This window comes from Haliotis asinina, chromosome 14 (genome assembly GCF_037392515.1).
Source record: "Haliotis asinina isolate JCU_RB_2024 chromosome 14, JCU_Hal_asi_v2, whole genome shotgun sequence".
Lineage (NCBI taxonomy): Eukaryota > Metazoa > Mollusca > Gastropoda > Lepetellida > Haliotidae > Haliotis > Haliotis asinina.
The window spans coordinates 6,489,603-6,777,960 of NC_090293.1; the positions used below are offsets into that span (position 1 = coordinate 6,489,603).

The window sequence follows — 288,358 nt, forward strand, 5'->3', positions numbered from 1 at the left end:
CGTAAGCAAAATACTGATGGTTTTAGATCTGGTTTTAATGGCTGAAGATCATTTAAAATGTTGCGAAATCCTCTGCTTGTCCATTAAACAGGTTGAAGGCTGTTGACAGCGATGGAGACATTTCCATATCCAAAGGTTCATAGGAATGATGAAACTCTACATGGTATGACAAAGGCACTTCCAGATGTATGAGTGCCTTTGAGTTCGTCTTTCGCGAAGATTCTGTCTCCTCTCTGGACGAACGGTGAACTAGACGAAAGTTCACACTGAGGCTGTGACTCAGATTCTCTTTCTGCTTCAAGTTGGGGTAACTGACAGGTTAACGGTATACCAGTCTGCGGTGCAGATGAAGGTGATTTAGATTCCTTGTCCTTGTTTAGATGAGGTAACGGCAGAGTATGCTTTTGGTTTGACAGTATGTGGAGGTTGTTCATGAACAAAAAAGATGTTACGGGTATATTTGCCCTTCAAAATCTCGTTCCTTTCTCAAAAACAGGACATGATTTAGAGGATGACATATGTGTACCATTGCACTTTGCACTTCTGACTTTGACTTCTCCTCTGCTTTCCTTGCTGTAATGATATTTGTCTGGAACGGGAGCAGACTTACAGGATTTGGGCCCGTGTCCAAACTGTTGACACTTAAAACATCGGAGCGGATTTGGTATATACACATCAACTCCGGTGTTAAGATATGCAGCTTTGATGGAGGCCTCGAAAGAGCATATCTGCTATGGTCTTTTCTAGTGACAGATGTCACTCCCTGAGATTTCAGTTCATGTGTAATTTCGTCTTCTGACATGTCGACAGACGTTTAGCCCTGTCGTGGATGATAGCCCTGCATGAACGACTTGTGCACAGAGACAGCAGCTGGAGTATTTGCAACATGTTGAGCTTTCGGTAAATTCTTGGACGGTTGTCGTCGGGCACATTCTGTTAAAAGAGAGCTTGACCTAAGACGAGTTACGTTCTCCACGTCACATCAAATATCTTCAGCTGCTTCAGATTCTGCAAATGGATTTAGAATGAGAGGAAGACCACCAATGACTTCTATAAATTATAAACGTGGCATTGATGAGTAACATTAGTAGAAGATTCATTATCTAAAGATGAAACAGCATCTGTCTCCCAAAGTCTTCTCTTGTTTTTACTGCGATTCCTGTAGCCATAATGAGAGAAGCAAATTCGACATCCCTGGTCCCCACCCACCATGGAGTGTCAAGAAGAACGGCGTCAAAGTGGAAATCCAAACACAAGTGTTACAGGATGTAATACTCCAGCAATGCAGACACAGGCAGCTAATGTAGCCAAACCGAATGAAAGCGAGGCTGGTTGCGCCCATGACAGTTTTCTGTAGACAATTAGAACCCGGAGGTCAGTAAAGCCAGACTGGCCTTCTGGGACAGGTCTCTAGGCAATAAGATATTGTCGTAACTGGAGTTTGGGTGTTAGTAAACCCCATTACCAGTTACTTGTTCCGATGGCCGCTCGCATTGTAGGGGATGATGTCAGCTCTGGTTGCACACTCTCTTGGCCCGTCCGGGCTGCAACATCTAGGAATGAGTGGTCTGACGACCGGGACTCCTCACTAACACATAGCATTCATGTACTGGCCCTCTGGCATACCAGGAATCACTCACCACACGGTTCTATACTCACATAGGTTTACACTCCTCCTCCGAATGTATTCTGTTCTGTTGCTTGACGTTTTTTCCCAGTTTCCTATCCCTTAATATAATACCCAGTAGTAAAAGCATTGGTGCTATGACAAATCTCAATAACGAATGTGTAATACGTTTCTTGTATATGGATCCAATTTTCACCTTCTAACAATATCATGAATATTTTTAAGGTAGAGTGGCCACAACCAAATAACGTATCAAATATGTGCCATAGGCCTGGCGTGACCAACCGGTCCTAGGGTCATCAGTGCAGTGCTGTGGACAAAATATACCCCCAGGTCCACAACGAGGCTTGAAGAGCGCTTAGCCTTACCCAACACCCAACACGAGGAGGTCTCTCTTCATGAGTGCCAGATACTTTTGAAAACATGGGGTAAAGATCTTGACTTTTACCAGCATGCTTTAAATACGATGGAGAGAGCCCCCTTTAAATGGTGCATTTGCTTGGATACAGATTAAGAGCTTTTGGGGTCCAACATTAAAGTGTATCAGGACTGAAATATTTAAACGTCTAAAATCTTGTTTCGTTTAACTATTACTCGTTTACATGCAACTTTGTTCAGCGACGTTTACACTGATATTAACAACAACACGTAATTGATTACTGAACTGAACTGAACTTTATTTACACGCCGTCTCGTTCTTCGGAATTAGAGGTACCTGTTTATACCATTATGTAAAACTTATACATGTTATGTACATGTATGATAGAGTGGTATTTTATGCATAGTTCATGGTTGCAAGAATAAACTATGTCTGTACATGCATTTAATCATTTAAATAACTCATGCGATATTGTTTATATTTTTAGGCCGTTGCTTAAAATGAGATATTATTAATTAATTTTGGAAAATACATGTATTGCTAATTTCCTTATTGTTACAATTTCATTACAGTGAAGGTGGCGTAGTCACGGTGACCATATTTCCCGCATCCTTGATGTTCACGTTTTTTGTGTGTTCCGCTCAGATTACGAGTAAATTGTAACCAGACTTAATTTTATTTTAGGATTTAATCAATGTGAAATTTGTTACAATTACTATTTCAATGCGCGAAATTTGATTTAGTATTTTCCTAGGTATCATTTTGTACGGTTGAGAATTTACCGTGACAACAATGTAAGAAATCCCCTTGTGAACCAGCAAAACAGAACAGAGACAGTTCGTTTACGTTCAAATTCTGTATCATGCAACGACAGCAAGGTATGCAAAGTCAATATAACAATGCTGATTCCAGATAATACGGAGAGGTGCAGAATTCGGAATCTATTCCAATCAGAAGGGGAAGTTTCCAGGGGGACTCCTTCAGTCCTTTGCTTTTTTGTCTGTCTCTAAATCCTTTGGGTTTTCTGCTCAACGGGGAGGAAGGTTACCATCCCGGACCTCCTCAGCACAGATCCCCAACACCTCTTACTCATCTCCTCTATATGGATGACATCGGGCTCCTTGCCAAAGGAGATACCAATTTAAAAGAACAGGTTCTCCTTGTCGAGTCCTTCTCTAATGATATTGGCATGACTTTTGGACTCGACAAATGTAATACTCTTCATCTCAAACGTGGCAAGGTAACTAATGATGGATCGGTCAAGTTACAAGGGGGAGGAGTTATTGAGCATCTCGTGGAAGATCAGGTCTACACCTATCTTGGAATGCAAGTTCGAGACTAGCTCCAGAATGCCCAGATTCAAGATAAACTTCGGGCCGAGTATAAATCTCGTTTAAAGAAAATCTGGAACTCAGAGTTAAATGCTTGAAACAAGATCAAAGCCACCAATACCTTTGCTGTGCCAGTCCTTTCCTATTCCTTTGGAGTAGTTGACTGGACAAAACAAGACATCCAGAGTCTTGACCGCCTAACTAGGAGGATCATGTTTGATAACAGAGCACACCACCCTCGTTCCTCTCTTAATCGTTTATACATGCCAATCAATTCGGGAGGTCGGGGTTTGATTAATGTGGAAGCTCTTCATGATAGAATTCTGTTGTGCACTTTTGCACATATTTATTTATCGGATGATCCTCTGGTGATGCATGTCAAGACTCACCATGAAAGCAAGGAATTCCACAGCTATTTTAAGCGTGCCAAGGTTGTTGGACACAATCTGAAATTTGAAGTTGATTTTGTTGATGGTGATGTACTGCTGGACGGTACAGCAATGGGAGTAAAACAGGTGAAGTCCTTTACCAAGTCTGCCCAGAGTCGGTCCTTTGTGGAGAAGCTTTCTGAGAAGCCATTGCATCGCGTGTACATACAGTGTGCGGAACAGAACAGCAATCCAACCGACTCCTTCGCCTGGATGAAGTCGGCTGGTCTCAAATGTGAAACTAAGGGCTTCCTTTTTGCTGCTCAGGACCAGTCACTTCCCACTCGCAGTCGCCAGAATGTTATTCTTAAAGAAAATATCAATATGAAATGTCGTCTTTGCAATGAATTCACAGAGACTGTCCAGCACCTTGTCAGTGGATGCCCCTCCTTGGCACAAACAGCATATCTTAAAAGACATGATGGCATGACTCGCTGCTTTTACTATCGTCTCCGCCATGCTTGTGGCTTTGACCCCGAGGTCCATCCATGGTACGACCCTGAACATGTCCACGGCGTCCTGGAAAATGATGCTTTTAAACTTCTCTGGAATAGGCCAATATCCAGTCTGAGACGAATTCCAGCCAACAAACCTGATCTTGTTCTTTTTGATAAAACTAATGAAATTATTTATATCATTGAATTTTCTGTCCCTTTTGACAGCAATGTGATTGGCAAGATTCAGGAAAAGCATGATAAATATGTGGACCTCGCCTTTGAAATGTCTCGCCTGCATCCCAAGTACACTGTCGTCAGGCTCCCCATTGTTCTCGGTGCCCTTGGTTTGGTACCTCCTGATCTCTTGACGCAGATCAGGAGAATGCCCGGGTTCTCCACCGGGAGCACAGCCCTTCTGACAATCTGGGTAATGCAGAAGGCTGCAGTGTTGGGGAGCCTCCATATTCTCCGAAAAGTTTTTGGTGGGTTCAGCTAGGCAGTGTTTTCTGGGAGAAGTCCCATTCGCTGTCTGGGCTGCGTGCAGAGGGGGTGAGGGCCCTGAGCTGATGATGAGCTTTACCAGCGTGACTGTGCCAGGATCACCCGAACCCTCTCTGCTGCATTTCATTTCTAATCTGTAAAACATAATAATAATAATGCCCGGGTTCTCCACCGGGAGCAGGATCGAGCCCCAATAGATTTCAGCTTATATACTGGTACAGTCAAGAGCAGTTGATCAGCTGATCGGAGATTTCTAGAGGGCTTGTAGTGGGCAAACATGTCCTGAAGATAGACAGGGGCAGTGTTTTGAAAAGACTTGTAGACTAAAGAAAGGATCTTAAAGTCAATCCTTTCACAGATCCTGAGCCAGTGCAGTGACTATAGAGCTGGGGAGATGTGAGAATGGAGCTTAGTCCTGGTTATTATACGGGCAGCCCTGCTCTGTATCCTCTGCAGTCTGTTCAGCTGATCTCCTGATATTCCCACCAGTAAGCTGTTACAGTAATCCAGACGAGAAAGTATGAGCGATCTAGCCAGAGTGGCTGTGGTTTCAGATGTAATAAGATGACGGATTGATCCTATGTTTCTCAAATGAAAGTGACATACTTTGCAGAGATGGTCCACTTGCTTATCCATAGTAAGAGAAGAGTCAATAAAAACACCAAGATTTTTACATGAGGCGTGAAAGGTATGACAGACTGTCCAATTTGCCGGTGGGTTTGCCGGGATTTTTGCTGTCTAGAAGGTGGGGCGATGATGATGGCCTCTGTCTTTTCGTCATTTAATTTAAGCATGTTGGTTCACATCCAGGATTTGACATTGTTGAGACAACTTTCCATGTTATGCAAAGATTCCATCTGACTTGCTAAGGTGGGTCTGAAACTGTCTACCAGCTGCGAGTCATCGGCATAGAAATTCGAGCCACGCTTTTCTGATATCAAGTGTCCCTAAGGTCTTGTGTACATGGGGAAAAGGATCGGACCTAGCACGGACCCTTGAGGGACACCACAGGCCAGAACTTCACTGCGGGACATAGCTTTATTTATTTGGGCAAACTGTTTCCTATCTGAAAGGTATGATGAACACCACTCCAGGACAGTGGCGTTCAAGCATAGTCATGTTCCAAACGACTCAGCAGCATTGCGTGGTCGATGGTGTCGAAAGCGGCTGATACGTCTAACAGGACTAACATGGCGATGTCTCCAGAATCAACAGACATTTTTATGTTATTCATAACACAGTTTAGAGCCGTCTCAGTGCTGTGTGCCACTCTATATGCGGAATGATAGTTGTCCATCAGATTAGACTTTTGAAGATGTTCCACGAGCTGTGCTTTAACAACTTGTTCTAGAATCTTTGACATGAATGTCAGGTTGGATACCGGGCGGTAGTTGCTCAAGGTCTGAGCGTCAAGAGCTGGTTTCTTGATTTGTGGCTTGATAGCTGGTGTTTACAATCTTTGTTATCACGGGAAGAAACACGTCCACTAATCCAAAGAGGAATTTTGTGGGTAGTGGGTCTAGCGAGCAAGATGTTGGTTTAGATGAAGTGATTAGTCTCTTTAATTGCAGTTCCGAGACTGGGGTGAAAGAAGAAAATTGGGTTCCCGTGAAGTTTGTATAAGAACCAGTAACACACACGAACCCCATACCATGGCGTATCTTTGATATTTTCTCTGAGAAATACGTATTAAAGTTGTTTGCCAGGGTTGTATCAGTACCATGTGGCAAAGTGACATCCGCCTTCTTGCCGATCAACTTGTTAAGCGTGGAAAACAAGAGCTTAGGATTATCACTGTTAGTGTTAATTTCTTGAATAATGTAATCTGATCTAGCCTTTCTGATACATCTGTTTACTTCATTCCGTGCAGAGTTGTACATCTGGCGGTGGACTTCAAGTCGTGACTTACGCCAGCATCGCTCCTCAGCACGCCTCTTTCTCTTTGCGTTTCTGACCTCTGAACAGTACCAAGGTGCTGTATCTTGAGGACGAATTAGCTTGATTTTGATTGGTGCATGCTTATTCAGTAGGTCAAGCAATGTTTTATCAAAACATTCATGTTCATTAACATAATAAGGAGGAGAACGAAGGAGTGTTGATGCCTTCAGATCATTTATGAAATGCTGAATATTAATGGACTTCAGATTCCGGATCTGAGCTTCCTTGTTGATGACGAGGGGTCTGCTAAAGTTAAGATGACACGTGATCATAAAATGGTCCGACATCTGTCGATCATCGACTGAGACTCCAAGAATAGTATTATCATCTCTAGACACTATCCAGTCAAGAACGTGGCCAGATTTGTTGCTTTAAGGCATGAGAGTCAAGAACTGCACACATCTTTTTTGTCAGTTTATTTTCTTTTTGGTCAAGCTGGACATTGAAGTCTCCCAGAATCAGATAGGTTCCAGTCTTGCCATCTAAATAATCACACTGTGATGAAAACTCTGTATGAAAATCTGAGTTTTTTCAGATTATTTCCTTTTGAGGGTGGGGGTCTATATAGACAGACAGTCTTCAGTGTCTTTTTCCCGAAGCTGATGACAGCCACCATGTACTCAAAAGTGACGAATCTATCAGTCAGTTTAGAGAAACTGATAACCATGTCCTTCTTATATATCATAGCTATACCTCCGCCTCTACCACTAATTCGGGGTACGTGGTGAAGTTTGTAACCAATTGGTGTGATCTCAGAGCATTTTGATGCATCTCCAATTACTGACAACCAAGTTTCAGTTAAGAAAAGAATGTCAATGTTTGATTCTATGATGTATAATCTATAATTTCAACAGTTTTATTTCTAGCAGACTGAGTATTCCATAAGCTTGTCTTCAGACTATCAAGTTATGTCCTGTCATTAACCGTTTGTGATGTATGATCATCAGGGTACTCACTTTAAATCTCACCAGCAGACCATAATGCTTTTTGTTTACGTTTGCCACCTCTACAGCCTCTATTTGTGGGTTTAATCTCACTGATGTTCAAACTTCTCATGTGACGCAACAACTCTGGCTGAATCCATTGTGTGTTTGATTGAAGAGAGCCAGAGTCAATCAGCTGGTTTCTGCTGTAGGAGAGTTGGCTAACACCCATAGTGATCCTGCTGGTATGTGGGCTTGGCTCACTGATTGATGAACAATTGCTGTCCACTGCAGTAGTATCAATATAGATGAGATTGCAAAATGTTAATGTCAGCAAAGTCAACATTTTGCATCAATCTTGGACTTCAAAAACATCATACGAAGATTCTCCAGAACATGACCCAACTGCTGTGCAGTTTTCATAGACATGGACTTGATAGAACAGGGGAAATTTGTGAGAGCTCAAGTTGATTGCTGCCTGCGAGGCGTACACTTGGCTTACATTTCACAGATACAATTCAAGACAGACAAAATCTAAGTCAGTGGGTCACAAAATACAATATAGCAAACTCACCAAAGTCTTGGCGTGAGAGAGAATCAAGTATGGCCGAATGTCAACACAGCGATCGGTGCGACAGCAGATAATGTAGATTCAGGCGTTGACGGGATTTCAAGTGTTGGCGGTAACTCCAGTAAATATGAATGAATGTCAGTGTGAGTGTCACCCTCAACTCGGCAACCAGCCTTTATATATATAAACTAAGTCATTCCCGAAAGTTCGGGCACAAATGAACATCGTCAACACTGTAGATTGTCCTAGATTAAGTCTCCCGGAAGTAAACACATCGAAAACCAGGAACAGATAAATTCCGGAAAACCAGAATGCTAAAAGTGTTGACCAGTTATTAAAACGAAATGTTACCCACCATAGCTATCATTCACAACACTAAATGTTGTGACCCAATAATAATAATTACTTAATTAATAACAAAAATCTACAGAAAATACACACTCGTAACAATGTAAAGAAAGAGTGATGGTGTTTAATAATGGTCCATTTGGCTGAAATGCAGTGTAACTCGAAAGCCAATAAGCATAACATACTCAGTGAAACGCTGATCATAATCGGAACATCATACCAACTATGTTATGTTTTCGAGCTAGACTGCAATTCATCGGCCCGGACTATCATGCTCATGTGTATATATTTGTTAGCTTAATGTTGCTATTTTCCGACTTTTCTGACACTCAGACATCTATGGAGTAAGAAAATAAATGAAGGAGCTTTCTTTGGTTCATGCAATTTTTCATTTCGCAAAATGAAAGGAAATGTGTACCAGCTAACATGTGTTAAGGGGACTGTGCCACCAAATTACGAGGTAGGGAAACAGGACAAGCATCCGAAATGAATTACCTGACTCCGACAACATTTCATCTGTGTATTTCAGAGACGTGTGACAAAACTAGCCAATTAATGGCAGGTAATGAAACATTAGCCATGTAAACGCCTTTCTATCCAAAACAGAATCCATAACATCATTAATACGAATACTAAATATTTGGTAATACTAATCACTGCACGGCCAACATCTGTATGGACTCAAGTATAAATGATGGATGACAGGATATATAAGCATGATGAGATTGCACCATAACTAGCCTGACTTGAATCAGGGATTTTACTGGTGATTCATTAAAAAAATTCAAACCCATACGCCCAGCCATGCAGACGTTTTTGCAAGGTGACATTAATACACACACATATATATCGGTGTTTTAGTGCACCCTGTACAATGATTTGAACATATGACCATATCATACCCTTTACTACAAGCTGTCTAGTTAACACTGCCCGTTCCCCTTGGTTCACGTCTTCACATTGGAAAGCGATGACTGTACCAGAAAGGACCGCCCCTTCAGCGTGATAGACGGCGGAGCTGAATGTCACTCTCCCCATGTCATTCCACGACGTAATATTTAAGAGATATGGGTATATGTCATTTGTTGTTGGTATAAAAATCGGACATCCAACCTGTCTGCGTCAGAAGCTTCCACGTTTTTTTTTGAGAGGATTTTTCGAGAACTTCGGTTTCTAGACCATGAGGACCAAAGTTGCGTTATCCTTTCTGTTGCTGACATGTAAGTACATATGATATCTATACTACTACCAGTGCATCACAATGTTTATATTTCCAAAACGTTTGGTAAATTTAGTTCTAATCGGAGAATTTTTGTTATTTTAAATATTGGTTAAAATGGCCAGCGGTTGAAGGGATGGTGTAAATACAGCTAGGATCCAAGCTGGCAGCAAAAGCACTGTAAGCTTAGCCGATCTGTTGTGATTTACCTTCAGTTGTTGATAGCCTATAGCCTGCTTTTATATTGGTCTGTCTTCTGTAGTTAATTTGTTTTAGATTTGATAACTAGTGTTATGTTTCTGTCTCTGGGCTTCCTTGTTGTTTAACTGACCTTGGCTGACATTGGTTTTTGTTGTTGTTTTTTTAAAAAAAAAAATACCTTTTCATTATTAGTATTCATCTATAACTTGATGTAGTCACGATTTAGTCATTTATGCCAAAATGACTTTAAATTGTAACTTACTCACTAACTCAATGGTTTACGTAATCATGTGACTGTACATGTAACAGAGCGGTCTTGAGCGCTACAATGTGCAGCGTTGGTCGGGTCCCGTGACGGGTCAGAAACAAGGTTGGACACTGACAAGAGAATCAGTCAAGAAACGTTTAATATGGCGAGCTACATTATTAGAAGTTAGTGAATAACAATAAAGACACAACATTTAATGGTTTCAAATTGGTATTCTCATATGATGTTCAAGCAAGAGAGACAATAAGTAAAAGGATCCAAACCGAAACGTCGCATTAGAACTGGATTCAGAATTTGTCATCCATTAAGCATCTTGCTTGTATTAGTAGATCAGTGTTCAAACACGTTTTCCCCCAACTGTTTATGTGAAAATTCCTTTTCACTTTACATCTTCCCCCGACTAATTTTCAAACATTTTTGTTATACTGTACATGTATAGTAACATGAATCCTTTTTTTCATTATTCAAACGATTATTCCTTTATGCTCTGATGATGGAGCAATGGACATGTCTTCCCCAACTATCTTAACGACAATCTCATCATACGTTACGTCTGTGGTAATGAACATGTTTCCCCAAATATTTCAAAGATACTCCCGTCATAAAGGTGCGTCAGCAGTTGCAAGCAAGTTCTCACCTTTAATTATGTTCATATGTGAAAATTAATGTGGACGTTGTTTATAAACTATATCATCATCACCTTGACATTTGCAGATGTGGCTCTTGTGGACGGCTTCAGTTACCAAAGGCCGTTTCGAGGTGAGTACTTTGTTTTAAACAGAAATTTCTGAAAAAGATTTCATTTTAAAATGACTACATGTGATCAGGTCTTTTCTGGTTCTTGGATGAATTTCTGACAAGAAATATATAAATCAATGCAAAGACAGTCAGATGTGTTTTTGAATTTTTGAATGAGAGGTGCACTTTCTTTACTTCAATGACGCCATTTTTCATCTGTAGGGCTAAAGGTAAAGCTAGGGGTTTTAAGCATGTTTGTTTCCTCTTTTTGAGGATAGTGTACATGAGCACTTCCCTGACGCAAGTTGACATTTGAAACACTGAAAAAATGGGCACAATACGTTAGTATTAGAACGAAACATTCAAGAATTTAACCATTTCCCCTCAATTTAGCTGTGTATTTGAACATGTCAAAAGTGTGTGAAAGAAAACTCTAAGCTTGATACTTTTGTTTTGTGCTTTATACCAATAACAATTTCACCTTCCAAATGGCTTTAACGGCTGATGGGATTCCTTGGTTTCTAGGAAATACCACATCTCGCTAATTGAGAAAATCTCAGTATCATACATTTCACTAAAAGTTTGAGCGTCTAAGAATTGTGGCCCTCTGGTGTTCCTGTCGTAGCAAGTCGAAACTGTGTTCAAGACAATGTCAAACCAATATCACTCACTCACTCACCCAAAGGCATTCAACCTCGAGATATCGACAGAGGCCAATGAACTTCGAACCTTGGTAGTACTCATTTTTTAAAGAAACAGAACGGCCAACTGGATTCCAAAAATTATTCTAAGGTTCTCTGAAAAATGCTTAAAGAATACAGAGTTGTGCAGGTATTTTTTTACTCTAGTTAGTAAAAGAATGTTTTAGAAGCTACACAGAATATAATATGTTCCAGCGCTTACGCTTATGTCGGATTGAATCTTAACAATGGACATTGACCTAACAGCGGGGAGAAAGTATCAGTTTGTGCTCTTAGTAAGATGTTGTAGTTCGCTGATAACAGCAAACAACATTTACGTCCATATTGTTAAATAAAAGACTTCAGATTTTGTATGATAAGAATGGAATAACTAATGAGGCCCACGCAATATAAGAAGTTCCCATCCATAACGTTTGTCACTATTGTACTTTTCCCAACTTCTAAATGACACCCGTAAGGATCTGGACTGCTATTGACCTTCCATGACACATGCTTTCCGTAAGAGACGACTGGTCTGACTTGGTTCTCATGCCATGCTGTTGAGCACTGGAATGTTTGGTTCAGACCCGATTATTTACAGAGGGCCGCTATTTTAACTGAAATATAGCTGAGGGTGGCGTAATGCTAATCTCATTCATTCGAAAACTCAAATAGGTTCTTTTCCAGAAGCGCTATTGTAGGAAGAGGAAGAGATTTTACTGACTCATCATAAATATTTCGGAGGTATTTGACACACTGAGACATGGCGTTCGCCTGCAGTCATTACAAAAAGCTGGGTTCTCTGGCAAGTCATATAATACCGTTGCCCCAATGCCTAACAGTTTGTGTTGAAAAGAAATGAACTCCCATCTTGTTTAAGTTTACTATTCTGGGAAACTTTTCTAATGATGCAGGGAGTGATAAAATAATATATATATACTATTGTCTTTAGAATTGGTGTCCCATATAAATGGCATTATAACGGCAGCCCTGTTGACTCATTGTGTGGAGAAATGCCTGCGCATGTCTAGCATCTCAAGCTTATAAAACTGTTATGAATGGTAACGTGATCTGTTCCAGACACATGTTCAGTGATGGTGCCTATACTTTGCTATAGTTCTAATCGTTGTTTGTGTATTATAGTGAAATATTATAGGATTATAGTAGTGTATTATGCTGTCAACGTAAATTATATATATACCCGGGTAGCTAAATACTGGTATAGACTAAAACACTTGGTTCAGAACTGTTTCCATATCAGCATTACCTGTTGGTAAGATCTTCAGGTTGGGCATAATGTTTTAAGTCAGGAACATTTTTCATTAGTATGGTGTTATAATTGAACATAATTTCCTAAGTCAGTAGATTTGGAATTACAGTGTTGTCTGCCCCAAGTTTTAGCGAAAATCAGTCGACAATTCAAACTTTACCGGTTGATAAGTGTGTATTCTATAAAGAATTTTAAATGTGGAAAGACACCTTTGTAGAGTCGGTTTTCATGCTTACTTACAATGTGTGCCGCCACCTGCTGGTATATCCTCCCGTGACGCTGCTGGAACGTCACTGAGAGTAACTATTTTTGGCCAAGAGGCATTGTTGATATGAACTTAACATTATCTACTTCCTTGGCAGGAACAAACGCTCTTCGCGAAGAAGCTGAAGACGCTGGTTCCACTTTTCAAGCAGAAAACATTTTTCAAGGTTTATTGAACAGAGGACGGGTTCGACCTGAGAGGAGAGGCGGGGATGCATATGATAACGAAGATCTTGAGGACTTCCGTTCCACTTTTCAGAGACAAGGTACTGGTCAAGGTTTAGGTGACAGAGGAAGGGTTCGACCTGAGAGAAAAGGAGTTCGTCCTGAGAGGACAGGAAGGGTTCGACCTGAGAGGACAGGAAGGGTTCGACCCCAGAGGAGAGGCGATGATGCATTTGATAACGACGATGCTGAGGACATCGGTCCATCTTCTCAAACAATACGCCCTGTGCAAGGTTTAGCGGACAGAGGTAGGGTTCAGCCAGAGAGTATAAGACAGGTTAGACCTGAAAGGAGAGGTGGGGCTCAGCCTGACAGGGCAAGAGGGGCTAGACCTGAAAGGAGGGGTGGGGCTCAGCCTGAGAGGACAAGAGGGGTTAAACCTGAAAGGAGGGGTGGGGCTCAGCCTGAGAGGACAAGAGGGGTTAAACCTGAAAAGAGAGGCGATGATACAAATGATAACGACGATACTGAAGATATCGGTCCTACTTCTCAAAGGAAAGGCTCTGGTCAAGGTGTAGTGGACAGCGGAAGAATTCGACCTGAGAGGACAAGAGGGGTTCGACCTGAGAGGACTGGACGGGTTCCACCTGCGAGGACAGAAAGGGTTCGACCTGAGAAGAGAGGAGGGGTTCCACCTGCGAGGACAGGAGGGGTTCGACCTGAGAGAAGAGGAAGTGTTCAACCTGAGAGGGGAGGAGGGGTTCCACCTGAGAGGACTGGACGGGTTCCACCTGCGAGGACAGAAAGGGTTCGACCTGAGAAAAGAGAAAGGGTTCAACCTGAGAGTAGAGGAAGGGTTCCATCCGAGAGGAGAAAAGGGGTTAAGCCTACGAGGACAGGGAGGGTTCAATCGGCGGGGAGAGGTCGTGATATAGCTAATAATGAAGATGCTGAGGACATCGGTTCATTTTATCAAAGAAATGCCATTGGTCAAGGTTTATGGAATAGGTTAAGGGTACGACCCGAGAGGAGAGGCGGTGAAACAACTGACAACGAAGACTATGAGGGAAGGAGGAGAGACGATGATTCTGATGAAGACGAAAATAATGGCAACTACTACTACGATGATGATGATGACGGAGATGATGAGTCAGCTGAAAATGACGGTGTCAGAAGTAATTATGATCATGGTGATGATTCATCTGATGAAGACAATGATAGATCTGATAATGATGACAATGATGATTCAGCTGGTAACGACGACAGAACTGATGATGAAAACAATGATAACGATTCAGCTGATAATGATGACGACAGTGATGATGATTCTAGTGATAATGATGAGGATAATAATGGCAAGGACAATGATCAGCATGTAGACGACGATGATGATGATAACGACGACGATGACGATGTTGATGATGATACAGCCGACAGTAGGGATAGTGATGAGGATGATTCTAGTGATGAGGATAATGATGATGAAGTGGAGGACTACGACAATTATTACAACTATGAAGATAATGATTCATCTGATGAGGACGACTCCAATGATCGAAGAAAGAGAGACACTTACAGACGTGCTGCCGATGATGATGATGATGATGATGATGATGATGATGATGATAATGACGAACGTAGAAGCAGAGACGATGATGCAAGTGATACCAATGATGATGATGATGATGATGATGATGATGATGTTGATCGTAGAAGCGGAAACGATGGTGCAACTGATACCGATGATGATGCAAGTGATCCCGAAGATGATGATGATGGTGATGATGATGATGATGATGATGATGATGATGACGACGAAGATGACAATAGCGATAACGATGTTGTACCTGATAACAGCAGCGATGAACATAAGAGAACTAAATATGAAAGCAGAGGATAAGGGTACGTAACAGTCGTTATAAACTCAAAACACTATTTCAATAAATAAATACAACTGCAACTTAACACAACTTCATTTTCCTTGACGTGGAGCTGAAGTGTGACTGCGGCCCTGTCAATATATTTACTACAAGTGATTACTTGAAATAACGATGTTTGCTTAATCTCTTTTTCCTAGGTTCTCAGTGCTATGTTGAATCGAAGAACATAAGACCAAAGATGGAGAAAAAACATCGTATGGTGGAAGCCTTTTCCTTGACACAAGCCACAGTACCAGCCGCGAGGGATCCAATTCCAATTTTGTGTTCAAATGTAGAATAGGTCGGAAGTAAATCGTCGTTAGACACTGTTTGCAATGTTTTGTTATAATTCTTCAAACACATTAAAGCTAGTTCAGTGAAACACTGCCCTATTGCTCTGTTCGTCATCAATCAGGGTCTTAAGGAACCAGTAAATATTAGGGCCGGCGGTTTTATCAGAGACAGTCTTTGCTATCATGGCCTAAGTTTTCTCCAAAGTTCTCTTCATCGCACGGTTGGGTTATCTTTGTTTACATTTTCATTGTTAAGGCTTGCACAACATATTTCAGCTGCATCACGATTTTAGCTTTCTATCGGGGAGAGCCTGAGGTGTTCCAGGCTTCAGCTTGTCACCTTTTTCTTGAACTTTAAACTGATGCTTTCTGAAGACACCTCAGAGCGGAAAATGAAAATCGAGTGTACACTGGTGCATTGATCAGCGTAATATCACCGTGAAATGCATGCGGGATATGTATAAATATAGCGCAATATATATTTCCTTATCACTCGGGAGATCGATTTGGAAATGGCGATTGAATGACTTCAAATGAGTGAGTGAGTGAGTGAGTGAGTGAAATGACTTCAGTGCCACTGTGTTCCGTGTTATATCACTGCGTGTCAGCTCCAATTCTCACTCAGAATGACAAGCCTTTATGAATGATCAACCTCGTTCTGTGCAATGGCGACGTTTCCGTGTAGATAGTTACACCGTTTTCAGACATGCAAGAAGTTGATCATTCATAAAGAGTCCTAAGTCGGAGTCCTTGCGGATCAATGAGTGAATAACGTGCAGCAAATTGTAGCTACAGTGGTGCTTACTACCTAAATGTGGCAGGAAAGCTCAAAGTCATGCGGGCTTTAGACGTTTACAACTACGGGGACGAAACCAATGATCACTTTTACAATCACCAATCCTCAAATATCTTTATACTATATTCGTAAACTGCTTCTCATAGTTTAAGCCGCTTTTAGACTGTTTCAACAACAAGGGACACCAGAAATGGACTTCTGACATTGAACCACAATCGAAACCTGGTCTTCAACCCTAGACGGTTTCTTACAAGCAAATAAACAGATTCTCTCTACAACGTCAAAATGTCTGATCCTTATACATGTATTAAAAATGAGTATTGCTTAATATCACATTTCAAAACATGATGTTTTAAGGAAATACTTCCTTTTTGTTATTTTTTACCTGAACATTTCTGGTAAAGTATACACCTAAATATTAATCAAATGTTGGTATTTCGAAAAGATCTCCTATAGAAAACACTTTTCATTTTTGAACAGCTGTTTTCATACACAAATACTTTTAATTTAGCTCTGATTACCGTTTATATTCTTTCATCATATCACATATCAAACTCAAGTGACGGAAAATATAACAGCCTAGCTTGAGAATATGCTATGATTACGTCGTACACACACCTTCACATTCCCACTTTTTTTTCGTTTTCTACTTATACCGTTTAATGTTGAAAGACTCTATAGTGTATTTCTCTGCACTGACCCTTATTTGTCATCAACGGGTGAATATTCCCCTCTAAAACCATCTTGTTTTTCATTTATCTCATCCAAAATTCCTGCAGTATGTACTTTAAGACTGACCTGCAATTGTTCATGTTATTTCAATAACCCTGTTTGTGTTCATTTAACAATTATACCCGCCGGCCATGATTCTGGATATTTATTTTCTTTATGATGATGTTAAAAATAAGTTCAAAGAATAGTAGTAATAGATGAACGAATTATACCATCTTCGAAGTCAGCATCTGAGAATGAAAACTTTTTTGATATAATTATGTGTGTCCACTACCATGGATATATTTTAAAGTAGTGTTGAATGTACTAATGTGTTTCACCTAAGTATACTATTTCTAACCTAAATGGTTGATAACTATTAAATACACAGTTTCTAAAACGTTGTTTATATATTTTAAAATTCGGTTTTTGTACACTTAATAACATACATGCAGTAATAATAATTTAAAAAAAACATTTACAACAAAATTCCCACTCATTAAAAGTATATTCAAAATTGAGCATACAATCTTTGCAGATGAAAAACCCACAAGATCAAATAATCAAATTTATTTATATAAAATCACACAAAGAATGGCGATCATTCTCAGTACACTCAGTTATGTGATCTTGCACAAAAAATATTCATCCCACTTCAAGTATTAAAGCCAGTGCATACACAGATATCCAATGCACCCCGATGGGCCTCTACATCGGTTACCGAAGGATGTTATAATATGTTATTATTGTGTAATGACAATGGACACAAGAAATTGGACATCTCGTGTTAAGAACTTCTTATTCGCTGTTGGCTATAGTGTGTTAATATCCGCAAATATAGGCCATCACATGCAAGATTCGTCTCACCATTTGGTGAATCAAAGTGGTAGATATAAAGATGTTAAAAAAGAAGAAAGTATATGTGAACTTTGTAATTAAAATGAAAAAAAAAATGAAAATGAATATCATTATTTTTCTCATCTGTTCGTATTATTCACTATGTTGTAAATACATGAAAAGGTATTACTACGTCCATCCAAACAACATGAAATTCTCCACTCTTATTAGCAGTGAAAATCTTAATATATTACAAAATCTATATATAGTACAAAATCTTGGCATGTTCAATCCAACGCAACGTCATGTAGAGCAAAATTTTCATTGTAATGTAAATAAATTTATTTATGTAATTGGTGGCATGTGGCCCTGTGCCTAGAGCTCCGGTCTCAATCAGGTAAAGCAACGATGGGTGCGGACAGTGCTTGTGTGGGTGACAGCTTGACCCCTGACAGTTTTTAGGACTTCAGCCCTGCCCACAACGAAGCACATGACACATGCGGTCTCGCCTTAGGCAAGTGAGCTTGTTCAACACTGCCTGTGTTCACTAAACAGAAAATGGGTCCCCGGTGAGATAAGTCATGTGACCATTAACCTTTTAGCGCCTCACGGGCAGATTGGGTTATATGGCGTTATACTCAGATTGTAGCGCTTTGAGCATGCCCATCCGTGGTGTGAAACTAACTTTTTGAGCGCATTACAAATGCCCTTTTAAAATTATGTAATTCCCAGTATTACAATCTTCAGTGCGAAATAAAGATTGATTGATTTAACGCTTGTATAGGAGATTGAGTAAGTTGATTGGAGGCCAGTTAGGTAACATACAGGGATTGAATAGAGCTTGACATGAAGCCAGTTGAATGTTCGTGCAATGGTGGACTGATGTACATAGCCTGTATGACATGTCGCCTATAACTGTGGAGAATGATATGCTATTCACAAGAAATGTAGTTATGAGTTATAGACGATTACTTTATCAGGTGATGGCAGTCTATGGAGATGTAGTAGCCTTCATCTCTGTTGATGGCGGGGGCTTTCTTCTTGACATATACTGCTTCCAAAAGTTTACTAATGTTATACTCTGGATTCTTCCTACGGCTTTGATGTTGTCACAGAGTTTTGGTTAGGTTGCGCTTTGATGTAGTCGTCAATGGCTGATTTGGAATCGTTAGCAGATGAAGAGCACTCCCTTCCTGATGCCCACCTTTCCCCACCACGTAATTGAAGTCTTACATCAGCATTATTTATAGCGCAAACAACTCATCCCCAATCCATTGTAATAACAGCTTATGTATATATTCTTTCTATTTGGTTTTCGTGCATCGCATGCTTGTTAACAGAATCTTTGTCGAAACGTCGCCTTCACAGAACAAATAGACGTTGTATAGCCATAAAAATTGTCATCATTCATCATCAAATCAAATTCTAAAAATGACCATCAACGAAGATATCGAGATAGTTGATTCCAGATGACATTTACATATTTATCTGGGTGGAATGTTTGAAATTATTAAACTGTATGAGGGGTTGATTAGGTGTTACAGGTCAGGTGAGGCGGCATTACTGAATGACATGACACAAGGAAGAAACGCAGAAATTGGATACAAATCGATCTGTCATCATCATCTACGCATCAGAAAACGCTTGCACTCCGGTTGCCGTTGCACTTTATTATATTCAGACTAGAATTATCAAGGTATTTACAGGGAGCTTTATCTGAGGGGTTGATTATATGACCTAATCCGTCAAATTTTGAACAGTCCGCAGTGACGATCCGTCGAATCATACATTAGTGGTTCTGTATTAATCATCGAATTTCAGACAGTGTTAACACTCGAGGAGCTTTCACAATTCTGTTTGTCTGCTTGTTTAGGTTGACGCAATTAATCAACAGGTGCCCCTTGGTGTGCATAAATGTGTGTATTCATTGCCAAGAAAGTTTATGTCCATTGTCCCATCAGATAGCAGTCAAGTCTCATGTCACGCTCTGTTGCGTCTGTTGGCAAGTCATCTGACGACAGGAAATGAGACATGGCAGTGTAGACTTCCGGGTTGAAGACACACATTAGTTCCTCTTTCAAATATGTTTACATAAATGTTTTCTTACGAAAGCCACTATGTCACCAAACAGCCTACAACATACAAACATTTCGTCTTCATACCTACTTCTAATTTGAGAAGCCGTTGAAACGTTGAAACGTTTTCTAAATCTAAATCATTGCTAAAGCATTACGATTCTTTAATTCCAACAATATTGGAAGAATTATAAAAAAGCATTTTTAAGATCAAGAGTGAAAATATTTATCAGAGATATCAGCACGTCTTTTAATCTCGTTATCCATAATGCCCCAGTTGGAACCAGGGTGTCCGTGGCCTCTTCCACAGAGTATTGCTAAAGTTGAAGTCATCGAAACGTGAATAGGAACGGTCCCAACACTCAGGTCACTTTGTAGAACTCGGTCTACAACCTATAGTTATACTGCAAGACGTGTTGGGTAATAAGTGTGGGTCAAGGGGAACACTTTTTATGACTAGGCAACTTCTCCATTGCAATAGATGTGATATTTCGGAGTAGATGGCTACATCGTTTTCAAGCAAGTGTTCCATAGCATTGTGCGCAAGGAGAATACAATATGCATGAATGAGTGAGTATATATAGATATATAGCGGGGGTCTGTGTTTAATCGAGTCCCGGCCAGACAATTCAGTGATCAACAGCATAAGCACCGATCTGCGCAACTGGGAACCGATGACATGTCAGCCAAGTCAACGAGCCTAACCGCCTGATCCTGTTAGTCGCCTCTTATAACAAGCATGGTCAGTTCTAACCTGGACCTTCACAGGTTGAATACTTACATGAAGGATATTTTAGTTTATACAATTGGAGAGACTGATGTACAGAGTGATGACATTACTGATAGTTGTTGTGAATACAGAATAAAGCTGTTGTGAATATAGAATGTAGCTATGAAGCCTGATGGACACAGGGCAGGGGTGGGAAGGGATGCGGTTTCAGGTTGATTGCCTCTAGATGATGTTGATGGCGATCCAAAGAATGGACCTGTGAAGGTCCCAAGGTAGAATAGGCCTTCAGCAACCCATGCTTGCCATAAAAAGCGACTCAGCTTGTCGTAAGAGGCGACTAACGGGATCGGGTGGTCAGACTTGCTGACTTGGTTGACAAATGTTCCCAATTGCGCAGATCGATGCTCATGCGTTTGATCACTGGATGATCTGGTCCAGACTCGATTATTTACAGACCGCCGCCTTATAGCTGGAATGTTTCTGAGTGCGGCGTAAAACTAAACTCACTCACTCATTCACTCCAAAGAATGGTATGGTATCATGTATATCAACAAATAGATCCAACCTCCTCAGCTGTGTTTTAGAGTGGGTGAGTGAGTGAGTGAGTGAGTGAGCGGGTCCTGTGCTTTAGATGTTAGAATATGGGACAGAGAGAATCGGAACTAAGGTTTATTAATATGGCAGCAATAATAAGTTAAATGGTAATAAATTAAAAACCTACAGATTGTTTTGACAAGAAATATCTACTCCACCATGTGCGAGAATGCCAATTTCAAGAATATTAGTAGCATTAATGAGGTGTGGAAACTGAAGGAGATAGATACACCCAGGCTATTACTCCCTTAAATGAGAGACTGTGTATATTGACTGTACGTGACTGTGTCAAGTTGAAAATGAGAATCATTTTCTGCTGGAATGTTCACATTACAGTGACTTAAGAAACCTAAATATAACTTCATGCAACAAAAGTACGGACTCTTAAGCACAGCTGGACAACCCGGGGAAATTAATCTGGCTTATAAACACTGAACATATACAATATGAGCATACAGCTTATGTATTAACGATACATTAATTCATTCGAACTTTTGAATTCAGTATTGTAATTTTCATGGAAATAAAATATATGGTAGCTTTCCTGGGGGCTGAGAAAGTCCAGGAATGGAAACCCACAGTCACGCTTTTCTTCTACTGCGAGGATGTTGGGCATTTAGGTGCTTGATAATTCGGAGGGGTCATCTAGAGGTGTGATGGGAGAAGTGAGGACGGTCTGGCCTTCTAATTCTGTCAAGTAGATCTCGATGATGATCTTGTCAGCCTAGACAGGCTGAAACAGGTGGAAATAATGCGGGAATGATGATGTGTACTGTGAGGTAGTGTGTCGAGATCAGCATGCACGTCTTCTACTCTTCTCATGATTGCTGGACCTCTGGTCTGGAAACATTAGTGAATAGATCAACTACATCATAACAGATCAGTTTACCAGGATATATGATGGTGATGATCATGGTGCAGACTTCAGTGGAGTCCTTTATTAAGGATTTAGCTGATCTACCGTGTGGGACGTGAAGCGGTCGAGGTGATGGGCATTATCGTAGCGGACTGTGGAGCACAGGGACTTGTATCGCGTAGAAACTATAGAAACTATAGAAGGACATATAGGTGTATAGACCCTACCCTAGCACTATATAAAAGGAAAGGGATGTAACGAAGAAACCATCCCCTCCTCGATCAAAGTTACATGTCACCACGTAAAAATATTTTTAAGGCCCCGTCGAGGCCAACGGATCGAAAGCCAGACGATTTCAATGAAAAATGAGCTATAAATGGTCACAATCGGATCACTATTTCAAAAGTTATACGCCACGAATCACAGCTACCTCCGCAATTTCACGCCAAAATCATGGATCACCAAATACGGCGAACACTCACCTTTTAAATTCGTTTATTGATTCCAGCCACGTTGACAGCACCAGCGTTCGGCTTGATTCGATCGGCTGCGGCATTCCGTGGGTCGGAAATTTATTGCAACATCTACAGGTCATTTTCTCGACAGTAAGCAAGCATTTTCATCAAAATCGCTGGCAGTCATACTCACTTGTCGGCCATAAGTGACCTTGACATTCCAGTGATCTGAGGAAATCCACACAAACAGACCCGGCCATCCCATTGGTTGAAATATACAGTGGGAATGGCCAGTCGGATGGCCCGAGTCTGTTTGTGCGGAGTCTGTTTTGATCGAGGAGAGGGTGGTTTCTTTGTTACATCTCTCTCCTTTTATATAGTGCTAAGGTAGGGTCTGTACACCTATATGTCCTTGGCCCTTGTGGACTTTGATGGTCACTCTGGCGTAGGTTGGTCTCGGATGGGGAACTGTGTAGAGTTGGACCTGCAACAAAATCAGTAGATTTTTTATGATAAACTCATTTCCAGCGATTGGAAAAACTGTTCCCCTTCATTATATCAGCTTCTAAATGTCACTTAAAGTAAATTAGTAGCCTGGGTCATTTGGGTAATGTCCTCGTGCCTGACTGCGAGGTTCGTTGCTCATAATATCAATCACTTGTTTGTCTCGTAAGAATTTGTGTGTATATTTTAGGATTGTGTGTATATATTTAAATAAAAACAGAATGCCGTTTTCTCCAACATGTTTCAACTTCATCTTCAAGGACATTGTGGCAGTTACAGTATGACGCTATTACATATATATTATGACGTCACAATAGGGACAAAGTTCCAGAGTGACAAGGTTTGTATTCTTATATTCTTCTGGAAGAGAGTACAGTGATAATGCTGAAGTTACTTTAAATGACTGGTGCAGTGAACGTTAGACTGTGATATATGCCGCAATGTGCCAAATGAGGTTATGCGACAAACGCGACATTAAGATACGTGTCTCAGTAGGTGCACGATCAGGGTGTACAGTTCTCTGCTTTCACTTTGGAGATGTCCATGAATGTCTCAGACTCCATCTCTATGGGAGACTTACATGACAGCAGACTCGCGGTCAGGTCATAGTCTGCTTTGGCGTGCAGTTTGGCACGACACTCTGTTGGTGAAACACGTGATTTTACGCCTTAGTTCCTCTCCAAAGTCCTCTATACTGGTACTGTATGTGGTGAATCAGGATATCACCATGTGTCATGCACATTTGAGATCGTCCACACGCAGCTCCTGGTCGCCATGCAGCACAAATGTTCACTGCGAATCTGGTAGTAATCTTCACAGAAGAACACACATTTGGAACCTTCCCCCCATGTGAGGCCGTGTTGGCCTGGGTCCGCAGTTAGCCTGTGCTTCCATGCTTCCATTTCACACAAACTTTCTCCTTTACTTTCCTTTTCTATAATTTTAAGCCATAAATGAATCGTCAACAACAATTCTTACAAGATGATCTAGGTCCATATTTTGAAAGTGCTTTTTATATGTCCTGGAAAAAATGAACTAGATGCAGCACAGTTGTATCGTTGAAGAGAGAGTCTTGTCAAAAACAGCTTCTTTGGAAGGGGGTGGTTTGCACAATGACAAAGATGCCCCAAGAACAAGTTTCGTGTCTTTATGCTGGCTTATATTGTGAGCCAACCAAAGAGGGAATTTCCTTTTTCCGTTCTGGTGCGTCGAGTAAAGTATTTTGCTTTCCCCAAATCAAATTGTAACTGATCCAGATCGTTGATTTTTCCCAAAGGAGTCTGTTTTCTTCCAAGATACACTCCTAAGAATCACAGAAAGGTTTGTGTGATTTTGAGATTATTGGTTCGTGTAGCTGCGGCAGAAACAATACAATTTTTAATATCCTGTTTTGCGAAACGTCATTTTTAAATGATTTAAACAATTTCAGATTTCAAATTAAACCCGGAAATTACTTGTTCACTTGTTTTGGGGGCGCACATAGATGTTATTTAGTGGTGGTTCAGAGACATTTGAGAGCAAAGCGGTACATTAACGAAGTCCTTGCACGTCATATGCTTCCGACCATGAACTGACAGAAGGAACTGTTCCAGCATAACAACGATACCTTAATTACACCGAGCATCACGGCCTGCCGCGTCCTTGCCAATTCTAACGTCAATGGCTTGGCATGACCTTCCCGGTCACCTGATAGAGCACCTCTGGGATGAAGTCGATCGACGCCTACGTCAACGTCAAAACACACCTCGGACACTTGCTCCATCTCATTGCCGGTTTTGAAACAGGAAGTGATCTTTCAAAGTATGCATTATGGTATTAATGTGGAAAGAAGTTGTCGTGTGTTACTTCCTACAAATTAGGTGTTGATTTTTTATTTTTTTTTTTTTTTAGGTTTTAGCACTTCAAGTTGGAACGAACGTGTTGTTGATTATAAAGCCAAATGTTTATTATATCTGTTTCAAGATCTCTTGTCTATCTTAAAGCCATTACATTTCACTTATTGACACTAACGTTTTCCCGGGACTCTTGTATGGTGCAGAAATATGGGGTATTGACACCTAAGAGGAAATAGAATCTGTACACCTATTAGCATGTCAGCATTTTCTTGTAGTTAAAGGCACTACGCCAGACCATGCTGTTAGAGGTGAATGTGGGAGGTATCCTATATAAATACATATGAACATATGAAAATGCATTTAAACATTGTTTCAGTGACCGGTGGAAATCATTAAGTATGCCTGATTATAGAAAGTGTTGTGATATGCAAAATCAGACACTTACAAATGGAAAGAGGCTTCAAAACTGAAGATCCTCAATTTAAGTATTCATGTGTATCTGAATTTCTTGTCCAGTACAGATACTGGAAGATATAAGTAAACCCATTGTAAGCAGAGCACATGCTGTGTTTGTAAACAGGGTTGCGTCCAGAGTAAATTCCATTGTTTGCTAGTTTGGCAGTTGTATGGTGGTTCCCGGAGACAGTTCTTACCGACTAAATACTCTGTAAACCCTACATTTCAAACGTTCAACATAATGAGTGAGTGAGTTGAGCCGCATTCAGCAATATTCCGGCTATATGGCGGCGGTCTGTAAATAACAGCATGAGCATCGATCTGCGCAATTAAGAACCGATTCCATCACTGAATTGTCTGGTCCAGACTCGATTATTTACAGACCGCCGCCATATAGCTGGAATATTGCTAAGTGCGGCGTAATACTTAACTCACCCATTCACTCACCCAATAAGGTGAATGAATGAGATGTTATCTTATTTCGAAACACAGCAGCAAAGACCGCTGTTGTGTTCGCGTATTCTTTGTCCAGAAACCCTTTGCCATTTAGATTACAAGAAATAATTGCTCTTAAATTTACGCAATGAATTCTTCTAAAAAATGGTTTATGCGTTTGGGCTTTCTAAAGAGTGTGTTTATTGCCCACGATTTGGCATACATTTTGCTTTGGGGATTACACTTTCTTAGTAAAGTACAGATTTTAGTACTTTTTCACATCTTGCATTCATTCGTGAGCTTGCCACGGGCTATGTGTGATAGTGGTGAAATAGGCTGACAGGCTGTGGTTGATGTTTTGCCACTTCGGACTGAGTTGGGCTGACTCGATTTATTCATTACACGCCTATGTAATATTACCAAACGTTGCTCTTACACACGAGTTGGTTACCTACATGCTTCAGATCCCGGGTAGGCCAGCAGGTAATAATGAAAATGAATTATGGAATATAAAAACAAAAAAGCATAGTTTTGACCAAATGTGAATGAAAATTAATGTCTAACAATGATATAAAGAGATACCTATGACCGGATACTATATGTCACCGTAGAAGAGACAGTGTCTTGACGCGAATGGTTGTGTTTGACATCTGTATGAGAACGTATCGCATTGCTCTCAGCTCACGGCGTGTGACGTGTCCGGCAGGATGTGACTCCGTTTTCACTTCGTTTTTTCTTAAATAACTTATTAAGGCTCCCTAATTAACAATGTTTATTCACGTTGAAACATCGAAGGATATAGTGAGAAGATGGTCATATTTGGTGCAGTTGCGTCTAATCCCTTTATCTTTTGAACAACACAATATATTACTAACAAAAAGTATGGGAACACCCTGAAATTTGATTGTCATATATAAACTAACACGTGGTAAAGTAAATGCAACTTTCTCTGTGCTTGATTAATGGACACTTTAGACGAAAAGTTGGAACAGTGAAGCAACTGATTGAATATTCGTTGAGTTTGGGGATGTTCCCGTACTTTTTGTGTTTAAAACAAGATATATTTTGTGAAAGTGGGTGTTTGCGAATGGCATTGCAGACACCACCTGTTTGGATATAGTTTAAAGCTCTTCCAGCACCGCACTTCACCTCACCTCACATAATATTTACATATATATATATATATATATAAGTACATGACAATGAGCCATTAATGCTGACTGTAGACTTAAAGCTTGTCCCAGTGAACAACGGGTGAAGGTTTATGAATATACAACTTTTTATGATAATGAGAGGAGACTTTTCGGTGTACCTGCTAACTCCGTTGACAAAAAGTGACACCTCGAACGTAAGCCTATTTCTGGTGTCGTCGTGATTTCCCCCGTCGTGATATTGCCGGAATATAGCTAAAAGCGGCGTAAAACTAAACTCACACACTCACAGTGTTTGGGACAATTTTACAACCCACTGATATATAGATATCCCATCAAAAGTTTATACTCACTTAAAACACTCACTATAATATATGTGTGTGGTTACATCGAAAAATTGATTTCTCCGCTAACCTCGGGGAACCAACTGTAGACTGCGCAGGATCACGCATCGCATTGCTAAAAAGCATGTGCACATATCGTGCGTGAGAACATGTAAAGCTTTGTTAAGAATTTTCACTCATTGAACTCATGACAATGATCCTTTCTATGTTGGAAATTTGTTTTACAATACATCAGTTCATGTGTAAATAGTACCTTTAAACAGCATGGAATATGTTTTGCAAGATTCAATTGCCTGATGTAATTTTTTCCTTGATTTTTTTATTGATGCATTTTTTCTCAGTAACGTATATTCCTTTCTATAAATACAGTACTAGATCAGCAGTATCAAATACATACCATAAAAAACACTGCACACTGCTATGTTATACGGCGAGCCTACCCTATTTGATGAATAAAATATATTCCAGTTCGTACACAAGCACATTGCAAAAAGAAACCAAAAATAGATTCTTAACAATATTTTCAATGTAACTTTGCCTGGTGCAATCGCTCTTTAGATATATGCCTGGGTGTTTATGGCTTTCGACTTCTTGGTAGGTCATCTTATCAGTTTTGTGTTTACGAGAGAGATTGACTGTTCCAGTTTTATCTGGGTTGAAGGTAACTTGCCACTTGTCTGCCCAGCTAGATATTGGTCCAAACCGTCGTTCAGACAGGATGCGGCAATGTCGTGATCATCTGCAATTACATAAACTGAAGTGTCGTCAGCATATAAGCGTATGTGACTTTTTATGTCATCTACTATATCATTTATGGATGCAATAAAAAGTAAGGGTCCCAGCATGAAACTTTGTGCGACGCCAGCAAGTACAGGTTAATAATCGGAACAGTATCCATAAACAAGTTCAAAAGAGATTCCCTAATGCCGTTGTTAATAATGAGAAATGATATCTTTGTGCCGTACCTTATCAAATGCTTTACTAATGTCACAAAACCAAACCTGACCTCTTTACTCCACCAGTCCTTTTGCGATAAAATCATGCAAAAAAGCTGACTGTTTACCGCTAAACTGGTTAAAATATCATTGTCTTTATAGTAAATAAAACACGTTTAAAAGCACAATTTTCGAAAACAGTTCGTTAAAGCGACCTGTACTATTTTCTTCACATATTTGGATCTCTCTTTATGAAGAGGCATGTCTGACGCTTTCTCCCAAACAACGTCTTTTTTAAAGAGCAGGGTAAATAAATTTGTTTTTAAAGGACCTAAACGTTTTCACCACGACTCTCATGGTGTATGGAAAGCGAAATAGTTAATTACACATATCACTAGGAAGGTGGTGAAACTTCATCTGACCTCTTCACAGAAACTTACACGCAAATCATCATCTGCAGAATCTGCAAGATCACCAACATTAGCTGACGTTGCAAGAGAAATGCCAACACCTCTACCAGTTTGTCAAGCAACTCACTGATAAAATGTTAAATAGAACTGGAGACAGTAAACATCATTGTTTTAAACCCCAATTGACATCGATCAGCGTAAAGAATACCATTAATACGCACACTGCATTCCTATGAAGACTGGAGTGATATAACATATTTCCCATTTACACCACTGTAATCCATTGTCTTCCTCGACATACCTCGGTTTATGCTATCATACACTTTGTGTAAATCAAGCAGAAACGGTGTCACCTGGAATACATTTTTCTAGTTTTCATAACAAAACTAACACAGTATATATAATTCGCTGTGGATTAACGCTTCTGGAACACCTTTCGCATGTTACAAAATAGTCTGGACACACAGAATTAATAAGGATAAAACTTTTATGACAGTAATAATCCGAAGGATCTTAAGTACATCACTTTAGTATGGCGTTGATAATGCCTTTAAACCATACTGGAGGGTTCTCCCTTGTATTGAAACCTACGTTTGAATGTTATGTATAGCCACAATACCATTTTATGGCTGAAGACATTCCAGTGGAATACCGTCGACACCAGGAACCTTGTCACAGTGGCCATCAACCGCTCCAGTTACACAACGAGTACCTTTGACGTCAAACAGCACATGCATCAGCAGTCTCACTGTCACACTCAAAGTCTTACTCTCAATGCTGACGTCATCATTCAACAGTTCACAATAATCATTGACTTACCTAACACATCACCCAGATAAATTTCCATCCTCTAAAACAACCCTCACAGGAATCAACCCGTGAAGATCCGGGTAAGAACCCATGCTTGTCGTAAGAGGCGAATAACGGACTCAGATGTTGCGTAGGTCGATGCCCGTGCTGTAGATCACTGGATTGTCTGGTCCAAACTAAATTACTTACTTACAGTCGCTATATAATTGGAATATTGCTGAGTGCGTCGTAAAACTAAACTCACTACTTTTCAATAATGTATTGTTTTAAAGGTGTGCTGTACGCGACGTTCAACCACAAACCAACGAACCAATCTGATATTAATCTGCTATCGTTTCTTCCCACCGACGGTAATCTTATCATCAGTGTTTCAAAATGCTCTATCGTCGCCCTCAACTTTTCTTTCTTCGCTTGAATATCAGTGTTTAGCAGCTTGCACTCCTTTCTCAAACGGTTTACGGTTGTTTTTCACAAAATGTTTTCGAAACACGTTGTCATTATCTGGACGTGTACCTTTACACAACTTACTCCTATCTCCCCAACTCGTCCCACAAGACGTGCTAGGCATCACTCCACTATGGCTTTCTCACATGGCTCTTATTATTGCTGTCACTACCAAAACAACATGATGCGGTGGTTTTATAATGCATCTTTCGTATGAATATTTTCGTCAGATTCTTTGTAACTAAACGTAGGTCACTCTATGACTGTGTCGACGCCCCGAGTTGAAAAATGATGTCGTTTAAGATGTCAAAACGTCAGGGGTGTATGTGAAGTACTAAAGCGTGTTACATAAACCGTATTCGTTTTAGTATCTGAGACCTGATAACAGTGGCCTCACACTAGCGCAGGGACGGTCGACTGTGATACCCGGGACTGGTGGGTAATGAGTTGGATCCGGGTGCCCGTATCAGTACGAGCAGTTATGAGCATGTGGGAGCTGATGAGTGGTCCTGTGGTTAAAGTGTTGGCTCGTCACGCAGAGAGCCCGAGTTCGATTCTCCACATGGGTACGATATGTGAAGCCTATTGCTGGTGTCTCTAGCCATGATATTGCTGGAATGTTGTTAAAAGCCAAAACTCATTCACTCACTATGACCGTGTGACTAATAGATGCTATGCTATGTAACTGAAACTCTTCCATGATTAAAACCGACATCTGTCCAATCCGGCAAGTTGGCAACACCGACGTAAAATTTCAGTTCTATCTGTGACTAGTAAATTTATCATCAGCTCTACAATATGTCACGTTGTCCTAACTGGATTATTTCCGCTGTATTGTCTTTTGGGGAATTTAAACACTGACGGTCACTTCTTTTGAATACACGTAGTTAGCATATTACAAATGTCGAATTTTAGCTTCTGGACTGAAGAATATATTGCCATTTCTTGCAATGAACATAACGGGAATACGGACTGGGTCGGGTAATAGAGCGTGGGAAATTTGAACTCAGTCACCAATCAGTATATCTCACATAACCAATAATCTGCGTATTCAACTGCGGTAACATTGTCTTGGGCGCTGTGGGCAAATACAGATACATAATACACTGGAAGCTGTCATACCCGGCATCTGTCCAATCCGGCAAGCTGTGAACTGTATTAGGGCTCTTGTTTTTGTTATCACTAAATGCAAAGCCATGGGCGGTATGTCATACAGTGAATTCAGTAAAATAATTCAGTTCCGTTATTAGTTACGCTGCAACTATTTGGGAACTACAGAATAATCATACATAACCACAATCCTGAATAGGGCACGGAAGTAGGTTTTAGGAGTTAGCAAGTACACACCTAAAGCTGCTGCTTATGGTGGCATGGGTTAAGTTCTTGAGAGGCATTTAGAAGCTGGACTAATGTGAATACATGACACGTTTTATGGATAACAAGTTCTTTTTATTCTTTATCGCGACATTCAGAGCTAATCAGGTGCATGATGAAACGCCGGTAAAGAATAAAAAAGAGTTATTATACATAAAAAGTGTCATGGAGACATGGGTTGGTTACCCCTGAATGTTTTACAATGGGAGGTTTATTTCAGCGGCATAGACTAGTGAATATGAACAATGGCCGTGTAAACAAAAATGTATTTTTCTGGTATTAAACAGGTAAATCCAGGAGCTGTATGACTGGGAACTATATACAGTCCACTCCTTTTCTATCGTAACAAATTGCTGAATTATACAGTGTTCATTGTTTTGTTTCTCGTGATATCATTAAAACTCTATTACAGTTATATGACAGATTAGTTCGCGAAACTTGAATAATGCTTGTAAACTTCGGTCGTATCCCGAGTTTAAATCCAGGGCCTAGATTTTCGAAGTTTTTTTAGCGCGAAGGTTTGTCGCAAGTGTCATACATTGACATTACCTACGACTATCTTAGCGCTAAGAGAGCTTCGAAAATCTAGGCCCACATCCAGTTAAGGTATGGATGTGTATGTAACTGTGACAAGTGCATTAACTAACTAGGATGCGGTGTGTGAAGACAACCACCCCATCAGTCATCACATATCACGCCTCAGCAAGACCAAAGCCGGCATCGATGTCACCTTCTCCAACGGCAAGACCATCAAGACCCACCTAAAAGCCAATGGTAAAGGACCCAGCTATCAACACCGTAACCCGAGAGGATGCATATACCAGATCCCTTGAAACTGTGGCGACTTATACATTGGAGAAACGCTGAGACCAATCAACACCAGAATGAATGAACACCAGACCTCCGTCAGCAAACTCGACCAGAAATCGGCCATCTCTGAACACATTCTCAAGAACCCTGGACATTCAATTCGATGGGAGGACACTAGGATACTATCTACCAACAACAACAACCCGCGCCAAAGGAAACTACAAGGGGTCATCGAGATCAGGAGACAGAAACCAGCAATCAACCGTGACCAAGGAGTGTACCTACCAAGTGCCTAGGACTTGTTGATAAATTAATCTCTTCTATCTGTGTACATTCCATCTATGTAATTCATTAGTGTTTATACATCCTTTATCATCATCCCTATCATGTACATCATCCCTAATCCTCATCCAATCATGTGTATGTCATCACCATTGGCTTCCATCCTTAATCTCCAATCATGTACATCGTCCTTAATCCCCATCTGTGTTATGTAAACATAATCTTACCACTGGCTTCCTCATTGTTATCATGACTGTCGGCTCCCTATCAGTGCCTGTTTATACTGGCTTCCAGCTTTTGTTAACTCATTCCACTTGTTACTTTGTTATTGTTTTACCTGTACATATAAATATAGCTCTGTACCCCATTCTCATTCACCTTATGGAGGAGTAAGCATTAACTCTGAAACGTTGTGTTCTCATAATAAAGAAGTTGATATCCATATAAATCTTCATTCGTATGAAGTTCACTTCTAAATGTCCCTCAAAGACTTGATAAAGCAATTGGACCATTCGTAAGTGATACCTGCGTGTAGCCATCGCGTTGCATTACGATTCCATCACAATGGACCAAGATGTCGGTTGGCAAGGTTGAGTGTGAGTAGCTCAGTTAGTTTCTTGCTGTCATGGCAATGTGGTCATCTAAAAGGACATCCTCGAGGCAACTCCTATCGGTCCTTCTTGGACAAATGTACAGACTTGTGTCACTCCTCAGCTTTTGTTACAACGACTCCTAAGTATGAAGATAGCTTGTTTGTGCCAGTTAGGGCAACCTTTAACTTTACTAGGCTAAAGGGGCTGACAATCCCCTCAATTTGGGGAATTAGCTAATGCGAGCCAACCTAGAAACAAGAAAGCTGGGAGTTCCTTGGGTTTATTCAAGTAAGTGTGCCTGAGATGGAAGAAGCCAGGATTTTATAGCCCACAGCTCTACCCGTTTGTCGTTATCAAGTTTCTCTGATGTTGGAGTTTTCCATATGCATTATTTACCTTATGACACGGCTTACTATACGAGGTAGGTGGTAAGGAGATGATTACTTTACAAAACTTGATTTTCATTATTGTATAGCCATGGTCAGCTTGTGTCAGCTGCTAATGCAAATATCTGTCAGTCCGTGGTCATGGCATTTACGTCAAGACAAAGAGGATGGTACGATGGTAAAGTTTTGGTAGTATACATGCTCCTGCAGAGATGGGCCTAGGAATCAAAGCAGATTGAACATGAGCAGCATGGGACATCAAGACGAGTGCTGCCGAGAGAGTGCGTAGTTTGAAGAACATCCAGAAGACCAAACAGATAGAAAGGACTGATATACTGGTACTGCCGAGGACAATAATGGCATTTGTGTCAGACCAGGAGCTAGGGACAGCAATCTGACCATCTAGGAGGGGTTGCGCTAGATTCTGAAAGATGGTCTGATCATTTTTGGCACGCTCAGCAATTCACCCGAGACTTAAATGGGTATTCTTATCTTGTGCAAGTATATTGGAAATTTTGTGAGAGTAAATATGAAAATCTGGAATTTTAACTTGGATGGCCTTTTCGAAATGAGTGTCACTTGCAATGGTAGCAAGGGTGGAAGGATCAAAGAAATGCTGTAGGAGAGCAAGATTCAAAGGGTGCAAACGTGTCAGCTTATCACATGTGTTGTGACAGGTGCCAAAAGCTGCAGGATAATAAAATGGTTCTGTAGAAAGCGTACAAGAACGGGGAGTGCCAAGGACACGGAAGGTACAGCCAGGTACCATACGACGATGACGTGGGCATGTTATCGAGAGAAACGGTATTTGGTAGACCAGGACATGGGAAGGATCAACGGGAATAAGTTGCGATGGTTGGGTCTGAGTTAGGTATCTCAAATTACACATGAACTTGATATCACTTCTATCTTGGAAGAGAACAATTGCAAATGATGGATTTTTCGAAGCTTGAAGAGGAAAACGAAAGGGACAGTGAAGAGTGACTGGCCTGTACAAGACGATAGCTGAGAAGTGTCAAGTGTGGCACAGTGCTTAGAATCAAATGAGACAGTAAAACATATATGATGGGAGATCCAGGAGCTGAGTAGAATGAGATGATGTTTGATTGACTGGTACATGGAGGGAAAACATTTTGTAGAGAGGAGAAGGCTTGCTGAGAGAGGAAATAGCAAACTTGATGGACACGTAGATGCTTAGTTTGGTTCCAGCAAAAAAGAATTGAGCTTGTGCATAATAGAAGGAAGGATTTGTTTGCAGAAGATGAAATTCTCTGTATTTTTCAGACAAGAGATGTGATAGATGATGGATTGTTTGTTGTAAGACCTCAGGAGGGAGAAGGAGTGGTGACAGAAGACCTTGAACCAAATCTAATATGCCTGATTTCAGTTGATCCAATTGATGTTCAATATCATAGGCATGTCGTATTTGATCAGTTAGAAGAGTGGAAAGTACAACGAAGGTTGCCTGGATAGATTGGCTGTTTCTTCCAATGGTTTGTGTAACATATTGCATGGAGTAATGGTTGGCTTTGATACCTTGTAGTGCATTTGTGAACCGTTTGAAGAAAGAGAGGTGTTGAGAGTGCTGTTGGAGTGTGTTTATGACATTCATTTCATGCTTTGTGAGAGTGTAAATGTGCTGTGCAAGGATGTTGACATCATCTGTAGTTGCAATGCCAAACAGAGTCTTAGAAAAGGACCCAATAAAAGTTAAAAGTGCTCGTTTGGACCTTGAAGGAGATTTCAGTTTTGATTCCGGGATCAACCGTTTCATCTGTGCACGTGTGGTGTTGAGCTGTGAGATGCATTTAGTTTGCAGAGAAAGAAGGTGGGTTTGAATTTGTGGGATGAGAAGGCATTTGAGGTCGGGCATGTTGACAAGGAAGGGATGGTTGGGTTAGATGGTAGCCTAATCTCATACGTGTGAGGCCAGTATTCTCTTGCGAAATGTACTGGGGTTGATGGCTTAAACAGTACTCCATAATGTAGTCGCTGGATCGGTTTTTCAGCCAAGACAGGATTCACAAACAGCAGCAGTAACGATAGGATAGTGGCTCCCCTTGATGGACCTACGACAAAAACAAACCAAGAGACAAGTCAGATGGGATGACCATAATGCAGGAAAGTTGTGGCCACAACATTTCACAGAGTAGCACTTATAAAACACAAGGCAAATTGATTACCTGTAAGGATTGGTCAGAGCTCATCTATCTTGACCAAAGGCGACATATTGTCCGGAGGAATACCATGGAATATCACGACCTATGATTTTGCAAAATAGTTGTGTTTCCGTTTTCATCTGTGACCCGATCTGGTTCTGTAAATGTGGTAATCACTTATCAGTTCAGGACTAAGGCTAGAGGCTGGCTCCCAGGTACGCTGTGGGTAACCTTCCCATTCAATTAGGTAATGGGTTTCTCCTGATCTCCTTCTTGGTTTTGTGAATGCGTTTCACAGCATACAGTTGATCATCCTGTTGGGAAGATGATGTGTGAATGTTGTCTGGTGCATTATCAGGTGAAACGGACTGTTGGCTTGACATGTCTTGTGATGTGACAGGATTGTTTGGCTCCGAAAATGTTGAAGGAGTTGGAGTAACTGTTTGTGAAGTTTGTCTATGAGGATTGTCAGACTGGGAGTATGTTGACTCAGTAGGTGTTGCCAGATGCTGGGTGGGTTGTGACACTTGCATGCGTGGAGCGGGAGTTGTATAAGGCTTGAGTCCGTTGGCATGTTTGAAGAATTTATGTTCTTTGTTTGTGCTTGCATTGTATGTGTGGTTCAGAGCAATTGTAATGATTTTTGTAAGGCCATGTCCATTTCTTTGATAGTTTGGGAGAAAGGCCAATTTTGACAGTGGGATCAGTCATTAGAACCTGATCGCCTGAACAGAATAGGAAGGTTCCTTGGCTCTGGTATCCTGAAGACCCTTGCTTTTGTCCTGTGCAGCTTTGCCAAGAGTAGCTTTTGGCAGTGTCAAAGGGGAGATGCTTTTCCTTCCCAAACAGGAGGTAGTCTGGCGAATACCCAGTAGACTGACAAGGTACATTGCGCATGGCCATCATTACACATGGATTGAGTTTGGCCCAGTTGGTTTGATTAGGGACAGCGTATGTGTGGAGAGCCTGTTCTGTTACACTTTTCCTCCGTTGACACATCCCTTTTAGTTTGGGGATGATAGGACGAAGTGTAGTAGTGCTTGATATCCAAGAGTTCACAGAGGGCATTTACCAACTGGAAGTGAACTGCCTAACTCGGTCAGTAAGAAGTGTTCATGGGGCACCAACTTGTGAAAACACCTCATTAAGCAGGATTGATGCAACCTCAGGAGCTTCTTGAGCATTGGGAAGCCTTCAGTCCAGCGAGAGAAGGAATCAACGGCAAGGAGAACATACTTGTAACTTTCTTTAGTCTCAGGTGGTGGACCAAGGATGTCAACATGGACATCAGAGAATGTGTCTTCAATGGGAATAGGTACCATTGGAGCTGGCTTGCCACCTGTCCTTCTTTTGGATCGCTGACAGGCATCACAGGACTTGACATATTCTTCAACATCCTGGTATAAACCTAGCCAATAGTACCTAGTCAGTATTGTTTGACGTGTGGCATCTCGTCCAAAGTGGCAACCACCAGCTTTGGAATCATGATAAGCAAAAAGAAGTTCTTTGCGACAGCAAACAGGGACAGCTAGCTGTGTGACCATGGGAGGGCAGTTGTGTTTATGACCTCTATGTTTTGCAAGATAAAAATGGTACAGAATACCATCACGAATGACATACTCCTGGGAGAAGCCTGATTTGTAGACAAAATCTACAGATATAGAGGATGACATGTCATCTCTTTGTGTGTTTTCCGATGAAACATCATGTGATGGAAGTCTTGAATTGGCAATTTTCGAATGTGGTGTAGTTGTAGACTTTGTGTAATTTGTATGCTGTAGAGGATATGCTCTTTTGAGGATAGAGGTGATTTGTCTGAACATGCAGATACTAATTGACTGGAGGGACATGACATGACATATAAGGCTTTGGAGGATGTGGACGTCATGTTGCCTGGTTTTGAATTAGCATGTGGATAAAAGCTAAGGTGACATTTGAGCGTATAGAGCCCTTGCTGCCTGAGAAAGAATGTGCATATCAGAGAGTGGAGGCAGTCGAGAGCGTAGGCCTCATGTTGCCTGCGTTTCACTGAATAGTGTGTTGAGAAGAGACAGTCGAGGGTGTAGGCCTCTTGTTGCCTGCATTTGAATGAGTGGACTGTTGAGAGGAGGCAGTCGAGGGTGTAGGACTCATGTTGCCTGCATTTGAATGAGTGGACTGTTGAGAGGAGGCAGTCGAGGGTGTAGGCCTCATGTTGCCTTGGGGATGTGGAAATGACACTTGAAAGGGATGCTTGACTGGGGTGCGACATGTAAAGTTTGAGTGGGCAAGATTGGTGATGAAGCAGGAGGTCTTGTGAATGTGATGTGAAGAAGGAGTGTCAGAATCAGAAGTGTCAGAGAGGTCAAGGACAGATTGACAGAGGTCAATCTCTGAGGCAACAGCAATGACAGTTTTTGAAAATAGTGTGACATGGCTGTCACCTGCATTAAGTAATCTCATGCAAGCTGACTTGCATGTTTGTATTGAGACATTTGACACCTTGGAGTTGCATTTCATTTAGTGTTGGAATGGGTTCCAGGAGAAAACCTTGACCTTGCTGACAATGAAAAATTTTGATTGGAATGTCAGCTTGACAGTGTGGAGGAATAACAACAGATTTGGATGGTCTTACATAACCTTCATTGATTGATACCAGAGAGACAGACACAAGACCTTCATGTGTGTGTTAGTACTTTGAGGGTAGGTCTATGGTAACTTTGTTGGACTCAACGCCAGAACCATTGATGGAAAGCTGCCTTCAACAATTGTATATCCAGTTGTGTGGTTTCAGGTAGGTCTTGAAACCACATCTTTGCAGCCCCGTCCAGGTAGAAGGGCAGAATTCTACAGGATCTGTAGTCAGAGTGTCCATAGTGGATGTTGAAGTTGACAAAATCTGCCCACCCATCCTGCTGTCCATTGTACTTGGGGAGGTGTACTTGAGTCATTGCTGTTGGGTGCTGCTGAGTGTTCTCAGACGACCTGGCAGGGGACTGTGATGTCACGTCTGACCTCATCTCATATGAGGGTAAGATTCTTTATGGATAACAACTTCTTTATTACATATGATGCGACGTTTCGGTATGGATCCTTATACCGTTGTCAAGCAAGAGTGGAGTAATACATCACCGAACAGACTTATATACATGGACAGGGATAAAGTAATAACAACATGTAGGTATGAATCAAAGGTGGGGGATTAACAACAACCACAGTGGGTGGTGGTAATGATGAGACAATAAGAGGAAGCCAATAGTGGCTGTAGCTGTGACAAAGGATACATGGCTGATAGGGTAATTAGTAATGGTGGCTGGTGAGCTCTAATCTGCTATTTTTATGAGTTCATTGTATGCAGTTGGGATGAGATATCCCTGATCTCTGTTGATTGAGGGCTTGTGTCTCCTGATTTGAACTGCTTCTGCCAGTTTTCTTTGGGTGAAGTCCTTGTGGTTTTTGGATAATATCTCTACATTGTCCATAAAGTTGTTATCCATAAAGAATCTTACCCTCTTATCACTTACCAGCTTCTAATAATGCCAATCAAACAACTCATCTCATATGCTGATAAAGGTGGTGATGGTGTTGTCAGACTTAGTGTTGTGTCAAACTGTTGTGGTGATGTTGCGAGAGGGGACTCTGGTGTATGATATCCTTGCAGTCTCCTCTTGTAGTTTTCAGGGTTGGCTCCAGGCATCGAGGATCGAACGTCTCCACCAGTTAAGACAGCTTGTTTGTGCCAGTTAGGGCAACCTTTAACTAGGCTCAAGGGGCTGTCAAGCCTCAATTTGGGAAATTAGCTAATGCGAGCCAACCTTGAAACAAGAATGGAGAGAGCTGGGAGTTCCTTGGGTTTTTTTCAAGTAAGTGTGCCTGAGATGGAAGGAGCCAGGATTTTATAGCCCATAGCTCTACCCGTTTGTCGTTATTAAGTTTCTCTGATGTTGGAGTTTTCCATATGCATTATCTACCCTATGACACGGCTTACTATACGAGGTAGGTGGTAAGGAGATGATTACTTTACAAAACTTGATTTTCATTATTGTATAGCCATGGTCAGATTGTGTCAGCTGCTTATCCAAATATCTGTCAGTACGTGGTCATGGCATTTACGTCAAGACAAAGAGGATGGTACGGTGGTAAAGTTGATTTTCGATTATGACCTAGTTGGTAGTATACATGCTCCTGCAGAGATGGGCCTACTTATCTGCACTTGACCATGGGATGCAGCTGAGAAGAAAGGCCACTGCCGACACAGCTCACTAATTTCATCTGTGATTAATGAGTTAAGGCTGGCATGGACGCGTTTGCTAATTGCATGCCGTTGTGCCTGAACAAGTTGTGTCATAAACAAGATACACTATGCACAGAGACTTGCTCCTATACGGATTTCCTAAGTTAAGAAAGTTTTTTGAAAAATATAAAAATGGATAAGGAAATATATGCACTGTAATAGTGTTTTCCTGAGTACACAAACTGCACTCAATAGCATATGACGATGGGACAACCAGAAAGAAAATGGCTGCAGCCTGCTGATAAAGCACCTCACAGATGACCAACTCTTGCAGGAACAGCACCCCCTATTGTCAAACTGTCATATCCGTCATTCTGCTTTTATTTGCCATTCTGTTATTTCACTATCTACTTACCTTGTTTTGATTTTTTTTCAAGGGTAGGGACATCAACAAACATGTGGTGAACCCATTTTCTGTCCGAAATGTGGTGCAACTTGAAAGATGATTTAATTAGTGACTCCAAAGAGCCAGGCATGTAGCTGAGGATGTCTTTGCCTTTTGTTCAGAACCATGAGTAAGAGAACAGAAACATGCAGAAAGATCATCACAATCTTGTGACACCTTGCTACCCGCAGGGACCTGAGTGAGTGAGTGAGTGAGTGAGTGTGTAAGTGTGTGAGTTTAGTTTTACGCCGCACTCACCAATATTCCAGCTACATGATCGGCGGATTGTAAATAATAGAGTCTGCACCAGACAATCCAGTGATCAACAGCATGAGCATCTGCGCAGTTGGGAACCGATGACATGTGTCAGCGAGCCCGACCACCTGATCCCGTCATTTGCCTCTTACGATAAGCACAGTCCCCCTGTATGGCAAGCATGGGTTCTTGAGGCCTATTCTACCCCGGACCTTCACGGGTCCACAGGGACCTGATGTACTTTGGGGACTGAAAGTATAATGCGATCCCAGGCTCCTGGAGAAAGGACACAAAGTGCTGACTGAGGGGAGACAGATCAGAATACATCTTCACGATGTTAACCCAATGTCAGGCCTACATTCGCACACCGTGGCATGTCATTGATATCACATTGCGCTTCTGCTTGCATCGGACCTGCCACGGATGCTGACTGGCTTTTGATCAAATTCGAATTTTCATTTCATGTTGGCATCTTTTGTCATAATCGTGACAGTGTGACGCCAGCATTACTTTAATATAACACAGAAGACACAGTGCTTTACGCACATGTTCACATATTATTGTTTCTACATAGATTATTAATATAAAATTCACAAAGAGATATATTTATTCAGGTAAAGCTCTTCGAAAAGACCTATCCGAGTGGCATGTTAAATATTTCCTAAGCTGTAACAAAAACGTAACGTTACTTATAACTACTTAGATAGAGCGAAAGCACTATCTTTTAACCGTTCTTTGAATACGATTGTAAAGACAAACCTGTGTGAAACGTGTGTAAAATAGCAGAGTACAATTCTGAGATTCGACACCCAGTTTTGCGCTCCAGGATTTTCTACTTTTTTAAACATTTTATACACATTTATATACATGTATATATATGTATGTATTATTTTTAGTATTTTTAACACTTATCTGAATTAATTAGGCATGAATCTGTTCACCTGTTTCACCAAACCTAGTCGTATTGTTGCGAATTTTCTAACCTTTGAGAAACTTTTTAAATACTGCGTGTGAACAATTCTAAAACTTCTAAGTATCCCGCGCCCCATATTTCAGTTTCTACAGTAGAACTTGTGAAACTAAATAAGCAGTTAAAATAGATGGCAACTTTCTTCTCGAAATATAAGATAAGATATTTTTTAGGAACATGCTTTTTACCCCGAAGGAATTTGCCGTACATGGTTGAATATTAACATTGAAAATACATACAATACAACAAAAGATGCATATGCATAAGACTGTAAAACACCCATATATATGTTAAATACATGTAATAAATAGCCGGAGCAACGCCATGAGGTTAAGATATATGATGAATGAATAATATCATTTTTCAGATTTAAACCTGTAGAGGCGACATTAAAATTATGCTCAGAAACATTAGCATTAAAGGTATTTCAAAATTTGAAACAATTGGAACACTGTTTTAAAGTGATTCACAAATATTAAAGTAATTCATTCAAAACACTGATGTTTGCTGGGATGAAGAATTTTGAGGCTTGTTTGTGTTCTGAATATCTGCGTGCGCAGTCGTCGACCTGAAGGAAGAAGTTGAAATTCATGAAACACGACATGAGTGCTTTCGTTTCAGAATTTACGTACTTTCTTTAAATTTGCTGCTTGTAATTTGTCCCAATACGGTGCATTTCACACCCAGAAATTTTACTTGCTGTGTCGACTTTGGGGAGTTTACATGATCAGTAATTGATGATTAACAAAGTAGCATCATTACAGTGTTCGCGCTAACGCAGAAACCCGTGTTCTTCACGCAAAAAAAAAGATAATAAAAAAAGCGTGAAAATATTTTGAGTGCGTATTTGGACTCATAGAAGTACCTTACAGCAGCAAGATAAAAAAAACCCCAGTAAATTATGAAATGTTTAAGGATTGTAATGAAAACTTTACGGGCAAAAGGACTACATATTTATAATCTTATTTGTGCACGTATTCTTACAAAACCTACCGCGAACACTGATCATTTATCATACATTTCAGTCACAAGCTCGTTTATGAAAAAGATGAAAAATATCGGACTTAGAATACATCCTTGTAGGAAACCTGTTGAACGGCACTAAACATTTTCCCATCACAATCCTTTGGTGCTAATTTGTGTGTTATAATTTGTTTTTGTCTACACAGGCAGAGACAGTGAATTTACAGTAATGCCTCTTTCTAAGATAGTTGTAAATAACGTTCTCTTAACGTTCAATATAGAAATCCCCCGTTAATTGTTAGGTCTACTTTATTTCCTGACTTGTGGAGTGGAACAATCATACCAGCATTCCAAATTGTAGGAAACTTTCCATATTTAAATATTTTATTAAATAAAACATGAAGATAATGTATGACCACGTCACTGGAACACATCAGGATCCCCGGTGGTATTCCATCTTCTCCTGAAACCTTTCCGCTCTTTAGCTAATTTATAGCCTCATTTATTTCTGCAGTCGCAATTTCCTCTGAGTGAGGCTCTTCAGTTACATGAAAAATCTGAACAGCTATCTCACGTATGAGAATTAATCAAGTTTTTCACTGTCTTATAAAAGTCTCTATACTTGTATCTGGGTCAAAAGGATTTTTAAAGAAATAGAATAGAAACTGTATGTTTAACAGAAGCGTTTAGTCACCAAGTAGTGGTTGATATAAAATATCCTCTGCTATTTACTATAGTCATATAATTTCTCTTTAGAATTATAACAATGTTTAAATTCAACTTTAGCCTTTAGGTACTGACTTAAGATATGATTGCACTGATATCTTCATTATTTGTTCAATAGTCTATCAGTTTCTGATTTTTTTAATCAACAACAATCTTTATCAAACCACGAGGATTGTTTGGAGATATACTTTGGGGGGCTTAAAGCCACAAACCTCAGATCAAGGGTGCTCGCTGACTTGGTTGGCACACGCCATCGATGCTCCTGTTGCTGATCACCGTATTGTCTGGTCCAGACTCGATTAGTTACAGAGCGCCAAGATACAGCTGGAATATCGCTGAATGCGGCGTAAAACTAAACCCACTACTTTTCAATAAATGTACTGTTTTAAAGGTGCATGTCATTGTCTTAATTATACAAGAAAAACTCTTACTTGTTCATACTGCTGTACATAAAGTGATACTTGAAAATATGTCCACGATATTGTCAAAACACTCGGATCTGAGACCCTGCTATCGACGTCTTCACATATGGTATCGCAGTATTGTACCACAAGACTGAAGCACTTTGCGACAACAAAGTTTCATGAAAGTCAGCTGGACAGACATTTCTCGTGGTGTTCTGAAGAGGGAGATCAAGCACAATGGTCCGTTAATTCTTGCCATACTATACATTCAGTTATAATGTCATCACAAGTAATAGCTTTATGTTTACACATAAACCAGATTTGATGAAAAGCAAACCCTTCACCATCAGGGCAGCTTTGGCATTGTTATGGAGTAGCTCTCTGCTGTGTCAAATCTATTTATAGCCATCTAAAAACAGCACCCCCATCCTCACGTACGTTTCACCTTCACTAAATATATCTAAACCTGAAAGGTCAGGTAATTCAGATGTTTACGTGTGCATAGCAGATCCATCCAGCCACAGTCCAAAAGGCACATGTCTTCTGCATCCCTGTCTACAATATTTAGACGTGGACGTAGTATATTTTCCTCTCCGCTGGATGCTTAATTGCTTTTTCTTTACTGACATAAGGTTTTCTGCCACGTTTGACATACTTTCCCTGGGTCAGTTACCATCAACACCTGTTGTGGGGTCAGGGTATATAACGTTCACCCACCTCATATATCTCCCAGCTATGCATGTGTCTCCACCGTGCACGTTGTCTTGACGTGATCTCCCTTCACGTCAAAAGATGTGCGCGATCGATTTCAGGTTGGCTTCGTGTAGTCTTATTTGTTTTGACTTGTTAGAAAAGATGTGAGTGTCTTTAACATTTCTTGAATCTTTGACAATGCCGTTTGATTTTAGAATGTAAGTCTCATCTGTCATGGCCGTTCATGTTGCCACTACTACACCAGGATAGCGAGAGTTTGTAGGACCTGTCTTTCAGACGTTGTATTGCTCAATGTCAATTCGACTCGTGAAGATCCGGGTTAGAATTGATCTTCAATAAACCATGCTTGCAGTAAGAGGCGACTAATTTAATCGGATGGTCAGACTCGTTGACTTGGTTGACACATGTCATCGGTTCTCAGGTGCGTTGATCACTGGATTGTCTTGTCCAGACATGATTATTTACAGACCGCAGCCAAATTGTTTGGATATTGCTGAGTGCGGCAACCCACTCAACGTCAATCCGTCCTGCACAGTATGATTCATCTTGTTCCTTAAATGTCCCCTTCTGTCTCGCGTACACTTTCTATAACGATGTTCAGTGTTATTGAATCTTCTCTTTCATCAATCTTCCTTCATATTTCAGCTCTTGTCGTATAGTGTCATTGCAGTCAGATGTCGTCTGCTCAGTGTGGTCTTGCACCTGTCCCACTTTTGTCTTCACGCTGTTTCGTACCTCTTTCATTGTAATCTCCAACAGAAATTCTTTCTTCTTCAGTGTAACAAAGTACAGATACCATTATCACATATCAGCTATAAAACTGATGTAAAAAATATATTTAAGTGTATGAAGAGCTATGCCAGTTTGGCTATTAAATTAGCTACCCATGAAAGTTTCTCTGAAAGGACTGACACCAGTTCCTATTGCTGATCTTTGGGTGATTGTGAGCCTTTATGATAATTTCCATCACAATCAGAATCGTCTTCAAACATCCAAATCCTACACCAAAACATAAACGAACATCGAACTTTTCAGACATCTGGGTCTCACCTGTGTCTTAACGTTCCTCCAGAACTCTGACAAATGAACTAAATAATTTTAAATTCTTCTTGGCATGTAGTACCTTTCAACTGCCAAATACTGAATACGCAAAGTTACAATTGTGACATTCACCACCCATATAAGTACGGGTTAGAATTGATCTTCAATGCTTGTCGTAGGAGCCGATTAACGGGACAGGGTGGTCAGGCTCGCAGATTTTGACACATGTCATCGTATTCCAATTGCGTAGATCGATGCTCATGCTGTTGATCCCCAGATTGTCTTGTCTATGCCAGATTATTTTCAGACTGACACCATTTAGGTGGAATATTGCTGAGTGTGGTGTAAAACTCACTCATTATAACTATCACCACCAGAATCATCTCAGCTTTCACATCGTGTAGCTCATAGATGCAATGGATTGCGAAATATGGCAAGATTAGAAAAGTGATTAGAGGCTTTTCCACCATATCAACTTCAAGCAAACTTGTCAATCACACCTTACTGTTTTAACGTATCAGACAACGAATTTAAAAAAGAAATGTCACAAATGCCACTGCAAAGTGTCCACAAAGGAACGTTCTAGTTCTGTAGTTCGTATTTACCAACTGACTGTCGTGGCGATTCAGGGCGAGAGGCAATCGTTCGATTGAGGCAAAATATTCAATTCACGGTTATGGAAATCCTGTCTTCATATTGTAAATGTTTAGATGTGCAAGTTACGATTATTGGTAGGGCCTTCGTGATTAACACGAACATCCAAAGCAAAGCAAGGGCACACAGGCCTCCTATTGATACTGGGGTCCTCCAGCATGCAGCGGTAACATCTTACCAGGACCAGCAAAGCCTGCATGCTTCGTATTGTTACTGGTGTCCTCCAACATGAGACAATAACATCTTACACGGATCTGCGATAGCACATCGGAGTCGTATTGTTACGGAGTCCTCCAACGTGAGAGGACAGCCATCATACCTGGACCAGCAAGAGCCTGCAGGCCTCATATTGTTACTGGGGTCCTCCGACGTGATACAATAACATCTTACAGTGATCTGCGAGAGCACACATGGCTCATATTGTTACAGAGTCCTCTTACATGACACTGTAACATCTTACATAGCCTGCACTCACTTCAGATTTGATACCCATCAAGCATGTCTGGAATACAAATAGAATGACATGGACCAATTTAGCACTGAAAGTTTGGTCATGTTTATGAGGATTGTCTTGAGAACTGAGCCGGATCCACGTGATATTTACTATTTATCTCACTAAATATGTAATATACCAACAGTTGTGACATTTTTGTGTTGAATATACACACTTTTAACAGAATATGTGGTGTTGCTTGAGCAAGGACTGTGAAAATTTTTCAACAGCCAAACACTAACGCTCAGAATGGGGAACGTCTCGTCACTTAAGACGCGTGCACAGGAACGTGAGATTGTCTCTCCTGATTTCATAAGCCAACATCACACGTTACATCTTTGCTGTCGAGATTAACTGAAACATTTTTATAAACCTGACAGGGGCCTATTTGAGAACTGTGAAATCATGTCACTATCAAAAATGTAAGAGATGGGAGGTCACTTTAGATTTACCAAAGTCAGATTGCCAAATATCCCATTGTCTCACGGAAATACTGAAACGCATAAATTACATAATGACTTAACAATATGACAGTGGTAAAATATAACCAACAAATATTTGAAAGGTTAGACAACACAACTAATTGGTTTTGTTCTAGTTCTTACAGGGTGTTCGAATGAGTTCGGTTTAATGCCAATTTTAGCAATATTCATCAATATTATGGCGGAAGACATCCAAAATGGGCTTCACCTATTGTAACCATCAAACCCATAATAGGGGCGTGACAAGTGAACGCTTTAACCACTGGACTACATGACAAGGAAACTAATCTGAAAAATGCATATACGTTATTTGTGTAGCAGATGGAATGGATCATCCACCAACCGTATTTATCAAAGCGTACAATGGATTACCGTGTATTTGACTTATGGAGTTCAAGCAAATGTAAGTCTTCACACGTGACAGTAGTCTGTCTCACAGTCCCCGAAACCCCTTTATTTTCCCTACTGCGAAGCCTTTTCTGCAATACTTAAGCCTTAAATTAAGCAAGATTTCTTCAAGCTGAGGTTCTGAATCTCTGGTCCCGATTTCTCGAAACAAACTTCAGTTTTTCCTCAAATTTCAAACTGAGTGGGACAATTTGAAACTGCTTTATTTTTAACTCATTCTTTAAAATAGAAAATGCTCGAACGCCTTGAGCAATACATTCACAAAACTCAAACTGTCTACTATTTTTTAGTTTAATACCAATTTCAGTACATTCTGGGAAATGTATTTTCTCAAATTTGAGTAAAGACTCGAACTTAAGTCAAAACTCAGATTTAAGTTTGTTTCCAGAAACTGGGGCCTGGTTTCCCTGGGGCTCTTATTCAATTCATAAGGGTTAGTGTATTACCATCAAAATTATATATTCAGAGAGTAATCATTGGTCGGCAGTGGTGGCAATGTGCGATTCAACATGGTAATGATCACCCACGTAGGTGTGACTATGTTATCTCGGCAACAAATAATCAAATGTTCTTTTTACCGACACAACTCGTCTATTCTGATGTGACACTAACTAGTTTGTATAGTACTAACACTTAAGCATATAATTTGGAATTTCGTTTTGCTTTCAGCGACCTCGCATAACTTACCACACAGAGTATTTTGGGGATGTTTTAGTAAATGCTATATGTCGTACTTTAAACAAAGCATTTGTTTGCAGGTGATTGATCAACAAGACAGCGTCTGTGTAAGAGTGAGTGAGTTTAGTTTTACGCCGCACTCAGCAATATTCCAGCTATATGGCGGTGGTCTGTAAATATTCGAGTCTGGACCAGACAATCCAGTGATCAACAACATGAACATCGATCTGTGCAATTGGGAACCGATGACATGTCTCAACCAAGTCAGCGAGTCTGACCACCCGATCCCGTTAGTCGCCTCTTACGACAAGCATAGTCGCCTTTTGTGGCAAGCATGGGTTGCTGAAGGCCTATTCTACCCCGGGGCTTTCACGGGTCGCGTCTGTGTATGAACCAGGAGGGTATGCTGAAGCAGACATTGACCCGGGTTGGCGATCTATGAAAGTGTGTTTTTCATGCAGGTTTTCACACAGGGTTCATAGAAACGACAAAACCTATCCCCTATTCATAAGACATCTCCACTGTACGATCCGTGCTATTTTATTATCAGTTGTCTTTTAATTATTGTACAATGGTGATGATGTCAGGTGATCGGGAAGAAGTTAGCTTATTGTGCCCCACTGGTGACACACGCCGTCAACAGAATAGATTTGTAGGGTTGTAGGAAAAGAGTCCTGGCAAAAGGTCCGAGATTTGGGTAGGAACTAAGTCAAACTAAAAAAAGTCAGAATTTATAAATATTCACTCATCATAACAATATTATCATCAATAGGTCTACATAAACCTTTCTGACCCACGTTTGAACCTAATAAAATTAATGTAATTATTCAAGCATAATACGTGAAGTCATAGAATGGACAGATCACAACACCATCATCTGCAAAAGGACTAGATCAGTCCCATAACCCCTTAGAACTAAATAACTATTATTGTGTTCATTTCTTCTGTTTTGATAAGACCCAGTCGCGTACAGTATCACTGTGAAAGAAAAAATAAACTTGAACTTATTACTTTTTATTGAATTAATTTTTACTGACGATGAAAGTGAAATAGGATTCATGAAATACAGTAAAATCAAAGTAAATAACCGGAGAATAGAATGTTTTACAATAGCTATTTTTCTAATGATTATTTTCACATATTTTCACCTATGCCTTTATCCGATGACCATTTCCACATCCATGAGGCATCCATGAGTCAGTTGTACGTTTGAGACTAGATCAGGAGCGCACCTTTGTTTCAGCAGCACTACGGGTTACGTAGTAAAAGTCATGGTTTACTTTAAACAGAGAATTTGTTTGCAGGTGACTGATTAACATGACAGCGTATGTGTATGAACCAGGAGGGTATGGCGAAGCAGACATTGACCCGGACTGGCAATCTATGAAAGTGTTATTTAGTTGGGGTTTTCACGCAAGCTTTCACACAGGGTTCATAAAAACGTCAAAACCACTGTACGATCCGTGCTATCAGTTCAATTGTTGTACAATGGTGATGATGTCAGGTGGTCGTGAAGGGGTTAGTTTATTGTGCCTTGAAGTCAAGATCTGTACCCCTCCCCCTCCTCCTTCCTTAACAAGAAATAGCACGCGTGATAAACGTTTCGACTGTATGATTGTAAGCCTGAAATTGTGGCACATAACCGGAAACAACAGCACATTTGGCACGAACTAAATGCATGGCGAATTTCTTACGACCGAATAACTGAATAATAAATGGCATAAGAGAAACCATATGACACACGACTGCTCTGAAAAAACGTTTTACGTGCTTCCTGAATGTACAGCATGGGGGTAACATTATTTTAACACTTCCCGTCTCATGGTGATGCGTCAGTGTCAGTTGATGATGTAGCGGTCATCATATGTGTGCCTCATCTGGACTTCACTACTGGTATAAGCTAAAGACATTCATCATCGGGGAACTGCCTGTCTCGCCAAGATACGGCTCCATATCGCCGTCCTTCAGTTTATAAGACACTGGGGTTTAACATCATGTTCGCGTGACCGACTTTGGTTTTGTGCCGCTTCTGGCAACATTCCAGCAATATCACGAGAGGCACCAGAAATGGGCTTTACTCAGTGTACCCATATTGAAAATCGAATCAGCATGACGAGAGAACGCTTTAACCACTAGGCTGCCCCCGCCAAAATCATGCTCACAAATATTTCACGTATGTAGCGATCAAATTCTTCCATCACTCCCTCCCTTTCAGCGTTGATTTGAACAGTACAGAGCCTATTGTTGCAAACACAGAGAAAAATACTTTCGGGTAGGGAGAGTCGTAAATAAGGCAGTTCCTGTCTTTTATGTCTTTCATGCCCTATCTGGTCTAGCGCATTATAAGCTTTATAAGGTATTTTTTTAAACTTTTTCGTCCATACACTGACTTTGAGATTTTGACACATCCATTGCTTACACTAACGACACCTCCTGCAAGAGTTTGCCGTGCAGCTTTGATTCCAACACGACAGGAATCTGAAAAATCCGACTGATTGTTTCACAAGTGACACGAATGACAAATTTGATTCAGAACAAAGAGAAGGCAAAGACTTTCCTAAACCAAGGATCATGACAGGTATGAATACTGGCTTAGGGCAGTTGGTAACAGTAGCTGTTGGCCTGTATTATTGTACTCATACGACATGAATATCTGTTCGTACTAGTCTTGGCATTTTCTGCCCACTGTTATACCAACCTGCAGCTGAAAATGAATACTCCACTTATGCATAATTTACTCTGAACCTTACCCCGCTTACTACTTATACCTGAAGTGTGCCTTTCGCTCCGTATTTGTTCATCTCTTGCTTTCCAAGAATAACCGCACTTAAGGCTTTTGTTTTGTTAGGACAGGTCACTGGGCCACAGAAGTGGGTGTGGAGGTAGCTATTCATAGCTAGTCGTTAAATTGATTTTACCCGCTCTTCAGTTATTGTTATGTACCTTCATTAAATGATTCTACACTGTAATTATCCATCATTGACGGTATAAACGTTAGAGAAAACACGTCTCTATAGTTTTGGCAGCCTCACCACCCTCTTTACATTGTCTACCAATATCTCCTATACGTAACAGGCAGACTGACAAATAATAACTTCTAATGAGATTTTCTGGTCAGACCCTGAAATGAGAACCACAGACATTTAGCTTTTGGGGTAGATGTTCTATCCATGAGAAAAACATGGCAGCCAAATGATCAGCAGATCATGGTGTATGTAAGGGAGACAACCCAACAAGGAAATTCAGGTACCCTGTACGAAAGGGGCCATGTTCTCATTGACTGGTAAACATAAACAACAGGCAAAATACCAAATATAAACATGGTATAATTTCACAGTGAAAGCAAATTGTGAACATCATAATAAGAACAATATTTACATGACAAAAACATTCAAAAAACATACTGTACAAGTTTCAAATGATATTTTTCTGAAATGTTCACATATTTTCTTCATTAAGATAAGTCTTGATTATGACATCCAAAAACCATTAACAATAGTGGACGTGCAATGATAACATTAAAATATTTACTTCCACATTTTTAAGAAATATTTGTTCATGTCAATGACAGGATCATTTGACAATGCCATTACCTTGCTCCACCTCTTACAATGGTTTACCCATAAGCTGACAATATCCTTCAACTTACACTATGTCATTGTTTTTTTTGTTTTTTCTCACAAAACCTAAATTACATGGAAATAACGCTTCATCCTTCAATAACAAGATGTTACATCAGAGCATATGATCTTGATGGGAGGAAAGCATTCTACAATGGACATCTCAATGTCAACTCTGATCTCAACTGCAAGAAAGCATTATATGGTGCAAACAGACCATAGACCCTGATGCAGCCACTGAGAACTGAATCATCTCAGGATCCCCACACACCAAAGGCATACAACTCAGCACAGAAACTTGCATGTGTTCAGACTGGGAACGTGCTCCCATATACTCTTCAATCCTGTAACAATCAGCATGGGGTCTTCATATCACATTGTACTTACTAGGCAGCCTACTCATTATGCCTATACAAAACAAACTGAATATTTTGTTTGATAAAAAGAGACAGGCATTGTATCCCAGATATGCACAGAAGCAATTAAAAATGAAAATAACATACAAACTCCTTACTATACAATTCACATCCTCACAGAAAGTAAGTACAGCCAATCCTAGTAAAAAGCCACATTTATATAAACCTCGTTTAGGATATTCCAGATTTGGTTCAGTTATAGGTCTTTACGAAAGTACCACTCACAGACATTAAAGAACACCTTTGTGTTCATATAATGATAACTAATCTGTTGTTTTATGTTAAATTAACAACACTTTAAAAAAGTAGGATTCTTCTTAAATTCACTTGAGTGGTATATATTCTTAAATTGGCTTGAGTGGTATATATTCTTAAATTCCCTTGAGTGGTATATAAATATATATAATGCAAACTTCAAAGTCAGGCTTCTCAGCTTGAAATGGCTTTACTTGATACCATATACTCATATTAAATTGGTTCATGTAAAAGACACATGATCTTTACAATGCAATCAATAATAACCCTGTGAAGAGTTTGTTCTGATGAAAGACGGTGTCATGACAACATATTGCATGCATATATTATATCAACATACCTTTTGCACTTGCCATACATGGTGGCATAAATAACTAGTGTGTGGTATATACATAGATGAAATATTTTATGTGTTATCACACTGGCTGAATTTGGTGCCATGGATCAAAGACATAACAGATATATCTCATGACATGAAATACTCCAGTCATGAAAGCACTAGACTAGAAAAAGGGAATTTTGTTTTTCAAAATTAATATTTTACATTTTAATTATATTTTTAATTTCAAGGCTTAATTAACTGGGAAATTACAAATTTTCCCTTAACATTTGCACTAGTTACCACTTATGAAAACTTTACAGTTACCTTGTTATTTCACTGTATTTTTACAGAGCAACCAACAGATTTCACATTAATTCCTGACAACCTCAGTGAACACAGTTGTCTATATTACCTGTTTTAATATTACTTAATATCATTGACAGTGTTGAACAATCTTAAAACAGGTCACTAGTTTTTTCCTACAAAATATATGACTGTTCAAATTACATATCTTGTTTGTTTGGGATTTTTTTTTCTCAAAAAACCGAATAATTAAAAGTCAATCATGGCAAACTGTCTTCTGACACTGGCTAAAACACTAACAAGCTAATGCATGAGGTAACATATATACTACCAAAGACATACTAGTTTCCAGATCACAAGCATTGGAACACAGGAAGATAGACTTTCCTGTTAAGAGATATATTAGTTCAAACTAAATGGCCATAGTGTACATATGTATGCATAGATGTCAGCTTTTTGCTGAATTTTCAAGAGAAGCACATTCCAAATATGCATTCATAATTAATATTTGTTGTTTAGAAACTAGTATGTACCCACATGTCTTCTATATTGAAAATGACAGACAACATAGTAGTTAGAACTTTGCTGGTATTTGAAAAGTAAAGCATTATTCAACAATAATAACACATCATAATGGCATCAGTTTGTAGGGTATGTTCTGATGGTCGGTTGTGCCAAATAACTATCAGAATGAAATAAACAGCAGGATATTAAAACACTACTACACAAACAGGAACTTTAGAAGTCAGACTGCAATGTTGATTTCTGAGATCACAGTGAACTGAAGTCACTGATAGTGTTTGTTGGTTTCACTGTTAATGGTTTCATAGTTCACTTGTTCGCTGTTCAAGCAACTGACAGTTGCTGTGATTCAGTATAGCGTCAGTTCATTACAAACATGGTTAATAAGTCTGTTCAGTTTTTCACAGATACAGGTGATTGCTGAGGGATTCAGTCAGAATGGTGACACGATCTCAGCCCCAGCAAGACTTGTGACTGTTGTGCACATTGTGTAAATCACAGTACAAGTGTAATTGTGTAATTCTAACCTTAAGCTGATTGTGGCTTTCAACATATCACAAAAGGCATATTCCTTGGACGTGGTTTTCTGTAAATGTTTTTAACATTCAGGTTCAAGTTAGCCTCCCGTACACATGGTTTCCTTCTCAACTGTTCCATTCACTTTATAACATTCTGCTAGTTATGTGTGTTGAGTAAACAAATAACAATCCACAAGAACTTCTGAATTGGAGTCACTGTGTTGAGTCAGCAAGAAGTAGGTCTGGAGTCACTGTGTTGAGTCAGCCAACAAGGAGGTCTGGAGTCACTGTGTTGAGTCAGCCAACAAGGAGGTCTGGAGTCATTGTGCTGTGTGGGCCCACTAGACCTTCTGGAGTCACTGTGTTGAGTGGGTCCACAAGGAGCTCTGGAGTCACTGTGTTGAGTGGGCCCACAAGACCTTCTGGAGTCACTGTGTTGAGTGGGTCCACAAGACCTTATGGAGTCACTGTGTTAAGTGGGTCCACAAGACCTTCTGGAGTCATTGTGTTGAGTGGGTCCACAAGGAGCTCTGGAGTCATTGTGCTGTGTGGGCCCACAAGACCTTCTGGAGTCACTGTGTTGAGTGGGTCCACAAGACCTTCTGGAGTCACTGTGTTGAGTCAGCCAACAAGGAGTTCTGGAGTCATTGTGCTGAGTGGGCCCACAAGAAGCTCTGGAGTCACTGTGTTGAGTGGGTCCACAAGGAGTTCTGGAGTCACTGTGTTGAGTCTGCCAACAAGGAGTTCTGGAGTCATTGTGCTGAGTGGGCCCACAAGGAGCTCTGGAGTCACTGTGTTGAGTGGGTCCACAAGGAGCTCTGGAGTCATTGTGTTGAGTGGGTCCACAAGGAGCTCTGGAGTCATTGTGTTGAGTGGGCCCACAAGAAGCTCTGGAGTCACTGTGCTGAGTCAGCCGATAAGGAGCTCTGGAGTCACTGTGTTGAGTGGGTCCACAAGGAGCTCTGCAGTCACTGCTTTGAGTGCGCCCACAAGGAGCTCTGGAGTCACTGTGTTGAATGTGCCCACAAGGAGCTCTGGAGTCACTGTGTTGAGTGCGCCCACAAGGAGCTCTGGAGTCACTGTGTTGAGTGCGCCCACAAGCTCTGGAGTCACTGTGTTGAGTGGGTCCACAAGGAACCCTGGAGTCACTGTGCTGAATGTGCCCACAAGCTGACAGTGCTTCTTAAAAACACGGTCTGGATATATTAGTAAAGGGAGCTAACTCTGGAATGTGTTTTCCAAAGGCTTCACAAATCAATAAACCTGTTCACCTAGATGAATCCATGAAAACAGTGTCTGGATAAAGGAGCTACACTGTAATGGTTTGACTAAACTCTTTCTTATTACCTGTACTCCAGTATGTATTCAGGGTAACTCTGAGCACCATCAAATGTCACATATATCGACGGATGAGCCATGTTGTTTACAGTTGAATTGAAGGGCCGTTGTTTCGCATCACTGGGGTCTACAGGTGGCCGCCTCATCGTGGTGTTGCCGACAGTGTAACGCCCACATACAACTCTGGCAATCAGCAGCAGGTAGTGACCATGGTAGAACGGGATGTTCCTGCTGTTGAGGAGGTGCTGGCCATGCAGGACGTTCTGGACATAGTTATGGGAGTAGTGGGCTTCCACAGCAAAGTAGGAACCTGGAACGAAAACACATCATGTCCTGATCACACTGCTATGTCAGCAACACACATTGCAAAAGCTACAGCAGTATCACAGAGGTCTACACACTAAGACAACCTTAGTGGCTGAATGAACATTGCTTTGTGCAACATCAGTAATTTTCCAAGTATTCACGAACAGACATCCTGAGGCTTGGCTATTTATTTCTCCATAGAAACAGCACATCATGTCTCTAGAATGAATGTTGTTTTATGTGCATGAGGCTCTATAACCTGGATACTATTAACTGCACAGCTGAATATGAACATTTGACAGCAAAGATGTGTTGGAAATTCTAAAATATCAGTAAACGAGTAAACTTCTTCTTTGGCATGACTCATTGTGTTACCTTCTTAAATTCTCGCTTGTGACACACCTGGACAAGGTGGTATTAATTAAAAGATTAGAAAAAACAAATCACACTACCAAATATTGCATATGTGCAGTGGCCTATGCATGTTAATAATCAAGATATTTTGTATGTGATGATTGAGTCTGGCTTGCCTTGTCCAAGGCTAGTTCCATGTGCACCACACAACCTCCAGTCGAAGCCCTCCTTGCATATAGCATGTATTGCTTTGGGGTGGGTGCCATGAAAGAGATGGTTCTCATTCAGTTTCTGTGGCCCAAAGTCTTCCAGAATGTGGGATCTTGTCCTAAAAACACAAACAGTGAGTGAGTGAGCAGAGCTCCACCCGGTAAACTATGCATACAAAATTTCCAATTACACATCAAAAATGTAATTTTCTCAATAAAATCGATATTTTATACATATCCTGGCTCATGATAATTGCATATCTCCTCTTCCCTGGCAAAGGTAGTGGAACACCTGAAATCCCTTGAAGTTCCCTTCTAGAAAGAAACAGACGTAAAATACACTCACCCACAAGTAGCCTCCCTTTTCCCACGCTCCCAGCCACGTGATCGGCCATGCTTGTTACTCTCTCCTTGTATATCGCCCGACACCCAAATATAGGAATTCAGCGTGTCTGTGCGGGGCAACTGGGAGGGCTTTTGTCATGAGTCAAGATAACTATAAAATATAAATTTTATTCAGAATATTACATATTTTCCTTATCCTGACTGGACTGGCCACGCTGGATTCTGCTGGCTGTCAAAATTACGTCCAATAATTTTCCCCCCAAAACGGGAACTTGTAACAGCGATAATATGGTCCTGCTCTTCTAATATTTATTGTAGATACTGGGGGGATCACATCCAGTCGAACTTATTTTCAGCCGAAGGTTTCGCTGATATCGAAAATTATTTTCAGCCGAAGGTTTCGCTGACTGGAATGTGTGACAACGAAAGTAACTAGCATCCTGCTAGTTGTCGAGATATTGTAATTAAGCCTAGCTGCAATCCTTCTTCATGTACAACTATCTTCATTACAAGTACAGGGTCACAGGATCACTTATGCTAGTCTGTTTAAGTCATGTGCATGGACTTTCCACCATTATACTCCGCAGAGCGTCTGGCTTCCACATGTCACGTGATAAAACGGGTGAGTGAACTCTGTGTCTTCGTAGAACTATTAGTTGCTGAGCAACAATAAGAAGCCCAAACTGATGAATGCCGGAGACATCCTCTGTGGCTATGTCTCGTAGGTAGTGGTTGGCAAACACCGTGTTTCACTCCCAAAAGCAGCTCTCCATTATAGTTGATAGCAAGCAATTCCCATGTAGCGCTAGTGTAGAGGCCAAGGCTCTAACTTCATGTGGGTTGGAGGCTCGCGGAGGTTCCAATCCTGCAGCTTTATTGGCTCTCAATGTAACAGCTCTGATGCACACTGAGATGGTGTTGCAGGATACTTCTGTAAGTGTCCCAGTAGATATAGGGATAAAGAGGCGCTTGAAATGTTGCCTTCTAGACTTGGTACATGCGCTGTATATCTTCAATGCCCTGACTGGACATAATGATAAATCTTGAGTATCATGGGGTCCAGGGATTGAAGATAGTGCCGGTATGTGGAATTGTCAATCCGGTTGACCTGGCAGTTGATTTCTCACAAGAAAGTCCCATCGCAGACCCAGATGAGCTGTCTGAGGATGATTTGCATCAAAACTCATGCAGCTGAAGTCTAGAGCATGAATTTCTGATATTCGTGCAGCTATAGCCAAGGCAAGTAAAAATAGCGTCTTCTGAGTTAGCAGTTTAAGTGAGGTAGGATCAAGTGGCTCGTATGCATCACTTGTGAGATGTTGGAGTACGATGTTTAGATCCCATGCTGGAGCTCTAAATCTACGTTGTTGATCTTCCAACTTGAAGGAGCACAACAAAGCATGTAGGTCTGGTACTTTAGTCAGCTTGGTCCCCGTTTCCATGGTGATGACTGAGCTGAGAACTGCCAAGTATGTAGATAATGTAGAGGCTATCAGACCTCTGGAATATAGTAGGCAACATAAATATTCTGCGATCTGCGGATATGTTGCCTTCATCACCATGAAGCCTTTCTTCTTGGTGGATGTCTCAAACTGCTTCCACTTGTCATCATAAAGGGTGCGAGTGGATTTCCGTAAGGCTAAGGTAACTGCTTTCGCTGCACTCGTCGTATCCTCTGTATTTTAAACAGATTTTTGATACGTTCCACACATTAAGTCAGACTGCAGATGGGTTGCTGTGTGCCTGTTTTGTGTGGGGATGGACGAGAAAATTTTCCCAATCTGGTAGTTGTATTGTTGGTTGTCCTAACTCCTCTATGAGTGCTGGAAACCAATGTCTTGCTGTCCAGTAAGGCGCAACCAAAGTCAGTTGTAGCCTCCTGATCTGTTTTATTTTCTCGATGACTTTTGGTAGCAGCACTGGAAGGGGGGAAACGCGAATGCATTTAGTCCTTCCCATGGGATGCTGACAGCGTCTGTTACCCAGACTAACGGATCTGGTACCGGTGATACAAACGTTGTCTGTTTGTTAAACCTTGTTGCAGAAAAGTCTATTTGCGGTGATCAGAATGTCTGGCTGATTAGTTGAAACGCCTCTCGATGCAGCATCCACTCTGTTGGTGACGAACAAAGAGGACAAGACAAGACATCTGCCATGATGTTGCAGACTCTTGGTACGTGACATGCTTTTATTTGGAGAATCAGACTGTCGACCATGTCGAAGAGTTGAAACACCAGGTGTAGTAGAAATGGTGATCTCATTGACGATTGCTTGTTTATGTAGAAAGCCACTGGTGAGTTGTCTGAGTGGATCATCAGTAGCTTGACTTTCAGTGTTGTCGACCAGTGATGGATAACATGCATCACCACTTTCATCTCCAACTGGTTGATGGGAAGTGCAATCTTCTTTCTTTCAGATTCCTGCTGCAACCTCGTTTAGATGGACACCTCATCCTTCACAAACGTGTCTACAAAGAGATGGTTGTTGAATGCCGACTGTAACTTATAAGTTTCTGTGCAGGCCCTCAACTGGGGAGTCCACCAAAGTGGGTATTATCTCAGATGTCCAGCGTCGTAAACAGCTCAAGACTTTAGACCGTGACGCAGGAATCGCGGTCATAGACGTAGCTGTAGGCGTCTTCGTCTGGTCATGTCCTGAGCTGACGTGAGCAGACCAAGTAGACATTGTCACTGTCGTAGTGGTAAGGAAGAGAGTAGAGTTTGTTCTGACATCGGTTTGAACTTTGACCCACCGAACCTCTGGGACAGAGATATATTTTAACGCAGTGATGAATCCAATCCCAAGTAATTTAGATTAGCAAGTCATCAGAGCTGAGTTAGTAGCCTGAAAGTGAAGTCCACCGGTAGACTGAGTTCACTTCTCTCATGATGAGCATGTATGCCATGAAGATACGTCATTCTTCGTCTTCGGATCCTCAACCCTTGAAGTTCCCTTCTAGAAAGAAACAGACGTAAAATACACTCACCCACAAGTAGCCTCCCTTTTCCCACGCTCCCAGCCACGTGATCGGCCATGCTTGTTACTCTCTCCTTGTATATCGCCTGACACCCAAATATAGGAATTCAGCGTGTCTGTGCGGGGCAACTGGGAGGGCTTTTGTCATGAGTCAAGATAACTATAAAATATAAATTTTATTCAGAATATTACATATTTTCCTTATCCTGACTGGACTGGCCACGCTGGATTCTGCTGGCTGTCAAAATTACGTCCAATAATTTTCCCCCCAAAACGGGAACTTGTAACAGCGATAATATGGTCCTGCTCTTCTAATATTTATTGTAGATACTGGGGGGATCACATCCAGTCGAACTTATTTTCAGTCGAAGGTTTCGCTGATATCGAAAGTTATTTTCAGCCGAAGGTTTCGCTGACTGGAATGTGTGACATCGAAAGTAACTAGCATCCTGCTAGTTGTCGAGATATTGTAATTAAGCCTAGCTGCAATCCTTCTTCATGTACAACTATCTTCATTACAAGTACAGGGTCACAGGATCACTTATGCTAGTCTGTTTAAGTCATGTGCATGGACTTTCCACCATTATACTCCGCAGAGCGTCTGGCTTCCACATGTCACGTGATAAAACGGGTGAGTGAACTCTGTGTCTTCGTAGAACTATTAGTTGCTGAGCAACAATAAGAAGCCCAAACTGATGAATGCCGGAGACATCCTCTGTGGCTATGTCTCGTAGGTAGTGGTTGGCAAACACCGTGTTTCACTCCCAAAAGCAGCTCTCCATTATAGTTGATAGCAAGCAATTCCCATGTAGCGCTAGTGTAGAGGCCAAGGCTCTAACTTCATGTGGGTTGGAGGCTCGCGGAGGTTCCAATCCTGCAGCTTTATTGGCTCTCAATGTAACAGCTCTGATGCACACTGAGATGGTGTCGCAGGATACTTCTGTAAGTGTCCCAGTAGATATAGGGATAAAGAGGCGCTTGAAATGTTGCCTTCTAGACTTGGTACATGCGCTGTATATCTTCAATGCCCTGACTGGACATAATGATAAATCTTGAGTATCATGGGGTCCAGGGATTGAAGATAGTGCCGGTATGTGGAATTGTCAATCCGGTTGACCTGGCAGTTGATTTCTCACAAGACAGTCCCATCGCAGACCCAGATGAGCTGTCTGAGGATGATTTGCATCAAAACTCATGCAGCTGAAGTCTAGAGCATGAATTTCTGATATTCGTGCAGCTATAGCCAAGGCAAGTAAAAATAGCGTCTTCTGAGTTAGCAGTTTAAGTGAGGTAGGATCAAGTGGCTCGTATGCATCACTTGTGAGATGTTGGAGTACGATGTTTAGATCCCATGCTGGAGCTCTAAATCTACGTTGTTGATCTTCCAACTTGAAGGAGCACAACAAAGCATGTAGGTCTGGTACTTTAGTCAGCTTGGTCCCCGTTTCCATGGTGATGACTGAGCTGAGAACTGCCAAGTATGTAGATAATGTAGAGGCTATCAGACCTCTGGAATATAGTAGGCAACATAAATATTCTGCGATCTGCGGATATGTTGTCTTCATCACCATGAAGCCTTTCTTCTTGGTGGATGTCTCAAACTGCTTCCACTTGTCATCATAAAGGGTGCGAGTGGATTTCCGTAAGGCTAAGGTAACTGCTTTCGCTGCACTCGTCGTATCCTCTGTATTTTAAACAGATTTTTGATACGTTCCACACATTAAGTCAGACTGCAGATGGGTTGCTGTGTGCCTGTTTTGTGTGGGGATGGACGAGAAAATTTTCCCAATCTGGTAGTTGTATTGTTGGTTGTCCTAACTCCTCTATGAGTGCTGGAAACCAATGTCTTGCTGTCCAGTAAGGCGCAACCAAAGTCAGTTGTAGCCTCCTGATCTGTTTTATTTTCTCGATGACTTTTGGTAGCAGCACTGGAAGGGGGGAAACGCGAATGCATTTAGTCCTTCCCATGGGATGCTGACAGCGTCTGTTACCCAGACTAACGGATCTGGTACCGGTGATACAAACGTTGTCTGTTTGTTAAACCTTGTTGCAGAAAAGTCTATTTGCGGTGATCAGAATGAATCCAATCCCAAGTAATTTAGATTAGCAAGTCATCAGAGCTGAGTTAGTAGCCTGAAAGTGAAGTCCACCAGTAGACTGAGTTCACTTCTCTCATGATGAGCATGTATGCCATGAAGATACGTCATTCTTCGTCTTCGGATCCTCAACCCTTGAAGTTCCCTTCTAGAAAGAAACAGACGTAAAATACACTCACCCACAAGTAGCCTCCCTTTTCCCACGCTCCCAGCCACGTGATCGGCCATGCTTGTTACTCTCTCCTTGTATATTGCCCGACACCCAAATATAGGAATTCAGCGTGTCTGTGCGGGGCAACTGGGAGGGCTTTTGTCATGAGTCAAGATAACTATAAAATATAAATTTTATTCAGAATATTACATATTTTCCTTATCCTGACTGGACTGGCCACGCTGGATTCTGCTGGCTGTCAAAATTACGTCCAATAATTTTCCCCCCAAAACGGGAACTTGTAACAGCGATAATATGGTCCTGCTCTTCTAATATTTATTGTAGATACTGGGGGGATCACATCCAGTCGAACTTATTTTCAGCCGAAGGTTTCGCTGATATCGAAAGTTATTTTCAGCCGAAGGTTTCGCTGACTGGAATGTGTGACATCAAAAGTAACTAGCATCCTGCTAGTTGTCGAGATATTGTAATTAAGCCTAGCTGCAATCCTTCTTCATGTACAACTATCTTCATTACAAGTACAGGGTCACAGGATCACTTATGCTAGTCTGTTTAAGTCATGTGCATGGACTTTCCACCATTATACTCCGCAGAGCGTCTGGCTTCCACATGTCACGTGATAAAACGGGTGAGTGAACTCTGTGTCTTCGTAGAACTATTAGTTGCTGAGCAACAATAAGAAGCCCAAACTGATGAATGCCGGAGACATCCTCTGTGGCTATGTCTCGTAGGTAGTGGTTGGCAAACACCGTGTTTCACTCCCAAAAGCAGCTCTCCATTATAGTTGATAGCAAGCAATTCCCATGTAGCGCTAGTGTAGAGGCCAAGGCTCTAACTTCATGTGGGTTGGAGGCTCGCGGAGGTTCCAATCCTGCAGCTTTATTGGCTCTCAATGTAACAGCTCTGATGCACACTGAGATGGTGTTGCAGGATACTTCTGTAAGTGTCCCAGTAGATATAGGGATAAAGAGGCGCTTGAAATGTTGCCTTCTAGACTTGGTACATGCGCTGTATATCTTCAATGCCCTGACTGGACATAATGATAAATCTTGAGTATCATGGGGTCCAGGGATTGAAGATAGTGCCGGTATGTGGAATTGTCAATCCGGTTGACCTGGCAGTTGATTTCTCACAAGAAAGTCCCATCGCAGACCCAGATGAGCTGTCTGAGGATGATTTGCATCAAAACTCATGCAGCTGAAGTCTAGAGCATGAATTTCTGATATTCGTGCAGCTATAGCCAAGGCAAGTAAAAATAGCGTCTTCTGAGTTAGCAGTTTAAGTGAGGTAGGATCAAGTGGCTCGGATGTTTAGATCCCATGCTGGAGCTCTAAATCTACGTTGTTGATCTTCCAACTTGAAGGAGCACAACAAAGCATGTAGGTCTGGTACTTTAGTCAGCTTGGTCCCCATTTCCATGGTGATGACTGAGCTGAGAACTGCCAAGTATGTAGATAATGTAGAGGCTATCAGACCTCTGGAATATAGTAGGCAACATAAATATTCTGCGATCTGCGGATATGTTGTCTTCATCACCATGAAGCCTTTCTTCTTGGTGGATGTCTCAAACTGCTTCCACTTGTCATCATAAAGGGTGCGAGTGGATTTCCGTAAGGCTAAGGTAACTGCTTTCGCTGCACTCGTCGTATCCTCTGTATTTTAAACAGATTTTTGATACGTTCCACACATTAAGTCAGACTGCAGATGGGTTGCTGTGTGCCTGTTTTGTGTGGGGATGGACGAGAAAATTTTCCCAATCTGGTAGTTGTATTGTTGGTTGTCCTAACTCCTCTATGAGTGCTGGAAACCAATGTCTTGCTGTCCAGTAAGGCGCAACCAAAGTCAGTTGTAGCCTCCTGATCTGTTTTATTTTCTCGATGACTTTTGGTAGCAGCACTGGAAGGGGGGAAACGCGAATGCATTTAGTCCTTCCCATGGGATGCTGACAGCGTCTGTTACCCAGACTAACGGATCTGGTACCGGTGATACAAACGTTGTCTGTTTGTTAAACCTTGTTGCAGAAAAGTCTATTTGCGGTGATCAGAATGTCTGGCTGATTAGTTGAAACGCCTCTCGATGCAGCATCCACTCTGTTGGTGACGAACAAAGAGGACAAGACAAGACATCTGCCATGATGTTGCAGACTCTTGGTATGTGACATGCTTTTATTTGGAGAATCAGACTGTCGACCATGTCGAAGAGTTGAAACACCAGGTGTAGTAGAAATGGTGATCTCATTGACGATTGCTTGTTTATGTAGAAAGCCACTGGTGAGTTGTCTGTGTGGATCATCAGTAGCTTGACTTTCAGTGTTGTCGACCAGTGATGGATAACATGCATCACCACTTTCATCTCCAACTGGTTGATGGGAAGTGCAATCTTCTTTCTTTCAGATTCCTGCTGCAACCTCGTTTAGATGGGCACCTCATCCTTCACAAACGTGTCTACAAAGAGATGGTTGTTGAATGCCGACTGTAACTTATAAGTTTCTGTGCAGGCCCTCAACTGGGGAGTCCACCAAAGTGGGTATTATCTCAGATGTCCAGCGTCGTAAACAGCTCAAGACTTTAGACCGTGACGCAGGAATCGCGGTCATAGACGTAGCTGTAGGCGTCTTCGTCTGGTCATGTCCTGAGCTGACGTGAGCAGACCGAGTAGACATTGTCACTGTCGTAGTGGTAAGGAAGAGAGTAGAGTTTGTTCTGACATCGGTTTGAACTTTGACCCACCGAACCTCTGGGACAGAGATATATTTTAACGCAGTGATGAATCCAATCCCAAGTAATTTAGATTAGCAAGTCATCAGAGCTGAGTTAGTAGCCTGAAAGTGAAGTCCACCAGTAGACTGAGTTCACTTCTCTCATGATGAGCATGTATGCCATGAAGATACGTCATTCTTCGTCTTCGGATCCTCAACCCTTGAAGTTCCCTTCTAGAAAGAAACAGACGTAAAATACACTCACCCACAAGTAGCCTCCCTTTTCCCACGCTCCCAGCCACGTGATCGGCCATGCTTGTTACTCTCTCCTTGTATATTGCCCGACACCCAAATATAGGAATTCAGCGTGTCTGTGCGGGGCAACTGGGAGGGCTTTTGTCATGAGTCAAGATAACTATAAAATATAAATTTTATTCAGAATATTACATATTTTCCTTATCCTGACTGGACTGGCCACGCTGGATTCTGCTGGCTGTCAAAATTACGTCCAATAATTTTCCCCCCAAAACGGGAACTTGTAACAGCGATAATATGGTCCTGCTCTTCTAATATTTATTGTAGATACTGGGGGGATCACATCCAGTCGAACTTATTTTCAGCCGAAGGTTTCGCTGATATCGAAAGTTATTTTCAGCCGAAGGTTTCGCTGACTGGAATGTGTGACATCGAAAGTAACTAGCATCCTGCTAGTTGTCGAGATATTGTAATTAAGCCTAGCTGCAATCCTTCTTCATGTACAACTATCTTCATTACAAGTACAGGGTCACAGGATCACTTATGCTAGTCTGTTTAAGTCATGTGCATGGACTTTCCACCATTATACTCCGCAGAGCGTCTGGCTTCCACATGTCACGTGATAAAACGGGTGAGTGAACTCTGTGTCTTCGTAGAACTATTAGTTGCTGAGCAACAATAAGAAGCCCAAACTGATGAATGCCGGAGACATCCTCTGTGGCTATGTCTCGTAGGTAGTGGTTGGCAAACACCGTGTTTCACTCCCAAAAGCAGCTCTCCATTATAGTTGATAGCAAGCAATTCCCATGTAGCGCTAGTGTAGAGGCCAAGGCTCTAACTTCATGTGGGTTGGAGGCTCGCGGAGGTTCCAATCCTGCAGCTTTATTGGCTCTCAATGTAACAGCTCTGATGCACACTGAGATGGTGTTGCAGGATACTTCTGTAAGTGTCCCAGTAGATATAGGGATAAAGAGGCGCTTGAAATGTTGCCTTCTAGACTTGGTACATGCGCTGTATATCTTCAATGCCCTGACTGGACATAATGATAAATCTTGAGTATCATGGGGTCCAGGGATTGAAAATAGTGCTGGTATGTGGAATTGTCAATCCGGTTGACCTGGCAGTTGATTTCTCACAAGAAAGTCCCATCGCAGACCCAGATGAGCTGTCTGAGGATGATTTGCATCAAAACTCATGCAGCTGAAGTCTAGAGCATGAATTTCTGATATTCGTGCAGCTATAGCCAAGGCAAGTAAAAATAGCGTCTTCTGAGTTAGCAGTTTAAGTGAGGTAGGATCAAGTGGCTCGTATGCATCACTTGTGAGATGTTGGAGTACGATGTTTAGATCCCATGCTGGAGCTCTAAATCTACGTTGTTGATCTTCCAACTTGAAGGAGCACAACAAAGCATGTAGGTCTGGTACTTTAGTCAGCTTGGTCCCCATTTCCATGGTGATGACTGAGCTGAGAACTGCCAAGTATGTAGATAATGTAGAGGCTATCAGACCTCTGGAATATAGTAGGCAACATAAATATTCTGCGATCTGCGGATATGTTGTCTTCATCACCATGAAGCCTTTCTTCTTGGTGGATGTCTCAAACTGCTTCCACTTGTCATCATAAAGGGTGCGAGTGGATTTCCGCAAGGCTAAGGTAACTGCTTTCGCTGCACTCGTCGTATCCTCTGTATTTTAAACAGATTTTTGATACGTTCCACACATTAAGTCAGACTGCAGATGGGTTGCTGTGTGCCTGTTTTGTGTGGGGATGGACGAGAAAATTTTCCCAATCTGGTAGTTGTATTGTTGGTTGTCCTAACTCCTCTATGAGTGCTGGAAACCAATGTCTTGCTGTCCAGTAAGGCGCAACCAAAGTCAGTTGTAGCCTCCTGATCTGTTTTATTTTCTCGATGACTTTTGGTAGCAGCACTGGAAGGGGGGAAACGCGAATGCATTTAGTCCTTCCCATGGGATGCTGACAGCGTCTGTTACCCAGACTAACGGATCTGGTACCGGTGATACAAACGTTGTCTGTTTGTTAAACCTTGTTGCAGAAAAGTCTATTTGCGGTGATCAGAATGTCTGGCTGATTAGTTGAAACGCCTCTCGATGCAGCATCCACTCTGTTGGTGACGAACAAAGAGGACAAGACAAGACGTCTGCCATGATGTTGCAGACTCTTGGTACGTGACATGCTTTTATTTGGAGAATCAGACTGTCGACCATGTCGAAGAGTTGAAACACCAGGTGTAGTAGAAATGGTGATCTCATTGACGATTGCTTGTTTATGTAGAAAGCCACTGGTGAGTTGTCTGTGTGGATCATCAGTAGCTTGACTTTCAGTGTTGTCGACCAGTGATGGATAACATGCATCACCACTTTCATCTCCAACTGGTTGATGGGAAGTGCAATCTTCTTTCTTTCAGATTCCTGCTGCAACCTCGTTTAGATGGGCACCTCATCCTTCACAAACGTGTCTACAAAGAGATGGTTGTTGAATGCCGACTGTAACTTATAAGTTTCTGTGCAGGCCCTCAACTGGGGAGTCCACCAAAGTGGGTATTATCTCAGATGTCCAGCGTCGTAAACAGCTCAAGACTTTAGACCGTGACGCAGGAATCGCGGTCATAGACGTAGCTGTAGGCGTCTTCGTCTGGTCATGTCCTGAGCTGACGTGAGCAGACCGAGTAGACATTGTCACTGTCGTAGTGGTAAGGAAGAGAGTAGAGTTTGTTCTGACATCGGTTTGAACTTTGACCCACCGAACCTCTGGGACAGAGATATATTTTAACGCAGTGATGAATCCAATCCCAAGTAATTTAGATTAGCAAGTCATCAGAGCTGAGTTAGTAGCCTGAAAGTGAAGTCCACCAGTAGACTGAGTTCACTTCTCTCATGATGAGCATGTATGCCATGAAGATACGTCATTCTTCGTCTTCGGATCCTCAACCCTTGAAGTTCCCTTCTAGAAAGAAACAGACGTAAAATACACTCACCCACAAGTAGCCTCCCTTTTCCCACGCTCTCAGCCACGTGATCGGCCATGCTTGTTACTCTCTCCTTGTATATTGCCCGACACCCAAATATAGGAATTCAGCGTGTCTGTGCGGGGCAACTGGGAGGGCTTTTGTCATGAGTCAAGATAACTATAAAATATAAATTTTATTCAGAATATTACATATTTTCCTTATCCTGACTGGACTGGCCACGCTGGATTCTGCTGGCTGTCAAAATTACGTCCAATAATTTTCCCCCCAAAACGGGAACTTGTAACAGCGATAATATGGTCCTGCTCTTCTAATATTTATTGTAGATACTGGGGGGATCACATCCAGTCGAACTTATTTTCAGCCGAAGGTTTCGCTGATATCGAAAGTTATTTTCAGCCGAAGGTTTCGCTGACTGGAATGTGTGACATCGAAAGTAACTAGCATCCTGCTAGTTGTCGAGATATTGTAATTAAGCCTAGCTGCAATCCTTCTTCATGTACAACTATCTTCATTACAAGTACAGGGTCACAGGATCACTTATGCTAGTCTGTTTAAGTCATGTGCATGGACTTTCCACCATTATACTCCGCAGAGCGTCTGGCTTCCACATGTCACGTGATAAAACGGGTGAGTGAACTCTGTGTCTTCGTAGAACTATTAGTTGCTGAGCAACAATAAGAAGCCCAAACTGATGAATGCCGGAGACATCCTCTGTGGCTATGTCTCGTAGGTAGTGGTTGGCAAACACCGTGTTTCACTCCCAAAAGCAGCTCTCCATTATAGTTGATAGCAAGCAATTCCCATGTAGCGCTAGTGTAGAGGCCAAGGCTCTAACTTCATGTGGGTTGGAGGCTCGCGGAGGTTCCAATCCTGCAGCTTTATTGGCTCTCAATGTAACAGCTCTGATGCACACTGAGATGGTGTTGCAGGATACTTCTGTAAGTGTCCCAGTAGATATAGGGATAAAGAGGCGCTTGAAATGTTGCCTTCTAGACTTGGTACATGCGCTGTATATCTTCAATGCCCTGACTGGACATAATGATAAATCTTGAGTATCATGGGGTCCAGGGATTGAAAATAGTGCTGGTATGTGGAATTGTCAATCCGGTTGACCTGGCAGTTGATTTCTCACAAGAAAGTCCCATCGCAGACCCAGATGAGCTGTCTGAGGATGATTTGCATCAAAACTCATGCAGCTGAAGTCTAGAGCATGAATTTCTGATATTCGTGCAGCTATAGCCAAGGCAAGTAAAAATAGCGTCTTCTGAGTTAGCAGTTTAAGTGAGGTAGGATCAAGTGGCTCGTATGCATCACTTGTGAGATGTTGGAGTACGATGTTTAGATCCCATGCTGGAGCTCTAAATCTACGTTGTTGATCTTCCAACTTGAAGGAGCACAACAAAGCATGTAGGTCTGGTACTTTAGTCAGCTTGGTCCCCATTTCCATGGTGATGACTGAGCTGAGAACTGCCAAGTATGTAGATAATGTAGAGGCTATCAGACCTCTGGAATATAGTAGGCAACATAAATATTCTGCGATCTGCGGATATGTTGTCTTCATCACCATGAAGCCTTTCTTCTTGGTGGATGTCTCAAACTGCTTCCACTTGTCATCATAAAGGGTGCGAGTGGATTTCCGTAAGGCTAAGGTAACTGCTTTCGCTGCACTCGTCGTATCCTCTGTATTTTAAACAGATTTTTGATACGTTCCACACATTAAGTCAGACTGCAGATGGGTTGCTGTGTGCCTGTTTTGTGTGGGGATGGACGAGAAAATTTTCCCAATCTGGTAGTTGTATTGTTGGTTGTCCTAACTCCTCTATGAGTGCTGGAAACCAATGTCTTGCTGTCCAGTAAGGCGCAACCAAAGTCAGTTGTAGCCTCCTGATCTGTTTTATTTTCTCGATGACTTTTGGTAGCAGCACTGGAAGGGGGGAAACGCGAATGCATTTAGTCCTTCCCATGGGATGCTGACAGCGTCTGTTACCCAGACTAACGGATCTGGTACCGGTGATACAAACGTTGTCTGTTTGTTAAACCTTGTTGCAGAAAAGTCTATTTGCGGTGATCAGAATGTCTGGCTGATTAGTTGAAACGCCTCTCGATGCAGCATCCACTCTGTTGGTGACGAACAAAGAGGACAAGACAAGACGTCTGCCATGATGTTGCAGACTCTTGGTACGTGACATGCTTTTATTTGGAGAATCAGACTGTCGACCATGTCGAAGAGTTGAAACACCAGGTGTAGTAGAAATGGTGATCTCATTGACGATTGCTTGTTTATGTAGAAAGCCACTGGTGAGTTGTCTGTGTGGATCATCAGTAGCTTGACTTTCAGTGTTGTCGACCAGTGATGGATAACATGCATCACCACTTTCATCTCCAACTGGTTGATGGGAAGTGCAATCTTCTTTCTTTCAGATTCCTGCTGCAACCTCGTTTAGATGGGCACCTCATCCTTCACAAACGTGTCTACAAAGAGATGGTTGTTGAATGCCGACTGTAACTTATAAGTTTCTGTGCAGGCCCTCAACTGGGGAGTCCACCAAAGTGGGTATTATCTCAGATGTCCAGCGTCGTAAACAGCTCAAGACTTTAGACCGTGACGCAGGAATCGCGGTCATAGACGTAGCTGTAGGCGTCTTCGTCTGGTCATGTCCTGAGCTGACGTGAGCAGACCGAGTAGACATTGTCACTGTCGTAGTGGTAAGGAAGAGAGTAGAGTTTGTTCTGACATCGGTTTGAACTTTGACCCACCGAACCTCTGGGACAGAGATATATTTTAACGCAGTGATGAATCCAATCCCAAGTAATTTAGATTAGCAAGTCATCAGAGCTGAGTTAGTAGCCTGAAAGTGAAGTCCACCAGTAGACTGAGTTCACTTCTCTCATGATGAGCATGTATGCCATGAAGATACGTCATTCTTCATCTTCGGATCCTCAACCCTTGAAGTTCCCTTCTAGAAAGAAACAGACGTAAAAATACACTCACCCACAAGTAGCCTCCCTTTTCCCACGCTCCCAGCCACGTGATCGGCCATGCTTTGTTACTCTCTCCTTGTATATTGCCCGACACCCAAATATAGGAATTCAGCGTGTCTGTGCGGGGCAACTGGGAGGGCTTTTGTCATGAGTCAAGATAACTATAAAATATAAATTTTATTCAGAATATTACATATTTTCCTTATCCTGACTGGACTGGCCACGCTGGATTCTGCTGGCTGTCAAAATTACGTCCAATAATTTTCCCCCCAAAACGGGAACTTGTAACAGCGATAATATGGTCCTGCTCTTCTAATATTTATTGTAGATACTGGGGGGATCACATCCAGTCGAACTTATTTTCAGCCGAAGGTTTCGCTGATATCGAAAGTTATTTTTCAGCCGAAGGTTTCGCTGACTGGAATGTGTGACATCGAAAGTAACTAGCATCCTGCTAGTTGTCGAGATATTGTAATTAAGCCTAGCTGCAATCCTTCTTCATGTACAACTATCTTCATTACAAGTACAGGGTCACAGGATCACTTATGCTAGTCTGTTTAAGTCATGTGCATGGACCTTTCCACCATTATACTCCGCAGAGCGTCTGGCTTCCACATGTCACGTGATAAAACGGGTGAGTGAACTCTGTGTCTTCGTAGAACTATTAGTTGCTGAGCAACAATAAGAAGCCCAAACTGATGAATGCCGGAGACATCCTCTGTGGCTATGTCTCGTAGGTAGTGGTTGGCAAAACACCGTGTTTCACTCCCAAAAGCAGCTCTATAGTTGATAGCAAGCAATTCCCATGTAGCGCTAGTGTAGAGGCCAAGGCTCTAACTTCATGTGGGTTGGAGGCTCGCGGAGGTTCCAATCCTGCAGCTTTATTGGCTCTCAATGTAACAGCTCTGATGCACACTGAGATGGTGTTGCAGGATACTTCTGTAAGTGTCCCAGTAGATATAGGGATAAAGAGGCGCTTGAAATGTTGCCTTCTAGACTTGGTACATGCGCTGTATATCTTCAATGCCCTGACTGGACATAATGATAAATCTTGAGTATCATGGGGTCCAGGGATTGAAGATAGTGCCGGTATGTGGAATTGTCAATCCGGTTGACCTGGCAGTTGATTTCTCACAAGAAAGTCCCATCGCAGACCCAGATGAGCTGTCTGAGGATGATTTGCATCAAAACTCATGCAGCTGAAGTCTAGAGCATGAATTTCTGATATTCGTGCAGCTATAGCCAAGGCAAGTAAAAATAGCGTCTTCTGAGTTAGCAGTTTAAGTGAGGTAGGATCAAGTGGCTCGTATGCATCACTTGTGAGATGTTGGAGTACGATGTTTAGATCCCATGCTGGAGCTCTAAATCTACGTTGTTGATCTTCCAACTTGAAGGAGCACAACAAAGCATGTAGGTCTGGTACTTTAGTCAGCTTGGTCCCCGTTTCCATGGTGATGACTGAGCTGAGAACTGCCAAGTATGTAGATAATGTAGAGGCTATCAGACCTCTGGAATATAGTAGGCAACATAAATATTCTGCGATCTGCGGATATGTTGTCTTCATCACCATGAAGCCTTTCTTCTTGGTGGATGTCTCAAACTGCTTCCACTTGTCATCATAAAGGGTGCGAGTGGATTTCCGTAAGGCTAAGGTAACTGCTTTCGCTGCACTCGTCGTATCCTCTGTATTTTAAACAGATTTTTGATACGTTCCACACATTAAGTCAGACTGCAGATGGGTTGCTGTGTGCCTGTTTTGTGTGGGGATGGACGAGAAAATTTTCCCAATCTGGTAGTTGTATTGTTGGTTGTCCTAACTCCTCTATGAGTGCTGGAAACCAATGTCTTGCTGTCCAGTAAGGCGCAACCAAAGTCAGTTGTAGCCTCCTGATCTGTTTTATTTTCTCGATGACTTTTGGTAGCAGCACTGGAAGGGGGGAAACGCGAATGCATTTAGTCCTTCCCATGGGATGCTGACAGCGTCTGTTACCCAGACTAACGGATCTGGTACCGGTGATACAAACGTTGTCTGTTTGTTAAACCTTGTTGCAGAAAAGTCTATTTGCGGTGATCAGAATGTCTGGCTGATTAGTTGAAACGCCTCTCGATGCAGCATCCACTCTGTTGGTGACGAACAAAGAGGACAAGACAAGACGTCTGCCATGATGTTGCAGACTCTTGGTACGTGACATGCTTTTATTTGGAGAATCAGACTGTCGACCATGTCGAAGAGTTGAAACACCAGGTGTAGTAGAAATGGTGATCTCATTGACGATTGCTTGTTTATGTAGAAAGCCACTGGTGAGTTGTCTGTGTGGATCATCAGTAGCTTGACTTTCAGTGTTGTCGACCAGTGATGGATAACATGCATCACCACTTTCATCTCCAACTGGTTGATGGGAAGTGCAATCTTCTTTCTTTCAGATTCCTGCTGCAACCTCGTTTAGATGGGCACCTCATCCTTCACAAACGTGTCTACAAAGAGATGGTTGTTGAATGCCGACTGTAACTTATAAGTTTCTGTGCAGGCCCTCAACTGGGGAGTCCACCAAAGTGGGTATTATCTCAGATGTCCAGCGTCGTAAACAGCTCAAGACTTTAGACCGTGACGCAGGAATCGCGGTCATAGACGTAGCTGTAGGCGTCTTCGTCTGGTCATGTCCTGAGCTGACGTGAGCAGACCGAGTAGACATTGTCACTGTCGTAGTGGTAAGGAAGAGAGTAGAGTTTGTTCTGACATCGGTTTGAACTTTGACCCACCGAACCTCTGGGACAGAGATATATTTTAACGCAGTGATGAATCCAATCCCAAGTAATTTAGATTAGCAAGTCATCAGAGCTGAGTTAGTAGCCTGAAAGTGAAGTCCACCAGTAGACTGAGTTCACTTCTCTCATGATGAGCATGTATGCCATGAAGATACGTCATTCTTCGTCTTCAGATCCTCAACCCTGCTCATTACGAGCGAGTTGACATGCGAAGGGAGTCTATTTATAGCTGGCTGCCTGTCAGAAACTGTCATTCATTGCTGCAAGCGTCCTGATAGGCACCGCTGGATCTGCTGTTAGAAGACCTCTATGCCGTCTGAAGAATCAAATGACGCTGTAGACTGCTAATCTAGTGTGTAATCGACATCTTTCCATCGTTGCAAATGTGAAAGTTTAACGCAGACGACTTCCTGACACTGGGACAATAACATCACATTCTGCACATGGCATTTTCTCTCGGGGAAATCTAGTTCAAACGGTGATAATGTTTCTGGCACTCAGGCTTGTCTGTAACCCTGCTGTTTGGCGAGCATGTGTCTAGATAAGTAAAGCGCGCGAAAAAACTTCTGCCGCATGAAGCTGATGTAGACAGACTGTCTTCAAGGTAGATGTGTCAGAATTCTTTCCCTGAAAATAATACCGTCATCTCTTGTGATCAAAGGTGTAGTTTGCAGTTTGTAGTCGTCTCGAAGAATTTTCGTGACGTATTCGTCATTGAGAATTCCCCAATTGAGACATCCAAGCACTTGAGACCGTTGTATGGGAATGGCTAAAGGTAGGAGACTCCAGTTGTTCAGACCCTAATCTTCAATGTTTACCTCTTCTCTCTGGACTCTGGAGAACTTGGACTTGTTAGTGTAACGCTGACTTGTCTGCTTGAGCACCATTGTCAAGTTGTCGATGGACTTGATCATCATGACTTCTCTGGAGTCTTGGGTGACCATCCTTGCTACCTCATTAATCTTGTCGACGAAGTAGATTCAGTATCCGTTCCAAATGCATTCTCGTGCTTCAAATACTCAATAGCGCCCGGAAACTGACCAACACATGATGTTTATCTCCTAAATGAATACCCACTCAACATTCATAATACTCACTAAATAAAAAATATAGTGGGTACAGTACTTGCATAAACTAATTCTTTTCTGGAGCTCTGATTGAGTTTAGTTTTATGCAGCATTCAGCAATATTCCAGCTATATGGCAGCGGTCTCTAACTCATCAAGTCTGGATCAGACAATCCAGTGATCAAATCGAGTCTGGATCAGACAATCAAGTGATCGAGAGCTTGAGCATCGATCTACACAACAAGAATACAATGCTTTGAGTCAATCAAGTCAGCATGCATGACCTCCTGATCCTGTTAATTGCCTCTTACAATAAACATCTGTCACTGAAGATTAATTCTAAGCCAGATCTTCACAGGTCTACAAAGACAAGCAGCATATGAACAGAGAAAATAAAGTGAATAGAATTGCATCAATATTTATTTATAAGCAGTCTTCTTAACATCAATCAAATATTTGAGCCTCATTGTGCCACTTCTGCCTCAAGGCTTCTCCATGCCTTTATGCTCTGCTCCCAAGACTAAATAGCTTCTCATCAACAAGTAGCTTGGTATTGAGACGGAGTCAGTAACATCAAACTCCTGGCCATCCCTCACAGTAGTTACTGTACATCTATGAGGCATCACAATGGACCCCAGCCCTCTTTCACAAAACTCTTGTAAACCTAAGATCTCGTAGCATTAATACCTCCTGTGTTACAGTATAAGAGGTACAAATGCTATGACAAAAGTTACAAGATCTTAGGTTTACAAGAGTTTGGTGAAATGGGTCCCTGCATGGCATCAGATCTAACTACAAGCTTCATACAGGACCACATTACTGTAGGTCCAGTACCAAGCACAATACAGTCAAAATTTCCTAAACGAATAAAACAACACTATCTTGAGGTAGGTTGCAAAAGATTCCCACTTGGTGTTATGAGGTCATGACTAGTAGTTATGGGACATATGCAACAAGTCCACAACTGGTTTGGTACTTGTGGTTGATAAAACCTATCTAGACTTCAGGAGAAAGCAGTAGTTCCCTTTAACTTTTGCCACAGACAAATGATGAGTAGCCATAGTTATCCCTGATGGACATCAATATAGTCTTTACACAGTTTAAGCAGATTGCTTGAGGAATGAAGTCACATTAAATAATTCTCAAGACAATGATTCCCATTAATACTCACAGTCCATACTTCTGCCATAGTTTGGGATTCTGGATGCGGGTGAGGTATACTATAGTATAATTCTGCATCGTCCGCAGGAACTTCTTCTGGATGAAATTGAACTCCAAGGAGTCATGTGGTACAATCTTACGCAGGTAATCCTGCAAGACACAAAATCAAAACCTCATCCACTGCAACATGTGCAGACACTGAGCTCACTGACATGTCAGGCAATGTTTCACTGACATGTCAACTGATATCTGCTGTAGTTTCTAGATGTTACAAACTTATCATCTGTCGTGAAATATACAGAGATGCGCATGGGTTTAGAAAAAAAGGAAAAAGTAGCCAAGATCTTGTCGGCCGCAGGTTTAGATAATTCACAAGAATGACCACCTCAGCATGATCAGATCTGCACAATTCTGCAGATCTCGGGAAAATTCTCCTCCCTGGATATATGCCTTGATCTTACAGCAAAATACAACAAAAGCCATCATCTGATAAGTTGAACATGTCTTTTTGCACACACAAAACATGAAACATTTCAGTACAAAATGCAGTCCAATGTGAATTAGTAAAATGATGGGAGTGAGAATGTTTCGATATAAGAATCACGAACTGTTATTCAACGGCATCATAGCATATTCTTTTTATGTCTTAAGCTAAAAGTGACGTGATAAACATTTATCACTTTGGTGAAATGAGCAATGAAAGTGCTGCAAAAATTGACAACAAAAAGAGCAAAAACCACAAACATTGGGTGCCGGGTAAGCCGAAGGGAGCTAACTCTGTCAACAAACCTCATTCTGCCCCATGGTGCATGGATCCCAATAGCTGGGATACTTTGTACAGTCATCCAGGCTGGGTACACTCAGGAGTAGGGTGCAGTTGTCATGACGACCATCATTCCATGCTCTCTTGCAGTATCGACAACTGGCCTAGAAATATGAGTCATGTATTAGTTCAATTTAATGTTTATACTTGTCACCCAACTGTTTTCCAGATTTAATATTGTTTATCGAACATATCACACACATCTTCTGACTAATATGTGTTTATTCAACTCAAGGAATATTATAATGGCATATTTTTCATAACAAAACAATAAATTTGAGAAGTTCAATTTAGTTACAATTTTGAAAATATTTGTCTTTGTAAACCCATAAAAGTATCCACAAATTACGGCCATCATGAGTACTGGAAACTGTCTATTTAGCTTGGTCTCACCCATACTTGATGTCAAGTATTGACTAAATTAAACATCCCTGAAAGTCAAAACCCCTACAGTCAGGAAAAATCAACCAACATCCTGTACATTACTAAAGATAAGCCAATCTCATTAATAAGTCTAACCTAGAGCCGTAACATCAGTATCAAAATGGTATGTTTCATACATAAGGTGACCACACACCCCTACCCCACTACCCTTCCCCCTCATCCCACTGGCAGTTACTGATGATTTTAATTTCTATCTGCATTATTCACTGTAATCACAATCATTTTGCATCTATGCACACCTCAAAATGAAGTGTAGTCGACAGAAAACGGACATGAATATATTTTGTTTCACTAAATGTCATATTTATTGCTGCTGGACCATCACGAGTCAACAAACTGGCATGCTTATTTCACCCCATTCCATGAGCGTACAACTTCTGTACGTACTCCTGTGCAGTCCATTACTCACCAGCATACAGTCTGTGTTGGGGCAGTGTAACTGTTTGTCCCATGTCTCCATCATCACACTCAGACCACAGTCTGGACAACTGAAATAACAGGAGAGTGTTTAAAGGTCACATGCAACGTAAAACACAACTTTTCAGATTCTGGTACCTTTCGGTATGCACTTACCGAAACAAATCATCAAAAATGCCAATTCAATCTATAAAACGTGATGAAAAAAAAGCCCACGAAATTGGAGTTCAAACGTTTCACTAAAACTAAAACTGGTTTCAACAGCTGTGCTGCGCTGCGTCCATAACGCATGCGCAGTGAATAGGTTCACGGAGCTTGAAACAGTATGCATGCCCAGAGTATGAGGTCGTGAGAAGTAGTCTAAGCTTGGATGTGTACACAAACAAGTAAATAATCTTCTCATTACACAAAAAAAACTTGTTGATTGTGGTAAGTAGCCTCTGTCACAGAGAAAGGTCATTGTCTGCTTTATTGACACCTATATGTCTGCCTGCCTGTCTGCTAAAGACAACATGCAGTACACAGCTTCAATCATTGACCACGTGCAATTTGAACTTAACACCTATCAGACTATACAACATAAACAAAATAAGTTGATTTATGACTCGTGCACCCGAGTCCCGTCTCTGCCACATTATGTAATTAGGCACGTGTGATACACATGACATGTTTTTATGTCTGTGGATTGCAAACAATCTACATTCACTTTTTTCGGATGACTGGATCTGGCGGAAACTGGTGCAAACTCTTGCCAGTTTCAAGTCCGGCTTTGTACTTGGACGAATGACAGATTCCAGCCACGCAGCAGTTTACCATCTCTACTGACATGATTTTAGATTGGATCGAGCGCAAATACAGAGAACATGAATTTTCAAAACCCAACATCTCTATATACATTCTTCATGGATAACAACTTCTTTTAGTGTGTATGATTTTGTTTGACAACAGTATATGAATCCATACTGAAACGAAGTATCAAGTACACAAAAAGAAGTTGTTATCCATAAAGAATCTTACTTTCTTGTGACTGGCTATACTTCTAAGATGCCCATCAAACAGATCATCTTTCTGTACACACCATGAACCCTCAGCATATCAGCAAATGAAACAGCCAATCAGAAGCCGTCGTTACACTTGAGTGCACATCCACCCGCTATGACTGGGTTTGGTCTCCTGAGGGCTTCGTTTGAAATGCGATTGTACGCTGATAATTTTGTATATTTGTTTTTTTAAAAGCAGCAATGTATATTATATGTCATGAATAAGTAATAAATGTGTTTTAATTATGTTTGATTTTTTTGTTGCATGTGACCTTTAACTCTCTATCTCACCTTCACTTTGGTCAAGTAGATCATAACAGGGAAAGTCAAATATAATCTATCTTCCCTCACACATAAATGTTGTTTTCTGATTGGTTAAGCATTCGTCTTTGCTGAACTGCTGCCAATGGCAACTCATTTAGTACTTCGTGGTAGTACTTGTTTATCTCAAATAACACTGAATCAGGCATGATGCAAGGAAATTTTGGAAATGCAATTCGATGGAAGGGAGATAACTCTAAATTTGTGTTTCTTGTATCATCTGCAAAATCTAATGATGGTTATGAAAAGGTTTGCCTCACATTCCAATGAATAAATTTTGACAAACTGTTCAAAAGTTGTATGAATCTTAAGATGGTGAATTACACCACAGTGACTTCACTTAGGCAATACCTCCAGGAAAAACTGCAAGATGCAAGATTCAAATTGTTCGATTCACACAGGTTGGCTGAACTGTACAATCTAATACCCATGCTTCAAACAGTTCAAAATTAACACTGAGGTGTTCGGCAAGATAAATATGTTGGTCACTGGTCCCTCGGGGCCCATGGGTTGATGTACCCTCGATGTTTGTTTACGTTCCTCTAACAACAACCCATGGCCCCCAACCCTGACCAATATAATAACGCACTAATATGTAGAGTTAGCAGTTTTTCAAATGTGTTTGTTGTACATGAATGTATTATCCCAATACCTTGCCCATCAATGTCATATCCAACCACCACCTTGTCCATCAATGTCATATCCAACCACCTTGCCCATCTAAGTCATATCCAACCACCTTGCCCATCAATGTCATATCCAACCACCTTGTCCATCATTGTCATATCCAAACACCTTGCCCATCAATGTCATATCCAACCACCTTGCCCATCATTGTCATATCCAACCACCTTGCCCACCATCATATCCAACCACCTTGCCCATCATTGTCATATCTAACCACCTTGCCCATCACTGTCATATCTGATCACCTTGCCCATCACTGTCATATCTGATCACCTTGCCCATTACTGTCATTTCTCTCCACCCTCCCCAACACTGCCACATCCCATCACTTTGTCCACCACTGTCATATCAGATCACCTTGATCATCATTGTCATATCTGACCGCCTTGACCATCATTGTCAGATAGAATCACCTTGCCCATCATTGTCATATGTGCCAATCTTGCCAACTGTCATGCATGACCACCTTGTTCATTACTATCATATCTGATATCCTTGTCCATTATTGTCATATCCAACCACCTTGTCCACCATGTCATATCCAACCACCTTGCCCATCAATGTCATATCCAACCACCTTGCCCATCACTGTCACATCCAGCCACCTTGCCCATCACTGTCATGTCCAACCCTCTTGCCCATCATTGTCATATCAACCACCTTGCCCATCACTGTCATATCCAACCACCTTGCCCATCACCGTCATATCCAACCACCTTGCCCATCACTGTAATATCCAAAGGCCTTGCCCATCTAAGTCATATCCAACCACCTTGCCCGTCACTGTAACATCCAACCACCTTGCCCATCACTGTCATGTCCAATCACCTTGCCCATCATTGTCATATCCAATCACCTTGCCCATCACTGTCATATCAACCACCTTGCCCATCTAAGTCATATCCAACCACCTTGCCCACCAAGTCATATCTAGCCACCTTGCCCATCATTGTCATACCCAACCACCTTGCCCACCGTCATATCCAACCACCTTGCCCATCAACGTCATATCCAACCACCTTGCCCATCAATGTCATATCCCGCCACCTTGCCCATTAACGTCATGTCCAACCACCTTGCCCATCAATGTCATATCCCGCCACTTTGCCCATCTAAGTCATATCCAACCACCTTGCCCATCACTGTCATATCCAAAGGCCTTGCCCATCAATGTCATATCCAACCACTTTGCCCATCATTGTCATATCCAACCACCTTGCCCATCACTGTCATATCCAACCGCCTTGCCCAGCAATGTCATATCCAACCATCTTGCCCATCAATGTCATATCCAAACACCTTGCCCATCTAAGTCATATCCAATCACCTTGCCCATCACTGTCATATCCAACCACCTTGCCCATCATTGTCATATCCAACCACCTTGCCCATCACCATCATATTCAACCACCTTGCCCATCAATGTCATATCCAACCACCATGCACATCACTGTCATATCCAACCACCTTGCCCATCACCATCATATCCAACCACCTTGCCCATAACTGTCATATCCAACCACCTTGCCCATAACTGTCATATCTGATAATCATGCCATCACTGACATGTTTCTCTGCTGTTTCTCCACTCACCTGACTACCTTTCCCATCTTGCTGATGCACAGACGTTCTTGTTTATCTATCTTCTCTTGAAGCAGATCCACCACAATTTGTGGCAAGACTTTCTTAGCATCAGCTGCAAGAAGTGAAAAAAGCATCTATGCAAAGTTGGCTCATAAGCATCAGAAAGTGTTTACATTTTTCTGTTGTCACTGTAAACGCATCACCAGATTGTCATAGACATACTATAATGCTGTGGGGCCAGCATATGGACTTAAACTGCTGCTAATTATGATGCCCCAATAGTTCAATGCACACAAATGTGAAACATGATTTCAAGAGTGTCACAATATGTAACAATCCCTATGTTAATACACAATTTTAACACTATCAATAGTTCAAAAAATAGTTCAGTGCTCAATTTCATGCCATGGTAGTATCACAATAGAAGCACACTAGTTCAATGCTCACAATGCTGCCTTACTTGTACCACAAGAGTTCAATGCTCACAATAAAGCTATACTCGAGAGAAACAATAGTTCAATGCTCACAATGGTGCCATATTCGAGAAGCACAATACTTATGCCACGGTAGTTCAAGCAAGCAGCTGTATCCATCAAATACCAGCATTAACCTCATACATAATGCATAAATGTCTTCTGTCTTACTGAATGGGTGTCTAAGTGAACGTACCTAAGCGGATCTCACTGCTGCAGTCTTGTAAAGCACAAGTTATAATTGTCTGGAAATAAACATGACCAGTTAATAAAAAAAACTTTTAAAAACCTGTAGTGGTTTCAAATTCTTTGAAGAGAATCATCCTTGGGGTATCTATGTGCATATTATGCTGATGAAAATGTCGTGTGACAGTTGTATCAATATTTTATTAACACATTGTACAATAAACAAAAAAGTCATATTTCTTCATTATATGGCCCCTCATCACATGGAGTCACCCCTTCTGCCACACATGCGCAGACAACCAAGTAAACATCCAAGCCTTATCACCATTCCTTCTGCTGAATAAATCTCTGAACAGAATTGTGGGGAGGCAGGTGGCCTAACCCCAAGGACAATTCTCTTCACAGAATTGGAGACCTCTACAGGTTTGTCTAATTCTTTTTCATAGAGATCGTGCTTGGGGTACATATATGCATTAACTCAGACTCCCAAAGACTGGAGACTACGGAGGAGGGAATTCTGGAACAGTACCAATAAAAAGCGATTGTAAAAGATGGGTACCCATACAGATCCCTTGAGTTCGTTTGATATAGACCTTGAGGGTCTTACCGACATCCAACAGGTGAGTGCTCATTGCAGAGGTCCCCGATGTAGAAGGTTGTGTAAGAGTAGAAAGTTTGATAGCTGCTCAAAAGCATGATCGATCTTTGGACATTAAGTATCTGGGAGGTGAATACTGACACGGTCTGGATGGAACACAGTCAGCACTGGGTATGCCGACATAGCATGTGAATTGCCAATCCTTCACCCAAATGTTACCATCACCAGAAATACAGTCTTCCATGTTAACAGCTGAATGGAAACAGCCAATAGATGTGAGAAAGTAAGACAGGACAGTCTTCAAGGTAGAAGTAATTCAGTGTAGGCACTATCAAACATGTGTGAACTGTGACAGTGACAGCAGAAAGAATGATGCTTTGGGCTTGGATGTTTACCTGGTTGACTCTGCATGCATGGCAGAGGGATAACCCCACGTGGTGAGGGGCTGTATAATGAATATAAATTACTTTTTTGTTTATTGTACAATATTTTATTAAAACATTGATACAACTGTCACATGACATTTTCGGTAGCAGAAAATCCATATATGTACCCCAAAGACAATCTCAATGAAAAGGAATGTTTAGCATCACTCATTTGAATACAGTCAGGCCGCTTTAATCCGGACATTTCTGTTTTTCAACAAGAACGTTCGGATAGTCAAACGTACGGACTACTAAAACTTCCCTTTGACATGGCAATACAAAAAACATACGAACGAATGCTTGACGAGATATTTCTTGTAGTGGGTCTTGAATGTTCTTATGATGCCAGCATCCATTGGCTGAATGTGCGATGTGGTATTTAGGCGATGACAAACGGCTTGATTTTGATTGATCCAGTGTCAGCCATTTTCTTGGTTGCCAGGGTGTGATTTGGTCAGAGTTTACAAAACAACCTGCTTTACGCCATTATGACTGACAAGTGTCACGTGCAGGTGATCTCATTTTGACACGATTAGTGTTTCATACAGCAAGTAAGCATGACAGGCATTACTCAAACTAACCAAAAGCGAGACCTACTAATTGCTCAAAATCACAAACTAACGACGTGTTCAACTGGGAAGTGTCACTTAACAATTACCACTGAGTGGGGCTCACGGTGTGAGGGTATTATCCGAACCTTTTTGATGTACCACCGGATTAATGAAGCAAAACTATGTGTAATTGGCTAATCTGTTACCGCTAATTAACGTCCGGATACAGAGAGTGAAGCACCGGATTAATGAATCAACAGGTAATGAGTTTACATAGTAAACAAGATTGGTTACAGCTAGTTATTGTTCGGATATCGCGGGAATCGGATTGTTGGGGTCCGGACTAACGCGGCCTGACTGTACTTGCAAAATAACACAATTTTGAAAAGTTTGCTAAAACAGTGAGAAAAAAACAATCATAGAGTATTCTTTGAAGATTAAAAGGATGCTAAGTGATTCTCACCTCGATTTCCTTGGAGAGGACGGGTTTTACTTGTTTTTCTATGCAAGCCTGACACAACAGGTGCCCCTCCCTACACTGGCTGAGGTCAGTGGTAGTTGACAGCCTACTGCATGACTCACATTGCAGGCGAAATACAGTGTCTGAAACACAATACATATACATCAGACACAGGCCCCCCTAAGTAATTGAAGGAATTACAGCAAATTTGAAGGAATTGCATCTCAAATGTAAACAAACGCAGCCCACTCGCGAAACAATTGCAGCGATATCGGTAATTTAGCGGTAATAACAGAAATACATCGGCCCTATCGGAAGCAATGTCGGTAATACTGGAAACACGATCGGCCATCTTCGGAGATTTTTCGGTCGCGAGCGGAAACTCACGCAGCAAAACATGGCTTCGTTGGAAGAAGCGCCCGTCTCGGTGAGATTTGTTTTTAGTTTCTACTATTACATTTTTATACTTATCCATCTTTGACCACCCGTGTTGAATGCGTTTAGGTATGAGGTGTTGTCGGGGCAAAAGCTTATGTTTTTAGGAAAAGATAGTCACTCTAGGAGAGTGTCACAAGTCATGCCCCTGTAGTTTGTTTACATCTGAACATCGAAGTCGTGCCGATGATTACGAACGTGCGCCAGATATAACATCATTTTTTTGTAAAATGTGTTTAAATTTGTCAATTGCACTTCGTAGCAAGAAAAATTATGGCTCATAAACTTCTTCATGGCGCACGTTCATGATGTTCGTAATCATCGGCACGACTTCGATGTTCAGATGTAAACAATCTCCAGGGGCATGACTTGTGACACTCTTCTGCAGTGACAATCTTTTCCTAAAAACATAAGCTATTGCCCCGACAACACCTCATACCTAAACGCATTCAACACGGGTGGTCAAAGATGGATAATTATGAAAATGTAATAGTAGGAACTAAAAACAAATCTCACCGAGACGGGCGCTTCTTCCAACGACGGAATGTTTTGCTGCGTGAGTTTCCGCTCGCGACCGAAAAATCTCCGAAGATGGTCGATCGTGTTTCCAGTATTACCGACATTGCTTCCGATAGGGCCGATGTGTTTCTGTTATTACCGCTAAACTACCGATATCGCTGCAATTGTTTCGCGAGTGGGCTGCGTTTGTTTACATTTGAGATGCAATTCCTTCAAATTTGCTGTAATTCCTTCAATTACTTAGGGGGGCCTGAGACAGGTGCCCCTCCAACCAGTGGCTGAGGTCAGTAGTAGTTGACAGGCTACTGCAGGAGAAACATAATACATATATACTGGACAGGTGCCCCTCCAACCAGTGACTGAGGTCAGTGGTAGTTGACAGTCTACTGCAATTGAAACACAGTGTCTGAAATATAAAACAAATATACACTGGGCAGGTAATCCTCTGCTGACCTCCAGACACTGGCTCAATGGTGATAGGATATAAACAGCAATAGAGGTTGGAATCATATATACATGATTAAATGATGACATAACAGATGCAGGTAACTACTCCTGACAAGCCATAGGTACGCTGTCAGCATCTTGTGAGTCTCCTTGGACGTGTTATTTCAAGTTTTCAGCATCCATTCTCTATAGTGTATGAACTGGATGGAGATTTGTACGTCACATAAAACTCTGCAATTTAGCAAGGTTCAGTCCAGGGACTTACTGATCCTTGACTTCTCTTCTCATGCCATTTTCATTAGGCCAACTTGTGTAAGTCTAACAAGAAGAAATGTCACAAAAAACTTTCACATGATGCTACCCTCTAACAGAAAAACACTCCAGTTCTCACTGGTCATGAGGCAATAGCTGCTGTACCGGAATATGAGTACATGCTTACTGACCATGTCTGACTTAGAGTGACTACAACCAGTTTCCAAACTGACACAAACTGAGACTGGAGATTCAGTGATGCTAAAACCTAAGCAGCTGACAACTTGACAGACCTCCTCTGATCTGAATCACTTAAGTCTAAGGGGGCTCCTTCTTCTATACTAGGCTCATTAGTTGTAACCAAGAATACATACCTGATTGACTTGTATCCCTTACTTCATCAAGATCTTTGTTGTTTCCCTTTGAATCTTTCCCATCAGTCATCTGGAAAAGCAGGATGCAGATTTAGGTCACACAAGTTTCCCAAACAGAAGTTTCTAAGTGGCTGGCCTGAGGACTGACAGCAAAGTAATTAAAACCTTTCCCCTTTCCAAAGATTATATTTGTTGACTTTGTGTAATTTCTGAATAAAGACTTCACATAATATTCCTAACTGAAAACAACTGGGGCATGATTGTTCCATTCTTCCAAGATGAAGCAATTCACTGTAGAGTTGTGTCCCTTGGACAATATGAGTTTTAATACTGATCTGTTATGCTTCTATTACTTATTTGTCAGTACCATAATAAACATCTCATTACTTTGGGTAAACCTTCATCTTAATATATATAACTTACAATTTTCATCTTTGGAGGGACTTCTGTCTCCATCAGCTCTTCATACTGACGTTTCCGTTGAAGACGTTCAAATTCTTTTTCCTCTTCTCCTATTTCTGACAAAACATCTGCGTATCTCTGTGATGACTTTATTTTTCCCAAGGTCCCTGGAATATTCACAGACTTGTGCTTCCCTCTTCCTTTCGACTTGCTCTTTGATTGGTCCTGGTCTCGTTGGTAGCCACCATCAGCCAGTGAAGAGCATAAACGTAGGAGGAAGTCGTCTGGGTGCTTGGCTTTCAAGGTCTTCAGGTTTGCCAAGGCCCAGTTCACTTCCACGTCGGGAAAGATGGAGATCTACAAACAAAAGTGCTACCATAGTTACTGGTGTCAAAAACAGGCATGAATTCTTGTAAGGATGTTGTAAGATCACAACTCAGTACCTACCGGTTTAGAAAGGAAACAGAATTCAGGTCACATGACAACAATTATTCAAAAATGAGAGGGAGACATTTATATCATAGTTCACCATTTTTTAGGGTAGTCTTTTTTTAAAAACATTTTAAAGATTCCTTGCACATAATATTTAGCACAGAAATATCAACAAATAAACTAGCTCTACAATGAATACGCAATATGTCCATGTCCCTTACAAAATAACACTCAGAAACATGAAGACAACTAGAATAGTTTGAAATTAAACAGAAATAATCATAGAATGGAAAAAGGAGCTATCTGTAAAAGTGTTGAGTATGACCAGGACTCTTATCTTACCACTTGCTGTAGTTCTGTGTCCAGTTCCTTTGACGCTGCATTTGCTGTTGAGGTAGGTGGTGTTGTTCTTGTTGCTTTTGTTACTGTAGGAACAGTTATCAATTGGGCATGAGACACTCTTGCTGAGGATTTGGTTAGTTGACTAGCTAGGCCTTTGGTATGTTTGGCCAGGACTGCAACAGGATTGCAAGGAGAAGCGGAGCTGATAGCTAAAGTGGCAGGACCCACCAGATGTTGGGACCCTTTTTTGCTTTTTAGTGCTTCAGGTCCGGTGCAGGCTGTAGCCATGTTAGGTCCTTTTGCAGCAGACACAGAATTGGGTAGTGATGGATTCAACACATTCCTAGGTAGTAAGACACTAAACAGGTTTGAGGCGACTGTGGTGCATTTTGTCACTGCAGTGCTGAACGACAAATTTGGAGGCACAAATGAAGTATGTGAAGATTGTCTCTCTTTAATTGATTCTGTGCTATCTTTTCCAGTAAGGAGTTTTCTAGCTTCTCCTATTATTTTCATAAAAGACAGCGCAGAACTCGATTGGGCATTATTTGTTGGATGTGCTTGAGAAGGATGTGAGCCAGAAGTGATTCTCCTGACTGCTGGTTTGTCAGTCTTTGTATTAGTGACACGCAAAGTTGAACCATCAACTAAATCAATTTTGTGCACTTTTAAAGATTTGATATACTGCTCTACCTTTTTCCGTCGGGCATGTTTCTGTTTTCGTATTTCCTTTTTCAGCTGCTCACAGGTTTCATGAATTTTTTTACAATACACAGGATCTGCCTTATTCTTGTCAGGCAAAAGTTCAAATTGTTTCCTCATATTTTTCATCCTGTGATATCTATGTTTTAACTCCTTATAATTCAAAGTGTCACTAGTTGTCACTGTCTTGCCAAAGAGAGCTGGCAGGACTGGACATGGGGCAGCTTTCTGTTTCCCAAGATATACAACATCTGGAGAACTTGATGAAACCTGAGCTATCTGAACAGCAATGCTCTGCCTGGACTTTGTCCCTGAAATAGCAGACATAGAAGCAGATGCAGATGTAGATGCAGATGTAGATGCAGAGGTAGACACTGATGCAGATGCACCTGCAGCCACAGTCACTGAAGTAGATGCAGACGCAGCAGCAGGCAGCTTCAGCTCACTGGAATCTTCCAGATCCTCGGACTCAGAGGAGCTGATGTAAAATTCGGATTCTGACTCTGAATCTAATGTGACACAAGATGGATGTTTACCACTAGACTCTGAAAATTCAGCAATTTTCTTCTGCCTGTTGACAATTTGTTTTTGATCATCCTGCTCCACTGTCAGGTTATCAGAGACCAAAACATGGTCACTTTGGTCCATGGTTTCTTTCACACCACAAGGCTGCTCCTTAGAGGTAGCAGGGCCTACAGCCTTTATCATTTCAGACGTGGTAGTAGTGGGTATATCAGTGACTTGTCTCATCTGACTGATCACAGAATCAGATGTCTGGAGTGTGTCTACAGATGCTGGTTCAGTCTTATCACCCACACCTTCTTCAGTGATGCTTGTGTCTGTATCATCCATGTCTGTCACACTAAGGTCAAGCTGGTCCATCGGCTTGAGCTCCGATTGACTAACCATTCGAGAGCTACTGAACCCCAAGTCAAACAACTGAGGTAGCCGCCTTGGCGACTCCAACTCAACAATATCAGAAATATCTATAACCCCAATTTCCTTCCTCCTTGGTGTTTCATTAATGTTAATAACGCTGTCAGACAAACTATCAACACTATCTGATATATTGATGATGCTATCGTTCTCAGAACTATCTTCAGCAGTGTTCATACTTTGGTGACTCGGGGCAGGGTTTGTATGTGAAGATGCAGCTCCTGCAGCTGAACCTTCTTCCGCAACATCCACAACATCCACAACATCTGCAACATCCACAACATCCATGTCTAATTTCTTTGCCCCATTGTTACACTCAGTACTATCGCCACTGGACTTGTCTACTGTTACTGGACCTTCATTGGACAGTGTGTCACAACCTCCAAACTCTGAATCCTGAGACCAACTGTCCCTAGACTTTGCCCCAGCAGTGGATGCAAGAGAAATTATTTCCAGGTCAGAATTGGAACATGCATCAGTTGTAGATGGCACAGGGGAGAATGGGATGTCAGAGTTGAAAATATCACTGCATGGTCCATCTCTGGAATCGGAGAGTTCAGAGAAGGTCGGCGTCAGTCTCCCATCAGTAGACGACTGAGTGGTCTCCCTTTCATCACCTGGGAAACAGCACATCTCAGACAACCAAATCCTGTTGATTACAAAGTCCCCATGCTTTGTATTTTGTTTCATGTTGGAAAATCTCGAATTAGCTATTTTCTGAGAAAAGGCCATTAATACTATCTAAAGGTGGTATAGAGGGCAAGTGAAGAAAGACTATCTCTCCAAATGCAACACAGCAGTTAAAATAGGCAATGAGTAGTGCATCAGAGCAGTAGGTTAAAAGCCATGGTTTGAAGACTATATAGGCAATGCGCTGATGAGGCTTAATTACACAGTAGCAAACATACACCAGCATTTCACAAAATGAATATTAGATTTAAATACTTTGTATATGAACAGATATTGCTTCACACGTCAATCACCAATATTTCATGGATAAGGTGGTCCGATCTGGTAATTTGGGTAAGGTATCCCAATTGCCCAGTTCAATGCTCATGATGTCAATCACTGTGTTGCCTGGCACAGACTTATCATTTGCATACAACCATGAAATATTGCTATCCATTCCATTAAACAAAACCATCTGCAAAACACTTAGTGAGTGAATGAGTTATACGCTGCTTTTAGCAACTTTCAAGCAATATCACGGTGGGTGACACCAGAAATAGGCTTCACACAATGTACCCATGTGGGGAATTGAACCCGGGTCTTCGGTATGATAAGCAAACACTTTAACCACTAGGCTGCCAAACCGCCCCAGTAAAACATGAACACGTTACACTGACTGACTGCATTTTACATTGCTTTTAACACTATTCTAGCACACACTGTACCCATGTGGGGAATCAAACCCAGGTCTTCAGGGTGGTGAGTATATGGTTTATTCACTAGGTTACCCCTCAGTTTTATGGTTCTCCACAGCTCTAGGCTATGACTGCAAAGTCATTTCCACAATGGTTTCGACTTGCTAACAATTCCTGACAATCAGCTATATACGCACTGTCAGAGCAGTAAATGTGAAGAATGATTGTACCAGACATTATAGCAGGGTGTAACAGGGCATGGAGCATCCCAAAGATTACGTCCTTAACATGCCGGATTCCTAAAAAATTTCGATTATGTGTATAGCCTTGGATAAAAAGGGCCCTGCTCAAATAAAGTTTGTTACAAATACTAAAACAATCTGAAAGTTCAACTTTATCGGAAGTGGTAGCATACCTGAGTTGGAGCTTCTGTTGGTTACATCTTCACCATCTTTGACATCCTTCCCATCTTTGCTTGGCCCACATTTTGCCAACCAGTCATTCATTAATGTCGCAGCATTACCTTCGCCAGGACCCATTTTCAGCCCAATCTTGCTGGAGTCGACCCTGCTGTCCAGGGACATGGAGGAGAGGCCATAGGAGCTTGAGCTCCTTGGGGACAGGGATACCTCGATATGGGTGTCCCGGTCAGTGCTGCTGGACTTGTCACTGGAGGTGGACGGTGAGCCTGGGGAACAGTCCATTGGAGGAACTGAGTGGGTTTAAACTACAAGCAATGTATGCTCATACTGTCATACATATTTGTGAGCATGTTACTTTTATGATAAAACTGACATTTCATACTTATCCTGACTCACGCTATATTGCTTATCTCCCTTCTTTGAATGGCAAAGCTGAAACTTGAATCCCTTTCAGTTCACTGAAGTGAACACACAATCTCTCACCCTGGAGTTGCCTCCCTTGCTTTCCAACCATGGCACCCACGTGACCATAAGGCATACTGTCCACACTCTTTCAGTATATCTGCCCACACTAAGGCTTTCAGGGAAGCCCGTAGTGGTGAGAGGGGACAGTTGGGAGGGCTTCAAATCATGAGTAAGGATATGTGGAAAACATCGGTTTTATTTTCATGCCATGGACAGCACTCTTTCAAACACAGGTACATCATCGTGAAGACTGGAAGTCTTCTAGATGTTCATGGTGTTTAATTACAAGAAAGAAACACCTTCTAAACATAGCAGATACAATGTCTATTTTCTGGGTAACTGACAGTATGGACAAATAAAACTGCATAAAATGTTTGGATCAGCTTGATCTAGTTTATCAACTTTCTTCAGTGTAGAAGAGTAACCCTTTCCTACACCATTATACAAACAACGTCTCCCAATGTCACTGTCACCATTTTCTTTGCAAATCAAACCTAGTATCCATAGCAACCATATGCAAACTGTTTGTGCCTGAATCCCACTTTGAGTAAATTTATTTAGAAAAGTTAAGGCAGTGTTAGGGTTCAAAGATACAGTTCTTTATGCATGTACTTTGCTTGACATTACTTTTAACAGAACTTTCACCTAAGCCACATCTACTATGTTAAAGCAGACACTGGTTAAAGCTTGATTCAAACAGTTGCTGGTACTAAAGTACTGTCAGAAATAGAAAAACCTGTTTCTCATCTGATACTCTGCATCCCTCAAATTTACACAACTGCAAAAAACTTAAGATAATTACACAATGGCATTTAGAAAGTGGACAAATATAACATATGTTATATTTGGGATTACACTTTTTAGTAATGTATAAATTCTAGTACTTTTTTAGTTGAGTCCCATCCAGGATTTGAACCCGCACCCTCAGAGTCAGGCACCTAATCGCCAGCACACAAAGTCAGCTGCCCAGCAACCACTTTGTACTCGACATGACTGGATATTATTTGTAAATTGTTATCATAAGCCTTGTATTTCCACAGTTTAATTCCCCTAGAGGATTATGATATCTTAGCTGATATCTCTATCTCACCTCTGAGGTGTCCATGTTTAACATCAGATTGAAACCTTGTGTGCAGCTAAGAGGTGACAACAGATATACTACCCATCAAAAGTTTAGACTCACTAGTGTATTTGTAGTAGATTTCTTCGACCAACTTTTCACTACTGAAATTGTCAAATTATACTGAACTGTTTAGATGTATCGTTTATACAGGTCTTGACGTAACGTAAAGCAAATTCGTAACACCGGTTCCCTCACTATCTTGAGTTCCATAGAGAGTGAAAGTTTTTCAAAAATGGTAAAACTTTCACAAAACTTCACATTGAAACACAGCTGCTGACATGCATGCAATTTTCATGTGCACTTCAGCAATTTGCAGCATGATCATTGTTTAGCAGCAGTGGAAGACTTAAAAATAACTCAACAATTTTCAAAGTTCATGTAGTTTTACTTGCATACCTTTGAATAAACGAAATATTCCAAAGTCACTATATCCCCCAACATGTCCCGATTTGACATAACATACGACACGATATAGACAACAGTCCTTATGTGACCACTGAACCACCATGTGGTTTAAATTGAAGTCCGTATTTGACTTCTAACAATTGTGCCCTGATTTGGCACTGACTGTGAGACAGTCACCGATAGCGTGGCTGCCCCAACGAAAACATATCTAAAACTATCCCTGCTCAGTGTCCATGTACACCGATGCAGGCGTCTGTGCGTGTTGCCTGTTTTTCACGAATCGCTGGCCACCGCGTGAGTGGTGCGTTCGTGCGAATGTTTTGGTTTCATTCGGACCTTCTGTCTAATCATCGTGCAATTCACCTTTATAAGGTTTGCAGTTGATTCCTTTGAGTTCGTGGCTAAATATATCCTTGAAGTGACCAAAGGTCGTGGAAGAAGTTTTAACCATTGATCAATGACATCAAGCCTTAGCACTCCTGCAAGATGGGAGATCACAACGAGATGTTGCTGGACGTCTTCGTGTATCCCAAAAGGCAATTTCCAACCTATGGATGCGGTTCCAGCAGTCAAACTCTGTCAAGGATCGACCAAGATCCGGTAGGCCAAAAGTGACGTCACAACAGGATGACAGGTACATTCATTTGATTGCTCTCAGGAGCAGACTAGTCACCGCCACTGCAGTCAATAATGCACCATGTATCTGTATCAACAACACAGCGCCGATTACGTCACCATGGACCAGCCGTTAGACCCCCTCTTACACCACGCCACCGTCAGTCTTGATTGAATTGGGCAAATGGGCATTTGCCATGGGATGCACGCAGATGGTCACGTGTTCTGTTCACGGATGCATCAAGATTCAACCTGCATTTCAATGATGGTCGAATCCCCGTTTACAGACGTCAAGGTGAACGCTTCACTGACGTTAACGTTGTTGAACATGATCGCTTTGGAGGAGGGTCAGTTATGGCGTGGGGCGGGATCACAATGAATGGCAGAACTGATTTAGTGGTGGTGGATGGTAATCTGACCAGCCAGAGGTACCAAGATGAAATTCTCATTCCAGTTGTCATTCCATTCCTGAGAAAGTTTCATAAGCCTTATCATTTTAGGGGAGGCTTTGAAAATGCTCTGGCACAAGAAAGCATAGGCATAGGGCACTGGAAAAAGGGGAGACTACTCATGAATAGGACTCACCATCTGCAGCCGTCTGCTCTTCCTCCCTGTACTCCGTTGGAGGCCTGGCCTTCTTCCCTGAAACATGACAGACAGAGTGAATGAGTGAGTTAACAGCTCTCATGGCAATATTTCAACAATGAAAGGGACACCATGAATGGCTTTCATTGTGTGCTGGAATGGCTACAGTCTAGATTTCCAATGTAATTGTAACATACCTTATCTTCCTCGGTGTTTCTCAAAACCAATCTAAGCAGTAGCAATATCAGTTGTAACATAGTCTGTTTAATTTTCTCCATTTTTTTTTTTTTGCCTGTTAGTCAAGATAATACCCAGATTTGAGCCTACCTGTGAAATAATACTAAAAGGTCACATGCAACCAAAAAATCAAACATAATTAAAACACAATTATCACTTATTCATGACATATAGTATACATTGTTGCTTGTAAAAAAAACCAAATAAACAAAATTATAAGCATACAATCGCGATTCAAAAGTGCAATATTTTGTACTTAAGCTCACTTCCCTCAAAACGAAGCCCTCGGGAGACCGAACCCAGTCATAGCGGGTGGGCGTGCACTCAAGGGTAACTAAGGCCTTTAATGGGCTGGTTCATTTGCTGATACGCTGAGGGCTCATTGTGTGTACAGATAGATGATCTGTTTGATCAGCATTTTAGAAGTATGGCAAGTCACAAGAAAGTAAGATTCTTTATGGATAACAACTTCTTTTATTGTACTTGATGCGTCTTTTAAGTATAGATTCATATACCGTTGTCAAACAAAATCATATATGCTAGAAGAAGCTCTCATCCATAAAGAATGTATATAGAGACGCTGGGTTTTGTAAATACACGTTCTCTGAATTTGTGTTTGATCAAATCAAAAATCATCCCAGTAGAGATTCTGAACTACTGCGTGGCTGGAAACTGTCATTCATCCAAGTACAAAGCAGGGCTTGAAACTGACAAGAATTTGCACCGGTTTCCGTCAGATCCAGTCATCCCAGAAAAATGGATGCAATTTGTTTGCGACCCACAGACATAAAAACATGTCATGTCCACAAGTATCACACGTGCCAAATTACAGAATGTGGCAGAGACAGGACGGATGCTGGTGAAGACATAGATCATGGGCAACCCTGATTCAGATACTTTTACAATAATTATCCACAGAGGCACCCACTCATTCCTGTCACGTAAAAGGAATTCAAATCTGGACATCTCTGAACAAAACTGAGCCACCCACACAAGAAGCATAGAATGGACATGAATGCAATAACTGTCTCAGGCACCAAATTCTGTAGTTTTATAATCAAGTAATAAATGTTCAGTAATGTCCATGTAATTCTCATCTGTAAACAAGTTTAAATAGAGACCATCTGTAAACAAGGTTAGATAAAGTCCCTCTATTAACAAGGTTAAACAGATATGATCTGTAAACAAGGTTAAATAAACAAACACAAAAATATTTTTAGTAATACTTTACAGTACATTTGGGTTCAAATGAGAATGATGATATAATATAATGATTAAATAACTGACAATTGGAGTAAGAGCACAACTGGGATAAACAGACTGTACAAAAGTAGATTAGTACACAGAGAAGAGCTGGTAATATCATCTAATACAAACAGTAACATTGACCTGAGTCAAGCTGCCAGCAGATCATATACCAAGACTATGTTAAGTTGCCGGAGGCATAAATACACAGACAATGGCAAGTTGTCCGAGTCTTACAGATCCAGAATATTGCAAGTTGCTTGAGGCTTGTAGACCCAGACTGTGGCAAGCTGCTAAAGGCTTAAGACCCCGACTGTGGCAGGCTGCTAAAGGCTTATAGACCCAGACTGTGGCAAGCTGCTAAAGGCTTAAGACCCAGACTGTGGCAAGCTGCTAAAGGCTTAAGACCCGGACTGTGGCAGGCTGCTAAAGGCTTGTAGACCCAGACTGTGGCAAGCTGCTAAAAGCTTAAGACCCGGACTGTGGCAGGCTGCTAAAGGCTTATAGACCCAGACTGTGGCAAGCTGCTAAAGGCTTAAGACCCGGACTGTGGCAAGCTGCTAAAGGCTTATAGACCCAGACTGTGGCAAGCTGCTAAAGGCTTGTACACCCGGACTGTGGCAGGCTGCTAAAGGCTTGTAGACCCAGACTGTGGCAAGCTGCTAAAGGCTTATAGACCCAAACTGTGGCAGGCTGCTAAAGGCTTATAGACCCAGACTGTGGCAAGCTGCTAAAGGCTTATAGACCCAGACTGTGGCAAGCTGCTAAAGGCTTATAGACCCAGACTGTGGCAAGCTGCTAAAGGCTTGTAGACCCAGACTGTGGCAAGCTGCTAAAGGCTTATAGACCCAGACTGTGGCAAGCTGCTAAAGGCTTATAGACCCAGACTGTACCCATTAATGCCGAGCACCAGACAAGGACCAACAAGTACTGCATTTAAAAATCTTTTGGTATGGCGTGGCAGGGTATGGAACCCACGACCTTCTGCTCCGTGGACAGCAGCTCTAACTACTACAGTAATGATATTGATGGAAGTGTCAAAATAATGCAGGCATTAGATCCATCTTCACCCATCTAGCACTGACAAACCAAGCAAATCATGGGGGCAGATCTGAGATTACAGGTTCCTGCTACACATAAGGGACACAACTCAGTAAGGTGTTCTGCCTCTCTCCATACAATTGTGCTACCTGTGCTCCTTGTAAAATTGCTAAAATGGAAAGTTATGAAGTCAAATTGGCAGTTTTTATCTACATGACAGACATGACATGTCCATCTGAAAGCTTCAACAGACCTTCTGCCTGCAAACAGTTCAACAAGGAGAACATGTCAACAAAAAAACAGTAACAGGAACAGTGCAACCGATGAACACCATGCAAACAGTTGTTGCTGCAGGACAAACCTTTACTGGCTGGAGGCATGGTCTTTTTTGACCGACCCCTTCTTAGTCCTTTCGTATCTGCATAATTAAAAAGGATAATAGGACACTCTCCATGATTTATAGTTGATAATTTCAAAAAACCAAAGATGGAAAAGAACCATTACGACACATTCAAAGATCTGTAATACAATCAACCGACAGCTTTTAAACAGTATGTCTCCACATCCAAAAATGATGAATTATGAGCAAAATACTTAAATGAAAGAAAAAAATTAATTGAAATCTCCAAGGACCCTGTTTCTGTATTGTTTCTCCACCTGAAACATCCATCTGTGCAGAGAAACAGATAGATCACTGAACAAGGAAGTGTATTGACTGTGAGTTGATAATTAGGAGACACCCTCGTATTGGAATACAATACTGTATCGTATCGCTACACCACAACTTAACAAATGTCCAGCATGACAAATAATGTAGCACAGGTTTCAGGTGTCACTTCTTAAAACTACCATTTTAAGCCACCTGTCACATAATCCTTACAGTTATTTAATCCTACACTCAGCAATACTCCAGCTGTAGCAGGGAGGAATGTCAATAATCGAGTCTAGGCCAGGCAATCTGGCGACTGATACTATTATTGAGTACACATATCAATGCTCTCAGGTAAATTGAAAATGAAATCAAGATAATGATGGAGTCTGGCCACTCAGTCCATTTCGTCATCTCTTAAGATCAGCATCACTTGATGGTGACCATTCATGGTCGACTCCCTACGGAGTTTTCAACACAGGTTTCATGTCAGAACTATTCTGATGCAAACCTGCTTTTCTGCTGTTGTCTCTTCTTGTCAGAGATCGTGTAATTCTTCTCTCGCATATCACATGCTTGCCTGAAAATTACCCATTAATATCTTTCAATATTATTTGAAAGAACATGTGTTCATACGGGTCATATACAGCAGATGAGGCTATCTTTTGAATGAAAACAATAACTACTGCTTTATGCCACATCTGTTTCTTATGAAGCCATGGTTAAAGATCATGAAAAAGAAAAAAAAGAATTTCATGGTTTCCATGATATATGGATATTCTGGGTTTTCTGCTACCATGGTAACTGGATGTATTTGCAACATCTGTGTTCACTATAACGATGGTTACTTAATTTGCAACCTAAAGGTCCACTGATAACATGGCTACCTGACTTTCTTTTTAAACTTCAAACTTTTCTTCAAGCTGGCCTCTGCCAACAAACATTTTGTCTGTGTCTAGTTCTACAGCCATTCAAAGCATAATAGTAACAAATAAAACTATTGTGACACATTTCATAAACATGACACACAGAGAATACAACTGACTACATGTAATGCAAATGACACACACAAAAAATGAATAAAAACTACATGTAGTATGCTTACATGTAATAATTAGGTCAGACCAATTTTATTTCTTGTTTTATGGATTTGGGGCCTCATAAAACCTAAAGGCAGGAGGGAAAAACAAAATTTTCTTGTAAGTTTACATTTTTGGTCAATAAAAACTTTAGGATTTTATTTTTGGAGCAGGGAAAATATATTTTTATTTTTTTTCCCATTCTTGAAAAAAATATGGCAGGCAGATCCATGAAACAAGAAATATAACTGGTCTGGCCTTATTATATAATACAGAAATGGTTACCATGGTCACATACTTTTTATCATAATATAACAATGAGTGAGTTTTATGCTGCACTCAGCAATATTCCAGCTTTTAAGACATGCATGGGTTGCTGAAGGCTTATTCTACCCTGGGCCATCATGGGTCTGTAATATAACAGGGATATGTCTACATATTATTTACAGGAACAAATTTTAGGCAGATAAGCACCTGGGTTACCTGAAACTGTGGCTTCCTGCTTGGCAACTTTTAATCTCTTTTCAGCAGCTTGTTCTGAAAGAGGAATTCATATTCTGCATGAGCCCCTACCCGTTACACAGGCCCTCATGTCACTGTGAGGATTAAAAATTTTTTTAATAAAGAAATACAAAAATTTTGAGATGAGCCCCCCCCTCAGACTTGAAACGCTTCACAGTGCACTATATTGAGACAAGGCCGGACACTTTGGTGTAGAGCATATGTACTGTCACACTTGCATTTGATAAGTACTTAAAGATCAGGAAAGAAATATGGAAACACAAGCTGAAAACTACAGAATTAAAAAAAGTAAGGGAGCAAGCACACCACTAGAAAAAATCAAAGTATACAAGAAAAAGTAATACATATATATCCATACAGATGAATCATTTTCAAAGAAATAGAATAAACTGTCACATTTTCCCTGAATTTCTCTTCATCATGTTGCCTCCTTGGCTTCATGATTTGCATTTTATCAACCTTGTAAGTCCAAATATCCCCTACTTTCATTTACTGTTAGACATTTTTAAGCTCAGTATTCACAGCATTGTAACACAACAAACTTTATCACATATCTTGAATGGCATCTTGAATTGTTAAGAGGAACAATTTCATGGCACAACAATGTCTTTATTGCAGTAGATGTGACATATATAAACATATTCCTCTTCATCAGACCAACTTCTAAATGCCACTCAAATAAGTTATTTGTATAATTATTAGTGCAAAGAACTCAAATTCAGATGAGACATGGCTGTAATTTTGCATAAATTTTGCAATCACTATCTGCTGCTCTGCACTGCATAAATAATACGGACAAATTGTAAGGAAAGAGCATGTCATCTACAGTCATGGTGCAGCAATGAAAACACCTATTCAGGTCCGACATAGAATTGTGAGGAGCACAGTAGTGTAGTGGTTAGCAGGCTGGCCTATCACTCCAAAAGTCCAGGCTCAAATCCCAGTGGGGACACCAAAATTTGTGACCTGGTCTCATACTGTGTTGTGTCCTTGGGCAAAGCATTTCATCCACATTGCACTCACTCCACCCAGCTCTTGAAAATGGGTACCTGAGAAATGGATGTATGGACCTATGCGGTCAAGCGGAACACTTAGTAGCAGCTTTGAAAGTACAATTTCCATCAGGGTTATAAAGTAATGCAAGGGAACAGCATTGCATTAGATCCTTGATGCACAAATTAGCATCATCATTATTATCATTATTATTATTAACAGGAACATTTCTAACCTCCTTCTAGGATCTGGTTGACACATCGGACAACAAGCATGTCTTCTGTCAGAGATCCCCCATCCTTCTCCAGTGCCATGATGTCAGACAGCAAGTCTTCACAGTGGTTTGGAAAGATGGCTTTCAGCCTGGCCAGAGCTTTGTCCTTGACCTCAGTCATGTCTGAAATCTGTTTTCAAACATTCATCTGGAAAAGAACTTTTTTAAATCATATATCTGGACAAGAGCTTCTGCATTTTGAATGGGATGAGTTTCATATAAGAGAGAGCTGTGTTGAACACTGCTATAAACAGCATTCAAGTTTAATACTAAACCAAAGAAGGTGAGGTTTTGTGAATATTTATCGGGATATTTTGTTGTAGTGATGACTGAGTATATTTAAATAGTTACAATATCAGTAGAATTATGATCATTGACTATTTTTGTTAAATATATTACTGCATGTCTTGAGGGAAGAAAACCCAAGGTGATGGTATGGATCGGACAAGCCAAAAGATAAAATCAGGGAGAACTAAGGAATGAGAGTGAGGTTGTAACTGATTAAAATAACACATCATTTAGCTCCACAAATGTCAAAACATTTTCATGGGCAGCAATTGTCGATACAGAGCATCCTGGGGTACTTCATGCTGTTTTGAAAGGGGAACGATTCATGGGCATCTGCCACCCTGACATGTGTGGGAACAATATACAAGCACAATTTCCATTAAATTCCTTGACTTTTGACAAGAACAAGAGAAGAAGGTTTTGTCTATGGTGAGGCTGAATTTACACTGTCATGTGGATCTGTGAATTTGTCCATTTATTCTGTAGTTTCTTAGAGAGAGAGAGTGTGTGTGTGAGTGTGTGTGTGTGTGTGTGGGGGGGGGGGGGGTAAACTTTAGACAGTGCAACTTCACTATATACAACCTGCACTGGTGCATGTTAAAATGACTGAAACAAACTGAAGATATATGGACTAGTGCAAACGTTGAAAAGCATATACATCTACACTGTAATTTAAACCGAATTCAAGACAAATGAACCGTGAACGGCGGTTAGGTAAACGGGTTCGGCTTATATTCCAACAGAATCATTCATGACAATTCAAATTGATTAGACGGAGTTAATTTACGTTGTGTGTAGGCTGTGTATTTTTACTACAATTCAGCTATTGTTGTTTCGGGTGATTTTTAACAGAAAAGAATATGAAAATACAGTGAAATGCCAACTGTCTTTAGAAAACGTAACTACAAAGCTAATCGAAACATCTGAGTGACTAAACAAGGTAAACGGAAGTCTCAAATTACCTAGAAGCGTTTCTTTAAGTCGCTTTATTTTAATGGTTAAGAATATGTCTCAGAACATATTGGTCGTTTATCCAGTGACAATCAAACGTACGCAGTCAAATGTTGACTGATACCTTGACGTTTTGAAAGCGGAAATTTCATAACCGGAAGTTTCATCACCGCTCTAAATATACTGAAAGTTACATAGAGATTTAAACGAACTCGAATTCTTGTGTATCATTGGGTGATTGTCCTTCTCCCAAAAGACCGAGGTTAAATAGCAGTGTATTTTCTTTAGACGTGCCGCAAAAAACAATAATGATCATGGATTCGAATTCAGGTTCTCCAAACTCTGATCAAACATATACAGGGCTAAAGGGAAGGCCAGCTCCACATTTGCCGCCAACACTAAATCGAGTCGAATGATTCTCACTTACTTACTTTGAAATAATTTCAGAATGATAAGACTAATTTAACATCATCCCCATTATATCACAGCAGGAGACACTAGAAATGGGCCTCACGCGTTGCACCCATGTCGCGAATAGAGCCCGTTCCAGATGTAATCAGATCAAGATGGTGAATGGTGATACGCCTACGTTGTATAGAACTTAACTCCGGGGAGTTAAGTTTTAGGAAATTAATTATCTCTTGTGGAGATAATGTTTTAACTATTTGATATTTAGCATAGTTATCAAATCTGTTCATTTTAGAAAGAAAAACAAATAATAAAATAATAGCCGAAAGCAACAATAACTAAACCATGTCATCGGTGTATATATTTTTTTCCTTCACAGTAAGCTAAGGCCAAGTTTCATATTGTAGATCTTTAGAAAAAGATTCATTTGGTAAGTTTGATAAAGAATACCAGAAATCTATTTTGACCCGCGACTTTAAGATCCGTGTTAGAACTTCAGCAATCTATGCTTGTCGTAAGAGGCGACTATAACGGGAACGGGTGGTCAGACTTGCTGGCTTGTTTGACACATATAATCATTTCCTAATCGCGCAGATCGATGCTCATGTTATTGATCACTGGATTGTCTGGCCCAAATTCGGTTATTGCTCTCCCTTGGTCAGTAAGAGCTCATGAATACATCCCACGCATGTTTAAAGTGTGGGTGAGCGATGCATACAAGATGAAATGCGAGTTTAGTCATTTCAACCTGAAGAATGTACGGTTGGCATACTTAGGTCCCTAAACAACCCATGGCCTTAGGTTCGTACCCCAGTCTATGTTCTCTGGTTTGTCAGATCACAACTCGTGCTCGTTGTAAAATGTCTCGGCTGCTTTGATTTAAATACACAGGTATGACTATAATATGCATCTTCTTAACATGTGTATGATCATGGTTGGTAGGCTGTTTTGAACACGCTGTTGGACCCTTTTTTACCCACCTGACTCACTAATCAAGTCGTATTTAATCATTAATGTGTTTTTTTCCCTATTTTCGGAAGTCTACGCAACGCATGCTGTGTACCACAAACGCAAGAATCAGCAACGCTCAAATAAAATGAACACATGTTATTCCTTTTCAAACGGAACGCCTTGTCTCGCCAGCAATGTGTAAATAAGTAAAATAAATGATTCTTGAGTTCTCAAGAAATATACTGAACAGCAAAAGAAACGAAATTTCGAAAATAATAAAATCTCATAAAAGCAAGCGTTCATGTTTTTGCATTTCTGAAAAAACTTGACAAAAAGAGTTGCGTTTCTTTTTGCTGTTCAGTAAATGTAAGTGGTGCATGGAGCAACAGCGATACCAATTGATCTCGTTTTTCAAACCAACCCCACCCCAACACCCTAAAGACACGTGTATTACGTAATGTGTCATACACAGACAATATCTGGAGGGTATCTTTTCTGACGCGACCCCGACTTTCAACCCGCGCTTGAAAAGCCTGGACACCCATGCTGGATTTCCCGTATTACGACGAACAGCAGAATGTGACGTAACAGCGAGCAATATATAGTTGACCGATACAGGGATCAAGTGTCGGGGTGCAGTTGGGTGGGTGTTTGAAGGGTGGGAAGTGCACCCTCTACTGACGTGTAATGAAAACTGTCTTTACCACCTGACGCACATGGAAATACTTAATCTGTTTCCATCAAATGATCAAAATGCGAGTTATAAACAAGGAAGCAATATTACATATGTAAGTCAGATTTGGGACAGACACGATATGACACACACACCTATAGACATATTACATCAGAGTGTGAAAAAAGATGCTATTTCAAAAGCGCACGGGCAATGTGGCGGGCTCAAGTGCAACACCAATGAAGTTGTTCTGAGATATGTTAATTTTCTCCTTAAGTATTTCCTGCGTACGACACAACATTCACTAGCGAGCTGCGTGTCATCCCAGGACAATACGTGCCCTCCATAGAGGCATATGAACAAGGAAACGACTTTCCACACGTGTCTTTTTGGTAGACCTCTGTGGTGTAAAGTGAACAACGCATGTAACGAATTCTGAGGGACCACTAGTTCGTCATAACCACAGTTTGTTATTCGCATTTCCTTTGACATATACAGCAGCTGCTCTTGTTCCCAAATGGTTCTTTATAAGATTCGATCTGACAATGTTCGTAATAACAGTACTTTATCGTATAATGAATGAATGAATGAATGAATGAATGAATGAATGAATGAATGAATTCTCAACAAGCATGTTAATGAATTTGTCCTTTTAAAACCAAAACGCCAGACCTATTTGGAGGTATATACCAGTTTGTTTACCTCGTCTACGGCGGTTTGTCTACAGAACAATCCGTTCTAATTAATCCGTTGTAATTAAATGACGAAATGAGGTGGAGTACTTGGTTTGGTTTGAAGTTGGCTGGTTGTGAATTTTGTCGATTTATTCATCATGTGATTACATGTACTTCACCAGGGCGTTACATTGCGTAATTTTGCTGTAGTACATAGAGGTTTTGTATTTTGCTGTTCGTATAATCATACTTGAAGTGCACATTATGTGATGTCGATTCGCATCGATCCATTAGCCGCCGATACAGTTAATCGATGCAACCGATACATTGTCGTATATCCCGATGTGATACTTCGATACACGATACCACGATACATCGATATGTAACTTTGAATATATGTGGACACCTGACATGCTGTTTTTAAACTTTGCACAGATTTCATTCTATATGCATCACTAAAAATTTCCTATTGTGATAGGATCGCAGGTTGAAGGACAATGCCAGCACTAGTGCACCTCTATTTCTGTACTGGAGCTTTAGGGTGGGCTAGTGAGTAATGCGTTCACTCATTACGCTAAAGACCCGGGTTCGAGTCGCGACATTGGCAGAATGTTAAGTCCATGTCTCCCTTCCTGATATTGCTGGAATATTGCTAAAAGTGGCGTGAAACCGAATTCGCTTTCTCACTCTTTATTTCTGTAACATGTATACTCAAGACTCGATGAGATTCTGTACGTCTACAAGCACGACAGACCTGCCATGCAGTGCATCATCGCATTCATCCAAGTCTCGTGGAAATCATCTATCTCGCCGGCTGTGTGACGAACTAACTAGTTCGTTATCGCATTCATCCAAGTCTTGCGGAAATCATCGATATCGGCCGGTTGTGTGACGAACTGACCCGCTCATTATCGCCTTCTGTGAGGGCCGAACCGCTGTTGCACGCACTCATTTGGTGACATACGGCTGCTGGGCGGAACTCAAGTGTGATTGCAGCATTGAGGGTTGTCATCACAGATGTAATAAACATTTTTATGTGATCTCGAGCTGCTTCTTTGAGAAAAACAGACACATGCATTTGACAGTGAATTGGAATTTCTCCTTGAAACTTTGTTGTTATGAAACGATGTGTTCTTTGAGAAAAAAAATGCTACTTTAGCTCAGCTTAAGTCGTGTAATTAATTGCTAATTACCTTGTTATGTAATCGTGTTTGAAATATCCATAGAAATTAACGTTTATTTTGGTAAATGTAAAATACGAAATTGATAACAACATAATTAGCTATCATTATTGGTGTTGCTATCGACATTGTGCATGTAAAGTCCGTGGCCACTTACTAGTAAAGTCTTGCACTTCTAAAGTGCATAAAGTGTCCTCAAGAACTTTAAGACATTTATCGTAGATATAATTTACAGTTTATAAGTTATATTTTCTTCATAAAGTGCATAAAAATATTCGTATGTTATGTATGAAAAAATAAACATACAGTTTACAGTTTTAGGTTAAGCATCTGAGGATGTTTTAGTTTATGTTTTATTATATTTGTTGTCGTTGTTTTGTGTATATATAGTTTTGTTTGTGTAAAGCGAAAACAGTTGTGATAAGATAGTGACTGCTTAAGGCTCTCTCACTGGAATTGTTGTTTTAACGCTTTCGTGTACATGTCTATTCCCAAATTTGGGTTATCCCTTGCAACCGGAAGTACTTCTCTCGCGTGTACTCGGATCTGAAAACGTCAACAAGAAGCACTTGTCCCAGAAAGCGACAGAATTTTTATTTTCTGTGAAAGGTCATATGATAGGTTTTTGACGATATGGTTTGAGGTTGTATCAACATGGACTTCAAGTACTTGATGTCCCTTGCTGCTGATAATGAGAAAATCTCAAAACATCAGGTAAGAGTACAGAAAAGCCAGACTCATGAACAGCTGTATACGGCCATATTATCCGGAACCGTGTGGGAGGGGGGATTTGCTGACTTGGACATATCAATTCACGGTCTGTGACAGGTTCGATACTCATGTGTAGCAAATTGTTTTTTTCTCTGATCAAGTCTAGTGGAAATATATCTTTGCTTTCAGCACGCTTTCGTCATTCTGCCATTGGTATGCTGATAATTAAGACAAATTAATTATGATTAATTTTTACCTAAAATGTGAAAATCCCGAACACTTTTAATATTTTTTACCCCTTTTATGTGTTTTTTAAGAGCTGAACCAGAAGTAAAATTCGTACACTCTAGGTCGTGAAAAAGAATGGCGATTGCAAAGTTTCCATGTCCCACTCTTACATTGCAAATGACCCCATGAACCCATAATGAAAAAAAAGGTGTTGCATTTCGAAAATATGTTTTTGTGAAAGAAATGCTTTACAGGAGATATGTTGACGTAACTATGGTTATGTTGAACACAACAGACGAATCATAGACCATGTTTATGTCATAAATCCAAGCTTTAATTTTTCAAGGCCACTGAATGATAGGTGTACATACTGATGTGTGCAGCATCATCATGTACTCATGATTGAAGATTATGCACCTTCTTAAAACACTTTCAAGCTTAGTCATTAATCATGTAATTATATACTGATTTAAAGGAATATTGCAGGCTGTATCAAGTGAAAATGAATTTTTCCTGTAAATTTGCAACAGGCAGAAATAAATAGGCTATTTTCTGTGAATTTAGGAAGCCTAAAACTGAAGTGTAAACCAGTAAACTGAGTGAGACTTGACTCCACTTGTCACTGCATAAGTATAATATTTTTGTATTTAGTAAATGATGAGATGGACAGCGCTGATATCAACTCAGCATGTTTGTGAAGTCTTTCCTCAGTATACAGTTCTAATAATGTCCAAAGCTCTGTATTGATATTGAAAGCAATGTACTATTGTGTTCCTGTTGTGGAGTATAATTAGAAACTTTTATGTAGTAAAGCTTATGTAACTTTTAACTGGTAAAATACTAATGGTCTGCATGCTTGCTTGTTTTCAGTTTGAAAACACTGCACAGATTTCAACAAGTCTGTCCTCGTCAAGGAAAGAAGACAGGAGACCAAAAGAAGTAAAATCTGAAACCCTTAGGAAGCTACAAGAAGAGAAAGCAAGAGAACGACTTGAAAAAGGTATGTACATGTCAGTTTAGCTTAGGTAGGCATAAGTAATCACAGGTTTATACACACCCAGTTCCTCTCCCTCCTGCTGTCAGTAACAAATTAATGAAGACCATCTTACTTCACACATGAGGGCAGCCTTGACTTCTCAGATTACTGCTCAATATTTCAGTGGCTATGATACTTTGCATGAAGTTAGTGCACTAGGTCCATCAGTTTTCAACATGTTGACCATTCTCATTTTCAGTTGATAGTAACATGTACACAGGTTATGACTAGGGATGAAATGGTACGCGCTTACCACGATATGATACATATTGTGGAACAAGGGCTTTGGTTCAGTCTGTATCTGTTCAATATATGAGAACTGACTTCCGAGTAAACAGTGTCCATTCAGCAAAGATATGTGTATATTTTCACAAAATTATTTCTAGACATTTTAGAAAAAGAATGAAAGGTTAATAAAATGATGATGCAAAAACGGAAAATGCTTATTTTTTATGATTACATTATGGCATACGGAATTATAGACAAAATCCAGCGGTTATGGCATTTCTGCAAAGCCACAGTATGGGGGAACTGTAGTTTACACAAACCAGTAATGGTTTGTCTCTGCATTCAGTCGCATGTAATGACTCAGTGTTTGACAGTGAGATCTGTTTGGCATGAAACATTGTGTAACTGAAGCATCAGGAGGTGAAAATGGATGTATCTCTATCATTCTTGACACCTTTCTCCTTTAAAACCTTGTTACATTGTTTTTGTAGTGTCAGTTAGTTTATCTGTATCTTCACAGACCACTTTGACAAGTAGTTTAAGACTACTGGCAAACAAGGAAACGTTGGACAGTTGCAGAGAATGTGTTTATGCGAAGTAGGTGGTGCATGACAATGAAACAACCCACTTTGTGAAAGGTAGAGCAGGTGCAGGCTAGTGGACATACCTGCATGACAATGAAATAACCCACTTTGTAAAAGGTAGAGCAGGTGCAGGCTAGTGGACATACCTGCATGACAATGAAATAACCCACTTTGTAAAAGGTAGAGCAGGTGCAGGCTAGTGCACATACAGTGCATGACAATGAAACTGAATTCACACATGGCTGCAACATACATACCTTACTCATAAGACTTTCACTTGGTCGGTGTAGCACTGGGTTGCAGAGAGTCTGGGGCCCCTTCGCTCACATTGGTAAGCGTGGGTAGGCGGCACTCAAACATGCTAATACGAGTCAGTTGTCAGGTTGGCACTTAACTTTCCTTGTTTGCCTAGTCAACTCATCTATAAGCTGGAGAGGAGATGATACATCCTTAGCACCACCAGCTGGTTTCAGGAATTTGGCTTTCAAAATGCTTCATTTTTAGGGGAACCTTTTCGGTATTAAATATAACAAAGTAACATATGTTTGGGTGTTTTTTCAGTAATTTCCCTCTCTTGGCATTACTAACATTCTGCACCCCTGCCTGATTGTGCAGTACTTCCTTATTTAGATATCAATGAATGTTTCTTGATGTTCATAAATATTCAGTGCTCCAAGGAGGAAGAAGGTACTTTAATTTGAAAGCTAATCTTTTATGATACTAGTTCAGGATTGATTATTCTGGCAAATCTACATACAAGTTTTGGAATAAACTAAATTATTATGTATAGACATGTTTTGGCCATGAAGATGACAGAAAAAAAAACAACACAACAGAAATTGATGCCAAGAATATGTTGTTCAGTTGTGAACTGAAAAGTTTGTGTCCACAAACATGTTGCAAGACGTTATTCAAATTCATTGAGATGAACTGAATGTGATTCAAACAGCTTTCTTGTTGTTCATGATAAATTGTTTGGTTGGAGAAACTGATTAAAATGATTAACCACTATCAGCCATCACACTTTGTAGGAGTTAAGGGTCACCCAGTTCTCTTGAATTGTCATAGTTGGATGGTGCTTAATGTTTAGAGTAGCATACTATTAGATGATATTACAGGTGAAATGTACATCCCGCAATGCCATCTATTTTCAGAAAAACAAAGACAGAAAGAATTGAGGGAAGCTGAAAAGAAGAAGATCTTCCGCATCCCTAAAACTACTGATGGCTCCGAGAAGAAAAGCTCAAGTAGCAAAAGTGGAGAGAAGGGCAGTAGCTTGGGGAAGAAAGAAAATGAAGATAAAACCAAAGAAAAGAAGGAAGCAACACACAACAAAGTGAAGAAGGAATCAAAACTCAACAATGTAAAGACTGATAACAAGTCGACAGCGCTGAAGGCCAAACCTGATGCAGACAACAGTAAACCAGTTCAAGACCCTGCCAAAGATGTGGAACAGATGCAGTATACGTTTAAAGGCCCTCGAACAGCCTTGCCTGCTCAAAATGCTGCCTGGGCCAAAATGGAAGCCTTGATTCGCAAAGAAAAAGAAGATGCAATGAGGAAAAAGGTTGAGGAGATCAATCAGAAAATTACAGAAGAGAAAGAAGCCAGAATTAGAGCTGAAAAAGAGAGGGCTGAACGAAGGCAGAGGAAAAAAGAAAAGGAAGAAAGGAAAATGTCCCGAGAGCTGGCAGCAAAAGAGTTTAAATCTTCAAAAGAGTTCAGGACACCTAAAGACGAAAAATCAAAAGAATTTATCTCATCCAAAGAGTTGCATTCTTCAAAAGATGACAGAGAAAGGCAGCAGCACAGAGAGAAGATGTTAGAAAAACAACGTCAGGAGAAACAACGCTCTGAAAAACTGATCCCACCAGTTGTCAAAACAGAGCCCACTAGCAAGCCAAAACCACCAGTTATTAAAAAGAGACCCAAATCGATGGGAGCACCGGTTGATTTTTCATCAATTCTGAAGATGGCAGAACAAAAACAAAATGCTCCAAAAGAAGATGTGTTAGCAGCTGTGACAACAGTGAAGAAGAAGAAAGAGGAGAGGCCAATGACTCAAGAGGAAAAGGATAGGGCGGCTCGCAAACAGACTCAGGAATACAAGGATTGGTTAAAGTTTGGCAAGGGCAGGCCTCCTCCTCCACCACCTATTGTGTCTTCTGATTCAGAATCTTTTTCAGACATTTCTGATGAAGATCCTGTTGAGGCTCCACAGAAACGCCAAGATTCAAAATCACTGTCCAAAAGTTTCAGTTCATCCGGTAGGCATAAGCCCAGTTCATCTCCTTCTGTGAATTCCAAATTGTCTCATTCGTTTTCAGGTTCAAAGTCATCGGTTTCTAGTTCAAAGTATTCAGGTGCAAAAATTCCACCCTCATCAAATTCTAAACATGTGCCACATTCAATGTCGTCACAGGGTGCGAGGGAACAGCTGTCTGCTAAATCCCATTCTAAAAGTGCTCATGGCTCCAGTAATTCTAATGGGCATTTCGATAGGCGTGACATCAGTTCCAAATATGATCCCAGATTGGCAGATAAACATAAGCAGATGATGAACAAAAGCAGTGAGAAACATATAGACAGATATCGAACAATGGATAATGGTAAACACAAAGAAAAACACAGAGAAAGTCCACAGATGTCACGTGACAAGCACAGAGAAAACCGTAATCAGATGATGCAAGATAAACATAGAGACAGTTCCAAACAGATGTTGAGAGAGAAACATCGTGAAAGTCATCAGGTGTCTCGAGAGAAACATCATGAAAGTCACAAAATTCCTCGAGACAAATATCATGAAAGTCAACAGATGTCAAAAGAGCGACATCGTGAAAGTCAACAAGTGTCTAGAGACAAACATCGTGAAAGTCAACAGGTGTCTAGAGACAAGCACAAAGTACCCATGTCCAAGAATAAATATGGGGATGGACCAGTCAAAGGTCAAGGCCACAAGGATAAGTATCGTGAACAGGCATCATGTAACAAGCAAAGAGACAGCCCCCAGCACTTTTCCAAAGACAAGCATAGGAATCATGCTAAACAGATGTCAAAAGAGAGACATGGGATGGATGAACATAGCCATGGAGGAAAGAAGCCACGGCGGGAGTATGATGATACACATGAAAATGTACTGGTGTGTGGACCATCATCACCGTCGCCTCCATCGTCGCCAATTGCATCAAATCCATTTGACAGAATTGTAGGAGAGATTAGAAGAAACAATCCCAAACCTCAAATCAGTAAGTTGTCAGAAATTGAAATGATTGTTGCTGTTGTTGCATGTTGGCTTCCACAGGAGATATTAACAATGTGAGGTGACACAATCTCCAGGAGATACCACCAAGGTGAGATGAAGCATCTCTCAATAGATACCACCAAGGTGAGATGAAGCATCTCCCAACAGATACCACCAAGGTGAGATGAAGCATTTACCAGGAGATACCACCATGGTGAGATGAAGCATCTTCCAGTAGATACCACCAGGGTGAGATGAAGCATCTCCCAGGAGATACCACCAGGGTGAGATGAAGTATCTCCCAGTAGTGGTAAAACCGCAGAATGTTGACGCTTCATAACAAAAGCCTCTAACACCCAAGCTTACTTTATCCTGCTTGCCTTTATCTCCAAAAGATGCACAAATGACCGCACCACTAGCTTAGACCTATCATATAACCATGACTTTCTCTTGTTTGTAAGTGAACACATTCATTTTAAAATATGAACAGACAATGCAAGATTTCTGTGTGATTTACATGTTGTTTTGTGTAATGTTTTGGAAATTTAACTTGACACATCAAAATATGCTTGTTTTCTGTCATGAATGTCTGTTCAAGGACGTGCGATTTGCGCTAATAATGATCAAATCACGCCTCATAAAAACAACAGCGTGAACTGTTGTGCACAGTAATTTGCTACCTTTAAAAAAACATATGAAAAAGAATGACTTTTTAAATCAGAGTCGGCCACAGAGTCAAGTTCGAATGACAACATGTGAACATAACAGAGTAACTTCCCTTGGTTAAAACCCACTATTGGCACTGGGGAAACGAAAATTCCATTCATATCAGTATGAAAATAGATAACATTTTTCGATGAATTTATGATTTGATTAATTATTTAGACAATGTTAGACTATGAACGCTAAACATAGTGCTTGTGTACAGCTCTTGCGAAACACAGTTTCGTCGATCTTTTTTAGAACATCAGTTCATTTTAGCTTCGTTTTCGAATATCAGACAATATCATCACTTGAAGTTGCAGACGACAAATGAATATGAAATTCTTATTTACAACGGTTTGTGATAATTTGGCATGAATAATGCCATGCAAAAGAATGAAAATAACTGACTTTTTTGCACAAAATACCATGGAGAAAGCAACAGTGTCCGCCATGTCTCCCCAGACCGATACGCCTGTAAAGGAGACATGTGAATCAAAAGGCGAGCAAAACCCCAAGACTGACCCTGGTCCCTTCAACTCTAAAAAAAACCCAAACCAAGTGTTTTTCAGAAAAAAATGGTTGCAAGAATGGCCATGGCTCTCTCAAAATGAGCTTGGTGCTATGATATGTGACTACTGTAGCCAAAATAAAATGAGCAATAGTTTCACTGGTGGTGGTTGCAATAACTCTCGTACATCCACACTATTTTGAAAGACGGTAATACAGGTACTCCTCCCTACATTTTCCAAATCCCCCCTCCTTTTTTTGTAAGGGAGCGACAAAGCCTGCCTAGATTTTCAGTTCTAGAATAGACACTGAATGATGACAGCACAAAAAGTTACCCAACCTCTGTAAACATAAGCCAAATTTCAGACGGAAGATGTTTAACATTTGAGGACAGTTTTTCAATGAAAGTGTTTTGGAACATACTAAATGACTAGACTTGCCAAAAACTGATGAAAACCATATGCAATATCTTGAGTGGATATTGTGTGACATTGCCATTGGTAATGATGTTGTAGAAGTGCTAGGCAGGCCGTATGGACTCTGGGTGAGGGGCAACACTATTGGCTCCAAGTGATTAGGTCATTCCATTGCTTTGGAAACACTGCCTTCCAAACAGTCAAGCTGACAAGTAGTATTTATCTCATCACTGTTCAGTTGTGAGAAAACGGGCTTTCTGTTTAATTTGTTTTGTCATAGTCATGGAAGCAGCCACTTACTCTCTGCATCTCTCAGAGTTTGGGCTTTCCTGTACAGAGCACTATTGTTTAGAGAATTCAGGTGTTTGTGAACTATTGGTCCTTTGAATGCTCACCTTCATGTGAGTCACTGAGTCAGTGTGTCAGTTCTTCCTAGGGAGGTGAGAATGAAAACTATATACATGCCAATCCACTGACATGTTTATATTTTGTGTTTGCCTTGATGCTGAAAATCTGCATACTTGATGCACAAGTTGTCTGAAATACGCAATGAATTTCAAAGCTTGCATCATTCTTGAGGCAGTGCTACTGGGACAGATCATCTAAGCTTGTAATTTGTTGTTGTTTAAAGGTGCTTTGTTTACTGTTTGCCAATAACAGTTGATGTCTTGATGAAAATTCCATACTGAAGTTGACTCCTTAAATCATGTCCATGACTCCCTCTCATGACACCAGGGAGTCATGATGACTCATCATTCGTTTTCAGAAGAAGTCCTCCTTGGGGTGCACATAAGCATTTTGATGTCCATTAAACATCCCACAACACTTGTAACCATATTTTGCAATAAAATATTTACAAAACAAAAACTTTGTTTTGTCTTGTGAGACCACCTTACAGGGCCCCGCCGGGGTCACCTATAGCTGAGAACAGGTAACTCTAGCCGTCAACCTCATACCTGTTTTTGTCATGCTGTTGTTCTGCTAGATTGACGTGCATTGTCCACTAAGATGTTTACTTGGCCCTTCCCTACTTTATGAGTGAGAAAGAGTCACAATCTGTATGTATGATTTGTTTTGTACCACACGGGTGCTAGATGGAGTTTAGAGGCAGCTTTTTCATTGATGAATTGTTGTAACTTGGCTGTACGGACTTCTTCCCCTGCCATGTTGCAAGCAAGATGGCATCCCCCTCAGCTTACATTCGCCTCTTGCTGTGTGGCACATCAGTGCATTCACAGTTTGTACAATTGTATTTTTTTAATTATCTGCTATGTGTTTGGTGCATTATGTAGACACAGTTAGGTGGCATTTTATGAGAGGAGTTGAGTCCTGGGAGACCTCACAGCTTCCAGCGTTTGGTCCGTACACTCTACTCATCAATGTTCTGGAATTGCGAGCAGTGTGGTTGGTAGAGCAGGTTTGCGACCACGTGGTTCGTCTACAGTGGACAATCAGACGGCAATGACCTACATCCTGAAGCAGGACGGCACAGTGTCTCTTCACTTGTTCAGGAGGCATGGCAGTTTCTATTTCCGTAAGGTTGTAGATTGTCACTTTGAATGTATTGTGTGTCAGATGGAATACCACTCCCAGATTTAGAATCGTTTGGTGTCTGTCTGAAGCTTATATGTACCCCAAGGAGGACTTCTTCTGAAGAAGAATGATACAAACCTGTAGACATTATGAATTCTTTGAAGAAAGTCCTCCTTGGGGTACAGCCTCCTGCCTCCCCTCATTCTGTCTGATACGTTCAGCATGAAAATGAAAACAGATGTGTGAGGTTGATTGCTAGAGTTACCTGTAGGGGGACCTTGCAGGGTCCTGTGAGGGTGATCTCACAAGACAAAATAAAGTTTTTGTTTTGTGCATATTTTATTGCAAAATATGGTTAAAACTGTTATGGGAATCTTAATGGACATACAAAAATGTTTATATGTACCCCAAGGAGGACTCCTTCAAATAATTCATAATCTTTACAGGTTTGTATCAATTTCTATGTCTATGGCAAACATTGATGCAGCCCTTGAGCTGTTTGTGGATATGACACACTGATATGTACTATTTACTCAAATGTCATATTTCTCTGCATAGCTCCACAACAGATTGTGGCTTCTGTCAACTGCAATCTAACAATTTGTTTCAGCTAAGAGGAAGCGCCAGGTGATAGCCAGCGAGAGTGAAGAAGATGAAGATATGGCAGATTTCATTGATGATGGCGATGAAGAGGATGATCCTTCAAGTCTTGACTACTCCAAATACATACGACAAATCTTCGGATATGATAAGCGGAAGTGAGTGATTCTTTTTCCTCATCGGTCAGTTCTTGCTGAGGAGGACAGGTGTATTTTCTCACCCACAAGCATCTTAGTGTTGGTTAGAATCCACGTGGAACCCTGAAGGACCTTAAATACATACTTTATCACTGAAGTGTATTCACAAATAATACATGGGTTATGTTTCACAACGTTCATAAAAAATGTCCATTGGTATCTACTTTGATTCTTACTTGTCCTCTGCCCAATTTAGTAGATTTAAGCTTCTTGTGTTCTGCACACCAATAAACAGTGACCGATTTGTTGCAGGTATGACCATTTAAGGGATGATGACTTGGCCTGCATGGAGAGCAACTACGCTACAGTGATGAAGGAGGAAGCAAGAAGGTGAGTCATTCCTCATCCTGCAACCATGTTCAGCTGTCTTAAGTTTCAGAATGTTCAAAAATTGTTTGCAATAAAGGCAAGATGCTTTATTGATGGTAAGGTCATTTTTCTATAAAGTACCAGTGAAGATCCAGTTTAGAGTTAGTTTTCGGCACCCTACACTTATCATTAGAGGTGATTTGGTGGTCTGGGATGACACATGTCTTCACATCTCATTTGTGTAGATAGATGCTCATGCTGTTGATCACGGGATTGTCTGATCCAGGCTCGATTAAACAAAAACAAAAAAAGCCCAACTTTCGTTAAAAGTGCAGCCTTTTTGGAATATGTCCTTGTGCTGTTTACATCATCACTGTTAATGCAGGTCTACTGGCAAACAAGGATAGGTTGAGCACTATCATGACAGTTGACCCATCGTAGTATGTCTAAGTGAGCGAAGGTGCCCCAGACTGTCCACAATCAAGTGTAGTTGCTCTTCCGATTACATGAGAATCTTATGAGCAAATCATGTACAGCTACACACAGAATCATCACAATTTCATTGTCATGCACTGCACGTGAACTAGCCTCTACCTACTCTACATTTCACGAATCAAATGGGTTTGCTCATTGCCATGCACCACCTACTTCTTGTAAACGTGTTCTCTGCGCCAGTCCAACTTTTTGTTTGCCAGTATATAATGTCACAGCCACTGGTTCCATCATCACACTGTGATTGGCATTCACAACCATCCTTGGAGTTCAACTACAGAATACTAAGCATTCAGTGTTCAAACTTTTAGTGACTGTTATGATTCTTTTCCATAAATGTACAAGCACTCATTAGTCTCAAGAAATAAACAAAACATACCCTCATCCTCACCCTTCTCCTTTTGATGGTCAAGTGGAAACATAAATCCTTTCCAATTCTCTGAAGCAATTGTAACATCACTCACCATAAATAAGCCTCCCTTTGCCTTTCCCACCAAGACAGTCCCATGTAACTTTCGCCTAGCCCTCATCACTCTCTCTGAAATGTCTGAGTGGAGGTTTGAGGACAAATACCATGATTCTTGTAATGGAACTTCACTCTGGTGGCAGCGGTTTTACAGGTAATTTAACGAAGATGTCACATGAAAAGTAAACACTTGATACAAATGTAGACAAAGGGAAGTCACTCTAAGAAGTAACTGTCATGAAAGTGCTATTTCACTAACTGGAATAAGTTCTCAAAATGTTTCTCTAAAGGTGATGAAATTGATTTTCACCATTGTTATGAATGTGTTATTACATGCTTAGGTATGACATAATGATGGTAATGAGTATGGTGTGTGTGCTTCAGTGCCAAGCTAGGTCTGTTGGAGGATCTGGAGGACATGAAGCAGGAACAAGAGGAGCTGCAGAAGAAGGCCATGATGAAGAAGAAGGGGAAGATGAAACGCAGATAATGCATGACTTAGTTGCTGAAGAGAAGAAACATAAACCAGTGGATGAAGAAGGACACAGATGTTGAATTACAGACTGTTAGCACATTACATTAATGTGTTGCTATAGATAGATGTAGTTCAACAATTTGAGGGCAGTGGAGTTTTAACGAGACAGGTTTTGCTGCTGATTCTGAAACTCAGAATTCTGAATTTCTGATGAAATAGGTGTCCCCGCTGAAAATGGAAATCAGACAATGTTGGTGTTCATGATACAATGAAACACGGATGATGCAGGTCTCAGCGATGAAGACAGAAGTAAAGTAACATAGGTGTCGGTGATGAAGATAAAACTGAGATGTTATAGGTTACAGTTATAAAGATAAAACTCTGATGTTGTAGGTGTCAGTGTTGAAGTTAAGCCTCAGATGTTTTAGGTTTCAGTTATTATAACATAACTCAAATGTTGTACATTACAGTGATGAAGGTAAACCTCAGATGTTGCATGTGACAGTAATGAACATAAAACTCAGATGCTGTATGTTTCAGTGATGAAGATAAGCCTCAGATGTTGTTGGTTTCAGTTATTTCAGTTATCAGATGTTGCATGTAACAGTGATGAAGATAAAACTCAGGTGTTGTAGGTTACAGTGATAAAGATAAAACTCATGATGTAGGTGTCAGTGATGAAGATAAAACTCAGATGTTTTAGGCTTGAATGGTGAAGGTAAAACCCATGTTGTAGGTTACAGTGATAAAGATAAAACTCAGGTGTTGTAGGTTGCAGTGATGAAGGTAAAACTCATGATGTAGGTGTCAGTGATGAAGATAAAACCCATGTTGTAGGTTACAGTGATGAAGATGAAACTTGATGAAAATGGAAATCAGACAATGTTGGTGTTCATGATACAATGAAACAGATAATGTAGGTCTCAGTGATGAAGACAGAAGTCAGGTAACATAGGTGTTGGTGATAAAGATACAAAGATGTTGTAGATTTCAGTGATAGAAGATAAAACTCTGCCAATTCAGTGATGAAGATAAAACTCTGCCAATTCAGTGATGAAGATAAAACTCGGATGTTGCAGGTTTCTTTTCTGAAGAATAAACTCAAATATCGTAGGGTTAAAGTGATGAAGATTAAACTCAAGTGCTACATGTAACAGTGATGAAGACACAACTCAGATGTTGTAGGTTTCATTGATGAAGAAAGTGATGAAGATGAGACTCAGGGAACATTGGTATTATTGATTCATATCAGTGAAGACAATGGAACAGATGTTGTAGCTTTCAGTGATGGAGTTGGAAATCTGTCAACAAATGACAAATGTTTTATTTTATGGGTACCGGATGTGCATGAGATTAAGAAAAGTACTACAGGTAATTTTTCAGGTGTTATGTTCATAAGTCTTCTGAAGTGCATTTTTACAGGGTGAGCGTGGATAGAATCAGATAAAGACACACAAGCCCGCACGATGAGATGAGGAAATGATGTAGAGTCATTAGAAATATTTACCATGTGTTTATGAGACCAGAGCCATCCACTCACTTACTCATAATAATGAAACTAGTGGAAGAATATATTTTTCAATGTTTATTTGTCTACTCTATAGTAGATGACCTTGACCTTTGTGGTGAGGAATGCGGTAAGCATTTGTAATTCATGTCAGTAGCAAGCTCATCTTACTGCCAGATGTCATGACCCATTCATGTATCCAGAATGTATGGAAACAATGTGTTTTCCTCCCAACAACCTTACTGGGATGTTGTGTAAGGTTCTTTAAAAACATACAGAGACATTTTCCTGCAGATCTTGTTTTCCAGAATTTACACCTGATTTCAAAACCTTCTCTGCCAGTTGTCATGGAAGTGCAGTTGAATGTCATTCCTGGTTCTTTGTTTCACATAAACTATTGATATAATTTAGCATCAGAATGAATGGTTTAATGAATTTCAGTGGTATGTCCATGACATCAGCAGAATTTTCAGCATTTCATCCATTCAAAGCTAATTTAACATGTGTTAGTCGGTGTAACTTAAGAATTCATTGTATATAGAGTATTTATGTATTTATAGAAACAAGTGCTAAAACTATCTAAGCCGGCACTAGCGTATTCCAAGAGAGATATAGGGAAAGTAAGAGTTCCAAACACCAAGTGATGACATGTTGTTTCTCAGTTCAGGGGCTGGGGGAGTGCACACATATGATGAAGTCCAAAAGTTAGGGGGAAGTGCTCCACTGCTCCCCTAGGAAGTTTTTTCAGGGGAAATGTAGTGTGTGCTTACATGCACACCTGTTTGATTATTGTTTAATGAGGAAGGTTTATGGTTTGGGTTTGGAAATAGAAATGTCAGTGAGGGTAATATGTTGGTGAACAAGTCTCAAGAACTTCAACTTTTTAATTTAGAATGTGGAACTGAAATACTATTTTGAGTGAAATTGTCCAAATTTGTGGTTATCAATAAGCATGGCCATCAGTTACTGTTTCAGTGATCTTTCTTTACTTACCAGCTTGAGTCAGTGTCTTTGGTGAAAAATGAAAAACCTTTAATTTCCGTTAATACGAAAATGTGGATTGTGCAAATTTGAGCTCTAATCTGCTCTCGTAGGTGTAAACAATCAAATAGGTATGGAAACTTGCCTTCTTCCACGTGAACATTTCCTTCATGTTGACTTCTTGCAGTTCTCAGTAATTCATCTTTTTTTCTCATTTATGTATTTTTTGAATATTTGTTTTCAAAACAGATCACTGAAGGTATCATGGTCTGTACTTTTTCAGTTTGGTGCATCCATTATGTTCGGTATCTCATGGCTGAGTCTCTTAGTATTCTATAGTATTTTCAAGATGTTCTTTTAGTTTGTTGTCAGTGTTCCCCTTCAATATGCAACATCTGTACCTCTACAGCATGGCATTGTTCTGATGTTGTATAAGTGTTATAATGTACCGACATGTTATGATCCTGTTAATATGAATAACACACATTTGTATATTATGATATTGGTACTATTGTTAATTAGTGTGTTGTCTCCATGTAAAAACTCTGTCAAGTGACCTTCACCTTGTAATGACCTCACATGTCTTTGAAATGGTCATATATTGTTTTGTGTGACAGGTGTTCTTTATTTTGTAAGGATGTTTGATAACTATAGATATGCACACTCCAAACTTTTCTGTTTTGGGGCATGTTAAGGATGCCCAGCGTATTATATCTCCATGGTATTGTAAGACCTCTGTCGGAAGTGACGGCACCAACTTCTGTCATGACTAACTCAGCCCACAATGTCTTCTGTTCATTAGCTGATCATTCTTGAAAGGCATTTAGAAGTTGGTGTAGTAATACAAAACAAATTTTGTGGATAACATTTTCTTTATTTGTTTGCCACAACATTTGTATTGGAAATTACCTTACTGGCCTCTTCTCAGCTCATTATAGATTCACAGTCAAAATCACTTCCACATCTACGCAAGCTTCTATTCACTTTATATTTTCATTATAGTAATTGACTCTTCTAAAACAATTTACCTGGAAAGCATGTTAAGCTGAGAACTGAAAAAGGAGAAGGAAGTCCTTATGCTTCAATACATTCTGACGGTATTTGAGACAACAGCAAAAGTAGGTCGAGTACTGGTGATATCGCTGCCATGTTTCAATCATGAAAAGATGGCGCAGTTTGATTGAGTATCTGTTTTAAGTATTATGACATTTGGCCTGGATAGAGGTGGGAAATTGATTTGCTCAATAATTGAGGATGCTGCTAAGTCATGTAATAAGAAGCAGGTCATGTAATAAATTTGCATGGTGTTGCTGCAGGCTTACAGAGTGGCCCTGCTGAAGGTGCAGTTGTCATATCCACCTACCTTTAGAGGTTGTGTATATTATGTTAAATGCCAATTTTCAATGACAACATCTTTCACCAGTTATATATGTATGTGACAGAATAGTTAAGTTGATGAGAAAGGACCTGCGCCTTTTACCACAAAGTGATATTAGCTCTAAGAAGATCTTGACACGGACAGTGCCGCATTGACATAGGATTGCTATATATGGAATAGAGCTTGGTGATTAGTTGTTAAAAGCTGAGGATCCCTGATTCATGCAAGGGCCCTCTTGGACAAAGTGATATTAGTGCTAAGATGATCTTGACACGAACAGTGCAGCATTGTCTTAGGATTGCTATATATGGAATGGAGGCATGGTGATTAGCTGTAGGAAGCTGAGGATCCCCGATTCAAGCAAGGGCCCTCTTAGACAAAGTGATCTTAGCACTAAGATGATCGAGACACAAACAGTGCAGCTCTGGTTTTTGACAGCTGTAGCACTGGGAATGGTATATCGAAGGGAGGCCACTTGATCAGCTGTAAGAAACGGAGGATTTGTGTTCCCAATCAAGTGCTGTCTTCCATGAAGTGATTTTAGTACTAAGACAGCTCTGTATGATAATGGTAAGGGGCCTGTGTATTGATATCAACCAGTGGATGTCAAATTTTTTCACAGCTATCTTGTTTGAGCTGTTTGTCCATATATGATCTGTGTTATTGCAAAGGACTATATTACCTATCATCAGTGTGTTAATATTATCAAATGATATCTCTAATTTTGTATGTACATACTTTTGTAAATGATGGTACATGAAACAACATCCATCACATATTTATCAACCCATATTTTTTATTTGTAAATAGTCATTTACATCCAATGTATGGATGATTTTCACCAAGTGTTTGTAGTTAAATAATATTTGTGAAGCATGGTTCATTGTTTCTCATCACATTGCCAAACACCTGAATTGTGGTCTTTTTAATCAATATCTTGTTATGTATGTGAATTAAAGATTGCCTCCCTTTCCAGGATAGTGTTCTTCACTTCCATGGTACATGTTTTATTGTAGAAAGTTTGACCCAAAGTCACTGAAATGTGAATGGAGTTTTCAGGAAAGACGTACGTCATTATGACGTTCCTCCCAAGACAAGCAGACTTGTGATTCAGCTAAACTTTTACCTAACATGGTGATAAGCCCAGTTCAGTCCCTTGCTCATTGCCTGTGCTTTATTTTTTCAGCTTACTTTGAAAAGAAATTGATATTCTTATCTGACAAATATAACCAGAAGGGGTTGACTACATGGGTAGATTTTAGTCAGGATTAGTACATGCAGCCTCACAAGCACAGTGTTAAACGTTAGTTCCCTTCACGCATGATGTTTTACATATCCTTTGAAAGTGTTAATGAAAATAATATTTTCCTTCACATTGTTATTCTCTATGGGAGCGGTGGGGTAGCCTAGTGGTTAAACTGTTTGGTCGTCATGCTGAAGACTCAGGTTAGATTCCCCACATGGGCATTTCAAGCCCATTTCTTGTGTCCCCTGCCATGATATTGATGGAATATTGCTAAAGTGGCATAAAACCATACTCCCTCACTCTAGAAAGAAACCAGGTATTACATTGCACAAATAGAAATACTTCTTGTGCAGAATGTGGTACAGTCTTGCAGTTATCCATGTAGCTTCACACAGTTTGTGTGCGGTAGTGGGCTCTGTAGACTTTTGTTTTCAATGGCCTTGTTTCACTAGGTTACTAAAAAACTGTCATTCAAGACAAGAAATGTATTCACTTGCATGGTAGAACAATCGTGCTGTATTTATATCTGTGAAGTATTGACAATGGAGATGCTGAGACAGAGCAGATTATCAGGACATGACTTCAGAGTAAAACATCTTACCTCAAGGATGAGTCTGAATAAGAGTATGGGAGTTTGCCAGTCTTTGTGCAAAGGTTATGGATTGTTCCCGATATTTGTTGTACGGACAAAATGATCCCGTGATATATGTCAGTCTATAGTTTCTGCCTGGAGTGAAATAATGTGATAGTTGCTGGATGTTGGGCTAAGGCTGTGTGGTAGAGTTTTACATTTGACAGGTTTTATTGTGGTTAGAACATGTCTTCTCCATTATCCCATGTACCTAACCTGTATTATGTTATAATACCTAGGACCCACTTACCACCATAGCTTCATGTTGAGAATGGTTTGAATGACACTGGTCTTCCATCAGTGACTCAGGCAGTGAGTAACATCACTAACTGTTGCATGTTAAGTAAAATGTAACTTCAAGGTCATACAGCAGGACTCGCCTTTCTAGTTCTTTTTTCAGAGTCCTCCGTTTTGATAACATATGTCAGTGTCTTGCTTGTACAAGGCTATGATGTTGAATACAGACCCATGGTGTATAACCTTTAATCATGAAAGAACAACATGTTACATTGTTTAATCTATTAGTCACATGACCAGGTCTGGGTATTGAGATGGGTTCCTGGGTCCAGCTTATTATCCACCTGTCCCGGTGTATATGGGTTATCCATGCCAGCCATAGTATGAAACATTGTGTCTGCTGGTCTGAAGTTCTGGTGGTGTGTGTGCCCATGGTATTTCTCATAATAGAATGAAGGTATGATACCTCGGTATGTGGATCTACTGGAGAGATGAAGAATGAAGGCCCTGGCTCCTCAGTAGTGTCAGCTAAAGCCGAAAAGTGCCATCAACACAGCTCTAGCCTGCATACCCTGTAGCTGTCGTTCAGTGTTGCTTTACTTCATGGTTCAGGTTAATAGTGATTGTAAATCTTGTCTGGAGTCATCTTGTCAAGACAGATGTATACAATGCTATTTTGAACTAATTTTGTGTTGACAGATCAGTCAAACTCATGGGTGTAATCTTGCAATACTGGATTTGGATGTTTAGTGGTAGAATGTTGACCTTTCGTGGTCAGCATTATTTTGTAAAATGAGTCATATCATGTCACTACAGTTTTGAAAGATTCTAAGCATGATTTGCAACTGTTATTTGTGAGACTTGTGTGACTGACTTATCTTTCAAGGTTCTTTATGGTATTGTGTAAACAGATTTTCCATTACATTAGTCATCAGTGATATATCTATTTGAAAGAGTAATCTGGAGGTTCTTCAAAGTGATCTTTGTGCCTAGACTCGTAACTCACATGACAGCATATTTGCAGTGCTTAGTGGAACCCTGTTGATCAGCTGTAACAAGCTAATGCCATGTTCCAGAAAGTGATGAAATTGAAATTATCTTTTACTATAAACAAGTTACCCTTTTGAAAGTGAAAATATGAAGTGACTGCTATATGGTCACATGACTGTCAACAGTTAATTAGTGTTGTTTTTGCTATAAAAAGCAGTACTATCATATTTGACAATATTTCCTTTTAATACACTAATGGTTATGATATCCCTAAATCACATACTAGATGAACCCTCTCTAGATATGGAAAGGTCTTCCCAAATATTTTAGAACCCGTGAAGGTTCCGGGGTAGAATAGGCCTTCAGCAAACCATGCTTGCCATAAAAGGTGACTATGCTTGTCGTAAGAGGCGACTAACGGGATCGGGTGGTCAGACTAGCTGGCTTGGTTGACACATGTCATCGGTTACCAATTGCGCAGATCGATGCTCATGTTGTTGATCACTGGATTGTCTGGTCCAGACTCGATTATTTACAGACCGTCGCCATATAGCTGGAATATTGCTAAGTGCGACGTAAAACTAAACTCGCTCGCCCAATTATTTTAGCCTAAAATTTCCACAGAATCATATCAAAGTTTTGAAATATGCTGGCGCATAACTTTTTATTCTGTGTGTATGATACAGTGGATAATCATGCATGGTCCAAGATGGTCATGAAAGATCTTCAGAAGTGGAACTCCAGACCTGTGAGACCTGTGAAGTATCTTCAATAACAAGTTTAGTGCTTTAGTAATTTAGTGTTTTAATGGGCACAAATATAACAGGGTCCCATATCATGGATGAAACATTACTTCCTATCAGCATGATGCACTTAAAATGCATTGCATGTAAAATGTGCTTTTTTTCTCTGAAGAGGAAAAATATTTATGTAAGAATATGTACTATTTTCTCCAAGTGACTCATGAATTGTTCCATAGTATGCATACTGGTCATTGCTTTTTTCAGCTTAAGATTTTGTAGAAACTCTTGCAGTGTGTACAGAATGCTACAGAGATGTTTGATTTATTTGCACAGATGGTCATGTTAATTTGTGTTATTACGGTAATCATGCCACATCAGTGGGGACTAATCAGCTTTTAGTATTTATTTATCTCCAGAAAGAGATTTTATGTCAGCGTATGATTGTATTCATCAATAAAATATTGAGTATGTTTATGTCAGTCATTGTTATGTTATTTTTGCATGGGATATGACCTTAAAATGTTGGTTGCATCCATAGTTATTCCAAGGAATTTGGTCTGTCCCTCTGAAGACATTTGGTTCATCCATATAACTTAAAAAACATCCAACCTAGTTTTTAAATTTGGGGGCCCCACTCTCTTTGTCACCTTAATTTCCTTATTTTCAACTGAAAGAAACATATATATTTGAATGGAATGTTTTCATCTTTGGAACCACCTTCTTTGGAAGTGCAGTACAAATTTGTATTTATTTATTATTATTGTTGTTGTTGTTATTTATTTATTTTCAAGAATTACAGCAATTTCAAAGTTTGTTCAACCAATGCCAAAGACTTGGTCAAAATGTTTTCATAATTTTGTAAATTAGTTCCAATTTTATAATTTTTGAAAAAGCTGCACACAGAGGAAAGTAAACATTAACATTTTTAGAACAATCACAGGAAAGTAAACATTAACATTTTTAGAACAATCACAAATTGCACTTGAACTTTGGTAAAAAATTCCCTATCAAATGTTTTAAACCAAACACTTAACAGTGTATGAATGGATTGTTCGCTGATTTGTGCAATCTCTTCCTTGTCAGTAGGAACATGCTGTGGCAAATATTATTCAGCCATCACTTTTGTCGAGAATAATCAGTATTAATTGTTCAGCTGAAGTTGGAAGTCACACTCACGGGTGTTAGTGAGTTGGACTCACATTTCTGGGCCTGTTTCATGATTGCTATGTGGTCGACTATACTGAACAACAAAAGAAACTTTTAGTCAAGTTCTTAAATAGAAGATATAAACATTCACTTTTGGGACTTTATTTTTTTTCTTCTTGTAACTTGTGTTTCTTTTGCTGTTCAGTGTCTATTTCAAATAAAACCAAAAGCCATCTTCCTGTACAAATTTAATTCAGTGGTATGTGATCAACATAGTAACTGAAACCACACAAAAAGTCCAATTCTCATGAAAACCAAACACAACGTAGCCTGTAAATCATAACTGTTTGTTGCAGAAATAATACAGCCCTGTCACTCATGCATGAGTTGTGGGAGGCTATGCAACATTGGAGTTACTTGGGTATTGCACTTTAACAACAAGTATGGTTTGGGCTGACAGGAAGTAGATATATTAATAGCTCCAGTAGCATTTGCCTGACGGAAAGATGACATTGAGTACACAAAACTATCCCAGTATCCTATTTTGAGATAAGATGCATCATCTAACTGAATCTGTCACCTTTCAATTGTCTGCCACACTGGTTAGGGCAAGCATCTCCCCAGTAACCTCTCTCATCCTTTTGATAATATCTCCATTTTCGTTGTAAAAGCAGCCATTACGAGAAAATCTCTGACCCAAAAAGTAGTGATATTCATATTTTTGTGAATGAGTTGGTCTTTCCAGTTGGGAAAAATGCTATGAATGACTATTTCAGAGAAGAATTTACACTTCTTCATTCAAACTGGTTCAAGAATATCAGAAAAACAATGCTGTTCTTAAATACTTACATAACGATTATCTTGATAAGTAAAATGAAATAGAAAATCAGTCTTAGTTTGTGGGAAGAACATTATGGGTCATATGTTTGTACACCTAATGGTTGGTGGAGTGCAAGTTAAGCTCAATGCATGACCGTAAGCTGCCTATCACAGTAAGGAGCTGTGAGTGGCAGCAGCTGTGGTACAGAGCCCTGTCACGAGTTGGTTTGAGCGAAGTGACGAAAAGAGTTAGCTTGTCTCGTCAGTCGAGTCATGAGGGTGTAGTGATCTTAGCCCTAGAATTATTGTAAACATATCTTTAGGAAATGTCATAGCATATTTTCAAAACTATCCTAACCCAAGAAAACAAGATTGTTCACACCAGTCATACATTTTGTATCTTCATCCAGATGTTACCTACTTTGCAACAGAGACTAAAGGATGTGCACTATTTACACTGAAAATCTTACAGTTGATGTTAACTTGACTGATCCAAACTGACTTTTCAAGAAGATTAATTACAAAAGATGAATTCTGTGAGATGGCTTAATTTATCAGGAAATAAACTGAACTGGGAAATATGGACATGTGCACAAATGATCAGAATGCTATAAAACTAACATTCCAACATTTATGTAAAAAAATCACTTATTTTAATCCTGGAATTATGAAAAATATGTAAAGGCAAAATATATAGAACAATCTGACAGTATAAGAACCTATAAAATTTCAGGAGTATGAAGTCCGTCCAAATTTACAGATTTATTACCAGCCACCTAAACACAAGTTGGGCTGTAAATTGTGAAAACAAAGAAACCTTACACACTATTCCTCCCCATGGTGTTCCTGAAACTGTTTTGCTTTACACTACTTCCAGCAATGTTCCAATAACACCTGTGCAGCAGGATACAAGATGGTGCCAGTGTGGGGTACGAGAAACTAGTACTTTTATTGGTTGACCTTTGACCCTCCCCAGAATTAAGTGGCAGAAAGCAAGTGAAGAAGTGTACAAATGGAATCCTTCAACAGACAACAGTTTACTTAAGGATGTGTGGAGCATCATCAGCTCCAGTGTCAAAATTGACAGGTCTTTTACAATCCTACATTTCCATCTCACGTAGACTTTGATGACAGACTGCAGTGTAGTCCCAATAACAAACTACACACCAAGTCACAGTCCTGTTCTAATAACAGCTAGTCTTGCATTACTCAAACACATCTCTCCTGCAATATGTGACACTTCAATTATACGCCCTACTTCAATGTCAGGCAATGGTTGCATGATGTTCAAAAGTAGGACACACTTCTGTGAATTATAAGCGATCCTTGTCATTAGCTAACTAAAATTCACACATCACCACAACATCCCAAAGTGGTGACATGCAATCACAGGTATAATACCGTTGTGTTTCAAGACCATGAAGTATTGACAATGTCTCTTTATATAATACACATACACAAGGGAGAATAAACAGTTTCTAATTACACATATGTACAAGACAAACACTCTTTGGGTTGCAGTATTCTGACTTTGTAAATGTCACCCCTCAAGAACTGGCACACATGTCTCAAGAACCTTGGAACATGACTGGGTTACTTGATGTTTTCATCCATTCCTTCATTTTGTCACTGAGGAGTTCCATCAAATATTTATGTGTAATTATCAATTGCTAACAACCAAAATGTCTGCCAGTTGAAGTAGATGTGCCTGAAGTTCATTCATCTTTATGAAATCATATTTTGAATCTCAAATAATTCGGATTACACATGAACAATGTTCATGCCACCTGAAACATGTTTAGGAACACACTATCAGTCCACACTTACCCTCAGGAAAGTCTTGCGACCAAGTTACCACCATACTTATATTGCCAAAGCTGCTAACCTTACCAGGGACGACATGAGTATGTGATATTGTCACTACTATGTTCACTCTTCCTCCTATTCAAGAAATCAAAAAACCTAATTGTTGATAACCTGGCAGAGCTAAACAAATGACTATGTTTAGCTAAACAAACTATCAAACACATAACAAATGATCTGTTGTCAAAAACTGCATCTATCTGCTGTTTTGGTCAGGTTCACATGTCAACTTTGCAGAATACACGACGATACCTACTCTCCAGATTATACTATCATTATATGTAGTTTTAAATGCTACTTTTAGAAAAATAATTTTCTGTTTGACAGACAATAAGCAGTGTTCGAACTTAATTGGGTTCCTGGGATCCTTCAGATTTGATCCTGAAGTATACTGAACAGCAAAAGAAAGGCAACTGTGGCTTTTTGACAAGTGTTTAAATAGAAGACGTAAACATGAACAGTTACTTTTATGAAATTTCAGTTTTTTAAAAAAAATTATGTTTGTTTTGCTGTTCAGTAATTTTTAATCTAAAGTTCCCCACTGAGGGGCAGGAAAAGGACCTCATGACTTTGAACACTGATTAAAGTGATTATAGTGTTAGTTACATTCAACACTTTGACTGTTTAACACAAAGAAACATATTCTTTGTTGACATAGTTATGGATGCTGGCATGCAACATAAATATTTTAGAGACGAGTCTCCAGCAATATCACCATATCAAAGGTCAGGGATTGGGACAGAGAATTTTGATAATGGGCCATTTGCAGGATTATTAGCCATTCGCTGTATTTAAAATGGGCCACTGGCCTTGAATCAATAGTAAACATCAACATTTTAATGGGACATATCATATTCTAATGTGCAACATGAACGTTGCAAGTAAGTTTCTCAGAACATAACTAACAACTGTAAAACAACTGTGACATTCCCTCAATTAATTCGTTCTCTCTACAAAAAGTCACAAAAGTCGTCTTGTATGTGTAATCATCTCTCATTTATCAATTATAACAAACTCTGACAATTGTGACTGACTGACTTTTTTAAAGACCAAGGCCCTTTGTCAAGCTTTTACTTTTCTTGACTTGTAAAACAACCCTGATAATTTCACAGCTGAATGAAAAAGGCTGAAACGGTTTAATGTAGTATTGTGACATGGGGAGTACAATATCACACAGGACAAACTTTCAGTTGACAAATATTTACACAGCTATCATGACAGATTGTTAGAAATCTACTGACTGCAGGGAAGTTTCTTTTAGTTTCATTAATGTTGCATAATGTTGAAGGTTGTCTGTAGTCTTCGTGGTGCTTTAGTCCACTATACCATTCATTTCTCATCCATGTGGACTGTTGTCCAACTGGAGGCAAAATGGCCAGTATCAATATTGTTGCTTTATTACTGTACATGTGACAAAATATCCTCCTAGTCACACTGATACAGAACACAAGGATGTCCTGTGATGCTGAAGAACGGCGTGTAGTCTCAAAGCACTGGTTTAGTCATAGCACTTGCTGCACACTGATTTGTACTGTTCTCATAGGAGTTGTCTATTTGAGTGCTTTGAGCGTGTTGTCTCCTCTGGTATCATTGTTACCAAGTCGGGTGACTTCACATCAGTGGATGCGTGTCAACTCCTCTATGATCTTGACAAGGTCTTCCACTGTGGCGTCTCGCTTCATGCCACTCCCATCATCAATCTGACCAATATTAACATGGTATATTAGAAGTCATTCAATTCAAATAGAACAGCTGAATCTTGTTTTGTCTGTCAAGACTTGGTTAATGACTGTCAAAACTAGTGCTGATTTCAAAAAAGGAATATGTTCTGAATTTTTCACAGCATCACTTAACAAATTCTCTGATTAATATACGATGTAACAGCTAGGATGTCTGATCTAGACTAATATAGGCATTACACACTGTTATCAGCCGATGGCTAAAATTACTCTAACATGGAAGAGAATTTGATTTATACGACAACTTGTCATATCAAAAGGCCCAGATTGCAGGTCTAGAGCACTTAAGTGAAACATATCTGAGCCATGGTAATCTAGGTAGATCTGGGATTTGAATGAATGATCATAGGATCCTGACAAACTTAGTGGAGGCAACTCTTCAGAGATTTTCACCCTGATGCCAAGTCTCAATACTTAGTACAATTCAAAAACGCTTTCAAAGCAGTGAGTTATGATTCTATCAAAACAAAATCATCATTATCCTAATCAAATTTGAAAAATCACATTCAGATTACAAATCTTCAGGAATGTGGAGTTATATTGAAAAAATCCCTTGGCTCTCTCTCAGGATGACTGACTGTGTCTCGCACTCTGTAACCATGGTTACCTGTTGTCCCTGCACCACCTCTTGCATCTTGTCCCGACTCAGGTCAAGGTAGCTCTCGATAAGGTCACCATCGATAAACCCTACACAAGCCTCTGTCTTACGCTCAGTGTAGAAAGATCGCCATCTTTATTAGGTCAAGGTCATTATAACACTGACAGTGTATTTACTTATTAAACCCCAAAACCCAAACATACATCACCAAGGTTTCACAGGTACAACTTCAGTCTGTGTTAATTATATGAAAAGATAATTTGATCTTACCTCATTAGTGAACAACAATATACTGAGTAAATAGTGATATTTGATACATTAAAATCTGAAATGGTTTGCTTCATTTGAAGTGAGTGAGTTAGTGAGCGAGTGGCCTGCACATAATAAAATTTGGACCAGAAAATCCAGTGATAAACAGCACAAGCATCGATCTGCACAATTTGGAAATGATGACATGTCAACCAACCACGTGACTACCCAATCCTGTTTGTCACCTTTTACGACAAGGATGGGTTAAGAAGATCAGTTCTAACCCAAATCTTCATGAGCATCATTTGGAAGGCCCATTAAAACATAATGGTGAATATATTTTCTTCTGTTTAGACTGGGGCCAAATAATCAGGTACAGATAATAAGGGCCATCTATTTTCCCTCAATGGTACAAAATTGAGGTGGAGAAACTGGCTTCTCACTAACTAACAGCAAACAGGTCAAATGCTACCTATCATTTTGAGTGAGTGAATGTGTCACTTTTAGCAACATTTCAGCAATATCATAAGGGGGGGGGGGAGGAGGAGGAGAGAGAGAGAGACACCAGATACTGGCTGTAAGCACTGTACCTATGTGGGGAATCGAACCCTGGTCTTTTTTGTGACGAGCAAACGCTTTAACCACAAATCTACCCCATCGCTCTATCTACAGCAGCAAGTATAGAAAGGATACAGTGAGTGTTCGACTTTGCCAACACTCTTGATGACCTTGGCCAGCCGAGTCTGGATTTCCAGTAGGAAGTTGTAGAAGTCGTGAGGCAGCTGCGCCACAAGCCCTGAAACGGAGAGAGGACGTCAGTCCAGTGACGACATGATTCAAACTAGGCCCCAGTTGCACTATGTTATTGAAATCCTCATAATAAAATGTAATTTCTTCGAAACATTACGTAGTTGGTTGGTTTGTTGTTTTATGCCGAACTCAGCAATATTCCAGCTATATGGCGGTGGTCTGTAAATCTGGACCCAACAAACCAGTGATCAACTTCAAGAACATTGTTCTATGCTGTTGGGTTATGATGACATCGGTGAACCAAGTCAGCGAGTCTGAGCACCCCATTCCATTAGCAGTTTCTTTTGACAAGCATGTGCTACTGAAAACCAATTCTAACCCAGATGTTCATTGATGGAAACATTTTATGAAATATGTCAGAGGGCTGTATAGTCAGGCAGACATTTAGTTGTGCCTTGACCCCTGAAACAGTGACAGAGGGAGTTGGTCTCAAGCTGGTCAAAAAGGGCAGTGTCCAGGGTAGTCAAATGATCTGGCAAGAATGGGAGCCTTATTCATAACCCTTCAGTTCACAATCATTGATGGAATCAAAATCAAACACTAACTTTATAACATTAAATTATAAAATCTGTTCTTTCATGTAGCTTCACACACTTACCCACTGCACCATTGACAGTTCCAAAGAGTACAGAGCCCTGTAGAGGTGTAGCATTTTCACCTGCATGCTGCATCACCAGTGATCCTGTAACACACAATGTGACTCATTTGTCTACCTCCATGTGAGTGAGTTTAGTTTTATGCCACACCCAGCAATATTCCAGCTGTATGGCAGAAGTCTAAATAATCAAATCTGGACCAGACAATCCAGTGATCAACAGCATGAGAATCTACTCAGTTGGGAACCAAAGAAACGTCTCAACCCATGTCAGCAAGCCTGACTATCCAATCCCTTTGGTCACCTTATATGATAAGCATGACTTACTGAAGATCAACACTAACATGGATCTTTACAGGTTACCTAAACATGAATGGGAAGTCTTGTCAAGTTTACATATGCACATCACTGAGAAAATGTCCATCAACAACGACAATGACCTTGAAAAGACATCCTCATCTAAATAAGAGATGCATGGGTTCTTGAGTCTATCAGAATCAGCTTTCTAAAATGACATGGCACTATTTCATACCATCTTGATTTGATCCTTTTTAACGGCCCTGATCCAGAACACAGAAATGAAAATGTAGATGATGCAAACAGCTTTTACCTCACAACAAAATTGTGAATGAACTTTCCTGATAGTGTACAAAACAGATACAAAATATGTTTCACAAAATACCTTGAGCATTGTGAATACTTATTAACTTACCATGTCTGAAAACATTGACAAACTCGCCAAGATGGAAAAGGCCAACTTCCTGTAGCTGTTGCCTATCTTCATCTGTAGCAGCAGCACTGAAGTAGAAATCATGCACCTGGTAGAGCAACTTCAGCGAATTTATGTCAGTTTGTTTCATGTCTTACATGACATGACCTATAAATAATAAACAAGAAGAATTTGGTGCTATCACAAATAACAATCCATATCATGTAATCAGAGAACAATACAACAAAATAATCCGGTTTACACTGCATGCTGGATTGTAGACCTTACATGGTTAGCTGCAACTACAACTGAACCGGTTTAGTCATCACTCTCATATACATCATTGTATCAGGTGGTTCTCTCAGTTATTGCCCACATTCACTTACCTCACTAACTACATGTACAAGTATACAGACACTGAACTAAGATTATCTTTGTTGGCAAACATGTAGTTTCAACGCAGGATTAATTTGCGACAACATTTGTCTGACTCCTTGCCACGCACCAATATTAGACTGCACTGATTACCGAATAAACACATATTCAGGGGGTTCATTACGTGCCGGATTGCAGAGCTACTAAATGATGATAAAGGTACTAGTCACAGATGGGACCGAGATTTCATGTTGGCATTGACAACTTGCAGGATTGGACAGCTTTTGACAGCTTCCACTGTATTTGGTCGCATAGTATCTTGCAATAGATTATCGCTATTGCAATAGTCATTTTTCCCTCAATAATCATCCCTAGTGTCTTAGCATTGTGCAATGGGGACCAGTCATAATCCTCATAACTAGGACGTCTGTAAATGTGACATTAAAGTTTGAATTGGTTTGTTTTTAACACCACACATATTCCAGCTATTTGTCGGTCTGTAAACAATCGCATCCGAACCCGACAATCTGGTGATCCATCTACACAATCAGGAGATGATGACATGTGTCAAGCAAGGGCTATTAAAGAATATGGTATTGCTATTGTCAACAAGAATAGAAAGTGTTCATATTGAAAGTGTCAGCTGTCTGTTATAACTGCAGCTGTCTCTCACCTATCTTTCTGACAAGTGAATATGTTGAATGAATTCTCTGCACCCAGGAAGTTGTCATCATCCAACACCTCAACAGCCGTCATCCAGCTGGGGTTACAATCTCGTGCAATCTGCACACAAAGTTATAACATTATCATACAAGTAAACATTCTGAAATCACTCAAGTCTACACATGGTTTAACTATAAAATATGAGGTAAAGAGAAAAGGCTGTAAAACATTTATGAAAGTTAACTGACATGTTTATATAAATGTGAAATGAGCTTTGTTCACTTCAACAAATGACTTATGACACTTGGTGTCAAGGACCCATAGATCAATGGCGTAAGTCCTGCACACCTCTTCAAAGGTTCCTTCCAGGGGCTTGTATGCCAGTAATGTGATTGACCTCATGAGGTCGCCCACCAAGACAAAGTCGCCCTTAGTCTTCAAGTACAGAGCAATGATGTTGTTAAAATGACTACACTCCAGGCGGAGCTCCTTCTCTGCTGTCCACTCAAATAACCGGACCTGTAACCATGGCAATATAATAATTAAAATGTGTGAAACTAGATACTGTGTCACAGCAATAATTGGATAGTAGTGTCTTATCAATGACACATTTTCTGGCATAAAAGGACTGAGATAACCAATCACTTTACACATTGCAATACACACCAATGGGCCATGTTGTAATAAGATTTGTGTAGTGACCCGACAAATCAAGCTGAAACTCTAAAACTTATCTCACAACAGAAGAATCAACTAAACAGCTGATTTAAAGGGCACTTGCATTATATGCAAAACAAAAGCCCTGTGTTTTTACCAAATCAGGTGACAGCTAGTCTGTATCCGGTTTCACAAAGCTCTCGTAAGCTTAAGATATTGTAATTTTTCTCATAGCATTCATACCTCTTATACTGACACTCCTCCGAGAACTTTGTAAAATGGGACCCTGGTTAATAACCTTCCTACAGAGCCCCCCAACCCCACAACACTCTAAACTTGCAAAATAATCAAGTGGACCCCTTGTCAAATAAAGAATCTTAAATATCACATCAAAATAGCCATTAACTTTCGTAATAACTCTCAATACCATACCATAACAGAAAACTAGGATGGGGGACATGAGGAATGGGCTTCACAACAGTCATCCTTGCTGTGCACTCACCGTACTGTTGATACTGGCCAGCAACTTGCCGTTAAACTCCACCAGCGTGTATGCAGCTCCCTTGATCTCCTTCTCTGCCACCTGCGTCAGTTTGGCATCTTTGAAATGGAAGATGAGGATGCGGCCCTGTTTGGGTTCTGCCTCGTCTGGGTAAACAAGAGCTGTGCCTACGATGTAGTAAGTGTTGGGGTCCTCTCCCAGCTTGGCTGAGATCAGACTTGTTGCACATTCATTTGTCATTAACTGGTGGGCGAACAGGACTGAAATGTAAAATCACATCAAGGTGAAAGCAGACACAAGATTTTATCTTATCATGAGCATAGACCCTAGACATTGTCAGTATACCATGAATGCAAACACTGATCTTTATGTCATGAATACAGACACTGGACTACATCATGGCCTTCATGCAGACTAAGGCTTTACAACCTCAACAACTTCTATAATTAATGAGCTCCATAGACTCAAATGAGCGAATTTCCTTCAAAATGCTATCCCTAAACGTTGTGAAATAACCTACCCTCAAATGTATGCTGATCGATCACCAAGAGAGAATGAATCTCCACTTCGTCCCCATATGTATGTTCCGACGCTGATGTTGAGGATCCAGTCATTAGCTTGGCGTTGGAGCTGACGCTGATGTTGTTGGCATGTGTGCTGGCACTGACCCGAGTGGCTCGTGTTCCCTGGTTGTCCTGGATGTCAGTTCGGAATGAGATGATACCAAATGTCTCAGAAGATTCTTGATATGCAATACGTCTGAAACAAAACATGATATCATTAATACATAAGTCATCAGAGGATGACTAATCCCCCTGCCCAACAACAAATTTGAAAGAACATATCATCTGACAGTTATCAAGTCCACATCTGCAAACAGTTAAAAAGGCGCAACTTCAAGATCTGTTTGATTTACCTGCCAAGTCTTGTAGAAAGATACTGAAAAACAACAGTTTTTGAGTTGTCCTCTGAAAATGAAGTCCACTCTCCCATTTTGAGACCAAGTCTAAATACTTTTCATGGAAACCAAGAAAAGTGAGTGACTGAGTTTTGACCATCTAGTCATTAACAGTATGGGCATCGAGATGCACAGGTGGGAACAGATGACATGCGTCCAAAAGTCAGCAAGCCTGACCACTCGATCCTGTTACCCCTCTCATGCCAAGCGTTGTCGCCTTCTGAGGTGAGCATGGGTTGCTTAAGACCTATTCTACACTGGATCTCCACTAGTGTGAGAAAAAGAAAAGTAAAATACATGCTTTGAGTGAGACTTGTTAGCAGAGCTGAGGAGGCTTACCGTGGAGATTCTCCCAGGGGTATTGTTCGGATGTGCAGTTTCTGGATTTCATCAATGGTGCCAATGATCAGGGAACTATCGCTGGCTAAAGCCAAACTGTCAACACAGAAAAAACACTGCTAACAGTAATCATTTTGCGAGTTAACAATACGAGCTCATACATCCTAATATGACAAAGTGTACAAATCTAGGAAAATTAAGTGTAGCAGGAAATGACATGAATACCAATTACGGTACCCTGAATAAAATCAGTGATATCTGATTACAAATTCACCACTAAATAAATATTTAAGTCAAATCCACTTGTGTCACTGTCTTCCATGGTTTATTGGGATCTACCCTGATCTGGAACCCATGGAGGACATTGCAAACATGGCACCTTTAACAGATATACCTTTCACATTCAAAACCTTCCTTCTGTAAGCCACAGCCACCATGACATTAGTGAAATTGGTTCAATTTCGGACAAACCTATGATCATAATGAAGGACTTGAAAGCAGAATCCTGTAGTTCTGTCACACCTTAGGATTCTCTGCTCCTACCGATGGTCTATGTAAACCTATGAACCTGTGGTTCATGTACTCAATGCTTTACTGCAGTAACTTCTGCAGGCAATCTTACATACCTGTCTCGATATCCGTCAGAGTTGAGTGGACACATATGGTTGACTTCTCGAAGATTGACATTGGAGAAAACAAGTTTGTGATTGGACGAGTAGATGACAGTGGGTCGGTCAGAACAGGCAAAGATGTTAGTGGTAGAGAGAGATTTGAATGTACGAAGAACTGTGGGCTGTGTCCCCAGGGTAACCTTTTTCTTCTCATTCAAAATACCTGGGTGGGAACAAACACAAATGTTTCTTTAAAACAACAATTATACATTCTTTAAACTATTTGGTATTTGTACATATTTGGTTTGGTATTTGTTCATGCGACATTTCCTTGAATTTCCAATAAACAGTGAAAACTCCATTGAGGACTTCACTTCTACTTCATGAGATGAAAGTTGTACAAGAAAGCAGCACAGCTGAAAGGTCAAAGATCTGGACCATCATTGGAATTGGGTTTTTTTTCGTCAAACGCCACACTCAGGAATATTCAAGCTATGTGGCAGCTGTCTGTAAATAATCAAGCGTTTACCAGATAATCCAGAGATTAACAACATGAGTCATAAATCTTGAAAAGTAAAAGAACTGGGAGATCCCAACACAACAAAGGGAGGTAATTTAACTGTGAATTCCCTTCTCAGATGAACACTGTCCATTGTGTACTAAATACTGAAGCCGTGAGATTGGAAATTGTGTACCTTTAGTTTGTTCACTGACGCTGAGATTGAAGTAGAAGAGAGAGCCATCTCCAAGAGCACAAAGCAAGTAGTGGATGCCTTCAAAGGTCGTCAGCAGGATGGATCGGGGTATGATCTCTGCCAAAAGAGTATGAGAGTAAGGCAACTTGCCATAGTATCTGCTGGAGACAGCTGATCAATAATTGAGTGATACCCAAAAGATACTCCTAGTTTTATATCATAGTTGCCATGGTTACTATCATCACTCCCTATGGAGAATGAGATAAACAAAACCTACCTGCAACAGGTATCAGTATCAACAAATGTCACAAATAATTAATGTACACAAAACAATTTAAATCTAAATGAAGCAGTACAATGTAAGGCGGTTGCCAGTCAATCACATGTGAAAACACAGTCATGTCCGATTCATTCAACATTAACGAAACTGATCATAGTTTTAGGGTTGTCGTTTTCCTGAAAATGTGACTTTGCAAATAGCTGTCATCAATATCAAACATCTACCAAAATCAAATAGGTCCTACATCAATAATCAAAGCAGTCTTACAAAGCCTCCGCTTAAACTTGACACCAGTCTTCGTCATTAAAAGGCGTTACAACATGTTGTTGTCTAACATGTTTAAGGACATTGAACTGAAGAATTCTTAAAGTTAGCGTGATCACCTCACCTCCTCCCAGCATTTCAACATGCAGACTGTCAAAGTTGGGGAGCTTGAGGACTCGCACAGAGATGTCTGTCCACAAGCCCACTGCACATAATTCAGCCTCGTCCTGTCCCGCCTTTGTCAGGCTAATGTCCACACAGGCCACCTCATGTTCCATGGTGGCGTGGCTGCGGACAAAAGTATCGTTCCGATAAATCTCCACTATTCCCTGGTTGCACGAAAGACTAAGCCAGATAATTATGTTACCTTCCTTTGCTGGCTCTGTGTTCTCACAGAAGCCAAGCAACCAAGCCACCGTTACAACCAAGCTTGTCAGGTTCGAAAAAGATTGTGGTTGCAGCTATGAAGGTTTGTTCACAGTGCAACTCACATTTGAGGGAAATCATACAGATAAATTGTCAGGTTCAAAACTTTAAAACAATATGTGCAAGAACTCCTTCTACCAATTTAAGAGTTCCTCTGAGTGAACTGTTGCCAAGTTTAATCAGTTATATAAACTAAAATGCAAAAGTGGATTGTGATTGGTATGCTGAACATCCCAGCACAGATACCTGATTGGATAAAAAGACTTTAGCAATATTCCAGCAATATCACCGCAGCAGGACACCAGAAAATGGGCTTCACACATTGTATCCATGTGAGGACTGAACCCTGGTCTTCAGCGTGATGAGCGAACGCTTTAACCACTAGGCTACCCTACTGCCCCCAGTCAATTTTGAACAGAACTTGCCTGACTTCCTTTATATCTCCAGTGAGTATTTTGAGATAGTAGAGTTCACTGCCAATGGCGACAACAGCCTGACAGGTGTTACAGCTGGCCAGACTGATGTTCTTTCCAGATGGATGTTTCCACTCGGCCACCAAGGTCTTGCTGTCACAGCTGATCAGTCGGATGGAACTCGGGGTGATCTGCATGGAACGACAACAATAACTGCTAATTTCTTTGAATAAACAGGTATTTTTTGCCCTGTCCAGCAATGTTTCAGCATTACCATGGTAAAAAGAATTGGCCTTCAACCATTGTACTCATGTGGGGTGTAAAGCCATCAAAGGTAGTGACTATTTTAACCACTGCTTCCATGGTATGCCAGCTTGACCATGGAGGAAAGACGGAATTGATGACGGGTTTAGATAATTATTAAAATCTAAATATTTTAGATATTTAAATACTTACCTTACCATAGGTCTTATGCATATTACCTCAAGCTTCGCTAGTAGAGATCAGACAGACGTTGATTCGCCATTCCCTGAATGGCTACCTCGTATAATCTACGGATGTAGTCACGGAAGTGACGTGATCTCCCTACTCGCGGGAAAGCGAGCCATCCCAAAATTCACTTTTACTGGCAGCAGGAAAGAAAGGTCCGATGAGTCCAAAGTGGGGAGGAGCATCCAGCGTTGGGAGGGAGTCACCGCCCTATGGTAAGGTAAGTATTTAAATATCTAAAATATTTAGATTTTAATAAATTTTTAACTTACCTTACCATAGGTCTTATGCATATGGCTTCGACAGAGAGGACGGTGGTGTGGACTCCGGAGGACCTTCACATCTTCAGCAGACCAAGCACATGCACAGGAGACCCGGGAGACCAATGCCAACGTCACAGGGCAAACCTGGAAACAGGACAAAGGATAACCCAAGGGAACTCCAAAGAGAAACCGACGCACCCAGAGGGTGAGGTTAATCTTAAGACCAAAGGTAAGAACAACACAATTACCTAATGGGCGGAAGGCTGGGTGAGTTGCTGTGCAACCACCAACGGGCCAAAAGACTGAAGCCCCTCCATGTCCTCGACAGCCAAGTCCCTCAGGTAGTGTGAGGCAAAAACGGTGGACGACTTCCAAAAACAACCCTCCATAATCCGTGGCACCGTACAGTTCCTGTGGAGGGCCATAGTGGACGCCAGGGCTCTAATTTCATGGGGGTTGTTCGCCGTCGGATGGGGGAGTTTCTTGGCATCGTACGCCGCCAGGATAGTCGCACGAAGCCACAGAGCAATAGTGTTTCTATTAACTTCCCCCTTGCACGATGAAGAAAAAGGGATAAACAGTCTCTTTCGGGAATGTCTCTTCAAGGCAGACCTCTGGATGTAATATCTAAGGGCCCTGACTGGACACAGGAACTCCTCCTCCGTATCATGTCGTCCGAGGATGGTCGATAAAGGCGGGATGGAGAACCGTCTATCTGGTTGCCCGGGAAGCTGATTCTTGGCAATGAAGTCCCACAGCAATCCCAAGTGGACTCGACCATGCCTAGCTTGTTCAAAACGCACTTGTGTGACATCCAGGGCATGAATCTCACTAACTCTAGCTGCCGTAGCTAGGGCAAGTAAGAAGACCGTCTTCCTGGACAACAGCTCGAAGGAAGCATCCTCTAGGGGCTCATATGGGGAGCCTCTCAAGTGTTGCAAAACAACATTCAGATCCCAAGCTGGAGGGCGGAACTTGACCTTCTGGTCCTCCAACTTGAACGCCTTCAGCAGGGCAACCAGTTCTGGAACTTTAGAAATCTGACGATCCGTCTTGACCGCCAAGACGGAGTTCAATGCTGACAAGTAGGTACCCAACGTACTCCCTTTGAGATGCTTGGAATTACGTAGAAACATCAAAAAATTCGCCACGAACTGTGGGGAAGCTGTCATGGGATCCTGTGATCTCTGAGCACAAAAGCTTTCAAATGAGCGCCACTTGTCATCATAGAGGGATCTGGTGGATGTCCGATGAGCTCGGGTTATGGCATTCGCCACATGCAAGGAATAGCCTTTCGCCCTTAATGCCTTCTGTAAATGGTCCAGCCGTGCAGATGGAATCTCAGCGGATCTGGATGGAGTTGTTGGCTGTGCGGATGACGAAGGAGGTGTGGCCAATCTGGAAGCTGAACCGGATCTCCGCTGACGAGGCGTTGCAGATCGGGGAACCACGGTCTGGCTGGCCACCAGGGCGCGACCAAAAGCAGTCTCAGGTTCTGTGTCTGCTTGATCTTGCCAATCACTTCTGGGAGAAGAACGGGTGGTGGAAAAGCGTACGCGTCTAGACCCTCCCACGACAGAGATAGAGCGTCGACTGCCCAAGCCTGTGGATCCGGTACGGGAGACACGTAAGTTGGTAGCTGATGGTTGAAGCTGGTGGCGAAGAGGTCCACCAAGGGTCTCCCGTGGCGAAGGCAAATCTGACGAAACACGTCTGGATGAAGCATCCATTCCGTCGGTGAAGGTCTGCCTGGGCGCGACAACGCGTCTGCCAGAATGTTCTTGCAGCCGGGTATGTGTCGAACCCTGATTGTGATCCTGTTGCTGTCTAGCAGATCTGCTAACACGAACATCTGGTCTAGAAGTTGCTTGGACCTGGTCGTGCCCTGATTCCGGATAACCCAGACGACTGTGGAGTTGTCCGACGCCACCAGGAGCTTGGTGTTGGACAAAATCGGTAGCCAGCGGCGAACTGCTAGAATGACGGCTTGCAATTCCAGGTTGTTGATGTGCCACAACCTTTCGGCGTCGGACCACAGCCCTGAGGTCGTTCGGCCCGCCAGATGGGCGCCCCACCCTAGTAGAGACGCATCCACGAACAACTCGTGGTCGTGACTGGAGTCTTCCAAACAGACGCCGACGCAGACATTCGATTCTACCATCCACCACCGGAGATACTGATGTAGATGTGGAGGTAGAAGAACCCGTGACTTGAGGTCGTTCATCTGGATGAATGGTGACAGAAACCTCTGTAAGGGCCGTAGCATAAGGCGCCCTCTGAGAGTAAGATCCTGCGCCGATGTCAAAAGACCCAACAGAGACTGCCACTCTCTGAGGGTCATGGGTTGAGAGAGACCTCGATCCGCAAACGCCAGAATCTTTAGCCATCGATCTGGAGGGACCCTGACAAGATTGTCTTTTGTTAAAAATAATCCCCCGATGAAGGTCAGTTCTTGAGTTGGTTCCAGATGTGACTTGTTGGTGTTGACCATCCAACCCAGTTGATGCAGCATGTGGGTGGAGAAGTCCAAGTGTTTGCGTAGCAGTAGAGGACTGCCGTGGTTGAGAAGGCAGTCGTCTATGTATGGATCGAAGTCCACTCCCCTTAGATGAAGAAACCTGGTAACCGGAAGCGTGATGCGTGTGAAAAGCCACGGGGCCGTAGAAATGCCAAACGGAAGCACCCTCCACTGGTAATGTATTCCGTTGAAGACGAACCTCAGGTACTTCCTGTGACGCGGATGTATGGGAACATGTAGGTAAGCGTCCTGTAGGTCCAGACTGGCTAGCCAAGCCCCGGGAGACAATTTGGCTCGAATCTGCTCTAGGGACGTCATTCGGAAATGAGGAGGGTCGGCCAGATACTGTCTGTTGAAGACCGCCATGTTGTGAATCATGCGCATCTTGTCGGAATCTTTCTTTGGCACCAGGAAGATGGGTGAGTAGAACCCCGGGGAGCGGTGGGGTTCCAGCACTGTCTCTATGGCTCTCTTGGATAACAGAATGTCGATATTGGACTCTAGGAGAGCTAGTTGGTGTTGAGGATATATCCGCGACTGGGGAGTAGATGTCAGCGGTGGAGTCTCGACCAATGGTAGTTTGTAGCCGGACTTCAGAATCTTGCTTACAAACGGATCCTCTAGGAATGACCAGTTGGGCCAGAAGATCCCTAGTCTCCCACCTACTGGAGTCGGATGGACAGGTACGACTGGGGGTGGGAGGTCCCAGTCGGAGACATCCACGGCTTCAGCGACCAGAGTAGGGGCGCTTGCCTCTGCCTCGCCCTGGCATCGAGGGGGTGTCCCGGCTGCGCTCCTGGGGCTTCCGCTGAGTGTCATTATCCTTGGTGCGGCCCCGTCCCCTCCCAAAGGAGGAGCGGATGGATTCCCTCCTGGGAATATAGCGCTTCTTTCCACTTCCTCTGGCTCTGCCACGAAAGGCAGAACCAAGCGCCTCAAAGGTAGACAGCGCGACTTCAGTGTTCGTTAATTCCGCGTGCGACTTGTAAATATCTGGAATCTTGTCGGCGAACAGAAACTTGGAAGTGAAGGGAGCCCGAAGTAATTGGCGCTTAAATTCCTCCTGCCAATTACATGTATCCAGGAAGCCGGAGCGGCGAACCGAAGTTGTCATAGCCAACGCTGCACGTAAGTGACCGAGTAAGTCATGAAGAACTTTGCCCTGCCACTGGAAGATCGTCGTGAGATGATCCACCCTGGAGGCGTTGTCTTCTGATAGGTCTGCTGCAGCCGCTGAAGTAGCTGAGGCTAACGCCGAAATGGGTTTAAGCATACACTTGAGTTCCGTGTCAATAGCTGCTAATTTGGAGTCCTGCACTTTATAAGCTGAGAGTGAAGAACTTGACAAGCGCTTGAGTGAGTCGTCCTGGGCTGCACCATTATCTGTGAAGTCTAGGCTGTGGATCTTGTAATCCGACTTCCTTGACTTAGACGCCTTGATCGTAGGATTCAGAGACAGCTTGGCAAAATCCTCGTCCAGGAGAGACACTGCCTCCGCCACCATAGGATGAGGTGGAATTAGTAGTTCCGGGGACAAACGGATGGACGCCGGATTATTAGGATCGACTGACGGAGAAGGACAGTCAGGTAGCCTGTCAGCAATCCACTCAAACACTGCCGATAGTGGTAGATAGGTGCCCTCATCCTCGCCTACACCTGCCTCTTCTTCATAGTCAGGGCAGAAGTGTTGCTCCTCCAAATCTTCCCAAGAGACTGAAGTCGATTCCCGCCGCTGGGTGGAAGAGGTAGAAGGCGTCCGAGTAGAAGAATCCTTCAGTGAAACTCGCGAGGCCTCTGGTGAACGTGAACGCCGGGTTCTGGAAGAGCGCCGAGGAGATCTGGATCGCGAACGGAAGCGCCGTCGTCTAGGAGAGCGTGAGCATGAGCGCGAGCGCCGGCGCCGACTACGGTGAGGAGAACGGGAGCGCCGATTCCTCGGAGATCTGGACCATGATCTGCGTCTCGAGCGCTCAGCTTCTAAGCGCCGAGCGCGCTCCTCGTCTAGCTGACGTTGTAACACCTCTTCTCTAGATAGCGTGTGAGAGATCCTGGGGATCCGGTAAGGCGCTGGCGGAGGCACAGGAGCCGGCGTCTGAACAAGCGCTGGCGTAGGTATAGGTGCTGGTATTGGAACCAGTGAAGGTGTCCCCATCAAGGCTGTAGACGCTGACGTGGGCATAGGCGCTGACGTAGGTGTCGGTGCTGGCATAGGCGTAGGCGTTGACGTTGAAATTAGTTCGGGAATCAAGGCAGGCGCTGACATGGGCGCTGGCACAGTAGCTGAGGTCGGCGCTGGCTCTCTAGTAGAAGTGCTGGGCGTCAGGAGAGACCGTAATAGCCTCTGAACTTCTGGGTGCGCTAAGGCGTCCGGACGGGATAAGTCAACAAAGGCGTCCGAGCGAAGTGGCTCCGGAGACGATCGAACCGGCGTCGTAGATGAGCGCTCCAAACCAGACGTCGGCGTTGGTGCTGTAAAGGTAGGCAGCTCCGGGTCGTCCTGTAAAGAACCTAAAGAAGAAGCTGGGGAAGACATTCTCCTCTTCCGCTGAGTAAACCTCTTTCTACGGACAGCTAAAAAGGTCTTGAAATCCGCCACAGAAAGACTAGTACAATGCTGACAGCGGCTGTCAAGGGAACAGGTCTGCGATGCACAATCCGGACACCAGGGGTGGGGATCCTTGGCTGACTTCTGCCCCTTGCAGACAGTACAAAACTGCCGAGTCATACACAGTTAACTGCAACAGATAAAAACATACCCGAAGCGTGAAATAAAACAATAACGCTAGAGGTAGAAACGAAAACACCCCTACATAAAAAATGCAGCAAAAGCGCACCCCCAACCTAAAGTGGGTACGCCTGTAAGCTCGCGACAGCGACGGCTAGCAACCAACATGGCTACCTGTGAAACATGCCACGTGGGACAAAAAAACACATGAAAAACGGCAAAAATCGGGAGGAAATACCATACAAAATAGCAGAACAGATGGAGGAAGTATTCCTGACGGAATAAAGAACCTCCAAGGCCGCCATGACACCTCACAAACAACGCAGGAAAACCCACATCGAAGTGAGAAAAAAAAGAAACATTTACAACACGAGGTAGCAAGGTAAGTGAAGTTAAATTCAATTTAACTAACCACACACCTAGGGAAACAAGACATACCTACCTGTTGAACGACAACTTTATTCAACACAATAGAAAACTCCGAGCGAAACAAACACGTCTGATCAGACGAACGCTAGAAGTAAAAGTGAATTTTGGGATGGCTCGCTTTCCCGCGAGTAGGGAGATCACGTCACTTCCGTGACTACATCCGTAGATTATACGAGGTAGCCATTCAGGGAATGGCGAATCAACGTCTGTCTGATCTCTACTAGCGAAGCTTGAGGTAATATGCATAAGACCTATGGTAAGGTAAGTTAAAAATTTATGATTTTGGTGATAACCTGAGAATAGTGCTGACAAACCTAGAAACACAACAGGAACCTACTAGCATAGGGTCCAGGCATGCCAAAGGGACATAACTCTGTAAACTGTGGCAAATCTGGAGAGTGAATTTCATTGCCACATGTTACTAACCTGAACCAACTGGTTCCCCACAACATTGCCACAGAAGAACGTCTGCTGGTCCCCATCAAATCCAGCCATTTCTGTCTCCTCTACCTCTTCACCATTCAACATCAGAACTCTGTAACACCATACACATGGAATTACAGTCATTTGAAACACGAACCAGACTATAATGTATCAATGGTTCTTGCACGTATACAGAAAATACTGACTGATCACAGGTTTTCAGTTATACCACCTCATTTGAATATAACAGCCACACTGCTATGAAACCTATTCTAATAGAACAGAACTGTATTATCAATCAATGTTGGCAAGTATTATAATGATACAAACAATTCTAAAGAAATCTGGTTACCGTAAGATGCATGATAAGACAGACAAAAGGAAACTGTGCATGTAAACCATAATCATAAATAGCCTGACAAGTTATCTAGTGGATGATGCCCTGGGTTTTGTGTTACAGGATCGAAATTATAGGATATCTGCAATATGCTGTAATTGGACAATGAATCCTTTGTAATTACTTACCGACTTTGTCCAACAAAAGACAGCACAAGTAGATTGTCGAAGTCAGGGGAGTTAACTTTCAGTGGCCAGATTCCTGAAACAAACAAGCATGGAATACATTTCCTCCACTAACGGTAAGCTCCATATAGTGCGAGGTTTAAGAATGTAGATAACTGACAGGCACACATCCAAAACATTGTTGGCAGATTTAACCATCTGAGTTGAGTGATGTCACTATGTCTAGTGGTTATCAATGAACCTCCTAAGTTGATCTCACATGATCAGTCTGGAAGTAGTAACAAAAGTATTGCAAAGAGTCAATACACTGATTGCTTAACCTCACTCCCTTTCAGTTAACTTACCTTTAATTCCTGGCAGATCAATGGTTGCATGTTCGTGAATACCGATTCCATTTCTGATAATCCTCAGGGATCCTTCTTTGTAGGCTCCAGAGCATGTGACCAGCTGCAGTAAAGTCCAGTGTAAAGTACTGGCAATGCATGGTGAGGTGGCAAGCATTCTTATTACAACTTTTTAAAATACGATGATAGCGTGGCTTGATGCTATAAAACTTATACAGAAGCTGTAATGTTTTAACTGTAAGGAAAACAATTTTCAAAGCTGGTCGACATAAGGATACCATGAAAAGCTGCTGATCTTGGTTTATAATATAATCTTCCTTTCAACAACTGACCTGTCCTTGACCCTGTCTCTCCAGGTCAACAACACACATGTCCACAATTGGGCCAAGGTTGGTGAATGTCTCCATGACCTGAACATATGATCCGCTTTCATCTGAATCCACATTCAGCTGTAAACCAACATCAAACATCAGTCAAAAGAGAATAACATTATGAAGGGAATTATTATTTTTGTTAATACAAATGATTACATCATTTGTGAAAAAGTTTAACATTACAGAAATGAGCATGCAAGGCTACATGTATAATCCTGACAAAAGGCTGGCACTTGCTCACTGAGATAGCATGCTGCAGTGAAACACTAACACCCCAGTAACACAAAGAGTACTGAACAGACAAGTTCTGGTTTTATCTAGTAATGTATCATCTTTTCATGTCTTTTGATGAACTGAGGGCACTCTCTCCTCATTGAAACCTCGCTCCAATCAATAGCATACAGATATGACCACATCATAATAACTAGTAAAAATGTCCATGATGAAAATGAAACACCAGTAATCCGAGTACCCATCACTGTTACATATAAACATCCTGAAGCATAATATACAAACAAATCTGATTTACACAGTACTCGAGAAACTACTGTAATATATGACTTCATTATAACATGTTAACTAAGGTGGCCTAAAACAAAGCAAAAAATAAAAGAATATGCCAGACATGATTTCCAACAAGCATAACATTAAGATGTAACCAAATACCTTGACTAGATGGGAGTCTCCAAGACGTGACCCGATGAAAACAACACCATTGTCCAGGTATGTGATGCATTCTGCGATTGTTGTCTGCAAGATGGAAAAAGATGGTAAACAACACTGACAATGCAGTATAGAAATCTGCAGCAGCAACTGATAAATGTGCAGCTCATTCAAGTCAGCGTACTGATGAGATGATGTTACAAACAGGATGATGATCAAGAGTGGCAAGACAACACATGACCAACACATCTGACTAGATTCCAATTATGTTAATTGTCACACTCAGCCTAAGCAAACTTAGCCTCAGTACTTTTCGGTACAATCCACTACTGAGTCAAACAAACTCTCACTGGGGGTCACGTCAGGTAACCTTTGGGACTGACCAATCAGAACACAGCTTACCAAATCGCGAAATACCTTTTGACATTTTTATCTGGAAAAGGTTCATACCCGAATGATTCCAAATGCTATCTTGGTAACCGTGACAACGGTGAGTAAACAGTTGATGAAAATAGTGTTTTTGGCAATATTCAAGGATGTCCTCTTATGGAAATATTAGCTAATGGTAACCAGTAACAATGTCTGATTGGATAAATCCATTTCACCGTCTCATGTTTGACTGGACGCTCATATGTTGCTAAAAGGTTGCCTGACGCGACCTACTAGGGTCTGTTAGACTCAGTGGTGAAGTGTAACGAATAACACTGAGACGAAGTTTACTTAGACTGTTGTCACACTGCTTCAGACACATACCTAAGTGGCCAATACTGATGGGTTTTATGAAGAATTATGCTGTAGTCAGTAATATTCCAGCTGAATCATGGCTACTTAGGCCTACTTTCAAGGCACTAAGGTATTGTAAGCCGCTAAGGTAACCTCAGTGCAATGTTAAAGAATGGGAGTGAAGGTTAACCTTAGCAGTCTATGAAATAACATCAGCCCAGCAGCCTGCTGCTTGCTATTTACAGGGCTGGTTACATGTTAACAGGGCCAGAAACATTTTTCAGTTACCAGCCCTGTGGGCTTCCTGGATATTTTTTAGGAGTTTCACACACTGACCTCAGTCAAGGTTGCTTTGTGAAAAGAGCACCCCGACCTACTGGGTCCAAGTCGTGCACACCTATGTCCTTCAGCATAACCTGCCATGCACACTACTTGGCTGAGTTCCACAAAGCTCCCGTAACTTTACTCATAGCATTCATACCTCCTAATATACTCTTCAAAAGAAGTAGGGAACCTGAACTTTCAATTTGTTTCACAAAGCTCTCGTAACTTTACTCATAGCATTCTTACCTCCTAATATACTCTTCAAAAGAAGTAGGGAACTTGAACTTTCAATTTCAATCGGAAGTGTAAATGTTGTCAAACATTTTAAGCAGTGATCGAAATAACGGCCTGCCCGACTGCCCGTGGCCAGCAAAATTTGAGTCGGGCTGCCTGGAAATTCTCTCCACCAGCCTGACTGCCTGTCTGAAATTTTTAAGGTTGACCTCCCTTCAGTTCGCTCTCAGGACAATCATTCCATTTTAATTGTCATGTCATATTTTGATTTAAGAAAGATGAATGAAAGCTACGAGTATATTCGAGTAGATACGAGTATAATACATGGACAACTCTTCAGCCAGTGAATATAGCAATAGGAGACTAAAACCGGCATTGTGAGCGTTACTTACTCATTTGTACTTGTTAAAAAATGGCGGCGTTTTTGTAAGTTATTGCAAAAAAGTAAGTTAAAAAGGTGAGCAGGCAACTTTCAAGATGGGCAGGCAACATTTATGGGCAACTAGCCCGGCTGTCAGGTTGAGTTGAAAAATTTTTTCAGTCACTGATTTTAAGGACCAAGATCTTATGAACACACCACTATTTCACTCAATTACCACCCCTAAACACAAAGTATGATATGCACGTGCACAATGCAGTAGCCCCATAAACGTGCATGGGGTCCCAGTTTTCAAGAAGGTCATGAAATCACTTAAAATATAAATTTTGACACTCATCTTGCATCTTATTAGTGTTTCTTTCTAGCCGTTGTTTTAAAATGAAAATCGTACACATGCAAATTACATGCAAAAGCGACTACATTCCAAATAGCTATGGTTGCAAGGAAGTGCAAATGGTGATACTCTCTCAAAACATTCATTATTATCAATTACATAATATCATATCAACATCGATTGACTCTGATATGTCTCCTAAATTTTTTTAATCATAAATAAAAAAAATGAAGTTCCCCTAATTTTTTTTAAGAGCATATAAAAGTCCTATACTGTAACATAGGAGGTACAAATGCTAAGAGAAAAGTTACGCGATCTTAGGCATACGAGAGAGAAATGGGGCCCTGGAGCCAGCGATCCACTGTAACCACCCAACTGATACTCCTTCCTGCAATTCTCATTCCTTTTGATAACAGACCAGCAAAGAAGAGCTGCTGGGCTGACTCCCTTTGTCTTATTTGCTGTTTAATGTCATACTATTCCAGCAATTTAGCCATGGTCTGTAAATAATTCAGTCTGGACCAGGAATCCAGTGATCAGCAGCATCTTGCCATGCAATTTAGTTACAATCAAATGTGTCAATGAGTCAGTGAGTCTGATAATTCAATCCCATTTGATGCATCTTGTGGAATCACAATTGATAGACAGATATCAAATACCTTGAATCTATTTTCCTGAAATTCCTACAGGAGACCAGAACGGGTTACTTTCGATCTGATATAAATCTCCACTCAGTACAAACAGCAAGTGGTAATAAGGGCCTATGCTACAGCAGAGTTCTAACAAGATGATGGACACAGGGATGGCAGCACGTGAAAGTGGTTTCAGCGGAAAATCAGCCAGGGGCCTGGGGGTCAAGGATCGATTGATCTGCATTTTAAAACAGTGGATTTCCGCTGAAAATTGCCATCCCTGCAAAGAACAACAAACATATAGATAGTTCCTCGAATTTTTTTCTGATTTTCACTTTGACAGTTACTTTTTTCCCTAGCCATTCCCACCTGAATTTATTCCTCACTTCTTTATCGATATCTTGATCACAGATAAAGTTTCGCCCCATATTTCAGTAGATAAATAACTGTAAGAACCTTTCTTCATTTCCACCACCATTTGCATTTACTGATGTATGTCAAAAACAGCAATTCTAGTTGGCTGCATTGACAGCAGTTAGGAAGTGGAAGCATGACTTTGTTTATAGATTTTTGAACCGATTTTATGGAACACGCAATTTTGAAATTTGATAGCCCAAAAGATGTGGGTACTCGATGTTGATAAGCAGGACATCCTCCTCATCCATAAATATTTTCACCTTGGATTTAGACGAATCTCAAGATAAACTGATATGCGTTTGGATCCGCTGAAAACTGCCATCCCTGTTGACATGAAAGGTAACTGTGGTAACCATGACAACAACTGACCTCTCCCAAGAGTTCCACTTTGAGATCTTTGACAACAGCTGTGCCGTCCATTTTCTCCTCTTTCTCCAAGAGCAACATGAACAGTCTTCCAGCCATGTCTCCAAGCAGGTACCGGGAACCGTTTGTGTCAACCTTCCCATAACATGTCAGCGCATTTTGCTGAAAAACAGTTTCAATGATTACGCATACCATATGAAAGAGGTGTCCTTGTCAGGTTCTGTGCATCATGTCATCTGTCATCTATTGTCCTGTAAAGCGACTGATAGTGTTATAATCTAGTGTCACATCCTGTCCTCTAAGACATGTTTGTATGATGCATCAGGGGTTAAAAAATCCTATCCACCAATGCTCCTGACAAGTCAGTTTTATTATATTTTTGTTGTCAATGGGCTACCAGATAATTTCCGCTTACAGTTTCAAATTGGAAATAAAGTTGGATTTCATTTCATATCTGCTCAAAATGTGGCTATTGAACTTTGCAATGAGAATAAAGGATAGTTATCTTTCTTCGCTATTTATCATGTCTCAATACACAGTCCAGTAAACATGAACACTTGCCCCTTGGCAAGTGACCATTAAGAAAAATTTCTGAACCACTGTGTATAAACAGTATGAACATGTAAAGCAACTCTGCCAAGAAATGTTAAACAGACAAAGATAGTGTTAATTGAACTATGACCATCACATGTCGCTCCATTGTACTTTGTTGCCTGCTGTCACCGGACTGTATGGCATTACCGTGCATGATCACAGTAGAATTCTATCCACTGTTACCAGTAGTGTGCACGATCGTAGGGTAGTATTTCCCAAAGAACAAACTTCACATCAGGTGTAACTGGTCATGAGATATCACATTAGCAAGTGTTTGAAAAGTGTTCCAATTGTTGTGGGGACATTGAAAATAAGGTCAAGGTCACCCAAATCGACTGATGTTTGGGTAAACCCCAAATGTGGAATGTCACTTTACTTGAAAACACTGGGTACAACAGTTCATGAGATATTGCATTACTAAGAGTTTGAAAACTGTACAAGTGTCGTGACCTTGACCAGATCTTGAAAAGTGTTGGCATGATCCCTCAATGTAAACTGATCAAATTTGAAGACATTGTGTACAACAGTTTATGAGATACCATGTTAACCATACAGATGCTCCTGCATATATAGGACCCTGTTTCGCGATGCAGCGGGGTACAATAAGTATCAAGTTCAATTATTATCAACACTTTTACTGACCTTGATGGCAGGTGGCGCTACAGGTATGTAGTTGTCTCCCTTGTGGTAGGTGATGGACTCCTGACCTACAATCAGAGCTCCTCCAAAGGGTTCTGGAACTAAAGAAAAAATGTTTTACAAATGGATATCAACAAAGCATTTAGTGTTTTATGAGCCCACCCGTATGGGCATGCTTTGCTGGGGTACACTGTATCCTTGTATGGAAAAGAAGTTGGGTCACTGGTGATTTACAAGAAAATGTTAGCACTGACTAAGGCACTGCTTTGAAACCCTCCTCTTCCCATGACAGTTTGAATTACGAAGTAATAATTTCGTATCTATTTCTTAATCATAATGATGCACAATTCTCTATCCAACCACAACATAACCATAAACAGACACCACAACAGTGTTATAGCCCTGATCAATTATCCCAGTTTACACAGATACAGAAGACTCTCCTCACCTGCGATGACCATGCAGGCTTCTGTCTCCACATTGTCCTGCTTCCATGGTCCCTTCTGGAACTCTTTGTCACGCAGAGATATCTCATAAGTCTTCACATGGCGGCCATGTTGGTCCTAAAGAATACACGTAAATGTAGGGACAATTCAGATCTCTGCCAAAAGGATATGCTTCTGTTCAAGGGCGATGGAACAACCCACTGGCCCAGTGGTTAAAGCATTCGCCCATGACACCGAACGTCCAGGTTCAATCCTCCACATGTGTACAATGTGTGAAGCTGATTTCTGGTGTCCCCTGCCATGGCTTTACTTGAATAATGCAAAAGTGACATAATCTTCAAATCACTCACTCACTACTTCTGTTTGTTTTTTTCCCCCACAATTTAATCACAAAAAGATGTGGAGCTAAGCAGTTTGAGGCTTACCTCTTGAAAGAAACCCAGTTACAAGGATACTGATTTCTACTTTTTGCTTACCTGGTGCACCAAGATGACAGTGGGTGTGGAACAACCGTGGAGAAACTGCATGTCAATCACTGTGAGTTCCTCCAATCTGATTGGATAATGGACATATGAATTACCAATAGAAACACTGAATGGACTTAAATGCATGACCTGAATAAGTGGTTATGACAACATTCACTTAGATCCTCAATATAGAAATGACAGGTTGCTACATATGAATACAAAAGTGGAACAGATATGAACTGTCTTTACAACTAAATCTGATGACATCTATCAAAACCATTACTCCAACACAAATTCAATGGGGATCACCTCACTGACAATACCTGATATTAAAAGCTTTAAGTTCCCTGTTGTCTCTGTCAAGGGGGATAACCTTGAATAGTCCATCATACAATCGAAGTCCAATAACACGACACTGTGGATCAATGATCCCAATAATGCCAGTCTCCGATGGGCGACCAATACGATCCTGGAGTGCAAACAAATAAACAAATGAATAAAACAAATGAAAGTCCATGCACCCTGGCATTTTGAAACTGTTTATGTTCTCTTGTAATATGAGAAAAAGATTCAAAAACAGTTTTCAAATTCTGTTTCCCATTTACTCTACAAGTTCATTACATATGATCCAGTTAAATGTGGGAAAAAATGGAATGATGCTTATGTTTCTACACATGATATATCAACATTTCAAATAAATACATCTTGCATTCATTTCTTTTTAAAAAAAACATGTACTTCATGAAAAATAGATTTTGAAGAAGAAAATATAAACCCTTTTTCAATGCCACGAACAAAACTAAATTCAAAATGATGTAAATCTTTCCAAAGCATGCAAAGTGCCTGGTCTTTTTGTTTATTAGTCTCAGAGAAGAAGAAAACAGAGGTGTGCACTATACAAAACAACTTGGGTTGTCACACTTACCTAACTCTAAGACATATCTAAGAGTAAGACACGGAAAGGAATTATGGCAACAAATAGCTTCATCCACACTTTCACTATTACTTCCTACCTGAACATTCCCATGTGCACGTGTGATAATTTCTAGTGTGTCCCCTTCCTGTTGACATTCCAGGATCATGGCGTGATAGCGAGCAGTCAACACAAACAGTAGATCCTTTGTTTCTCCCTGTTAAAGAGATAACCATCAAGTAACAGTCGACTGAAGCAATTATCTTCAAAATGAAGTTGAAATTGTAATTAGACAAATCACATTGTGATATGCACAAGTCTATTTGGGACTTGTAAACTCCAGAGAGGACTAGTGAAAATATACAGTTCTAGCAATAGCAAAAACCACTCCCTGTTCACTGAAAGCATGAATTTCACAAATGTGGACTGATGGGCAATCTGAAAGCAACAGTATATACTTCTTTCACCCTAACTGAAAGATGAGTGAGCAAATTAAGAAAAGCTAAGTTTAACTCAGCAATATTCTGACATATTACTGGTATATTGCTGAGTGCGGAATAACTAAACTCTCTCTTCTCTCAATTCAGTTACTCCAAAGCTCATTTCCTCCATTCTGAACTTCTAAATGTGCAACAACCATTCAGGTGTTTTATACTCATATATAAAACTATTTAATGAATAAAATTGAAATGACATTAACGCCAACAAAACGTTTTTCATTTTTTAATGTTTAAAGGCTAGTGTATTTCTAAATTACTTCTCTGTCCTACTTCAAAAAGCATACGATATTTATCAGAAACCATCAGCAATTTACTTTTGAATGCAGCTTTCCATCTTTTATCTGTAATACATAGTTCAATATTCCAAACATATATCAACAATAAAAATGCCACATAATTCTATACATACTGGTGGTCTGAATAACTCCATGACAGCTATCTTTCCATATATACCAACTTCCTTCACTGGGCGGAGGCCTTCTGGTGTGACCACATACAGCTCCATGCGAGTGTTTTTGGCAATAATAAGGTTCAAATCATCAGGAGATGTGAAGTTGCCTGCAAATTTAGTGCAAAAATTGCGTTTCACTAAAATGTTAAAAATAATGAAAATAAAACATATTATAGAAAAAAATGGTTGCGTCACAACATATTATGTCTGCTATGAATGCAAGAATGGCATAAGTGAACAGCAGAAGAACCCTTCAAATAGCAGAATGGAATATACATTCTAGAAAGTCTGTAATGTGACAGCTATATGGAATGCAGCAACTAAATTACACTAGCACACTGACTATATTGAATGAAAGAAGGGAATGTTAGGAAATATTTCCACCAGTAACCCCCATTTTATTTTATCATTCTATAATAAAGAACAAATGTTTATTTATCAAAAAGCCTTAACACTAACCATTGCCCTAATGCTAAAACCCTGAAATAATCCTAATAAATAGGATATATTTTTAGCATGGGTTACAGGCGAAACTCCTACTGAATAATATTATAATTACTGGTGTAAGAGCATGCATGTGCATTCTCCATTGTAATAATGCTCTGTCATAGAGCACAGCATTTGGTGACTCTCATTTCTTATGAAGTAATTAGATGAGTGCTGGACATCGAAGCAATGGGTCTTGTGTTGAAGTGAACACATTCTAATCCCTCTCAATATACTGAAAGCAAATAATCGTATTAAAATGTCTGACACATGATTGAGCTAGACAATGTCAAACGATTTGTATAGAGTGTCCTCCATTCATGCAGTAGGCTTCACAGAATATTTAGGAAGTTAATAATAGCGCATTGTTATTTCCTTTAATGTGATAACTGATTAAGATCAAACATATAACCTGTAACACAAGCATTGACGGAAGTTGGCTTATGAGCTGTCACCACGTAATTATAAGCCATGTTGCTAGTATATACTGATTCTATCACTTCCAGCCTAATGTTTTCCAGTACCACTCCAAATGGCTGGAGACGGAATTGATATCTGCGCATGCGTTGTGGCGCGAAAAGATTATTTCCGGTATATAACTTCCGTTTGCAAGCTTGCGAAAGGTTTACGAGAAGAAGGTAATATTGTAATTAAAGTCTAGTTCATTAACCTACTTGTACAGTGTGTATTTAACTCCGTTTAAGATCAACCAGATGCAGTCGTTCACAACAGTTGTCATCGGTGGAATTGCGTTCAATCTCCGCTAAAACGTAGGCAAAACCTATTCACCGGTGCAAGAAAAACATCTCGCTCGAACATGTCACCTGGTCACAGGCAGTAGCATAAATTCTGCCCCACGAGGACAGTACGACACAATGTTCCATTGCTAGATCGGTTCTGGAGTTGTTAATTGTAATCGTTCAATCAAATTCTTCAACCAGAATGTTTCTCATCAATTTTGCAAGACAATGTAGGCCATGTTTATATCATTGCACTAGATTGCTATGATAAAGTGTACATGGGCGTTTCATCGGTTTGAACGCCAGTCCATTTCATGCCATGTTGTCAGATCTTTACTGTTTGTAATGGGAATACAAATGTTGAGCTGAGTGTCCAAACCCAAAATATTTGCTTATGACATAATGTTATGTCATCAGACCTCATCAGATCAAGCAGAGACAGAACATCCATTTTCAAGGTGTAATAAATTTTCATTGATGAATTCAAGTTATGGTTGAACCCTGTTTATCCAGACGTTTTGGTTTCACTCGAGAATCGTCCGGATGGCAAGACGTCCAGTTAACTGAATCAAACAAGCACAACATGAAAATTAAGTGAAAGCGAAGAATTTTCATTTGTGTATATCAATAAATCAACAGTCAAAAGTAATAACAGTGAATCATCATTAACATATAAGTGTACCGATAATACGTGGAAGGCTGAACGCAGGTAAAACTGTGTCAGGGTGTGTCGAACGTAATCATGTAGTGTGTGGTAAGTTAGATGAAAAACATAAAGTCTAAATTTTGCATAATGCATATTCTTTTATGAACTTTAAGTGCCCTAAAAACATATGACATCGCGGCAAACTTATGCTGTCTGCAGAAAGTAAACTACCAGACAGGAGCACATGACTTGGATCATGTGGCAGGCTATTTTTAACTTAACGACAGATAGTAGGGGTGGATTTACAAGTGTTATATAGAGTACAATTACAGTGTAGTTTACCTTAATCCTACTTAACATGTGTTTTTGTTACTGATGAGATGTTCTCACGCCCACCAAATCGTAATGAACAACCCGAGTGGCATGCGTCCCTAGTGTTTTGATGGCTAATTAATCAATTCACATCAAATGCCTTCCGATAGATTAAGAATGAAATCACATAGTCGGTGCACGGTACTGTGTGACACATACACATACACATACACATGCACGTTGCACAGATCTCTCCGTCCGAATAACTGGATCATTTTTCAATGGAAACCTATGGGAATGGTTGGAAAATTCGCCGTCCAGTTCCAGAAGCATGGGATCCGGCTAACATGGTAAAGCGAGTATAATTAATGAACGTAAGTTCAGTTTCATATAAAAATTGTCCAGAAGGCGGGGTTTCCGGATATGTTCGGTCCGAGTAAACAGGGTTTGACTGTACCAGACAATTATCAACTAGATCATATGAACATTTCTGTCATGCATAATTTGATTTGGCATACAGAGACACCATGTAATGTCTTGGATGTTGCACCAGCTTTCAGCAAATCTATTGAGTCATTGCAGTATGACATCAGAGGATCACACATGAAACAATGGGCACATGATGATCTGAGTTAGAATTGGTCTTAAGTAACCCATGCTTGTTGTGAGAGGCGACTAAGGGGATGGGGTGGTCAGGCTTGCTGACTTGGTTGACGCCTCACTAGCGACTAAGGGGATGGGGTGGTCAGGCTTGCTGACTTGGTTGACGCCTCACTAGCTCTCATTCCCACTTGTGCTGATTGATGCTAATGCTGTTGATCCCTGGATTGGCTGGTCCATGCTCAATTATGTATAGACCACCACGATTTAGCAGGAATATTGCAGAGTGTGGTGTAAAACTAAACTCACATACTCTCATGAAATAATGAAATCATTGCCCCGCTAGTAAATATACTTAGTGTTTGCCAAATTCATTCAATGTCCAAAACAAAATTCTTTGTTTAGATTAGGGAAGGATGAATGCAAGCAAATGTGTCTGAAAATGTATTGTCTGAATATGGCCTCAATATACAAAAGACCACTGGTGGGTTGACAGGTCCAGTCACTTCAGACACTGCCATTTTGCTTCACAGAGTTGTGGCTGTTTGACACTCCAGAGCCTGCCTCAGTGCATTTCATGATTATGTTCTTCATTTGTCAGTAAAATACCAGCGCTTGTGGGACTATCTTCACATACTCAGCTGACAATGCATAAAATAACTGGAACATTGTCCAGAGCACTATTTATCCATCTTTTCTGAGCATTACATTGACGTTTGTGTAGTCATTGTAATCAGAGACCTGTATTAGTCTATTATATGGTCACACCCCATCAAGACCTGAAAAATGCCAATTCATTTCTTTACATCATCTTTATTCAAACCTGATTTACGATTCATTCAGTAAGATGTCTACATTAGTATGTAAAATCTAAACACCAACATACTCAGACAGAGACATGCTAACACATATACAAAAAGAAACGCAGTGTGATGGTACTGGCAAAACAATGATCAAAGATGAAAGTTAACCAGTTGCATTACATGTTTGCTCAAGCTAAGCTGCATGTGTGTCAAGTGCAGTCAGTTATACTTAATGGTGACAGTGTTTGACATAGTTATGATTTTTTCCTTATATTCCTCAGGTACTGACGAATATTTGTAATGGCTGACTTTGGATATGCTCGATATGGGGAGGATGATGAAGATCAGGATGATGATGAGTTTGATCCTCAGGTATTGGTTATGTTTGATGAATCTATACCATTTGTGATAGGGGAGTCAATCGTGAAGTGCTTTCTGAACCGTTTGATTGTTCTGAATTTGTAGCATTTACTAAAAATATGGATCATACTCAACTGCATAAATAATTTCATAATCCAAAAGTTCATTAATGTGAATGTTTCAAGGACAGTAAATCCTCACTGGATGTGACCAAATTGATTAAGACAATTTCATTGATTTGCCCTGTATTATTGACATTTTGTATGTAGAGGACACAACTGAAGTGAAGTGAAGACAGGTTGCACTTGCTTCTCTATATGAAATTATGTAAAATTCGTCAGTTTTGGAATTGATTGCAAACTTTGTCCGCAGTTTCGGTTTGGAAGCCGAGACGGGCTCATCTTCCTTGTGGACTGCACAAAGGATATGTTTGACTGTGATGAGGACGATGAAGAATCTCACTTCCAAGTTTGTATTAGGGTAGGTGGAGGACATTTCACTATGTTACCTGACAAAACGGGTTAGATTATGGCATGTTAACCTTTGGCCGTAATCTGTGTTCTTATCAGTGTAATTGTTAATTAGACTGTATTGTATCTTTCTTGTTTTGTAAAAAGTTTTTACAGTTTTCATTCAATATTCACTGTTTTGGCTATTTTTCTGTTCAAAGCAAGTCACAATTGTGCCTTATTTGAAAAAATTGTGCCTTATTTGACAGTGTATCTTTAGTATATGCAACGTCTGCTTTAAAATAATCATTTGAATATTTAGGCTCTTTAAATAAGGAATATTTGGGCCTCTTTCTATGTAGCAGGTGGTGTTTAATGTCACAGTTAAAGAATCCGAGCTCTTCAATTTTGAGAGAGAGAGAGAGAGAGATTTGCTAAATGTATGATCATATTTTGTAACCTACAATTAGCCTCACTTTGTTACTTTGTTTCTTTGTTTTTTCATCAAATTCATTAACAGTCAAGACATACACCAAATCAGTATTTCTCTTATAATCTGAGATGGCTAGACTTATGCGAAGTTCCATGCACAATGGAGTTAAACCCAGCTCATGCAATCTGGTGTTTCAGTGTGTTCAAACTTGCATGCAGAACAAGATCATCGGCAGCGATAAGGATTTCATGGGTGTTGTCTTCTTTGGAACAGTAAGTTGGCTGTTCATATTCCTCTGAACACCCATTGCACAATGAGCCTCGGAGGCCACATGCCCAAAACTGTAGGGATATTGACCGATACACCTTGGAAACCATGAATGTAACTAACGCTTACTTACCCAGGAGGATTGCTTTATTATACATATAAACAGTCAGTGGTGGATAATTTGATGATTATATAATGAAGCTACATAGCAATAACTGACGTGCTAGTGAAATCAATCAATGACAGTAACTAAAAATAGATAAGTCAACCATTGCGTCTTCATTGTCTCAGTGGCCATTAGGTAGATTGTCTTATTAACTTGAGCAAAGGGATTCCATTCCAGCAAGGGATATCATTTGCACTTTGAAATATGGAAGATGCACTACTTTCAAAAGTAAAATCTGGAAATAGGTATTACTTGCAATAAGTAAAACCTGGGAGTAAACAAAAACGTTTAATGTGGTTATTCTGGGAAATGAAACCACGCTTAATATATAGTGAGAATCACCCTTCAGGTTTATGTGACCGTTGTTCTTATAATGTTTCAGGAAAAAAGTGAAAACCCAACTGATTTCAAACATATCTACATCTACCAGGTGAGCTAAGTCAGACATCCTTTTGCTAGATGAAGCACCATACTTTTGTCTGAACTACTCCGTTATAACGAAGATTTCAGGACACAGATTTATTGTTATTGTACCATTGCTCAAAACAAACTTACTTTAAAACCAGAAGCAGGTAATGTTTCTTTCAACAGTGCAGCTGTTATTTTAGAATTGAGTTCCATATTTTTTTGTGATTGTTGCTGTAGTATTGATAGACTCCTCTCCACAGTTTCAACTGCTGTTCACAAGTTGCTCACTGCTGTTTTCTTGTTACAGAATCTGGACCAGCCAGGTGCTCCACGTATTCTAGAGCTTGAGGAGCTACAAGAGAGTAAGTAGCCCCAAACTCAAGTCTAGCAAAATCTGTTTATAGGTAATACTTGTTTTATGCTCAGTTTGTAAGTCCACACTGTAATGGTAAGACTGTGACAGTGTTGCTGTTACATAAGTTCATGCGGGTAACATGATTTAGTACAGACAGCTATGTTAATCATCAAGCAGTCTTGTTTCCCCATATCACTTCAGGGCTTCAGATAAGGACCGTATCAGCGTATGTACAGATAAAAAATGTGCATGATATGGTAGGAAAAAAATCAGAAAACATAGCAGATAAGCACCACAGCAATGGTGTACCATCTTAGAATCATTTACGGGCGTATTTATCTGAAAAAGTATTGCTCCATTGTTTATTGACCTGTTTACACAAGAGTTACAATGTTGTGGTGCATATATGAAACAAAACACAAGATAACTCAGTACTCGAATTTTCCCCAGTACTCAGATACTGAAAAAATAAGGCGTACATGCTCTTGTGAAAAAATTGTCTTGACCCCTGCACTTGTTGTTTCCCTACATTTCATTAATCATTACACATACAGCATCGTGTCCATTATACCTTTGTTGTGTCCTTTCTTTCATTCGTTCCATTTTGCTACTAACTAAATGCAACTAACCCTGACATTCAACCAACCCAAACAATGGAATCTGAGGTCAGTTCTGTCCAGTTTAGTTAACTTTCTTTGGCCAACGAGACCTCATCTACAGTTTCTTCAATGTACATCAAGCTACTGACTGCTTTCTGTTTTGTAGAGGGTTACAAGAAGTTTGGTGCTAAGTACGGTCACAGCGATGCCTTCTCACTCAGTGAGGCTCTGTGGACATGTGCCAGCATGTTCTCAAACTGGTAGGTATCAAGTTCAAACTGGTCGTTGTCTGTGGGGGTTGCCGCTGAGAAATAAGATGTCATACATGGATTGGGTGGTCTGCTGTGGTGACATTGTTGATTCCCTCCATGGGAAGTCGCATTTGCGCACAAAGCAGGGGATATGGTATCAGGCTTTGTCCATCCATAAGTATGTAAGAATTGACCTTCATTTAAGGGTCACAAGGGGACTTAAATGTTTTACCCTTATCAGCAAGATCTCTCAAGAACCATTCGTTTCTTCATGTTCAACACCAAGCTTTGTCTTGGGAAGCTGCAGAGCCCACATGATTTGGTGACCTTCACTTAATTTTCACGATGACAGCGACACTTTGAAAATTTCAGCATGTTAACCTGCATGTTAAGATTGTCAGCAAGATATCTCAAGAACCATTTGACACCAAGTTTTATCTACAGAAGGTGCAAGGCCCAGTTAATATTGGTGACCTTCACTTCATTTTCAAGGTCATGGAGATACTTTGAAAATATCAGTGTGTTAAATTGAATGTGAAGATAGTCAGCAAAATATCACAAAAAAAACAGTTACTGGATTTTCTTCTTATTTGACACCATGCTTCATCTGGGCAAAGCTCAACGATTTTGATACCCATTACATAATTTTCAAGGTCATGGCAACACTTTGAAAATTTCAGCATATTAAACTGAAGATTGTCAGCAAGATATCTGAAGAAAGGTTCTCTGGATTTTCTTCATATACTCTAATGCTTTCACTTGAATACTTTTCAATAAGCAATTTCTTTATTACTATTTTTGCATAATTTATACACTTTGACATTCATGTCAAGGTCAAAGTGAGTCTTGAAAATATTTCTGTGTTTGAACATATGGATTATGATATTAAGATAGGTCATGTTTTTATTGTCATTTAAATTCATGTTATTGTAAATGGTATTGTTAGGGCAAGGTTGATGTCATAGTAGCATTTTTATTCAGTGTTTTCAGTAGGCAGATTTTCATCATATTTTGCCAGGTGGGCTTGAAGACTCTTTGAAAATATAAATTCATATAAGGTTGTCATCTAAGATCACTGTGGCTTCTGTCTACTTGTTTCAGCGCCCAGAAGATCAACTACAAGAGAGTGATGCTCTTCACCAACAATGATGATCCACATGCAGGAAATGCTCAATATCAGGTACGTACAACATAATCACTCAAACGTTGCTTTGACTGCCAGACTTCACTTGACTAAAATAAACTTTAAGAGCATTCTCAAGGTCAGTCAGGATAGGTTTAAGCCAAAACTGTTATGTGTTTTTGTGGATAGCACTTGTGGTGACATTTGTTATTACATTCTAATTTCAGCGCCAGGCTAAGACAAAAGCCAGTGACCTTCATGAGACTGGGATTGACCTTGAACTGATGCACATGCAGAAGCCAGGCGAGAGGTTTGATGTCTCCAAGTTCTACAAGGTTGGTTGACACTGACAGTTAAGTTAGCTGTAAGATCACTCTTTCAAACATATGACAGATTGGCAGATATATACTGATGTTGAGATCATCTAACAGGCGGGAGGCTTTGCTTTCAGGATCTTCTATACACAGATGATGATGAGCTCACAGAGTTACCTGACCCTGCTGAGAGGTTGGAAGAACTGCTCACCAGGTAGCGCTGACTTTCCTCTTGTATCTTTATCAACATGTCTACACTCAAACCTTTGTGTTTAGCGTGTAGTTCAGATCTAAATGATCTGTACAGATTGAATATGAATCAAATCAAGAGCCATTGCTACCTTTTATATTTATGAACCAATTCTGGATTATTTTGGATACTCTCAAACCTATCTTTCAGAGACACATTTGTGATTCATTACTGTTTCAGAGTGCGATCCAAGGACCACAAGAAGAGGGCACTCCGCAGGGTTCCTTTCTCCCTTGGAAATGGCCTGGACTTCTCAGTTGGAGTGTGAGTAGAGTCTGACATGTTCATCCCTTATGATGTGTTACTATACAGGTTTTCTGAAGTGACTGGTGGGATCACTGTGTTCTTGGGAGTTTGTGTTAGGTATTGCTAAAGGCATTCTGACAGCACCCTTTGCAAGGTCTAACCTACGATCTTTGATCAAAAGGATTTATATTTTTCCAATTTTAATGCTGTTTGAACTTACATGCATTTTGTTGAATTTCTCTCTGAATATAGTGTTATAGTGGACTAAGTCTATACACTTCTCCACAAAAGCTGCTCAACAGAATTGATTGATTGAGCTTCTATATGTGTTTAACTTGGACCCTAAATGAGGTGTGTGCATCTCATACCTTGTTCATCCAATTTCTTAATTGTTTCTACAGATGTTTAAACTTAGTTAAATTTGGTTACAACAGGGGTGTACTTCTCCTTCTCCTCCTCCTTAATCTACTTTTCCTCAAAAACCACTGCACAAAACTCATTTAGCTAACATGTCTTTTATAGAGAGGTGTGCATGTCATATTTTGTTTTTGTATTTTGTAGTTTTTGTATGTTTAGAGACATTTGAACTTAGATGAATGTTTTGTAGTTTCTCTCTGATGATTGTGCAGTAGGGGATTAAGCCTATCCACTTCTCCCCAAAACTGCACAACAGAATTAATCATGCTTCTACATGTGTTTCATTGGGACTCTAAAGGTGTGCATCTCATAGTTGCTTGGTAGAACACTCAGTGTCGGGAACACTTCCTAGAGCAGCAGAGGCATCTGTGTCCCTGGACACAATTTTGTCTTGTCAGTTCTGCTTTTACTTGAAAATGCTGCTTTTAGTAAAAGAATACAATGTTCAACTGGATATTTCACATTTTAGGTACAATCTTGTACGGAGTTGCCCTAAACCATCAGCTGTGAAGCTATCTCGGGACACAAACGAGGAACTTAAAAGTCACGCCAAGACATACTTGGAGGTAAGAACACTATTGAATCACATTTTCGATAGCGTTATTCATATATCAACCTATCAAAACATGCAAGAGATGCAGTTTAACAGGAGCAGTTAATGCTTTATGGTCACTCATTACATTCTTGTTGTGAGGTCATTGAACTCTGCTTATTTCAAGTTTAGATAATAGGACAGGGATTCATATACAGTGGAAGCTGTCTAAACCGACACTCACTGGAACTCAAAAAATAGTCCAGTTTACACAATGTGCCAGATTATGTAGCTGATGACATTTATACAAGCCATGGATGGAACTGAGATTATATGCTGGTGTTGACAACTTGCCAGATTGGTTAGATGTCGGTTTTGACAGCTTCCACTGTAGTATGTAAAACAAAGGCTGTGAAGTTTGGGGAAAAACTTGCTGTAACAGTGAAATTGGGGGAAAACTTGCTGTAACAGTGAAATTGGGGGAAACGTGCTGTAACAGTGAAGTTGGGGGGAAAACTTGCTGTAATAGTGAAGCTGGGGAAAAACTTGCTGTAGCAGTGAAATTGGGGGAATCTTGCTGTAATAGTGAAGTTCGGGAAAAACTTCCTGTAACATTGAAGTTGGGGGAAAACTTGCTGTAAAAATGTAGTTGGGGGAAGAACTTGCTGTTAGAGTGAAGTTAGGGGAAAACTTGCTGTAGCTTGGAACGTCTTTACATTGCATAAGAGTATATAAAACTGAAACATTATAAAGGTCTTACTTGCAATGAAACACAAATGTGACAAAGTTATTACATTAGCCGAGTATTAATTCCAATGTTTTCTGACATTTATAGCAGACTTGGACCCATATTTCTCCTCAGAACAGGCCGAGAAACACCACTTTTTTACTTACTTTCTTAAGGTCACTTTCCCTGTGGCAAGTTGCTTTAAAAAAATGTTTTGAACCCCTGTATAGTCAATACCATCTCTAAGGAATATAAGCTCTTTGTGCAAGCCCTTTGTACAAAAGTGATCCTTCACAACCGAGATTCAAGAGCTTGTTTATTTTCTATATTATTCAGTTAAAATTAGTTTCATGATTGCAGATTTCAGATGACATTTTCTATGAAACTATTTCAGGATACTGGAGAAGTTCTGATGCCACAAGATCTAAAGAAAGCTCAGACCTATGGCAATCGTAGAATCTGTTTTGAAAATGATGAGGTGACAGAGATTCGCAGGTTTGGCCCTTCAGGTAAGCTGTGGGACTTGGCTTGACTGCACTCAACTGCACAAAAATGATACAGTCTAGTTTTTCATTTTTATGCAGTATTTATCATAATGATTGGTATTATTAATGAAATTAAGCAGAAATTATCAAATTATGAAATTATCATGGTGACGGACACCAGAAATAGGTTTCCCACATTGTACTCGTGTGTGGACTCAAACCCGGGTATTTGGTGTGAAAAGTGAACCTTATCCACTAGGCTACTTTGTAGACCAATTGTTAATTAGCAGTACACTTTAAAGCAAGATGAAAACAGTTGCCCACTGCTTTGTAGGTAGGTGATCATGAAACCCTGGAAGTGTATTTATAGGAATGGACCCATGAAGATCACGGTTAGAATTGATCTTCAGCAACCTATACTTGTCACAAGAGGCAACAAATGGAACTGGATGGTCGGGCTTGCTGACTTGGTAGACATGTATTTTCCTATCCCAGATGATCCTCATAATGATGATCACTGGATTGTCTTGTCCAGACTCTGTTCTTTCTAGACTACAGCCTGAGATATTGCTGAGTGCTGTGTTAGACAAGAAACCAACAATTTATAGGAATTCTGCAAATATGAGTATTAATCATGATTATTTTTCCTTATCCTGACTCATGCTTAATTCCTTACTCTCCTCTTCCTGGTGAAGGTAGTGGAACACCTGAAATCCCTTGTAGTTCCCTTCTAAAAGAAGCGGACGTGAAATCACACTCACCCATGTATTACCTCCCTTTCCCTCCACATGGTCAGCTGACCGCCATGATAATGCTCTCTCTCCCTATCGCCTGACGTGGAAAGCTGAAGGCACCTGGGTCCCGTATACGGCGATACATTTTTCATTCTTTTGGTTTTTCTTACTAGATTTGTGTTGTATGCGGTTTTTGACTTGTATATGTTTATTATTATGATATAAATTGTGATTTTTGTGCCCTTTTCTAACACATATTTCATCAATTGAGACTTAGTCTCAGTTGATGAAATCATGTTTCCAGTGCAGGTTGCGGCTGTTGGTGGTTGACCAGCATGTACTTTGGCAGGCGTCTAAACCTTTATGTTCTGCTCATACTCGTTTTAAGTTTTGTATTAAAAAAGCAGAATTCTTATTATATTTACCGTCTGTTAACAGACGTGCTAGAGATAAGCAACGTCGGCTCACATTAGCCATGGCTTCTGTGATGAAATAAAATCGGGTAACCGTTTAATTATTCACGGTGAGATTTGTTCTAGCGAGATGCCAGACATATCTCCGAGGTTGTGTCCAGGGTCGGGCGAGTCCCCTCCCAAGACTCAGAAGAAACCATCTGTTGAGGCTGGGCCGTCACAGACCAAGGAAACTAAGTCATCGAAGTCAGACACCTGTATCCAACTACTACAATCTTAAACTATGTCAACTGCTGCTCCTAAATCTACCACGACTGCATCGTCACGGCTCCAGGTCGTCAGACAACGCAGACTTCGTCAACAGCCTCAGTCATCAAAGCAGACACCTCTACGAGTCAGCCATGACTGCACTCAACGCAGTCGTTCGATGCAGATGTCTTCGTGCAACATGAGTTTGGAAGTCATGTTGAAGGAGAACGAAAACTACAATCTTCAACTGCGACTGCTGCGCTATGCGAGTACTCAACTAGATCTGCACTCACTCCAGAGCACCTACATCGGGAAAAAAAAGGAGGATGAAGACGGAAGACATGCGTTAATGTTTCCGGTGATAGCTCCGATTTCTAAGAAGTTATCTATGGAATTGAAGTCAGCATCCAATTTTAAACAACAACAAGATCATCAGCAGTCCCCGCAACGATCTTTCAAGATAGACGACATTCGGATGGACTCGATTTAGACCCGCATCTCAAGTTGAGCCATCCAACTTTCGTCACTCAGAAGAAGGATCAGCAGTTTACGTCCGAACACCTCGTCTCAACTACTGCGGAACTGAATCTACTCCCTTGACAAGATTGCCCAAGAAGTTAAAGAAGTCATGATGATCAAGTCCATCGACACCTTGACAACGGTCCTTTTCAGGACCTCCAAACAACCCAAAAGAATGCTTGACAACTTGATGTAAATAAAATAAAACATAGTGCCCTTTTAACTATAACCCAAGTAGACAGGTCAGCATTACACTAGCACAACCAAGTTCTCCAGAGTCCAGAAAACAAGAGATAACAAGTTTAATACCAGAGCGTCCAGGGGGTAAACATTGGAGATCAGGGTCGGAATGTCTGGAGTTTTCCACCCTCAGCTGTTCCCATACAACCGTCTCCAGTTGGTGAATGTCTTCCACTTGACTGGAAGAAGCTGGGAATTCTCAATGATGAATACATCATGAAGATTCTTCGAGATGACTGCAACATTCCAAAGCATACTACACCTCTGATCACAAGAGATGATGGTATTATCTTCAATGGAAATATTTTTCGACACATCTACCTGGAAGACAATTTGCCTACATCAGCTTCAAGCGGCAAAAGTTTTTTTCACGCGCTTTACTCATCTAGACATATGCTCGCCAGACAGTATGGTTACGGACAAGCCAAAATGCTAGCAAGGGTATCACAGTTTGAACAACACCGGTAACGTCACGTCTACAATCTGATTGGTCCCCGAAAGAAAACGACCTGTAAAGAAAGCCGGTGACGTCACATCTACAAACTGATTGGTCTTTGAGAGACAGCGCCCTGCGCAAAATGTGATGTATTTGTTCCAGTTTCAGGAAGTTGTCGGTGACTTTCAACGCTGGAAAGATGTCAGTTACACACTAGATTAACAGTTTACAATGTCATTTGATTCGTCAGGCAGCATAGAGGTCTTCTAACAGCAGACACAATGTGGCCTAGGATGAGGATTGCAGCAATGAATGAATGTCCTGATCGAACAGGCAGCCAGCTATAAATAGACTTCCGGCAAATGTCAACATGCTCATAGTGAATAGTATTGACGATCTGGAAATGAATAATGACGTATCTTCACGGCATACAAGTTCTTCATGAGAGCAGTCAACTCAGTCTACAGTTGACCTTCACTATCAGACTACTAACTCAGCTCGGATGAAAAGTGAATCTAATTTCCTTGGGATTTGATTCATCACTACATGGAAATACACCGCTGTCCCAGAGAATCGGTGGGTCAAAGTTCAAGTTGATGTTAGAACAAGTTCTACTCTCTCCATGTCAATGTCTACTCGGTCTGCTCACGTCTTCTCAGGATATGACCAGAAGAAGACGCCTACAACTATGTCTATGACACCGATTCCTGTGTCATGGTTTCAGGTCTTGACAGGTTTACAATGCTGGACAACTTGAAACCACACCCGCTATGGGGAACTCGCCAATCAAATGTCTGCATAGGAACTTATATGTTATTTCAACTTTTCAACATGGTGGACAGTCTGAATCTCCAAATAAAAGCATGTCACATACCAGGAGTCTGCATCATCATGGCATATGCCTTATCTCGTCCTCTTCATCTATCACCAACAGAGTGGATGCTGCTTCGAGAGGCGTTTTAATTAATCAGACCAACGTTTAGATTACCGCAAATAGACTTATTTGCAACACGGTTCCACAAACAGACTACAACCTTTGTATCACCGGCACCAGATCTGTTAGCCTGGGCAACAGACGCTCTCAGCATCCCATGGGAAGGACCAAAACGCATTTGCATTTCTCCTTCCAGTGCTGCTACCAAAGTCATCGAGAAAATAGAACAGACCAAGAGGCTACAACTTACTTAGCCTTACTGACTAACAATACATTGGTTTCCAACACTCATAGAGGAGTTAGGACAACCAACACTACAACTACCAGATTGGGAAAATTTTCTTGTCCATCCACACACAAAACAGGCACACAGCAACCCATCTGCATTCTGACTTCACGTGTGGAACGTATCAAAATCAGTTTAAAATACAGAGGATACTCGACGAGTGCAGCAAAAGCAGTTACCTTAGCCTTACGGAAATCCACTTGCACCCTTTATGATGACAAGTGGAATTGGTTTGAGACATTCACCAAGAAGAAAGGCTTCATGGTGATGAAGGCAACACATCCGGAAATAGCAGAATATTTATGTCATCTACGACATTCCAAAGGTCTGAAAGGTTCTACATTATCTTCATACTTGACAGCTCTCAGCTCAATTGTAACCATGGAAACGAGGACCAAGCTGACTGAAGTACTCGAGTTACTTGCCTTGCTACGCTCCTTCAAGCTGGAAGATCAATAATGTTGATTTAGAGCTCCAGCATGGGATCTAAACATCGTACTCCAACATCTCACAAGTGATGCATACGACTCGCTTGATCGGACCTCATTTGAACTGCTAACTCAGAAGACGCTGTTTTTACTTGCCTTGGCTACAGCTGCATGAATGTCAGAAATTCATGCTCTAGACTTCAACCACATGAGCTTTGACGCGAGTCATCAGCAGACAGCTCATCTCGGTCTACGATGGGATTTTATTGCGAAAAGAAACTGCCAGGTCAACCGGATGGACAATTCCACACACTGGCATTATCTTCAATCCCTAGACCCGATGATACTCAAGATTTATCATTATGTCCAGTCAGAGCATTGAAGATATACATCGCACGTACCAAGTCTAGAAGGCAAAGTTTCAAGCGCCTGTTTAGCCCTATATCTACTGAGACACTTACAGAACTATCCCACTATCTCATTGTGGATCAGGGCTGTTATATTGAGAGCCCTATAAAGCAGCAGGACTGGAACCTCTGCGAGCCTCCAACCCACATGAAGTCAGAGCCTTGACCTCTACACCAGGGCTACATGGGAATTGCTCGCTATCAACTATAATGGAGGGCTGCTTTTGGAAGTCAAACACGGTGTTTGCCAACCACTACCTATGAGACATAACCACAAAGGACGTTTCTGGAATTCTGGAGTTTGGGCCTCTTGTCGTTACTCAGCAACTAACAGTTCCCCGAAGACGCTGAGTTCACTCACCCGTTTTATCACGTGACTTGCATGAGTGATTATGACCCTGTACTCGTAATGAAGATACTTGTATATGAAGTGGGGTCGCAACTAGTCTTGATTGCTATATCTTGACATTTAGTTGCATCAGAAACTAGCAGGAAAATCTAGAATGGATATGAATAGGACCGAAATAACGCCGTTACAAGTTCCCGTTCGGGGGTGGAATTATTGGACATAATTTGGAGCAGATAGCAAAATCCAGCGTGGTCTGACCCACCACCGTTTCTGTCTGAATCTGTAAGCAATTAAGCAAGAGTCAGGATAAGGAAAAATATGTAATTTTCTGAATAAAATTGATATTTTATACTTATCCTGACTCATGGCAAAAGCCCTCCCAGCCACCCCTCACAGACACGCTGAATTCTAGTATTCTCGTGTCAGGCGATTATAGGAGAGAGTGAAGTATCATGGAGGTCAGCTGACCATGTGGAGGGAATGGGAGGTAATACGTGGGTAAGTGTGATTTTACGTCCACTTCTTTTAGAAGGGAACTTCAAGGGATTTCAGGTGTTCCACTAACTTCACCAGGAAGAGGAGAGTAAGCAATTAAGCATGAGTTAGGATAAGTATAAAATATCAATTTTAATAAGAAAATTACATTTTTCTCATCACTATTGATCAAATATGAAAGAAATGAGCGATGTTACAGCATTTTAAAAAAATGTTTTTAGGTTTATTTATTAATTAATTTATTCTTGGTTCTCTTACACAGGAAATATTAAAGTACATCTTGGACTTAACTTAAGTTGGAATATTTACTGCCACAAATTCAGTGAAATGAACTTTAGATATTATGAAATAATGTGTCACATTTGAAATTTTGTATTCAATGCTTTAAGCAAGAAATGTTTACACTGATCATCAGTCAAACTGATTTATGGAATTTGTACCCTGACTACCATCAGCAATGTCAAACAGATTCTACTGACATGAGTATGAGGTCAACAATATCCCTTTAGTTTTGTGGTTACTCATGGTCAACACCCCTGTTTCAGGACTCGCGCTGATGGGTTTCAAACCTCGGAGCTCTATAAAGAAGCACCACCATGTTAAACCAGCCTCCTTCATATACCCAGATGAGAGTGTAAGTGGGGTTGAGGAACAGATGTGTCCTAGTTCGGTCTTAGAGGGCGGCACGTGAAATAGGATTCAGTTTTGCTGTCAGGATTATTGGCATGCATGCGTGTTGCGTGCATGCGAGCATGCAAACCAGTGCTTGTTTTATCTCCATAATGCAGATTGCCTGGCAGGGTAACAGAACGTACCATCTTTAGCATCTCTCTCTTTAGTGTCTCTCCATACAAATGTTCCATGCACTGGACAGCAGAGGTCATTACTCCTGGAAAAACCTCTCTCTTCAAAGACAAGTCTTCACATTATACTTTGGAACTCTTTTGGTGTATGTCATAATGAGGTCTTGTTCACTAAAATTTTAGTAGTTTTTTCAGCGAAAAAATTAGTATTGCTCTCATCGTTAAACTTTGTATAATCATCGGGGATGTGCTGTTATTTTCAAAAGGGACGAGTCAAATGTAAGGTTCAGGTGTTTGCTAAATATGTTTTATCACTTTCAGTTTCTGAGACAGTGATATTCCAAATAATGCATAGCCTGCCTTTGACTTCTTAAATCCTCACTTGAATGGTGATTGAGTGGATATGCAAGGTCAAAGTCATCTTCGAGTTTCTATGAGTTGATCATTTGTTGCCAGAATTTGTCATACATGACCCATTGGGGAACAAGCTGTCTTTTACTGACTTTGTGTTGGTTTCAGACTTATGCTGGGAGTATGACAGTGTTCACAGCTCTCTTGCGGAAATGTCTTGACCGTGATGTCGTACCCATCTGTAAATACATTCCTGGAAAAAACAATCCACCCAAGTTTGTTGCTTTGATGCCACAGGTAAACCTTCATAGCAACATGTCTTGTAGCATCAATGATTATACAGTGTGAGATAGTCTGTTCTACTTCACCAGTCACTTGTATTGTCATGCAATCATTCCTGTGCAAAATCAATCAGTTATTCAATCACTCACTAGTACCCTCACTATGCAAGCAATCATTCATGCAATCACTCGTTCGTTTGCTTTTACAGTCACCCATACAGTCACTCAATCACTTTTATGCTCACTGAAAGCAGTCATAGACGCTCACTCAGTCACTCACCTGTACGCTCTCACTCACTTACTCGCTCAGTCAACCACCTGTACACTCATACAGTCAGTATCTCAGTCCTGCAGTCATTCTCACTCGCTCACTCGCTCAGTCACTCACCTGTACACTCATACAGTCAGTATCTGTCCTGCAATCATTCACTCACTCACTCACTCACTCACTCACTCAGTCGCTCACTCACCTGTACACTCATACAGTCAGTAGCTCAGTCCTGCAGTCATTCTCACTCACTCACTCGCTCGCTCAATCGCTCACCTGTACACTCATATAGTCAGTATCTCAGCCCTGCAATCATTCTCACTCACTCACTCACTCACTCACTCACACTCACTCACTCACTCACTCACTCACTCTCTCACTCACTGTTTTTTGTAGGAGGAGGAAGTTGATGAACACAAGGTCCAGACAATTCCACCAGGGTTCCACGTTATCTTTCTGCCCTTCGCCGATGACTTCCGTAAAGTCCCTGCTGAGGACTGTCCAAGAGGTGGGGATTTCACATCACATGAATAATTTCTGTTTCATGAGTGTCCTTCACAGTGACCATTTCAGACCTTGGTGGTGAATAAGTGTTCCATGTTGATGAACACATTTCTGCCTTCAACAACTTACGCTGTCACGTTTGGTCCTCAGCTGCTAACATTGCCCTTTTTGTTCACCCACAACTGATGCTGTCAGCAATATTGCTGAACTGTTGGGAAGGGAGATAACCCATGACTTGTGATTTCAGCAACTACAGAGCAGATTGACAAGGCCAAGGATGTGATCAAGAAGCTGCAGTTTAAGTTCTCCAGTGAGTCCTTTGACAACCCTGTCCTGCAGAACCATTGGCGGAACATAGAAGCTCTTGCACTGGACCGAGATGCTCCAGACGAATTGGTCGACTATACCAGTAAGTATAATAGCATAATGCACTGCAATTATAGGAATGTAGCTTTGAATCTCATCCTACTCTGATGGTGTGAGTGTGACATCCTACCCTGTTGGTGTGACTAGAGCATAACATCCTACCCTGGTGGTGTGAGTGTGACATCCTACCCTGTTGGTGTGACTAGAACATAGAAACCTACCCTGTTGGTGTGAGTGTAACAACCTAGGCTGATGATGTGAGTGTAACATCCTACCCTGTTGGTGTGTGTAACATCGTACCCTGATGGTGTGTGTAACATCCTACCCTGTTGGTGTGTGTAACATCCTACCCTGATGGTGTGACTAGAGCATAACATCCAACCCTGTTGGTAAGTGTGACTTCCTATCCCAATGGTGTAGGTGTAACATCCTACCCTGTTGGTGTGAGCGTAACATTCTCTGCTGATGGTGTGAGTGTAACATCCTATGCTGAAGGTGTGTGCGTAACATCCTATCCTGAAGGTGTGAGCGTAACATCCTATGCTGAAGGTTTGAGTATGACATCCTGTGCTGAAGGTGTGAGTGTAACATCCTACCCTGATAGTGTGACTAGAGCATAACATCCTACCCTGTTGGTGTGATTGTATACAGACATGAGAATGTTCTTCAGATTGTCAGGGTTCATTTTTGCAATTTGACTGTCTTTGAGGTCGATGTAAATCTTCAATAAAACACACCTAAGACCCTAAATTTTCAGTATTCTTTGTGCTTTGACGTTCTTATGTCTGTGTGTAGATTCTTCAACTGGTTGACCAAGTTCAGTGTTGATTGTTTTGAGGAAGATTGGTGTTGTTCAGTCACTCTATGTCAATCTCCAGAGCCCAATGATGAGAAGATGAGGAAGCGTGCTGGACAAACTATTGAGGACTTTAAGGACCTTGTGTTCCCTGAAGACTATGTACCAGGGGCCAAGAGGAAGGTGAGCATTGACACAGTCATTGTATCAATTACACCAGCAGTGATAGACTGAGCTACTGAGCATCGACTGAGTACATTTTTTCACCTATACCGACAGTATAGGCAGTTATTTTAGGCTACTGAGCATTGTAAGGGTCAGTGATACCACCTACACCAGCGGATCTAAGGATTATTTTGGGCATTAAATAAAACTTATTGAAACTCATGATGAAACAATAATAAGATGGAACAGTGTTGTCTGTAAAGTTTGATAATTGAGTGTTGTCATATTGAAGAAACAAGACCACAGCTCTATGTATGGTCCAGTTAGTGAGTCAGTCAGCTGGAAACATGAATATTACTCTCAATTACAACAGTGTGCTTCTTATCCTAACACAGTGAGGAAAGCCTGCTCTCTGGAAGTTGGTCATCCTTCCAGAGTTGTCTGCCCTTGTTGTCCTCTTGCCTTTATGACCTTGTTTACCAGACTTTGTATATACTATGACCTTTATATACATAACCACCAGTTCAGTGATCTGTTGAATGTGATTTGTGGTGTTTCCCTCTGGATGCCATATATACCATCCACGATATCTCCAGGGTATACATTCTGATAAATCTCAACTATACCCTGGATGCATCATCCCTTGGCTGGCATTTTATCCAATCAGTTGTCGTAGCTGGGGAGTGTACCAATCACAACTCACTTTCGTTTCTTAAATTGTCTAACCTATTAAACTTGGCAGCACAAATGATGCAGAGGTACTCTGAAAGAGGTAGAAGGAGTTTTTGCATATGTTTTTTCAGACCTGTCAATTTGTCTGTATGATATCCCTAAAATCTTAGTTGCACTGTGAACAAAGCTTCATGGTTGTGACCGCTATCTTTGAAGACATTGGCAAGCTCGGTTCTAATGGCGGCTTAGCTAATTGGTTACAGTGAGGTACATAAAATTATGTGCATTCTGGGAAAAGTAATACTGGTATGACTCTCTAATCAAGGTGAAGCTTGCATTTCTCATACCTCTAACAGAATATTTCGATTGGCGTAAATTGAGGCTAAATATTTTGTGATAAAATGCAGGCAGAATCAGATGGCAGCTTGTTGTAATTGTGAGGGCCACAAGACTATGAAAGCAGCTGATGATAATGCTTCACAATGTTCTTCAGGCCACCCCAAGCGAGTCTGCTGCAGCCAAGGCTGCCAAGCTCGCTACAGCGATGGTGGACCTAGACATCAAGAAGGAGGCCCAGGCTGGCAGGGTAGGTGCCTTGTTCTGTCTCCTAATTGGTGATATCTACGTGCCATGTCAGAGATGCCAAGTATCAAGGGGCAGGGGAGTAGCCTAGTGGTTAAAGTGTTAGTTTGTCATACTCAAAACTTGGGTTTGATGTCCCACATGAGTACGATGTGTGAAGTCCATTTCTTGTCTACCCTACCTTGATATTGTATGAATGTTGCAAGACTTGGCATTTAACCATCGTCACTCGCTAGTTTGCCTGGAGTAAACATGATCATGCGTTCACTTACTCCAGGTCAGAAATGGTACCCACCAACCTATACTTGTTCAAATATTCTTTTTATTTTAGCACAATGTCAGTGTAAGAATCAAGATAGTGTTGCTGAAATGCCACACATAACAATATTTGAGCTGTATGACGTCAACATGTACACTGCCTTTCCGTACCAAGTGTTTAATACTGCGACACTCAATCAACATGGCCTATGACCTCCTGAGAACTAAAGTTATTTCGTACAACCTTCATACCAATCTGAAAAAATGTAGGGGTGGTGTTCCACTTTGTGTGCATACCACTACCCAATACATATGAGAAATTGTAATATATATCCATACAGATGAAACATTTCAAAAGGAATGGAATAAATTGTCACATTTTCCCTGAATTTCAATTCATCATCTGTTTCCTCCTTGGCCTCATCATTTGCATTTTATCTCCTGTGAATCCAATATCCCCTACTTTTTTTTAATGGTTTTGGGTGCCTGGAATATCAGCAGGGTCAGTTTACTTTCGATCCATGTTAGCTATATTTTAGGGAAGAATAACCCAGAAACAGACTGTCATGCAGACATGTCAGAGGCTGAAATATGCTGTGAATGTTTTCTTGCTTTTCAGCTGGGTAAACTAACTGTAGCTGTGCTGAAGGAATTTATCAAGAAAGAGAAGATACCATCATCAGGAACCAAGAAGGCTGACTTGATTGATGCTATTAGTGCTCACTATGGTGTGGAGTGACAACGATTGGCAACACCTTGGTAACTCAAGTTCGTAGCAAGTCATGGAGACTTGGTTTGACTTTTTAGAAAAGTGTCATGTAGTCAGCGAGACAAGGCTGTTTGCTCATTATAATCCCATTTAATCATCACCAAAGTTGAAGACTTTGTCCAAAAATAGTGACAGTTGAACTACACACCATATTGCTATGTTTCCAACCTTTGGATTTGTACTGATTAATTACAACATGGACTGATGAAACAAAGCAATATTAGCTCCACAACAGGCATTAAAAGAAACTTTGAGAAAAATGTTAGCTAATAGCTCTGTTGATCAGAACTGTGGTGACTCATAATGTAAGCTTGCTTTATTTAATGAATACATTTGAAGGTATGTAGCATGAAATATAAAGGGTTTCATCTTAGGGGTCAAACGTTATACAGCAGTATTAGTAGAAATGGTATTTTGCTGTCTGTAATCCAAAAAATCAGGTGAACACCAAACGTGATGATGGTACATATTGTGGTACAAGGCCTTTGGTTTGGTTCAGTATATGAGATATGGTCATAATGCACAAAAGAAATGCGTAGGTTTGACAAAATGATTCCAATACTAAACATTCTATAAAAGGTTTAAAAGGGTTACTAAAATGACCATACGAAAACCAAACTACTGACTTTGTACAAATGGGCGTACGCACTACACCTCACATTTCTCTAGACATATATTGGTTTAGTTGGGAGCATTAGCATGTGGGTTTAGTGGATTTCACTGCACAGAACTGTGTCTCCAAGCATGTTGTCCAAGTCATTCTGTCATTCTTTGTGGCATTTCTATGTTTATAGAAATAAATGTATGTTTCCTAATCCTTGACTCCTGAATCTTTATGAAGATATTCATCAAGTGTAACCATCTGGGCCTAGATTTTCAAAGTTGTCTTAGCGTGAAGATAGTTGTGCCATACATTAACGTTAACTTATGATAATCTTAGCACTAAGAGAGCTTAAAAAATCTACACCCCGGTTGCTTTTTATAAGAAACTCTGTAGCATTTGGGTAGAAATGTGATAATTTGGTTGATACAAATATGATTAAACATTGCATATAGAACTAGGAGAGTCAAAACAGTGGCTGATGTCATGAGCATTTGGTTACCATGGCACAAAACTCCAGTGGGACTCCAGGTTCAAACTAACTTGAGTTGTATGAAGAGACATAATGGAGCAGGTGGTCTGGTTAACACTTGGTTGATTGAATTTCATAATTCCCAACATCAGGAGTTGTTGCACATGGTATCAATTGTCTGGTCTGTACTTGGTTATTAACAGGTCACAGTCACCTGGGTGCAGTATTGCCTAGAAATGCTGAACGGCACTGACACATCTAGCTGGTGACACATCACTGGAATTGGCACAGCCCTATCCTCTGGATGACCATTGTGCAGTATCCCTTCAGTATGTACTCACACTAAACAAGATTGTAGTTTGAATTTTATTATAAAAGTTTGTACAAGTTTGCAATGATGAACACAATGAGACTGCCCAGCATGGAATGAAGTCCTTTGTCAGATCCAATATGGCTGTGAAATGCGACAGCCATCAGCTTGTTTCCATCGACTCTCCTGGAAGCAGACGGCATGAGAGGTAAAACAATGCTCCTCAATAAATGTTTTCATCACTTTGATATTTCCAATAACTAATTACAATTAGACATAGTACAAAAACTGATGAAGTAAATGAAAGGCAGTCCATGTAATTTTCCTGCTCAATTATTTTGAAAATCACTTCACATAGCTTTTTCTGCACTTCCAAATGAAAATCACTGCACCATAAAATAAATAAAACAGTATCAAGGAATACAAGCTAATCAATTTATTAAATCAGTTTGAACTATCATGATTTGATGAATACATAACTTGGTCCACCGAGAACATAATCTGTGTATGCTTGACACAACAATCACTTGCTATTTTGAAAAAAGCACATTGCAGTGAGGTCATGGACTCCTCGTGGCCTGGAATACGGACAATTTAGAGTATATTCAACTCATGACTACCTGACTCTGGCATCTCATTGAACATAAACTCTTGCTGGTACTCCTTCAGGAACTGTGTTGATCTTGACTCGTCAAGGAACAGGGAGTAAACCCGCTTGATATCATCCACATCAACCTCAGCACCCTGACAACAGCACACACATATCAACAATGTGGACACAGCTTACATCCATATACGGAAAACAAGAGGTGACTAACAGGATTAGATTGTCAGGCTGACTGACTGGGTTTACCATCATAATATCCCACTTGTGTAGATCAATGCTCACTGGATTGTCTGGTCCAGACTTGATTACCAACCGCTGCCATACAGTTTGAATACTGTTGACTGTGGCATTGACTGAACAATTAACAAAAGCGAAAGGTTTCTAAATAATTTTGTGAACAGCATTTTTTCATTTGTGTGCCACTCTGCTGCATTAGGCAATATTCCAGCTTTGGAACAGAGACATGTAAGTAATTGAATCTGGACCAGACAATCCAGTGACTAATATGAGATGAACTGGTCTACACGATTCGGTTACGATGACACACCAAGTTACGAAGGCGTTTGGTCACCTCCAACAACCAACAGGTTCCAGGTACAGATTCTAACCTGGAATCCCAACAGATAATTCACAATGTATCTACATCATACCAATTGTTTCACTTGTTTAAATGTCTTAATGATGAGTGTGGGCCACTGATATCCACATATATCATGGCTAACAGTTGCATTTTTTTAAGCTACTTTGTGCATATTCCATCAAGGAAACACACAGTAACGACTGAGATTTGATCATAGGTTCCACAACAATATGCAACACTCCACAGCAAATTGCAGTAGCTGAGACAACTGCACTACCTCAGGCATGCAGCCATGCAATAAGCCTAGGGTGACTGACGGATAATTTAAGCCGGCATCTACAAGTACAGGTCACCAGGAACCCCTTGTCACCTTGGTCTGGGTCTGTAGATTGAGTGCTAAAGAGTGACTGACCTTCCTCTTGCGACAACACAGATTGGCAGTGGTGATGAGCTGGATGGCATATCTCAGTGACGTCTCCATCCCGATGCGGGTCAGCACTGTCAGGGCATCCTCACTCATCTCTACGTCCTCCTCCTCACACCTGCATTATACAACAGTTAATGGTGGACTTCGAGAAATCTGCTAGTATCACATATAACAATCAGTCAACAGGGTATTTTGACAGACAACTTTACCCGGATATCACACAACATTTGGTCAATGGAGAATTCTAATAGACAAATACACCTTGCATCACACAGCTCTTTGTCAATGGGGGGAGAGTCTGACATACCACTACCCTTCTCCACACAACAGGTCAATGTAACTACAGTTGAAGCTGTCTAAACTGGCACTCTTTGGGACTGAAGAAATAATCCAGTTATGACGAGCTGGATTGCAGAGCTGATGATAAATAAACAAGCCATGGACGGGACTGAGATTTTATGCCGGTGTTGACAGCTTCCACTGTACAAACTCGGGTTCCATACCTGATCTTGAGGATCTGTTTGATTTCTTTCTCCTCATAGGGTGATGTTGTGATGATGAGGAGTCTGTCCAGTAAATCGATGGGGATACCATGAGGGCTTTTGTACTGTGTGCCGCGGATCCTGGATAGAAAGCAGTACACCATTAGACAGGTAGATTAAGAAATTAAGTAAAGAAGTCAAGTTAGTTCTTGTCATACGTTAATCGGATATATAATGACAATGAAAAAAAGGCAACTGCTAACTGTGAGTTGACACGCATAGTTCACAGTGCACTTTGAAACTAATGTGAGCAAGCTTGGGTTCAGTGTCACTTTGAACAGTTTCTCAGCCCAAGACGGTACTTTACACATCTGAAATCACTAAGTAGAATTATTATGCTAACAAACCAAGATTCACAATCAGGCTGAATCCTGATCAGACAGTCAGTGGTTATATGATGACTAATGAGTCTACATCCCAATCCAACTGGTTGCCGTTTACAAGCACAGGCTTGTGGGCATCACCAGAATCTAACACCCCCTTCCCTAAACTGAAACAACTGACGCAGCGCCAACTGACTTTGTGATGCCTCTGTTGGTGGCCACAATGAGGATGGGAGCCATGTCACTCTCCAGGGCACGGTTCAGGTAGGAGAAGCACTCAATGTCCAACATGTGAACCTCATCTATGAACAGCACCTGAAACACAGCATACATTCAGAAACATTATAACATAAACAGCAGATACTAGTCATTGTAATTATCTCCTGCAGCCAAACATGAAACATGAGGGATTGACATATTTGGTATGAGCTCAGATATTTGTAAGTGCCATACATCAAAATTAAGTTACAGCTGTTTAGTACAAAGAGAGCTTCGAATATCTAGGCCTACAAGTGAGGTTTACTGCACTCACAATGCATACTTAAATCTGTATCATCTGAGCCAAACAATAATTGAGAAAGTAACCTCCTTTTCACAGTTCCTTCAACAATATTCACACACTACCACTCTTCCTGTAAATATCAAGTATTGTCCAGTGAGTGAATGAGCAAGTGGGCAGTTTTTGCCACTTTTAGCAATATTCCAGCAATACTATGGTAGGGAGCTCCAGAAATGGGTTTCACACATCATATCCTTGATGGGAATCAAACCCGCATCACTGACATGACAAGTTAACACTTTTACCAGTAGGCTACCAAACACACCCTCCCCCTTTCCACACTGTTTGAACTAATCAACTTACCCCAGGTACAACTTCAGCCTTTCCCTCTTCCCTCCATTCTGCAACCTTTGCATTGATTTGCTCCCTGACTTCTGCCTTGATTTCACCAGTGTCACCTGATACATAACATCAAATAGGACTTGGTGAAAAACTGCACACTGTAAAGTGTAATATGCATTTAAAAAACACACAAAGTCTAATATATACCAACTCTCTTCAATACAACTGACTCGGTGTATTATCCAGTGTGTTTGCCTGTTGTTTCTCAGGAGACAGAAAATGAGATACAGATCTTTTACAGGCATTACTCTAAAAAGTATGTTCCATCATAAAAATTTAAAGCAATATTTAACAGCATTTTGTCCATACTGTAGTCACTGTAACCACCACCCTTGGCTTAAATAAAACCTACAAACAGGGGAGGCAACCCACGAGTGAGAGATCATATGTTTGCTTCTGGGAACAAAAGGATTCAAGTTCCACATAACTCTCACAAGCAAATGGGAGATAAGCATATAGACTCATGATAAGGAAAATTTTTTTTTAGCAGTGCATTGTGCATACAGTAGTCACAGTTACGGCCACATTGGGCTTTAAGAAAATTGATGAGAATTTTATGTTAAACCTAAGCACATTAAGGAAATTCTGAAGACTAGAGATCATACAAACATAAAGAGAAGAGACTTCATGATATCAGCGGCTTAGTGGAAAGTCTATCCAAGGATGCTGCCTGTGTGAGACTTGCTGTGTGCCTACCTGAGAAGAGGGCAAGGAACCCTTGTGTGCGGCTGTTAATGACATCGATCTCATGCAGCGTGACGGTGTGAACCACCTCCTTCCTCTTCTGCAGTTCACCTTCAGGGCACTGGACAAACTTGGTCTGGAGAACAGGAAGAAACACTTGGGAGAAAACAAATTGCAGAGAGAGAAAACATCTCAGATTTAAACAAAACACTGACTACAGTACAATTCCTGGATCTTGAAGGGTGATGTATACTTTGTTTACCTTGAGCGAATGGTGAACGAAGACTGCATACTAAAAAAGAATGGCATGTAATTTGAAAAGCAAGATGGCAGCACCAATGAAACTCCTCCTGAATCTTCAAAGCTCTCTGTCACCAAACACAAAGCATGTGCCACTGGAGCTCAGTAATTATGATAGAGATTCAGTGTGTGTGAATTCTAAAAATAGTGTAGCCAAATGGAGCAGTCAACAGAAGTGTCTCATGGTGCCACTTGTGACATACAGTAAAGCTGACATTGAAAGAGGAAGAGATGCTGCATGTATGTTCCTACCTGGGATCCCATAGCATCATAGTCTCGCGCTCTTGTGAATGATCTTCCAAGCTTTGTGATCTTTCCTGTTGCCTTGTCAATTGTGATAATATCTCTGAAAACACGATAATAAACAATTCAGTTAACATCAGCAAGGAAGTACCAGTGCAGTCCATGTGATGAGTGAGTCTCTATGAAGAGAATAGAATGTATGCTTTCTGTTAAGGCAATCATACAGTTTGGAAGACTTGGAAATTGTACAGACAGATTACCTACGTGACCAAAATCATGCACACTGACTCGGCATATTCAGATACGTGTGCAAATAAACTTGTGGAACAGGTGAAGATTAAGAGATATAGCATGAGACGTAGTTCCATCACAATGCACTGAGCATCTTTAAATTGTCAGTAGCAGAAGTATTTTTGTGTCAAAGAACAATGGCTCTAAATCAAAATCAGTTGATCTTTGATCTTTCAAAATAGTCTGAGTTGTCTCCCTTACCCAGCTTGAACCTTCTCCTTGGTGAGAGACTCAATCATCTTCTGTCCCAGATCATAGATGGTTTCCATCTCTGTTGTCTTGAGGGTCAGCTTCCCCACCTTGGCTCCCTGCAATACGATTCACAAGTGCAGACATGTCTCCACAGAAACAAAACATGAGTGGTTAACCCTATCAACATTTACTGAGGTTTATTATTGACAATGACTGAGTAGGGTTAATTTTGCATCAAATCTTTTATCCTGCAAGTTATTTTCCACAGGAGCATAAACAATACAATGGTAGACATCATTGGTACTTGAGCATTCCGACTTCAAACAGAAACAACAATGTTTCTGTGATTGCACTTTCTTAAGCCCTTCAGTATGTGAGAGTGAGTTTGTGTTCAGTTTTACGCCGCTTTTAGAAATATTCCAGCAACAACATTGCATGGGACACCAGAAAGGAGCTTCACACAAATGAACCACAATTCTTCAGCATTGAAGTACAAAAAATTGAAGTCAAGAATGAATCAAATACTGAAAGAACACAACATTCTGGTTCTAAAGAACAACCAGTGCTAGGGCAGTTTTACAGAGGCACACATTGTTCATACGTACAGTTCCTGTGGCTGGACGGTCTATCTGTACTTCCACAACTTCACCCTCTATGATTTCTGTCTCCTCCCTTAAAGAAATGGACAATTTTAATGAAGGAATTCCTCTAAGCTGGTATACTTATTGCTTGTCAAAACATCTAGACATGTCATTTATCATTTTGGAGAATCCCATGAGCACACATATGACATATGCAGACCCAACATCTGAGTAAGCCGAAGGGACACAACTCTGCACATCGAAGTGCTGCACCTTAGACGAGTGGACCACAGTTATTTGGGTATGATAATTAATTTAATGTTTCTGGCGGCATCGCATGTTGAAGGTTTGAACAGGTTCATACATGTTCTGTGGATATGTAAGAATTGTATGTGAGACTGGACTTGACACCTTTTGCTGGCTTTAACATTCGCCATCCACTAAAATCATTTCCATGTCTCAACGTAACTCAAGGCCTCAAAACGGGACCAAGAAATGCCCACTTACTTTATACGGACTCCAATGGACTTCCTGAAAGCCTGTGTGAGGGCCTCTGTCTTGCTCATCTCAAGGGAGAAGATCTCACTGCCAGCAATACTGGTGAACGGTGTGTCTGAACCAAGTGCCTGGGCAATGCCTGAAATGTCCAGTAATAATAACACACCAACACAAGGTGCCATGGTGAAGATACAGCACTAGCAGGTGACTGATATACTAAGCAAAGATCCCGGCCACTGGTGCACAGTGACGTGAGTCCACCAAATCATGGAGTCGAACCACCTCATTCATGATACAACCTATTCTAACCTGGAATCCCTCTAGGACATCTGCAAGAAGTTGTTTCTTGCGCTTTCATGTCATACGCTGCAATTTCCCGTCTACATCACCGCCGTCTTTGAAAATAATCAAGCCTGGACTGGATAATCCAGTGACTGACACCATGAACATCAATCTACACAACTGGGATATGATGACTTGTGTCAACAGAGTCAGCAAGCCTGACCACACAAACCTTTAATCTCCTCTTAAAACAATCATGGGTTACTGAAGACTACCTTTAACTCAGATCTTCACAGGTTATTTACAGGAAGGAAAAGTTTCATACTAAAGGCTAGCACCATATTAAGAAACCAATATGAAGCAGTCAATCCAAATGGTTTGGGTTCTCAGTTCAAATGTCAACATAATCACACAGACACATCAATAAAGCTGAAAGCTTCTAAATACTCCACCAAAGGGCCGGAAATAAATAAATCAATCAGTGACAATGGCTGTGGCCAGAAAAAGAGTAGTTGACATCATGAGCACTCACCCATGGCTATGGCTGTCTTTCCTGTCCCTGGCTGGCCAGCTATCAACACTGCACGACCAGCTATCTTCCCTTCCTGTCATCAAAATAAACAAACTTAACCAGGGATTTGCATTAACCATGTTACAGAATCGTTCTGTACAGCAAGAGTTTCCTGTAGATAGACTTGAATAGAATTTTAGAAGTATTTTAGTTATATCATTGTATGAGAGTTTAATTTGGGAGAAAAGAAATAAAATATGCTGAGAAGATATGTGCAATTATCAAAAGAATTATGGTGAAGTATTATTGGTAAGTGAGATGGAGACAACTAATACTTGACATCAACATCACCCATCCAAAAGATTACCTTTATCATCTCCAAGACGACACCAGCTGCTCGCCGAGCATCTCCCTGCCCAACCATTCCCTGTGATACCTTCCTTGCTTCCAATGCATCATCAAGACCCAAGCCACGGATGTGGGAGTGTGCACCTGATAAAACAATGTGTGATAACAGGTCAGATCTCCAGATACATTACTTATTTTCAGAAAAATCCACTCATCACTTGACAATGGATAGACTGGACCTAAGCCAGTAAGCACTATAATGCTCTCTATGATATATGTGCATCAAGATTTCGGAAGTTTTTTTCTCTTTGAAAAAGAGTACAAAAGTACAAAAATGTGCCATCATCTGAAGCATGTTTGTGAGTGCATGTTTATTAGTTTTAATACCGCTCCTCACAGTTTGCCAATAAGATCACAGTAAGTCAGCTTTATGTGGGAGGAAAGAGAGAATTGAAACAGATCTCAGATGTTTACCACTTTGGTCAAACCAATCAGCACTTGTATTGTGGTTACTAACTTTAGAAATATAATCAAGGCAAACCATGAATTGAGCCCAAGATCATGATATTTTTTTTCAATGATAGATAAAGCATTCCAATATATACTGTTGAGGTATGCACTGACACAGTAGGCAGTCATTTTGTGACAAATCTCATTATTTTACTGGAACAGGTAAAAATGTCACATAATTTGTCATGTGTACCGGGCAGTTTTACCTAATAACTATATCCTAGTATTAGTCATGAGCAAAAGTAGAACTTACCAATTCTTTCAATCCTTGTAACCTCTCTAACCTCTTGAACCTTTTCTACTGTTGTCTGGAAGTATAGAGACATGTAATTGAGTGAATTATGCAAGGTTAGCATAATGTCATAATTCATATTCAGCAATAACACACTTCCAAATGTATGACAGCATCAATATTCTAAATATGAACACAGGGCAAGTAAAACTGTGTTGTCTTGTATGTTGCACACATGGGTGTATGTAGCATGGGAAATAAACAACCACTACACACGATTTAACATTACAATTGCATTTCTTCTCAGATTTGTTAGACTGTAATATTTTAGTTGTCACACTGATATGATATTAAATATTAAGGCTGAATTTGTTCATGGGACTTGCTTGACAGGGGTTTGCCCAACATAAGGGCAAGAAGAATTGGTCTGAAGTACCTATGAAATTCTGGCTATGAGAATTGAGATGTTCAAGTTTCAAACTACATAATGATTCTCATTGGTTGCTCTTAGCAATATTCCAAGAATATCACGGAAGTGGGACAGCAGGACTGGGTTTCACATATTGCTGACCAATTTGGGGAATCAAACCCGGGCCAGTGGTGTGACAAGCAAATGTTTCCACGGAAAGAGTTCCGCCTGTAACCCCCATCTTTTTACATAGAATATTGGCACCTTCCCCGGTGTAATATTCCTACACTGAAACAAGTTCATTGATGTGTTTTTCATATCTGTTCTAGTTTACTGAATGTATATTTAGGGTGAGGTTTGCATGTCAGTTTGTAATTTTGGCTTTTGATCGGGGTGGGGGTTACGGGCGGAACTCTTACCCTCTGTTTTACATCTGCCCATCTATTTAACATTGGAGAGGGTCCAGAAACATTATTTTCATCAATTTGGACCCACTCAAAATTTCACCCAAATCTAACACTGAGTAACTATTACAAACAGTTTGTTTTTCATTCACACTAAAACCTTTGTTTGTTATAACGATCATGAGGCACACTGACATTTGTTTCACCACTGGCGGGCGACAAACATTGCTGATCTATTTGATTTGACATTCATTGATTCAAAGGTTTCAATGTTGTTATTTATCATCCAACGATGCCACTATGCTGCTGGGAATTCACGATAAAAACACTAGATGCATATATTACAATCACGATTATCAGACTGCTGATTAAAATCGGGTAGTCATACATCAAAAGAATAGCAAACTATTCACGAAGAATGGTGTAGAATTTGCTCGAAAACTAGACAACGATATTTGAACGAATACAAACAGTCATGGAGTCCATGGCAACTATCCAATTTTTGTCACACGGCAGTAAAAGCAAAATTCATTAAATAACATTCTGATACACTATATATGGTGTGTGGTTATTATAGAATGACTTTGTGTGTTAACACAATTATTAAGCAAAAAAATTAAAACGAAACGTCTGGAACAAAAATGCTTACCGCCGCCATGCTGCCGGTGTGTGAAATAGCGCCCTCTGTCAAACTAACTGGAAAGGGCCATAACTTATTGTAAATCGTCGAGTCCAATCTTGTGTACAATCCTTACAAATCCAAAGAGCGTGTTCGAACCTGTCCCCATACCTTCAACACGCCATCCCGCGAGAAACAATAAATTAATTATCATACCCTAAGAACCAATTCGTGTAATCCGATTTGGTCTCACTTGCAAAACCGTCTAATAAGTAATTTATTTATGATCGGCCATTTCTCATTAGAATTGGTCTGAACTAATTAAGTTTCATTCGGGCAGTAACTATGGTAATCCTTTTATCCTACACTTACACGACTTTTGATTACAAAGCAGATGACTTTTCCCGTGTTTAGCATATAGTAACGAGGTGAAAGGTAGCTTGGAGACTTTCTCGGAGATCAGTTTAAATTTATCTATTTAAATATACCAGGAAATGCCGAAAAGAATCTTGGGCTGATATGTAATTTAGGAGTGAAATGATAATAGACTAGACTAGACTAAAATACAACATATAAACGTGTTTCTGTGAATTAGAATGAGAACAGGTCAAAATGGCCACATGAATAAAATGGCCACAACGCCAAAGTCAAAATGACCATACATTATTTTTTTCATAATATTGAGTATTACTTTTGACATGATACTTCTTAACTGATACTTTGAGACTGTTACCGTTGTAATATTTTGAGATGGGTTTTTTGTTTGTTTGTTTTTGTTGTTTTGTTGGGATTTTGTTTGTTTGTTTGTTTTATCCCGTACTTTGAGAAGTTTTATGATGCAATACTTTGAGCTGTTTAATTCCTCTCGCAACGTAATGTATCTCTTTTATATATAAAAACAGCAGCCAGGAACATTATTTTGGACAAAATATCACAATCAATATCACCAGTACATTCTGGGAAGCCAACAAGCAGAAATGTAGTCATCATATCAATGATCGTTTGCTCATAATTTGACAAAGCAATCCACATCGAGTACATCAATATCACACTTTCATACAACAGTGCAATCCAGGACCAGGAACCTTTACCAAGGGCTCTTCGTCACACTTCGAAAGGCACATGCAAAGATGATGTAAGATGCACGGGTATTTAATAATCACCACTTATCTTTTATTTGGTTCCTTAATTAATAATCAACGTGTGATTGCATGAATTGCGTAACCGTAATTAAGATGTAAATAATTAAGTGCCTCGTTAACTAATGAAGTCGTAACTGATCAATTAGTTGTTTACTGATCCCTGTGTTTATTGTAATTGTTCTTATGCTTTTGAGGTGAAGGAAGAATTGATTCGCAGGAAGGCGACTTTTAAATTTCAGATGTTTGGGTTATAGCTGAAGCGACACCACAGCAGAACGGCACTACAGCAGAACGGCACTACAGCAGAACGGTACCTAAATCGTTTATTGAAATCCAGTTGAGGACATGGATTTAAAACATTGAAGAGAACAATTACAATAATTACCTAATATATTATTTTATTTTTTATTTCACAAAACACTAAAGTCTACTTACCTAAATTTAGCCTGCACCCAGCTGTTTCATACGATACTTTTTGATGATTAGTGTTGTTGTAGTCTCTGTTTATGTAAGGGGTATTGGCGTAAGGGTGGGGCCTAAATTTGTACTAATTTGTACGTGAACACTTTTCATGGGTCGTTCATGCTGACACTGATTTCGTGAACAGTTTTTGCCGAAATGTTATTTACAATTGATTGGTAATCATAGGAATTTTGAGTTCGTATCAATGGCATAACACACACATAGTCCAAAGTTTTATATAAATACGGCGATACAACAGACATCAATACGTGATTTCTGAGAAGTACAAGCACTAGGCTATCAACAGCCCGAATTGGAATAGCATTTGGTAGCAGGAAGTCACATCAGGGGTAATCTACAATCTATGTATAGTCTCCCTGGTCACATGAAAAGAATCAGTAAAAGCAAGCTAAGTAGATTATTGGAGACGCACAACAAAACCCAGAGAACATGGCGTAAGCGGGCCAGTGCTGGTATCATTCTGGCCTGTACTGTTGGTACTGCCATAGCGTACGCCAACACAGAGTCGGTAGTGGACCAGTGCTGGTTTTCAGTTTGTGATCCGTTGCGGGCAAAAGTGTACTTTGTCTTATGCGGGAGGTACTGCACCACAATTATGCATTTGCCCAATACAGACCGTGCACTTCCTGTCTGGTGGTGGTGGTATTCTATCAGGACCATGTCGTCTGCACAAGAGAGGTAGCTAAAGGGTAGCGTGTGGCATTTTCCAAATTTCTGAATGTAAATATGGCACTATAATGTAAAGATCTATGTTGTTAATCACCTATAGAGACTAACTTTTCAACGAAGGCCAAGTGTTGAGCTTAATTTTGAACAGTAACACGCGTCATGATTTTCACAGGAACAAGGGTAGTTTGAAACGTTCAGTGTGTATGTCATGTTAGATCACGGAAAACATGTTCATATGCCCCTCTCGATAACATAAATTTGATATATGGCCTAGATCATAATTTTGATTGACAATCATGTCATACTGGACATATTGTCGAAAGATTAAATAAAATGCCTTTAAAAGAGACTGTGTCATGTGAAGTGAATTTTGAAACTTCTGTTAAACAAGCTCAATCAGAAAACAAACCTATGAACCCCGAATCAATGAAAGACTGACGCATCATGTTTTTATCTACCTTCCTCATACGGATAAACTTGTGATGTCTTGTTGTTTTTTTTCTGTTTCACAGTTTGTTTTGGTATCAACGTTTTTTAAATTGTAGAAACTGTGCTAAACTTTACTGGACCAGTCTCGGTTACAGTCCGTTTGAGTCAGAAACGGACCGATGAATTGCAAATTTTATCATTGTACAAAATTGGCTCACAAATATAAGTAGGACACATGTTATCATTTACTAATACCAAACAGCTTTCTGATATTTGAACATTGAAGTAGTGGTGGTAGTAGTAGTAGTAGTAGTAGTAGTAGAAGTAGTAGTAGTAGTAGAAGGAGTAGTAGTAGTAGCAGCAGTAGTAGCAGTAGCAGTAGTAGCAGCAGCAGCAGCAGCAGTAGTAGTAGTAGTAGTAGTAGTAGTCCACCATCCACACTATGAGGAAGAAAACAAATACTTGTTTGGCAGTCACAGTGGAGTTTGGTAAGACAGTTAATAAGTAGATGAGGTGAAATGTATCACACAGCCCCGGACTGGCCTACAATACTATAAACAGCACAGACACCATGATCATGGTATGTCTCAGGATAGTGACAGAGGTGGGAATAATAAACAAAGAGAACACACAACTATATCACATATTAGGCAGCATTGCGTCATGTGGCTGGAAAAGAAAACAAAATTAAAGATAAAATACAAAATGAAGTGAGGAATGGATGACCAAGTACCATCAGATGGACAGGTTCGCAGACTTACTAAATGCATGCAATTCCAGCTGTCTAAATCGATTATTTACACACCTTAACATACAAATATCTTATTTACTTATTATGGAGACATAAATCAAATATTCAATAAATTGAAATAAAAAACCCTAAACAACAACAACCAAAGAACAAAACAAAAGACAAACAAACAAACTCGTCAGATAGTATTCCTATGTTCCATCTCATAGAAGATGTTCATTCAGTGCTTCTGCCGCAGACCTTCTCAGTCAGACCATAAGTTTTATTTGCATCATTATTAACTCCAGATCTTTGAGTGTTGATCTGGCGTTCTTATTCTTTGAAAGCTTTTGATTATTTGAATAATATTTACAGGGGAAATTAACTCGTTAAGTGTACTATACCACATTTTAAGACTCTACACAAGTGTTGAGATAACACGTAGCCATTACTGCAACTTGTGATTTAGTTCCTGCGATGTACAATATTCAGTACGTTGGGACAAATATTGCAGTTTCATATGAGCAGGTTAATAAACGGCGATTTAATTCCAACTTATAAAAAGTAAAACGGATAATATTAATGAAAATGATTTATACATTTTATGACATGTATAGGCACATATATTTTAGGAATTATCTTTTCACTGAATTTGCTTGTGCCGCTTTTATAGACAAACCAATTATGACAATTGATTGACTAGGTACGAGTTTGTCAAAACGTTTTATGATTCATTATCATTGTTTTCGACAATACAATCAATTCAAATTCGATTAAAAGATATTGTGAGGGCAGGACATCTAACTCAAACAATATTTATACGAAAAGTGTTTAAATCAGGTCATGTCTTAATTTGGGCAAACCTTACGTCCATATTCAAATAGTTCGATACTAAATGTCGATCTGTTTGTACCTTTCATTGCATACTTATGAAGGGAAATACTTACATAATGATAACAAGAAAACTTTATATCCTAAATGAGTATTCAATGAATATTCAGCTGTTGTGAAATATTTTTCATTTACGCTAAATTGATGCCAGGCAGATACGTGGTAAACCCGTCTATTTCAGTGACAAAACCATTCAATTTGTGTTTTGTTTAAAGTGTGTTTAAGTCTCTCATAGTGGCCGAGACCTTTCACACAGTCAATGGAAATTAGGTGGGATATATACTAGTCAACAATACTAGTGTTTTTCCGACGTCACAAAAGGCACAAAAAATGCCATGACGTCAGCTAAAATGTTGTATTATTTTTGGTAATTTCAATACGTATGAAGATATGACTATTACTCCGTTAAAATGATGCAAAATTAGTCAAAACACATCTACGCAAACAGGAGAACATGAGAAATCGAAGAACTATCTATCCGTACAGGGCAATCCAAATCGCTACCACCTGCTTTCTCATGTAGCACATTGGCATCTTTTCTTATAAATTGCCAAACTACCAAAAGATATTCTCTAACATTGGGGAACTTTGTATTGGAATAGTCTGGTTCACTGTGAACAAAACATAACGAAAATATAATGTCCGTATCCACAGCAAATTCTCTCCTAGTGATCTGAGTTATATTGACCTAATGTAAAGCTTATCTGTATATACGTGCATGACCTCTCTTGTTGACGTTTGACGTCATAGAAGAAAATCCATTTTTACATTTATTGCGGGCCATTTTTAATGTTGAACGTATAACGTTGTGGACTAGCACATAAACCCATTTCATATAAACTTTTGTCGTTAAGACATCAGGCTGTATTTTCTTCGCTTACACTTTTCGTAAAGATGACAATTTAAAAAATTAAAAAGAAATCGTAACAGAGTGCTTTTAATAGTGGACGATAAAAAGGGAAGACATTTACTGCTTTTTAAAGCATACAACAGTTTTGGACAACATTTAGCAAACGCCTGAGGTAGTCGCAGTTATATCTGACTGGTCCAAACTCGATTATTTACAGACCGCCGCCATATAGCTGGAATGTTGCGGAGTCCGACGTAAAACTAAACTTACTCACTCACGCAGTTATATCTGTACCATAGGAAATGAAATATTCTGCATTTCTGTATAATTTTATAGCTGAGCGCAGATCCAGGACTATGTGAGCGCAAACCTCGCACAAGGTTCACTTTTCAAACTTTATGTGGGCAACAAATCGTGCAGAATAGCACCATCCGAAGGAGGCTCAGGTCCGCTGGACGCCGTCCAATCAGACGTCCCTCACTCACTGGTGGACACAAGGCTTAAAGGTCACATGCAACGTAAAACACAACTTTGAAGATTCTGGTACCTTTCGGTATGCACTTACCGAAACAAATCATAAAAAATGCCAATTCAACCTATAAAGTTGAAAAAAAACGCAATGAAAAAAGCTCAAGGTCACCACAACTGACTGGTGTCTGCGTAATCCCACGATGTAGGCTGTCATCAAATTTGAATATATTGGGTACAATAGTTCATGAGATATCGCATTAACAACAACCGGGACGTACGTAGACTCCGCTGAGAACTCAGTCTCCAGCTCCGTATTGCGGTGGGGATATAATAAGGCTCCTGTTCCCTTACTGATCTCTTCCCTGGAATCCTCCCTGGATTGATACGCGGAGACTTCTGAAGACTTGGGTTAAACTGGATCTTCAGTAACCTATGATTGTCTTAACAGTCGAGTAACTGGATCAGGTGGTCAGGATTGCTGACTAGGTTGCAACGTCATTGTATCCAAATTCTGTACATCAATGTTCAGGCTGTTCATTACTGAATTGTCTTGTCCAGACTCAATTACTTATAGACTGTAGTCATATACCAGGAATATTGCGGGAGTGAGGCTTAAAACTAAACTCACTCACTCAGTCACTCACAGACAAGATGAGCCTCTTGTGCATCTAGTCTTGTGCAACTCAATCTAGTGCTAAACACAATTCAACAAAACAACACAATATCAATCATTTTAACAATACCCTTTATTCCTGTTCATATATAAAGTGCACTTATAGACCAACAACGGCATAGCTGTCAAGAAAGTAATTCAACCAATCAGTATCAACCAACTGAAAAATGCCCACAGCATGAGATCCAAAGAATCAGCAGTTCATCTGGCTATGTTCTGCCTGCCTTTGGTAGCTCATGTGTGCTGCACCACGTCCTGAACTACAGGATTCAACACAGCCAGGGGGTGGAGACTTTAAAGCACCCTTGGCATCTGGAGCAGAATGGTTTTCATCACTGAAGACTAGTTAACAGGATGTCTGATGTCATGTTTTGGAATGTTTACCCACTATGTCCAAAAGATTATTTTCTGATGTGGTCATGACACAAATGTTAAAAAAGAAAACAAAACATCCTTATGAAATACTGGTGACAGTAAGCTAGTCGTCCTGCTGTTCATGCCATAGTGATAGGTTGGTGAAGTTGTAGATAGCTTGACAGCTATGTAATTGTGTCAACGTAATGAAAACCTCACTCACTCATAGCTAACTTGGTAACTACACAAAGGCAGTGGATTCAAGCATTCCATATGGTTTTAGGATCTACCTGAATACCTTGATTTGTCAACAGCTTTGTCACTTTGTATTAACTACCACAGTTTCCAAACTTGACAATTTGAAATACAACTGTCATTGGGTGCAAGGAAATGTGATGTACTTTCACCACAATAGTCTAAGAAATGCTGCTTACAATGCAATAACTCTTAACTTAGGCATGGACAGGTTAGCATTAAATATTAACATATAAATACAGGTGAAACTGTGAACCTACAATGACAAGTAACGCATAACCTGTATATATTGCTAGAAACTTTATAGGAGCACAATTATTGTCAGCCCTGGACCAGTGCAGATCAAGATTAACTGCACATGTATGATCTCAATAAATATTAATAAAAAAATGCAAATTAGTTATATTATCACAAATGTTTTGCTTGTTTAAGGGGGCATTCAGCTGACTTATACTGTGGAGGTGGGAGGTTCGGGGTAGGGAGGAAAGATTTTTTATAGGATTAGTTACAGTAACACAGTTGTTTTCAGTGCTCATAAGCATGAATAGCTTGTTTTGTGGGCAATGCTCAATTGATGTGTGTTAGATGGGAAGTTGAATGCCCCTCACATAGAGCCGATTGCACTACAGCACAAGACTCGCCTCTGTCTTACAGTTTATAATAATGCCACACATATCTGGAAGCTATGGATAAGTAGGTTCTATGAGCAGTTGAGCAACATTTGTCTTCCTCTGAACCCTTTCCCCTTCTTTAAGACCAATTTGATTTTAACAGGACCCAAAAGCTTGCCCTGAACCATCAGCTGATGTGTTCTGACATCTTCAGCTGCACCAGAAAGTAAGTTCCTGGACAGGTTTGCAGCATAATGGTGACTCAGGAAAGACTGTTAAAAAAATGAATCCATTAGGACAATTCTCTCTTCACCTATAGCAAGAATATAATAACAGTTTAGGACTGACACTTCTGGCTGTCCTGTCTTGTCACACTGAAGATGAGTCTGCTCATAGGACCATTAAATTAAAACATTAAAAAAATTAATAGAATTCAAAATGACACATAGTTACATAATGTGGCATGAATTGTAAGATTTGTCATTATTCACCTAGTCATTCTCAATCAAAACCATGTAGAATAACAAACAATTTTCTTAAATAAGTCTCAACAGCAACAGGGGAGTAAAGAACAACAGTGTTAATAAACATGGGACATGGACCAGCAACTTGTAAAATGGCCCACCATTTAATATTTCATGTATAATAAAGTTTTTTTAAACTTGCTAGCAGCCTTTTATACAAGAACATTTGTAAACCAATAGAGAACAACAGGTCGTCAGTACGGCACTTAAATGCAAACATAAGAAACACATTGAGACAATGAATAAATTAGGAGCACTTCTTAAATTAATAATTAGACAATCACCAATGTTAGTATTCGTTCTGTGTGTTATAAAAAGGAATCATCTTGGATTAAAATCCAAGAACTCAATTGTAATTTGGCATCACCCCAACTTTAACCAGTGTTTACAAAGACAAGTTTCTTAAAAAAAGAACCTACTCCAACAAAGGGGAGTAAACTGATCACTGAACACATGAATGTACACATAATGTCTCCATGACAATATGAACAATGCCATACCATCTTTCTTAAAAACTAGGAAAACATTAAAACTGATCAATTCAAATCAGATACTATCCACTAGTACAATACTGCTTAAATGCCATCATTTTAATATGACAGTATCTTTAAATTGGATAAATTCGGCAGCATGTTAAAACTTTGGTATTGGTAGTGAGACTGATATATCATCTGTTATTCACTGGACTAGTATAGGATACTGCAGATATAGAGGTCACCAAGGGGAAGTGCTGTTAGCTTAAGTCATAAAATAGGGGTACTGATAAGTACATACACTGCCATGCATATTCATCAAGTCTCGTCATTTACACTCACTTAATTATTCAAACTCTCGCATAAATCACTCATAAACATCACCACTTCAGGCCAGACAATGCAAAGATCAGTATAGGAAGGACTGGTTGGGTATTTCTTGTCAAACAATGGAATCTGCATGAGAATTTGTTTTCATAGCTATAACAATTAAATGTTTTTCCAAATATCAAAACTGACTAAAACTTCAAGAAAACTGTAACCTAATCTTTTTTTGTGAAGAATCAGAATTTGACCCAATAATGAAAGATGTTTCCAAATTATCAGAATTGGCTTTAAATGGTAAGGTCCATGTAACATTCATGAGGCAACATCTAAAATTCAGAATTTAAATTGGTTCTGGTTCATGGAACAGGATTACATGCCTGTGCTGGTCAGAAGTTGCCAGTGCACTGACCAGCCCAGCCATGTATCAATCTGACTAGCCGCACCCATACCCAGCCCCAAGCAAATATCAAGTACAATCAGATGAAACTACGAGCCTATGCACAGCAGTTCAGTCAAAGGTCAAGTCACATATGTACAGAGAAATAAATATTGAACACACTGGAACCTTCTACAAATAAATATTTAAGATGTTCCAGTCTGCTTAAACATAACAAAATAAATCTTGATTACTCTCCTAAATGAAACAATGGCAATGTATCCATGAGACCGTAACCAACAGCGATCATCTCCATGACAACTCTCATTACCTTCTCCTTCAATGATGAAACAAATAAATGTACATAGGTATGGTTGAATTCAACACACACAAAATAATTAAAATATCTTGAACCACATAAACTATGTAGTGTAATAAATGGCTGTTCTCTTAGGAGAAGATGGTTTTCGCAGCATACACTCTTCCAACACCTCAAATCCAAAAGTAATTGCATATAAGGCCTTCTACTGTTTTTCAGCAAGTGGACATGATCAACTGACAAAAAAGAAAACCGAACAAAAAAAAGGGAAAAGAAGAGAAAAGAAAAAAGACACACCTTAAATAAAAAGCATAATGCTCTGCTAAAAAAAAAAAGAAAAAAAAAAGAGTAGATCCACACAAACCACAACAGATGATTTTGTCACTGCTGCTGGTAAGAAATCGTGAATAATATGTATATAAATCTTTATAAAAACAACAACATACAAACAAAAAACACAAACTAAGACCCTAAACAGCCAAGTATCTTTCCTGACAGTAATTACATAAAAGTGTTAAATATTAATTTGGTTTTCATTCATTTGTAGTGATACCCATCTGGAAGGTGATTTAAAAAAAATAAAAAACATAAAAAATAAATAAATAAAAATGCCCAACTGCACTTAATGTTTGGTCAGATATTTTATAACCAACTGAAAAAATGAATTCGAAATGTGAAAGTCCAAAATGTGGGTATCATAAGCCTGTATACCAATGCCGTGAAGTAAAGAAGATTTTCAACTTGCTGAAAACTTGTTATGATTTATTTAATCAGTATTCATGTTGCTTAGCTAGTAGTGGAGATCAACAAACTGATGTTTATATAATTACATAACAACCCTTCCCTCCATAGCCCCTATTGGCAAAGCATGGACAAATAGCACAAAGCTTATTCATACAAAAAACATGAATAGGGTAAATATAGAATTCGTAATAATTTCACTGACATTTCCAGGCTGAAATTATGTTATCAAATATGTTTATCCTTTGATAGTATTTTCCAAAACCAGGCATTTCTGCTCCCAAAAGCTAAACTCAAAATAACCATAACCATGTTTGTTATTTTACATTGCAATGATATAACATCTCCATATCAGCAATGAGTGTCAATTGTTCCACTATCCAAACAAGGTCGAGGAACAAAGGCATCCGTCTCCTTGCCTATCAACATGATAGTGTTCCATGAGTTTGTACATTGTAATATTTACAGTTTCATGAAGTGAAGTGCCACTAATTACAACTGCAGTTATTTACATATCATAAAAAACACAAACAAAAACGCCAGCATTAAAAGAGGTGCTAAAAAGCTAGAGTGTAAATTATGCAGAGTTAAATGAGATTCAAGCAAAGTAAAGGCACGTACAAATAAAAAGGTTGTAAAACATCTCACTCACACTAACAAATATGAACCTTAATGATGGACACAGCATTTCTAAATAACGTTTCATGAATATTTTCTATTCAGATTCCAGAAGTAAAAATAATCAATCACCTTTATGGATGTGTCCATCTCTTGGTGTGTATACAGGAATAGTATGCAGTGTCTTTGATCATTACAAACTGTCCTGATACAAAACTAACAGGGTAAATTATTTGTCAAATCAGATCTGAAATTTTGAATATGTGACATAATAGTAGACCAGATGCCAATGATTTCTTTCTTTGTCTTCAGTAAAGATGAGATGAGAAACGACCCAGTGAATGAAAACAAAACAGCAAACTTAAATATAAAAGATATAAGATTTAATAGCAATACATAGCACGCATCACACAACACTTGAATAAAAGAAATGAGTAACCTCTAACAAACAAACCATCTGCAACAACTGAGAATACAAAAGCAAAGGAGTAGCTGCCTCAAAGGGTCATGTGACAATAAATTTGATTGGTCAACACACTGAGGCATCACGAGACAATGACACTTAAAGGTGAAAAATTTCCTCTTCTTCCTTCTAACTGATAGTCTAACTAAGCTTGTTATCTCACACTCTTTTGACAATGCTGGTCGGAGATTTCAAGCTGAACACTTGCACTACACAAACCTACAAAGCTGCGTGAGCTTGCACAAGCCCTCATTGGTCAAGTACGCCTGTTATCTACTGGCAATATCAGAGTACGATATAAGGCCAGTCCGGCTACTGGAGACTGGCTAGATTGCTGACAGATGGTCCAAATTTATAGCTATTCTGCCCAAAAGTCTGGCGTAAATTTTAGATGTTCCATACATCTGAGGTAATTCTTGGTGTCTGGTCTTGTTAACTCCATTTGGGGCAGATAACATTTTGATGTTACCAGCCCTAACATCAGGTTTGGTTTTAGGCATATTTCATACACTGGCAATGCAGTTAATTGTTGGAACTCTGTGGCTTTCAATTATGTCAATAACAATATGAACAACAATTCACACTGTTGGTGTAGGATGACACCAATTGACAGGTCTCTAATGGATCACTTTAAATATCAGCATGGCATGCTGGGAGACTTTTTTGTCACTGGGATTCATATATACAGGTTACACTGGTTATAAATACAGGCAGTGATGCATACATTCATCTTTGGCACAGTTTGATTTGAATGTAAATCTGAGGGTGTGAGACTAGCAAAATTCAACAAGGACAAACGGCAAAAATAAGGGAATGTTTCTCGGGCACATACTGTTTAAAGTGACGAGAGCGGTATGACTTTTCAAAAGATTTTTTGACAGAAAACATTTTTATATCTCTCTCTCAGAAATACAGCTTGGGAAGTCTAGCACATGTTAAGGAGTCATAGATTCAGTCTCACTTGTTCCTACAGACACTCATCCTTATAGTGGACAAATGGACAATTGGGAGACAGCCAAGTTAAAATTATATTTTTCAAATGGCAAAACAAATTTAAAAATTGTCATGCACACAAATAAAATTGATGCGCAGGTGCCCGAGAAACATTTCATTTTTGTTTATGTAGCCTTAATCATACATTACTACTTTCTTTTAAATACAACCTGATACATAGGGTTTAGACGAATACGCACGCGACTGTAACGTCCCTGAATCACTTGCTTTCTGAGATTTTATTCACAAGGTATTGTGTGCACCCAAGTGGGGAACTGAACCCAGATCTTCAGTGGGAAGACCAGGGTGTTTGGTGCAACAAGCCAATGATTTCACCAATATCCTCCTCTTTCCACCTTCATAACATATCATTAAACCACTTAAGATCAATTCAAGAATGCTGTAATATTACAACATAGTAAACCGTTACAAAGTACACTATTTCTTAAATCTAGAGAGTCATTTCATGTTATCATGAACTTAATTATGCATCTAACTATGGATAATAATCATAACACATAACAACCTCCACAAGTTCTGCACTAGGAGTGTATATCCACACTGAAATATATGTAACATATGAACTGGCAGCTTCAGACTTAACAAAGTCCCTGTAAACCTCAGTTTGTTGACCAATCGTATATTAATGCCAGCAGCACATACTGATGAGTCAACTGTGTTGGTGGAACACTGACACATACAGACAGCCATACATTGTTAACTAGCCCGGTTCCAACACTTTGGGACAGTCAAACCAGTAACAACCTCTGATGATGATGGTGATATGGTAGCTTTGTTATGACTGGCCACGGAATATAAACAAGAACAGAACCATAAAGGGCAAGTGTCTTACATAATCATGCCTTGTGCTATAAATAATGGCTTGAAATGCTTCGACTTGTGGATGTATTATAAGAAGGGTCAAAAGTTGAAAAAAACTCCACTTAATTGGCGCCTGCAGAAATATATTGAGCCACCTAACCAGGCACTTAACTCACGAAGAAGCATCTCTCCACCATAAGCATCCAAGCACGACTACACCGAGGCATACCCTCGTTGGTGTAGTCAACGAAGTCCACACCAGTTTACCAGCCAAAGGAGAAGGTAGACAGATCGAAAACTCATTTGTTGGTTGACTATTCTAGACGAGATTGTGGGAATGGAGCAGCATTGGACATATGCAGGTGTAAGTGTGGCTGTTGTTCACTTATAACAAAGTACATTGTTAGTCCCGCGTTGTGGAATGCTAGATGAGTTGTCTCCCTTTGGCTGACATAATTAGTTGATAGTTAAAGATTTCGTCAGTGTATTCACACTGACTATATCCTTGTTTCAAACGGGCTGGCGTTGCCATTGAATCCAGGGTTGGTAATTGTCTTTCCCTTTTCCTCAGTATCCATTATATCTATTTCGGGCAGTTTATGAGCTGGTTTCCATTCTGGTGTTGCTTTCAACAAGTGTCGGAGTTTCTGTGAAGGAACCGAACACACATGTCATATTCAGTGTTATATGGTATTTAACTGGGTTGAAACAGTATAATGTGGTGATAGTTGAACTACAATATTCTGCCATTGGTTCGGTATGCCGCAATGGTATTATTGCTTTTCATGCCATCATTTGTATCCAGTCATAAAATGACAGTCTTGTTCAGTCAAAGTAACAAAGATTAAGGCTATATCTTTTTCCAATGTTATTAAACAGTGTACAGTTTGCTCTTGTCAATTTCACGCATTATGATCATTATATGTACCGAACTGAGACAGACTAAACCTTGTACTGCAATACGTACTGTGATAAGATCATACCACATCACCAATAATCTGAACTAGGAATCCCTGTGGTTACATCGTACTTACCTCCAGCAGTGTCATGTCTGAAGGAGCGATGAGAACTTTATGTACACTCATGCCTATGATGAGTACCACTGGTATAAAGGCCAACACCCAGCCCACAGCATCAGCCCACACAGGATACCGCTTTTCTCCATACTTGATTGGAGTATACTGAATCCAGTTGAAGAACAGCAGAAACTATGAAGAGAAACAAGGGTTAAACGAGTGTGCAGTGTCACAGTACAAGGCCATAGTAAAGTTTCATAAATCCAAACCATACAGTTCAGAGCGACCGAGTAAGGTTTTATGCCAGATTTAGGAATTTTTCAGCCATATTGTGCATGGGACACCAGAAATGGGCTTTAAACATGGTACCAATGTCAAAAATCAAACATGGGTCTTCAGCGTCATGAAGTTTTCTTGCGTGATTGTCAATGTGTTTGGTTTAACAAAGCAAATATCAGAATATTAAGAATGAACTTGTGAGTTTAGTTTTATGCCGGGCTTGTCATTTTGTCAGCTATACCACAGTCTGTAAATAATTGAGGAAGGAGTAGACAATCCAGTGATTAACAGCATGAGCATTGATCTTGCAGTTGGGATTCGATGACATGTCAACCAAGTCAACAAGCTTGACCACCCGATCCTGTTAGTTGCTTCTTACAACAAGCATGGGTTACTGAAGATTAATTCTAACACCTATCTTCATGGGTGAGAAAAACAGGGATGTAGACACTGACATGGGTTACCATGGAGGTACTTCAGGCAAGGAGACAATATTTCATCATTCATTTCCAGTTAGGTGTTAAGGGAAATTCACTTCATCAAAGCAAATGAGCTTCACGTTGTTAAAGCCTAAAGTGATGGAAGTCTTAGATGTGTACACTTTGGTGAAAAGAATGAACATAAAAAGGGTTAGGGTGGTAACTGAAGCACTGATGACAAAGAATGCAATTTGCTGAATGACAAGTTTGTAAAAAGCAAATGAACCGGTATCATTATTATTATTAGTATTATAGTAATTATCATAGTTTATATATATGACCAGGGTCCTTGTCCAAGAAGTTGTGCCACCTCAACAACAGTTGGAAGTTAGTGTTAAACTGTTAACAGCCTTGTCACATTTTATTGACAGCTGGGTCAACAGCGCTTCAGCCAGGATGTTTTAGAGTGTTGCAAACTGGCACCTTCACTACTAAAATGTGTGCCAATGCACTTTTGCCATTCATGGTAACCATAGTATAGAAGACATGTGCATTATGCTAAATGTTGTGCCCATGTCTATGCACTAGCTTTGGAAAAACAGGAAAGTGCCATTGCATATGTTTTAGAGTCAATGGTGCAATGATGTTTGCCTGGGTGAAACACCAAATCAATTTGACTGAAAATAGCTGCCAACAACTAAACACTGGTGACGTACATGATGGGGAGCAACGTATAGAGATTTGGTGATTTAAAACAATACATATTCTTACAATCAATGTGCCTGGTGTCAAAAATTTCCAGAAAAGTTTGAAGAAGTTGTGCCAGTGACGACTCCTCACGCCAATCATCTGTTGAATATCTTGGAGGAATCTGTCACATCCTGGAAGAAATCATATAATTTGTGTTAAAAGTGATCACCTCATGAGAACATCTCATTGTCTTAGAGTAAAAGAGAAGACCATTGTTGCTTCATGAGTGCCGTTACAGAGTATAACTTACAATATATGATTGTAGCCTTGGTGTAGAGGTGGGACAAAATGGTGTGGAACACAGTGTGTTCAGGATTACTTCACTCTCACAGAAAGAGTGTGTATGTGTCTCTGTGTGACTAAAGTCTAATGTCTTTTACTACAGCATAACAGAGGCTAACAACATGAGCATCAATCTCCACAGTTGGGAAGTCGAAGAGCCTGATCACCTGCTCCATTGAGTCACCTCTCATTACAAGTATGGGTTGCTGACTTTCAATAGGAAACTGGATCTTCATGAGTAGGAATGAAGACAGTTTTCACACAGGATTAGTAATGCTGTAGCAGTCTGAGTATAAACAATGACTAAATAAGTGAGCTTAGTTCTATGCTGCACTCCGCAATATTCCAGCTAAATAGCAGCGGTCTGAAAATAATTGAGTATGGAACAGACAATCCAATGATCAACAGCATAAGCATCAATCTGCGCAATTAGGACCTGATGACGTGTCAACGAAGTCAGCGAGCATGACCACCAGATCCCATTAGTTGCCTCTTGTGACAAGGACAGTCGCCCTTCATGGCAAGCATGGGTTGCTGCAGGCCTTAACTGGTTGAGCATAAACAAATCGCAACAAACTATGAGTGAGTGAGCGAGAGTGTTCTTTTATTGCTCTTTTTTCAATTTTCCAGCAATATCAAGACAGGATACACCCAAAATGGGCTTCACACATACTATCCTTGTGGGAAATCAAACCTGGGTCTCCTGCGTCATGAGTGAATCAAACTATGATTTAATGAAGACTTACCATATATCCAAGATATGATAACGCACTCAAGGATTGCCATAAGGAAAACAGACCAGCTGGCAGCATATGTGTCCATCAAGAGTAAGATATACATTCCACCCTGAAAGGGAGAAGTGACAAAATATTTACCATTATGACATTCTCATTAGGGTTAGAAACCATACAAATTTTAAATGATCAAGTTTGGGATGTAGTGGCAGACAGTGGGAACCATGATATATGTTAACAGTGACACATACACTATTGGGACCTACTTAAGTCCCGGGTTCTCACCCACAACACAGCCTCACTGCTTTGATGAACTGAGTTAACACAGGCTTAAAATAGATGTAGGGCAAAGATAAATTTGAGGAAAGAGACCCTGATCATATTAGGACATCAAAAAAGGAAAGGGGTATCACATATTGGAATCTGTAGAGGGCTAAACCAACATGGGCTCATGACTAAAATTTTGCTAAAAACCCTATGTCATTTTGCAAATTTTAAAAAGGACACATGAAAACAAAAAGGACACAGGTACAATGTGTTTGGAGAGGTGGAGAGAGGGGGGAAGGAGGAGGAGAGAGGGCAGTAACAGATGCCAATCCTCTGATGGAGAAAAAATCTATACAAAATGAAATGGCTTTAACTTAATGTTTCGAATTTGCTAAAAACACTTTTGGAGAAAATAAATGACAATGCTTAAACCAGACAATCAAGTGACTGTTATCATGAACAATGATTCCACTGTACACTGCAACATTAGAACAATGACTATCAGTGGTGTATGTTAGGCAGGAAGTAGTAATCATCTTAACAGTTAGATTATGTGGTAAAAAGGCATCCCTATCAGTCGTAACAGTTAGATTATGCGGTAAAAAGGCATCCCTATCAGTCGTAACAGTTAGATTATGTGGTAAAAAGGCATCCCTATCAGTCGTAACAGTTAGATTATGCGGTAAAAAGGCATCCCTATCAGTCGTAACAGTTAGATTATGCGGTAAAAAGGCATCCTCATCAATTAAGGCCATTGTTGTGACCAGCATTGGGTGTTTGGGGTCCTAATCTAACTGGGACTACCTATTGATACTACTGAAGCTATGTCTTACCTCTGTGCATATAACAAGCCCCCCGAGGAAGCCTAAGACACTGACAGCCAGTACAACCCAGGTTTTCTTCTGACGCAGAGGAGGATATGTATCCTGGACAGCTGTCATTATTGTCTCCAACAAAGCAAACTGAAACAAACACAACCACTGCTGACATGTGCAACTACTATGATTTCTGATTATGTACTGATTAAATTACACACAGACATGATGGATATACTGTAAATCACGAAATTTTTGCGTCATGATATTTTTGCGAGTGGCGACCAACAGATGTTTTTACGTCACGATATTTTTGCTACTTGCCTAATTCTCAAAAAACATAGTTTAGTTTGACAGTTTCAAAGGTTACTTGCATCTGAAAGTTTTATATGAAATAAATCCAATCACATATTAAAGTTTGCCGCTAATCTTGAACACCATTCAGTTGAGTACTTCCGCATGTATGCAATCAGTGATGTTTTCCTAAAAACAACACTTGCTGCATAGGCCATATAAGCTTAAAACAGTTCAAGGGGATTAAATTAAATGGAATGACTCTAATAAATTGGCACTGATGAAGGATCAGTTTAGTCAGTGTCCGCGAAGCTGTTGATCTCCAGATTAAGTGTCATGAAACCTATCCACACCCGCTGGATGGTCTCAGCCTTTCAAACAGTCTCTAAGAAATGTGTGTTGCGGGGTTGGCGCCTGTCTGGACTATCGGACGTACTGATTGAGACTTTTGTTCAGGTATCCATTGTTTCACATGTGACACGTGAGTACGAGTAATGCTAGTAATTAGTCATTCTTCGCATTGTTGTCATTGCTTAATATATGAATAACAGATCTGTACAAATTTTCTACCCAGGTACCCCACTCTGTATTACCCTACCCAACATGTTAATTCCTGAAATCAATGTAATAGAAATAGCAATATGTTCTTCAGGTTGGAGGTTAAAATTTCGAGTTTTTCAATATCTTAGTCATGGATTATATTCAAAAGAAGTGACTGTACAGGACATCTGAATCTTCCAAGACAATTCAACCTTCTAACATCAAGAATAACATATTGCACTGCTTAATCTATTAGTCAGATGATCATAACAGTTCCATGTACTGAGATGGGTACCAAGGTATTTGGACGGGTACCTTGGTCTAACTAAACACCCACCCATCACAGGTAACCAGGTTACCCGTCCCAGCCCTAATCTGTAAGTAATCAGGGATGAGAATGGGTATTAATGAAAAAAAGAGGCAAATGGTCTGGACACCTTTGAGGTCGTGTTAACTAAAACAATATAACATATATCACGAATGACATCAGTGCCGTCAAATACATGGAATATGCGGATTCAAGGTAAATTCTCATCCCTGCACATTGTATTTCATAATGAATTATCAAATCAAGTTGCCTGGTCCTATTCAGTTAAAAAGTGGTCCTATATCGGTATGTGTTACACTGCATGATCTGTTACACTACAGAGAGACTGGTGTGATGAGGTAGAGAGCTGTGATATATAATACACTGAAAAGGAACCTGTGACATTCATTACACTACATAGTTAAGAGTTCAAGTCACATCAGCAGTATTTCAGGTTACCGTGCATTACATAGTGACTAGTGTGACAAGTAGAGAGCTGTCATGGACCTTACCTCACTTCCCATACCAAGTGTGATCAACATGAAAAAGAAAAGGAACGACCAAAGAGGGGAAACTGGGAGACGCGTCACCACATCTGGGAACACAATGAATGCCAAACCAGGGCCTGAAACACAACAGAAATAATATTCACATTTGTGGGATGGATATTTCATTTCAGGCTGGTTAAGAATGAAAAAGTTGGTTTTCGTAGAAGTGTGAAAAATAAAGAAAATTTATTCTTATAGTAGCTGGCCACAATTATGTATCCGATAACATGACTCGTGTGCATGCATGCATACATACTCACAACTACTACTTATCAGGCTAAAAGCAATATCATACAGTATAAACTATGGTTAAAAAAGAGCACTGATAAATAGGTTACATACCTTGCTCAACAACCTTATCTACAGGCATTTTCAGCTCATTTGCCAGATAACCCACTATGGCAAATATAACAAAGCCAGCAAATATACTTGTGCAGATATTTCCTATAGATACAATCAGAGTATCCCTGTAAAATAAGCAAAATATAGTTCACTTAATTTCATCACAAATCATAGATCTATTGAAACAAAATGGCAGTAAGAGAGTTACAGGTGACAGGATACATCAGTGGCCTACAAATCATTTAACATCCTCGTGGCGTCATACCTTTTAACAGACCATTACACTTCATAGCACTATATTTAATTAATCAGCATGAATGAATGGACACTCAGCACTCTGTCACTATCAAACCTAGTATTTCCTTTGATGCCAGTCAAACAAGTTTTCGACACTTACTTAAAGCAGTCGTTGTGGAACTTGTTGTAGCTGGACAGAGTAATAAGGCCACCCCAGGCTGGACTTAAAGCAAAGAATATCTGCACAGCAGCATCAACCCATGTCTGGAAATACAAACAGAAAAAGATGAACTAAGAACAGTCTGTCAGGAAATGTTTCAATTCCTTATCCAAATGTATTTTTATGCCGATAAATGATTAACACAACACAACACAACACAATATTTTGATGAAACTGTTTCCATACATGAATACAGAGAAATTACTGGACTTCAATGTATAATGACAAATTGGAAATGGACAGTCCTACCATGGAACAGAAATGAAGACACCCTGTGTACTTTATCTGACGAAGGCCAATTACCTTAGCTAGCTTGAGTTTTTCAAAGTCTGGTGTTAGGTAATATATAATGCCATCTTGTGCTCCCTCCAGGGTCACTCCTCGGAAGAAAAGAATGGTCAGAACCACATATGGAAAAAGAGCTGTAAAATACACCACCTGTGAAATAAACCATGGATAAGTGTGAGCAAGATGATTTAAATCACACTGATTATAATTACAGTGCTATGTTTTGCAGCACACCTACTTGGTCCTATGGAACAGCCTTGACTCATGCAGCCATAATATGCTGCATGTAGTTACCATGGTCACCATAAAGGTGGACAGGCATGTAGTTGAGTGAATAAAACTAAATAATGCTCTAAATTCGTAAAACCAAGTTAACTATTCATGAAAAATGTCAGAAGATGATAATCTTTTACATTGATAATATTCATGCAATCATTAACATTATCAGATATCTGCCACTGGCTGAACTCCGTGTTAATTCGAGGTTACTTCAGTCACAGCAACATAGGAGATCTGTGATCTCTTTGCGTGCCATTGTTCCAAACAGCTTCAATTATAACTCATAATACCACCCACCAGATTATCTGATCACACCAGTCTTGACTTAATAATTTACAAGCAAATACAAACACTATGTCCCTCACACATTAAAAAACTCAACTACATATAATACCAACCTTTCCTACAGACTTGACACCTCTACTTAAAGCAAGGAAAGTAAGTGTCCATGCAAAAAGAAGACACAGGGCTATTTGCCATTTCACTGTTCCTAGATCGGCTATGCTGTCTGTTATTGAGAGGATATTATTTCTGTAAAAGAGCAATCAATACAAATATATAGTGGACCCATTCTTATTGACACAGGTCTGAATGTCACAGGCATTGACAATTTGAAATCAATCTTGAAAATACCATGATAACCAAAGATGCATGATAGATGTACTATCAAAATCTGTTACAGTGGTTCAAAAATCCCATCGCCTGACGCAAGGGACAAGTCAGTTTTCATATCGGGCAATCAAATAATGGTATCTTACTCGTCTGTGGACTACTATATAATTTCTACTTATGGTTTCAAACTGCAAATAACCTTGGATTTCATTCAATGTCTGCTCATAATGAAGCTATTAAAGTTAGCACTAATAATAAAGTAGAGCTAATAGAGAGTGAAATTATCACTCTTCGATAAATAGTCCAGTAAACACAACATCACACATTGTGTCATAAAATTAGGGCAAGTGGAAAATTAGTCAGGACAAGTTACTTTCTTGAAGTCACTTGCACTGTGGCAAGTGGCTTTTCAAAATATTTTTGAAGCCCTGTGTTTAAGGTGGTCATTTCAGCAATAGATACTAATTAATTTAGACGATAGATGATAACTGATTTAAGATTGATACAGATCTATGAACATTATGTAAGGCTCTTTGATATTTTCACTTTAAGCTGACAATATCATGCAAGGATCCACTCTGTCTATGGGGGGCACCTTCCAAGCATGGTCATCATATGAAAACCCTTGACAGTTGACTAAAACCCTTTATGAGCATGATTCCATCAATCTTATATCTTAAAGACATTTTCTGTTTACACTTAAAAACAGTAATGAACTCACTCAAAGAAATCCTGGGCTGGTGCGTGACGTGATGTAACATTGACTTCTGTAGTTATATTATTTTCGGCAGCGTATGTAGAATTGTAGCAGTGACTCTCAAAGTATACAGAGCCATTGTTATTCACACAGTCATCAGCATCCGTGTAGGAATAGCAATCTGAAACATCACACACATTGGTCACTCAGCAGATTTAGTAAATAAAATCACATGATAAGTGACATTTGACACTAAACCAAAGACACCAAGAAAACTTCAAAATTATCTTTCATCTTGTGAATTTAGTCATCCTTAGTTGGCTATCTGCACAGGATTAACAAATAATTATCCCACAAGCTAATATCTGGGATGGCAACAGGTGAAAGTGATTTCAGCTGAAAATCAGATGGAGACCTGGGAGTTCCATTCCAGGATCGATTGATTTGCATTTAAATTCGTGGATTTCAGCAGCCTTGCTGAAAATTGCCATCCCTATAAGTCCTCACTGGACAATTTCCGCAAAATCATTTTCCCAACAAATCAACACACAAGGTGCCAACAGGGTTCACGCACACTGCCACCAGTCTTCACTTACCCTTTGTTTTCCAGGGTGAGTGACATCTCTGCCAGGGCAGCTCCGAGGTGAAGGATGTGAACATGTAGAGCACTGCCCAGGCAATGATGACCGTGTAGTAGAGTGAGACCAGGGCTGACACAGCCACCATGCCGTAACCCACCCCTGCAAACGTATCAAGCTTTATGCAACAAACCTTACTCACCATTTACTAGGATATTTTAGCACATTTAACAATTCTATTCGTGAACATATATTCAGCAAACTTACAGTACTGACCTTGAACTGCAACATCTGAGGCGATGAACATCTTACCATGAAAATGTACCCATTATTGTGTAATGATCACATCAAACATCACAACGTACAGACCCCATTTTTTTCCTCAGCTCAGGAATTCTGTTTCAATATATGTACTCTTTCCAAATCACAAAAACAATGATGTACTATTTGAACATAATTTTAACTGAAATAATTCATTACGAAAAATCAAAAAAAGAGGTTAGAAACAAAGAGCTGATATTAAACTAAAGAAACACTCCCTCAAATGAACCACAAACACATTTACTTACTTCTGCGCATGGTCCAAATACATCATATGTGGTGCTCAAGATTTAGAGTCAATATTTGTATATGAAACCCTCCATATATTAACTCTTGAAGTAAGCGCTAAGGCATATCACCAACACTGGGACTGAAGTAAGGAAGATGATGACTGGAGGTTTTGTGTGCACTTTCCACCATGATGAGTGTAAGAATTAGCCAAAATTGGTTTTATAATGGGCTTGCAGAATTTCAAACATCTTCGCATTATTGGAAAAGGTTTCAAGGAAAACAGATGTTTGGTTAACTTCCATCTCTAAAGGACTCCTTGACTTAAGTCTGAACACTATTCAAGCAAACTTACCGTAGAAAAGAGGACAGATGCGGTCAAAGATGCCAGCTGGACCAAGCGCAGCAAATTGACCAAAGGAGAGTTCCAGGAACATCATGGGCAGTCCGACAAGCAGCAACATGATGATGAAGGGGAAAAGGAAGGCCCCTGGGAAACACAAGACTTTCAGTGTAACAAGGTAGATAATTTAAAGTCTCTGCTAAACAAAAATGTATTCAGTGGAAGAACTCAGAAACTGAACAAATCCAACCTACCCATTGTGTTAATCACAAGATTGTCTGGTTCAGGCATAACTATTCACAGACTATAGATACAGATGTTGTACATTACTGAAGGTAATGTTAATTAACGAAAGTCAAATGATGACCCACCTCCACCATTTGTGTATGCTAGGTACGGAAACCGCCAGACATTTCCCAGACCGACTGAATATCCCAACAGAGACATGAGGAAGTCAAAGCGACCCGACCAGTTTCCTCGATCAGCTGGATCTTGGACATTTCCCACCAAGTCATCATCGAGGGGGGTGAGAACTGCTGTACTGGACACATCCTGGGCAAGCTGCTCATTGGGGTTCTGAAATAATCATTACCAACATGTGTGAATGGCCATTAGTTTATGGTGACATTCCTATGTACACAAGGATCCCTGTTGCTTCAAAACGAGTGAAACATGACAAATATTTAACTATTGTTTGGGTAAGTTGCATTAATTAGTCTCTTGGTTGTGTGTGGGTTTTCATTTGCAGTTGTCTGACAAAACATCATCAGTCAGTTATGCCATCAGCAAAAACTGCTAGCACTAAACAGCTGATCATGAAAAATATAACAGATTCAAATAGAAGAAACTGGGCCTTCCATTTCTTCTTTTTTAACAAACATCTTCAAAACGTCTTTTTCTGAAATTACTTCTATACTACTAAAAACTTTGATATGGTAATTCCTGTTTGTGAAAGCAGAAATACCCTGTCTAAAGATGAATACCACTCAAAGGACTATACACATGGTGACTGCAGTGCTTTGGTAATATAACTCCCACACTTAAACATAGACTTACAACAGTCATAGCTCTCCATCACTTTTCGGAATGGTGCCCAGAAGAATAGTGAAATTTGTAGATAGAACCTCTGTAGCCAATCAGTTTTGTGGACTAGTGACATGATATATTGATAACTCTGCTGCACCCTTGTTTCACATTGTATTAATGAACGTGACAAACAGGTGAGATGAATTGATGAGTGACAGGTGATGAAATGAACAGGGATGAAGAAATGGGTTCAAGACAAGACGAGTGTGAATATTTCAGGTAGGGTGAGGGCAAGCCATGCACAAGAGGCAACTAATGGTGGAGAAACAGGCAGAAACACAACAGAGAGGAAAATATTCATCTACAAACAGCCCAACCCATAGTTGAAAACACCCAAATAGTTATATCAAACATTTCTTTGCCAAATGTATATTCTGGAACTATTCTGAAGAATTGAAAGATGTTATTCATATGTTCAAAAAAACATTCTGACAGTGACCCAATGCACGTGGCATGTAAATATTGCAAATAATTACATCAGGTTCGAGAGTGTTTTCAGGGTAGTCTTGCTTGTACCATGCCACGCCCCACTTCGCAGGCTGCTCGCTTGGTTGCTCGCCATCATGATATTTCTCCGTGCCCCTCTGAAACGGAAAGCACATACACAACATTGCCCAAAAATCACCCCAAACAGAAGGATATAAAAATCAATCAAAGCCACTCTATGCAAAAAAAAGGATGGCACCGACACCCAGTCTAGCACATGTGAACAAACCACTACAATCACGGCTGCGCAGATTAAAATATTATTGTTTCACAAATAAAAAGAAAAGAAAAAAAAAAACACCCACTGCAAACTGCAAATCGAACAAATCACACTTGCAACACAGATAAATAGGAAGGTTTGTGATGTTGAGTTAATGATGATGGAAATATCTTCTTGACATGATCTGCTTGTGGAATGACTATGTTTTCTGAGAAAATATGACCTTAACAAAGCATATTGAAACACTGGTGACGTTGAATCATGATTGGAGCACAACAGCCTTGTCAGTTCTTTTACGCTGATTCAATACCCCTATTATGTCAGGTCATCATCTTGGTCATATAAATATCACAGAGGCCTCTGATGGTGCACCATGTAAGCTTCGTTAACATAATAACAAAGTTTTAATCAGGCAAACACTTATCCAAAGGTTTCACAAGCTGAAAGTGGTCCCCTGTGTAGATATTTATTGATATCATCTTTAAGATTCTTACAACTGACAACAGACTGATAAGATTACGAAATGATTAAGTTTTAGAGCAAATTACCTCCCTTGGTCCTGAATCAGTATTTCCATGTTGTGACACATTTCAGAGTGACACTGTTCAAAACAAGATGTCTTTCTATCCTAAAAATCAGTTGAACATGGATATTAATATTGTTGCAACTATGTAACAGGATTCACAGAACAGCATTAACCGTAGATCTATCTGTTAAATCACACCCCAACATCTAACAATACTGGCAACTTTCACAAGGCTCCCTTCCTCAAAAAAAAAACAAACAGTGAATTCTCCAATTCCAGCGTACAAAAACATATGCTTGTCTAAAAATACAAGACAAACAGCTGTAACATACCTGTGTACCAAGACATGTTAAACGAAACAGAATCGTGCACTTGAAAACAGGCAGAAGCTAAGTTTGTTGAGCAGTGGGGAAGACCAGTACATTGAAAATGGTTTCAGAATCTCACAAAGGGCATGATGTATGTCAATGGCGGCTCCATGGAAATGAAATATCAGAGAGATGAAAGTGTGGGACAGTTTGCTGGGGAAACAATGTTAGTATACTGTGCATGAGGATGAAGGTGATCAGACATTCAATCTGTTTGTTCATTACCATTGTCCATCTTTGATCTTATGGCAGAAGTCACAGAGATGCATAATATTTTCTTGAGGTCTATTAGGCTCAGCAAATAATACTTCATCATCAAAAGAGATACAAGATGAAACATGGTAACAAGCAGTTTTGGGCAGACTGCTCAGAGATTTATTTTCACCCAGTCAGAGCCTTACTTGGCCCTTAGTTTCCTGTTAAATACCATTAGCAAATGGAAGTGAAAATTTGCAACACCATGTCGTTACCATACGTTTAACCCATATAGATACTGATTTATTTTTCATCACCAAACCTGATGAAGTTGAAGGGACAATGAATGCTCTGACAGTACATTGTATATAATCTTAACATGCTCAAATATCTCTGAAGTTAGGTAATAGGAAAATAATAAGTTTGATTGTGCACACTGTTTTGTATAATAGTGTTACGAGAGTGTATTTTCTGTATATTTTGTTATTAATTCAGTAATAATTATTTTTTGGTCACAACGTTTAGTGTTTTGAATAATAATAATAATGATGGGTCACATTTTGTATAATAGATGATCCACATTTTAGGATTCTCGCAGCAGGATTGTCCGGAAATTATTTGCCCTTGACTTCCTGTTTGTTTACTTCCTTGAGGTTATTCTGGGGCATTCTACAGTGTTGGCGATGGCCGTAGGTGCTAGAACTTTCGGGAAATGACTGAAAGTATATATATAGGCTAGTTGCCATGTTGTGAGTGACTCAGATTCACACATTCATATGACTGGAGTATATCATCAATCGCTGCCAACACTTCATAGCCACCGTCAGACCGCTCACTGTCTTACATTCTGCACGACTGTTTCTCTCTCAAACTAAGTCTTTGGTGAGTTTGCTATACAATATATTTTGTGCCAGTCTACTCCCATTTCTGAGAACTCCCAGTTGTGAGACAGTGGAGTAGGTAATAAGCAAAGAAAGCACACCATACTCCCTCATCTGATAGAATGGATTAACTTGAGTTAATTTGGGTTTAGATATGTATCCCCCTTGACTTGTTATCTCACTGAAGATTTTCTTTTTGTGGTGGTGGAGCCAATTGGGGTTTCGGGGATCCGCCCATGGGTATCTAACTAATTTACTGTAAATCATAAAATCTGATTCCATTAACTGTTTTAATTATGATAAATATATATGAATTTATTAACCTCTGCTCTTTTCGATCACCATTACATGGCAGGTCTTCAGCAAGTGAGTGAGTGAGTTTAGTTTGATGACGCACTTAGGAATCTTCCAGCTATTTGGCAGTGGTCTGTAAATAATCCAGTCTGGACCAGACAAACCAGAGATCAACAGCATGTGCATGAACATCGACCTGCACAATTGGGAATTAATGACATGCAAGTCTGACACTCGATCTCATTAGCTGCCTGTAACGACAAGCATAGTCCCCATTCATGGGAAGCATGGGTTGCTGAAGGCCCACTCTACCCTGGACTTTCATGTGTTTATCAACAAGTACCGATGTCAGCCTGGCCACTCCACATCTTTCATACTATATTTCATTATTTTTTTTATCTGTCGATGTTCTTTATTGAAAACATTAAATGTTCTTTAACGAACAAAATCTTCTGCATTAATTAACTCATTAATGAACCATGCCTCCTGTGGGTACTCTTCAGCAACTGGCCTTTTCCTACTTCCGTCGTAGGGATGGAGAAGCACCACCTATGTGCATTCAAGCATTAATTAATGTCTCATAACTGGGAGTTCTCATAACTAGGAAGGTGCCTGCCGCTACCATTTTCACGAGGCCATGTGCACCACAATGTGAATCAACAATATATGGTTTGGATAAAATGAACATTGTGGAAGCTGTCTAAACCGGCAATCATTGGGACTGAAGAAATAATTTGGTTTTGACAAGGTGCTGGACCACAAACTTGCCAGATTGCACAGATGATAGTTTTGACAGCTTCCACTGTACATATACATGAACCATATACCACAGTGAAAGTGTCACATTTCTGTCCATAATACCATTAAATGATAAAATGTGCTAAGAGAGTGTTATCTGTAATTTCTACTATGACTGATTACGTGATAGCTAACAATGGGTCACAATATTTAGAGTTTCATGTGTGAATTGTGGGTCACTGTTCATACCATACATGTCAATGGTAATAGTATTTTGATAGCTCTCCAGTTACCTGCCCTTGGCAATCTACTGTTTACTTCCATTTCGAGAAAGTTCTAGGTTAATGACGATGCGGTCGCACTGTGCTTGAATGTTCCTGATACTTTGTCAGTGCATATAAACACTAGTTGTTGTGTTGAGAGACACACACAGACTTAAACTATGAATTATTGGAGTTGTGTGTCTCTGCCTATCAATGCCTGTTTGTCAACGACATTATCTACATCACATCCTTTGACACAGTCAACCTGACGATTGACTTTGAAAACTAGCTCCATCTAGTATTTCTGCTCTGTCTGTAATGCCAAGATTTTAGTGAGCTGATATTTGATATTTCTGACCCATTCCAGTAGACTAGACTAGAAATTTCTATTGAGATTCATTGAACTTGCTCACTGTTTGCTCAATATATCATTGACTATTTTTGACTTGTCTGTGTTATATTTTGCTGGGTCAGAGGGGATTTCTTATATCTTTTGTCACGCCATTTATTAACTGTAACAAATAAACATGTAAATATGTTTATATTCACAAAAACATCAGTTTGACAAGAATTGGGTTTCATTACACTGGTTAATATTAAAAATAATCATAATTCAAAGAGTGGGTGGATTTCCTGATCTCCATTAATCTGAATATGTATAAACCAACTGAATCAATTACTGACCAGAAAACTTCTTTCACAACACAGACTAATTTTTTTATCAATACAAACGGTTAAGCACACTGAATAATTTCCCATAACTTACGTCCAAACACACCTTGAAAAAGCACAAATTACAGTTATCCACTGGCTAAAATTAATCCTCTCTTCTGATATCTATCTTCCAATCCTATAAAATATTCAGCAGGGGAAAAAGAAACAACCAGATGTGATGTTGAAGATATGTAACTTATCTTGACATTGCCTACCAAACAAATCACTAAAACAAACAGAGAACCAGACGGTGCGGAAACAGAAAGCCAAAATCTTGCATGTCAAATTAGCTATCATATCAGAGTGAGTTTAGTTTTACGCCGTACTCAGCAATATTCCAGCTATATGGCAGCAGTCTTTAAATAATCGAGTCTGGACCAGACAATCCAGTGACCAACGTGAGTATTGATTTGTGCAATTGGGAACCGATGACATGTATCAACTAAGTCAGCAGGCCTGACCACCCACTCCCGTTTGTCACCTCTTACGACAAGCATAGCCGCCCTTTATGGCAAGCATGGGATTCTGAAGGCCTATTCCACCCCTGACCTTCACGGGTCTATTATATCAGAAGAATCACTTTTTACAGCTCCATATCTCCACTAATGAAGCAAATACATTGCACCAACCAACTTAGCCCTCTTCAGTTCAAAACAAAACAGTAGTTGATGTTATCTGATTCTTGCACTTTCTCATATTATATCCCTTTACGTCTATTTACTATCTCAAAATTAACATTTAGTCTTCAACACATTTTACTGAACATAAAATTTCCTAGAAGTTAGATTGACATACGTATCTATTTTTATCATCTAGGCTGGTTTTAAAGTAAAGCCTAAACAAAAATAATCTTTTACAGCGCATTAGTGCAGAACTTGACCATGTAATTTCTCACCATGGTCAGACATTCGTAGGAATGCTTGCAAAAGTACCAGCAACAACTGTCTAAAACTGTAAGTACAGGTAATTTTGCAGACAATTACATATAACTAAAAACTGAATTCAGTGAAATCTTTTGTGCATAACAACAGAATTCAGCAGTGTAACAGTAAGTCTGGCTCATTACAGTGGTTTTTCACCTGTTGTTTGTAAACTGGGCTTCTACATCCAGAGATAGTCCTTCCAGATATCAGCTGTCATTGTTCACATCCTGTACTAGAGAGCACAATGGTTTTTTGTTCTATTCTAAGATGCATGATGTCTCTGGGTGACTTTATCTGCATACACGAAAAAAATACACAACTGACTCGTTTTCCTTTTCCTGCAGGAAATATTATGGCCACCTTTGACTTATTTCTGCATGTTTCATGACTACAGGATGTTTTAGGTAAATTTACATGCATTTCTTTCAGATCTCTTTTCATAAAGAAACTACAAGAAGCCATGTACACACAGTGAACAATAGCTAAAAGCTTAAGTTACCTGTGATCATAACTAAAGATAAGATATTTGTAACTTCTCATTTGGTGTCAGTGTTATTTCTTTTAACACTGCAAATTGCTACGCATGTTTAAACTAAACTAAAAACTATAGTTGTAAACCATATTTCCATTAATATCAATACATACTAAAACACCAGGGAACATTTGAGACCGGTTTACTTTCTCAATTTGATGACTGTTTGCCATAACAAAAACTGACAAATTTGTTCTTGATTTGGAAATTACAAGGTAGATCGCCCATAAAAGTTGTCAAATGTAACTGCCCTGATGTCACTTCTCATGAGCAATGAACTGATTCTAGCAAATGGACATGATCAAAACAACAAGCATCACAGTTTCTAGCGTTCCATTAATCATGCTTTCTTCTACCTGAACTTCCAGAGTCTTGGCCGTGTGAAGAGCTATATCAGGGATACCATGCTGATGTGACAAGCAGTGTCCATGCATCCTCATTCCAGGTGTCAACAGGTGGTCAACTACATGACTTTCCGAACGATGCGCATCCATGGAAATACAGTATCGTTGGCAACAACTGATCACAGCTACAAGCACAGTATAAATAATACACTAGGCCCTGCCAGAACCTCTTGGTATTTGAGGCAGTTACTGAACTTCGCCATCACATGATGTAAACAAAACCTACGAAGCTTGTGACCTTTCATTATACAAGCCTTTGCCAAAACACGCACACCTCCAAAGCCATGTTTAATACTAAGCTGTAATGGATCTATTCAACACTTGCCTTCTGGGGCGCTGCTCAATGCAGATCCCACCTACACCAAACTGCAATGTAATTGTTTACATTAACGTGGCTGGTATTCAGTGGTCTTATCCCGTTAATGTAGGTTAATTACAAATTACAATCAACTGCCACGTGAAGCTTATTGATACTTATATTGATAACAGAGGTTGGGTAAAAATTGTGTTGATATTTTAACCAAACTGCAGAACTGCTAGGAACTTGTCATTGTCTTAATTGTTAAATGTTGGTCCTCTAGGAAATGGGAAGTCTTCCCAAAATAATTTACCTTGGAATAGCAGCGTACTGCTAATTTCAATTGGATGGCAAGTATTTCAGATCTGATTGTAGATTGTATGTACATACACCATCTCTTTTATAGCTTATATTAGCTAAGAAGACAAATCTGACTTAAGTTTGAATCACCTGTGGATTACTTCTATTCCTGGTATCAGAAACATGAGAACCAAGTATTTATCCCCAGCTTTGTTGCAAATATATCTCAATATTGTAAAAAAAATACCACAATAAATTAAATATTGTGTGTTATGAAAGAATACACCATCCATTTCAGTTTCAATAGAATTAGCACTCATTTGCTACGTCAACTCACTGTGCTCTATTTGAGGGCAAACAAAACCTTACGGTAAGGTGAATTCAGGATTTAATATCGTAAGAAATATTTCAATAAGATATGGATGCACTTGTTTGTATGCATGTGATTTTTTCTACCTGTCCAGTCTTAATCAATTTTATGATGTAGCCCAATGTAATACAGCAGTCTATCATCACACAGTATACAGCACCTATTCTGACCATGTCTTGTGTTATTCCCCTACTGATATTGTGTTCCACTTTCCATTCACCTTTTGAGCCTGCTCTGACCCTATCTGTCTGGAATCTCCACCACAGTTTATCAGACATACTATCTCAGTGACATTTTCATATTTGTCAAACACTGCCTTTCGTGGTCTAAGGTGTAAGTATCTGGCACAATGCCAAATAATGTGACCTACTCCTGACGGTGCTGAATGAAAGATCTCTAGAAAACAATGCTCTTGGGAATGAACGAAGGGTATTACTAAGCATAGTATGTTTCATATCTCTGATAGGGATCTTGTATATATTGTATCTATATGGTTATATATGGAGTATTGTAACTTTTTCCCCACAAGCAGTTGACATTCACATAGTCCCTCAAAGTCTTTCATTGACAAAACACATGTCCTACTTCTAGGACAGACAGACAGACAGACAGGTTTTATTCAGTAGTGAAGGCCCAGTGGCCCATAGTACAGTTAATTTTTCTTTTTAACAAACATTGGTCACGTGACACGAAATTATGGTTTTACATGTAATTTAAGGATGGACATCAAATGTTTAATAAAACTGGCAGCTGATTTAATAGTGTCATCGTTTTTAGATTTAAGTATTTTATATATCGTTTGTGGGGAATCATTAAAGCATTTTAAATACTTCCTTCGGCCGGCAGAGAATGCCTCACAATCTAATAATAGGTGACATTCGTCTTCAGTTTTACCAGAAGAACAATAAGAACATGATAAATCTTCTAGTGTATTTTTATCTTTTCTATAACGCTGTATTTTTAAGGCATGTAGAGAGATTCTAAATTTACAAAAATTCTAGGGCCCTACATCATCAGTACATGTCACAAAAATGTAGAAAAACACACTATTGAATTGCGTCATTAACCATGAACAGTGACATGTATCTCATTTAAAAGAAAAGTTGGCTACTCTAATGTTTCCTGACTATACAGTTTTAGCTACAGCACTTCAGGCAGTGTACACAAAATAGTGTACATTCCATTAATTAGACAGGTAAACAATTACAAATATGCTATATTACTTCTTTAAATACTATTTATTTGATTAAGTGTCCAAGAATGATATAGGATAAAAGTACCAAAAGCACAAGTTTTACTTGTCCAAAACAAGTAAACAGGTAATTTATAATTCATTGTCACAAATCTGCAGTAGCCAAAGTCTCCACACACTTACTAACAGCATCTAAGTTGATAAAGTAAGAGATATTAATGAACTTACATCATCTCTGTGACACTGAACAACTGTTGAATCACTAGCCGTCATTATGAGTCCGTGTAAAGACTTCTCACAATGTAGTGACACAATTCAAACAAACTGTTCTGCAGTTCAGACTTTGAGTACATATACCCTGTCTAAAAGGTGAGATTGCTCTAGAAGATGACTCTGCATATTTCTTATCGGAAACAACTCCACACTGTTATGGGTGTGGGGTATTTGGTATCATGCTTAGTCAGCACAACAGACACAAAATACACATTTACAAATGATGCAACCTTCCAACTCGCATGGGACTTCAGTGCCCATTTTCGTTAATTACTTCACTTCAATTTTAAGTTATTTTATAAAAGAAATCATATTTTCATTGATTAAAGTGTTGATTCACACTTCAGTCAGTAATATCACACCTAGATGGTGATCAGCGTTAAAATGAAGCATGATATGTAAGGCTTTGAAAACTTATCTCAAATCACAAGGCTTGACTACAAACCCTGGTCCAGGTGGGACAAACACAAAAACATAGGCATGTTTGGACTATTCCTTTCCAAGAAATTCAACAAGTGGGTATGTTTTGGAATGCGTTGGGCCCAAGTTGTCAGTAAACAGGTTTAATCTCAATGATTCAATGTACACATATACAAGACATGATCACATGCCAATACAGTGTAGTTTATAATAAAAATAATATATATCTGAGATACACAAAGCACAAATGCTAATTTGTCAACCTTCTTTTTATTCATACAGAAGTCCAATATAAGCTGTCTTGGCAGACTGGAAACAACATTTTTAACATTTGTCATTTGAATTTTTAAACATCTTAATAAAGTCTGTATTGTGAAAAAGCGCGAGGCATTTCTACATGTCATTCAACACGATAGATGTAATGTGAAACAATTTGCACATTAAGTTCACTTTGGGTATATTTTGCCCTATATTCACAAAAAAACAAAACAAAGAAACAAAAAAAAACAAAAACAAAAAATCCACCACCATGTGTACAAAGCTGTAACAATGGGAGACTGACGATTTCACCTCGAGTTGTTCAAATAACATGTATAATTTGCAACATTAGCTGCAGGGAAGAAAAGACTTATCTGATCACAATTCATTTATCTCATGTCTTCAATCTAAAAATCTCTACAGCGATTGAAAGTGCATGCATGGTTGAGTAAAAATTGGTAACTGATTCATAACAAAGGAACATAACTGAAAAGGACGTGTCTATTAAATTCCGTTTTGGGGAAAAACTTTATAGGTCTAAAAAAAAAGAGTAAACTGTGAAGATTAACAAGCACGGTCGATGAAGCTCAGTAGCCTCACTGAAACATTTCCGCTTCCAACTGTTCCACTAGATAATATAGACCTCTAGATCTGTGTAAACAACGGTCTTTATAAACGAATCATTGGTAATAAATCCAAACAAAATCACAAATGTGCTTATTTGAAACCAACACAAACCAAAAGATCCAAAACGAAATGCCACTTGCTTGTAAAAAAAACTCTCTGCCTAAGAATAAGACAAGAAATATTGGCGCCGTTTTAACCCGCGTAAACCTGAGTAAATACTGAAGCTTCGGGGAAATAGTTCATTTTCAATCCGCACGAATGTTCCAACTTCTTAATTTATCTAAAACCAACTCCAAGAGCCCATGCGGCTAAATATGGAATGCGACGGAGTACCGTCCGACAGAGACTGGGGCGCAGACGACTAAGTCATGCTTCAAACATGTGTGCCTGAATCTATCCGCACTGATCGCGGTCTATGTTCCACGAAACGAAAACATAACAGAAATCAATGAGAAAACACGCCAATTTAGCATTAAACTACATTTCAATGTAACTGAATCAAAATCCCGTTGAAAATAGTGGCCACCACTGCGAAAAATCGCGAACAGCTACTGCTAGGGCGCCGCTTGTCGGTATTGTTAGTAAACACGGACGTGTCCTTACGAGATGATGAAATACCCAAAGCCATTGAACGTGAATGCCATGTGCTCAACATGTTCTCGCCATGTTTTGCCCCTCATAGAACGATTTCTTCGTTAAACTTCACACTTACCAACAAATCAACTTGAGCCTCATTTCTAGAATCATTACTGTTGTTCGAGTTGTCTAGTTCCCCGTTAGTATTCTGGACATTTGGGTACAAGTTGTGCTTTGTGCTCGCAGCCATTACTGTTGTCGATTCAGTCTAGTCTGCGCATGCGAGAGCACTGAGACGGGAGGTAAACAAAACGTTATAACGGGGGTGACTCGTTACACGCCAATACACAGGCACGTTCCCACCCACTGAACATTGACCGAATGACCACATACAGACATATAACAAATACTGTAATATAGTCACATATAAGTTATTTGGAATTAGCCTTTATTACTTTGGAGACAGACTGCATCAAAAAGTTCCCGCCAAATACGCATTACACATTTTGGCACTGTGCCAAAAGCGTGAGTACACGCCATTAATTGCAAATTTGAAATGTTTTGAAATCAGCAAGGCAATAGGCCATCTATTGGTTCTGTGTAGTCCTGCTTTACAATGGTGAGCGGAATAATAAATATACCGTCTGGATTAATTTGACGTGAATGGAACACATTGCAAGAGTGTTTACAAAAATAGATTTCGATCACTGTAATCTCGTGATGGGAAATCGATTACTCAGTGGCATCCATCAAGTGAAAGGTCAGAACCCGCGACATGGTAGGAGCGGCATGTGAGCAACATAATTAGGTCATTAGGTAAACACGGCAACTATGCATCTAGTCACCTTGAACACAGAAGTAATATACACAGATCTGTGCATCAACATCACGGTCGACGTGTCTTTCAGGACGTTAAGTTAGGCATGGGTTATAACATGTTGCAATAGATCTTTTAAAAACAGTTGAATCTGACATATCTTCACAATCAAATTATGTTATTTGCAAGTAAATAACACCTAGGTATCGACTATTATAAGTGTACTAAAAATTTATAAAATGACTATGGTTTTTAGTAAATCCCTCTTGATATCCATACGTTTTAGCAAGTTGGATATAGCCTATAACGTTTTAAGCATGACAAGTAACACAGGTAAATATTCCCTTTATATAGAGTGGATCCAGGATTTTTGTGTGTTTGTGTGTGTCGGGGGAGGGGGAGGGTTTGCACGTGCCTACCTGAATCGTGAACCTCTAGAATTAGCCAAAATAAGCTGTTTTCTCAAGGATGAACTGTTTAGCAGTTGGACCTTGAATGTGTTTCCATGGGCATTCGCAAGCACATACACGCACACGCACATACACATGCTCGCACACGCATACATTTGGAAGCATATATACATGACATATCAGTATTCCACCAGTTATATATCTGCACTGACTGTACACAGGGTCACTTATGTGTGCAATGTTGTGATTTCAAACAGAACCTCTCCTTTTCAAAAAGGCTGTGTCCGCTTACTTTTTATCCAGCTTGTGTGACAAATGGTTTGTGCATGCACGGTCTCGTCGCCTGCCGCCGTCACGTATATACCGCTCCCGTTGACGGTGTAAATAACGCGGAAAGTACGGGAGTGGTGCTGGCCGCTCGTGTGGCCATTCACAGCATTCCCTAAGGCCGAGCGTGAATGGACGCTCATTACCCACCCCATGGCGCATGTCTACACGGACAAACTAGCCACTCACCACCACCTCGCAAAATATGACACGCCAATCCCAAACCCCCCGCACGTACGTCTTCTCCCCTGAACTTGTAAGGAGATGCGTGGTGTGTGGTGGCAGAGGGACAGATGGGAGCACCATTCTTAACAGGAAGTCGACCCTCTCTCTCCCTCTGTGCATCGCGAAATATTCGTCACTGCGATTCTTAGTTAGCACAATCAAATGTATACAACACAGTCCCAATCAGAAAATGGCATGATGCAGAATGGAATTGTCCTGTATAGTATATGCTTCTGTATTCAGATTTTGGCTACAGTCGTTTCTCTGAAACCTTCCTTTATTAAAATGAGCATTGTAAAGAACAACTTCATTGTAGATCTACATTAGGTTTTGAGTATCACTTGAGCCTTCATCTCAATTGAATTTGATTTATTAATTAGTGTTTAAGAAAATCATCGATGATGTAAACACATTGGTCTACCGCACGCGCAAATATAACTCCTTGTTTGTACCAATAATGCTTACATAATATACTCAGCAAAATATACTTTGGACCATGTGTGAGCTAGAACTGAATTAGGCTCGGGGCTAGTCTAACACTTCTGAAATAAACATATTCTGCAGATAAAACAGTTTCTAATAAATAAAAATAAAAATAGCGAATTGTGAAAAGGAGGCCTGAACTCCGAGACGTTCTTCGTTTTCCTGAACAGTGGATATCTAGACTTGCAACATATTCAAACTTACATGGGCTTTCGGGGATACATTTGTTTCAGCAGAGACCATATTATCTGTTATATGGTCTCTGGTTTCAGGGTCTGTATGTTAGACAAGTGCAGGGCCCTTGCAAGTTCTTAATAAAAAAAGGGATAGCGTACGGAACTACAGCTGAGAGAAGGGAGCGTGAGTGTAGGAGGGGGTAGGATGGAGGGGATCAGGGAGGAGGACGTAGGTGTTTATACTGCCACCATCTTCGCGGTCGCCCATGTAGCCCTTCTCACGAGCTCCCCCGGGTGACAGGGCATGAGCACGTGCATTCCCTTGCCACCCCTGTGCGAATTACCCCTGGCTCGTTAGACCCAAGCTGTTTTAAATGAACTGGGTAATAACAGGGGAAGACCTGTCTGAAAAAGTCTGCGTAATCAGTAGAAAGGAGCGCTGAGATACGAGACATCTATGTTACTGTGCTGAGATCGTAGTATTGGGGAAACTAGTATTTCTTTATAGAAACACCCATTGTACATAGCCCCAGCCCCTGAAACATCGCCAGTACACAGCCTCGGACCACATAATATTATATGGTCTCTGACCACATTATTTTGCCTACTGCCAAGCCTTCTGTGCAGTGCTAATTAAAGCCTGAAATGAAGCAAGTCTAGATTTCTTCAGGTTCAGGGTCTGTTAACATCTGCAAGAAAAACTAACACTGAATCTCCTTTTCAATTAAATGGGTTTGTTTGTTACTATCAAAATTATATATATTCAGAGATTAAGCCTTATAATATAGTCTACCGCGGGACACAACAGAAGCCCCGTCTACGCGAGACACGTCTACATACAGGTCACATTTCACCTACGCTGACAGCTGCTATTGCTAACACACAGGGATTAATAGCTGGCGTGTTTGAACCAATAAATATCAATACAAATTATATACGACTGTCCAAGTGCGCAGGTCACATTGCCACGCGTAGACGAGAAATTACATTAAACTGGTAAGCAATAAAAAGAGTAACAACAACGATAACAGTAACGACAGCAAGAGGAAGAATATGAACAACATCAACAGCAGCATCATGAGAACTCCCCTTTCCTCTGCATTCATAGGCTGTCTCACAGTCCTAGACTAACAACTAGTCTCTGAAATGAACATATTTTCCTGAAAAAAGTGCATAGTAAAAAAAATATAAGGAAATGGAGCCCTGAGACCTTCTTCATTTTCAGAGCTAAGGGAATCTAAACTGGCCACATTTTCAAGACTTGCATGGGCTTTCTTGGATAGATGTACCTCAAGGTGTGTACGGCAGAGTACCACAGTCACTGCGAACCGTATTTTGTCATTACAGCCAACTACTCCCTGCAATGCTAAACCTTAAATGAAACAAATCTAGACTCTACCAGTTTCCCTGATCTCCTTTTCATTAAATGGATTTAGTTATTACAATAAAATATTTATTTTCGGAGATTAAGCGTTAACCTACAACCTCCACAATACCTCTAAACTTATTCCACCCGGGAAGATCCAGGTTAGAGGTGATCTTGAGGAAGCCATGCTTGTCATAAGAGGCGACTAACGGGATCGGGTGGTCAGGCTCGCTGACTTGGTTGACACCTGTGATCCTATCCCACTTGCCTAGATCGATAGTCATCTTGCTGGTCACTGGATTGTGTGGTCCAGATTCTGTTATTTACAGACCGCTGACACGAAGATGGATTATTGCTGATCGAGGTGTAAAACTAAACTCACTCACTCTAAACTTAATTCGTTCGTGTCAAAGAGGTTAAATTCCAATCATCCATTGGCACTTTCACACCTACACAAAACGAAGTTCGTTTTCGAATCACAGTGAATTTATCAACATAAAAGTCACTGGAGATCCGACTTACATATGAAGACGTGTTTTGTGGATGTTGCACACAGAAGAGTTATTGATAAACAGACACGGTGGTATGAAGCCGAGATGGGAATATTGATTGCGGAGGCGTTTAATATTAACAGTTTTGTAATACATCCTGTAATGATATAAAGTGGTGAGTCATTTTGTTGGCACCTGTGTACATCCCCAGTGAAGAAATCAATTGCTTCTCCACAGCCAAATGGTGCAAGATATGATGGAGAATTGTATTAGGTGACGGCGCCTTGTTCATTTAAGAAACAAACACCTGTGCCTAATTATATTCATCATCCAAGTACACCTGAAAACGTTGTGAAAAAACACTAACTTTTATTATTCCATGTATCTAAAACAAGTAAATATGCAGGGCCCACACAAAAGCAGCATTACTGTACTAGCACTTCAGTAGGTAAATGCAGTAATCGACGGCTATACCGAACCCAAAAGCACCACTAATTTTAGCCCCTTGTAACCTTAGTTCGTTATACAGGTTCTCAGCCCTAGCAGCTTTATTAAACCTAATATCAGCTCTAGCAATCTGTACTGGACCCAGTGTTAGCCCTAACAGCCTTACTGAACCCAGTCTCAGCTCTATCAGCCTTACTGAACCTAGTCTCAGCTCTATCAGCCTTACTGAACAAAGTCTCAGCTCTAGCAGTCTTACTGAACCCAGTCTCAGCTCTAGCAGCCTTACTGAACCCAGTCTCAGCTCTAGCAGCCTTACTGAACCCAGTCTCAGCTCTAGCAGCCTTACTGAACCCAGTCTCAGCTCTAGCAGCCTTACTGAACCCAGTCTCAGCTCAAGCAGCCTTACTGAACCCAGTCTCAGCTCTAGCAGCCTTGCTGAATCCAGCCTCAGTAATAGCAGTCTATACTGCACCCAATATCAGCTCTGGCAGCCAATATTGAACCCTTTCTCAGCTCTAGCAGTCAATACTGAACCCTTTCTCAGCTCTAGCAGTCAATACACAACGTTTACACCGCTCTGGCAGCCAAACCCGAACCTCGTCCCAGCTCTTGCAATCTATATCGAACTCAGTCTGAGCCTTAGCAGCTGCATTTAATGGACGATATGTACGTCTAGATGATTGCTGTATATTTCAATGTACACATGCCCTACAAATGACACGGTGTCGTTTCACAGGCCAGACTGATCTTATCGCGTCGATTCGTTCAATAATACCAGACCTCAATGAAAACTCTGATTTAATGATATCAACTTTTGTTGGGATTCGTGCAAAGTTCAGTGTAATGAGATTTGACTACATGTCTAGCTCGCAAGTAGCATGCCGTCGAAGTAAAACTGTTTGATCGTATGTGTAATGTGTGAGCATGGTTTTACGTGGCATTTAGCAATAGTCAAACAATTTCAAAGGTGCACTCACTTTCGTACCCGTGCGGGGGAAATCGAACCTTCGGAAGGACTGACGAACTCTTTACTTACTGGATGCAAGCCAATGCCCTGAAAGTTCAACACAAACCTTGTTCCGACCATTTATGTTTAGGTGAGATAGTGTAGCAGTGAATCAGTTTGGGTGAGGTGGGCTTACCGCCCCTTTACACTGACAAACTAATCCAGTGGTTGACATAGTGAGCATCAACTCTAGATGTCGGGACATGATATCGGATAATCTGCCAGGACACGTACTGAGTCTTCTGCTAATTCGCTATGGAATCGCGTTAGTTTTCCAGAACGTCGATTAACACCGTCGTTTTTATGTGAGATATGTTCATTTCAGAGCACTACGTCTTTGTAAACGAGCGTACCTAAACACACTATAGGTTGGATCCTGCGCCATAAGTAGCAGATATTTGTAAATACATTGATTGATGTTTGGGTGAAATGATAACACGGAATGGCACAGAAATCTTTGGTGGAAATAAAATTGTACATAACTTCGACGTTTTTAGGATTTTGTTATCTTTTAATATGTTACGATTTTTAACATATAATCATTTCAACAAGATGTTACCGAATAATGGTGTCACGTGGGCGTATGAGAAATTAATTTGCATACGATGACTCAAGCAAGAGACAACAGACTGTGTCTGTTCAGCAGCAGTGATCGAAATGACCGCTACAAATGTCCGTTACAGTGACACGCACGCCTTCACACCATTGTTGCATTGGTCAAGCTCAACATGGGGGCTAATCAACGGCTTGCGACACCTGCCCTATTGACCCTCGTTATAACGAGACGGAGCGTGAACGACAGCGCCTGAATTGGGTGTCGGTGTCCTTGTCTTAAAGTCCTGTTGGAAATGCATGTTGCGTTATTTACAGGACTGAGCATACGAACTTGCTTTGATTACCCTCAAGCCTGTTAACAAGTAATGTCACAAGAAAAAGATCAATTAAAGCGTACTTTCCCGATGTGTCGCCATACCAGTCGATGACTGGCACACACAACCAGGGTGGGATTTGCGATTCGGAATCATGGGAAATCAAAGAAGCAGTAGAAGAGCGCTTTCGATTGGAATAGCGGTTTCAACTGGTGAAACAAGTATCGTGTAACGGCCCATCTTAATTCGGTCAAGGAGTTATTCGAAACAGCACCAACACTGAACCATGAGTGAGACGTTGGTAATAAACCAAGCCTCTAAAATCACGTCTCCACATGACGCACATGACTTTAGGACCAACTAGGATAATCACATTTTGTATATACGGTAATTGGGGTAACTCTAAAAATAGCACAGGGGCACTGAAGCTCACCTGTACATGATGTCATGATGTTGGGGGGAGCGGCGTAGGGGATGTAGTGAAAAGTTGTAGGAAGTTGATAATACTATTTTGTTAGCTTAGTTCATATACCCAAATATGACTTTAGGATCCGGGTTAGAATTGATCTTCACCTGCCCATGCTTGTCGTAAGAGGCGACTAACGGAATCGGGTGATCAGACTCGCTGACTTGGCTGACATGTGTTATCGTGTCCCATTGTGTAGATCGATACTCATGCTGTTCATCACTGGATTATCTGGGCCAGACTGGATTATTTACTGACCACCGCAATATAGCGGAGTGCGGCGTTAAAAAAAACTCAGTCAACCAATCAATGTTCCGAAAATTTGAGATTATATGTATGTGTTAATGTCGCGGACATTCACGGGATCTTGAGAGTTTTATGTAGCGCCATTCACGTGATATTGGGAGGTTCACATGGGAACAAATGTTTGATGTCGATATTTGTATCGTGTACCGCATACATACTGGTTGATTGGTACTGACGTGAGGAATCGTCAATTACAGGATGCAATGGTGTTTATTTCAACAACAAAAGAGTATTGTTTAGTACGTTACGTTATGCATCCAGCATCAAAGATGTCGCTGTTGTCGGTACTACCAGCATCCAAGATGTCACTGTTGTCGGTACTATCAGCATCCAAGATGTTGATGTTGTCGGTACTATCAGCATCCAAGATGTTGATGTTGTCGGTACTATCAGCATTCAAAATGTTGATGCTGTCGGTACCATCAGCATCCAAGATGTTGATGTTATCGGTACTATCAGCATCCAAGATGTTGATGTCGTCGGTACTATCAGCATCCAAAATGTTGCTGTTGTCGGTACTATCAACATCAAAGATGTCGCTGTTGTCGGTACTATCAGCATCCAAGATGTTGATGTTGTCGGTACCATCAGTATTCAAAATGTTGATGTCGTCGGTACCATCAGCATCCAAGATGTTGCTGTTGTCGGTACTATCAGCATTCAAGATGTCGCTGTTATTCTAGCAATATCAGGGCGGTTGACACCAGAAATGGGCTTAAAGCATTGTATGGACCTGGGGAGACGAACCCGGGTCTTCCCCGTGACGAACGAACGCTTAAACCACTAAGCTACCTTTAATTCCCCCTGGCCACTGAGTAATTAGGAAACAGACCACCTGGCTGTCCCATAACCTGGGTCTCTCAGAGGGATGCTTGAATTATATCTATCGAATAAAAGGCGAAATGCACAGCGTCAGCAACAAGACTTTTGGAATCTTCATCTATCTAGCAACTCAGTGAGTACGGACACTTACTCCACATAATGCCTCAGTGCAAAGGAATATTAAGGTTTGGAAAAAAACCCCAAAACATGGGTTAGCCATGGTTTTTGGTTTGTGTTATTACTTAATAACTAAATACATGTATGCGGCACTACAGCGAAAAACGTCGGTATGTAAGTGGTATGGTATTCCGAAATCCGCGCAGTATAGATGATGCTTGGATATAGATAATGAGTTCATTAATTCTGTTAGGCAATACAAGAATATATATCACACGTCTTTAAGTGCAAGCTCCATATTGACTAACTACTCAGACCAGGAGTTCCATTTATAGAACACAACCATATCCTTGTTGTACCTAACATAATGCCGTTTTATCGATTACCAATTAGGTAATTATATGTGTACCTGTGTAAGGAGGTACATTGGGGGCACTGATGTGTGTGTTCGATCAGCTGCGAACTGCCTGCGTATGACTATATGTCTGACTCATTTGTCGATAAACAGGACGATAGAAATGTTCATTGTGATTCTACAACGTCACTGCAAATAAGCCATAAAAAACAGTGGTTGACAACATGTACACCGATGCACGATAACACAATTAGTCGTTCCTATGGTAAGAAGGGGAAACCAGTGGTTGACAAACCGAGCAACGATAAAGGCCGCTGGGGCACGGTGTGTACACCTCGACATTAATTGTTACGACGGTGATGCATCGGGTTATCGCTAGTTCCAGCATGGGATGGTCAGACTTCTTGACTTAGTTGACACATGCCACCGTATCCTAATTGCGTAGACAGATGCTCATGCTGCTGATCACTGGATTGTCTGGTCCAGACTCGATTATATATAAATCGCCGCCATGTAGCTGGAATATTGGTGAGTGCGGCGTTAAACAACAGCCAAACAAAACTAAAAGTACAGTCACTCACTCACTATCCCAAATCCGAACTCCCCTCCCTTCTAATCATATATCTGTCAGCAACACACTAGTGGTTGATTGTTTTACAAAAGACCCGTGAAGGTTCCGGGGTAGAATAGGCCTTCAGCAACCCATGCTTGCAATAAAAGGCGACTATGCTTGTAAGAGGCGACTAACGTGATCGCAGGCCCGCTGACTTGGTTGACACATGTCATCGGTTCCCAATAGCGCAGATCGATGCTCATGTTGTTGATTGTCTGGCCCAGGCTCGATTATTTACAGACCGCCGCCATATAGCTGGAATATCGCTGAGTGCGGCGTAAAACTAAACTCTCTCACTCACTGTTTTACAAGAAGGTTAAACCATGTGTTACCTGGGTCATGTAGTTCTTTCAGTAGCCGTTATTTACTTTCGCAGATGGAAAAGACCACCTGGGTCGTAGAAGTTTAAAACCAAGGACCAAAGCTGTGTGTTTGACAATCACTTGATAATCGGGATAATATGCAATCTGCGTCAAGAAGAGGATAATGTAGAAGGTTTTGCTTTATTTCTTCTTTAACGCAGCAATAACCGAGTAATAATACGGCGGCTTTAAAGTAATCGCCTCAGTACCAGAACCAGTGGCTGACATCATGAGCAACTACCGACTCTGCTACGATGACACACAACCACACAGGTAACCCAATAGGCAACTGATGACCAAATGTGCCCAGAATAACCACGAGGAGGAAATTAACGACAACACGAGTCTGCACCGAGTCCCCCGTTCTGCTATAATGCCATTGAGAAGTGGATAATTCGCGCGATCGTGCACAGCCTAGGTGCAGACATGCGTGACAATGACGGTTGAAGGAAGCCTTCATTCCAGACTGTGACACAACGACAGAGGATTTCAAGTGGACTGTGCGACACTATGAAAACCACAGGTGATAGACGGTAACCTTGTCTGCCTCAAAGAACATGGCTATTAAGATATTTATTGAGAGAGGTTCATCAGGTTTACGAGCATTATTTAGTGCGTGGAATACTCACACAGCTGTATGTATGTTATGAACCAAATTCAAATAATTTAGTGTCTTGATCACACTCAATTATACAGAATGTTATACATAGATACTTTTTGATAAACACCGAAATATTTGTTTCAGAAGTGGCGTCACCTTATTCGGTGCCCGTGTAAGTAACCAGCAAAGAATTCACTCTTCATTGGGTGGAAATATTAACCGATGATCATCAATTCAGGTAAGATAGTGCGTGGTTTCTGGGTACAAATAATAATACAATGGATGTATTACATAGAGAATACCTTTGACGTGAAAGTAAACTGATTTGTTCGATACAAAATAGGCATATCTAAGAGCTAGCCATTTCTGCGTTAACACCAGGACCTGTTGTGCCACGTAATCCGCAGTTGAGCTGAAATATTGTCGATGTGACGTAAACTTGTAACTCACTGTAACTATCCTGAGTACAGTGGACATCAAGCTGAAAAGATGTAGGAAGCAGAGAGTTGCTAGGTAACTGCATTCGACTCAGTTTCGATCTTGCCCCACACCGAAGCACATTTAGCAAGTATTTTTCTTCGAAATATCCTTCTGGCCACCAAGCAGTAAAATGGGTACCCGAGAGAATGGGATAATAACTGTTCTATGGGATGAGAAGGCGGCCGGGGTTGAGTAGAACTCGAAACTCAAGCACACACTGATTGGAGATGTTAATGTTGAATTTACATGGAAACTAGTGCATGCACTATAGGTGAACAGGCACTCCTAACAAATATTATTGACACGTCAAGACCGCCAATCATAGCGGTATCTAGTCTTTTAAATATACTCTGAAACAATCACAATGTTCATAATGTCAAGAAAACGTTCAACGATTGAAGTCTCATCGTTCACACCAGTCCTCTAGTTCACGCGTATCCTACTGTTAACAACAGTCCTTTAGTTATTTATTTGTTGACCACAATCCCTTTGCCAAAAGCATATATTCAGTTATTACACCTATCCCCTTTTAAAATCGAAGCAAGGTTTTAGCGTTCCAAGTCAACACTTTCACCAAAGGGCTACCCTTCTCGGATCTCGCGTGAGCACCACATGAATTCGTTAACCAACGATGCAGCGTGGATTTACGTTCATCGGCCACATCCCGACCAACCGCCCTCGACCCGAACAACCCACGCTGCAACCAACCCACGCTCCAATCTTTATGCCTACATTCCCAGCCAGTACACATGTGTTTACCCACATTCAAAACCATAAGAGTCTCCAAGAACGAATATGGAATGGTCCATCTTCTCTCTGTCGCTAACCAAAATGATACAACAGGTGATATCTTTGAACAAAGAACTGAAAACATGTTCCTTTGACAACCGATGCAGAGTGCATCAGACCTCATACAGTCTGCGATTCACAAACACCTGACGGATCTGTACTTGGTATCTGAGGACGTGTCTACCTTGGTCTACTTACCGACATATCGAGTTTAGCGGCGTCTGGGCACTACAGAACAACGCGTCGCCAAAACAAACAAAGCATTTCAATAAGGGTATGTCTCTCAAAACACACTACAAACGTATGTTATAGTTTCTCAAGGTGATTTGTAAATGTCAGATACCCACTGTCAGAAATACCATACATAATAACTGCATTTTGAGATACACCATTCAACGATCTTTTAAATATTGCCCCCAAACCATTATTTAGTGTAAGAAATTAATTTATTATGCTGTGATTAATTCAAGAATACGTTTACGGTAAAAGTTGTTCCTTGTCGAACCCCTCTCGCTAACATTTACGTGTCAGTTACGTGGTTGAGCTCGAAAATGTTTACAAAGAAACCACCGTTCATTCTCCGTGGATATTTATACATGTTTTCATGACCAAAATATTTTAAACCGACGGAAATAGTCACGACACGTGCAAATAGCAAGACGTAATGTATAAGCGAAGGAACGCATGTAAACAAAGTCAGTCTGCCAAATCTAACAGAACGGAATAAGGCACCGGAAGACATTTGCTTTCCAGCCGAGTCACGTTTTAAGAATCAATTGATAATCAAAACTGAATTACGATCCAATAAATCACGATATTCTTCAGCCTGAGCCCAAGACTACAGAAGACAGCGTCTGGCACACTAACCTCGGCAAGGGAAGCCGATTTTGAGAGCCTTAACCAAGGTGACAAAGGAAAAATTCGGTGAAGGTTCACCCCCTTATGTGCTTCAATAGGCCGGGTCGTCAGAGGGCGCTCAGCAGGTAGCGCTGAAGAGCAAACCATCCTACCCAGAGTTCCCGGATAACCCACCAGTTTACGCAACGTCACTGCAGTGGAATTTTCCATTTGCGAATAAGAGCGATAACGGGTTGTAATAATACATCCTGTGAAGCGATATATTTTGTAAGCGACACAGATAACAAGTGGATAATTGAAATGCACTTACAGAGGTTTTAATTATGTATAGACTTGATGGATGCGCACTCTATAAATTTAAGTTGGAATTCGTACCTGAAAATTAGACAGGCTCTGGAAAGTATTTGACTGTAACGATTTGACTATGAGTTAAAAAATTAAAAAATATTTTCAGCAATTTTATTAAGATAACTCAAAGGAAATCTAACACTCAGCGCTGCTATTATATTTTAAAATAAATATTGTGTTATCACGCTGTTGTATGCAGTTCAAGTTTTGTTCAGCGTTTTTGCATCAGGATCTGATGCATACTTCCATACATGTGAGAAATGGGAGTAACCGAGGACATATCACATCAGCTGCGTCTCAGCCGTACAGGGATGAGAACAATGGATATAGACATTTTACATTCATTCATTTAAGCATCAAATAATTCAATATGCGACTGGATACACATGGCCCATATGTGGACATTTAATTACGAGATAATAGTGAGTCTGATGATACAGACTGCTAATTCCACAAGTCTAACAAATTCCCTCAGTCATTGCAATGCCCACTTGGACAAACAAATTCCCTTAGCCTCCACACAGTCTAACGAAGTCCCCGAGTCTTGGCAAACTCCACATCCTCTAACAAATTCCCTTAGTCTTGGCAAACTCCACATGGTGTAACGAGGTCCTTTAGTCTTTGCAAAGTCTACATGGTCTAACAAATTCCCTTAGTCATCGCAATGCCCACACTGACAAACAAATTCTCTTAGTCTTTTCAAAGTCCACACAGTCTAACGAAGTCCTTTACTCTTTGCAAAGTCTACACAGTCTAACGAATTCTCTGAATCTTGGCAAACTGTACATGGTCTAACAAATTCCCTTAGTCCACGTCGCCGGGAAGGTAAATGAATAAATACAAGTAATCTATCGATTAATGAAGCAGTCAGTGTTAGAACCAGGTACATTACTTGAACATAAATTTTACATTAACATATTCAAACACAAGGGGTAGACCAGTCGTTATTCTTTAGCGTTTACTCGACACATCGAAGACCTAGGTTCGACTCCCCAAATGGATACAGTGTGTGAACCAGTTTCTGGTATCAACCGCCGTGATATGTTGAAATATTGCTAAAAGCGGCGTAAAACTAGAGTTACTCACTCATCCCCCAACAAAACACATACCATGTCTTTAATATGTGTTGCCTGGCATCAGTGAGGACATGTCGACCAAACCAAAGCGGAAGTCTCGAGAATGTCCCATTCATTTATTTCAATGTTAAGAAGAGTTGAATATTTTTAATGTTTCTGTTGCGGGCATATTGACAGATTTATCGACTCCTACAAGCCCGAGGCACAGGTCTGGATCATGAAGAGAAAACATCAATCTCCCAGTGTGTCGACAACACCGCCACAACAACAGGCAACATCAATCACCGGAGAGGACTTGTACTATAAGAGTGGTTCGGTGCACTTCGGACATCACGAGCACATCACATCGTCATGTCCGAATTCTATATTCTCACGATGAGGAATACTTTGATGTGTGACTAATTTTTAAATTGTCCTTTGATGAGCATTTGTTTTGTTTGAAGTATGTATTTCGTGTGAATATCATATTGATTGACAGATAAACTAGAGAAAAGGTAGTGGTGCGTAATGTGTAAAGAGGCTTTCATTATCTGATGTGTGTTAACTTGGAAGGAAAGAGTATGTTTATACCTCGCTTCCATACCCACGTGGACAATCGAACCTGGGTCTTAGACGTAACAAGCGAACGCTTCAACCACAGGGCTATCCCGGCGCCAAATTAAACCTGAATAAACACTATCTATTGTGGTGGTGGTGGTTGGTTGGGATGGGGGTACTGTGGGGGATAGGGATGCGGACTGAATGGGGTTTGGTGCGAATTCGTACATATTACGTGAGTTAATTGTCGCCTCATCCTCGTTGGAAAACATCGGTCCCTAAATAAACTTCTAAAATGTGAGCTCAATTGGGAGTTTGAACCAGGCCCTGTCTTTTTATCCGAAAGTGTTGTTTCGTTGACTCGGCCATTCGCTTGAATACATTTTGAATACCTCATCTAACATCTGTCCCTAGAGCCGCACCAATAAATCTGACGAGTATTCTCATCCAAGGCTTTTGTAACAGGGTCCTATGTAAGCCAATGTATAGGACAACCCGAGGAGGGCATTGTACCAGAGGCCTGAAAACCTTGCCCTACATTATAACCTGGGGATGTTACTGTGGAAAATATTTCTACTTAGTCCAAACAGGAATGACCTCTGTGGTTTTTAGGACAAACGAAAACGAAATCAGTTTTACATTGCTTCTGTTGAATATTTTGTTTAATCAATTATTATGTAGAAATAGCCTTCACAGTTTCCTTTTATACGAGGAATGGTCAGCCCCAAAACTTTTATTGTGAGTGAGTTCAGTTTTACGTCTCACTCTACAACATTCCAGCTACATGGCGGCAGTCTGTAAATAATCGAGCCTGGATCACACAATCCAGTGATAAATTGGGAACCGATGACGTGTCAACCAAGTCAGCGAGCCTGACACCCAATCCCGTTAGTCGCCTCTTACGACAAGCATGGGTTTCTGAAGGTCAATATTCTAACCCGGACCTGAAATATTATTAGCGAAAGATATAGTTCTTTAACTAGAGCCGGAATTTGAGGAGTGAATGAATGAGTTAACAGGTAAGGCTGAAGAGATAGAGAGAGCGAGAGAGAGAGAGGGAGAGAGAGAGACAGAGAGAGAGACAGAGGGAGAGAGAGAGAGAGAGAGAGAGAGAGAGAGAGAGAGGAAACATAAAATGTGTGCCTCCCCGGCCACTTTTGTTACTACCAATAATTAAAAATAATGTCCTACCGCCCTCGTCACTTTTGAAAGAAATGTGCCCGCGAAACATTTACTTTTTAATGCAGCCTAAAGTCATCTGCGCAGTATTTGAGCCATGTCGTTATTACAACACGTCAAACGTCTACAGACCATATATAGACCTACATACCTATTACCAAGGCATTAAAATATAGGCAAAACAGATAAGTAATTGAAAACCATAACCATAGAATAAAGACTCTTCATAACAATGCATTGTACAGGTGGGCTTCAGACGACCAACAACTAATGGAGCCATGGACCAGCAGTGTCTATACTAACTGCTTGGTATCATGAGGTGCATAGATACTGTAAACAACTACGACCTCGTACAAACGCGTCTGACAACTTGGAATGAAACTACTGGCCCGATGATTATAACCACCAGCAGTATTATCAGATTACTTTATCGATCAACACATGCAAATATAATGCTCACCTAACCTATGTAATTTGAATGACTTACGTTTGGTTGCTTAGCCGTCTGGCAAAAGAAAGTGTACACCCATATTTGATTGTGGTTTAAATGATACGTTGAAAACATGTTACTTGAGGGTGGTACATTCTAGATTTACTGTGGTTACGGCATTGAAATAGCGGTCTCTCAGTGGCTGTTTTCCGCCGAATAAGATTTGTGATAAGGTTGGTAATATTTTGTCCAAATTTACAGTTACGTTTTCAGTGTATTCTTTCTTTTTCCATCCATTGTTTTTCTTACGATGCTAATGGCTGGAATGTTGCCTAAGGCGGCTTAAAACTAAACCGGCTCAATCACTCTTTAGAAGCTATGATGGCTACATTCTCACAAAGTATGTTTAATGTTGTAGCAAGGTGTGGAATCGAACCCGGCAAATATGCAAATGTAAACCATGGCCCCTTGGCTATCGCACCGACCCTAGATAAATAGAACATACGATCAGTTCAAGTCCGTGTCCAAGTGTAACCTTTTCAATCTTTTGTAAGCTGAAAATGATAAAAGTTTCCTTCTTTAACAGCCTCCACCCTTTCAAGAGACAGAAGGACTCGGAATTTGGCAAAGGTCGCCCCACCATTTTTCCAAACCAGGGACCCTCTCGAAGCAACCTATATATACCGCGATATATATAACATTCTTTAACACTGCACTAGGTGTACGGAGGCACCGATCAGCAGATTAAAGACAACTGAAGATGAAACTAGCTGTTCGGGGGTGATATAATTACAACATGGTCTGTCTCAATGACTTGCTTGATAACTTATCATGCATTGTAACCAACGGCGTGAACATATATATATATGCATGGGAAGCACGTGCAAAACGTGGGACCCTCCAACAAGTGCGTGGCGTGTCATTATGAATCTTGACGTTTTTCAGGCAGGACAATAAATCATTGTAGACCATGTTTCCGATACTTTTCTTGCATCTGTGCATGGCCAGGCTTTTCAGGGTCACATCACACATTACTGACTGAAAATTGTAAACCTGAATTTTTATGTCACACTCCTGTGACCTAACAACTGGGATGACTGATGGCTTTGCTTTGAATGAAATCCATGTGGTGATGTATTCTCAAAACATCCATTATTCTTGTATCAACATTGATTCAATCCCATATATCTCCCAATTTCGACAAGCGTACATTGAAAGTACAGTTCCCCTAATTTTTTTTAAGAGTATATATCCCAATCGATGGATTTGACATTACCATCCAATCAATATCCATACGTCAGGGGATCGATGCCTGTTGTGTTATGTCGCCTTACTAAGTAAGAACTATGATTTGCCTTGTGATGAAATGTAAACAAAATTAGGTACACATATCATTACACTATTTGAAATAAATAACGGTGCATGCACACTCTGTTGTCACACGCGTTTTCTAAATTTGCATCGCTGATCGAAATTATGTCTTTAAGATCTATTATTTAATGAATGCTGAAGGCATAATTAAGTGTGCTTGTCACGCGAATATTATCAATTATGACGCGCGGGTGTTTCGTATTGTACGAAACTTACATTGCTCTGGAGTGTTCCTGGTAATTCAGTGTGTAGTCCTAACATCTGAGTAACATAACAATAACGCAAACAAACCCACGGCTAATAATATTTACATTTTAGTTCTCAAATGCTGAAAAAACGTTGCCACAAGTGATTATGCGATACACGAGTGATTACACGGGTGATAACGTGTTACTTAAAGGGCACACGAGTTTGACACCAGGCCACGTGGAACAACAGAGTACGTGCAAGAATAGAATAGGTAATATATAGATGTTTTCTATCAGGGAAGATGGCAGCAAACTGTCGGTACGTGAAGGTCACAGACAGTCGATGATGCAGTAGTGACCGGTGGAGTTGCGGAAGTTGAATGTGACATTGAAGATGTAAAACGACAACATGATGCAATATTTTTCTGTACATGACCTTGTTTATTTTCTTTGTTTTACTTATCGTTCTGCAACCGTTAATGCACCGGCATTGAGTGGAAAATCTAATTGGTATCCGAGTTAGATTTAGGATAGAAAATATCACACATTAGGAATATAAAGTATAGTATATGAACCTTTTGGTGAACCTAACACTTATTGACTTTTACTGTATAATACATATCTATTTCTCATATACAAAGAAAGTGATAAGAATACCGAGCGTACAGTATTACATATATAACATTTCTGAAATGATAACACGACACGGATCTTCTCCCGACATGTTTCAATATTGTATCTTCAGGGAGAATTCTGTTATTATTTAATAATACTATATAATTTATTTAAATGGCAATATCTATCTACATAAACACACATTTCGAACTGTACTGTGTTCAAGTATTATTTTGGTGAAAGGGCATATTAAGGGTATACGAATAGTAATGATAATGATATGTTTTCCACTCAGTTATACTATTACTGGACATGGACTGTAAAATCACAAAAAATTACCCCTCCTCCTTTCCACACATTTCCATACTCCCTAGTGGAATAGTTGTTTTCAGATCTTGGGACTTTCATATAAAACGTTTGAAATGCCACCATGGCAACACGCACATGCTAAGACAGAGCGGATTTTCAATTTACCCTTTAGGCAAACAAATCAAAGCTAGTGAGCTTAAATAGGTTTTATCACGCGCCTGTCTGTCTGGGTGCAGAGCAAGGGGTGTGTTACGTCACCATGACGGGAACACAGTTTGTAAATTTCTGATTATCAGTTCATTTCATTCCTGTCCTTAGACGCCTCCGTGGCGACACAGATGCTAACTCCAGTCACCTGCTTCATTCAAAGAAAAACATCCATCAACACCACCCTCGAAATTATTAATGCTCTTGTCTTCTTTCTTGAATGTGTGTATTTCTTAGTGTTGTTTAGCATTCCAGCCATATACATAACTGAATCTGGACAAGACAATCCAGCGATCGATATTGCGGGCATGGATTTACGCATTCTGGGTTACACAAGTGCAAGGGTGGCAGTTCGTTGCGCAGAGTTATGTCCCTTGATTTCGCCAGGAACCTATGAATGTGGGCTCCAATGTTGGTTGGCCCCGACTATATATCTCGGTTTCTCAACACTTTATTCGTGTATATTATCTGGGTGGTAAACCTCGGCGCGGGTTTTCCTCCAACAACATCTAGCCTTTCCATTGAAACTCATTAGATCCCACCATCGGCGCCATTGAGATCGACCACAACCCGAGGCAATCTAGACTTGCCTCAGTTAAGACTTTAGCATTGCATGGAGGGCTGGGCAGTAGGAGAAATAATGTGGTTGAGGGACTGTATGACGGACTATACGCCACTTCGGTAAGATATACAGGTATAGTGTTAACACGCTGAACCAAAGCTCTATTGCTTAAACGTAGTGGAGGGATGGACGTAGAGTAGGGTGTGCGAAATAGTTTCCAAATTGTCCTAGCGAGTCTGGCTAGCTATGCCTGAAAGTTATTAGCACACAAAATATTCACCAGCCCGAATTATGAATGTAGAAACTAAACAAAAGATTACCAAAGCAGATGAGAATAAGACTTTGTTGGCATGTAACGGGCTTCACAGTATGCTGCTGATATGGTTAATATTTTCATCAGGTCATAATCTTTGATGATTTAAACGTCTAACAAGTCAGAGAGAGTTATATAATTACAAAATGACCCATAACAACTAGCTAGCCAGTTGGGCCAGTGACTGGAGATTTACTGGCCCGATTTGATTTTAACTGGCCACGAGCTAGCGGGTTAGTGGCTATTACGCACACTTTAGGGTAGCTTTAATCTGCCATACAGACACTGACGCAAATTTATCCAAAAAAGCTCACGCAAGAGCTTCGGGATATGGAGAAAGTATCATGGCTCCTTTTCATTACATTGTTTACAAAGAATTTTTTCTGTTACATATATGTTCATTTTAGAGACTAGTTGTTAGTCTACGATAGTATCAGATATGGACGGCAGATGGGCATGCTCGGTACAAAAGTAAACAAGTGGACGAATCAGCAATACTCGGCACATGGTCTCTGTTGATAAACAGAGAAGTTGTTACGAAACACGTACACTTCTTTCGTGAAACAGATCTTCCATACAGTCTACTACGTGATGACCTTCAAACTTAACACTCGTGTCCACAAATGAATTCAGAACAACCCTTTTATTCTGGAATCGTCAAATATGACCTTCAGCTGGGATTGTATTTCAACACTGACGTCATGACTTGCTAGAGTTCAACTGGTTCATTCATCAAAATGAATCTGATCTATTTCAGACATGTGACCTATTTGGAATACAAGAAGGTGTTCTGCTGGTGTTTCATGACTTCATTCATGGTCTTTTCAAACTCCAGTGTTAAATGGGCTAGAGTGTCTAGGTAACGATGACAATTCAATCCATGGTGATATCAATATATACTATACAAAAAAGAAACGCATAGACGAGAAATCTGTTTCGAAAGTGTTGTATTTTCTAACACGTGTGACCCGTCCACAAATAGACTATAGTGCATGAAAATTTACACCAGCTTAGAAGAAGGTAATGTCTATACAACCAAATGGATACTTTTAGATAACGGAGACGTCGAGCGCGATGGTGACGACGTAGAACGACCGGGTTTCCTGTCTCTCAGATCAATCTCTTTCAGAACGTTTCGTACAATTTGACCGGATAGCTTCTGAAGTCCAGGAACCCTGGCTGCTGTGCTCTCTCCCGTGGTAATACGATCACGTAACTGTTGTACCCGGATGTACCGATTTGGGGCTGCAGTGGTAATATGTGCCTGTACGGGGACGGTCATTTGTTATTCCTGTTTGGTTGCAACGAGCTTCAAGCCATGGTATCTTGCCCAGACTAACATTCAGACGCCTGGCAACAGAAGATTCCAGCATGCATTCTTTCAATGGCGATATTCCGTGTCGCAGAGTCAAAACGTGACCTAGTGATTTGACCTTGAAACTCCTTCAAAGCCAATTTCTGAAAGGAATATGTATTTGTACTGCCAGACAGTGAATACGTTTTGTTGCACAATTTCAACTGAAAGGTGATTTCTAATTCTTGTAAGAAATCTCATCAAAATCAGCGTTTTGATGATTGTGTAAAATCATGTTACCAACACTTTTATTACATATCGTGACGATTGTTTGAACACAACTGGTAATTTGTAGATTTTTAAAAATACAAATCACCTATGCGTTTCTTTTGGGGGTTAGTATACACTGGAGAGATGATGAGGTGGTCAGTGTTCGGCTGGTAACTGAAACAGGTGTCATCTTTATTTGATGGGCATTGTTGTTAGGGATATAGTTGGTATGGTTTGCCTAATAACTGCAACTCGTGTATAACCATACAGAAGTGACAGAACTTTTACCACATTTATAAGAAATCCCTGGCCAAAGCAGAGTCGTTTGTACAACTGTGATTATATCATGAGTAGATATTTGTTTCAGCAGTATTGCAGCTGTAGGATGATGCTTGTAAACAAATCGGGTCTGAACCAGACAGTGCAGTGACTGTCACCTTGTGATATGATGACATGTGTTTATGAATCACTATGAAATATTGATGATACCAGGTGTTCGGGGAAAGGTGAACGTATCCTGCCCCTCTGGTGGCACCCGTTATAAACATATGCCAATTTTAGTCATTTGTTAACCTGAAATAATTCGGGAACGCATGACAAAAGTCAAAACAGTGAATTGCGTCAGGCACCATTTTTGCCACTGATGCATCAAACTGGAAATCTCCATCACATATCTACCGTGAACGCTTTACTGAAGCCTTGAATTGTGTTACCTTGATGAAACAACTTCTGGCCATGAGTGGCATGACGCTCTTTGAAATCCAGATACATATACTGTACCTTATTGCATTGACAAAGGGACCTGTCTAAGATGACCCACCTCAGTAAGTCAACACGCTGTGCGCTATAGAGGGACAAAGGTGGCACCTTTTACATAAAAGCCATGGCATTCTTTGTGTTTATTTTTATACCGGACGCAGAAAAATTCCAGCCATATGGGGACGGTCTGTAAATAGTCTTGTCTGGACTACACAGTCTGCATAATGGGGAACCGATGACATGTACAAGTCAGCGAGCCTGACCACCCGATAGTTGCCTCTTACGACAAACATAGTCGCCTTTAAGGCAAGCATGGGTTGCTGAAGGCGCTTGTAGTGATAGGCGACTAACGTCATCGGGTGACCAGGCTCGCTGATTTGGCTGACACATGTCATCGTATCCCAAATTATGTAGATCGATTTTCACGCTGCTGATCACTGGTTTGTATGGTCCAGACTCAATTATTTACAGACTGCCGCCACATAGTTGGGATACTGCTGAGCGTGGCGTTACTTACCAACCAACTAACCATCCAACCAACCATTCAACGAAACTGGCCAGGTAACAGTGACTATAGCCAAGTTTTACCTTCAAATGTTGTTTTATAAATGCCTTTGCTAATCCATCTGGCTGAAACGGGAAACAAATCCTGATGAAACTATAAATATATTACAGTGGGTGGGTGAGTGTGGTTTTACGCCGCTTTTAGCAATATTCCAGCAATATCAAGGCTGAGGAGACCAGAACTGAGATTAACACATTGTGGCCATCTGTGGAACTGAACCCGGGTCCTCAGCGTGACGACTTTAACGACTGGACCGCCTCCTATAAATGTGTTACAAGGGACAAACATACTAAACAATCCCGCTGATCAATGAACGGCACATGACTCACTCATGACTGGAAGTAAGGGAGGGGTCAAGTTTCACGTTATAAACGTCTCAAAAGAAAACAGTCGGATAATATCACAGAATAATATTTACAGTTTCATTTCCTCGTCAAATGTATACACCCACATCACGATGTTGATTGTCGGATTGACTACGGACTACGTGACGAGAGTTCCTTTATAACAACTTGTCAGGTCAGCTTGAACAACTCTTGGTTCACCCGACAACATCAGTCAAACAAAATCTATTTTCATTTAAAAGGTGCCACGTTTTGTCCCTCTGCAGCACACAGTATGTTGACTTACTGAGGTGGGTCATCTTAGACAGGTCTGTTTCTCAATGCAACATTAGTCAAACGAAGTCTATTCAATTTAGTAAGAGACATGTTTCCCTTGTCTGTTACACCCAGGTGAGATATTCTCAAGCGGAAAGTCGGTCAGCGTGCAAAGGAAGCCACTCGCCACTGGTGGAAAGCATGTTTTTTTTAGATCTGAAGTCAATAAGGTACTGCTGGTATCTCAGACAAGATCTGAGCTGACACGAAGCTACGTAAGCACGTGATGAAACCGTGCATATCACAGAACATATTGTTATCAATACTCCTTCAATACCGTTGACGAGGACATCTGCATTAGATCACTACATGAATATTGATTTTACGGGTGTTGAAATACACTTGCAATAATGCTGTAAGCCATAAGCTTAAGCTCTTAATGGGGGTGGGGTCGCTGTATAGGAAGGGGTGAGACTGAAGCAATCGGCGTCTTTTGAAAAAACTATGTATTAAAGAAATTAACAAACAAGAACATGTTAGAACATCTGACTATGATAATTAGCTTGATATAATGCTTGTCTTGATACGATATTAATTTTTAAAAATGTAAATAAAAATGATACTGTCCATTCTTTTTCTATTTTTGAGTGTGAGGAAACAATGAAGCAGAGACCCTGCTATGCCCAGGACGTTATATATATGGCCGGTCTCTCAAAAAAGCTGGAGCGTGAAAAGTGTGAACCTCCATCGGTTCACGTCTTGGGTTATATTACACAACCAGTCACGAGGAAAACAGTACGGGAAATGGCCACAACAGTGACATCGTCTAGACAACTACCTTCACGTCTGACCTGTGTTACCATGGTGACATGTAATTAAACATTGTCTCTGATCCGCAACACGTGATGGAAGTAGGAAGTTATTCACAGTGAACATGACAGACAAAAAAAAAAAAAAAAAGAAAAAAGAAAAGAAAAAGAAAAAGAACAAAACAAAACAAAACAAATCAAAACAAAACAAAACAAACAACAGAAAACATAACATCTAAACATTCCATTCACTCATGTTTCTATATTTCTGAGTTTTCGAATCCTTATGTTTGCAGTTAACAAATTCAAGATTTTATAGTTTTGAGATTTGTAGTGTAAAACAATTTTGCGACAATTTCAGTATTTGTATGGCAATCCCGAAGTTGGTCAGTACATACTATAACACACAACATTATTGATCGAAGCCGTCTGGCAATTACAATGGTGAGGTTTCGGGGGTGGGTGGGTACCCTAGTCGTTTACGCTTCCGCTCGTCACACTGAACACCCGGGTTCGATTCCCCATATGGATACAATGTGTAGCCAATTTATGGTGTCCCCCGCATTTATGTTGCGGGAATATTGCTATTAGCGTCGGAAAACTATACTCAGTCAGTCACCGACGTTTCGACGTAGCTTTTTCACATCGAGGTTGCAGTACCATCAGTTTAACGTATAAAACATCATACACATGTACATAAGATTAAAACTCAACATTGGAACGTCGCAGAGGTAATAAATCATACGTTATGTGTAAAGTTGTATGTTTCCCACTATTTTATGATCATGAGGTTATTATAACGGCATTTAATGTCGCCCATGCCTCAACGACACGGATATTATTTCTGTGTACGCTACGTGTTATATAAATAATCTTGTTCCCAACCACTGAAACAAGTCTTGAACTGTTTCCTGAACAAGCGTGATTTATTAGACTCCGGCCGCAATGACATGAAACTTAATTTAATTGCCAGACCCACTGGCGGAATAAGAAATTCAAATATTTATCCTTGTTCATTTGAGATTGCAACTTATTTGGTCTGATTTTCCTGTCAGTTTGAATGATTAATGATGCGGATGTTAAATTTGAAAGATATCAAGCCATGTCTTGCGTGATTTAAATAAGCATTGAAAGAAATGATGGTGTTATAGTGAACACATGTTATGCATCGGCAAAGTGGCAGCAATACAGAACCCTCGAGAACGCTCCAGAGGTGACCAATCGGTGATAAGATGGACCAGTGTGCAATATAGCCACTGGCACGTTAGCCCGTGGCTAGTAAAAATCCAGCAAGTCTCCACAGTCACTGACCCGATTGGTTAGTGAATTTTCATGGGATCATGCAAAATATCACTCTCTTCGACTTGTTAAGTAATAAAACGCTTCTAAAAGTTATGGCTTGATAAAAATGCCCATTCTATTAGTGCATGAAACCTGTGTCAACATTCAGACTTCGGGTTAGTGAAGTGTTTTGTGGGTTAGTAACTTTCAGGTACACCTAGCCCGAGTGGCTAGCAAAATCTGAAAACTATTTCGCACACTGGTAAATTACTAAGAATACTTACTGCGATGAGATCTACGCGGAATTTCCGTGACATATGGCTCTGCGGTTAATAATTCCTTAAACTTTCTACAAAAGAATTTATTCTCGTTATATTTAAAATTATCTAACACTGTCAGGTAGGGGATTCCTCATGCGTTACCGATGCAGTAGAGACACATGAACTCAAATCACTTGTAACTCTATGATAAATGAGGTTTTCCAACGTCATTTCAAACTGATTCATACCTCATACTTCTCCACTTAGCAAAATACGTCTCAAACATCAGTCAGATTTAGAGAGACATTGTATGACTAAGAGACTATTACCCACCGCGTATGTTTCCTTATTGTGAAAATAATACATAAGTAAAATGGATATGAACCAGTCTCGGATTATACAGCAAGCATTTCTAACACTTTTATGTGGTATTTACTCTCTGGTAATTATACCTCTTTATCTCATAGTGGAGCATGTTATCACCCACCCACGATCCATGCATATGGTAATAACTGCACTAATTAGCTGGTAACATCTCTGGAATTATAATATTTCACATAAAAAAAGGAATTATCTTCATAAAATATATTAAGATCAACCCAGTGACCTTCGCCAATTCTGGAGCAGTTGTAATCAAGCTTTACCACATATTCTATACTTATAAGGACTGTATTTAGGTATATTTTCTCAGGGTCTGGCAGAGCGTAAACTGTTATGGATTAATAGTGGATTAATGGATTAAACAATTCTGACAGACCAGACAGACACATTTCGACATGATGGTGTAATAATTAAAACAAATAAATGCAATCCTGTTTACTTACTTATAATAGTCACACTCTGTGCAGAAAAAATATTTTTTGTATGGCAACTTGGGGTGAAACAGGCTTCCGCGGTATTAGTAGATACGTGGTAACATGCCTTAGGTTCGGTATACCATAATCCAATTAACAAATTTGGTATTTTCAAGTTTCGAATAGTCATTTTATGGACTCAATCCTTGGACAAAACAAAACAAAACAAAAAACAAAATAAAAAAACCCTAGAAAACAAAACACAACCCCCCCCAAAAAAACAAACCCAAACACACACACCTCCCTAACCACCTTCCCCCTACCACCACCAAAGCACGCACGCACGCACGCACACACATACACACACACATACACACTACACATCGAATCACTTTGTCCAAATCTGTAAGGTTTAGCTCGAGTCAGTTCTGTGCATTATGATCTTACCGAACCGAAGGCTTTGTACCGCAATACGAACGGGTCGAGGTAGGAGCGTACCGTTTCACCCCTACTGGGAACATCGTTCTCAAAACAGGACGATATATATATATATACACACAGAAACCGGGAAAAACAATGCCCTGAGTGAATCACGAACTACGTCCTTAATCGGGAAACAAGGAAATTTAATTTGTGTTAGGCAGTATAAATATTTACCCGCCAAATGATAGACATGCACGATTCACACCCTAAATTAAGTCCACCAAGCAGGCCGCTGAGCTGCAACTGCACACCATCAAATGCATGGATGTATAACATGTGTGATAACGAGATTCTGGTTTTGGTAAATCCCGTTCGGTTTGTTATAAAAGTCTTGCTTTTTCCCACTGACCGACACTAGCTACTTATAACAGTTGTGAGAATTAAGAAATCCACATTTCGATATAGCGACAAGTCCGACGCCAAGCAGCAGCCAGACGTAGCTATATTAACATTATATTTAGCATTGTATATTTGCAAAAATACAAATGAACGACATGAACGAAATCAATTCCTCATCCCCTCCCCCAGCGCGATAATCTATATAAAATCAAGAGTGAGAAATTTTATGATTTGAAGCGGTTACCGAAAATGGCCTTTCAACTGTCTCACTGCATGTAAAGTTGTAGGATCTATGGTACAAACGTAATTTGCTGATGTGGCCGATTGCGTGCAAATTGCTCATTAGTATGAAATGAGCCTATTGGCTGTAATATCGTACGTAATTGGGTAAGTCGGTGGGCGCAAGTGCATTTTCCAGCGCAAACAAATATTGCATCATAGCTCTCGGTGTGTCAAACTGACTGGGACCAGTCTCAACAGACATAAACCAGACTCGCTAAACCGATTACTGGCGGGAAGGATTTTCTGGATATACTTAAGTGATAATCATTAACAGATCATACCTATTACAATTAGTATAATCACTTCTGTAGCCATTTGCAAATGTGAAACTTGAAAACGGGCTGGCGGACTATTTAGCGCTATAACGGGGCTCCCGCACTGGGTCACCTCGGCGACACGACAGCATATCCCACAATGCTTTTTATCATCTTTATGAATGAACGTCGCCCACGTTTTCTCCCGCCAAAAACAGGTCGCGGCAAGTCGGGTATTGCATGAATGCAAGCAATTGAAAGGGTCCCGATAAGCGTGTGAACCCACTAGCGACCTCTTTTAAACGAAGGACTGTGACATGACAATTTTAATGCTTTTGCCGCCATCGCGAACCGTGACGTGGCAATCCTTGTGAGGATATTGCGAAATAAATCTTACGGTACGGGTGGACATGTGGTGTTTGAATGCCTTTGGTGACTTGCGTGTGACGGGAAATTTTGTTTGAATTGTTCGTTTGAAGACTGTGTAAATTTATCTGTCTTTTCTATAGATGAGTACGTTGTTCCAACGCATATTCCCGAAAGCAAATGCATTTGGTTTGGGTTCTGCAAGGCGGGTCATTTACTCAATTTCTCATGTGTTGGCCCATATATGTTTGACTGTCCACCTCGCCATGAACAGCTATCGATATGATGACAGAATTGGTTTATAACCACATGCCAAGATGATCAAGTTGTTTTGAAATTATGAGCAGTCAGCAATGACACACAAGAGTGCAATGACGTCCTTAGATCTAAGACTTTGTTTTGTACAACGGTAGTCAGGATCATTGCGGAGAACAATCGTAGTTATAATCAATATTAAAAGATATGACGCCCAAAGACGCGTTGTCTGGAGCGGAGAGAGTAATGACACCCAAAGACGCGTTGTCTGGAGCGGACAAAAGATATGACGCCCAAAGTCATCATGTCTGGAGCGGACAAAAGATATGACGCCCAAAGACGCGTTGTCTGGAGCGGACAAAAGATATGACGCCCAAAGTCATCATGTCTGGAGCGGAGTAAGCAGTGACGCTCAAAATTTCGTTGCGTGCAGCGGAAAAGCAAAGACGCCCCAAAGTCACTTTGCCTGGAGCATACACAGCAAAAAGTCTCAAAGTCACGTTGCCTGGAGCATAGACAGCAAAAAGTCTCAAAGTCACGTTGCCTGGAGCATACACAGCAAAAAGTCTCAAAGTCTCGTTGCCTGGAGCATAGACAGCAAAAAGTCTCAAAGTCACGTTGCCTGGAGCACAGACAGCAAAAAGTCTCAAAGTCACGTTGACTGGAGCATAGACAGCAAAAAGTCTCAAAGTCACGTTGCCTGGAGCATAGACAGCAAAAAGTCTCAAAGTCACGTTGCCTGGAGCATAGACAGCAAAAAGTCTCAAAGTCACGTTGCCTGGAGCATAGACAGCAAAAAGTCTCAAAGTCACGTTGCGTGGTGTGGAGTGTACAATTATGTCCATAATTCTCGGTAAATGATCCGTGAAAACATTGCCTGAACTACACAGATGGATCTTGTTACTGTTACTGTCAACTAGCTGCCCTAATTTGTCCTATTTACAAGAATATACGCTGTACATACTTTTAGTCAATTTAGAGCGTATGTTCTTCTCGACTAGTGAAGGTGTCGGGGTAGAATAGGCATTCAGTAACCCATGCTTGCCATAAAAGGCGACTATGCTTGTCGTAAGAGGCGACTAACGGGATCGGGTGGTTAGGCTCGCTGGCTTGGTTGACACATGTCATCGGCTCCCAGTTGCGCAGATCGATGCTCATGTTGTTGGTCACTGGATTGTCTGTCCAGAATCGATTATTTACAGACCGCCGCCACATGGCTGTAATATTGCTGAGTGCGGCGTAAATCTAAACTCACTCACTCACATATTCTTCTTCGCACACTGACTGAACTCAGGGAAACTGTGGAAGTGCTATTCGCGTATGGTTTGTTTCTTGGCCCCGACAACAGCCAGGTAACACAGCCGAGTTACCTCATTACATATACACACATCACAGGCCTAAATGCCAAGCAAGGACGTGTAGGTTGTGTTTTGGCGATTTGTTTTTTAGAGAGCACGCTGGAAGGTGATGCTTACGTCGATAACCTTGGAGTAGGCGCCGTTGAAACTTTCAGATATTTCCTATGGTGCTAACACATTTAAGGCAGCAAATATCTGAACTTAACGGGTACCCGGGCTGTGAAAGTCCTAATTACACCTGCATAGTTGTGCCCCTTTGTTGTGTTAGGATGATGCCATAGTTATGGAAAGAGTAACTAGTGATCATGAGGAAAAGTGACAGTTCCTCAAAAACTAATATGACATTCCACTGAAAGCATGTAAACGGGGGTCAAACACTCATTCACCCACACCTCTCGGACCACGACGTGATCTAAATATTTGTTCCTGGACCAGACAATCCAGTGATTAATGTTGTAAACAGCGATACTACTGGGGTACGATGACCAACCAGATTACCGAACCTCGCCACCATCCATTTGACCACCGCTTATGGCCAGCATAGATTTCCTGGGACCTATTCAAATGTTACAATGTTGCTGGTGCTCATAACAAGAAGGGTAAACCCGACATTGGATACTAGAACAGGTTAGCGTTTTCGCACACATTAAAATACCATACATACACCAGTCTATCGAGCTGTAGTTGATATGTCTACAGACACGATCTGCCCCGGAAACGCGTGGGCAAAAAGTGAGTTAACGTAGCTTAATAGCATGTGGATTTCATGATCCAATAAAATCACCTCTCATGTGTGTATATGAGTATACAGGAAATGAATAATTGCAACAGGTGTTTTAATTGACAGGGAACACGACACCTTTCAGCGATGTGAGAATCCTCCGCTATACTGACATATCTCACGGTGTTATAATGATTTACTAGTATACGCGCATATGGGTGTCGAGACACCTGGCCGCAGTGTTTGATGATCAGCAGTCATTAACAAACAACCCAACACAGAAATGCCATAGTTGGACCTGTTGACAAACATCAGTCGATATAGCAGGTGTACGATGTCACGATACAGAACCACTTTCAGCTGAACGAGTTGTAATGATTATTAATGACAAAGATGACACCGGAGATAGCGTTTTACCTCACAGACGAAAGTATACACTTGAAAATTGGAAATGATGGCGAGGTTATGAACGGTATCAAAACGTTAGGGGGCGATCTAGTACATTATGGTTAAAGCCTCTGCCACCCCGAAGACCCGGGTTTAGGTCATGGACACAATGTGTAAAGCCCATTTTGGTGTCTGCGCCGTGACATTGCTGGAATTGCTAAGAGCGGCCTAAACCCAAACTCACTCACTCATATCAGAACGTTACCAGACTTAAGACAGCCACTACAAGACTGTTAATTTACATCATCATCGAATAACCACTTATCTTTATTTCAGGACGGTGGATTAGCCTAGTGGTTAAAGCGTTCGTTCGTCACGCCGAAGACCCGGGTTCGATTCCCCACATGGGTCTAAGCGTGAAACCCATATCTGGTGTCCTCTGCCGCAATATTGCTTGAATATTGCTAAAAGCGGCGTAAAAGCTTACTCACTCATTTTTACTTCATTTTGCCACCATCTAACATGGGTGTATATGTTCTTATTCCGCGCTTCGTAGTTGCGGTTGATGAACTACCCGTTTTGTCCCAAACTGATTTTAGCACAGTTAAACCTGCAAGTGATCTGGCTCTAGGCTGATCATACATGCAGTGCGTTTGTATGCTAATGGAAATCCGATTTCATCTGACGGAGAGTTAACTGAAGATCACGCCCGAGAGAGAAGTATTGTGACACGGTGATGCATCTTACATTTTGGTTATCTGACCTCCTTGAACTAAACTTGGCGCGATGTGTTAGACTAGTGGTTAAAGTGTTCTCCCGTCACACCGAAGACCGAGTTCACTTCGATTTTGGTGTCGTGATATTGGTGTCGTTTTGCTAAAAGCGGCGATAAAACATATTCACTCACTCATCAATTAAAAACTAGTCAGCACTCATAAACATTATTTAATATACAATCTCACATACTATTAAAAATTAATTTCCTTTTTAACAGCATAAGCGAGGAGAGAAACGAAAAGTATTTAGATCAGTGAAACTAGCGTGGTAGAGTTCGATCAGGTCTGTGGAGTATATCTCAGAGTTAACTTTCGTACTACTGTTTTTGTGTACAAACCGCTCAGTCACAATCAATACGCAATTGTACTTCTATGTTTCTGGGGGCCTGAGTGTAGATAATGTAGATCAAAATAAGACTGATGATAAAAAGTATTGAACATAGTCGTCAAGAAAGTGAAGTCAGCTGCGTCCATCGGCTATATCTGTCACAATACACAGGAGTGGTGGGGTAGCCTAGTGGTCATTTAAACCGTTCGCTTGTCCCGCCGCACACACATGGGCATGGAGTGTGTCAAGCCAGTTTTCACACGTAATATTGTTGGGATACAGCTAATAGCTGCGTGAAAATAGCTATCTTCACTACTTGTACTCTCTCGACATACCGACTATTGTTTGTTGTTATCAACTTTCTGCAACTACTATCGAAGTTTAGAAACTGAAATGTGTGACTATAGGCGGGTCCAGAACAGGGGATGGGTGGGGATTGGGGGTTGTGGTGCAACCCCTTCTTTTCCCAAATCAGCTGTAGTCACTGCCCCTTTGGTGATTACAGCTGATCGCGTGCATGCTTTTTTTTTTTTTAAAAAAATAAAGCAATGCATACTTAATGTTAACATGAACATAATCACAGCATTTGAACAAGGAAGCAAGCAAAATAAGCTCAACATTATAAATACAAGGTGCGCAAGCATGCCACACACGCGCGCTACTCTCTCCACACGCCATTGTTTTGTGATAAGTTACCGCACGAGTTATGAGTTATTCAGCGAACCATACAAGATATACCCCTAACAACCATATCTGTCAAATTCAGATGTTATGACTGGTTTATATTATCAGCCGGACACATATTTAGAAATATACGAAAAAAATATTGCAACAATTAACTTCAACATAGCAAATAATCAACACCTGTTTCACTTGATAACTCGAGATTTGCGTTCTCCAGAAACAGACTTGTGCACACTATCATTATGCATGTAGGTAATACACTTGGTATTTAACCATAACAGGTAACACCAAGCTCACAGATAAGGCCCGCATTCCTGCAGTGCTCCGGCACCAAAATATACACAAGCCGTTCTATTTCCGTCCACAGGAATTAAACGAGAACAAAAGACCTCCAGACGTACTGCGTTGCCGGAATACACGGGAAGCAATGCAACATTACTGTGCGCGCATGTAGGTTAACTTTGTGGAAATGGCTTTTTAGACACAGCCTGTATCGGCAAGACGACAGACATCCACGCATCTTCATGGTCTATGTTGTGACGTAGACGGCCGCCATTCCTTGTTTTGAAGGTCATTGCCCGACTGACCCAGTGACCTAGTGAGAGGCGCAAGGCGACCCAGGTCATATATTAGTATGGTAATTTGTTTCATGTAATTTGCCTTTGAAAATTTCCGACTCGGGCTGTCCAGACTGTCTGGTGCAGGTTAGACGTGTCTTCAGCAAAGAGTAGCAGTGGAAAAACGTTGAAGAATTCATGAATCTTCGCTGTCCAAATGAAGTCAATGGATGCAGCGAGCAGACGATAAGCGTCTGACGCATCAATGGAAACTTGGCCCTTAGCGATCGATACGATGAGCTATGTGTGTGTGTGCAGCGTTGGAGAAGAATATTTCATTCAGATATGGTTTGATCGACTTCCCGTCTCTGAACTTGGGTGGTATTTAATTGTTTCTTTGGTCCACGGCGACACTTAGCATTTCGACCCGACTTCGATTTATATAAGCTGCGAAATTATATTCCTTCTTTGGATGTGTGTATAGTTTTCGTTCTCAACAAGTCTTTGATCGTGACTATCGGTTCGCATCTGTAGTTGTTTATTTTTTTAGATTATTACATCACCATGACTACAAATACTAGAATTGTTTCTAAGAAGACGCTAAAATAAAACAAGTACATCGAAACCTTTTCGTTTGATGTTTGAAAGATATTGAATTCGCGAAAGGTTGAAATGTGTCGGCCTGTTGTTATGGCTGTCGAGTACCACTTTTGGTGACCTCGTCTTGAATAACCCGAGCAGTAATGGCGTGAAGATATTACATTTTACTGTAAACCGCACATCGACAGATGCACCCGTCTTTTGATATGTATAGTGTATCTAGAAAACACGCCTGTAGTGTGATACGAAGAAAATAGACAATATCATGCCGCGCAATATTCATCATAGTATCACGTTAGCTGCTGAAATTATGTCATATAAACCACCTTTTCCCACAGATCCATATAAACCTTCTACTAATCCAGGTGAACTACATAGAGCCATATAAACAAACACATACAAGCTAGAAACAGCAAAAGGCATATCATCCTTCCAATGTTCCACAGAAAAAACTACACAGAGCCATATAAACAAACAAATACAAACTGCCAACATCACGAGCCATGTAAACCTTCCATAAACAACAAGAGCTATATAAATCTTCCTGTAAGCCAGATAAACAGCAAAGCATCATACCAACAAACAATGGAAGTTATAGACAACAAAGAGCTGTAAAACTACTCATTAATTAGAGAAAACAAAACGACATAATCACGGATGAATATATCCACATGCATAAAAACAAACACATCCATACACATACCAAACATGTACAGTGCTGAACAATGTAAGTAAATAAAGTTTTTATATCACGTACATGACGATGACGTTTCTAGGTAACATGTAGTTACACCAGTATCTGTGTTCAAACTCAAAGACAAGAAAAGATTTCTGAAAGAACGCTTTGAGAACCGGGACTTTGATCTCGTCACTATGTGGCTGAAATAATGCCGAGGCGAGGTAAAATTCTAATTCACTCACTTTGCACATAAATATAATATTTCGTCACGTGGGAGCGGAAATTACAGCATGAATTTTCATGGGATCAGTTGACACATCTGCTAACCAAAAACATATTGTAACACTATCTGGAACGACATGGCTATCGATACAAATATTGGTAACAGATTTGTGTCACATCTGCTCAGTCGTTTTCTAACAAAACAACACGGCTGTTGATGCACACATTTTCAGCAATAACTATTTTGTTTGAATTCTTCTGCATACTATTGGTTTCCCAGCTTCACTTTCCAGATAAATGCAAACACTGAGTTTATGGTGCCGGTCAGACAATAGCTGGGGTATGTCACTAGAATTTGAACACGATGATATAAGTATGGAAAAAGTAACTGCAACTGACAGTCATGAAAGACGAAAAAGTATTTGCTGTCAGGTCAGGTATATTCATTTCTGGGAGAGAGCGAGAGCGAGAGCGAGAGCGAGAGCGAGAGCGAGAGCGAGAGCGAGTATGACTTTACGTAATATAGTAATGGACATCAGCAATGGGCTTCCCGCATTGCACTCATGTGGGGGTCGAACTCATGTCTTCAGTGAAGAGCGAATGCTTTAACCACTGGGCTACCCCACTCCTTTTGATTTCTCATGCCATTGAAAATATACTACTCAAAGGAAACCCGATTCTTCCATTACCTGTAATGGCCCAGTACATGATAAGGTATTGTTTAACGTCTTTTGAGTAGCATATTCTAAACTACAGAAGCTCGGGGCCAAGACAGATTAGATATCGCATTAGGTACGCGCGTTCCTTTACACTTCATTGTCTTGAGAAGGAGAAATGCATATCTTCAAAGGCACATTGACATATAATCCGTCTTCATAAGAACAAAGTGTTGGTATCTTGATTCAATGATCCATGATTAACTTTTCCAGCAACCCTACCCCGTTGCTAAACAGGTCACTATGACCTCAGTATTGTGTGTGACTACTTACAATATCCATTAGCCTGAACTAGTAAAACAAGAAAAATAAAAGACAAATTAAATATTTCATTTAAAAAACCCAAACAAACCAAACAAACAAAACCCCAACAGAAAAAAAGAAAAACAAGACACAGATGATGTGGAAGCAAAGTCTGTTTTGTTCAGTATTCAAAAGTAACATATATCGGCATGTACTTAGCACACATTGTACGACTTTGAGGATTGAGTCCAGCCCCGGATTTGAACCCACACTCTCTGAGAAAAGCACCTACTCACCGCAGCATGAAGTCAGCGATCTAACCCACTCAGTGGGGGTTCGACTCCCGAATGGAACTCAATCCAAACCAGTTTAAAATACTGTTTCTCAAGAGTCATTAGCGGCCGGTGTTTATGTAACCAAACCACTTCCAGGATGAGGCCATTATGCACATGTGTGTTTGTATCACTCCAATAATGGTGTTCTGGATACAGGTTTTACTGAGTTTGTATATCAGATAGGTAAACACCTTTCCATGTTCAACACTCCAATATAAAAGCAATTCATCAACATACTTTCTTCCTGTGGCTGCATAAGCTCAGCCGCCATCTGTGTGATGTAGCTGATGATTCCAATGGCTTTCTTCCGCGAGGGTTATTGTAATGATAACATCTTTTTAACAAGATTGACTGCATTACTACAGATTACCGCAAGCAACGTCTCGTGTAGAAACCACATGTAGAGTTACTTCTGATGTTTGATTAGCTTATTTATAAAGAAACAGACACACTCACAATACCATTCAAACAATAGGGGATACTGCATTTTCAAGATTGATAAAATGTAAATGATGACGCAAGGAGGAAAAAGATGATGAGTTTATTCCATTCCTTTGGACATGTTTCACTTGGACAGACAGCAGTTTTTCTCATGTGCATTGTCTAGTGGAATATTCGAAAAAAGGACCAGCACGTTTTTAATGGTATGTTTTAATAGCACATTGCAAACAATTTCATATACTCCTAAGATAAAAATTAAAGTCATTCTCAATCTGGAACAAGGAGAAAGAGTAATAACGCAGTAGTGTTTTGTCTGATAGCAGGACGAGTGTTTTATCAACTACCTTGTTCTCCACTGTTTCACGAGATCCGCCTTACGTTGTGACATATGGACATAACCTGAGCAATGTGTAGCTGCTGAAGTTCACAGCTGACGTCAGTGCTGGCACGGAGGATGACCTTACTGAGGGTTACACGTACCCTAAGAGGACCCACTAATCTTACGGGCAAATGTTCTGACGTCATGATGTCGTCACAATGATTTTTGTGTAAAAGTGGGAGAGTTGATTATGAGTGCGATGGTAACTAATATCTGAGTGAGTTTAGTTTTACGCCTCACTCAGCAATATTCCAGCTATATGGCGGCGGTCTGTAAATAATCGATTCTGGAGCAGACAATCCAGTAACCAACAACATGATCTGCGCAGTTGGGAACCGATGACATGTGTCAACCAAGTCAGCAAGTCTGACCACCCGATCCCGTTACTCACCTCTTACGACAAGCATAGTCGACTTTTATGGCAAGCATGGGTTGCTGAAGGCCTATTCTACCCCGGGACCTTCACGGGTCTATATCTGAGTGAGTGAGTGGGTATGATTTCAAGCTGAAGGTAGCAATATTCCAGCAATATTCCAGCATATTCCAGCAATATTCCAGCAATTTCATGCCAGGGAACACCAGAAATGGGTTTGACACATTGTGCTCATGTGGGTAATCGAACCCGGGTCTTCAGCTTTACCCATCACACCACCCGACCGCTACAAGTAATTATATTCAGATAATAAATTTATCTGTACGTAGTTATTAGGGGTATTATATAATGGGTGTTTTCTAAATTATGAAGTGAAAAGGAGTTTCAAGTAGTCGTCTTAATGTAGCGAAATGTATGCTGTGTGCGTGCGCGTGTGTGTGCGTATGTGCGTGAGTGCGTGGGTGCGTGGGTGCGTGGGTGCGTGGGTGTTTGTGTCCTTGTCCTACTCTGACCTAATACAGTAGTATTAGTGCTAAGCCGTAGACAACTGCGTCTGTATAACATACCGACAGCGAGTCGACCTGTCCTTGGTTGATCCTCTCAAAGCAGGCCAACAGGCAAGACAGCAATAAGTTCACTAGACCGCGAAGTCGATGTCTTTGAGTGGCATTTTAGTTGGGAAGTACAATCATGACGAACATTATGGATAACAAGTTATTTTATTTCGTGAGTTCGACATTTCGACACAGATCATTGAACCGTTGTCAACGCCGACGTAAACGTCAACAAGAATCTGTATGTAAACGTCGCACTCGAAAAGAAGTTTCGTCGAGACGAAAGAAGTTATTATCGATAAAGTTCGTCAGTACTGACGGTCTTCGTGTCAGGTTATAAAATTGATTGACATAACCGCGATATACTTATTACCGTGTGTACTGCATAGTACCCGTCGGTCGTTACCTAATATCGCCGGAGATTAAAGGATAAACTTGAAAAGGACTAAATGGTATTTCTACCTAACACGCAGTAACCGACATTTCGACCTCTGAACACGACCGTGGCAGTCAGATTTCAGGACACCATATCTATTACCCAGATTAAATACAAGGTCTCGGCTGCATACCTTCCAGCCATCGAACAATTGGAAAGGTTTAGGAGATTTACTTGTAGGTTAATCTAGTAGACATCTTAAGCTGTTCACAGTCTGACCCACAAAGAACAAATGAACAGAGTTCACAGCATATAAAGAGGTACCATCTGAGATCTCGTATGCAAAATGAAATAACTAAGCAAGGAATCTTTGAAGTTTTCGATTAATTCAAATATGGAATGTGTGACGTCAGTAGTTACGTCACACGCAACGGGTAAGAAGTAGGGAGAGCCTTTTGTTGTAATTGACGTCTGTGAAACATGGTAAATGACTTATGTTGTTACCCCGCAACATCCAAACAATATGACGTCGAGGACGCCAGAAATCGATTTGGAAATCGAACCCGGGGATTAGGTGCGGCAAGCGAACACTTTAATCACGTGACATCCTCGCCAATACATAGTGAAATGGGTTATGTATTGTAACCGATTATTCTTTATTTTTCGGTAGCCATAGTCTTAATATAACTCAAAAAACTGCTAAGGATCATATGGATTGTAAATGTACCCCAACAAGTAAAGACTGAAATATCCAATATTTAAAGTGATCAGGTTACCATTACATCGTTTTCATGGCCATCAGCCATAGATACATAGTCCTTGGCATGATGTGAACAATGGCCTACAAAACCTTGGGTGTGTCGCGATAGAATACAGTTACACTTTAAAACACAACTATATGCATTTTTGTCCTCTTGGTGCCAAAGACACATTTGCGACCGACGAATTAGCACGCTTGAAAGTGGCTCAGCACAGTTTCATATTACAAACGTCTTTGATGCCAACCACGGTGTGATAGCGTGAAGACGATGGAATTACCTGCAGAGAGTCAGTGGCCTTAACGTTTCCTACCAATGCACAATCGTCCTGTTATGTGGATGAAACAATCGCTTCCACTGACCAGTTACCCCTCATGGGCATTGGTAGGCGTTTGGGTTGGCGATCATGTCCGGTTTCTGTGTTGTATTGAAAAGGACCGGTCATGATTTGAGGTTGGATATCCAGATCTCGAAGAATTATGCAACAGATAATAGTGTGAACATGCAGGTGATACTGCATGCTGGACTCTCGGACCGGACTCCGATGCCAACTCAGAGAATACCATTGACCATGAATTGACCAACTGGGTAACATGGTCCCTCGGATCACTCTCTAACGGCTATCGGCAACTGTGCTGGAATAGGACAGTGGTGCTGTACAAGACTGCACAGGGCAGTGGTGCTGTACAGGGCAGTGGTGCTGTACAAGACTGCACAGGGCAGTGGTGCTGTACAAGACTGCACAGGGCAGTGGAGCTGTACAAGACTGCACAGGGCAGTGGTGCTGTACAAGACTGCACAGGGCAGTGGTGCTGTACAAGACTGCACAGGGCAGTGGAGCTGTACAAGACTGCACAGGGCAGTGGTGCTGTACAAGACTGCACAGGACAGTGGTGCTGTACAAGACTGCACAGGGCAGTGGTGCTGTACAAGACTGCACAGGGCAGTGGTGCTGTACAAGACTGCACAGGGCAGTGGTGCTGTACAAGACTGCACAGGGCAGTGGTGCTGTACAAGACTGCACAAGGCAGTGGTGCTGTACAAGACTGTACAGGGCAGTGGTGCCGTAGAAGACTGCACAGGGCAGTGGTGCCGTAGAAGACTGCACAGGGCAGTGGTGCTGTAGAAGAATGGAACAGAGCAGTGGTGTTGTAGAAGAATGGAACTGGGCAGTTGTGCTGTACAAGGCAAGAACAGGGCAGTGGTGCTGTAGAAAAATGGAACAGAGCAGTGGTCCTGTAGAAGACTGGAACAGGGCAGTGGTACGGTAGAAGACTGTGCTAACCACCCAGACACTAATGAAGAGCTTGAGACGAACAGGATCGAGATCGCCAGGGTGTGATTGCATCACGTTGATGACATACTTGCTACATGGTATCTTCGGTGACAATGAATTTGTTTTGTTCAGAATATAACATGTTTGTTTGTGCTCATTGTGGGGCATTGATGACGCGTCTGCAGGCGCAGAGCAAGCAATTCTTTGTGTAAACACGTTAGACTGCAAATGTTTATATAAGAGAGTAACTTTCATACCAAAAAAACCGGCTTTCTTCTTAATGGTAGCTATGCCCTTGACTTGGTTATTTAAACAGATGCGCACAAAGTACTGATCTCAAACCTTGAGTATATGACGGTATTAGAACCATGGCATTTTGTCCCAACATGACACGTGTCAGTTTGATGATCTATGGACAGAAGATTGTGTCAGGTAAACTCAAGTCCATTGGGTATTGGGATGGCAGACTTGTTATCGACGTTTCGGAATCCTCAGTTCTTAGACTGAGAGCGAAAGAGAGATATGTTTATTAAATAGTATTTAGGCCGTAAGGCCAATGATATATTTGACAAATACGGTATAAATTACACGTGATCATAAACATTTGCGTTTCCCATAGATCTTACTTTGAATATTTCATTCAGGTTATGATTAGAAAGTTCACAGATGGCGTTGACCACCCTGTTTCTTTATTGGTTCTTAGCTTGTTTATCTTGGAGTAGCGAAGCTCTAAATTTGAAATAGGCTCTTATTAGTTGTTTGTTCCTGATGTTCGTGATATACAATTCTCTTTCCAGCGAAGACTTAAATGAAGCGTAGTGGGTAAGGAAACTTGAACTGTTTATTTCATGATGCCAGTCTTGGAGTGATATATCGTTGATGCGCTGTTTTAAACATGATAAGAGGATATTTACATCTCCGGCATCGTGTGCGATCCATGCATCTGAAAATCCAATCTTGAACAATGTTTCTCTAATATCAGAAGTCCAGTTTCTTTTCCCTATATCATCGAGAGATTTAAGGATTCGGTAACACTGGTGTGCGTGGCGATCGGTTGTCATTCGTAGAACCTTTATACTTAAATTGCAGTCTAGGGAAGCTCAGAAGTCGCTCTAATATTTAACCGTGCAGAAAAGAAAACGAATTGTTTCCATTGTACAAAGCTCCCAGCCGACCTTCCAACATCGCTTTGCACGCGACCAAGTGTCTGTTGACACGCTTGCACTGTCTGCACTCTCGGTTTCCCGGTTACAATCAATGGCTTTCCTCCTCCATGACCTTGCAGATCTCACCAGCTCCCGGTCTGTTCCATACACAGACAAAAGCTGTACAGTTGCTTTGCTGATGCGGCTAAAGGCGACATTCACTCACTCACCCACGCCCTCATAATGTACATCATGTTCCACTGAAAATACCCATGTCCGCTGTAAAAAAAACCCCAAAACAACAACAAAAAAACCCAACCAAACCCCCCCCCCAACCCCCCAACCCCCCCAAAAAAAACAACAACAAAAAAAACCCCAAACAAACAAAAACAACAACTGAAAATACCCATGTCCGCTGTAAAAAAAACCCCCAAACAACAACAAAAAACCCGATCCGAACTCCCCCCCCCCCAACCCCCCCCCCCCCCCAAAAAAAAAACAAACAAACAAAAACCCCAAACAAACAAAAACAACAACAAAAAAACCCAAAAAAAACAAAAACAAAAACATACAAACAAAAAGAAAAAAACAACAACCAAAAAGAATAAGGAACAGAGGGATCTTATCTGACAACAGAGCCGGCCACTCTTGTTCCTCTCGTAATCGTTTGTATATGCCAATCAATTCGGGAGTTCCGGGTTGATTAATGTGGAGACTCTTCATGGTAGAATTGTATTGTGTACTTTTGCCCATATTCATTTATCGGATTTATAGTTTTATTTATCGCCTTGTGATGCATATCAAGACTCATGATAAAAGCAAGCACAAACAGCATATCTTAAACATGACGACATGGTTACTGTTTCTGTCGTCTCCGCCATGCTTAGGCTTTGACTCGAAGGTCCATCCATGGTACGACTAGGTGAATGATGATTTCAAACTTCTGATGATAAATATGCGGCCTCGCCTTTGAAATGTCTCGCTTGCATCTCAAGTACACTGTCGTCAGTCTCCATTGTCCTCGGTGCCCATGGTTTGGTACCTCCTGATCTGTGCCAACACCGGGGACACAGCCCTTCTGACACTAATGCAGACAGCTGCAGTGTTTGGGAAGCATTCGTACCTCCTGATCTGTGCCAACACCGGGGACACAGCCCTTCTGACACTAATGCAGACAGCTGCAGTGTTTGGGAAGCATTCGTACCATCCGGAAAGTTCTTGGTGGGTAGCGTTACCTGGGGGAAGTCATATTCGTCCTCTGGGCTGCGTGTAGAAGGGGTGAGAACCCTGAGCTGATGATAACATTTACCAGATTAACTGTGCCCGGATCACCCGAGCCCTCTCTGCTGCATACTATTTTTTTCTGTAAAACTTCACAATTCATTGATAAAGCGCCTAGTATCCATTACTCATTGCATGCTCACTGGGTGCTGTAATTAGAATCTGCTTAGTATTTCCCAGTATAACCCAATCTGCCTGTTGGATATAGTCACATCAATTTATCCAACCGGGTACCCATTTTCTGCTGGGTGAACAGAGGCAACTGTGGACAAGGGTGAGCTAAAGTGGGGCAGGACTGAAGTCCTAGAAACTCTCTGGAGTCAAACTGCCAAACACGGTCAACCATCCAAAGACTCTCCGAGGTCGACGTTGCTTAACTTCAACTGATCCCTTGCGACAGTTTTGCGATAACTATGGTCTGATGTCCTTTCCTGTCTACTACATTTCCAGGGTAGAATAGGCCTTCAGCAATCCATGCTTGCCGTGAAAGGCGACTATGCTTGTCGTAAGAAGCGACTAACGGGATCGGGTGGTCAGGCTCGCTGACTTGGTTGACACAGATCGATGCCCATGTTGTTGATCACTGGATTGTCTGGTCAAGAATCGATTATTTACAGACCGCCTCCATATAGCTGTAATATTGCTGAGTTTGGCGTAAAACTAAACTCACTCACTCACTCTACTACATTTCATAATATCATTTCATGACACTTTTAACGTTTTACTGTGCAGCAGTTAAGGTAACAGGCACATGTGAGAATAATGTCCAATAAGTATTCCTATATATAGGCATGCTCCAAACGGGAAGTACATGCACTGTAAAGGCATCTGGCCGTGTTGAATGGCAATGTTATGATAACCAATTGTGTTAGCGTCTAGGCTACATGTTGCGTGAAACAACTTGCCGCTCAGTGCTAATGTTGGTAGTTTATAATCATCGAAACAAAATAGCTATCAATACAGGTTGATTACATGCAGACAGTCAGCCCATACCGTTACTATTATATGTAAAATATATATTATTTTGAAAGTACACATGGCGACTGTTAAATGTATGTTTTCTGTTCCTAACATACCATTACGTCGCCTTAAGAAAGATCCCAAAAATATCACAGTTGGAATGGGATTCACACATTGTGCCTATGATAAGATTCGAATCCGGACTCACGCTTAACCACTCAGCCACCCTACCTGACCTTACAGAACTGCGACGGTGATAATCCCTTTTATATAATGTCATTGTTGATTTAATGATCAGGGAATTTCATATTTGGTCTCCAATTCATGTCACACCATACCTACAATAACAGATGTTGAATTAGCACTTTCATTCGGTGAAGTAACCTTTGAAACCGCGCATGAAAACACAGTGTCCTTTAATCATATAGTGCCGAGTATTTTGAAACGCCCATATATTTAGAAGCGAGCCCCTCTTTCCATGTACATTTAGTAAATAAGTTATTAATTACCTAGAAATCACATCCGTGTATATAGACACTTTCAGAGTCCACATGTGCGTTTTGCGAGGTCACTATTAGCAGAAACACTGGTGAATATAAATGGTTATTCGTCCGTAAGAGCTTGTTCGTTCCCAAACAGCATGTAACTATAGAAGTAGATATTACCATTATGGATTCCCCGAAACATCAACATAAATGTATCTGAAGCATTGTCCTACGTAATCCCCCTGAATCTGTGCTCTCGCTGTTAACCTCCGGTTTTGGCTTCATGATCCTGGGTCATGAATATTGTTGACTGCATCAAATAACAAAATTCAGTTTCCAACTCACTTCAAATGGAAGGAAACTACTTAATCTCTTCACGGAAGGACAAACGGGTTTATTATTGCAGATGGCATTGTACTGAGAGTTGCTGTGTTAGCACTCCGTTTAATTAACCGTGAGAATCAATCCTTTTCCTGCAACAAGTCAAGCATATACGCCTGCTGGTCAATATTTAATATTAACTGTCACAAACGCATACAATATTTTCCGATAGAAATCATCCACGTGTTCACCGCGTGTTATAGATGAATGGAAATTCCCACACATTCTGCACACTTCCCAATCATAACACGCTGACGTCAGCTTGTGTAGTTGATTCATGAACCACTCGTATAGCTCGCGTCTGTAATGTAACACACGTTGTAACACCAATAATGATGTAAACGGTGCTGAAGATGATGAAGACGACGAGGATAGTCATGATGAAGGTGCTGCTGTAGCTGCTGGTGCTGCTGATGATTGTGATGATGATGATGATGATGATGACGATGATGATGATGATAGTGATGGTGATGATGATGATGAAAAATGTATTGTCTGGTAGCAAGCAGTGATGGATGTTCGACGTTAACAGTACATCATTACGAACCCGTGGTATGATTATGTAAAAATGTTTCCTGAGCCTATTAAGAGACGGGAACATTTACAGACATGTGTTACAACATTAGTACAATAGTTGTGATGCGTCTCCAGTTACTGTGATATACAGAGGTCATACATTAACGCGTGCTACGTTACCACGACCACAAAGCTTGCACTTGATGTGCTGTAATGTAAACACAGCACCCAGCTGTTAATTGTCCTGTTACCAGTTGTATTGTGATTCCCTACGGTACGATAGTAGCACAGATGGCCGCATTTTTGTAGATTTTCTAAAATATGAAACACATAACAATGACAATGAATTTCATCCTCTTCTTTTGATGTTTGTAACATAAATATGTCAAAACTCGTCGATAAAAGCTTAAAATTGAAATCGACAACCGTTGATAATTTTCATTTTTAATATGTCACAGGACAAAGCTCTACTTGCGATTCAAACCAAATGTTTCCATTCCTTCTGTACGTTACCAGTAAAGAGCTGCGTCTTTGGAGTTAAAGGTAGTACACAGCTTCGATGACTGAAAGAATTTAATGATGCAGTTTTATTATGACGTCATGCTAACCGATTACGGTAAAATTGTCTGCAAAGCATTGTGATGCAATTTCAGTGTAATATTTCCCGAGGAGAATGCATCCGAACTGGAACCCAGTTTAAATGGTAAAAGATACTTTAATCCAATGCAGTAAATGTCAATATTTACTGAATAATAACTAAATGATTATTTTGGCAAGTCCGACAACAGTTCAACAGGAGGCTGATGTTTTGCTTTCTACAGATACAAATATGCATAAAGCAAAACGTATTTGGAAGTATAAAGCTACTTAAGACATGAAACATGGGGTAGACTGTCTATACACGTGTTTCGTCACTCAACTTGACTGACAAAACGCCCGTAAACGTCAACATTAACTTCGACTAATATATCCTCAGATATATCTGTAATTGACACCACGTCTTATCGTATCAGTCCACTCTGTTATGATACAATGCAATGCACAGATCTTGACCACCCGATCCCGTGATTTGTCTCTCCCTACAAGCTTGGGTTGCTGGAGATCTGTGTCCTGACCCGCGATAGCAACGGCTGTGCTGACGTGGTTGTTGACGTTGTAGTTGACGTTCACGGGCGTTTTGTCAGTCAAGTCGGGTCACTAATATATCCTCAGATATATGTGTGATGGTGGTATCCGCTTTTGCCATATAGTTTCTTACACCCTCATCAGGCTCGTAGTTATAGTTACTAGTTTCTTTATATCGGTTTTGTAGGCCGTCGGCCCATGTACAAGAAGGATAACAATTTACTACATAATGAGTAGCAAATTACATAGACGCAATAAAGTTAACTTGTAGCAGAGGATGTCATGGAATTTCTAAAAGTAAGGGCTTCTTTAATATATTTAGAACCGTTAGAAAGTGTGTGGGTACAAGTACTACTTATGAAACGAAAATATTTAGTCTGTATGCTATCCATTCTAGAATATGGAAAATATACCTATCTCTAATAAAATCATATGCTTTGCATTCACACATGAAGTGAATTCCATCTTCTTTCGATCCACAGTCACACATGTTACATATCTTATCAAAATTATTATCTCTAACATTACATCTCAAAGGAAATGCATGTAATCTGAGCAAACATACATTTCTTCTGATAGCTGTTTGATTGATGGAAGAGACATTATATTCAGTATTTAACAATGACTTAATTTCTTTAAGGTACCTTAAATGGACAGATTCTCTGATATTACCGAGAATACGTTGCTTATCACAATCAAGAAGTCTTTTCCTAAAAATGGAAATGAAATGGGGAATATCGCAAACAACCTGACTATACCATACACATCCGAAGCCATGAGCGTTTAAAAGATATTTAACCGATGTCGCCCAGGTCACTCGACCAGCTGAATCTAATTTCTTCATAAGCAAATAACACTGTTTGGGGTAACGATCCTCAGACATCCTTAACAATTTACACCAATACATGATGCACCTTTGGTAGTAATATCCACATAAATATTTGATCTACCACATTCTGCTAAAATATCATTCCTGGAGACTTGTTTTCCAACGCCAACAACATATTTACAGAAATTAGTATGAAATATTTCGATCGATTTCCTTTCCTCAATTCCCCAGATTTTGGAACCATATAATAACACTGGTTTAACTTTGCTATCAAATAATTTGGACATTAACTTTACAGGCATGTTAGGATATCTATTAAATAATGCCTTCAAAGAGAAAAGAGCCTTGCTGGCCTTACCTACTACAGTCTGTGTGCACTTTGTCCAGGACAACCGAGTAGAAAATAGAATACCAAGGTAATCGGAGTATGTTGATGTTTTGATTGGAATATCATTGTAAAACCATTTTTCATAGGAACGAAGGAAACCACCATTGCGAAATACCAAAATCTCTGTCTTATCCAAACCCCAAGAGCTACAGTAGTTATGTAACATATTTATCTTTCTCAGCAATCCTATGACAGTATCATCAAATAAATTAAGATCATCGGCGTACAGCAGCAGAAGTAAGTCAACATAATCGGATCCCACAAAGATACCCCTTAGACCTGAATCGTGCAGCATGACCTGAAATTCTGTTATAAACATCGCAAAGAGAAACGGGCTTAAAATACAACCCTGACGTACGCCACTTAATGATCCGAAATATCTACCATTTGACAGATGGGAATAGCGAACTGACACCAATATTTTGGACTACATATCCCTTAGATCTGAGATTAAGTTGCCTCTGATCCCTTGCCTGAAAAGTGAGTACCAAAGTAATGTCCTGTTAACGGAATCAAAAGCCTTTCGGAGGTCTACAAACAAACAATAAAAACGACCACCTTCATCAGGCTGGGGTGAGTGGGTATGATAGTAGTGCGAAGTATTCCAGTTATGTCACCAGAAATGGGCTTCACACATTGTACCATGTGGGGAATCGCACCCCGGGTCTTTGGTGTAACAAGCGAATGCTTTAACCAGTAGGCTGCCATAGTATCCCATCAAGCTGGAACGACTAAAATCAGGAGGTAAGTACGCATGTCTTGTGATAAGCAGCAGACTGGATGAAGCTAATCAAACAGGGAATTCTTAACAGCGCCATTCACAACGAAAAAGGTATATATATTCGACAGGAAGACCAATTCCAGAGTTTCATTGCATGACGTGACCGTTTACGGAGTAAATACTCCGACACTGGTGAGTGCCGATGTCGTTCTCAACGCCGGTGACGTCAGTAAAGTTGTCATTGCTTTGTGTGAATTCTTAAAAAAAACTGTGAGGTCATTCGGGACGCCTACGACGAGTTATTGACCTCGGTAGAAATGTTGGTTGTACACCACGGGGATGTCTGTGTCATCCACGCATTGGTCACGTGACCTGACGACACATGGCGTTGTTGTGTATCCACATATTGACTACACCTTGCCATTGTCTACCCATCTACAGCTGGGGAGCGACAGCTGTGTGTTCATAAGAAGTCTGGAAATGAGGAGGTGTAGGTGGTTGTTTGACAAAGAGCGAATATTGCCTTACGCCGCTTTTAACCATATTCCAGCATTATCACGGCGGATGACTTCGCACATTGCATCCAAGTTGAGATAACTATTCGATACATTTTTGTATCGTGATATGTACTGATCACCTTAAAATTGTCAACTTTCACTAGAAATTGACGGCTATGTCAATATTTACACTGTTACTTACTATCTAAATGTCCTTTGTTAAAAATAAACAATGAAAGGTACTTTATCGAGATATGCATCAAATCGAATGTTATCGTTCCCAGATGTCGCGTTACGTAAAATGTCCATATCGTCACACTTCTTGATAAGAGCATATGTTTCCAAGGGGAAAGTAGACAGGTGCCCGTAGATGGACTTGTGTTTGTTATGAAAGTCACGCATTCTTGGGGCGATCCTGAAGTTTGTGATATACAGTTAACCTTTGCTTGTAGGTCATGTACGCAATATCCACGCCTACTTACCACGTACACGACCGCCACACGTGACTCCATCAGCGATTTTATGTGCAATGCATGCAATTATAGTTTTGTCCCATGTAATATGAACCTCCATCAAATATCAGTTGTAAATGAGTTTTGCGGCGCCATAACTTTGTGCCCTCGACATGTTTTGACTCAACGACTCATGGAGATACATATGGGTGTAAACGTGGGTCACCTTGACATTGGGAACTCAATCACATACAAACAAGTGAACACAACACGTCTGGCATATTTGACGCCGTCTAGTCTACGTCTGGCTTGTATCGTGTATGTATCTCTTTTAATCACGAAATTTATGAACACATTCTGAGTCAGGAAGACAACAGGGAACGTTCAAATCACCACACACACACCTTCATCAACAAGAACGAGGGCGATCCAGGCGTCTGAGGCACCTGCACTTGCAGGGTGGTGTGCTGAGCCGTTAGTGGGGCATGATCATGTGTTCCTACACACATAGCTACTTTCCACACTGCATGCTGCAATAAGGCCATAAGGGTGATATCAGCCTACAGCCAGCTATAAGGCCATACTGGTGATATCAGCCCACAGTACGGCATTAGGCCATAAAAGTGATATCAGCCTACAGCCAGCTAGAAGGCCATACTGGTGATATCAGCCCACAGTACGCTATTAGGCCATAAAGGTGATACCAGCACACAATACACTAGAAGACCATAAAGGTGATGTCAGCCTACAGCCAGCTAGAAGGCCATAAAGGTGACATCAGCCTACAGCCAACTAGAAGACCATAAAGGTGATGTCAGCCTACAGCCAGCTAGAAGGCCATAAAGGTGATACCAGCCTACAGCCAGCTAGAAGGCCATAAAGGTGATGTCAGCCTACAGCCAGCTAGAAGGCCATAAAGGTGATGTCAGCCTACAGCCAGCTAGAAGGCCATAAAGGTGATATCAGCCTACAGCCAGCTAGAAGGCCATAAGGTGATATCAGCCTACAGCCAGCTAGAAGGCCATAAAGGTGATGTCAGCCTACAGCCAGCTAGAAGGCCATAAAGGTGATGTCAGCCTACAGCCAGCTAGAAGGCCATAAGGTGATATCAGCCTACAGCCAGCTAGAAGACCATAAAGGTGATATCAGCCTACAGCCAGCTAGAAGGCCATGATGATGATTTTGCTGTTACTAATTTGCCGTGACAAAGATATAAGATAAAATATAACACTGAAAGGTCTAACATATTTAATAACATGCAATTGACAGACAAGTATTAGTTTTCAGTGAGAAGCAGTTCTATTAAATGTTTCACAGTCAGCGGTCTTGAATGTAGGTCAAGCGTCGACGAAGAGGAGGACAAATGTAGGTAAGCCGAATGATGACACAACTCCAGTATAACTACGAGTGTAAGTCCGCGTGTGTGTGCCCCGTCAACACAACAACCAGCCTTATATATCACTGGTTCTCGAGCATTCTGGCGAAGTATGGAACCTTCGTGTTTACTAACAGTCAAAACATACACCAAAGGGGGACGTGCCGCTGAAACAATACTACCGTGATACGAAATGTGACCCACAACAACATCACTGAAAACTCTGAACATTGTGACCCAATAATAACCACCACTTAATCAATAATAATACAAATTGCAGAACATACACTCTCGTAACAATATCAGCCCCCAAACAGCTATAATGTTATAAAGGTGGTATCATCTCCCAGTCAGGTATAGAGCCATACTGGTGATATCAGCCTACATCCAGCTATAAAGCCATAATGGTGATATCAGTCTACATCCAGCATAATGGTGACATAAGCCCACAGCCGATATGCCGTAGTGGTGATATCAGCCCACAGTCCGCTTTAAAGCCATAATGGTGATATAAGCCCACAGTCGATATGCCGTAGTGGTGATATTAGCCCACAGCCAACTATAAAGCCATAATGGTGATATCAGCCTACATCCAGCTATAAAGCCATAACGGTAATATACACCCACAGTCGCTATGCCACAGTGGTGATATCAGCCCAATTGTCGCTATGCCATAGTGGTGATATCAGCCTACAGTCGATATAAGGCCGTAATGTTGATATCAGCCTATAGTCCGCTGTAAGGCCATAGTGGTGATATAAGCCCACATAATGCATCAAGGCCATAACGACAGAACTGATAGAGCCAACGCTTAACTATGGATCAGAACGTAGATCTGAGACCATAGTGCCCCCAAGCATCTATTGTGCCATCCCTCGTGTAAAGCGGTATATCGAAGTAAATGGGTTCGAGTTAACGAGGTCCTACCGTAGTTTCCTTGCACATTTCAGCTGATAATAATCATCACACATCTGGGATTAGACATCATAAACAGACAAAAACTGCGCCAAGAACACCCACCGCAATTCTAATAATGCTCTTCACATAACTCAGTAACACTTCTCAGAATTAGTTTGGTCAACGTTCCACAGTTTCAGGATGGAGTCCCATGTGTTCTCATTTACCATAACATGCTGTGAGATAGTACAATTGTTTGGGTTATTTTGACAGGGAACGTTCAGCTATGCTAACGCAGACATGCACTGGGCCCGTCAAAACATCGTTTGCATCATTCCTATTCGTTCGCGTAGCGATAACAACCCATACGGTCGACCCCTTGGGGACACATTTTTCGTCACAGCTTCCGGCTTAAATAGAAAATGGCTCACAAAGACGGTTGTCTATTTAGGGTTGATTTAACTCGCGTTATTAGTATAGTGCTCTATCTAAAGTCAGCCTGGTGTAAACAGTATCAGGTAGGCATACGTTTTACTGCAATCAGCTGTAACCATATCCACATCTGTGTAATATATATTTTCATGCCCAGTTGTATTTTCCCTGATCATAACTATCATATAGAATCATGTGCACCTGTTCTGTAGCATATTATAGATATTCTCTATTTACCACGGTATATACGAATTACATATCTCTGCTGTATATATAGAGGATACTGGACGACCTTCCGTGTAATACCAATTTTATTGAAGGAGTCAATGCTTTGGTGTCAAACGAGCAAAAGAGCCTAGTATTCTGTTTATTACTCTCCAACAGAAATTGGCAGAACGTGCCAAGGGTGTGATGACTCTCATATCAATTTTCAGCGAGTCAAGCTAGGTCTAATACCATTGTGACAGAAGTATTAGAATTGTCACGTCATAGCTGTAACCATTATGACGTCATATATCTAGCGGTATTTCACTAGTGTAATATTGTCGTAAAATACTATACTTCAGTATATTCCACGGGCGAGTAATAACATGTTTTATTATGTAAGCATATTTTCGGCTACCTGACTGGGCTAGCGGTGGTCATGTGACCGTCGACAGAAAAGATACTGAGGGTTTAGATTTTCGAAGCTCTCTTTGCGCTAAGATAGTGGTAAGTAAATGTTAATTGATTGTACTTACAGCTATCTTAGCGCTAAGACAGCTACTTCGAAAATCTAGGCCCATGTCCGCCCAAAATTCATATTTACTATGACGTCAAGCTGTGACGTCATTCTATTGTTTGCATGTCATAGTATTGTGGAGAAAACGTTATTGGTTTGTACTGAAGATGAAATTACCTTTCTTGACTAAATGGACATGTTTTGGTTTTTAGGAGCTTTTTGGTAATTACATAAGAAAAAAAATAAGAAACTGGTGATGATGTCAATACCTTTTTATATGGACCCGAGAAAAGCAATAATGACCTCGGACATAGACTCGGTCATTATTGCTTTTCGCGGATCCATGAAACAGGTATTGACCTATCAGCAGTCTGTAATTGTATCTTATCTCCCGCCATATTGTATGTAGCTTGTTCTTGGTTAGTCTCAGATGCCTCCGTGAAGCATGCTTTACTTCAAACATTAGGTCTACTTTTGCATGAAATACGGTAACTTGCAGTTAAAACGAACATAAAGGGACAGCTATGACACGTGGTTGGTTGTAGACATCCGTTCGTTATGTGTTACTTAATTTGTATGGTCGGGTGGGGCTTCCCCACATAGTAGAACCTGTCTACCCAGACCTGTGTGAGACCCAAACTTTAATCAGATTTAGATTGCCGCCGCTCTGGTTAAATCAAATAATTGACAAGTCAACAAAATAACATTGGGAAAGGAAATAAATCCGGAAACAGTGCTCTACAGATTAATCAGATATTGTTAGATTTCTTTGTATTTCAACAACAACAACAACAACAGCAGCAACAACAACAACAACAACAACAACAACAACAACAACAACAACAACAACAACAACAACAACAAAATCATCAACAACAACAGTGAAAGGTAAGGCTGTTTACTTAGGAGTGATGGCTCTGTTAGTCAGTAACTTGCTACTGTTGCGCTGGCCTACGATAACATTTCAGTATGTCACCTTTATCATTGAATGGCATACTCCACGAAAAACTCTCTACTTTAAGAGATTGCTGTAAATACCAGCACTGTTGGAACTTTTATCAGACTTGTAATGTCTGACCAGCAGGTGGCGGGCAGGTGAGAGTATGACGTCATAGATAGATAGGTGTGTCCGTCTGATTTGTACTCCTTGGCGTTGATTGGTTAAAACTAGGTCGTCACGTGAACTCCCTTTAGAGTGTTTGCGATCCATGGCATTTACAACAAAACGAGGCAGGTGGTTCTGCACCCATCGTCTCTTTCAGCCGACACATTATTAACATTGGGTTATCTCAAAATGCCACTGCATATTACAAAGCAACCCATCATTGGGGTTTTACAAGACACTGGGATGAAAAGAAAAAGGATAAGTGAATTATTTACATTAATGTAGAAATACTTAATTCTCTTAACCAGGGTATGAACCACAAAGAATCAGCAAAAAATCTTACCTCTATAAATCGGTAACAATAACCCGTCATATACTACGCTACAGGAACAATCAATGCGTGAGAGAGAGAGAGAGAGAGAGAGAGAGAGAGAGAGAGAGAGAGAGAGAGAGAGAGAGAGAGAGAGAGAGAGAGAGAGAGAGAGAGAGAGAGAGAGAGAGAGAGAGAGAGAGAGAGAGAGAGAGAGAGAGAGAGGAGGACAATTTCTACCGCGAACAGTAAGACACTACGGGATTATGTCTCCCGATCCCGGTGCAAGAGCATCATTTGCTTCAGTGGACGATATTTACATTAATACAAATCAGACGATATATCCGCTGACGAAGGATAAAAATACCACCTACATCCAGACGACACACGCACCGATAAACGGAAAAGATACAATATACATTAATGCATACCAGACGACACTTATACCAGTGAATGATATTATACACAATAATGCATACAAGAGAACATATACACCAATGTAAGGAAACGGCACCACATACAAGAATGCATACGAAATACACCCGTGAATGGAAAATTATTTTGTTTAATTTGTTTGTTGTTCCAGGCCGCACTAAACAATATTCCCGTTATATAGAGGTGGTATTTAAATGATAAGTCCGGACCATACAATCAAGTGATAAGCAGCATGAACATCGATCTACAAAACTGGGACACGATGACATGTGTCAACCGAATCAGCGAGCCTCACCAACCAATCCCGTTTGTTGCCTCCCAAGACAAGCATGGGTTGTTGAAGACCAATTCTAACCCGGATCTTCACTGGGAAGAACATGCATAGTGCATACCACACGACACATGTGCGAGTTTATGAAGAAAGGTTGCATGCATTCATGCATCAGACAAGACATTCACAATTAATGCATACCAGATGACACGGACAGAGACGCCGCGTTGATAGTATACCGATTAGTCGACATAGAACAAAGCGCAACATTTCAATGGAGATCTTCAAATGAGTAACTGAGTTTTACTACACTTTTAGTAATATTCCAGCAAAATCACGACGAGAAGTTTCAATTAAAGCCATTAATTCTGAAACTTTGATAAATCCTTCATATCCACTGACAGTTTAAATCCCTTGATAAAAAGAATGAACCGAATGTACCTCGTGACGCGACGGGCCCTGTACACCCAGCTAACCTTCATAGAGGTCTAACAGATGTCGAGCACAACCAGTGCAGGCAGTCAAGGCGATCTATACATGAATTCAATTCAGGCCAACTAAGTATGATATAATTGCGCGTTAAGATAACAGCCTACAGGAATTTGTCCATGGTGAATTCATCTTCACGATCTTGTAAGTCACAAGCTATGGCACTATCAACATTAATGGAAGATAAGTAGTCTGTATTATTATCGAGTTGTTTTGCTCACTCCTAAAGCATTACGTAGCCAAATATCGATCATCGTTTTCATGTCACAAAAATCCTCGAAGCTCAAAAAGGAGAGCCCCAGCCGGCAACCCCAACCCCCCAACCCCGATCGCAAGGTGCACGAGTACAAAGTTTCGGATAGCTAGTTAGTGTATTTTAGACTCCTGCTAGACAAGAGACTGTCTCAACAAATGAAATATGGGCATTCTGGAGTAAAATGTGTTTGATAAGTGAATTCAACCCCAACTAAATCAACTTCCTGTTAGGAACACCATTTACTAAGTACGTGGAATAACAAGGCGACTATCCGTTGTGAAGATTTCGGCCGACTTCAACCGGACATTAATTTTCCAAATGTTTACAAATTCTGATGGAAGCATTCAGGAGTTGTGGCACAATCCCTAATCGCTGGTTGTCAGAGACAGCGAATGTGAAACTTTACTATGACTGACTTGATCAGGTCGTCTTGACACGGCGCGCCCAATTCTTTGAAACAAATGCCAGTGATACGACGGGAATCTGATTACAAGTGGGTGGGATATACAAGGGACGTAACTCGTAATAACCACTTGTGAAGGTACTCCGCAGCCACCAAGCCGCGAAATTCGAGCTTAGTTCGGGTAGAAACCTGACTCTTATAGCCAGCTCTCTTGCCAGTAGTAGATTGGAAATGGAGTCTCATATGAAACTTCATTATCTTCCTCAGTTAAATCGCCTGTTTAACATATGTGGATGGGTATTGTCATATGCGTCTATGTATCAGTCAGTGTGCATGCGTGTTTTAGTCTGTGGGTATCCGTGTGCCTTCGGGTTTGTTTAAGATACCACGGGGCACACATTCATGACCATTAATGATGTATTTTATTGTGAAGTGATTCTCCGCTGCACTTAGCAGTATTCCAGCTATATGGCGGCGGTCTCTAAATAATGGGGTCTGGACTAGACTATCCAGTGATAAACAGCATGAACATCGATCCACGCAACTGGGATACGATGACATGTGTCAACCAACTCAGCGAGCCTCACAACCCGATCCCGTTTGTTGCCTCTCGGGACAAGCATGGGTTGCTGAGGACCAGTTCATTCCCGGATCTACACAAGTCCATTTTAACTGAGGTCACAGGCAGTTCATATTTGTAAAAGGCCCCTTATGTTTGAAAACAGGGTACAGTATGCCATATTTCTAAATGCAATGATAATTATTAGTTTCTAAAATACATCGCTATGTAAAGGTGGTACTAGTCTGTGCAAGGATGAACTGGTTGATCCAAATAATGTGAATGTCTTAATGAAAGAAAAGGTCACACCTGGGTCACCTTGATTCCTCATGATTTGTAACAATGTTCTCATTCAACACACTTGAACACTCATTATGCGCTTTTAAATCAGGTTAAAGTATTTTCGAGAAGCATGCACAAATCTATTCTTGCTTGTGAAGAATGGTGTGTTATTATCACTAACACAATAACACCACTTACATAGCGCTTCGCAGGGGCGTGGTCTGATCGCATACAACATGATTGGCACTTGTACTCCCGATAACCAAAGCTACTTTTGAGGCTTTGGGTGTATGGACATATGTATTCGGACACCACATACACGTGCAAGCACAAATACACACATCTCGTATTAGACTGCCCTAGTTTATTGAAGTAGCGTCATTTCAATTCAGTTTTGTTTATTGGTTTATATCTTACAATCTAAAATACAGAATCTCGTAATTTTTTCCATAACAATTGCTTGGTTTTCAAACATAATATTATAGAATAGCTACCTAAATCCACATATTTCTAAGGAACGCTTTTCGCAACTGACATTCTATTTTACCGGAAACACCTCTTCAGTTCTAAGGCTGACCTCGGTCTACGTAAATCAGTTCTAAGGCTGACCTCGGTCTACGTAAATCGTTCCAACGCTGATTTCATCCGACGCAATGTCGACTGGAAAAACTATTCATTTTGCATGTAGTTATGGCTAAGATTACTATATATGTTGAACAAATTACCAGAAAATAGCAGCAACCCATGCTTGCCATAAAAGGCGACTCAGCTTGTCGTAAGAGGCGACTAACGGGATCGGGTGGTCAGACTGGCTGACTTGGTTGGCACATGTCATCGGTTCCCAATTGCGCAGATCGATGCTCATGTTGCTGATCACTGGATTGTCTGGTCCAGACTCCATTATTTACAGACAGCCGCCATATAGCTGTAATATTGCTGAGTGCGGCGTAAAACTAAACTCACTCACTCACTCACTCACCCCAGAAAATAGTATCATGAAGTAGTTTTAACGTGATATGTGTTACAGAGGTGACAGATTCTTGACCTCGTGGGATATTACAGGTTCCTATACAGATTAAGTAAGTGAGTTGTTTTACGCCGCGCTTAGCAATATTCCTGCAATACCACGGTGAGGGACACCTGAAATGGGCTTCACATGCTGTATCCATGTGGGGAATCGAACCCGGGTGCTCGGCGTGATGAGCGAACATTTTAACCACCAGTCTACCCCAGGTGGGGGTCAACGACAGTTGCAACGGTAATGGGGGAATTCAGTACAACATATACCAGTTACTGTAGTAATAGTCAAAACTATTGGTTCAACACAGAAATTCATGAGACTGGGTGATTATGCTTTTAGCAATATTTCAGTAATATCATGGCGGGACATACCAGAAATGGGCTTCACACATTGTGTCCATGTGGGGAATCGAACCCGGGTGTTCGGTGTGATGAGCAAAACACCTGAACCACTTGGTTACCCAAATTCAATCCCTTAATGAACTGCAAAAATGGAAGCCATTTATTTCTTGAAGTATGGAAGTAGACACAAAATCTAACACCATTCCTAGATGAATATATGATAACTAAACATGCAGATAGAATAAATGACTGACCCTGAACGAAAATGAATGAGTGAATGAATGAAAGAACGAATAAATAACGGAGTTATTTCATTACTTGAACGTCAATAGTTGTTTATCACTCGAGGAGGTTATATGAGAGATGAGGGTCTTTCAAGAAGGGTTCAAACCATTTATATTTTGATTTACAGGATGCAAAGTACAACCGTGTAAACTTTGTAAACACACAGAGAATGTATTCATTCTCTAGACACCATGCTCCGTCATCAACCCAGCACAAACCACATGGATCGATCAAGGTTTGAATGGCGAGACACGCCACTCATTCACCACCTCGCACTGTTAACTCCATGACAGTATTTCGCAATAGCGCCTAGTACATATACTGCACGTGGACGATCGATCAACCAATGAAATCTTGTCCAACGACACAAACAGGAAACATGACATTTTAATACAACAAACACCTTATTGCGATATTTCACCACTTACATAAACAATTTCGATGAAAATTACAGGTTTGGGGTAACTTACTTACCTGTAAATCTTTGTTCTCCATATGTGTCGGTAAAGTCCTTCACTAGTCGGTCTTGAGGTTATAAAAGGCTGAACAGCACCCACTTCTGACGGCGTTAACGTAAACGGATGTCTACGATTTATCACTCGAACACAAACTTGGACACTAGGACATAAAAGTGTATAGTTTATTACTTGTGTCTGTGATACTGATTCAGAACAAATGTCTGTTGTCAGCAAAGTTATTGACCCTTCCCAGTAACATGTAACACCTGTGGCGAGAAGCGAAGTAAACAAGTGTGTGGGACACTCGTGTGGACAGCGCGTTGGTGAGCGATTGCATCATCACAACATGAAGTCAGGCGCATTTCGAGCGATAACTCGTGTCCTGACATCATGCGTCTAACGACATTGGTGTTCCAGCATACCAAATGACGATGATGGTATTAATCAAACAAACTGGCGGTGTATATGTGCACTTTAGAAATTTACTCTTCCACTTTGTTGAGTGTTTTTTCATACAGGAAGTTTATACTACTACTACTGCTGCTGCTGCTGCTGCTGCTGCTGCTGCTACTACTACTACTACCACTACTACTACTGCTGCTGCTACTACTACTGCTACTGCTACTACTACTACTGCTGCTACTACTACTACTACTACTACTACTACTGCTGCTGCTGCTGCTACTACTACTACTACTACTGCTGCTGCTGCTGCTACTACTACTACTACTACTACTACTGCTGCTGCTGCTACTACTACTACTACTGCTGCTGCTGCTGCTACTACTACTACTACTACTACTACTGCTGCTGCTGCTACTACTACTACTACTGCTGCTGCTGCTACTACTACTACTACCACCACTACTACTACTACTACCACCACTACTATTACTACTACTACTACTACCCAGGTTCCTTCAAAACACCAGCAGTTACTGAACGTGAATCGCTGGCACTCTAAGACTTTCGGGGTAATGGTGGTAGCCTAGTTTTTAAAGCGCTCGCTCGTCACGCCGAAGAGCCGGGTTCGATTGCTACATGGCTACCTTTGTGAAGTCCTTTTCTGTCGTGATATTGCTGGAATATTGCTAAAAAACGGTGAAACCGTTCTCACTTACTTACCCTACGATTCTGACAGAAACTCGAGAGAGTGTTTTTTTCCATTTGTGGAACGCTGTTCTTGTGTCAGACACTGGCTGAATTGGGAAGCAGTTGAATGGTCATCAGAAGTGTGATGAATGAGCCCCCTAGTTCCTTTGGTTACTAAGTTGCCTAATCATGATACATGCACCGACATAAACAATACATGCCTAAATCATTCACCAAAAGCATTCTGACTGGATTGAATAATCTTCAGTATTTGAGCAACAGAAAAAGAAACCTTTTAACAATAACAGCGGAAGTAATTGTCAAAATCAGGGCTAACTTGGGATCCGAACCTGCCACCCTTAGCAGAGCCATGTACCACTACGGAAAGCAGTCCTCCACAAGAGAGACTTTTTCTTTTATGGAATGGATGGTAGCTTCCACAACAGGACCTTGTATCGCTGGATGGCAGCTTTCACAACAGGACCTTGTATCGCTGGATGGCAGCTTCCACAACAGGACCTTGTATCGCTGGATGGCAGCTTTCACAACAGGACCTTGTATCGCTGGATGGCAGCTTCCACAACAGGACCTTGTATCGCTGGATGGCAGCTTCCACAACAGGACCTTGTATCGCTGGATGGCAGCTTCCACAACAGGACCTTGTATCGCTGGATGGCAGCTTTCACAACAGTACCTTGCATCATAACAGGGCCTTTGTACGTTACTCTATGGGGGTGGGTGGGGGTGGGGTGGGGGTTTGTAACTCCGTTAAACAGCAAACAGATCCAGGGCCGATCAAAAAGCTATATCACAAAGCAGGTTATTTACACCACCCACACACTACCATAGACACATACACGCACACGCGCATGCACGCACGTGCACGCACGTAAACACACGCATACACACCATATATGCTGATGGCCTATATTACCAGCCACTCTTGATATTCAAAGTGCACGTTTCATTGATGCATTTTCATAGAAACAAATTCACATTTATTCTGGAGAATTCCAGTTGATCGAAGTTTGAACACGGCCAGCGAGTTCCACAGCTGCAGTATACACGACATAGTGCAGCGGACACAAAGTTGCATGTGTAAATGACAGCTTGTCATCGAATCTGACAAACTAATGTGTCAAATACAGTTAGTGTGCAGAGGACATGAAACAATTAGCTTGCTGTTGGCATGCTCTCGTGGGGCAGGTGAGGCTGTACTGGGGATTCAATCTACGGTTGGCCTATAAACATGCGTGCGTGGACGGAATTATTTTTGCATTTTTGATAAAACTGTGGGTGTCCAGAAACTGGACATATATGGACACTACTGTTTTCGCAGCGTCAGCCGCAAAGTTTAGCATTTGGGAGTCCGCATGTTAGCAAAACACACGTGTGACATTACAGGATACTGTGTATATGCTTTTTAAGAAAAAATAGATTTGTCGTTTCAAGTTGTTATATTTTTATTAATCGTTGCGTTAGTTGTGTGTGCGTGGGATAACACTCAATGCGGAACGCCTATTTTATCAAAAGGTGGACATGATATTGCATTTGTATCTCGAATGATCAAGCTTTTCAATACAACAGCCCTCTGCTTCCGGTATGATTAACTTTACAGAGGTACAGCTTTCGTTCTTAGCATTTCCACACTTCCTAATCACACTGCTTATATTAACACTACACTGGACAAGACAATAGCACATAGCTTCTACTATATTTACGTTATCTTTACAATTATAATTCTAACATATCTATTAATATATGATCATAAATAATAGTACAGTAAATAGTAAAAAGAATCTCTCGAATACTCAATATGCCTCTTAATTTGTCAGTGTGTGTGAGGGCATGATTTGATTGGTAGTTTTGAATGTGATGTTGAGTAAGAATCCGGCTTTTTATAATGTAACTGTCACCATCATTCACCACATATTCTATTTACTATTTGTGTTAGGAAAGCTACCATCCCGAAAGTACTCTGTGGGTTTATAGACACACTCCGGTGTCACCCACAGGGCATGTATGTACTGCGTTGGGATTTAGGTATCTGTGATTATTGAGGTCGATCATTCATATTCTGTATTCTGTATTCTGTACTCTGTATTCTGTTAACAATGATAAACTAAGGTTCGTTATAAGGAAAACATACAGAACTGATGGCGATAGCCCTTCAAGTTCGTCTTAACTAAGTTACCGTATTTCATCCAAACGTAGAGCAAACGTTGCGTTTTATGTACCCCTGTCATACTAATAATACTGGGAAATTTATAATGAACTTGTGGTATGTAACGGTTCGTGTTGTATATATAGATGTATATAGATAATATCTTGTTATATTCTATTACAGGGTGTACGTGCTGTTCATATAAATAATTATATATCATGTCTTGTTATATGTTATTATGGGATGTAGCTCTACATTTTACATGTATATACAACTGTAGGTTATATTTTATAATATTTCATTACATGGAGATGGACCTATTGATTGACTGACCGAGCGGTCAGCTGAGTCCTATTGAATAAATGTCATCTACAAACACACCTCCACTGCTGCAACACAAGTGTGAAAACATTTAAAACTTCATCCATCATTACTTACGATCCGGATTTAATCCCGTCACGATATTTGCGTTTCCAGGAATTCCACTGACATAGTAAAGTAAATTCTCCCACCACTCCCACCACCTCCCGAATACAAGTAGGGGATGGTATTTTTAATTTACGATTGAAAAAATGGGAGATATATCAGAATCAATCAATGCTGATGTGAAATCGATGTTTTGAGAGTGCATCACCACTTACTCTTCCTTATGACTTGTACACAAACACTAATAACTATGAGATGCAGGATGATTGTCAAAACGAGTGGTCAACAGTGATTCCGCGACCGTCAAAATCAAGAATGACACCGCATGCACATGTATAGGGCTACTGCATTGTGCAAGTGCATGCCATGCGTTGTGTATAGTGGTAGTGATATGTTAAACAGAAAAAATAATATTGAAACGTTTGTTATCGGCTATACTGCCTAAAAAGTTCAGGACCTTTACTTTTTTTAAAGAGTATAAATGAGGCAAGACACGATGATGAACAGTTCTTTCTTGGTCGACCGAATGGATTAGGTTTGTGTTTTATTTTTACGGTGGACTTTATAAAATATTTGGAGTCGCTCAGATTATATAGGTTTAATTACCTCTAATAAGCAATCTGCGCATGTGCGTAATAAGACGTTGCCTACGGACTATTCGCTGTCGAGAACATGGGATCTGTCACAGGTGGTTTGGCTATATTTTATGTACGCTTCGATCACTACACACCGGTTTTCTTTTCCCAGATATACGTTTTGCTTCTTTGATCATCAGTATCATTTGTAATCACTATCAAGCACAAACCACATGGAAGTACCTGAACTGTCTCTTTCTACAGCAGCCACAAACACGTATTTCTCTCCAGGAACAGTCGGGTAGCCTAGTGTTTAAAGAGTTCGCTAGTCACGCCGAAAGCCCAGGTTCAAATCCCATCATGGGTAAGATGTGTGAAGCCCAATACTAGTGTTGATATTGCAGTAATACTGCTAAAAGCGGCGTGAAACTAAACTCACTCCTCTCTGTTGTCCCACTTTAATCCGTGCTTGTGTAACAGGATATTGTGTTTATAGTTTATAGGAATGAAGTTTCAGATTTGTCAGTTCAAATTGTTTTAGGATTATGATTAGTCGTTGACTTAGTTGTATGTTTGTATGTGCGGGAGTTAACTGTCCAAGCAGTTGGTCTGTTTTATCAAACGTTGGACAGGTTATATGTTTCCTGCTCCAACGTTCTAAATTGAGATTTTCCCTATAAAATAGCCGTCACCTTCCTATTTGATTGACTTCACTAAAACTACAGCATTTCTTCATAGTATGTACTGACTAGTCCAGTCACACTGCTCAACTCGGCACAAGGCAAGACATTGAGACGTATCTTAGATTATGATTATGCCAACTTTACCTAAATAATACCTATCTATTAAATATTCATCTCGAAACGCCAATATACCTTTTAGTCTTTCGTATGTGTATGACATCTCTCTCTCTCTCTCTCTCTCTCTCTCTCTCTCTCTGGTCTCGCCATCATCTCCAACAAAATCAAAGCTGACTCATTAGGATAAAACAAAATGCAGCCCTACCCTTATAATGAAACCGCTGACCATAGTGATATTGACTGACTGTTGTTACAAGAATGTTTAGTGGAGTATTTGAGGAGATAAGTGCATCCAATATGAATTCCATTTCTTATTTAGATATAAAGCACTGGCGAATGAACGATCCGTTTTTTTGTGTTTATTTTTATAAATGGCCTAACATACCAAAATATAAGGAACATTTTGATTTTCAAGTTTATACTACTAGGAGATACATGTTAGTTTGGCCGCTGTGTGGAAAGGCAATACTTTTACACGATTTGTAATATTTTTTTGTATCTGGTGAAAGGTTTAAGGTTTAACCCCTTTTCTGCTCATAGTGTAAATTGGCTTCTTTACTATAAGGCAGATAATGTTTGTGGGGTTGTTATTTTCCCCCTTAAAACCAAATATTACATTTTCTAATATTAATTCAGTTTGTCCTTCATCCAATATCCCGAGCCATGGGGACGGTACTGTCCACACTTCCTTTACAAAACTACACTCACACAGCTGATGTCATACAGACTATCGTGCCTGTGTACAAAGTGGGCATAATGCTGATTCTCTGTTTCCAATATTATGTGAATAAGTATAAGTTGTTGAAATAGTAATAATGTATTGGAAATATTTCAGATTTACAGTCTGTGTAAATCTACTTGGCATGTATATATCCCAGTCATTCTGGGGAAATCGTCTTCCTATGCTCAAGCACGTTTACTCGTAAAATCGGGCAAAACGTAGAAAACATACCACTAGCTGCTGAAAACAATAGATCAGACTATAGATGATGTCTCATTTATTGATTAACATCTTAAAATATTGGAAAAAGTATGTGTCTTTCTTTCCTTCATGAAGTTTAAGTTAAGATATGTGAAAGAGTATAACACCTGATACCCACAGTAAAGCATCCTATTAAATGTCTCAAAATATACAGGCGGCATGACCACCCGAAGATGAACAGGTTATGTATATGTTAGGAAATGCAATGTACTGCTCTACTTTAAATCCCTATGGGAATATCATATCTTAGCTGATATCCCGAAACCAACCATTATCTGCTTCACCGTCCTGGTTTTGATTTTGAGACGACCCCTCCTGTTTGTTTCCTTTTTGTAGTGCTAGTGAGACTCCGTGGTAACTATATATCCTAAATAGTTTCAGCTTGGAATTTATTATT

General features: G+C 40.5%; 9 protein-coding genes across 13 annotated transcripts; 3 read left to right on the top strand and 6 right to left on the bottom strand.

The window, feature by feature from the left end:
• The first annotated feature begins 3,837 nt into the window (after positions 1-3,837).
• Positions 3,838-15,188, top strand: LOC137262044 (dentin sialophosphoprotein-like). Its single transcript, XM_067799835.1, has 3 exons — positions 3,838-4,000; positions 10,886-10,930; positions 13,222-15,188. Exons 1-3 carry the CDS (start codon positions 3,838-3,840, stop codon positions 15,186-15,188), a joined length of 2,175 nt encoding a protein of 724 aa, XP_067655936.1.
• A 37,885-nt stretch (positions 15,189-53,073) lies between these two features.
• Positions 53,074-100,857, bottom strand: LOC137261408 (uncharacterized). The gene is made up of 16 exons (XM_067799153.1): positions 100,717-100,857; positions 99,428-99,614; positions 98,161-98,214; positions 93,427-93,483; positions 90,227-90,499; positions 86,810-89,064; positions 86,057-86,392; positions 85,634-85,703; positions 83,610-83,749; positions 81,583-81,631; positions 80,923-81,025; positions 77,274-77,352; positions 76,387-76,524; positions 75,608-75,747; positions 56,059-56,210; positions 53,074-55,532 (listed from the first exon to the last, which is right to left on the bottom strand). The coding sequence occupies exons 2-16, from the start codon at positions 99,585-99,587 to the stop codon at positions 55,228-55,230; spliced, it is 4,311 nt and encodes a 1,436-aa protein (XP_067655254.1). The 5' UTR covers positions 99,588-99,614; positions 100,717-100,857; the 3' UTR covers positions 53,074-55,227.
• A 4,256-nt stretch (positions 100,858-105,113) lies between these two features.
• LOC137261322 (protein SPT2 homolog) lies at positions 105,114-116,421 on the top strand. Its single transcript, XM_067799057.1, has 6 exons — positions 105,114-105,306; positions 106,402-106,531; positions 108,534-110,624; positions 114,392-114,539; positions 114,831-114,908; positions 116,230-116,421. The coding sequence occupies exons 1-6, from the start codon at positions 105,247-105,249 to the stop codon at positions 116,333-116,335; spliced, it is 2,613 nt and encodes an 870-aa protein (XP_067655158.1). The 5' UTR covers positions 105,114-105,246; the 3' UTR covers positions 116,336-116,421.
• Positions 116,422-125,414: 8,993 nt separating this feature from the next.
• LOC137262104 (DNA damage-binding protein 1-like) lies at positions 125,415-155,962 on the bottom strand. Of its 2 annotated transcripts, none has more exons than XM_067799879.1 (27): positions 155,812-155,962; positions 154,872-155,020; positions 154,063-154,179; positions 153,373-153,518; positions 153,059-153,134; positions 152,585-152,699; positions 152,140-152,237; positions 150,907-151,065; positions 147,498-147,581; positions 146,790-146,906; positions 146,458-146,560; positions 146,117-146,189; positions 145,595-145,703; positions 138,757-138,935; positions 138,030-138,193; positions 137,362-137,478; positions 136,682-136,889; positions 136,056-136,151; positions 135,279-135,517; positions 134,759-135,018; positions 133,948-134,118; positions 133,610-133,719; positions 132,565-132,650; positions 131,856-131,939; positions 131,141-131,243; positions 130,208-130,331; positions 125,415-129,561 (listed from the first exon to the last, which is right to left on the bottom strand). In XM_067799879.1, exons 1-27 carry the CDS (start codon positions 155,960-155,962, stop codon positions 129,478-129,480), a joined length of 3,522 nt encoding a protein of 1,173 aa, XP_067655980.1. In that variant the 3' UTR covers positions 125,415-129,477. The 2 variants fall into 2 exon arrangements, with proteins under 2 accessions (XP_067655980.1, XP_067655981.1); XM_067799880.1 differs by having other exon boundaries at positions 128,040-129,561; positions 152,140-152,231; positions 155,812-155,943.
• LOC137261929 (uncharacterized) lies at positions 139,015-143,253 on the bottom strand. Its single transcript, XM_067799744.1, has 3 exons — positions 140,908-143,253; positions 139,903-140,683; positions 139,015-139,037 (listed from the first exon to the last, which is right to left on the bottom strand). The coding sequence occupies exons 1-3, from the start codon at positions 142,831-142,833 to the stop codon at positions 139,015-139,017; spliced, it is 2,730 nt and encodes a 909-aa protein (XP_067655845.1). The 5' UTR covers positions 142,834-143,253.
• A 13-nt stretch (positions 155,963-155,975) lies between the features above and the next one.
• On the top strand, positions 155,976-178,983 carry LOC137262105 (X-ray repair cross-complementing protein 6-like). Of its 4 annotated transcripts, none has more exons than XM_067799883.1 (21): positions 155,981-156,037; positions 158,782-158,872; positions 159,233-159,340; positions 159,940-160,014; positions 160,558-160,605; positions 160,891-160,945; positions 161,704-161,797; positions 162,890-162,968; positions 163,139-163,246; positions 163,363-163,439; positions 163,656-163,739; positions 164,608-164,704; positions 165,792-165,906; positions 171,918-172,006; positions 172,695-172,823; positions 173,472-173,583; positions 173,827-173,988; positions 174,824-174,924; positions 176,072-176,164; positions 177,038-177,186; positions 178,464-178,983. In XM_067799883.1, exons 2-20 carry the CDS (start codon positions 158,801-158,803, stop codon positions 177,155-177,157), a joined length of 1,818 nt encoding a protein of 605 aa, XP_067655984.1. In that variant the 5' UTR covers positions 155,981-156,037; positions 158,782-158,800; the 3' UTR covers positions 177,158-177,186; positions 178,464-178,983. The 4 variants fall into 4 exon arrangements, with proteins under 4 accessions (XP_067655982.1, XP_067655984.1, XP_067655983.1 ...); XM_067799884.1 differs by having other exon boundaries at positions 156,016-156,169; positions 178,464-178,675; XM_067799881.1 differs by lacking the exon at positions 178,464-178,983 and having other exon boundaries at positions 155,976-156,037; positions 177,038-178,002.
• LOC137262107 (ruvB-like 2) lies at positions 178,613-188,144 on the bottom strand. The gene is made up of 15 exons (XM_067799885.1): positions 188,085-188,144; positions 186,644-186,698; positions 185,900-186,024; positions 185,554-185,626; positions 184,749-184,878; positions 184,266-184,332; positions 183,670-183,776; positions 183,187-183,280; positions 182,647-182,770; positions 181,912-182,006; positions 181,246-181,364; positions 180,688-180,807; positions 180,170-180,299; positions 179,191-179,314; positions 178,613-178,756 (listed from the first exon to the last, which is right to left on the bottom strand). The coding sequence occupies exons 1-15, from the start codon at positions 188,091-188,093 to the stop codon at positions 178,734-178,736; spliced, it is 1,395 nt and encodes a 464-aa protein (XP_067655986.1). The 5' UTR covers positions 188,094-188,144; the 3' UTR covers positions 178,613-178,733.
• An 11,207-nt stretch (positions 188,145-199,351) lies between these two features.
• LOC137261208 (sodium- and chloride-dependent glycine transporter 1-like) lies at positions 199,352-223,863 on the bottom strand. The gene is made up of 16 exons (XM_067798916.1): positions 223,745-223,863; positions 213,227-213,334; positions 212,036-212,240; positions 211,677-211,811; positions 210,791-210,934; positions 210,219-210,375; positions 209,284-209,416; positions 208,622-208,756; positions 208,259-208,362; positions 207,862-207,986; positions 207,484-207,596; positions 205,849-205,977; positions 204,761-204,860; positions 203,754-203,863; positions 202,303-202,476; positions 199,352-201,915 (listed from the first exon to the last, which is right to left on the bottom strand). The coding sequence occupies exons 1-16, from the start codon at positions 223,856-223,858 to the stop codon at positions 201,766-201,768; spliced, it is 2,136 nt and encodes a 711-aa protein (XP_067655017.1). The 5' UTR covers positions 223,859-223,863; the 3' UTR covers positions 199,352-201,765.
• Positions 223,864-231,241: 7,378 nt separating this feature from the next.
• LOC137262045 (subtilisin-like protease 3) lies at positions 231,242-232,363 on the bottom strand. The gene is made up of 2 exons (XM_067799836.1): positions 232,346-232,363; positions 231,242-231,676 (listed from the first exon to the last, which is right to left on the bottom strand). Exons 1-2 carry the CDS (start codon positions 232,361-232,363, stop codon positions 231,242-231,244), a joined length of 453 nt encoding a protein of 150 aa, XP_067655937.1.
• Between the last annotated feature and the right edge of the window lie 55,995 nt (positions 232,364-288,358).

Excerpts from the sequence above, each read along its gene's own strand:
- LOC137262044 (XM_067799835.1), top strand. The coding sequence starts at position 3,838 with ATGGGAGTAAAACAGGTGAAGTCCTTTACCAAGTCTGCCCAGAGTCGG. Across the intron at positions 4,001-10,885 it reads GAAGTCGGCTGGTCTCAAAT|ATGTGGCTCTTGTGGACGGC; the intron begins GTGAAACTAAGG and ends TGACATTTGCAG. Across the intron at positions 10,931-13,221 it reads TTACCAAAGGCCGTTTCGAG|GAACAAACGCTCTTCGCGAA; the intron begins GTGAGTACTTTG and ends CTTCCTTGGCAG.
- LOC137261408 (XM_067799153.1), bottom strand. The coding sequence starts at position 99,587 with ATGACTGAGGTCAAGGACAAAGCTCTGGCCAGGCTGAAAGCCATCTTT. Across the intron at positions 83,750-85,633 it reads AAGGGATACAAGTCAATCAG|ACACTGTATTTCGCCTGCAA; the intron begins GTATGTATTCTT and ends ATTGTGTTTCAG. Across the intron at positions 77,353-80,922 it reads AAGATGGGAAAGGTAGTCAG|TTGTCCAGACTGTGGTCTGA; the intron begins GTGAGTGGAGAA and ends CTGTTATTTCAG.
- LOC137261322 (XM_067799057.1), top strand. The coding sequence starts at position 105,247 with ATGGACTTCAAGTACTTGATGTCCCTTGCTGCTGATAATGAGAAAATC. Across the intron at positions 105,307-106,401 it reads AGAAAATCTCAAAACATCAG|TTTGAAAACACTGCACAGAT; the intron begins GTAAGAGTACAG and ends GCTTGTTTTCAG. Across the intron at positions 114,540-114,830 it reads TTCGGATATGATAAGCGGAA|GTATGACCATTTAAGGGATG; the intron begins GTGAGTGATTCT and ends GATTTGTTGCAG.
- LOC137261929 (XM_067799744.1), bottom strand. The coding sequence starts at position 142,833 with ATGACACTCAGCGGAAGCCCCAGGAGCGCAGCCGGGACACCCCCTCGA. Across the intron at positions 140,684-140,907 it reads GCCTCGTCAGCGGAGATCCG|AGATCACAGGATCCCATGAC; the intron begins GTTCAGCTTCCA and ends TTTTGTGCTCAG. Across the intron at positions 139,038-139,902 it reads TATGGCCCTCCACAGGAACT|GCCAATTCTTTTTACCATGG; the intron begins GTACGGTGCCAC and ends CAATGGTTGAAG.
- LOC137262104 (XM_067799879.1), bottom strand. The coding sequence starts at position 155,962 with ATGCGCAGATATCAATTCCGTCTCCAGCCATTTGGAGTGGTACTGGAA. Across the intron at positions 152,700-153,058 it reads CTGTCATCTTGGTGCACCAG|GACCAACATGGCCGCCATGT; the intron begins GTAAGCAAAAAG and ends TGTATTCTTTAG. Across the intron at positions 135,019-135,278 it reads CGATCAGCATACATTTGAGG|TCCTGTTCGCCCACCAGTTA; the intron begins GTAGGTTATTTC and ends TTTACATTTCAG.
- LOC137262105 (XM_067799881.1), top strand. The coding sequence starts at position 158,801 with ATGGCTGACTTTGGATATGCTCGATATGGGGAGGATGATGAAGATCAG. Across the intron at positions 165,907-171,917 it reads TCGCAGGTTTGGCCCTTCAG|GACTCGCGCTGATGGGTTTC; the intron begins GTAAGCTGTGGG and ends CCCCTGTTTCAG. Across the intron at positions 173,584-173,826 it reads TGCTGAGGACTGTCCAAGAG|CAACTACAGAGCAGATTGAC; the intron begins GTGGGGATTTCA and ends TTGTGATTTCAG.
- LOC137262107 (XM_067799885.1), bottom strand. Across the intron at positions 186,025-186,643 it reads TACAAGGATTGAAAGAATTG|GTGCACACTCCCACATCCGT; the intron begins GTAAGTTCTACT and ends TTGTTTTATCAG. Across the intron at positions 184,333-184,748 it reads TCCATTGGAGTCCGTATAAA|GGAGGAGACAGAAATCATAG; the intron begins GTAAGTGGGCAT and ends CATTTCTTTAAG.
- LOC137261208 (XM_067798916.1), bottom strand. The coding sequence starts at position 223,858 with ATGGCTGCGAGCACAAAGCACAACTTGTACCCAAATGTCCAGAATACT. Across the intron at positions 213,335-223,744 it reads AGGCTCAAGTTGATTTGTTG|AGGGGCACGGAGAAATATCA; the intron begins GTAAGTGTGAAG and ends TTTCCGTTTCAG. Across the intron at positions 201,916-202,302 it reads CAGACATGACACTGCTGGAG|AAACTCCGACACTTGTTGAA; the intron begins GTAAGTACGATG and ends GTTCCTTCACAG.